Genomic DNA, 288358 nt, shown 5'->3' with positions numbered 1-288358 from the left:
TGAAAGCAGCGTCGGCAGAAGACATGCAAGAAGATTGGTGATGACTCCACAAGCTGTCTCGAGACCTTCCTCTCGAACAAGACCAGAAGCAATGCGGAGTTGAGCGCCGGGCCACCATGAGCTTTAGGGACCACTCCCTCAAAGCCTTTGGATTCATGGCCCAGCATTGGGAGTATGACTTCGGGTCATGGTCGCGCTCCAAACACCATAAACATACCTGGTGCGGATCTGTCACTGACATCATGCGGTGACAGGCCTTGCATGGTTTGAACTTGGTCTTCGGGAACATCCTCAACACACCAAAAGTCACTAAAAAAAAACACAATAAAAGTGTCAAAATTGGTCAAAAAACGACCAGGGTAGCATATGGCGCAGAATGAAAAGAACTGACGTTACTGCACCAAGGCGGCGCCTATGTACGACCCAGACGTCATCACGGCGACCATGATGCCAATGATGAACGTGGAGTTGACCGATGCCATCTGACGGCGTGCAAGGGTACTGCTCGAAGAAAAGTCTCCGGACCTAGTCTGATGCCTGGGGGAAAATTATAAGGTAAGGAATCTGCAACTAGAAGTCTGTATCAGATGAACGCAGTAACAAGCATTTGCAATGCAATAGGTTTCACATTTTCTTGAGGTAGAGTTGTAAGCATTGTAAATTTATAACTGGACTTTTCTTGCCACATAAATTGGCCAACCCTGCCTCATAATTGTGTCTTTTCCTGCATATAATTCCAGTTGCCCAGCATTTAAATAAAGCACTTCCATTTACGCTCTTCTTCATAGAATTATCACATAACCCTTTATCGGAAATAAACTTTAGGCATTAGAGTGTAATGCTCAAAATACCATAACAAATATATCATTTAGGATGGATTAGAGGGCAAAAGGAAAGAAGGGGGTCAGGAGTAAAGATGGAGAGGACAAGTGGCATAGTAACGGTGTCATTGGCCCTGGAGTAAGAAAGCAAAATGGTTGACTGGAATTTCAGTAGAAAAATACAGCAGTAATTCGAGTTGAGTAAGGTCTGTAGGTCTCTGGGCCCAGGTGCCCTTGCACCTGTTGTTCCATTGATAACTAGGCCTCAGGAGAGAAAGCAGATGGGGCAGAAAAAGTGAAGCGAAAGGAACACAACAGACAAAGGAAGAAATAGAAGGGGTTGCAAAGAATTAAGAGAAAGAAAGAACACGAAAATAAAAACACAACTAAGAAGCAATAGAGCAAACGTGTGATACAAAAGCAAAAAGGGAAGGAAGCTAGCAAACAAAAGATAAAGAGGAATAAATAATGGAAGAATTGTGGATAGAAAAAGAAAAATGAACATTAGAGAAAAAAGAGAGATGGTGAGAGAAATAAGCAGTGAAAGAACCAGGGCATGTATGTACGGACACATTTCCCACAGGATGGGAAAACCACTGACTCTTACGGTCCTGATAAGTAACTTGTGGCTTCCGCATACAGACAGGAAAAAGAGGGATTTATAGTCAAATGTGAGTTGAGAGATATAACAAAAACACGAGAGAAAGGAAGGAAGAAAGATCTAAAAAAAAAAAAGTGAAAGGATGTGTACTGAGTCAAAGGAAAGATCAAATAAAAAAAAGACAAAGAAGGAATGAAGGGAAGAGCACAAAATAGTGAAAGAATGAACGCCTGATAAAGAAAAATAGAAACGAAACAATGAAAGAAATAACCATGTTTTAGCAAGTTTGAAAGAGGAGGTAGCAAGAGGAAGAGGAAAATAAAAAAAGGGAGAGGAGTAGAAATAAACAGTTGAAAGAAAGAGCAAAACTGTTAATGTGTGGATTTTAAGAGCTGGAAAGAGAAAAGTTGGGGAGAAAGAAAACATTGAGAGTTAACAGAGAAAAGGAAAGAACTGAGTGAGATAGGTGAGACAGACCCTCCCAATAAAGCTGGCAGCTAAGAATAGATTTAATTGGCTACCCCACGTCCTCAAACAGAAGTCGGAGTGTGGAACAGCAGGTGCCACTGCAGAATAGCAGGAGATGCATTAGCAGAGTTGTATGTGAAGCCCAATACAGCAATATTGTGGCACTGCATATCAGGACTGGGAGTATAGACAGAGCTGTGTCCTGGCCCAGTGCTGGAATTACAAAAAGGCAGGGGTTCAGGAATGAGAAATGGAGCGCCGTGTAATTCCTGGTATTGGAATAACGGGATGCTGCAGGTTAGGGTTGAGGTGCACTAATAGTTATATGTGGGCTTCAGTAACTGGCACACAAGGACAGAAGTGAGGTATGTTAATGGAGCTGTGTGTGGAACCTAGTATTGGTGTGTCAGTGTTGCTGAGTGTTAGCCTGGAGGTGCCCTGGTGAAGCTGCGAGTGGGGCCCAGCATGGGAGTGGCATTACCTCTGAACCACAGAAGTGAGGAGTCCTGAAGGGCATGTGTGCGAGTCTTACTACTGAGAAGAAATGTGCACTGAATGTTAGAATTAATGGATTCTGGTGGAGCTGAGGTTGCTCCCATCAACAGTGGCGTTGGATGTTAGACTAGAGGTGCATTGGCTGAGCTGTGTTTTGCTCTTTTGGGTCCAGTACTGGCTTGGCAGTGGCACTGAATATTAGAATTGAGCTGCTGTAACGGAAATGTATGTGAGCAGGGTCGCAATGTAGGAAAGAAAGTGACCTTGTTGGGGTAGAACTGAGGTGCACTGATTGAGCTGTGCCCAAAGTTCCAGTACTGGAACAGAAGGGTGTACGGACTGTAAGAACTGATGTGCTCTGACAGACAGCATGTGTGGGGTTCTGGAACAGCTGAGGGCTTGGAGTGTGAACGGAGGTGCATTGATGGAGCTGTGAGTGGGATCCCAGTATGGAGCAGAAGTGGGCACTGTCCGCAAGGATTGTGGAGCCCTGGCAGAGCTGGGTGACTAGATTATAAGCAATTACAAGTGATCCTCTGCCCCTGCTCTCTGCACCGGGACCACAGGCAGGCACACTCAGTAAAGAAAATCCAAGCCAAGGAAGGGCAGGACCCAGGCAGCTGAGAGGGTGCAGAGAGCCTACAAAGACCAAATATGACGAAGATAACAGCCTGATTTATAGCCTTGTTTACTGCTAAGCTCAGAGCAAGAATGCTCAGCAAATGAAAATGGAAGCTTACCTGGTCACGAGTCCCATACAGTCCAGATAAACAGGACAAAGCGTAACTATACAGAAGTTGGACTCTGCTCCCACACAGAAGGAGGGACAAAGGGGCATGACTGACCACCAGCAAGCAAGGATTTTTAAATGACTCTGAAACTAACAAATTAAATAGTACTAGAGGTTGTACGTTTAAGCTCAACCTAAAAATGGGAGAAAGCACACAAACAATGGGAGAAAAGCAAAGAGAAATAAGTTAAAATGAGGAAAAAAGCACACAAAACGGAGAAAGCAGTGAAAATGAGGGAAAAGCAAAAGGAAGGCACACAAAATGGGGTAAAGCAAGGAGAGAGCAGTGAAAATGATGGAGAAGCAATAAGAAAGCAGTGTAAACAAGGTAAAGGAAGTAGAAGGCACACAAAACGATGGAAAAGTAAGGAGTAAACAGTAAAAATTAGAAAGTAGCGAAAATAAGGGAAAAAGCATGTAAAAGCAAGGAGAAGGCACACAAAAAAGGAAAAAAGCAAGGACAACAGTGAAAACGAGGGAAAAGCGAGGATAAAGTGAAATTGAGGGAAAAATAAGGAGAAAGCAGTGAAAACAAGGGAAAAGCAAGAAGAAGGCACACAAAACAGGGGCAAAAGCAGTAAAAACGGGGGAAAAGCAAGGAGAAGGCACACGACTTGGGAGAAAGTTGTGTAAATGAGGGAAAAGCAAGGAGAAAGCAGTGAAAACGAGGGAAAAGCAAAAAGAAGGCACACAAAACAGGGGCGAAAGCAGTAAAAACGGGGGAAAAAGCAAGAAGGCACACAACTTGGGAGAAAGCTGTGTAAATGAGGGAAAAGCAAGGAGAAAGCAGTGAAAACAATGGAAACGTGTACAGAAAACAGTGAAAATGAGGCAAAAGCAACGGAAAAGCAAGAAGAAAGCAGTGAAAATGAAAATGCAAGAAGAATAAAAAACACAAAGGCACAAAAATGGGGAAGAAAGCGGTGAAAATGAGGGAAAAGCAAGATGAAAGGAGTGAAAACTAGGTGAAAGCAAAGAGATGGCAGACAAAACTGGGGGAAAGCAGTGAAAGAGGAAGGAGGGAAAAGCAAGGTGAAGGCACACAAAATGGGGACAAAGGAAGGAGAAAGCAGTGAAAACAAGGAAAAAGCAAGAAGGCACACAAAACGGGGGCAAAAGCAGTGAAAACTAAGGAAAAGCAAGGAGAAAGCAGTGAATATGAGGAAAAAGAAGTCACACAAAACGAGGGGAAAAAGCAAGGAGAAAATAAGGAAAATTGAGAAAAAGCTGTGAAAACAAGGGGAAAACTAGCAGAAAGCACTGAAAACAAGCGAAAAGTAAGGAGAAGGCACATAAAACCGGGGAAAAACAAAGAGAAAATAGTGAAAATGAGGGAAATCAGCAAGCCACATAAATGGGGGAAAAGTTAAGGAGAAAGGATTAAAAATGATGGAAATGCACAAAAAATGAGGGGGGGCAAGGAGAAAAGGGTGAATATAAAGGAAAAGAAAGGAGAAAGCAGTGAAAATGAGAGAATAGCAGGAAGGCACATGAAAGGAGAAAAAGTTGAGGACAAAGCAGTGGAAACAAGGTAAGTGGAAGAGGGGCACACAAAAAAATTAGCAGAAAGGCAAGAAGAAAGTAGTGAAAACTAGGGTAAAGCAAGAAGGCACACAAGGAGAGAAAAGCAAGGAGAAGGCACACAATACAAGGGGAAAATCAAGGACAAAGCAGTGAAAATGAAGGAAAAGCAAGGAGAAGGCAGTGAAAATTAGAGAAAACCAATGACACAGCAGTGAGTATGAGTAAGAAAACTAAGTAAAAGCAAGAAGAAGGCACACAAACGGGGAAAAAAAGCAAGGAGAAAGCAGTGAAAATGAGGAAAAAGGAAGGAGAAAGCAGTTAAAATGCGGGAAAAGCAAAGTGAAGGCACCCAAAAAAGGGAAAAAGCTAGCAGAAAGCACGGAAAATGAGGGAAAAGCAAAGAGAAGGCACAAAACAGGGAATAAGCAAGGAGAAAACAGTGGAAATTACGGAAAAGCCAGGAGAAAGCAGTGAAAATGAGGGAAAAGCAAGAAAGCACACACACAGTGAAAAGGTTAAGGAGAAAGCAGTGAAAACAAGGGAAATGCACGCAAAAAATGGGAGGAAGCAAGGAGAAAGATGTGCAAACGAGGGAAAAGCAAAGAGAAGGCATACAAATAACAGAGGAAAAAAGCAAGGAGAAAGCACACAAAAACAGGGAAGAAAAGAGGAGCTGGAGCGATGTAGCAGCATGGGAAGACCTGGGCTTGGGACCTTCAACCATGAGATATGATGTGACCTGCCTATAGAGGTAAAGGTACTGAGCAAAAGACAACAATAAGGCCCGTATTTATACTCCGTTTGCGCCGAATTAGCGTCGTTTTTTTCGACGCAAATTCGGCGCAAAACTAACGCCAACTAACGCCATATTTATACTATGGCGTTAGAGGCGTATAGCGCCAAAGTTCCCGGAATGTGCGTCATTTTTTAGCGTGAACCCCTTCCTTGCGTTAATGATATGCAAGGGAGGCGTTCCCGTCTAAAAAATGACTCCCAGGCCTTTACGTGGTATTTATACTCCCGGGCAAAAGAGACGCCCGGGAGTGGGCGTGGCTAAAAACGGCGCATTTGCGCCGCTTTTTAACGCCTGGGTCAGGCATGGCGTTAAGGGACAAGTGGGCTCAAAATGAGCCCAGAGTGCCCTCCCCTGCCCCCAGGGACCCCCCCTGCCACCCTTGCCCACCCCAGGAGGACACCCAAGGCTGGAGGGACCCACCCCAGGGACATTCAGGTAAGTTCAGGTAAGTATTTTTTTTTTTTTTTAATAATTTTTTTTGGCATAGGGGGGCCTGATTTGTGCCCCCCTACATGCCACTATGCCCAATGACCATGCCCAGGGGACAGAAGTCCCCTGGGCATGGCCATTGGGCAAGGGGGCATGACTCCTATCTTTACAATGATAGGAGTCATGTTGATGGGGGATGGGCGTCGAAAATAAATGGCGCAAGTCGGGTTACGATGATTTTTTCGACGTAACCTGACTTGCCCCATTTTAAGACGCCCATGCGCCATTTTCCCCCTACGCCGGCGCTGCCTGGTGTACGTGGTTTTTCTCGCGCACACCAGGCAGCGCCGGTCTGCTTGCGCCGGCTAACGCCATTCAATAAATACGGCGCCCGCATGGCGCTTCAGAATGGCGTTAGCCGGCGCAAAACTTTTTGACGCTAAACTGCGTTAGCGCAGTTTAGCGTCAAAAAGTATAAATATGGGCCTAAATGCAGTGCAAGGTTGTCACACCCCTGGTACTAAGCAGGAAACAGGAACTTCTGTTATCCAACTCTGAGACATTTGCTCTCTTTGTACCGAGATTCAACATATCTCTGTTAACACTTATATTTTTTTCATTTGTTCATTAAATTTTACTCTTTTTCTACTTCATTTTAAGATTTTTATGGTTTTGCATTTCCACTTTATTACGGTTATTGTACTTGATAAAATACTTTACACATTTTCACTAGCAATCTGCCTGCTCTGTGCTTTAGCCACGAGGTGGTTGAGCTCAGATTTATTTAGTAACTTTAATGGTGCACTCTGACATTGATTGTGATCATTACTTGATGTGGGCACTTACCCCTATCAACTAATACTCCAATCTCTTAGAAACAGGAAATCTGGATACGTCATTTAAAGATCTCTCAACGTTTTCACAAAAATAAAACAGTAATAAGGATCGAAGGGGAATAGAAAAAACAAATCACAAGTGAAAAATAATTAAGGAAAGTGGTTCAGTGAATACAAAAAAAAAAAACACAAAAAAAGAGGGGCTGGTCACAAAAGAAAAAAATTGAATACCCTAGGGCGAATGGTGTATTTGTTGCATGTGTTGGCTGCAGATACACATGCGATGCACACTCCAGCCATCTAGTGTTGGGCCCGGATTCTGCAACTTGTTTTTTTCCTCAAGAAAGTCTTTTATGGTCGATGCTGTGCACTGTATCTCCTCAAGGCACTGCGCATGTTCAACGGTTCCTTTGTTAGATTATTTGATTCTGCCACCGGGCTCGGGTGGACTGCACTGGAGCTCTGGAGTTTGAACACCAATACAGCCTATGGATGACTGACGGATCCAGCAGATTGAAGATCGACAGCTGAGAATAACACATGGGTCCTGTAAATGGTAGAACTGTATACATTTAGAGTGAAAGCAATCTACTTCCACACTGCTGCCTTCCACACCCTTCGAGAAGTTTTGTCCCTGGCTAATGGAGGCTAAAAAAGACAGCTTATATTGGAGGTACCCATCAGTGCTAGTGAAATCTGCATATTCAGACATCAATTAAGTCTGTACCTGTGTCTGTTGCCGGAGCACAAGCAGCAGGACTGAGCTGCATGCAACCTATTTAAAAACAAGATGACGCTGAGAAACAGACTAGTTTGAAGACTAGCCTATAAAATGGAGATGACTAAGGAGGCCGAGTTCTCCCAAAAAGAAGAGCACAGCAAGGCCAAAATGGATACTGAGGTAATGGGCAGAAAGGGACATGCTGTCCCCAGCCCGCACTACGTTGCCTCTGATGGATCTAGCAAAGGGGAAGAATCCGACGTGCAGGTCGAAGCTATCAGGCACCAGACTCCGGAACCAGGGTTGGGTCCTAGGATGAACACCACTCCATGGGCCATGAGTACCACTGACCAACCCCATGCCAAAAAGATTACACATAAACCTCCCCCTCCATGCTAAGGTGTGCCACAACCCTCAAGCTCTGGCTGACACCGGGAGCATGCCATGGACCGTAGACAGCAAGAGCATACACACTGCAGGGAAGAAAGTGGCCACAGGACATCCCAATCACTGCAGGATAGCAAAATCTGTGGGTCTCCTATCACTGTATAATGGAGCAACATGGGATGAGCTGGAGGAACTATTACAACATCTCCCAGACCAATGTAAAAAGAGGAGAAGAGCTGGTTGCAGAAGAGAGACAAATTTCAAATACAACAATTAGGTGTGCACTGCATATCAAAGACAGCTGCAAGAGGCATCAGTTCTTCAACAATGTTACATCTCCATGCATGTCTTTGGATAGCTGAATTTAAGACAGAAGTTCAGCAACATATTTTGAATGTTCTTTTTGATGGCGAACATCTCTTTGGTCCAGAGGTTGACACACAACTCAAAAAGATCAAAAAGGACCCAGAGCTCACTAAATTGATGTGTGCCTTACAGACAAGCACTCCACAACATCAGCTCTTCTGGCGGTACCAAGTCAGAGGAGTCTCAAAGAGTAAAACACAGGAGACCCCAAATTACCAACAGCAGCAACAACACCACCACCAGCAAGCTGGCTGTGGATATTACAAAACTGGTTTTAGGCCCAGAGGTAAAGGTAGAGGAACACCCACAAAGGGAGCCTCTGCCTCAAAACAGTGACTTGCCAACCCCCTTCCCCCCCAATCACACATCACCTGTCGGGGGAAGGTTACAACAGTTTCATCAGCTGTGGCCACAAATCACATCCGACCAATGGGTGTTAGACATTGTAAAACAGGGATATTGTCTTGAACTCAATACACAACCACCAAATATTCCACCAAAGAAACACCTTCAATCCTCATCCACATCTGCTGAAGGAAGAGGTAAAATCCCTATTACATAAAGTGGCCATAGAACCTGTCCCATTCAAACATCAAGGAAAAAGAGTATCCTCCCTGTACTTCTCAATACCAAAAAAGGATGGAACATTGCGCCCCATACTGGACTTATGCCCACTCAATTATTACATCCTATCAGAACACTTCCACATGGTGACACTGCAGGAAAGAGACTTCATAACAGCACTAGATCTAAAGTATGCATACTTTCATATTCAATCCATCCAGTGCATCGCCAGTACCTATCGTTTGTGGTAAGTGAATGGTAGTACTTTGAATTGATAATGGTCTCCAGTGTGACCACAGCCCCACAAGTGTTTCCCAAATGCTTCGCTGTAGTAGCTGCAAGTCTACAAAGGAAAAGCATACATCTTCCCCTATCTGGACGATTGGATGACCAGCAAACAAAAATGTCACAAAACACTATCAACCGGCTACACAAATTGAGACTTACAATAAATGCAACCAAGTCCCATCTACAACCACTCCAGATACAGCCTTACCTTAGAGCCGTACTCAGTTTGATCACAGTAAAAGCTTATCCCAATCCACAGAGAGTCCTCAATCTCTGGAACCAACTGGCTCTTTTTCAGCCACACTGTCACCTAACAGTCAAAATCATGGTGCATCTCCTAGAGATGATGGCCTCCTACATAGCAGTAGTACCACATGCAAAACTACAACCAAGACCCCTACAAGGGTGCTTAGCATCACAATGGTCACAAGTGGGAGGCAACATGGAGGATCTAGTGTTGGTTTAACCCCAGGTCTATCAGGCACTACAGTGGCGGAACACACAAAACACACAGAAGGGAACAGACTTCAAAGACCCACTCCTGCAGGTGACAATCTCAACAGGTGCATCACTCATGTGTGTGGGTGCTCACATGAAGGACATCAGAGTACAAGGTCACTGGTTTGCAAAATACCAGACATTTCATATCAATGAGCTGGAACTAATAGCCATGCAATTAGCTCTCAAAGCATTCCCAGGGGTGTGGAATTTAATAAAATATCTACTTGTCCATGGGACAAGTCACCTCCTAAATCTACTTGTCTTGTAAAAAAAAATGACTTGTCCCTTTGGTGCCATATAATGGGGTGAACAATTATAGGAGCAATCTCATTATATAAGAGCTCTGATAATAGCCTCTCTGATTCTGCCATGGCTAATACTATAGTAGGGCTTGAATAGTAGCAATTCCAAGCCCTACTATAGCAATTTCCTCATTCTGCAACCGTTCCACAGATCTACATGCTGGATGAAGCAGTAAGCAATAGTTCCAGGTCTGGAATGCCTTTGAGTCTATGCAACCATATACAAACTGCATGATTCAAGGATTTTCACCAGCTCTTCTCTAACCTTTTCCCATACTGAGAAAGGTTGGAAATTTACTCCCGACAAGGGCAGAAGTAGAAGTTCTGCCAGGGTTGGGAAAAAAGTGGTTGGAGGGAAAGTGAACTTTAAACACTCAATAGTTTTTCACATGAGGAAATCTACACCTGAAAATTGCTCATGCTAAAATACAGTTCACAAATATTTTCTAGGAGTATGAGTTCCTGGTCTACTTCTGTAAATTCTTGTGAATTCATGTAAGCCACTATTGCAAAAACAAACTATGGGTGCACTGTGTAACTTTCTTTAAGAATTGGGCTCCCAATTAGGTCTGGCATTTACCAAGACATTTTGTTTTTATAAAAATTCTATTTCTCCCTCTGTTCATTTATTGTCTGGCTTTACTAAGAGTGACAACACTCTTCTCTTCCACAAGGAGCCTATTGGCACACAAAGTAGTTGTGTTCAGTGCCAGGAATCACTGTGTGCAATTTGTGCTTTTTAGACCCAAAAAACATTGTTTTGCTTTTTGCCAATGTTTGTTACAAAGTTGAGGGCCTGGCAGCTCTCATAACAATAAAGTGTCACAATAGCCATGTCAAAACAAGACACGCATTGACAAAACCAAAAGACTGACAACCAATGTCTGATCAGTTGGATTTGCCAGTGCTTTTTAACTTTCATGTTTCCCATAATCTTGTTGAAAAGGGTTACACTGATTTTCCATTATGAATATTTTTTGGAAATACTAGCATGCATCAACACATTTTACTAAATGCTGCTTCAGAGAAATAGTACCCAGCATTTCACAGTAATTTAGCAAAACCTTTTTTCCTACTTGTATTTTTTTCTGAACGTTTTATTTTGAAAGCAAAGAATCACTCTTGCTTACAAACTTCTGAAAGCATCTGCATCTTAGGAGAGAGCATTCTGGGAGCATTATCTGTAGCCTCCTATACTTTTCAAACTTGTGTACACGTTTTTTTTTTTTACTGGAACTACTGTCAGTAGTGCAGTGTGACCTTACAACGTTGTTTTAAGTACTCACCCCAAAAATAAAGGATTTGCATTAATGAACCATAAATACAAGTTCGAACAACATTAGCATATGGACACAAATATTTCCTCAACTGCAGACAGTTCCCTTGCCTGTAAACTGGCAGCCAAAGGGGTTGTGCTGCAGGGGGTTGGGCCTACTTGTCAGAAGGAAATATGAAAACTTGTTCTTGACCCCAAACAATATGTCCTGGGTGTCGGGCTATAGGAATACCACATCCCTGAACTCCTACCCAAAAAACGGGGCACAATGTCCTTCTACACATGGACAATATGAATGTAATGTACTACATTCAGAAACAAGGAGGTGCACATTCATTAGAGCTATCGCACCTAGCATAAAGCATACAGAAATGGGCCATCAAACACAACATCCACCTCCTGGGGTAGACAACTCCCTAGCAGACCTACTGAGCAGGATGCAACAACAAGTCCATGGGTGAGAAATTCACACTCAACTCCTACAAACATACTTCCAACGGTGGGGGAAAATGCAAAATGGCAACACTACATATCCAGGCACCACACCCACAATCCAAGGGAAATGCACTATGGATGAACTGGTCAAGGATATTTGCGTACACTTTTTCACCTCTCACTCATTCTTTATGTGGTCAGGAAACTCAGACAGACTTCAGTAATGACGATACTCATAGCTCCAACATGTGCTAGAGAGAGTTCCAACACATTTGTGTACAATGGTTGACTTGCCCATCAGAAGAAACTTCCCAATATTCTTAATCTACTGACAGTGGGGGCAGAGTCAGGCACCTAAATATAGGACAACTGAATCTTACAATCTGGCTCCTGAGGTCTTAGAATTTGGGTACCTGCAATCACCTTAGGAATGTGTGGACATTCTGAAAGAAGCCAGAAGACCAACCACAAGGGCATGTTATGCAACAAAATGGAAGGGAAGAGTTATGTGCACTACTGCCCTGCAAACAACATAAACCCTTCCTCGCCATCTGAACAGCAACTAGTATGTTACTTGTGTTAAATCTTCAAAAAGCACATTTGGCATACACATCTATAAGAATGCACTTAGCTGCAATTGCTGCATACCTACAAATCAGGAAACTTTCATCTCTTTTTCTTATACCTGTCATTAAAGCAACCACAGAGGAACTTATAAGAGTCATTCCATTGTGTACACCTTCTTCATCAGCATGGAACTTAAATATTGTGTTAACACTGTTAATGTCCACACCATTTGAACCAATGCGTAAATGCCAAATACAATTTCTAACATGGAAAGTCACATTCTTTTCTGCTATTATATCACTAAGAAAAGTCAGCAAAATACATGCACTCACAACCCCAAAGTTTCTGCCAAAAGATACATCACCTTTCCATTTAAATCAGACATTAGACTTAACAGTCTTCTTTCCTAATCCAAAAATAGTTGCTGAACGGGCATTAAATACACTGGATGTCAATGTCCCCATATGTACTATGTGGAAAGGACAAACACTATCTGTAGCTTTTTCAAACCCAAAGAAAGGGAATCCCATCTCAAAAGCAGTAATTGCTAGGTGGATAGTAAAATGTATACAAATTTATTACATTAAAGCAAAAGGAACATTATCAATCACGCCAAGAGCTCATTCAGCAATAAAGAAAGCAGCATCAATAGCCTTCTTAGGAAATATCCTGCTAAGAGACATTAGCAAAGCGGCAACATGTACAAACCCACACACTTTTACAAAACACCACTGTGGGGATGTACAAGCCATACAACAAGCACTAGTGGGACACAGTTTTGCACGCATTATTTCAGGCAAATGCATGATCTGATGCCTAACCCACAGCAAGAGGAGTACTGCTTTACAGTCAATGCATAGCATGTGTGTCTGCAAACCAACACATGCTACAAATGAATTATTTTACTTACCCTGTAAGCATCTATTCATGGTGTGTAGTGCTGCAGATTCAAATGCAGCCTCCCGCATCCCCAGCAGGTATTAGATGGTGACACATACATAATACATTTCAGCATGTTCAACAGCAAACGCTAAGCAGACTAAATCCTCACTTTCTGTATGACAGGAAAAAAAAATATGATCTAACAAAGGAACCACTGAACATGTGCAATGCCTCGAGGAGATACACATGACGCTAACCATGAAAATAATTCCTAGAGAACAAAAACAAGTTGCTGAGTCTGGGCCCAGCGCTAGATGGCAGGGATGTGCATAGCATGTGAATCTGCAGCACTACACACTCTGAATAGTTGTTTACAGGGTGAGTAACATACCCCTTCCCCCATAATAAAAAAGAGGGAATTTATAAAGACAAAAGTAATCCACTTCTTTTGTATCCATCAGAGAGGCACCTTCAGTATCCAAGGAGATGTCTCAAGACAGCAAATGGAAAGGCCACAATCGCTTCCTGGTCTCCTCTTTCTCTTTGGGGGAAAAAAATGAGAAAATGCTCCAATTCTTTCATTACAACTCTTCCTCCAATGCCTACACGTTTTTTTGGATTGGATGCAGACCACATGCAGTGAGCAACTTTTTTCAGTCTTACCCTCTTGTAAGTGGGGCTATTTATTGTTTGATGGGTAGCCCGCTTACTCTTTTGGGATGGTGAAGGTCATAAACTCTGCCACCCTGTCAGATAGGTCTGCCATATTTAGATATATCAGCCTGCCTGGTGGAGATGTATGTTCCTTCAGGGGAGTAGCCACTATGGATTATGTGCATAACACACAATCTGCCATTGAGCGTGGCACTTTTCGAAAGTCCGGCAGTGGCTTTCAGGAAAGTGACATTTTCACCAGAGACTGGAGAATGATTTGACTAGTTGGGATTTGTGGATTGTTATAATTTGTTTTGTAAATAAATCTGTGGTAGTTAGTTGTTGGACTAAAGTGCTATTGGGTGCCTTACCTGCTAGTTAATTCCATATTTTTGACTCTATTGGTTTGTTTTAGTTGTGTATTAATAATGTCTGTTGTCAAGTACGTCTTGATAGATTTGCTATTACTCAAGAGACCTCACCCCCTGAACTGCAAGTATAGAATACACAGTATCACTCCTATTGGTTGGAGAACTTGCATAGGTCTGGTAGGGTATCTTTGTGTCCCTGCATCATTCAGTCTTTAGGTAATGTCTACATAATGGTACCAAGGCAATCCAGGGGGTGTCAATTTCATGATCTCCAAAAGAGGACTTACAGTTGTTGTCTGTATTTGATCGCTCATAGAAAGGACACTTTTTTCTGATGCAGTGTTCTAGAAGAGTGCCACGTAACTTGTTGACCCCTGGGGATCTGTGACACCTACTCAAGTGGGTCTATAACTGCTTAGAAAATTAAATAATATCAACAGGGTAATAAGGAGTACATAAATAAAGAAGTAATACTCAAAAATAAAAAATGTTCTATAAATGTGAAAGAATATTTCCAATTGGGGCATAAAAAAGTAAAATTGATTTTGGGGAGCAGTCAAACAGAATGTAGTATGTACGACGGATGGCCTCAATTGAATTCAGACGAGCTCCAACATTTACATTAAAAGTACAAATTTTATATTTGTTTGTGAATTAAATAAAATATTTCATAATTTGTGTATTTGTTTGATGAATGCTAGTTTCCATGTTTTTCTGTGTTGTTTTGTAGTTCAAATCATCAAAATTGCTTAGGTAAGGGCCCTCAGATTCCAGTAATGATTAGTGAGCGGTACATAGAAGTTAACAGGTTAAGAACCACTATTCTAGAAAATGCGCGACAGCTCTGGGGTGTGGGGTTTGCTACATCCACACAACCTGATCTCTGAAAAGGATAATGGTAAGCGGTAATGCTCTGATTACTTGCCAATAATCTTAGTTACAAAAACTCCTAACGCTTCTGATGATAGTTCTATATTTCCTCCCTAAGTTGCACCATGCTTCAAGGCGTTTGTTGCTTCTTGGATATTACACGTAGGATTTTTAAATGAAGCCTAAACTATTAACATCCTTCTAGCACGGGGGAAGGATGACATTTTTTTCTTCAATTTCAAGGGCTAATGTGGTAGACGGTTTCCTGGATATTCCTAATCCTTATAATGTAAGAATTCCACAAAAAGAACTTCTGGATTCAAGATTGCTGGTGATGTAGGATTTTGTAATAAGAATGTGGATATGCTGGAATCCTGATTACCAATATTGCGATAGGTTTGACAACCAAACCAGCAGTGCTAAATTTGTAATATATACATACATATGTATATATATGTTCGATGGAATGTATAGCTGCAAATACACATGCTTTGCATAAGTCCGCCATCTAGTGTTGGGCTCGGAGTGTTACAAGTTGTTTTTCTTCTAAGAAGATTTTCGAATCACAAGATTGAGTGACTCCTCCTCTTGGTGATAGTGCACATGGGCATTGAGTCCTTTGTTAGACTGTTTTCTTTCCACCGCCGGTTTCGGATGCATTTCCTCTCGCTCCAGTAGATCTCGGTCCGATACTATCTGAACTTCTCTCCTTTTCTATAAACGTCGGTATAGTTCCCGATCGGGTTTTCCAATCTTACATTTGATCCGATTGTAATTGTCGGGTTGATAGTGGCAAAAAGAGATAATTCTAATGCTTCTAATGCTCTATTTTGTGGTAGTGTGGTCGAGCAGTAGGCTTATCAGAGGGTAGTGTTAAGCATTTGTTGTACAAACACAGGCAATAAATGAGGAACACACACTCAAAGACTTACTCCAGGCCAATAGGTTTTTATATAGAAAAATATATTTTCTTAGTTTATTTTAAGAACCACAGGTTCAAGCTTTACAAGTAATACTTCAAATGAAAGGTATTTCACTCAGGTATTCTAGGAACTTTGAATAATCACAATAGCATGTACAGTTTTGACAATAATGGCAATAGGCTATTTTAAAAGTGGACACAGTGCAAAAATCAACAGTTCCTGGGGGAGGTAAGTATTAAGTTCACAGGTAAGTAAAACACTTACAGGGTTCAAAGTTGGGTCCAAAGTAGCCCACTGTTGGGGGTTCAAGGCAACCCCAAAGTTACCACACCAGCAGCTCAGGGCCGGTCCGGTGCAGAGGTCAAAGTGGTGCCCAAAACACATAGGCTTCAATGGAAACAGGGGTGCCCCAGTTCCAGTCTGCCAGCAGATAAATACCTGCGTCCTCGGAGGGCAGACCAGGGGGGTTTTGTAGGGCACGGGGGGACACAAGCAGGCACAGAAAGTACACCCTCAGCGGCACAGGGGCAGCCGGCTGCAGAGTGTAAACAGGCGTCAGGTTTCAGATAGGAATCAATGGGGAGACCCGGGGGTCTCTTCAATGATGCAGGCAGGCACAGGGGGGCTCCTCAGGGTAGCCATCACCTGGGCTAGGCAGAGGGTCACCTGGGGGTCACTCCTGCACTGGAGTTCGGTTCCTTCAGGTCCTGGGGGCTGCGGGTGCAGTGCTGGTTCCAGGTATCGGGTTCCTTGTTAGAGGCAGTTGCGGTCAGGGGGAGCCTCTGGATTTCCTCAGCAGGCGTCGCTGTGGGGGCTCAGGGGGGTCAACTCTGGCTACTCACGGGCTCGCAGTTGCCGGGGAGTCCTCCCTGTAGTGTTAGTTTTCCGCAGGTCGAGCCAGGGCGTCGGTGCAGAGTGGAAAGTCTCACGCTTGTGGCAGGAAACGTGTGGTCTTTAAAGTTGCTTCTTTGTAGCAGAAAGTTGCAGTTTCTTGAACAGGGCCACTGTTCTCGGGAGCTTCTTGGTCCTTTAGATGCAGGGCAGTCCTCTGAGGCTTCAGAGGTCGCTGGTCCCTGTTGGATGCGTCACTGTTGCAGTTTTCGAAGTAGGGAGACGGGCTGGTGGGGCTCGGGCCAAATCAGTTGTCGTCTCCGTCTTCACTGCAGGGCTTCAGGTCAGCAGTCCTTCTTCTTTAGGTTGCAGGAATCTATCTTCCTCGGTTCTGGGAGCCCCTAAATACTGAATTTAGGGGTGTGTTTAGGTCTGGGAAAGCAGTAGCCAATGGCTACTGTCCTTGAGGGTGGCTACACCCTATTTGTGCCTCCTCCCTGTGGGGTGGGGGGCACATCACTAATCCTATTGGGGGAATCCTCCTTCTACAAGATGGAGGATTTCTAAAAGTAAGAGTCACCTCAGCTCAGGACACCTTAGGGGCTGTCCTAACTGGGGGGGGGGGGTGACTCCTCCTTGTTTTCCTCATTATCTCCTCCAGCCTTGCCGCCAAAAGTGGGGGCAGTGGCCGGAGGGGCGGGCATCTCCACTAGCTTGGATGCCCTGTGGCGCTGTAACAACGGGGGTGAGCCTTTGAGGCTCACCGCCAGGTGTTCCAGTTCCTGCAGGGGGAGGTGAGAAGCACCTCCACCCAGTACAGGCTTTGTTCCTGGCCACAGAGTGACAAAGGCACTCTCCCCATGTGGCCAGCAACATGTCTGGTGTGTGGCAGGCTGGCAAAAACTAGTCAGCCCACACTGGAAGTCGGGTATGTTTTCAGGGGGAATATCTAAGATTCCCTCTGGGTGTATTTTACAATAAAGTGCACACTGGCATTAGTGTGCATTTATTATGCTGAGAAGTTTGATACCAAACTTCCCAGTTTTCAGTGTAGCCATTATGGTGCTGTGGAGTTTGTGTTTGACAGACTCCCAGACCATATACTCTTATGGCTACCCTGCACTTACAATGTCTAAGGTTTTGCTTAGACACTATAGGGGCATAGTGCTCATGCACATATGCCCTCACCTGTGGTATAGTGCACCCTGCCTTAGGGCTGTAAGGCCTGCTAGAGGGGTGACTTACCTATGCCACAGGCAGTGTGAGGTTGGCATGGCACTCTGAGAGGAGTGCCATGTCGACTTAGTCATTTTCTCCCCACCAGCACACAAAAGCTGGCAAGAAGTGTGTATGTGCTGAGTGAGGGGTCCGTAGGGTGGCATAAGACATACTACAGCCCTTAGAGACCTTCCCTGGCATCAGGGCCCTTGGTACCAGGGGTACCAGTTACAAGGGACTTACCTGAGTGCCAGGGTTGTGCCAATTGTGGAGACAAAGGTACAGTTTAGGGAAAGAACACTGGTGCTGGGGCCTGGTTAGCAGGGTCCCAGCACACTTTCAAATCATAACTTAGCATCAGCAAAGGCAAAAAGTCAGGGGGTAACCATGCCCAGGAGGCATTTCCTTACACTTACCTCTAAGGGGAACCCTTGGACTCTGTGCACACTATTTCTTCGTTTGAAATAGTATATACAGAGCCAACTTCCTACATTGGTGGATCAGCGGTAGGGTACAAGACTTTGCATTTGCTGAACTACTCAGCCAATACCTGATCACACGACTAAATTCCAAAAATTGTCATTAGAAACTGATTTTTGAAATTTGAGCTATTTTCTAAATTTTTAAAAGTCCTCTTAGGGCCTTGTGTTAGTCCCTGTTAGCATTTCATTTATAGTTTAAAAGTTTGTAAACGTTTGGATTAAGTTCTAGAGATAGTTTTAGATTCTTAAACAGTATCCCAACTTTTAGAGAAATAATGTCTAATACAGAAGAGATGGTGGTGGAGCTCAACCTCACCCCTTACCTGCATATCAGGATGTCAGAGTTAAGGACTCTCTGTAAAATTAAAAATGTACAAACTGGATCACACCCTACCAAAGTACAGCTCCAGGAGCTTATGGCAGAGTTTGCTAGAGACAACCCCTCTGAAGACAACCTTACAGAGGAGGAAACTAGTGACAAGGAGGATAATTTCCCCCCTCCTGTCTTAGTTAGGGAGACCAGGGTTTCTCAAACCCTGACTCCACAAGTGATAGTCAGAGATGCTGCTTCTCCCACAGGGGAGTCCAGCAGCTCTGGAAGCATTGAGGGCAGCCTCAATGAAGATGACCTCCTGCTAGCCAGGATGGCCAAAAGATTGGCTTTGGAGAAACAGCTCCTAGCCATAGAAAGGTAAAGACAAGAGATGGGCTTAGCTCCCATCAATGGTGGCAGCAACTTAAATAAGGTCAGAGAAACTACTGACATGCTAAAAATCCCCAAAGGGATTGTAACAAAATATGAAGATGGTGATGATATCACCAAGTGGTTCACAGCTTTTGAGAGGGCTTGTGCAACCAGAAAAGTAAACAAATCTCACTGGGGTGCTCTCCTTTGGGAAATGTTCACTGGAAAGTGTAGGGATAGACTCCTCACACTCTCTGGAAAAGATGCAGAATCCTATGACCTCATGAAGGCTACCCTGATTGAGGGCTTTGGATTTTCAAGTGAGGAGTACAGGATTAGGTTCAGGGGGGCTCAAAAATCCTCGAGCCAGACCTGGGTTGATTTTGTTGACTTCTCAGTCAAAACACTGGATGGTTGGATTACTGGCAGTGGTGTAAATGATTATGAAGGGCTGTATAATTTGTTTATGAAGGAACACCTTTTAAGTAATTGTTCAAATGATAAACTGCATCAGCATCTGGTAGACCTAGGTCCAATTTCTCCCCAAGAATTGGGAAAGAAGGCAGACCATTGGGTCAAGACTAGGGTGACCAAGACTTCCACAGGGGGTGACCAAAAGAAAGGGGTCACAAAGACTCCCCAGGGGAAGAGTGTTGAGACATCCAAGGGAAAAAGTAAAGAGTCTTCTACAGGGCCCCAAAAACCTGCTCAGGAGGGAGGGTTTAAAGCCTCTTCACAATCCTCATTTGGGTACAAGGGTAAAAACTTTGATCCCAAAAAGGCCTGGTGTTGTAGCTGTCATCAGCAGGGACACCAAACTGGAGACAAGGCCTGTCCCAAGAAAGGTTCCACTTCTACTACTACTCCAGTTAGCGCTGGAATAGCCGGTCTCCAGATGGGATCAACAGTGTGCCCAGAGTAAATCCGGGTTCACACTGAAGCTACATTAGTCTCTGATGGTGGGGAGGACCTAGCCACACTAGCTGCTTGGCCTCCTAACACGAAACAATACAGGCAGCAGCTCTTTATTAATGGGACTAGTGTAGAAGCCCTGAGGGATACAGGTGCCAGTGTCACAATGGTGACAGACAAACTGGTTTGCCCAGGACAATACCTGACTGGACAAACCTATCCAGTCACCAACGCTGACAATCAGACTAAAGTACATCCCATGGCTATGGTAACTTTAGAATGGGGGTGGGGTCACTGGCCTGAAACAGGTAGTAGTCTCTTCTGCTATACCAGTCGAATGTCTGCTTGGAAATGATCTGGAGTCCTCAGCATGGGCTGAGGTAGAACTCAAAACCTATGCAGCCATGCTGGGTATCCCTGAACTGGTGTGTGTCAAGACAAGGGCACAGTGCAAGGCTCAGGGTGAAAAAGAGGTGTTGGAGTCTGGAATAATGGCCTAACCCTCCAAGAGAAAAGGAAAGAAGACTGGGAAATCAGCTTCAGCACAGACAAAGAAAAAGAACCTCTCTTCTCAGGAAGAAGTTCTATACCCTGAGGGAACTGAGCCTATAGAGTTGGAACCTTATCAGGTTGAGCTCTTGGGCCCAGGGGGACCCACTAGGGAACAGCTGTGCAAGGGGCAAGAAACATGTCCCTCTCTTGAAGGACTTAGGCAGCAAGCTGCTGAGGAAACAAAAGGAAATGTCAGTGGAACCCACAGGGTCTATTGGGAAGATGGACTCCTTTACACTGAGGCAAGAGATCCAAGACCTGGTGCCACTAGGAGACTGGTAGTACCTCAGGAGTTTAGGGAGTTCATTCTGACCTTAGCCCATGACATTCCACTTGCTGGGCTTTCGGGACAAACCAAGACTTGGGAGAGGTTAGTCAACCATTTCTATTGGCCCAAAATGCCCCAGAAAGTAAAGGAGTTTTGTGCCTCCTGTGCCACCTGTCAAGCCAGTGGTAAGACAGGTGGCCACCCAAAGGCCCCCCCTCATTCCACTTCCAGTGGTGGGGGTCCCCTTTAAAAGAGTGGGAGTGGATATAGTGGGTCCACTTGAACCTCCCACAGCCTCAGGGAATCAGTATATCTTAGTAGTAGTGGATCATGCTACTAGGTACCCTGAAGCGATTCCCCTTAGGTCCACTACTGCCCCTGCAGTAGCCAAAGCACTCATTGGTATCTTTACCAGAGTGGGATTTCCTAAGGAGGTGGTTTCTGACAGAGGTACCAACTTCATGTCAGCTTACCTGAAACATATGTGGAATGAGTGTGGGGTGACTTACAAATTCACCACACCATACCATCCACAAACCAATGGTCTTGTAGAAAGATTCAACAAGACATTGAAGGGCATGATCATGGGGCTCCCTGAAAAGCTCAAAAGGAGATGGGATGTCCTCTTGCCATGTCTGCTTTTCGTCTACAGAGAGGTGCCTCAGAAGGGAGTAGGGTTTCCCCCCTTTGAACTTCTGTTTGCCATCCTGTTAGGGGACCACTAGCTCTTGTGAAAGAAGGCTGGGAGAGACCTCTTCATGAACCTAAGCAAGATATAGTGGACTATGTACTAGGCCTACGTTCCAGGATGGCAGAGTACATGGAAAAGGCAAGCAAAAACCTTGAGGCCAGCCAAGAGCTCCGGAAGATGTGGTATGACGAAAAAGCTGCTATGGTTGAATTTCAGCCAGGGCAGAAAGTCTGGGTTCTGGAGCCTGTGGCCCCCAGGGCACTTCAGGACAGATGGAGTGGCCCTTACCCAGTACTAGAGAGGAAGAGTGAGGTCACCTACCTGGTGGACCTAGGCACTAACAGGACCCCCAAGAGGGTGATCCATATTAATCGCCTAAAACTCTTCCATAACAGGGCAGATGTGAACCTGTTGATGGTTACAGATGAGGACCAGGAAGCAGAGTGAACCTCTCCCTGATCTCCTCTCCACTGACCCTAAAGATGGCTCAGTAGATGGAGTGATCTATTCAGACACCCTCTCTGGCCAACAGCAAGCTGACTGCAGGCAAGTCCTCCAGCAGTTTGCTGAGCTCTATTCCCTAACCCCTGGTCAGACACACCTGTGTACCCATGATGTGGACACAGGGGGATAGCATGCCTGTCAAAAACTAACTTTTTAGACAGTCTGACCAAGTTAAGGAAAGCATCAAGGTGGAAGTCCACAAGATGCTGGAATTGGGAGTGATTGAGCACTCTGACAGCCCCTGGGCTAGCCCAGTGGTCTTAGTCCCCACACCTCACACAAACGATGGCAAGAGAGAGATGAGGTTCTGTGTGGACTACAGAGGGCTTAATTATGTCACCAAGACAGATGCCAATCCCATTCCAAGAGCAGATGAATTAATAGACAAATTGGGTGCTGACAAATACTTAAGTACCTTTGACTTGACAGCAGGGTACTGGCAAATAAGAATGGCACCAGGAGCAAAAGACAAAACAGCATTCTCTACAACTGATGGGCACTATCAGTTTACTGTGATGCCCTTTGGCTTAAAGAATGCCCCTGCCACCTTCCAAAGGTTGGTGAATCAAGTCCTTGCTGGCTTGGAGTCCTTTAGTGCAGCTTATCTTGATGATATTGCTGTCTTTAGCTCCAGCTGGCAGGTTCACCTGGTCCACCTGAAGAAGGTTTTGGGATGCCTTTGCTGTGGTCTTGTCCCTGAAGAAGTTGAGACCATACTTCTTTGGTACTCACTTTGTAGTTCAGACTGACCACAGACCTCTTAGATGGCTCCTGCAGATGAAAGGAGAAAACCCTAAACTGTTGAGGTGGTCCATGTCCCTACAGGGAATGGACTTTATAATGGACCACAGACCTGGGACTGCCCATGCCAATGCAGATGGCCTTTCCAGGTTCTTCCACTTAGAAAATGAAGACTCTCTTGGGAAAGGTTAGTCTCATCCTCTTTCATTTGGGGGAAGGTGGGGTTGTGTAAGGAAATGCCTCCTTGGCATGGTTACCCCCTGACTTTTTGCCTTTGCTGATGCTAAGTTATGATTTGAAAGTGTGCTGAGACCCTGCTAACCAGGCCCCAGCACAAGTGTTCTTTCCCTAAACTGTACTTTTGTCTCCACAATTGCACAACCCTGGCACTCAGGTAAGTCCCTTGTTACTGGTACCCCTGGTACCAAGGGCCCTGATGCCAGCGAAGGTCTCTAATGGCTGCATTATGTCTTATGCCACCCTGGGGACTCCTCACTCAGCACATGCACACTGCTTCACAGCTTGTGTGTGCTGGTGGGGAGAAAATAACTAAGTCGACATGGCGCTCCCCTCAGAGTGCTATGCCAATCTCACACTGCCTGTGGTATAGGTAAGTCACCCCTCTAGAAGGCCTTACAGCCCTAAGGCAGGGTGCACTATACCACCGGTTAGGGCATAGGTGCATGAGCACTATGCCCCTACAGTGTCTAAGCAAAACCTTAGACATTGTAAGTGCAGGGTAGCCATAAGAGTATATGGTCTGGGAGTCTGTCAAACACGAACTCCACAGCACCATAATGGCTACACTGAAAACTGGGAAGTTTGGTATAAAACTTCTCAGCACAATAAATGCACACTGATGCCAGTGTACAATGTATTTTAAAATACACCCAGAGGGCATCTTAGAGATGCCCCCTGAAAACATACCCGACTTCCAGTGTGGGCTGACTAGTTTTTGCCAGCCTGCCACACACCAGACATGTTGCTGGCCACATGGGGAGAGTGCCTTTGTCACTCTGTGGCCAGGAACAAAGCCTGTACTGGGTGGAGGTGCTTCTCACCTCCCCCTGCAGGAACTGTAACACCTGGCGGTGAGCCTCAAAGGCTCACCCTTTTTGTTACAGCGCCCCAGGGCATCCCAGCTAGTGGAGATGCCCGCCCCTCTGGCCACTGCCCCCACTTTTGGCGGCAAGGCTGGAGGAGCTAATGAGAAAAACAAGGAGGAGTCACCCCCCAGTCAGGACAGCCCCTAAGGTGTCCTGAGCTGAGGTGACTTCTACTTTTAGAAATCCTCCATCTTGTGGATGGAGGAGTACCCCAATAGGATTAGGGATGTCCCCCCCCTCCCCACAGGGAGGAGGCACAAAGAGGGTGTAGCCACCCTCAAGAACAGTAGCCATTGGCTACTGCCCTCCCAGACCTAAACACCCCCCTAAATTCAGTATTTAGGGCCCCCCAGAACCTAGGAAACTAGATTCCTGCAACCTTAACAAGAAGAAGGACTGCTGACCTGAAGCCCTGCAGTGAAGACGGAGACAACAACTGCTTTGGCCCCAGCCCTACCGGCCTGTCTCCCAACTTCAAAGAAAACTGCAACAGCGACGCATCCAACAGGGACCAGCGACCTCTGAAGCCTCAGAGGACTGCCCTGCAACCAAGGACCAAGAACTCCTGTGAACTGCGGCCCTGTTCAACAATCTGCAACTTTCTTGCAACAAAAGAAACAACTCTAAGGACTTCACGTTTCCCGCCAGAAGCGTGAGACTTTCCACTCTGCACCCGACGCCCCCGGCTCGACCTGCGGAAAACCAACTCTACAGGAAGGACTCCCCGGCGACTGCGAGCCCGTGAGTAGCCAGAGACGACCCCCCTGACCCTCCACAGCGACGCCTGCAGAGGAAATCCAGAGGCTCCCCCTGACCGCAACTGCCTGTAACAAGGGACCTGACGCCTTCGAACCAACACTGCACCCGCAGCCCCCAGGACCTGAAGGAACCGAACTCCAGTGCAGGAGCGACCCCCAGGCGACCCTCTGCCTAACCCAGGTGGTGGCTACTCCGAGGAGCCCCCCCCTGTGCGTGCCTGCATAGTTGAAGAGACCCCCAGTTCTCCCCATTGCTTTCAATACAAAACCCGACACCTGTTTGCACTCTGCACTCGGCCGCCCCTGTGCCGCTGAGGGTGTACTTTCTGTGCCTGCTTGTGTCCCTTCCGGTGCCCTACAAAACCCCCCTGGTCTGCCCCCCGAGGACGCAGGTACTTACCTGCTGGCAGACTGGAACCGGGGCACCCCTGTTCTCCATTGAAGCCTATGTGTTTTGGGCACCTCTTTGACCTCGGCACCTGAGCGGCCCTGAGCTGCTGGTGTGGTAACTTTGGGGTTGCCTTGAACCCTCAACGGTGGGCTACTTTGGACCCAACTTTGAACCCTGTAAGTGTTTTACTTACCTGTGAACTTAACATTTACTTACCTCCCCCAGGAACTGTTGATTTTTGCACTGTCCACTTTTAAAATAGCTTATTGCCATTTTTGTCAAAACTGTACATGTTATTGTGATTATTCAACGTTCCTAGAATACCTGAGTGAAATACCTTTCATTTGAAGTATTACTTGTAAATCTTGAACCTGTGGTTCTTAAAATAAACTAAGAAAATATATTTTTCTATATAAAAACCTATTGGCCTGGAGTAATTCTTTGAGTGTGTGTTCCTCATTTATTGCCTGTGTATGTATAACAAATGCTTAACACTACCCTCTGATAAGCCTACTGTTCGACCACACTACCACAAAAAAGAGCATTAGAATTATCTACTTTTGCCACTATATTACCTCTAAGGGGAACCCTTGGACTCTGTGCACACTATTTCTTAGTTTGAAATAGTATATACAGAGCCAACTTCCTACAGGATGCTACTCCTCCAGACAAGGAAAGTTGTAAATGTGACACAGCCGGAAAAAGAGGAGCAACTCAAGCTGCTAACTGTTGAAGGATTGGAAATTCTCAAGCACTTTTGGCAAGATACGATAGAGCTCATTGGGACAAAATGGAAGATTTATTACAGTGCCTTCCACCAGAACACCAGAAAATAGCACAACAGATAGTAGCGGAAGGGTAAGCCATTTCCAATGATCAAATCAGATCTGCTATAGATGCAGCAGATACAGCAGCAAGGGGTATCAACACTAGTGTCATCATTAGAAGACATGCATGGTTAAGGACTTCAGGGTTTAAGCCAGAAATACAACACGCAGTGTTGAATATGCCCTTTGATAAGCAGCACCTATTTGGGCTAGAGGTTGATATCACAATAGAAAAGCTGAAAAAAGACTGTGATACAGCTAAAGCTATGGGTACCCTTTACACTACACCTACTTGGGGAACTTTTTGCAAGCTGCAGTTTAGCGGTGGTTTCAAACCATCAACCTCAGAGCCATCCACATCCCAACACAAACAAGGGCCACATTTTTACAACAGAGGCTCTTACAGATGAAATAATTGTAGAGGGAAAGGTAAATCAACAGCCCCAGGAGGTTCTTCCACCTCAACCCAACAGTGACTTTTTACAGATCCCCACACAGCATATATCTCCTGTGGGAGGAAGGCTGGAAAATGTTTACCCACAATGGTACAACATTACAACAGATCAATGGGTTCTATCAATTATCCGACATGATTATTGCCTAGAACTTATCTCTACTCCACCACACATCCCCCCTCGCTTGCACAAACTTACTCTGGAACACCTCAATTTATTAAAACAGGAGGTACAATCACTACTACTCAAAAGGTGCCATAGAGATTGCACCTATATCCCAACAAGGGTCGGGAGTGTATTCACTATACTTCCTCATACCAAAGAAAGATGGTACTCTCAGACCAATCTTAGATCTCAGACCCCTCAATCAGTACATTCAATCAGAACACTTTCACAGGGTCACTCTACAGGACATCATTCCCCTGATACAGAAACAAGATTACATGATAGCATTGGATCTAAAAGATGCTTATTTCCACATTCCCATACATCCAGCACATTGGAAATGTCTAAGATTTATTATAGCAGGGAAGCACTACCAATTCAAAGTACTACCCTTTGGAGTAAAAACAGCACCAAGGGTATTCACCAAATGTCTGGCAGTGGTTGCAGCATTCCTCAGAAGACAACACATACATTTCTTTCCATATCTGGACGACTGGCTCGTAAAAGCGAGTACAATACAAACCTGTCAACAACATACACAGTATACAGTGGACACCCTACACAATCTAGGGTTCACAATCAAGTACCAAAAATCTCACCTGCAGCCAGCCCAAATACAACCGTATCTAGAAGCAATTCTGAACACTCAATCAGCATTTGCATACCCAAACCCAGTGAGAATTCAAGCTTTTCACAATCTCATATCTCAACTGCAATACAACCACACTTACACAGTGAAGTAGATCATGAAACTATTGGGAATGATAGCATCATGCATAGCAATAGTACCCAATACACGCCTACACAAGACCACTACAGAGGTGTCTTTCGCAACAATGGTCTCAAGCACAGGGTCACATTCAGGATCGAGGGCCAGATGTAGGAAGAGAGCAATTTGCGACTTGCAAATTGCGAGTCCCTGCGACTCGCAATTTGCAAGTCGCAAATTGCTATGCAGTACGGTGTCTCAGACACCGTCTGCAACTCGCAATGGGGTCGCAATGACCCACCTCATGAATATTCATGAGGTGGGTCGCAAATTGCGGCCCCATTGCGAGTATAGGCACTCGCTAACATGGAGGCCTGCTGACGTCAGCAGGCCTCCATGTTAGCGACCTGCCTTTTCAATAAAGCTTTTTTTTTTTTTTTTTTAATGTAGCCCGTTTTCCCTAAGGGAAAACGAGCTGCATTTCAAAAAAATCCGAAACCTTTTGTTTCGGTTTTTTCAGGGCAGGGAGTGGTCCCTTGGACCACTCCCTGCCCTGAAAAAATATTTTGGGGTCCAGTCTCAAACTGGAAGGGGTCCCATGGGGACCCCTTCCAATTTGCGAGTGGGTTACCATCCACTTGAAGTGGATGGTAACTGTGACTCCATTTGCGACCGCGTACGCGGTCGCAAATGGAGTTGCATACCACTGCGACTCGCAAATAGGAAGGGAACACCCCTTCCTATTTGCGATTCGTTAATGCATTTTGCGAGTCGGTAACGACTCGCAAAATGCATTTCTGCATAGGAAACACGCATTTGCGAGTCGCAAACGGCAGATTTTGCCGTTTGCAACTCGCAAAGTGTTTCCTACATCTGGCCCCTAGTGTTGTTGGACCGCCAAACTTATCACTCTCTACAATAGTGGAGTCACACCAACTTATTAAAAGGGCAGCCCTTTCAGGATCCTGTGCCACAGACCATAATCAGAACAGATGCATCAATGATAGGCTGGGGAGCCCATCCTAACAGCCTCACCATACAAGGGAAATGGGACTCAATTCAACAAACTTATCACATAATCCATTTGGTATTACTAGCAGTATTCTTAGCGTTCAAAGCTTTTCAAACACAAATCACATACAAGATATTGTTAATAAGGACAGACAACATGAGCACAATGCATTATCTGCAATAACGTGAAAAAGAGGGGGCAGGGATGACACACTCATCTCAATTGTACCTTTTAGCACAGAAAATTTGGAAATTGGCAATTCACAATCATATTCACCTACTAGCAGAGTATATTCCAGGGATACACAATCAACTAGCAGACCTCTTAAGCAGGATGCAGCAACAAGTACACGAGTGGGAGATTCACCCACAAGTGATTCAACAATACTTCCAAATGTGGGGAACCCCAGACATAGACCACTTTGCCACAAGTGAAAACGCTAAATGCCCAAACTTCGCATACAGGTACTCACACCCTCAATCCAAGGGCAATGCTCTATGGATCAATTGGTCAGGGATATTTGCTTACGCTTTTCCACCTCTCCCACTAATTCAATTTCTGGTCAACAAGATCCGTCACACCTCCCTCACTATCATACTCATAGCTCCCACGTGGGCACGTCAACACTGGTACACAACACTGCTGGATCTGTCTGTAGTACCACATCAGAAACTACCAAACAGACCAGACATATTTACCCAGAACAAAGGTCAAATCAGGCACCCCAATTCCCGTATTCTCAACCCGGCAATTTGGCTCCTGAGGTCATAGAATTTAGCTATTTACAGCTTTCATCTGAATGTATGGATATTCTAAAAGAAGCAACCTACAACTAGACAGTGTTATACAGCTAAATGGAAACGTTTTGTATATTATTGTCAGCCCAAAAACATTAACCCACTTAAAGCATCGGGACAGGATATTGTCTTATTCGCTTCATTTACAAAAAGCAAATCTTGCATATTCTTCTATTGGAATCCATTTAACAGCAATAGCTGCTTACCTCTAAAACAGACAGCATACTTCTCTCTTTAGGATTCCTGTTTTAAAAGCTTTTATGGAAGGCCTTAAAAGAATCATTCCACCTAGAGCTCCACCAGCTCCTGCCTGGAATCTTAACATCATGCTCACAAGACTTGTGGGTCCACCATTTGAACCCATGTATTATTGCCCTCTTCAGTTTTGTATCATGGAAGGTTGCTTTCTCAGTAGCAATCACTTCTTTACGAAGATTTAGTGAAATTCAAGCATTCATTTTAGAAGAACCTTTCTTTCAAATTCACAAAAATAAAATAGTCCTTAGGACAAACCCAAAATTCTTACCAAAAGTATTTTCTCCATTTCATATAAATCAATCAGTGGAATTGCCAATCTTCTTCCCACAGCCAGATTCAGTTGCTGAAAGAGCTTTTCATACCCTTGATGTTAAAAGAGCTGTTGCGTATTATATAGATAGAACAAACATTTTCAGAAAGTCGAAACAACTCTTTGAGGCTTTTCAACAACCCCACAAAGTCAATCCTATTTCAAAACAAGGATTAGCTAGATGGATAGTATAGTGTATTCAAACTTGCTATCTTAAAGCTAAGAGACAGTCACTCTTAACTCCTAAAGCACATTCCACTAGAAAGAAAGGAGCTTCAATGGCATTTTTAGGAAATATACCAATGGCAAATATATGTAAAGCAGCCACATTGTCTACACCACACACATTTACGAAACACTATTGTGTGGATGTGTTATCTCGCCAGCAAGCAAATTGTTGGACAATCAGTGCTTAAAACACTATTTCAAACTACTCCAACTCCTACAGCTACAGCCTAGCCACCATTTATTTTGGGAGGGGACTGCTTTACAATCTATGCAAAGCATGCGTATCTGCAGCTACACATGCCATTGAATGGAAAATGTTACTTAACCAGTAGATATCTGTTCGTGGCGTGTAGTGCTGCAGATTCACATGCGCCCTCCCTACTTCCTAGAAGCCTGTGGGAGTTGTAGTACTTTATTTGTAAATATGTATATACACTGCAATGACATCTTCTCTTTTCACTATATATATATATATATATATATATATGGAAATTGGCACTTACCCAGTGTACATCTGTTCGTGGCATGTTCCGCTGCAGATTCACATGCTGTGCATATACTTCTGCCATCTAGTGTTGGCCTCGGAGTGTTACAAATTGTTTTTCTTCACAGAAGTGTTTTCGAGTCACGGGATCCAGTGACTCCTCCTCTTCGGCTCCATTACGCATGGGCATCGACTCCATGTTAGATTGTTTTCCCGCAGAGGGTAAGGTAGGAGTGATAGAGTATAAAGAAAAGAGAAGTCCATGCTAATGGAATGTTTAATATATATATATCTAGATATGTACAAATGTTGTTAACTTAAACGACTACAGGCTGCCGGGGAGGTGGGAGGGTGCATGTGAATCTGCAGCAGAACATGCCACAAACAGATGTACACTGGGTAAGAGACATTTTCCATTTGATGGCATGTGTAGCTGCAGATACACATGCTGTGCATAGACTACAAAGCAGTTAGAACATTATTTCAAACAACTTCAACTCCTACAGGCTGAGTACAGCTTGACCTACTGTGGCTTGCTGTGTTGCTAAAACATCCACACAATAGTATTTAGTAAATGTATGTGGTGTTGACCAAGTAGCTGCTTTACATATTTCAGCCATTGGTATGTTTCCTAAAAAAAGCCATTGTAGCACCTTTCTTTCTTTCTTTCTTTCTTATCTAATGTATGTAGAGCTCTTTCTACCACAGAATCTGGCCGAGGCAAGAAAACTGGCAGTTCCACTGTTTGATTGATATGAAAAGGTGATACTACTTTTGGAAGAAATTTGGGGTTAGTTTGTAGTACGACTTTATGTTTGTGTACTTGTATGAACGGTTCTTCAATAGTGAAAGCTTGAATTTCACTGACTCTTCGCAATGATGTAATTGCGACTAGGAAGGCAACTTTCCATGTTAAGAACTGCATTTGACATGAGTGCATAGGTTCAAATGGTGGGCCCATAAGTCGCGTAAGCACTAGGTTTAAATTCCAGGAAGGAGCTAGAGGTGTCCTAGGTGAAATGATGACTCTCCCACTCCTGTGTGTTGATGATTTCTGCTGAGAACATCTGCTAGTTGGTTGTGTACCCCTGGAATGTATTGTGCTACCAAGTGAATTTGGTTGTGTATTGTCCATTTCCAATTTTTTTTGAGCTAGGAGGGAGAGTTGGGACAAATGTGTTCCTCCTTGCATGTTTAGGTAATACATAGTGGTCATGGTGTTGACCAAGTAGCTGCTTTACATATTTCAGCCATTGGTATGTTTCCTAAAAAGCCATTGTAGCACCTTTCATTCTTGTGGAATGTGCTTTAGGAGTAACTAAAAGTTGTCTTTTGGCTTTAACGTAGCATGTTTGGATGCATCTTACTAACCATATTGCTAATCCTTGTTTTGAAATGGGGTTACCAGTATGAGGTTTTTGAAAGGCTACAAACAGCTGTTTAGTTTTTCTGAATGGTTTTGTTCTATCTATATAGTACATTAGTGCTCTTTTAATATCTAATGTATGTAGAGCTCTTTCTGCCACAGAATCTGGCTGTGGGAAGAAGACTGGCTGTTCCACTGTTTGATTGATATGAAAAGGTGACACTACTTTTGGAAGAAATTTGGGGTTAGTTCGTAGTACGACTATGTTTGTGTACTTTTATGAACGGTTCTTCAATAGTGAAAGCTTGAATTCCACAGACTCTTCGCAGTGATGTAATTGCGACTAGGAAGGCAACTTTCCATGTTAAGAACTGCATTTGACATGAGTGCATAGGTTCAAATGGTGGACCCATAAGTCGCGTAAGCACTATGTTTAAATTCAAAGAAGGAGCTGGAGGTATCCTAGGTGGAATGATGCGCTTTAAGCCTTCCGTGAAGGCTTTAATAACAGGGATTCTAAATAAAGAGCTGTGCTGTACATTTTGCAAATATGCTGAAATTGCAGTAAGGTGTATTTTTATGGAAGAGAATGCAAAATTAGATTTTTGCAAATTAAGTAAATAGCATACAATATCTTGTATTGATGCTGTAAGAGGGGCAATCTGTTTAGATTGACAATAATATACAAATCTTTTCCATTTGTTTGCATAGCACTGTCTAGTAGTGGTTTTTCTTGCTTGTTTAATCACTTCCATACATTCAGTTAGTAGTTGTAGATACCCAAATTCTATGACCTCAGGACCCAAATCGCTAGATTGAGTGTGTTGGGATTTGGGTGTCTCATCTGTCTTTTTTTTTGTGTCAACAGGTCTGGTCTGTTTGGGAGTTTGGAGTATGGTACTACTGATAGGTCCAATAATGTTGTGTACCACGGTTGACGGGCCCACGTTGGCGCTATGAGTATCATATTGAGTGTGTTTTGATGCAATTTGTTAACTACAAATGGAATGAGTGGGAGGGGGGGAAAGCATAAGCAAATATCCCTGACCAATTGATCCATAGAGCATTGCCCTTGGATAGGGGATGTGGGTGTCTGTATGCGAAGTTCTGGCATTTTGCGTTTTCGCTTGTGGAGAACAGATTTATGTTTGGTGTTCCCCACTGTTGAAATTATTTTTGAAGTACTTGAGGGTGAATCTCCCACTCGTGTGTTTGGTGATGATTTCTGCTGAGAGCTAGTTGGTTGTCTATCCCTGGAATGTATTGTGCTACCATGTGAATTTGGTTGTGGTTTGCCCATTTCCAATTTTTTGAGCTAGGAGGGAGAGTTGAGACAAATGTGTCCCTCCTTGCTTGTTTAGGTAATACATGGTGGTCATGTTGTCTGTTTTGATTAGGATATTCTTTTGAGTGAGAAGAGGCTGAAAAGCTTTGAGTGCTAGGGAGACAGCTAACAACTCTAAGTGATTTATGTGTAGCTGTTTGCGTTGGGTATCCCATTGTCCTTGGATGTTGTGATTGTTGGGGAGAGCTCCCCCACCAATCATTGATGCATCTGTTGTAATTATGGTCTGAGGCACAGGGTCTTGAAAAGGCCATCCCTTGTTTAGATTTGTGGAATTCCACCACTGAAGGGACATGTATGTTTGGCGGTCTATCAACGCTAGATCTTGAAGTTGACTGTGTGCCTGTGACCACTGTTGTGCAAGGCATTGTTGTAAGGGCCGCATGTTTAGTTTTGCATGTGAAACGATTGCAATACATGATGCCATCATCCCTAATATTTTCATGACAAATCTGACAGTGTACTGTTGACCTGTATGTATCTGTGCGATTATATTTTAGAATGCTTGTATCCTTTGTGTATTTGGACTTGCTTGAGCTTTTTGAGTATTTAGTATTGCACCTAAATACTGTTGTATTTGCGCAGGTTGCAGTTGCGACTTTTGGTAATTTATTGAGAACCCTAACGTGTGCAGGGTTTGTATTACGTAATGCGCATGGTTTTGACATTGTGAACTGTTTGATTTTATCAGCCAATCATCAAGATATGGAAAGACATGTATATGTTGTCTTCTTAGAAAGGATGCGACTACTGCTAGGCACTTTGCGAATACTCTTGGAGCTGTTGTTATTCCGAAGGGTAACACTTTGAACTGATAGTGCTTTCCTTGATAACAAACCTGAGATATTTTCTGTGCGCCGGATGGATAGGTATATGAAAATACACATCCTTGAGGTCTAATGTTGCCATGAAATCGTGTTTTTGAAGTAGTGGAATAACATCCTGGAGAGTTACCATGTGAAAGTGTTCTGACAGGATGTAAAGGTTGAGGATCCTGAGATCCAATATTGGTCTTGGGGTGCCATCCTTTTTGGGAATTAGGAAGTATAGTGAGTAAACTCCAGTCCCTACTTGATTTTGTGGCACTGGTTCTATTGCTTGTTTGAGTAATAGAGATCTGACTTCTTCCTGTAACAGACTGATGTGTTCTGTGGATAATTTGTGTGGTTTTGGTGGAATGATTGGGGGAGTTTGTATAAATTCTAGGCAATAGCCATTGCGGATAATTGATAGTACCCAATTGTCTGTGGTAATGTTTTGTCAATTGGTGTGGAACTTTTGTAGTCTTCCTCCCTGAGGGGAGGTATGGAGTGGAAGGGAATAAAACAAGTCACTGTTTAGTGTGTTGTGAGGTTTGTTTAGCTGTTTGATATTTACCTCTACTTCTGGGATACTGTCCTCTATATGTGCTCTTAAAACCACCTTGTTGGTATTAAGGTTGGTAGGCTGGTTTTGCCTGCGATGTGGATGCCTCTGCCGGTTGAACCCTAAATCCCCCTCTAAACTGAGGTTTCCGAAAGGATCCCCTATATTATGTGGAGTATAATGCAGCCATAGCTTTTGCGGTGTCTGAATCCTTACGCAATTTTTCAATTGCAGTGTCCACTTCTGGGCCGAAACGTTGTTTTTTGTTGAACAGCATATTAAACACCGCTTGTTGGATTTCGGGTTTGAAACCCGAGGACCTGAGCCATGCATGCCTCCTTATTGTTATCGCAGTGTTGACAGTCCTGGCAGCTGTGTCTGCTGCGTCTAGGGCTGACCGAATCTGATTATTGGTGATGGCTTGCCCTTCCTCCACTATTTGCTGTGCCCTTTTTTGATGTTCCTTGGGGAGATGCTGAATTATATCTTGCATCTCATCCCAGTGGGCCCTGTCGTATCTAGCCAACAATGCCTGTGAGTTGGCGGTTCTCCATTGGTTGGCTGCCTGGGATGCAACTCTCTTCCGTGCAGCATCAAATTTCCTACTCTCTTTGTCTGGTTGGGGGTGCATCACCTGATGACTGAGAGTTTGCCCTCTTTCTGGCAGCGCTTACCACTACTGAGTCTGGAGGGAGTTGCTGAGTTATATAGGCAGGATCAGAGGGAGGTGGCTTGTATTTTTTTTCTATCCTGGGAGTTATTATCCTTGCTTTGACTGGCTCGTAAATATTTGATCAGCATGTTTTAGAATGCCGGGGAGCGACTGGTATGTTGAATGTGTGGAGGAGAGTGTATTAAACAAAAAGTCATCCTCCAACGGTTCAGTGTGCATGGTGACACTATGGTATGCTGCAGCCCTAGCTAAAACTTGATTGTACCCTGTACTATCCTCACGTGGTGAAGGCTTAGAGGGATAGAAGTCTGGGTCGTTGTCGGGAATGGGATCTGGATCATAAAGATCCCATGAGTCTACATTGTCTTGTTGCGAGTTAAATTAATGTGATGGTGATTGCATTGGTATAGGACTGGTAGTAGGAGAGATATGCAGGTGTGGAGAGTGAGGAGGAGAATGAGGAGGTGGTGGTCTCTCCTTTGGCTTTGGCACTTTAGCTGAAGGCTGTGTAGTGTCAAATTCCTCCGGAAAGGCTAATTTCCTCTTAGGTTTTAGAGGAGGAGCTGTTAAGATTCTGCTAGTTTCTTTGTGGATATGAATCCTGGCTTGCCTTTCGTCCATTACTTCCAGTATTGGCTGTACTTGGGAGTCCTCCTCAGAAGTCTTATGGCTTTCTTTGAGTGTTTTAGAAAGGCTATGCTCCTCGGTGTAACCTGCTCTTTTCGCCTCCGAAGCTGGCTTTTTCGGTATCGAAAAATATGGTGTTGTGGATGGTCTTGGCTCTGAAAGGGATTTCCGAAATTTCGACTCCGAGGAGCGGTGCTTGCTCGAGTCGGAGCCTTTCGTCAACTCCGATGGTTTCGGAGGAGTGGCCTTTTTCGGTGCCGAACTGGCGGTTTGGTCACCAGGTGTCTTCTTTCGGGTTGAGCCATGGCCTTCCAGCAGTGGGGTCCCCAAGGCCTTATATTTCGGTCTTTGAGATGGTACAGGGGCAGGCGTACTCACGTGTTGTCCTGCCATGACCGGTCTGTCTTCCTCGGATTCCTGGTCGGAGTCGGATCCTCGAACGGAAACTGCTGTCTACATGATCTCTTCCTCTTCGACGTCGAGATGTTCAGAGCTTTTTGACGCCATCTCGAGCCTTCATGCTCTTCTGTCCCAAAGTGTCTTTTTTGATCGGAAGGATCGGCAGGCCTCGCAATTTTCTTCCCGATGATTTGGGGAAAGGCAAAGATTACAGAGGAGGAGTTGGTCTGTATAAGGGAATTTGGCATGGCACAGAGGAAAGAATCTGAATGGAGTCCGATCCATGAAGCTTCAACGCGGTCGGCCTGACCAGGCCTGAGTTGGGCGCGCGCGCAGCGAAGGGCGAGTAGAGATGTCTCTTCCGACGGTACCGAAGTGTTGATAGAAGATTTAACCTGATCGATACAATACCGACGAAAAATGAAGCGTTTTCAAAGTTTTCCGAATCAAACTATCGGAGCGAAAGGAAACACGTCCGAACCCGAAGGAGGAAAGAAAACAATCTAGCATGAAGTCGATGCCCATGTGCCATGGAGCCAAAGAAGAGGAGTCACTTGATCCTGTGACTCGAAAACACTTCTTCGAAGAAAAACAACTTGTATCACTCCGAGCCCAACACTAGATGGCAGAAGTATATGCACAGCATGTGTATCTGCAGCTACACATGCCATCGAATATATATATATATATATATATATATGGAAAATGTCACTTACCCAGTGTACATCTGTTCATGTGGCATGTTACGCTGCAGATTCACATGCTGTGCATTATCCTGCCATCTAGTGTTGGGCTCGGAGTGTTACAAGTTGTTTTTCTTCGAAGAAGTGTTTGAGTCATGGGATCGAGTGACTCCTCCTCTTCGGTTCCATTGCGCATGGGCATCGACTCCATTGTTAGATTGTTTTCCCGCAGAGGGTAAATGTAGGGAAATGGCTCCCTGTTGCATTTACCCCCCACTTTTTGCCCGATACTGATGCTGACTTGACTGAGAAGTGTGCTGAGACCCTGCTAACCAGGCCCCAGCACCAGTGTTCTTTCACCTAAAATGTACCATTGTTTCCACAATTGGCACACCCCACACACAGATAAGTCCCTTGCTTGCTTAATAACTTCCATACATTCTGATGGGAGTTGTAAATATCCAAACTCTATGACCTAAGGAGCCAAAGTGCTAGATTGAGTGTGTTGGGATTTGGATGCCTGATTTGACCTCTGTTTTGTGTCAACAGATCTGGTCTGGTTGGGAGTTTGGAGTGTGGTACTACTGACAGGTCTAATAATGTGTACCACGGTTGACGTGCCCATGTTGGTGCTATGAGTATCATGTTGAGTGAAGTTTGACGCAACTTGTTGACTAGAAACGGAAGGAGTGGGAGGGGGGGGAAAAGCATATGCAAATATCCCTGACCAATTGATCCATAGAGCATTGCCCTTGGATGGGGGATGTCGGTGTCTGGATTCAAAGTTTTGGCATTTTGTGTTTTTGCTTGTTGCGAACAGGTCTATGTTTGGTGTTCCACAACTTTTGAAAGTATTTTTGAAGTACTTGAGGATGAATCTCCCATTCGTGAGTTTGTTGGTGATTTCTGCTGAGGATATCTGCCAATTGATTGTCTATCCCTGGAACGTATTGTGCTAATAGATAAATTTGGTTGTGGATTGCCCATTTCCACATTTTCTGGGCTAGAAGGGAGAGTTGGGATGAATGTGTCCCTCCCTGTTTGTTGAGATAATACATGGTTGTCATGTTGTCTGTTTTGATAAGAACATTCTTCTGTGTGAGAAGAGGTTGAAAAGCTTTGAGTGCTAGAAAAACAGCTAATAACTCCAAGTGGTTTATGTGTAGCTGTTTCACATCCCATTGCCCTTGAATGTTGTGATTGTTTAGGTGAGCTCCCCAACCAATCATTGATGCATCTGTTGTGACTATGGTCTGAGGCACAGGGTCTTGAAATGGTCGCCCTTTTTTTAGATTTGTGGAATTCCACCACTGAAGAGACATGTACGTTTGGTGGTCTATCAACACTAGATTTTGAAGTTGACCGTGTACAGGGGCAGACGTACTCACATGTTGTCCTGCGGTGACCGGTCTGTCTTCTTCTGATTACTGTTTGGACTCGGAATCTCAAACCAAGACTGCGGTTTGCATCAGTTCTTCTTCCTCTACGTCAAGATGTTCGCCGCTTCTCAACGCCATTTCGAGTCTTCGTGCCCTCCTGTCTCGAAGAGTCTTTTTCGATCAAAAGGATCGACGCGCCTAAAAGTTTTCTTCCCAATGATCTGGGAAAAGGCTTCAAACCAGATGCTTATCTGTGTACGGGTACTTCGCGTGGCACCAAGGACAGAATCGGAATGGAGTCCGATCCATGAGGCTTCCACGTGTTCGGCCCAAATAGGCCAGAGTTTGGCGCGCGAACAAAGTCATTTTCCTGACGGTACTGCTGTGTCGATGGAAGGATATTAACCTGATCGATACAATACCGACGAAAAGAGAGTGTTACAGAGTTTCCCGAATTGAAATCTCAGAGCGAGAGGAAACACGTCCGAACCAGACGGCAGAAAGAAAACATTGTAAAAACTGAGTCGATGCCCATGCGCAATGGAACCGAAGAGGAGAAGTCAATCAATCCCGTTACTCGAAAACACTTCTTCGAAGAAAAACAACTTGTAACACTCTGAGCCCAACACTAGATGGCAGGATAATGCACAGCATGTGTATCTGCAGATACACATGCCATCAAACATATGGAAAATGTCACTTGCTCAGTGTACATCTGTTCGTGGCATGAGATGCTGCAGATTCACATGCTTTGCACATCCCGCCATCTAGTGTTGGGCTCGGAGTGTTACAAGTTGTTTTTCTTCGAAGAAGTCTTTTCGAGTCACGAGATCGAGGGACTCCTCCCCTTTCGGCTCCATTGCGCATGGGCGTCGACTCCATCTTAGATTGTTTTCCCCGCAGAGGGTGAGGTAGGAGTTGTGTATATAGTAATAGTGCCCATGCAATGGAGTAAATATGTATGTACATAATGTGGTTTAAAGCAATATATTTACAAATTTACAAATGTTCGATCAACTTAAAACGGCTACAAGCTCCTGGGGAGGCGGGCGGGCGCATGTGAATCTGCAGCGTCTCATGCCACGAACAGATGTACACTGGGTGAGTGACATTTTCCGTTCAATGGCATGTGTAGCTGCAGATACACATGCTTTGCATAGACTAGTAAGCAGTTATCTCCCCAAAAGCGGTGGCTCAGCCTGTAGGAGTTGAAGTTGTTTGAAATAAAGTTTGTAGTACTGCTTGTCCTACTGTGGCTTGTTGTGTTGTTAACACATCCACGCAGTAATGCTTAGTAAACGTATGAGGCGTAGACCATGTGGCTGCCTTACATATTTCAGTCATTGGAATGTTTCCTAGAAAGGCCATGGTAGCAACTTTCTTTCTAGTTGAGTGTGCCTTTGGTGTTATAGGCAGTTCTCTTTTTGCTTTGAGATAACAGGTTTGAATGCATTTAACTATCCATCTGGCATTGCCTTGTTTGGATATTGGATTCCCTGTATGAGGTTTTTGGAAAGCAATGAACAGTTGTTTTGTTTTTCGAATTTGTTTTGTTCTGTCAATGTAGTACATTAATGCTCTTTTGATGTCTAATGTATGTAGTGCTCTTTCAGCTACAGAATCTGGTTCTGGAAAGAACACTGGTAGTTCTACTGTTTGATTTAAGTGGAACGTGATATGACTTTTGGTAAGAACTTAGGCCCATATTTATACTTTTTGGCGCACAACTGCGCCAACGCAGTTGTGCGTCAAAAAATTTAACGCCGGCTAACGCCATTCCAAAGCGCCATGCGGGCGCCTTATTTATGGAATGACGTTAGCCGGCGGAGCTGCCTGGTGTGCGTAAAAAAATTTTACTTACACCAGGCAGCGCCGGCGTAGGGGAAAATGGGGCTTGGGCGTCAAAAAATGGGGCAAGTCAGGCTGAGGCAAAATTTTCGCCTCAACCCGATTAGCGCCATTTTTTTTTTTACTCCCAACCCCCATTGAAATGACTCCTGTCTTAGCAAAGACAGGAGTCATGCCCCCTTGCCCAATGGCCATGCCCAGGGGACTTATGTCCCCTGGGCATGGTCATTGGGCATAGTGGCATGTAGGGGGGCACAAATCAGGCCCCCCCTATGCCACCCAAAAAAAAAAAAAAATACTTACCTGAACTTACCTTAAGTTCCCTGGGATGGGTCCCTCCATCCTTGGGCGTCCTCCTGGGGTGGGCAAGGGTGGCAGGGGGTGTCCCTGGGGGCATGGGAGGGCACCTCTGGGCTCCTTCCGAGCCCACAGGTCCCTTAACTCCTGCCCTGACCAGGCGTTAAAAAATGATGCAAAAGCGGCTGGACGTCATTTTTTTTGACCCGCCCACTCCCGGGCGTCATTTTTGCCCGGGAGTGTAAATACGGCGCACATGCCTCGGAGTCATTTTTTAGAATGGAACGCCTACCTTGCATATCATTAACGCAAGGAAGGTGTCCACGCTAAAAAATGACGCAAACTCCAAGATCTTTGGCGCTAGACGGGTCGAACGCCAAAGTATAAATATGGAGTTAGTTTTGCGTCGGATTTGCGTAAAAAAAAACGACGCAAATCCGGCGCAAACAGAGTATAAATATGCCCCTTAGGATTTGTTTGTAAAACTACTTTATGCTTGTGTATCTGAATAAAAGGTTCTTGGATGGTAAATGCTTGTATTTCACTTACTCTTCTTAGAGATGTGATGGCAATTAGAAATGCTACTTTCCATGTTAAATATTGTATCTCACATGAGTGCCTGGGTTCAAACGGTGGACCCATGAGCCGTGTTAAGACAATGTTGAGGTTCCACGAAGGAACTGGTGGTGTTCTTGGTGGGATAATTCTTTTAAGGCCCTCCATAAAAGCCTTTATGACTGGGATCCTAAATAGTGAAGTTGAGTGCGTAATTTGCAGATAAGCTGAAAGTGCGGTGAGATGTATTTTAATGGATGAAAAAGCTAGCTTTGATTTTTGTAAGTGCAATAGGTAGCTGACGATGTCTTTAGCAGATGCGTGTAAGGGTTGAATTTGTTTATTATGGCAGTAATAAACAAATCTTTTCCACTTATTTGCATAGCAATGTCTTGTGGTTGGTTTTCTAGCTTGTTTTATGACCTCCATACATTCCTGTGTAAGGTCTAGATGTCCGAATTCTAAGACTTCAGGAGCCAAATTGCTAGATTCAGCGATGCTGGATTTGGGTGTCTGATCTGTTGTTTGTGTTGAGTTAACAGATCTGGTCTGTTTGGTAGTTTGACATGAGGCACTACTGAGAGGTCTAGTAGTGTTGTGTACCAAGGTTGTCTTGCCCAAGTTGGTGCTATTAGTATGAGTTTGAGTTTGTTTTGACTCAATTTGTTTACTAGATACGGAAGGAGTGGGAGAGGGGGAAAAGCGTATGCAAATATCTGACCAACTCATCCATAACGCATTTCCATGAGACTGATCCTGTGGGTACCTGGATGCAAAGTTTTGGCATTTTGCGTTTTCTTTTGTTGCAAATAGGTCTATTTGTGGTGTTCCCCATCTTTGGAAGTAAGTGTTTAGTATTTGGGGTTGAATCTCCCATTCGTGGATCTGTTGGTGATCCCGAGAGAGATTGTCTGCTAGCTGGTTCTGAATACCTGGAATGAACTGTGCTATTAGGCGAATGTGGTTGTGAATCGCCCAATGCCATATTTTCTGTGCCAGGAGACACAACTGTGTTGAGTGTGTTCCTCCCTGTTTGTTCAGATAATACATTGTTGTCATGTTGTCTGTTTTGACAAGAATGTGTTTGTGGATTATTATAGGTTGAAATGCTTTCAGCGCTAGAAATACTGCCAGTAGTTCTAAGTGATTTATGTGAAACTGTCTCTGTTGAGTGTCCCATTGTCCCTGGATGCTGTGTTGGTTGAGGTGTGCTCCCCACCCTATCATGGAGGCATCCGTTGTTATTACGTATTGAGGCACTGGGTCTTGAAAAGGCCGCCCTTTGTTTAAATTTATAGTATTCCACCATTGAAGCGAGGTGTATGTTTGGCAGTCTATCAACACTAGATCTTGAAGTTGACCCTGTGCCTGTGACCATTGTGATGCTAGGCACTGCTGTAAGGGCTGCATGTGCAATCTTGCGTTTGGGACAATGGCTATGCATGAGGACATCATGCCTAGTAGTTTCATCACTATCTTGACTTGTATCTTTTGTTTTGGGTGCATGGCCTGTATTACATTGTGAAATGCCTGTACCCTTTTTGGACTTGGAGTGGCAATCCCTTTTGTTGTGTTGATTGTCGCTCCTAAGTATTGTTGTATTTGACACGGCTGAAGGTGTGACTTGTTGTAGTTGAGTGAGAAACCTAGTTTGTGAAGGGTTTCTATTACGTACTTTGTGTGTTGTGAGCACCGTTCCTGCGTGTTGGTTTTTATTAACCAATCGTCTAGGTACGGGAACACATGTATTTGCTGTCTTCTGATATGAGCAGCCACTACTGCCAAGCATTTTGTAAAAACTCTTGGCGCAGTTGTTATCCCGAATGGCAACACTTTGAATTGGTAATGAACCCCTTGGAATACAAACCTTAAGTACTTTCTGTGTGAATGATGTATCGGTATATGGAAGTACGCATCCTTTAGGTCTAGTGTTGTCATGTAGTCTTGTTATTTGTGCAATGGGATTACGTCCTGCAGTGTCACCATGTGAAAGTGATCTGATTTGATGTAGATATTTAATGTTCTGAGATCTAATATAGGTCTTAGAGTTTTGTCTTTTTTGGGTATGAGAAAGTACAGTGAGTAAACTCCTCTTCCTTTCTGATGCATTGGTACTAACTCTATTGCATCTTTTTGCAACAACGCTTGGACCTCCAGTTGTAGAAGATCCATGTGTTGTTTTGACATGTTGTGTGTTTTCGGGGGGACATTTGGAGGGAATTCTAGAAATTCTATGCAATAACCATGCTGGATAATAGCTAGTACCCACGTGTCTGTTGTTATTTCTTCCCAGTTTTTTTTAGAACTTGGTTAGTCCCCCCCCCCCCCCACACTGGTGTTATGTGTTGGGGATATGTGACATCGAAGTCACTGTTTATTTTGTGGAGTTTTGGGACTTTGGAACTTCCCTCTACTCTTTGGGAACTGTCCCTCTCTATATTGTCCCCGAAAACTTCCCCACTGGTATTGGCTCTGATAAGTGGGCCTGGTTTGTGAGGTTGTGGGTTCTGTGCTTTGTCCTCGAAACCCCCCTCGAAACAGTGATTTCCAAAATGTGCCTCTGCTTTGTGGGGAGTAGAGTGCGCCCATGGCTTTGGCCGTATCCGTGTCCTTTTTAAGTTTTTCGATAGCAGTGTCCACCTCCGGCCCAAACAACTGCTGTCCGTTAAATGGCATATTCAGCACGGCTTGTTGTATTTCCGGCTTGAATCCAGATGTACGCAGCCATGCATGTCTCCGTATTGTTACTGCTGTATTTACAGTCCTAGCAGCTGTGTCTGCTGCATCCATTGCTGACCGTATCTGATTGTTCGAGATACTCTTTTGTTCCTCCACCACTTGTTGTGCTCTCTTTTGGAACTCTTTGGGCAAATGTTTTATAAAATGTTGCATTTCGTCCCAATGAGCCCTATCATATCTTGCCAACAGGGCCTGTGAGTTGGCAATGCGCCACTGGTTGGCTGCTTGTGCCGCCACTCTTTTCCCCGCTGCGTCGAACTTACGACTCTCCTTGTCTGGAGGTGGTGCATCTCCTGAGGTGTGTGAGTTCGCCCTCTTGCGCGCTGCCCCTACCACAACTGAGTCTGGTGTTAACTGTTGTGTGATGTACACAGGGTCTGTTGGTGGCGGTTTATATTTTTTCTCCACCCTTGGAGTAATAGCCCATCCTTTGACAGGCTCCTCAAACACTTGTTTGGAGTGTTTTAGCATTCCAGGTAGCATGGGTAGGCTCTGGTACTGGCTATGTGTGGACGAGAGTGTGTTAAATAGAAAGTCGTCTTCAATTGGCTCTGCATGCAGGCTGACATTATGAAACGCCGCTGCTCTTGACACCACCTGTGTGTAGGCGGTACTGTCCTCAGGTGGTGACGGTCTAGCTGGATAACAGTAGGGACTGTTATCTGACACTGGCGCATCATAAAGATCCCACGCGTCTGGATCATCCTGACTCATCCCTGTATGAGTTGGGGACTGCATCATTGGTGGAGTGGCTACCGGTGATGTTTGTGGAGAGCGTTGTGGAGATGGTGGCGGGGTTACTTGTCTTGCCACCTTTGCCTTTGGCTGCTTGTCTTTGTCTTGGAAGGCAAGTTTCTGTTTCATTCGTATCGGAGGGAGGGTACTGATCTTCCCTGTCTCCTTTTGAATGTGGAGCCTTCTTTGGGTGTAATCTGGATCCACTGTCTCTAGCTCCTGTCCAAATCTATGTGTTTGCATTTGTGAGGACAGGCCTTGTTCCTCTGTGTAGGAACTTGTTTTCGGTTCCGAGGCCGGATGTTTCGGTACCGAAACTTTTTCCGTCGCTTTTTTCGGTTCCGACGACACTTTTTTGCTCTTCGGCGTAGTGATCTCTCGGTGCCGACTTGTTTCGGTGCCGCTCTCTCGGTGCCGAGATTGCTCTGACCCGGTGTCTTGGGGTCGAGTCTGCTCTGTGCCGGTATCTCGACCGGAGTCGGATGACTTCGACACATGCATGCCCTTTTTCGGTGCCGATGCTCGGTCACCTATTTTTCGGGTTAAGCCATGGCCTGCCGGCGGTGGCGTCCCCTGGGCTTTAGTGGTCTTTGCATGAGTTTTGTGTATTGACGTCTTACTCATGGTTTTCGGCGTCTGTTCAGGATCGACCTCTTCCGAGTCCGAATCCTCGATTGAGAAGGTCTCCTCATCTTCCTCCATGCGTTTTTGTCCTGTTGGCACCGACGCCATCTGTAGTCTTCTTGCTCTTCGGTCCCTTAAGGTCTTCCCGGACCGAAACGCTCGACAGGCCTCACAGGTATCCTCCTTGTGTTCTGGAGACAAACACAAATTACAGACCAGATGCTGATCTGTATAAGGATACTTGTTGTGACATTCGGGGCAGAAGCGGAATGGGGTCCGTTCCATTAGCCTTGAAGACGCACGTGGTCGGGCCGACCAGGCCCCGCCGGGGGATCGAAAAACCCCGAAGGGCCGCCGGAGCTCTTCAAAATTCGGTGTCGATCTGTTGTAACTAACCCGATACCGAACGCAAACAATACCGTCTAATTTTCCGAGATTTTCACTAACTTTCCGAACCGAAACGCGGAGCGAAAAGGAACACGTCCAAACCCGATGGCGGAAAGAAAACAATCTAAGATGGAGTCGACGCCCATGCGTAATGGAGCCGAAAGGGGAGGAGTCCCTCAATCTCGTGACTCGAAAAGACTTCTTCGAAGAAAAACAACTTGTAACAATCCGAGCCCAACACTAAATGGCGGGATGTGCAAAGCATGTGTATCTGCAGCTACACATGCCATCGAACATATATATATATATATATATATATATGTGTGTGTGTGTGTGTGTACATATACATTTCTACACTCTTGATCTAACAAAGGACTTAATGCCCATGCGCACTATCACCGAGAGGAAGAGTCACTCGATCTCGTGCCATGCCCTCGTTTGAAAGGCCACTACAGGCTGCATCATCCATTGCCTCTGTCAGCGCTGCAAATGACAGTACCAACACAACTATTAACTATCACTCTCCTAAAAGTGTGACAATTCACTTTCAATATACATGGAAAATGACTAATACCTGATGCCCAAGTTATTCTTATCGCTTTTGGTGGTGTTTTAATCATTTTAATGCGTACTGAATTATTAAACAACTGTGGTTGTCCTCATCACAAAATTAGACACAGCGCAACCAAGTGGCAGGCTCTCATTAGTTCCAGTGTTGACGCCGAGCCCAAGAAACCACTAGCTGAAATTAAGCACTACCAGTCAGACATTATCACATAAGGGCATTCCACTCTCATTGTTGATAATGTATGATCGGTAAGAGTAAACTTTTTTTCCATTTCTCTGGATAGCCCCTTTAAAAAAGGGGCATTTTGGAATACTAGCTGATGGTAATGTGAGATTAGGTAAATAAAATGAAACCTCAAATGAAGGGACAGTGAAATGCTATTTGCTGGTGATGCAAGATTATGTAAGGACACCTGGATTTGTGCTCACATGATGTCCCTTTATTTCACCAAACAGTGCCCAGGCTCATCTCGTCCAAAACTTACAAACATGCTTTACCTGTCTCTAAGAAGTAGGTTTAGAAAATGAAAGCAAATACCCACAATAGACTGTGCTTTTTTTTTTAATGTCAGTTATAATAAAATATTTTTACAGAGACCAAAAAAGTCAAAATAGTGCAAAACATCTCAACATCATGCATCCATGTTCAGTTTCATTACTTTTTTTCATTTTCACTTTTCACTACTTACACGGGAAAAACTGGGTGCCTGTTAGTGTGCTCTATTGAGGAGTCATTTTTGATCACATGCCAAACAAAAGTTCTTCTGAATGGAACTGTGGAAGGAAAAAAGGGGGACATAGATTTGAGATGGGGAGGGTTGGGAGGAGTCCTATTGTTAAGGAATTATGCTTTTGCTGTGGCCAACCAATGTAAACTCATTGTGATTAGCAAAGGATGGAACGTGGATAAGAGGACAGCCATCTTCAAGAGTACCACAGGTCTTCCAAATAGCAGATGACAGCAGAAAGAAATGATGTTCAGAGTTTGTGTATAAAAAGCTTTGGTCCCACAGAGAAGGTTGATGTATTCCACAGAAAGGGAATGCGCAAACTCAGCAGAAGTAGGTAAGCAGCGCCTTTTCCCCCCTTTGCTCTGTGGTAAGGCTGTGCTTTGAGAAGAGAGCGCAAGAGAATTTCTTTCATTTGGGAATCAAGTTATGACAGGGGTAGAGGTGGGGTGTAGCCCTTTTTAGTTGCTTAGGGATGGGTTTCGGATTACCACAAAAGGTTCCCTGTTAAGGAAAGAGAAGCATTCTTTGACATTCACAGCATTCAAGCCACGGTTGACGACGGGGTACCACAAGCTCACCTATGTACAGTTGAGAAGGGGCTGAGATGGAGAGGGGGATGTGGACAAAGAAATGGTTCAAATAAAAGGGAAGTTGTTTAGAGGCTTAACCCACAGCAATTTGGGAAGTGCTTTAGGAAATCATCTTACATATAAAACACAGACATATAAAATACTGCACTGTAACAGGGGGACGGTCCATCTGCCAAAATGTCGCAATATGCGGCTGCAAATATATAAACAAACCTCTGCCCGAGAGGGTGATGGAGATGTGTTGTAGGATGTTAAGAATTGTGGCAAACAGATTTTGGAAATGCCTCCTAAAAGCAGCAGAAGGGTCTCTACAAATTAGTACATATATAAAGGAAGTGGTTTGCCAAAGCAGTGCAGGATGATGTTTGTATCATCAAAAGAATAGCCTTGAACTCCACCACTGGATGTGATATGGCCTTGCCCAAAGACGAAAGAGTGCTTGGGCAATGCAGATGGCCATGAGATGCCCACAGACCAGAAAATCACCAATATTGGGGGATTGGGAGTCGCAAGTCCCACTGTGTGGGAACAGTGTGGTGCACCTGTGAACACTGCTAAAAGGATTTTCAAACAAAACACTTTGGTAGGTGGTGTCCATACTCACTCATCAGGGAGTAGCCTCCAGTCCTCAAACACTGTGCCATGGGAAGAGGCCACCAACCAAGGTAGGAAGAACCTGTAAGCACTGCATCAAAATACAGCTACTGGCATACCCTTCTGAATAAAATGCCCTTTGAGTCTGCACAGTAGTCATGATTTTTAGCAGGCTAATTCCCATGAAGTTTGTGACTCTAGCCCAGTGTCCTGGCAGCTATCATGAGTATCTATACAAGAGAATGACTCTCTCTGGCAGACACGGATACTGGAATTCAACAACTGCAGCCTGTTTAGTTAAGAAATAAAAGCTAATAAGGACTAAAGCAAGGGAAGAGACTAGAAGTTAATGCAAAATATAATACAAACAGATATGCTAAGCTTCAAGTGTGGCAGGTACATCACATGAAGACTAAAGATTGTCTTCACAGTGTCTATGTTCATGTCTTGAGTATATCTGTGGGCAGTGAATGTCTTTAGTTGGTGTCTTTCCAAGTGACAATTTGTTTCAGTTACCAATGCTTCTGGAGTGCTATGCCTCCGATGGCCTTACTGGGGAGAACTGCATGAGGTTGTATTATTCCACAGCTGAAAGCTATGTTTCCTCTTGAATCACTGATGTTGAGAAACAGTTTCAGCCTCATTAGAGTGTTGAGGGAGGGCCACTTGAAGGTGGATTCTAGGCAAGTCTCATGGCAAAATGACTCATTGAGTGATGGGTCAGGGCAGAGGCATTAAAAGGGTAGATACTGGCAAAATTCAAGGTAAAGGCTGAAAGAAGGTCTTCTCCAAGGGCCGAGCATCATGGCAGATGGATTTACTTTCCTATTAAGTTTCTGTAAGGTGAAGTGGTATGGTAGGTGGGAAGATGGGACAGAAACTACCTGTGTAACCGATGCTTCTGGGGCATGCACACGCTTATCAGGGCTTCTGTGAAACCTTCATGGGTTATAAGAACACAGCATCTATAAACATTATATACATGTTGTTATGTACACCACATACGTACACACACGTGCAGAACATATCTGGGAGATGGAGGGTTGCTTTTAGTAACACAGTAACATTTCTTGGTGGTGATAACTGCCGGCCAACCATAGAGCAGATCTCCAGTTCTGTCATCATGCTACTGCCCAGTGGCTGCAGGACTCTTACACAGATGCTCAACTTTTGTAACAAAAATAGGATCTATAAATTCATGATAAAGTACAAAATAATGGTCTGGCTTAATGTCTACAATGCCTTTTATGGTACATATTCCTTAGGGCGTGGTTAAAGATCTTTTGTTGGGTCATTTCTAGATGTGCTTACCCTGCTGGGTTTGCATCAAGGCTTCAAGCAATAGAAACAAAGGAACACTGCAACCTTGGGGACGAGGGGAGGAAATAGGGGCAAGTCATGCAGACTTAATTCCAAATACCTACAGTTGAAACATCGAGAGTAGCAAGATAAACACCCTCACCCAATAATGGTTCCATTTGACTTGGGTGCTACTGGTGGGGTTCACGTTTGACCACAGGTGTGCCAACCACAAGCCAGTGTGGAGTAGGACAAGGAGGACTGCAAATGTTCTGATCATACTCTGAGACATCTGCACTTGTCAAGGCGTGCGGTGATTACAGTACAAATGCACAGCTGGATTCTGGCTCACCGATTTCCTGGCCATGGGATGCGACTTTAGGGAGGAGATGAGAGGACTATAAAGGAGAACTGCAATTGGTCAGAAGCAAATGTAGACCATTGTTGAAGAGTAAATGTTATAATTTTCCATTCAGTGTCCCCTGTAGGTAACAACTTTTGAAGTAGTGTAAGTCCTTTGAAAGGTTTCCAAAGAGCGAGGCTTTATGTTTTGATGGATGAGCAAAGATTAAAAGAATTGCTGGTCTGCTAAGAATTAAAGGATTGAGCGGTACGGTTTAATTCTTCTCGCTAATTTTATAGGTCTTGCTACGCCGACCTTAGTCTTGTATCCTGGAGGGCGATCAGAGAGGGCATTTGCATTGCAGTGTTTTCTAAATTACTCCAGTAGACTTCTTCCTTTTGTAGTCAGTGAAGTCACAGCATTTACTGGCTTCCTAAATTCTCAAGTCAGAAGGTTTAACAACACATCAGAGGAACGGTGGAGAGCAAACAAATCTTTGGGAAAAAGAAGGAATATAACAGCAGAGGAGAGATCGTGGACGAACATTATGATTTAGCCTGTCCACTTGTAGCAGCTATCAGTTTATTATTCCATTTGGAGAACACTGGGGTCATCTATAGGCCTCAAAGAGCAGGGACATGAGACTGTGTGTGGTTCCTGGGCTGAAAGGCTTTTCCTCGTTCTTTTCGGCTCTTGTTCATTTCCGAGGTATCTTTCGTGGATAGTGACTCAACACCTGGCTCTGACCAGAGACCCGATCGTCTAGAGGCATTGATAGAGCAGGTTTACCTTTAGCTTCCTTGAACTCTTGCAAGCCCGGGGAGCTGCTGGGGAGCAGGAGACAGTTGCAGGAGATTAAAGGGGTTTATGGCACACCTGTACTTGGCTTGTGTTGTTTCTGTTGTTAATCATGGCAGACTTGCGTATAGCAAAATGTGCCAAGATTACTTTTATCATCAGGTAACGAGGATATCCGTTTAAAAGAAATTCAGCGGCTCTGGCCATCAGAGGTTTAATCTGTCCACCACTATAAAGCCAGCTCTTCCGGATGGGTTGGCCTTCATTATACTGTGGCCAGTCTGCATCTTTGTAAGAGCCACAACATTCAGGCTGCCATAATACTTGTGCTAAATCAATCATCACTACTCAAATACAAATAATTTTCACAATCGGCTATCACTTTGCTAAGATCTGCGAGCCTGCAGAAATAATGTATTAGAATGTCCGGTCTGAGAAGGTTTGCGATGCTGGAGGCATCAGAAAGATTTCTTCCATGGGAAGACAATAAATACCTTTCCCGGGGAGGTAACATTTATTTGTCGACTAGTGTTTTTATTTTATTTTTAGTAAGAATCGGTTGTAGGAGTAACCTGTGGTGCTGGGGCTAAGCTCTACCAGCATATGTACTGCCAGAGTAATGTTGGAAGCGGCCACTGAGCTTGCCTCAAAGATTTAGCATAGCCTTCTCATGACAATTCTACAGTCGAGTTGGTGGCTTTTACTTTGCTTATGTCGCTCTGTTTAGATCAGGGGTCTTCAAACTGGGGGGCGGGCCCCCCTAGGGAGGCTCACGTGATCCCAGGGGGGCGCCAGGCTCTGGCCAAAAGAAGCTATACACAGATAACAGTGCTTTGTTTGAAGCAGACACATGTTCTTGCATTGTTAAAAAGGTAACAGTACTTAACTGCAGTGTTTAAATACGTCTAGACATATTTAAACATTGCCATCTTTATAAACTATTTGTGAAAACTTCTGAGGGGGGGCCCAATGATTTTTATTTTTCAACTGAGGGGGCGCAGCATTAAAAGGTTTGAAGACCACTGGTTTAGATAATCTGTGTTCATTTGCGTCAGTAATGTGGTAACAAATGCAGTCTCAGTCCAGTTACTTGGTCATATAAGTTAGTTCCAAAATGTGAACTAGAATCCCACATAGATCAACTCTCTACAGTCCAAAGGTGGTGCATTAATATTTTTCTCTTTGTGGCCATATTGCTTACTAGATTTTTTTAAAAATGTTCCACACTCTGAGATGCCTATTTTGAAAAAAGTGTTAAGCCTCCTGACCCAAGGACTTATTTAAGTGGCGGTTCAACCATTGGTACCACCAAGACAGATTGCCTTTTCCTACTTTTGTTGCCTCTTATCTGGGCATCGAGCTAAGGAAACAATACTGATGGAGACTCAAAACAAAGGGCCAGATGTATCAAAGGGTTTTACCCATTCTGTGTCAATGTGAAAATGCTTTGGTACATATGGCCCTAAATCTTTGCCAGATGTCTGTCTGCCTGCTAGTGAGGCAACCATGGCTGCTACCCATGAACTCAAACTCTTTGGATGGAATCCCATGCCTGAAGGGAAGGTATTTGTTCCTTCAAATGATACTTAAGACATGGCTAAGACCCAAACTGTAATATCCGGAGAACAAAGTACAACAGTAATTTATTACAGGAAATCCCAGAACTAGAGACTTAGTGCCCTGTTGTAAGGTGAAGTCTTAACTAGATTGTACAGTTGGGGAGCTGCATCTCTGGTCCATGGTGCACACAAGTCGTGCAGACTACTTCATGGCATCCTTTGTGCCTGCAGCTCAGGAGTAAGTCAGACACCCATGGGGTGCATGAATGTTACTGAACTGACTAACCTATTTAGACCGAGAGTGAGTCTCCAGTATCGGTTCCTTCCAACTTAAAATGCAGTCAACCAAGCATGCTATCTTCCCCAGAAACCCAAACACCCTCTGGCTTGGGAAATGCAGACTGTGTTGCTAATCTTGGGCTGCTTCCTTGCAATCTGGTGATGGAACTCTATTAGAGACATACTTCCGTTCTTTGCAGGTTGCTTGTTTGATCACACCACAGTGCAGCACTTGTGCAACCATTTTGAACTTTGTGGCCACTGGCACAGCATGCAGGCTTTTTGTGTTGCCTCCAGGTCAACGCCTTGACAAACGGTATTGTTTGAACCAGAGAACGTATTGGTCCTGGGTTTGCAAAGTGATTGCGAATCCCCTATCATCACCGCGCGATCCTCCACCTTTCTGCCTTCTTGAAACGGGGCCATTTGAGGACGTTTTTCCCACGGATTATTGCCGTAATCATGTCTGTGGCTGATCGAGGTACGCACATTGTAGAAAGCTATGATCACACTCAACTGGGGCGTGACCAGGAAGGGTAGGACAATGTGGTATGTAAATGGAGGAGCGGTGCTCTGTTTTAACTGCCTTCCTCGGCTGAGCGTGTATCTGACTTGAGCTTCACGAACTCCTTGGCCACGTCGTCGTTGTTGCGCTGGGAGAGGATGCGCAGGATGGTGAGCCCGGTCTCATCCATGTGGATCCGCCGGCCCAATGGGAGCCAGCAGGCGCAGCTGCCCCTCTGCATAATGTCTCGCATCTGCATGACGGCAATGCCCACAGTCCGGTCCTCCCTCGCGAAGCAGTAGTCCTTCACGCAGATCTGGAGCTCGTAGCACTCTGGGCCCGTCTCGCTGCTGAGGGTGCTGTGGAGAGGAAAAAGGAAATGACCTTAATCTTGCGAATGTGGGAGTCACATCCCACTCTGAGTAAAGGGCAGGGTAACACTTCATCCCTCATAGATCCTCTTTTGTCACCCTCAAGTGACGTGTGCAGAACTATCACTTTACAAGACCAAATAACCATTCTTTAGGTACTCAGTAGAGAAAACCACCCTGCACAGACTGTAGCCACACTATCCACCCCTATCAGGCATCCACAACCTCAGCAGTGGATCCCAACCTATACTGTTTTAATAGAAGATGGAAAATGACCTCGATTAATTTAAAGGGATGCTCAGGCTGCCTGACACGAATTTAACAATAAGAAACCACTGAACATACATGGATAACTTTGTTCCACCTTCCCATCTTAGTTGTCCTATTTCTGGTGAGTTTGGGAGGCCACTAATCAAGAGACGTGTACCAAACCTCCAGGAGGTTGAAGGAAGATGGGGAATGCCTTCATGGATTCCCCTGCAACTAATTCAGAAGGAAGCACCAACCTAAACTCCTTTTGAAGAGGCTACTTGCTAGCAACAGTAATAAGTAGTTGTTAAGGTTCCTCCTATTAAAAGTCAATAGTGCCCTGTAACTTGGACGCTCTTCACTCACCCTTGAGTATCCAGATTAATTGGGACTCAACACAAGATCCAGTTGGTGATTTCCTATTTAAGCTCCGATTACAAACGTTCCTATTTGGGGTTTGTGTATGTCCCCCCTTCTTCTTGGTGGGCTGTCCCTGGACCCAGAACTGTAGATCTGTTTCTAACGACGGCTTCGGAAGTGTCCCTGGTGTTCAACTACCACAGCCTGTCACTGATGCATTATCACGCATTGAATGGACCTGCCCATGACGTTGCAACACGGCCCCAAACCATCTATTTCTTCAGATCCTCTTTACTTGTGAAGATTATAGACTTGCAACTACCGCCTTTCTTCTGCCTGTTTTTGTTCACTGAACTCAAGTTCTCTGTTCTATTCCTTTGTAACTTATAACTCGGCACCGCATCCATACTTATTGTGTAGGTACAAATTGTGTTATGCTGTAACTGACTCAATCTTCACGCAGCTGCTGTGAGCTAGGCCTTTACTGCTCATTCAGGTTAACCCAGAGACTCAGGGTGGCTTTGAGGATCAAGGTTTCTGTTTCTGAAAACGTGCCCAAAATCCTTACCAGGGAGGAACCTGAGCAGCCTTGAAAGGTGGTCTTTTCAACCTCAGGACATGGGAAACGCCTGGAAAAATGCCACATGACTTTCAGACATGGTGTTCTCATTATGTTTACATTCAAGTAGCACAGGGCTCTTACAAAGAATGGAGCCGGTGCCGGTCCTCCTCACAACAGATGCTGTGTGGATCGCATCAGCCAGGAACACCCTAGTGATTGGCACTCGGAATAAATTTAACTATGCTCTTCAGAGCCCCCCCGCTCTTGCGACAATGGTCTATGCCTCAATTTAAAAACACTGTTGACTGTCGGAGAGCGTAACAGCAGCACAACAATGCAATGGAGGTGGCCAGAGCAGATGTGGCATGTGACTAACTAGTTCCTGACCTCCAACTCACAACTGGTTCAACCAACATTTTCTCCCTCTGCCTCAGCACTTATTCTCCCACTCCACTCCCCTTAAATCCCAGGACTAAACTGTGCATCCCTAAAACAGCTGGTCAGATTCCTAATCCAAAACTCCCAGCATCTACTGATGACACACTCAATCATTAGACAAATGCCCCCTACAATCCATTCCATTTCTGACCCACTGAAACCACTCTCCTGGCTGCCAGTTTTATTTGCCTCCTACAGCATCCTTCCTCTCAGACCCCGCACACCTGTCTACAATGCCTGTGGCAAACAAGTAACATTTTTATCTGCTGGTTGTTACTTCATCAGCTGCTGCTTTTTTGCACTTACCTATCAGTCATGTGGATAAGTTTTAACTTCAGTGATAATCCAACACAACAGTAACATTAGTTTCGTTGTATTAAGGAATTTGGCTTTAAAGAACAGAAAACTAAGATGCCATTAATATTACGGAGCCAAACACTTGTATGGGTTTCGGTTGGTTACACTTTGACTGGTCAATGGCTGCCAAATAAAACATTTAAGCAGGTGTGTCACTCACAACTGGAAGTTCTCATTGTATTTGGGAGCCCAGCTGTTGTTCTTGGATTTTGTGGCATATTTCCTTTTCTTGTCACTGAGATGGGGGCCAATCATGTTGACTTCAATGAAAGGACGGAAGATCCCAGATGTTTGCCATTTCAGGTCATTGGCAGCAACCACTAGAAAACAACAGAGTAAGGATTAGAACTGCTTGGGGCTACAAGTAATTAGTGAGGTCATAAGAAATGCACTGTGGGATGTTACAGTTATGTAGATCACTACCAGTGGCAAATTCCTGAGGTTTTAAAATTTCATAATGTAATTATAACATCCCTTCAACTAAATTTATGTTAAAGAAACTTTCCAGCTGTCAATAGCAATTTTGAAAAACTGCTGATCTTAGTAGAGGACCAAATATTTTTTTTTAAGAACATATTATCAGTGACTCTGGTGTTTTTATCATACACCTGAACATCTACAAAGTATTTTCAATCAACCTGGATGCCCAACCCCGAGGATTGTTTGCTAAATAAACCCCTCAATGATTCGTAGCTTCACTGCTGGTTCGAACAGTGAGTGGAGGGATTCTACTAGCCGCTGGGCTGACAAGATGTGTGTTTTATTGAGAAGACTGAAGAATAAACAGTTTGTAGCGTTAACAACCTACTGTGTTCATGTCTAATGGATATAATATTGTTGTGATGATAAAACACCACAACGGACATTGGGGAATATAATACTATTTGTAAACAACAATGGTCAATTTGGACTGAATTACACTTTGGAGTGTGTCGCCTTTGTGTATAAGTGATTGGAACATACCTGTGCCCCCACAGGACACAGGCTTTGACCAAGTCAAGAGATCACCGAGCACAGGACATGCCTTGGCCCATCACTCACAACCCCATCAACAAGCGCTACGCGGGCACTCATTAAGGGTGGTCCAGTGAACTGTGATGCTCCTGTTGCAGTACATGTCACAATTAGGAGTTTGGCAGAAAACCCCGCAGTCTCACTTTTTTTTAATCAGATACATTTTGGTAGGTCAAGCACCTTGAAATTTATTGGGTAAAAAATGCTGGATAATAATCAGGAATGCAGATTTCGGTCCGTTAACACTGAAAATCGATATGTTATCCACCATTTTCAGGGTCAAACTCCTAACTGGATTTATTTATCGGCTCTAAAAAAAATTCCAACTATCAGAGTCGGATTTTTGGGGATCTGATTAATATCAGCCCAAAACCCAGGCGATTCATAATGAGATCCTCGGTATATTCAAGAGCTCGTGTCACAGGCACTGCCTTTCAGCTGCACCCTCCCTATTACCTTGAACCAGGAGTCTTTTGGGAACATCCTTCGGCTATGCCTAGTTGAATTTGGTGGCGGAGTGTTGCTCTAAACCTCACCCAAAACCCTGCTCAAGTGTCCCCAGAAACATATGAAAGTGGCTTTAGGCCACAAGCATCAAGCCTGGGCTTGCGGTAAGGCTTTAGGAGAGACCTCTGCACAGAGCCTTGAAAGAATATGTTGAAAGGTGCAATAATTTATGGCTTCGGTGACTTCAGCAACGATGTAAATGGGGATGTGACATGAAATGTCATCAGTTGTAAGATCACTTGTGATATCAGAGTAGAATCAAAAGAAAGACCGTTTCCCTGCTGCTTATTAGCAATGCTAAACTGAAGGCTCAGTTTCCACTGCTGGATTTTTCTTCAAAGGATGACACAGGCATGTGCTCAGCTTTTCTTATGTTCCCATATGGAGGCCAAGCACTTCATGAAAAAGTGTCTAAAGTGTATGCTTCAGACCATCCAAGCACTTCATGAAAACAAAGTGTCTGCTGCAGACCATCCAAGCACTTCATGAAAACAAAGTGTCCGCTGCACACCATCCAAGCACTTCATGAAAACAAAGTGTCTGCTGCAGACCATCCAAGCACTTCATGAAAACAAAGTGTCTACCCAGGCTGTCCATGTACTTCATGAAAACAAAGTGTCTGCTGCAGACCATCCAAGCACTTCATGAAAACAAAGTGTCTGCTGCACACCATCCAAGCACTTCATCAAAACAAAGTGAAAATCTGCAGACCATCCAAGCGCTTCATGAAATCAAAGTGTCTGCCCAGAATATCCAAGCACTAAATGAAATCAAAATGTCTGCTGCAGACCGTCCAAGCACTTCGTGAAAACAAAGTGTCTGCCCAGACTATCCAAGCACTTCATGAAATCAAAATGTTTGTTTTCATGAAGTGCTTGGACGGTCTGCAGCAGACATTTTGATTTCATGAAGTGCTTGGATAGTCTGGGCAGACACTTTGTTTTCATGAAGTGCTTGGATGGTCTGCAGCAAAGTGTCTGCTGCAGACCATCCAAACACTTCATGACAACAAAGTATTTGCCCAGACCATCCAAGCACTTCATGAAAACAAAGTGTCTGCTCAGACCATCCAAGCACTCCATGAAAACAAAGTGTCTGCTGCAGACCATTCTTGTCCAGTCGAGCCTGGGACCGTGTTGTCAGATTTCCTTATCTAGCTCTATGCAAGTGAGAGCGGAAAAGGAGTCGATAACTCAGCAGACATCTATCCTGCATCACACTGATCTGCTTGCATGGAATAATTGTTGAAGAGCTGGTTCTGCTTATCAAATATTTAATGTCACAGAAAGAACCAATATGATGAAGGCCAAGACATCCAGAGGCTAATGGGCTCCTGGTGATATAGGGAGCAAATGACATAGCCATTTTCAGTAATCTAGACAATATTTTTCGCGGTCAATGGGCAAGGCCATGAAGTGGCAATGTTTTAAGCTCCTGGTCCTAAAGAAGTCACCAAGGCTGATGGGGTACAAACCGGTTTGTTCCTTAGCTCTTGAGAAAGGCAGGGAAGCTGACAAGCAGTGTGTGCGGTGGGCACGCCCTGGCCCCTGGGTAACAATGGGGAGCTGAAAAGGGCTTCGTGGGGCTTGCAAATGAGTTTGTTCACTAGACTTTGCACCAGGCTAGAAAGCATCTAATAAGCCGCCCCCCCCCCCGGTTAGGGCATGGCTGAGGAAGTTCCCTGATCGATAAAGGAGCAGAAGGGGGGAACTTCTCAAGGACCTTTTCAGTTTTGTCCAAACAAAAGACTATTGTTTGTACAATTTGCCAATCAATCTCTAGACTTGTGACTAACGTTGTTTGTTCATCCTAAGTTAATAGCGCCGAGGAAAATTCAAGTTAATTTTGTGAGTTTCGTTTACGGGTTAGTGCCTATTGCTCATAAGAACTTATGAGACATTTTAATGCTTGGACTGAAGTATTTGGGAGGATAGTTCTGGCCCAGATGTAAATTTGTGTTTAGAAGGGTCTCGTTACCTACCTTTCACACTGACTTTGTGTTCTCCTGTCCCTGGGTGTGTGAACAGTTCCACGTGAATTGATACTTCCCCAACAGGGTCATCCACACCGGATCCTGCTTGGCAAAAGAAAGAAAATTGTAAAAAGCAATCACAGTCCACCTGGTAGGTTAAAATCCTTGGAATAACTGGCATGGTCAGGTCATGAATATCTTGACCCCCTGGCACAGCTGGACACCAACAGGTCCAGTGGGTCAACAAACCCTTTATAAGACACATGAGTCACCAACAGACCAGTAACACTAGACCATTTGTCGATCAATGTGGCTGGTGCCTTACTGATGCCACCGGCTACTAGAAATGTCATAGCATACTTTTAATCCCTCAAAATAGCTTTCTGTCATAGTCTGGGTTGGTAAATCACATGACCTGAGCTTGCCTCTCAAACCCTTCCTGGTGGTGCGCTGATGTTCAATATGCTGAGGGGAGAACAAGAGATTATCATTTGCAATATGTCTTCCTTGCATTCGGGCTTCCCCGGGACAGCATGCAATAAAGTCACTGTCAATGCTTCGGTGCATATCTGCAATGTTTCAAACAATCCATGAACATCAGAGAAAATGAGAACAAAACGTGAAAACCTTTTCTTGCCCCAAACCTCTTGAGATCTTTGAATTAGTCAACTTCAGGACTATGGATCGAAGGTGAAATAAATGCTCCGGAAGCGCCTGCCAATCTGGAGAAACCATGTTTTTAGCCACTGAGATACTGGCTGTGACTTCAATCAAATTATTGCCAAATGCTTTTTGATATGCCTGTAACTACTAAAGAGTCCCGTTTTTTCCATGGTACACTTAAAAATAGAGAGGTGAGTACCTTGCGATCCATAGTCTTGTTTGGGCCTGCTACCTCACTGTGTGCGGAGTGAGATGCTGACTTTTGATTTGAACTCTTGGGTGAATCACATGCTTTTTCGCCTTCCCATCCCGCCCCAGGTACAATCCAAATGAAAACAAATGCTCTGCGCAGGCATTAAAACTGGAAATGGAAGAGAAAATGCTATCTCTGAATGCAGTGGGCGCTGCCAAGGCAGGGGCAGCGACTGAGACCCTCTCCGACCTTCCAATCTGAGGAGTTGATTCAGTTTGCTAAGAGCGGAAGGCGTTGGGAAGTGGAAAGAACCACTGTGAGATTTGGGAGGGGTGATGGCATGCTTCTGAGAGTTTCAGTTGACAGAATAAATATGAAATAAATAATGCTGTATACAAAGAATGAAGAACTTCATAGCATAGCCTGGTGTCTTTTTTCTTGGATTTAAATGACCTCACTATCTCCGTATGATCCATATTTTGTAAGCCAAAGTCTCAACAATTAAAACACTCTGACCCGCCCCTTAGGACTTCTTAGGCATCTCCTAATATGCTCCATCTTGCAGATAGATCTCATTCCCATGCCTAATTTCATGCTCGCCTGACAGGACCACATGAGTTGCTGTTCCTCTATCTATCTCCTTTGCATCCTCAACTAAACGCCCCTCCTGAAAACAATCCCTCCACAGATCTCTCTGACTCGATGATGATGGCACTACTCGGCTTGAGTGTTGCAGCACATAAAAAATCCAAATTTTATGTCCATGGGCAAACCATGTTAATCCCTGAGTTATCAATGTTTTAGCTGTGTTTCTGGCTGCATACATTATCGGATCTTAAATATTCCCCTTAAAAGTACAAGATTGTAGTCCATGCCTAACTGTTCGATTGAGATACCTTGGTTTTCCAATGGCTGCCAGTTAACTTTTGCTATTAAAAGGATGAATTCTCATACTGAAGGCTACAATTTATGCAATGCACTGGATTTTATTTCCTCTGGCACATTCAAGAGTTATCTTTGACCTTGAACGCCTAGGGTTGTAGCTCATTTGTTGTCTACCTAGAAATTCCCAACTTTTTGCTATCTTTGTACCGGTTTCCTCTTAGCAAACTGAATCAATCCCCAGTGAATCTCTCCTAGGGGAGTGGGGAAGGCTGACCTCAGAGCCATGACCTGAAGAAACAACCAGATTGAAAACATTGCTATACAACTCACTGACTAAATCCTTCTGGCTAAGAGTAACCCAGGGAAAGATGTTTACGTGCGGGTGGGGACTCATTTTCATCTTAAGGCACAAACCCAAGAACCAGGGTCATGGTTGCTCACTGGTTTTAGTGAGCTCCTCCAGCCCTCACCTGAGGCACTGCGGGTGATGCTGCAGTATACAGTCCATCCCAGAATGACATCTCTGCAGATGGGCAAGTCAGGCTTCTTTGCTTGCTGTGAAGTGGAGCTTGTATTTTGCTACAAAGGCAGGCCCTGAAATCATGCTTTCAAGTTCAACAGAAAATACCCGTGCTTCCCAGCTCAGGTCTCTTTCACAACCCCCACACTCCATACTTTCTGCCTATCTCTACTTCATGTCTCCACCATCCTGCACCAGAGTTTGGCTGACTGATTCTCTTCACGCTTCCCCCTCTCATCTATGGGCCCTCAAAGAGGAGGTTTGATGTCCCCCGACTCTGCTCCCCGTATCCGCTCACACACTTGTCCATGCATTCTCTCTCATCACAGCCGCTCTTTTGTACCCTTTCTAGACTTCCTCCTGTCTTTGTGGTATTCACTACACTCCTTTTCTGTCTTCCTGCTGCTCCTCTCTCTGTTACCTCTCAGCTTCCTCTTACCTCGTGCTAGTGTTGTTCTTTCCCAATACTTTCACCAATAGATTATCCAACCCTGGCCATTCTGCTTCCACCACACTTTGCTCTTTTTTCTTTCCTACCTCAGTCACGTCGCATAGATTTGCCTTGACACTGCCAAGCAACAATTTCTCCTTTATTCCAGTTTCCTTTCCTAAGCTTTGCTCTTCTTTCAATAACACTCTCTCTTCCTTCATTTACACATCTCTTCTTTATCCGTCTCAGGAGTTGTTTTCAATCTGGGTGTTTCTTTTGGTGTGCTCCCCAAAATCCCCATGTCAAGGCCTCGGAAATGGTTTCATTACAGGCGCATCAGCAGTGCAAGGGGGGGGACTTGTCATTTTATGTGCGTTCGACGTACCCTTTTCAGGATATATTTCTTCACTAAGGGTAAACCTAACACCCTTTCCACCATGGACTACAAAAGATAAGAAGGAGACAGACAGAGGGGGAAGGGCGATGCAGGGAGAACACAAAATCAAAGGTTTTATAACAAGGACAGTCCACATCAGGTTCTGCTGAAGGAGTTGAAAGAAAAGTTAGAAAGACAAATACTTCCATATGCAAGAGTGCACACGTCTATACACAAAAAAACACACAAAGACACACACAGACAGACGTGTGCCTACTAGAGGCCAGTTCTAAGCGAAGTTGTTAGAAATTTCTGATTATTCCAGCTGCATACTGGAGGTTACTTCTAATGCCACTGATATATCGTAGACGTCACATTATGCCTAGTCATTTATGTTTCTATTTACCGTAAACCAGTCACATTTACTAGGTTGATCTGGACTAGAGGACTGGTAAGACAAACAAATCATTCAAAAACCATTATCTCACTCCAACATTAATCAAGTCACTATCTCATAACAGGACAAACCGGAAATCACAAAGAAGTAGTTGCTTTTAGAAGTAACATAATTAGGAACCCAATGATCTGTGCAGCACTGCATAGCTATATTTCTAATTCTAAATGTGGCATAATACTGACCCCTCCTCATAACATTGACATTTATCAGATAATTGCTATTGATGTGTAATGAACATGCAGCTGTGTTCAAATTGAAATGGAATCAGGGGCCAGATGTATCAAAGGGTTTTACCCATTCTGTGTCTATGGGAAAATGTGTTCATACATATGGCCCCTGGTGACCATTTCATCCGCTTCGAATCTCAGTGACCCCTGTAACCTCAGATGGCCACTGTTGTACTCTCTGTTTTGTACACTGTAGACAAGGTATATATAGACCGACGGGGGATGATCAAGACCTTGGTCAACTTACTTGGTTTGTGTCAAAAACAAATGTGAGACTAAGGATTAACAATTCGGCCGGAATGAGCCTTTGTAAGTGTTTATCAGTGTGAAAAAGTTAGGTTTTATCAATGACATACTGCAGAAATAATTCCATGCATAACTTCGGTGCACTGTCTTTGAGAATGTGTAAATGAATTATGCACAAAGTACTACAGATCATGCAGATTTCTGCTTGAATGCACCAAGCAACAGCCCAGTCGAGTCCCAAGTCTTCAGCAATGTCATGGAGCCTCCCTAAAGCCCTAGACAACTTGCTGTGCTGGATCAAACGGAGAGGGCAGGAATGAGACATATTTACAGAGAAATGGCGCATTCATGCTCTCTCACTGCGCTAGAACCATATGTGCTGCCTAGCGCCAATGCAAACACCCTTGCCTAGTGGCACACAGGTGCCTGCATTGTAGGCAGGACTGTTTTTGTGCAGCGCACAAAACAATCCTTAGAGGCGTTTAACTCTTGCTTAGTGTGTGGCAAGATGCAGTCCACTTGGAAAGAGGAAAGAAGGAAGAAAAAGCAAGATATTTCTCCTCATTGCGCCTCTGTCGGTAAGGCATACAACTCTGATGCATTCTCAGGTTTACGTTTCGTGATAAAGTCTGGGAATGCGTTAAAATACAAGGATCGATGCATGAGAACACTCACTCTCCACACATTTAATACCTTCCCGGGGCACAGTAACGCAAGGCAGCGACTTGTGCTGCCCTGCGTTACTCCAGATTTACTATACCACGTAGGGCCACACAATTTGGCCTTGCATGGCTTAGTAAATCTGACTTAAGGACGGTGTTGCCGTTCCGTCTCGCTGTGTGATGTAAGGGCAACGCAATCCTTTGATAAAACTGGCCCCAGAAAATCTGCTGTCTCTTGATCCTGATGGTTTCTGTCAGATGTTTTGAGCATGACCTATACAGAAGCCAATTTTCAGACTGAAATCTCTTCTGTGTAGAGGATTTGACATTGTTTGGTGTCAACTATTATCCCCTCTGACTAATGCCAATGACACTTATATCAATGTATTATCCCTTAGTTTCCTCTTCTAGATTCATGTATGCGGGAAGTGACAAGGTGGCTTCATTCCAATGTGGCACAGGGTCTCCTGCATTGAACTATCCTTAAACAAAGCAGAGCATTATGGTGTTGCAACCTTATTTAATTTCAACTAAACTTGCTGGAAGGGAGCCACAGAGTACAATGGCTTGAAGGTTGAAAGCCCGGTGGAAGTAATGTGGCAACCCTGTGATTTTGGGACACCAATCATACTATGTATTCTCCACTCAAGAGAAATGTGTTGGTTTGAACTCTTATGTGGTGGTTAATGGCCATGGTTGTGTCTGTCTATAGTCCCAGTTACGTGGCAGGTTGAGGCTGGTGGATTGCTTGAGCTACAGCTAGACAGAATGTGGCAGTCATGATTTGTCTTTTTGAGCCTCACACAGGGTAGAACGCTCTTATCTCAATGCAACTCAATTCTGGTGGTGCATTATAAGTCATGGGCGCACTTGATGCAACACAATCAACCTTGTCACAGACCACTGGTTTATACTGAGACCAGACAGGCTTGTTGAAGCTCACCTCTGTCAGGGCCAGTAGGCACCATGCTAGCCATAAGGATCACAGATGTCTCCACACACTCCAGGACATATTCCAATCTCTATTTAGCACCACAGACACAGTACGCAGAATGCATGTAGTGCTAACATGCAATATGCGGTTATTCCCCTGCGCGTACCACATGCATCACGCAATCAGAGAACTGGAAGATAATCCTGCATCTCGATGACCTAGGAAAGAGCTGTTCATGTACAATGTGTTTGAAATTTCCAGGTCAAATATTGCCTACTACAAATATTGGAAGAGCAGTTCCCATGCTTGAGGCTGTGTTGGATTGATCAGTTTCATGCTGGAAGAAGCAATGCCTATGCGATGGTCAGAAGTATCTGCCAGCACTGGACTGGAAGGAGCATTTCCCTTGCCAAAGGTAGCCAGGTATTTCAAGAGGACTGTGTTTTGTGAGCAGATGAGGCTATTAGAATCAAAATGGATCTAACTCTTTGGAATATTTACAGAGAATCCAATATACAGTGCAATCAGGACTGGAATTAATTCTAAACAAGCATTGCTGCTGCAGTTATCGAGGAAAACGTCTTACCCTGAGAAGACTGTGTCTGGACAAATGTTTTAATGAGCGTGTCTGTTGCTTGAGTGTACAATGACAAAGCATAGCGCAAAGACTGCAAGTCAGGACTTTTCTCCAGGAATGTCTTCTTCAGACCAACTCCTCCTGCATGGAAGTATTGCTGGAGAAGGAAGTAAGGCAATAATTAGATGGAAGCAAGAAGTTATACAAGCTTGGAGCAATCAGGCATATGGCAATTTGGCACTACGGAAGACCAGGGGAGGGCAACCAGGTAAAAAGGTGAAGAAAATCTAGGGTCTTTGAGGACAGTGACTGGATTTTGCAAATTACCCAATTCCTATGGAAAGGAAGAATTGTGGATTGAGAAATAAATGGGATGGGATAGGATGCATAAGCATCAGAATTGCAAGTAAAGCCTAGAAACAAATTCAGTGTAGAATGCTTTGGTTTCTATGGGATTCATGCAACATATGTGATCTGGAGCTCCGGGTGTATCGCTGGTTGAACTTATAGCTTCTGGTCCTCGAGGTTATACTGGGAAACCAGGTGTTAACTAGATGTCAGGGTTCAAGTCACAGAAACCTAGGGTGATGTCTGTGTGTTGTATTGTATCTGAAATTAGGGGTAGGTGGTTGACTGGGAGTTGGAATAATGCACATGGACAAGAAACTCTTAAATTACCTTTATTGTGTCCAAGGCCAGCTCCACCACTGCACACTGCTTCGGCGTCAGGCTCTTCGCCTCCTCCCGTACCATGTGATCCTAAAACACCATATTTAGTTTTTTGATTGTTTGGGTAATCAAGATGGAGATCCCGCAGAAGGGAACATAGCCTACGTTAAAGTCTGGTCATGAAAACTACACATCTTCGCACTAAACAAGTACATGTCTTCTCATTTATGGTAACTGCATACACGGTTTCTCTCTGCTTCATGGTCAGTCCCACAGCAGAGCAGATTTACTCACCTATCTAAGGATAATTTTGGAAATGAACAACAGAGATCCGAGACAAAAACAAAAATCATTGTTAACCTTTAACACCTGTTGCAGATCTCACTCTGACCAGAGAACCTATAGTCCCTGGATTTGGCAAGTCAGCATACCTCGGTAATCAACTATTTTGGAGTAGTGGAATATACATATAGCAATACATGTGGACTTTGTAGGAAAGTACCCTCTTTTAGGCATGGTTACCCCCACTTTTTGCCTGATGTCAGTAGGTTTTGACGGTGTTCACTGGGATCCTGCTAACCAGGACCTCAGTGACTGTGCTCTCTCCCTCTAAATGTGGTTGCTTGGACTTCACACACACCACATTTGGCATACTGGTGCCCTCATATAAGTCCCTAGTATATGTTACTACGGGACCCAGGGCACTTGGGCACCAGGGGTTCCCCAGGGGCTGCAGCATGTATTATGACACCCATGGGAGCCCATGTAAAATGTGTCTGCAGGCCTGTTGTTGCAGCCTGCATGAAAGGGTGCATGCATCCTTTCACTTCAGGTCACTGTAAGTCACCCCTATGGTGGGCCCTCCTAGCCCAGAGGAGAGGGTGCAGGTACCTGTGTGTGAGGGCACCCCTGCATGAGCAGAGGTGTCCCTACAACCTCATACCCCAATACTGTTGACATGCACACTAGGGGCTCCTTAGAGGACCCCGAGCATTGCTCCTACCAGCTTTCTGGGGTTTTCCAGGCAGCCCATGCTGCTGCCATCCCTCAGACGGGTTGTTGCCCTCCTGCTGCTTGACTAGCTCATGTAGAGAAGAGGAAGGCATAACAAATGATTTCCTATAGGGCGGGAGAGGGGGGTAACACCCTCTCCCTTGGAAATAGGTGTTTCATGGCTTGGGAGGGGTAGCCTCCCCATGCCACTGGTATAATTTGAAGGGCACCTTTGGTGCCCTTCTTGCACAAACCAGTCTGCACCAGTCCAGGGACCTCCAGTTCCTTCTCTGGCGTGAAACTGGACACTGGAAAGGGGAGTAACCACTCCCCTGTCCATCAGTGCCCAGAGCTCCTCCAGGTGGCCACTTGATTCTGCCATCTTGAATCCAAGTTGGGAAGAGGCCTCTGGAAGCATCTGAGTGGCCAGGTCGGGCAGGTGATGTCACAGCCCCCTCCTGACAGGTGGTCACCTTGCTAGATGACTGTAAGGAAAATGCCTCCTTGGCATGGTTACCCCCTAACTTTTTGCCTTGGCTGATGCTAAGTTATGATTTGAAAGTGTTCTGGGACCCCGCTAACTAAGCCCCAGCACCAGTGTTTGCCTCCACAATTGGCACAACCCTGGCACTCGGGTAAGTCCTTTGTAACTGGTACCCCTGGTACCAAGGGCCCTGATCCCAGGGAAGGTCTCTAAGGGCTGCATCATGTCTTATGCCACCCTGGGGACCCCTCACTCAGCACATGCACACTGCCTCACAGCTTGTGTGTGCTGGTGGGGAGAAAAAGACTAAGTCAACATGGCACTCCACTCAGAGTGCCAAGCCAACCTCACACTGCCTGTGGCACAGGTAAGTCACCCCTCTAGCAGGCCTTACAGCCCTAAGGCAGTGTGCACTATACCGCAGGTGAGGGCATATGTGCATGAGCACTATGCCCCTACAGTGTCTAAGCAAAACCTTAGACATTGTAAGTGCAGAGTAACCATAAGAGTATATGGTCTGGGAGTTTGTCAAACACGAACTCCACCATTCCATAATGGCTACACGGAAAACTGGGAAGTTTAGTATCAAACTTCTCAGCACAATAAATGCACACTGATGCCAGTGTGCAATTTATTGTAACATACACTCAGAGGGCATCTTAGAGATGCCCCCTGAATACCTACCCGACTTCTAGTGTAGGCTGACCAGTTTCTGCCAGCCTGCCACACACCAGATATGTTGCTGGCCACATGGGGAGAGTTCCTTTGTCACTCTGTGGCCAGGAACAAAGCCTGTACTGGGTGGAGGTGCTTCTTACCTCCCCCTGCAGGAACTGTAACACATGGTGGTGAGCCTCAAAGGTTCACCCCTTTTGTTACAGCGCCCCAGGGCATCCCAGCTAGTGGAGATGCCCGCCCCTCCGGCCACTGCCCCCACTTCTGGCGGAAAGGCTGGAGGAGATAATGAGAAAAACAAGGAGGAGTCACCCACCAGTCAGGACAGCCCCTAAGGTGTCCTGAGCTGAGGTGACCCATGCCTTGAGAAATCCTCCATCTTGAGTTTGGAGGAGTCCCCCAATAGGATTAGGGATGTGCCCCCCTCCCCACAGGGAAGAGGTACAAAGAGGGTGTAGCCACCCTCAAGGACAGTAGCCATTGGCTACTGCCCTCCCAGATCTAAACTCCCCTAAATTCAGTATTTAGGGGCTTCCCAGATCCCCGGAAATCAGATTCCTGCAACCTGAAGAAAGAAGAAGGACTGCTGACCTACACACCTGCAGAGAAGGAGGAAGACGACAACTGCTTTGGCCCCAGCCCTACCGGCCTGTCTCCAACTTCGAAAACCTGCTCCAGCGACTCATCCGACAGGGACGAGCGACCTCTGAAGCCTCAGAGGACTGCCCTGGACTACAGGACCAAGAAACTCCTGTGAACAGCAGCCCTGTTCAAAACCAGCTACTTCTTTGCAACAAAGAAGCAACTTCCAAAGACATCACGTTTCCCGCCGGAGGTGTGAGACTCTACACTCTGCACCCGATGCCCCCAGCTCGGCCTGCAGAAAACCAACACCTCAGGGAGGACTCCCCGGCAACTGCGAGCCCGTGAGTAACCAGAGACGACCCCACAGTGATGCCTGCAGAGAGATTCCAGAGGCTCCCCCTAACCGCGACTGCCTGTAACAAGGGACCCGACGCCTGGAACCAACTCTGCACCCGCAGCCCCCAGGACCTGAAGGAACCGAACTTTGACGCAGGAGTGACCCCAGGCGACCCTCTGCCTTGCCCAGGTGGTGGTTGTCCCAAGAAGAACCCCCCCCCTGTGCCTCCCTGCACCGCTAGAGTGACCCCCGGGTCCCTCCATTCAAACCTATAGAAAACCCGACACCTGCTTTGCACACTGCACCCGGCCTCCCCTGTGCCGCTGGGGGTGTGTTCTGTGTGCCTAATTGTGTCCCCCCCAGTGCTCTACAAAACCCTCCTAGTCTGCCCCCCGAGGACGCAGGTACTTACCTGCTGGCAGACTGGAACCGGAGCATCCCTGTTCTCCATAGGCGCCTATATGTTTTGGGCACCTCTTTGACCTCTGCACCTGACCGGCCCTGAGCTGCTAGTGTGGTAACTTTGGGGTTGCCTTGAACCCCCAACAGTGGGCTGCCTATGCCCCAGGACTAAGACTTGTAAGTGTTTTACTTACCTCCTAATCTAGCCTTTACTTACCTCCCCCAGGAACTGTTGATTTTTGCACTGTGTCCACTTTGAAAATAGCTTATTGCCATTTTTACAAAGACTGTACATTATATTGTTTTCATTCAAAGTTTCTAAAGTATCTAAGTGAAGTACCTTACATTTAAAGGGTTTGATGTAAATCTTGAACCTGTGGTCCTTAAAATATACTAAGAAAATATATTTTTCAATATAAAAATCTATTGGCCTGGAGTAAGTCTTTGAGTGTGTGTTCCTCATTTATTGCCTGTGTGTGTACAACAAATGCTTAACACTACCCTCTGATAAGCCTACTGCTCGACCACACTACCACAAAATAGAGCATTAGAATTATCTAATTTTGCCACTATCTTACCTCTAAGGGGAACCCTTGGACTCTGTGCACACCATTTCTTACTTTGAAATAGTATATACAGAGACAGCTTCCTACAATGACCAATCCCCCGTCCATGGCTATTTAGGGTCTCCTTCTTGGGTGGGTCCTCAGATTTGACATGCAAGTTTCCAGAAGGACTCCTCTACTTCATTTACTTCATCTTCTGGCCACTGGAACTGCAACTGGACCCTTCAGGAACCGACAATCTGCATCCACATCAACAACTTTGCTTGCAACATTGTTCCACGGCTCCTTCCAGCAACTGCAACATTTCCCCAGCTGTGCATCCTCTGAGGGCGACAAGTCTTCAGTGTGCATGAGAAGAAAGAAGGAATCTCCTTTGGAGTGAAGGAGTCCGCAGGCACCAACTGCAACGACGAACGGCTGCGTATATCTCCTCTCTTCCAGAGCTGCATGGATCCTGTATCACAGGTGGTGGTCTGGAGTGGTCCTCTCTACCAGCTGTCCAACTTTGGAGATGGTAAGCTCTTGCCTTTCCACGCAGGACAGTACCCCTATGCATTTTGTCTTTTGCAGCTACCAAGGCTTGTTGGGATCTCATCCAAGGGATCTTCAGGCTCTGTGTCGCCCCAGCCCCCAGCAATCTTCCCAGCGATGCTCAGCCCTCTGCGTGCTTCTTCAGCGATGTGGGATTCCTTTCTAGGTGTGCTTCGTGGGTCTCACCGCGATTCCTGTGTTCACTATCTGTGGGGGCTGCCTCTTCTTCCTGTGACTCTCCTCACTACTGATGGTCACCCGGGACTCCCCTCCATGGGTTGGGTTCCCCTGAACCTTGCTGGTCCCTGGCAGCTCTGCATTTCTTCTTACACGTCATTTGCCTTTGCCAAGGCTTGTTGATGTGTTTTTCAAACCACTGACCGATTGCAATCCTTCTTAAGGCATGGGACATCGACTGCATCACTCCAGGAACTCTTCAGCTGCTCTAGTGCTGCACTGCTGACTGTCTAAGTCCACCATCGACCTGGTCCTGTATCCACATCCACGACAGGACACTCCAACATAAACTGGACTTGGTCCACTTCCTTTACAGGTCTTCCTCTTCCAGGATCTACCTTTGGTTTCTTGCGGTCTAACCTGGGTCTTGCAATATCCTTTTCTGAGGTCCTTGTGGTGGGTTTGGGGAGAGCCAGTTACTTACCTCTCTTCTCCTGGTCACTTGGGGGCACTCTGGTACTTACCTTGTGGGTTGCCTAGTTCATCCAGTTCCTCTTTACTGATTCCACTTCCTTGGGTGGCGGCCCGACTTTCGCATTCCACTTACTTAGTATATGGTTTGGTCCCCCCTAGGCCTTCAGCATTGTCTATTGTTTTCACTGTTTTCTATTGCCCTTTAATGTTAATTCCTGACTTCTAATGTACATATAACAGTGTGTTTACTGACCTCCAGTTGGAGTATTGCCTATATAGTATTTTGGTATTTGTGTTACCATAATAAAGTATCTATTTTTGTAACACTGTGTGGTCCTTTCATGTGAGTAAGTGCTGTGTGACTGTAGTGGTATTGCATAAGCTTTGCATGTCTCCTAAATAAGTCTTAGCTGATCATCCACAGCTATCTATAGAGAGCCCTAGCTTCCTAGACACTGCCTACACCTCACTAATAGGGGATACCTGGACCTGGTATAAGGTGATAACACCATACATGCTCACCACACACCAGGCCAGCTTCCTACAGACTTGCTATCTGCAATTTTACAACATATTAACATATCGATGCAAAGCAGTTCAATCCGACCAAGACTCAGCTGCTCCTATTCTCATCTTAGTAGTAGTGATGTTAGCAATAGAACTTCAAAGGTGCTTCTGTGATCTAAATTCTCTGTAGCTTAGAAGAGTTTCTTCCAACTTGGTGATATCATCGCTGAAAACATCTATCTACATTAGTGAGGTCCATGTAAATTACCTTTCCCTACCCACCTTCTGTGAACCCTGGGATCTGCACGTTCACACCCCTGGCGAATGTACAAGAATTCAGCATTCTGCTCGATTACTGAGGTTTCCAAAGTGGGCTGACCACTTAAATTCGCCATGAACCAAAAACTCTTTTTACTGCCCTGGAGATGACCATGAACGTCAAAAACATAATTACTAGGAAAGTTTTATACAGTGAACCAGATCTCAAAAATAATACTTGGAGCTCCCTTCTCTGCTCCGGACACCATGTACAACAGAATGTGCTCACTCAATGGAGCATCAACGCCTCAGCCCAGTATTTAGGAGATACCGTGAATTTTCAACCACTGTTCCCAAGACTCCTTCTACCTTTGCAGGACAACTCACTCTCAAAAACAAACTCCGAAATGTTTCCAATTGTTCTTTTGCTTGCTGGGAACTACTGCACTATAATCAGGGAATTCCTCATCTCAATATACACACTAAACTCGCTAACCTTCACAGAAAAGTAAAGCCTGTACTCTCTTTTATGGTAAATGTAATAGTTACATTCACTAAACCGAGCAATTGGAAATTCATAGAAACCCCTGGTGAACTATTTAAAAGCCCAGGAGAATCAACATAAAAACCCATATTAAACCCTAAAAAGGCCAACTTTTTCTGGTGGAAAAAACCCTTCTCCTTGCATTCCAAGGGCTTTGAATTGCATCATTCAGCCTTTCAGTTAAATGGTGCTGGAATTTTAAGTTACCAAAAATGTTCATTTATAGAAGCCAAAAGTCAAAGACATCTACAGGTAGCACAGAATTTACTTAGAGTCTCCAGATTTGGAACTTAGAATTATTTTTAATTGTCAGCTTTGTCTCCCGTTAATTTCTCCTTCAACGCCCCCCTCAAAAAGACACATCACAAGTATTGCACCTGGCTCATCATCTCACTATTTATTTCCATATTTACTTTCATGGAAGTAATTAACTTTCAGCACGTCGGCAAGAAAAGTATTTAGACTCTCAAAAAAGAGAAACGATTGGCCAAACTTTAGATGGGAATTTTATGCATTTTGCTTTAAAAAAAAAAAAAAAAGACACCCGAAGCTCTTCTGTCGCTCTCTTACCTTAAGCTTGGAAAGCTGTCCCAGTTCCTTGGCTGCGTTGAATATCAGCTGTGTGCCCTGTGGTGCAGAAAAGGAAAACACAAAAGATACACACATCCTTTAGTAGAAGCGACCATTCTTGTGCCCCTTTGACCACTCATCGTCCAGTCTCTGTATGGCTGTTACATGTTCACAGCTATCACAAGTGGGATGGAAGTTCAGACAATCTCCTAATATTTATTTGAGGGCTCATTACTTTGAAAGTTAGAACTGGGCCCTAGAGATTTAAATTTTGAGATGTATGTGCTAGTTCAAATATTTCTCTGTATATGGTGAAAGATGAAGCACTCCCTGCAAGTTGGCTTTAACGTTGACTCTTAGAGTTTAGGGGGGTTATTTAGAGTGTGGCAGCCAGGGATCCCATCACAACCGTGGTGCATGTCCAACCTGCCATACTATAGACACCTCTGAGTATAATGCACTAGAAGCATGGAGGACGGGACGTCCGACAAGTTTGTGATGGAACACCCCATCAAAATAATGTCTAAAATCTTACCCCGGATACAGACAGGTGTGTAGGAAGCGTTCAATGGAAGTTCTTCCCCCTTTAGAGTCCTTTGTTCTTCAATCAGAAATGTGACCACTAAGTTCTTAAGAGTTTTAGTAGTTCCTAGCTGCACTTTGATATGCCGGGAACTCTGAGTTGCAGAGTCCATTCTTGCAATGAACATTTCAGTAGTTTCTTGATTTACTCTTACTATGCAAGCATCCTATGGAGGGTTTCATCACATATTCAGTCCTGGAAGTGGAATACATTAGCATAAGCCCAGGTATGTGTAAAGGAAAATCTTGCTTAATTACTTAATACTGGTCAATCCTTGTGTGACTGATCATCCAAACTAGCTCCCAATAATTTCTGAAAGTTGCCACGCTGTAAGAAGCAACCACTGTGAACATCAGGAGAATCTAAAGGACTGATGGGATAAGAGGCTGCCACCATTTGAATTTCACTCGAAGTGAGGTTACCGGTATTTGAATGCCACAGGAAGTAATGTTACCATCACTTGAATGTAATATGGATTGGATCTGCCACTCAAATCGTTGGGAGAAGGCGGTGGGATTGACAAAACGGAATATACAATAATTTAGGTTGCCACCAACAGATTGCCACAGTAAGTATGGTTACCAAAACATAGAAGTGACAAGAAGTGGAGACACCACCTCACACAAATGACAGACTGAGGTTGTCATCACTTGGATGAGACAGGTGTGATTTCCATTACTTAAAAGTAGTGGGAAGTGAATTTGCCATCACTTACATATGATATGAAGCGAGATTGACAACACTCTACTATGAAAAGGATTGAGGTGCAAACCCTTCGGTGTAACAGAATGTAAAGTTACCAACACATACAAATTACAGTAAATGAAGTGGCCTAACCTAGCTAGCGCAAAATTCGAGGTTGCTATCATTTGGGTAGGACAAGAAGTGAAGTTGTGGCCGTTTTCAAGAGAAGGAACAGAAAGACTAAGCATTGACTCCGCTTGGTGTCGCTGGAAGTGAAGCTGCCATTGTATGAGGAAGGTAACAAGAACGGAAGCTTCCGCTTCGTTGGGAATGACAAAGTGGTTACTCACACACACTGAATGTAATAAAGAGGGGTGTTACATCTAGCCACTGCATGAAGTGATGCTGGACACCGTGGTCAGCTTTGGAACAGTCCTGGTGGGAAGTGATACTGCTAACAATTTGAAATTGTGAAAAGAATCATGCTTATTTGGGTGTCACAATAACTATCAATCATCTTGATTACAAACTGCATGTTTACTTACCTTCTTTAAGTTATGGTGAAAGGGCAAACAGAAGGTAAGTGTATCCCTTTCAATATTAAAATTTGCTTATTTTACTTTACACACACACACACACACACACCCACTCATGAATCGGTTGCTAAATTGCTTAAGGTTGCACAGCCACCTTTGTTATTGCTAAACATGCTGCACAAGACCAAGCCACTCCCCATAGCAAAAACAGTACTGTCGACAAAGCAACGTACAGCCACAGGGAGATTAAAATTGGATAAGAACAACAAGAGCATGAGAGAAGAGAGCCATAGTGGCAATAAACACAGGGTGGGTTAGAAAGCGGTCATGTTACAAATCACACAAAAGTGACAAAGCGTTCTGATGGAGACCTTCACACGGTTCTCAGCCCCAAGGGTATCCAACTTTCGAGTTCCAAGGCTCAAAACCAGCTCACAAAAACTGTAATCAGAGTGAGGGAACTAAATCAAGATTGCCTCCTGAGATTTAGGGTTCCCCAATGTAAATCACAAATTTGGCTACCCTTAGAGTGGCAGGCAATAATTCTTCACTGCCCAATCACCAGAAGAGAAACTGGCACAAGTCGAGAAATGTGAAATGATGCACTGTTAAGTCAAGAGAAATCATGAGTGACACGACCACCCAGAGTTGTATCTGAAGTACTAACATAATGAGTACTAATACAGAGACTTTCCTGCATCTGCAAAGTCGTTTCTAAAATTAGATAAGTCACTCCATCTACTCAATGGCTACAGTTACCAGGCATGTGGTGGATAGGCTGTGTGTGCAATTGTTTAATTTGTTTCTCTGTCAACCGCGGAGAATGCATCCTTTTTTACTAATGTTCCCTATATGCACGTCAATGTATTAAAAAAATTGCTTTAGAGAATGTGTCACTTCACACAGAAGAGATGTTTAGTGGACAGAAGGAAAATACACCGAGGCCTCAGTTGTTAAAAAAGCAACTCTTCATCTATTTTATTAATGCTTTTAGTCTGGTATATAGTTAGGCAGTAAAATTTATAGGCAAGCCAAAAACTTTAAAAGGCTATCAGGGCTAGGAGGAGAATCAGTCACAGGTAAGCCCAGCTTGGCAAGGGACTTACTGTGCCATAACCCTCAGAGCAGAAGCAGTCTCATGCTGATGGTACCAGAGGGATTTGGGTTCAAAGGCCTCTACAGAGGACTCTCAATATTTTGCAACGGCGTTAAGCCCCAGACATACCTCAAGATGTCTGTTGACACCTTCAGTGGCTGTCTTTATCCTAATGTCTCCTCAGATCCAAGAAATAGGAGGATTCGGGATAACTAAAACGTCTACCTTCCTTATTCATACTTATTTCGGCCACGGATTCTATGTGGTCTATTGTTCTTTCATTGACACTGGAAAGTCCAAAAGTGCAATGTGTGTTCTGTTCAGCCTGTCGAACTCCACCTGCTGAATTCCTTCCAGTCTATACGGTTTATCATGCACAAATGGATCAAGGGTTCTCTGCTCAATGCCTTGAATCTACATGGGTACCATAGAAGCTCTAATGCCCCCAGCCTTCCATTTAGTTGCATGTCATTTTGGCCCAGGTAACATAACATATTAAGGTAAAGCAAAAAAATGTAGCAAATACATTTTTGTTAAGGGAAGAATGGGATGAAGAGGGATTTGTCCGCAACCTGGTGTGGGTTAAATTCCATAAGGTTTTCTACCATCAGCGTTTTTGCTCCAAATTTTGCTTCTTGCAGAAATCTACTCCTTTATTTCACAGTTGAGTGAAGCAACCTTAGTTGTTTGTTCTGTTCATATTCCAAAAACAGTTAAGTTTGCTCTATGTTTGGCTTAGTGCAAAACTGAACGCAATACTTAGGGTACTTTCTGAGAAATCAACTATCTAGTGTTGTGTTTAACTTTACAGCTATTTCTTGAGTGCTCAAAATCAATAATGTTAGGAAAAAGATGAACATACCGACTGGTGAAAGAATACCAGGCCCTTCATGTCCCAAACTGGTCATCAGCGCAGAGGAACGTCAGATAAGCATTAATCTGCACAGGGTGAGTGTAAGAAGTTTGCTCCATCCTTGTGATGGAACGTTCTGCCACCCTTGACCTTGCGAGATGGCCAAATATGCTGCTTGTGAATTCAATCTGTTGGCTTTGTTGACCACAATCACAGTTAGTAATCAGATACCTGTGTTTCATTTCTGTAGAACCTACCACAACACAGACTTCATGGGGTTCCTTAGCATGAAGGTTCTGCGCATGCAGGCAGGGACGCTGGGTAAGACACAGTGAGGAAAGACACAATTTGTTTTGAACAAAGACCAACAGACAGGATTAGCCACAGGTTAGTGGACGCCCCTCCAGAAAGCACAGGACGACGGTCACCAGACTGCAGAGAAAGCATACAGGTAAAGAACAGAAGCAGAGGCAGCCCCATAGGAGACAAAAACAAGAGCTACAAGAAAAAAAAAGGTGGGGTTCTTACATCCGCGTGGCAGGCGAGCTTCACCCTGCTCTGGAGAAAGAACACAGGTTTACAGTTTGGATAGTGTCGGAAGACCACAGAAAAGAAACCCTAAACTATCTTTGCTGCTCTAAATCATTTTCACCTTCCATACCCTGCCCCTCCATACCCTTTCCTGTACCCCTTTCCCTTTCACCCTGACCTTTCAATGAGAGCCTCAACCCACTCACCTTCCCCCATCCCATGCGATGCTATAATTGATTTATACATTGTTCTCTACTAAAGGAGAAAGTGAAGATTGTACCCAGCATCCAATGGAAATATGTTACATCTACCTGAAGTAGAAACACTCCGATGCCTTTAGTAGCTTAAAATGTATTTTTCTCTTAATTTATTAAAAACTGAGGTTGCTACCTCAGCTTGAATGAAGCAATTTCAAAACGTCTAAAAAACGGAAATATCTGCTATCTCCATCTGTCTACTAGGTATTAGGTTTGTGGTGAAAATGTGCTGCAAGTGTGAACAAACTCTGAAGCAGGGTGTATAGTCCTTTCTGAACCTACAAATCATGCAACTATAGAGTATTTGGTCGAGTTGAGAACAAAGATACTCCATATATGGGAGAGAAACAAGACAAGTGTTGTAGTTTGAGGGTAGGCTCTAGAAGTGCGTGTGAAAACCACGCGCTTCAGCTACAATAAGTACCCTTGCAGGTATACTAGCATGTTACTAAGGAAAGTCAGTAATTCTTGACAAACTGCTGTTTTGAGCACACACTGTGGTATGAGCCGCACCACCCCTGAAAACCCCACGATGTACTATACGGACCTCCACAGGATACAAACAGAGTGGAAAACACGCATATGTATATATATTTAATGACAAAAGAACGAGGCCCATGGAGGGGGGAGGGAAAAATTCCTAGAGTCAAGACAGAGCACTTATGGTTTCCAAAGGGGGTTATTTTAAACTCTGAACAAGTATAGGCCTAGTAACCACAGAAACAGACAAGTTTCAGGATGGACCGTGTGAAGTGTGTGTCCTCCTGTAAAGATCTGGGAATGATTGGAAGAGACATTGGTGCACTTCCACCTCCAGGTCATTTATCTCATCACTGGATCACAGTGAAATAGATGAAGTGTAATACTGTCCCATACATGATAATGTTATTACCCTATATTATAGTGATTCTTTTCCGGAGAAGTGAATGAGCGCTGATTTCTGCACACTCGTGCTAATCCTATTTTTTTGTAAACTTTGTACTGAAGAATCCCGCCACATTTTAATTTGAATTAGACTCGATTCCCAAGGGGCGGGGTTGAGCTGTTTGGGGTGGAATGTGCGTTACCAAATTGTTTGCAGTGTTTAGAGACACCTAGCTGTAACGATTTAAGATTCTGACTGGTACAAGATTTCAAGCAGGCACGAGATTCACGCTCTAGAGAGGGCGAGCTACTTGCTTACTGTAACTGTAAAGGATGTGCAGTTGAGAGATGGCACACCAACGCTCATTACTACTTCTAGGTAGGAGATAGGTAAATGATCATACACAAATACGGTACTTCCATCGTATTTCGTGTGGCCCGAAGATGAGTTTGAGGAGGTGAGGATGATAATATACCATCTGTCCCCACTTTGTCTTCAGCACCCCAGGAAGGCCCACCTACTACATAGTCTGTCCTATGAGGAGTTCTGTGGGGACCAGCCTCACACCAGCTCAGAGTCCAGGAAAAGTGATCTATTCTGACACGAGTATTCTTTCTGCTCCCCATGTGAACTTGTTTGTTATTCTGGCATAGCAGTCTCCTGTCTTTTAATAAACTACTAAGTGCCTTGACACTGGACTTATGTGTACAAATGTGCAGGGATACTTGGCAAGCAATAGTCCATGTATGGGGTATGTGGGACCCTCGCAGTAACACTGCAGATACTTTTAGGATTAGAGCTGCACCAATGGTAACAAGAGGAAGCAGACAAGGGACTTCGCACTCAACAGTCCTAAGTTGACAGCTGAGAGGATAAGTCAATTCATAAAACACCATACAAACTGCGAGTGATTACAAACTCTGTGTATCCAATATAGTTAGGGGCTGGATGGAAAACCAATCTATGTGACAAACTTTGAAGTTTCCATCTCGGGCACCTAGCAAATATGATCCAGGATAGAAGCTACGGGGCAGGTAACATAGGCTCTCTTCTCAAGAGACCATGAACGAAATGTGGAGGCCTACGACAGCAGAGATCCTAATTAAATCGAGGAAATGCAAAAAGTCAGACAGAACAGAGCTTCTGGCTAACAGAGGCTTGGTCAAATGGACAAAGACTGGGTAGTTGGGAAGGAAGCTCTTGGGGACTTGATGTTCTAGGAGATATTCCGCTGGTGCAGCTTTAAATGAGCTCACCCTTCTCATGTCATGGCTTGGATGAAGAAAGGCATGGTCTCTCCTCAAATGGTGATCTTCAATTAAAATCTTGTTTATGACTGATCAAACAGGATAATAGTTATTTGAATCGTATTTCTGTGCGAGTGTCACGTGAGCTATGGGATTGAGATAACTAGCCCACATCCTGAGCGTAGGGTTCATACTTGGTCTACCTTGTCTTAGTATAAGTGTTATAATGCATAACACAATGGGTCTTGTACTGGGACTAAGGACTACGAGCACTGCTTCAATGTTCTTCACAAGAGATTTGGAGTTAAGGAAGAAATCTGTCTTGTGTTAAGCAAAATTTTGATACTGATACAAAGGAATTTTCACCACAAATCAATGACTAGTGGATCACATAGTTTTAGTCAATAGACGTGCCCGCCCCCCGCCCCACCCCCCCCCATCACGGAGTTGCAAAAGTCTGTCTATTCGCTCATACATTTATCTGTATGCTGCTCTACTAACCAGTAGTTTTTTTTGTTTAAATAACAAATTAAAGTCCAAGCCTGCACGTTTGCATTTGTGCAATTTTGGCAGTGAGGCACAATGCTGTCCTGTAACACAACCAATTTAATTAAGGCGTGCAATCCTAACCTGCAGAAAACCCTGATATTACCATACCAGAAGCTCCCCTACCTGTGCTAATACCCCAGGTCTGACGTGCAGCCCCACTCCGCAACATTTACCATGCGTGGACACACACAACTCTGCCCTCATACAGCTCTGGCAAAGCCATTCACTTCTCACCTTAATGGCCTACTAGCAGCAATGTCTCCTTTTGCAGTACTGGGGTCACACTTTGCTCTGATAATATGCTAATCCTGACCTGCTGTGCTGTCTCTTACTGACTCTCATCACCAGCACCTTTCCTTGCTGCTGCAGAACCTAATCCTACAGATACAATGGTTTCCTACCCTGCTGCATCCTTTAATATTACAATATTGTCTTGCCCTCTTCTAAGTCGTGCCTGCAGCAACCCTTGCCATCATAACACTGTCCCCGAACAAGATCACCCGATGCACACTATTCCTGCACAGCAACGTCACTTGTCAGCACAATACTGTGAACGTCAGCAACTCTACTGTACTAAGCAATTCCTGTCCTGCAGCACCACTTTCTATTACACGACCCCTTTATTCCTTTCCTTCGGCACCCGTTACAATACTGTGCCTGCACAGTGCCGTAGACCAGGATATCGCTCCTGCCATGCAGCGCCAACTCTTAAAAATACTGTGAATATATGCGATTGTACGAGCACACCCCTTTCCAACCCTGAAGCACCTCTTGTATTACACTGCCATGGCTTCTCAGTCCCACTTCCTTCCTCCCCTTCAAAACTGCGGTTCTATTTCGGCCCCCGCAGCCGGTCTGCCAGGGCACCTGAATCCGGAATGCCCACGCAGTTTTCTAATCTGGGATGGCTCGAAAGGAAAGCGTCACGAACAAGCTGCTCCTCGTGCCAGTTTTGCCTGTTTGAATAGAGCTGCCAGCATGCCTGGGCGCCCTTCCACAGCCCCTCTTTCACAAGCGCCAGCTATTGCTATCTCCGCAGGCCTTCAGAGCAGGCCAGCGCTTTTTTGAATTCCTTATAAATTTCAAAATGAAAACCCGTTGCCCTGTACATTTTTAAACATAGAATCTACACATACAACACAACAGGAGGACAGTAAAATAGCGAGAAGGAGAGCACCGGGCTACATTGGGCTCAAAGTGTCGGTTATGATTTGCGCCCAAGAACCGTGGGGACGGCACCTCCAATGATAGAGAGGGGATTTCTACCGACCGCGGGTCCTCGGATGGCCTTACAAGCAGCCATCATTTTAGAACAAGAAAGTGTGTGAAATTTTGGGGAAAAGCCGAAAACAAAACCTCTGGGGAATATATATCCCCCACCGACTTCTGTTAAATCTGAGGCACTTCAGACGAGAGATACTTAAAATAAAGCCATTTAAAGGTCTGCAGACCTGACGACCATGACAACGAACCGGAAGCGGAAGGCCGCGGGTCACTCGCGCACTCTCGCGAGACTGGAGCTGCGTGTCTCCGTGGGTACCGGGAGAGCCGTCTGACTGCCTCCTCAGCAGCAAATACATGCGCGGTGCTGCAGGGAGCCTTCTGGGTAACGCTATTGACACTAAATTCACAGATTCAAGTCTTGTTGACCGAAAGACACGCGCCTTAAACGTCAACAGCTGCCGCAGGGCCGGCACCAGAGGGCAGACCCTCGGGCTGAAGTGAGCTTCGAGGCTGTGCCCTCTTGTCCAGGCCCAAGTGACGCCCACACACCCTACACCCGTCAGTTCCGCGTTAACTCCACTGCTCTTCAGTTATTGTCAGCGGAGCTGGCTCTAGGCCTCAGGGGATAGCCGGGGTGAAATGGGGGAACTCTAGCAAAGGACACACAGACCCGAAGGCTTCCTAGGCACTGGAGTGCGGCGTCGTCATCACACTGATGGTCTGGGACTCTGACCTCATGCTTCATGAGAAAGAGGCGCCGTACTGGCACCTGGGCACCACAATGTGCAGTTTTCTTCTAAAACCCAGCATCGTGTGGCCACTGGCAGGGTCCACCGCTCAAAATGAGGCGATCTAATGCAGATAACGGACAGGCGATAGAATTAGCGCAACGTCACCCACGATGTGTAATACCTAAGGATACTGAGTCAGTAAGATACAGTTAAAGGCACTGACATATAGCCTTTAGTCGTGCCATGGAACCAAAGTTAAGGAAAGTAACAAGGACTACAGCAGGTCACACCTTCTTGAACCACTCTGAAGCCAGGCCGGTGGCTGACTCCCCACGCCTCTCTTTTCCAACATTCCTCCAACACATAGTAGGTTGGACGTTGAATCAAAGTTGTTACGAACATCTAGACCTGTTCTTATGGGAGGCGGGTGCCAGCAACATTCTGTGGCCCCCAACTCCATAGATTGCATGGGCCTTGCCTAAGAATCTTGCACTTTTGATCACCCATCCAGCTAGCACTTGACTGCAGAATGCAAGCGTTGCAATTGTTGCACTGGACTTTCCTGTTCAATTTTCTATCTGGTGATCACCGGTGTGCTGGTGTCTCTTGTGAAGTCTTGCCTACCCTTTTCATCAGGATCCTGTTAACCAGCTATAGCTGCCAAAAGCCAGTAAATCTGAGTGTTTATCATTCATTTTTTCTAGATGATCTGATACAATAGTAAGCAAAGACAGAAGTAAGTTCAACTTCTGAGAGCACTGTGTGCTCTTCCTTGTAGAGCTTGCACTGAACTCAGTTTAATACCGTCTTGCAGCGTGCCTAGTGTTCATCTGCACTTTGATATATTTATCAGGCCGGCGGACAGAGATGCACACTGGGAAGGTTGGGCAGTTGTGAAGATACCTTTGTGACAGACTAGTTTATTTATTTGCAATGTGAGGCGGTCTTGTGACGGGAATACTTCTTCCTCACCCTCACGTCCTCCAGAAGTGATACGTACTTGCACACACATATCTTACAGTTGTCCCCACCACAATCATTATCAGAGTAAGGTCTCCCATAATAACCTCCCGTTCTTCCAAAGTACCTGTGCAATACTGTTCCCTCTCAGGCACCCAAAAGAGCTGCTCCCCCTTTACAGTCGTCCTGCAGGGCTGAATTTCATCCTCACCAAACAGCTTTATCTACCCGCAAATATGCCTCCAAGTTCTGATTTAACTTCTCACTTCTCTGTAACAGTGCTACTCCTCACATCACAGACCCCCTCCCAGTACTGCTTTCCTTATCAAACATCAGTCAAGATTATGGGTAACTGCATTGTCTCATCTACCTAGAGTAACAAGTTGTCATCCCCCTCCTCTCTGACAGTGGCACTGTCCTTATGGACTCCTCCCCTGGTGCTGCTTTTCGCTTCTAACCCCAGTACTGTTTCTGCCACAAAATACATCAAAATCCTGACATCTCCTTATTCTGCTTTTTAATAATGCTGATTTCTAGACATGCCCTATTTTAATAGTGCTGCTTTCTGTAGCTGCTCCGAGTTTGCCATATTGGAGTAGGGTGGCCCTATGTTACACAAAGCAAACATTTACCCTCATACTATTTTCTAACACATCTGCAATCCCTCACACTTCCATCCGATGTCACGGACTTCCCTAGGGCATGTATCCCTACATTGCTGCTCTTCCACAAACATTCCTCAGTTAAGGCTGGTCTCTTCCCACCATGATGACTGTGCTGTCTTCCCATCTCTTCCTCCCAGCCCAGCTCCACTCCTCCAGGAAGCATGAATATTTTGTTTTTAAAAAGGCACACATTCTCAGGAGACCAATTACCTTCTCTAATCCCTTGCCGTGCTTTCTCAGGAGCGTCCCCTGTAGAAACACAGCAAAGTTGATCAATGGTCCAAAACAGAGGCAGTACAGGATGTAGGCCCCACAGTGCACGCGAGCAGCATGAGGTGCACATGCAAGTGTGTTTTTACCCAACCCCAGGTGATGGTAACTCAACTTAGACGTTGCCGCAGGCACATAAGCTTTAGGTTTTGCACATACTTGAACGCATACGAGTACCTATGCCAGATTTTGCTTGAATGCTTGCAATAGCTGCAATTCTATAGGTGTGCAGAGAATCATGATAGGTGAGTGTTGTGTGTGTATGGCTGTGTGTATGCTCTATATGCACTGACAAAAACAACAGATGATGGACGGAATTCAGAACAAATCAAACATTCACCCCCAGTTACAGATCTGGGTTTAATTCATCATTTTTTTTGCTTGCCATGCCATTCCAGTTTGGACCCAGCCATATGCAAATCAGTCTTGACCCTCCTCCTCATAGGAACAGTCCAGCCCAAACTGCCAGGCCAGGTCCTCCCTGGACCAGAAACAAGCATCCATTATTTGTGTTTGTTTTCTATATGCACTGAGGGCATGCCATGATATAAAAGTGTAGGAGATAGTGGGGAAGACAAACCTCCCTTTCATGAACCTCAAAGTACATGGTATGGTCTTCACATAGACATGCCAGTCAGTGCCAGTGGCAAAATTCCTACGTCTCTGCCTTTTGCCACAAAACAAGACTGCTGACTCTAGTGTGTGTTGACAGAAATCGAGTCCATTGGTTTCATGGTTTCAGCCGAGGGCATTAATGGGCTTTAATGCACGAACAACATGTAGTGTACCCCATGAAACACAAGGATGGCGAGATCGAAGAGAAACCAAGCATTACAAACGAGGGGCAAATATCGCAACATAGAACAGTAACATGACTTGAACAAATTTGTAGTGGAGCCGAGGGACTTACGCTTGAAGTGGGAAGGAGGGAGAGTCAACTCCAGATAGCAGTGGTAGGATGGGGTGGGCCAAAGCAGGGGAGCAGGCGCTCAAGGTACTACAGTGCCATCCTTCCACTCACAGTACCCACAGTAAGTTGAAATCGTGCAAGGATTACTGAGAAAGGAACACAGTTGTAGGAAAGTATATTGAAAATAACAGGAGTAAACCAACATTTGAAATGTTGTACCAAGTACCTAAAAAACAGATCTGAGGATGGGGGGGCGGGGTGTATATTTTACAAAAAAAATTGTTAAGCTGGCACCAAGCTTCTCAGTTTTAGAGCAGGATAGAGCAAGGAGGGAGGTGGCGAGGAGGGAGCCAGAGGGGCAAAAGGGTTTGGAGAATAGCTACACAAAACACAGACCGGATGGTTGGAGTCAGGACATAGCAGACAGACAGACAGACAGGGAGCTGCCGTACTTACTATCATCTGCCGTTGAAGGAGAGCAGAACAATTGGAAAAAACAAGGGTCACGTGAGTGTCATTACTGCAGAGCATTAATGTATATCTCAGCATAAACCTATGTCACCAGAATCGTCAAAGCATGAGTATTAGTGCACTGCAGAGAATCAAAGAGTACCCCAAAACAGCACTTCCTACCATCCATATCCCCTATTCTATCCCAAGACTTTCATCTCCTCCATTCCATCCCAAGACGTTCATCTCCTCCATTCCATCCCAAGACTTTCATCTGCACCTACTTTCCCTCAATTTCCATGCTCGCTACTCTCCTTTACTTCTGCCTCTCCTTAGCATCACTCCCCTCCATTCTCCACTTCCTCTCTTGCCTTCACCTTACTCTATCCTCCCTCATCGCCTGTCTTTCCACCCTCCTCTACCTTGCATCTTCTTACTCTCTTACCTCCATTCTCCACATTTCTCTTCTATGTCAGACTTCCCATGCTTCTTTCAAACTGCCTGTAAGGCCCTTACCTTCTCTCCAATCACCAGGACCTCTCCAATCCATGTCCTGGCCCAAGGAGTTACCAACCTTTGAACAACTAACTGCTTCTCCATAAATCTCCCTACATCTCAGGGCTGCCATTCAGCCACTTTCTCGGTCTTCTCCAAAGCTCAGTTAAAATACTTACCTCCAGCCTCCGTGCCATCTCTTCTATTGCTGATGACCCAGTCCTCAACACAAAACGATTCGCCCACCTCCCTTTACACCTCATCTTCTCAGTCTACCTTTGAAACACATTTCCCCTCTTACCCTATTTTTCCTAACTCAATTTGAACTTTAGGTTTCACTTGCAACTTTTACAATCAGGTAGCTGTAATGCTGATTGTTCTTATGTGGATAAGACCTCTTCAACCTTTTATGTCTCCCTCACAAATTCTAATTGGTCAAAAGGAGGCATGGGATCAGAGGCTTGAAAAAACGCACATCAAATGATTTAGTTGAGGAACAGTGAGCTGAGGATTCCCAGGCTGACTGAATCTGTAATGAGTATCCCCCTCAGCCCTTGTAGTTTGTGTTGAAAACACAAGTGTAGGCTTGCATGTCAGCATGGTACGTGTGTATGTATGCCTGTGTATGTACATTTTTTCAGGAGCAATTTGGAATAAATGGATGTGAGTTAGTTGCTGTGTATCTGCACTGTTCCTTCTACATTTGAGAGACTGCGTTCGGACATAAATCCACGATAAGCGTGAGCCACACACAAGGAAACCTTAGTTGTTGAAGGCCTACATGCACCTTTTTGTCTCCACCAAGTTTTCCATTCCAAGCGATCTCATACATTTGACCTTGTTGACAACATCACCAGATTATGGTTACTGTGCTTATAGTATAACCCATTGCTTGCAACTGGATTCATGCATTGTAGTTGGATTACTCACCTTTTTGTCAGTGTGATAGTCAGAATTTTACATTTTGAACTGACCAGTGCTGTCAGTCTGTTTCTGTTTGGTAAGGGTAGTGGGATGCCTCTCACCAAAGGTCTGGGAACTTCAGCAGCCTACTTGAAAACTTTCAGTGGAATAGGGAAGGAGAGCTTGTACGTTGAATTCTCATTCCTTTCCAACAACACTTTCGCACAACCTTCACTATATCTCTTTTAGTTAGATTCATGATCCCTCTCTTTTATCAGCATCCACAAAAGCACCATCCTGAATCTTCTTCCGCCATTATTTACAAGTTAAACGCAAGATTTCTCTACATCCTTTCCTTCAACCTCCATCTTTATATGCTACACTCAAAGCCACATCTCTAATTGCCTTACCTCTAAATCCATTCTCTATCATTCGCATTCACTCCTACTCTGGCCACCATTTTCTGCCTTCTTATCCCACATGTGCTCACATACACTTGTACTGTGTACCCATAATCTATTTAACCTCTACAAATCCTATCCCATCCTGTGTCCTGAAGACAATGTGCTCCGAACTTCAACAATCACCTAAAATCCCCATTTTTAGTTTTTACAACATCTACTTTCTCTTATTATACATACAATACCCATATCTCTTTGTAACCTCAGATGCCTGACTCCCAGGCCTTCAAATCCACTGCAACCATTCTCCCCTGCACTCTCATACAAAAGTTCTCCAAACTGTGCACATATTGCCCTTCAAAGTTCCTTCTACACTCAAAACCACATCCTACAGTTCTGACACAACCTTATATTGGTTCACGTACCCAAGTGCTCTAGCTTAATATGATTTAATCTGGTCCTATAGTATATAATGTAAATTTTAGTACAGTCTAGTTCTATCTCTCATCTATGTGTACTGAATACCCTATGTCTTGTCTATATGGGTCGTATAATATATGATGTCAATTTTAGTAAGTCTAATTCTATATTTGCTCTTTGTCAATGCACCTTAAAATGGTCTTACTGCATCTCAATATAACTTCATTCGTGCTAGTGCAGAGCATTAGCTCCCTCTCACCATCACCAAAATTCACCACCCTTTGTTCAACTCTCACCCTGCTTGTAATCTATCTTTTCCATCAACATCTTGCAGACCTATACTCCTTAGCACAAATGACTGTCGAAAATCATGTTTACCCATAAACTATTTCAATACTACACATCCATGTCAGAATACAGTTGGTCTTTAATGCAACCTAAAATTGACTTTCCTGCCATTCAGGTGCTGTGTCAAAATGCTGAATATTCTAAGCTTATAACAAAGCTTACTGTTTCAAACACTGATATAACCTTATGAAAAGCCATTTTTGTATATGTTAATCAGTCTGTACTAACTAAGCACAATGCACTAATTAACACGGATATAATCACTTGAATACTCGTGGTTGAAGCAGCAAACCACTGGTTTCACTGAGCATGAATCAGCCCTCAGACCAAACACAGTGATATGGCTCTCTTGTGCATATCTCTTCTCAGTTTATTTCATCCTTCTCGGCTCACGAACAAGGTTGTAGAAACCTGATCCATCTCTCTTGCGTCCCTCTCACTTTGGCTTCTTCTAGCGAATGTGTCTTTTTTTCTGAATGAGTATGTACAACCGTCTGACTTCCATCTCCATTGGTTATCAACTTCCGTCAGCAACTTTAGACTTCAGAATATCTTTTAACTGTTGCTAGACGGGAGTACACCTCTCCATCTTCATTCAGCTGAAAGGTCTCGCTGGACTTTCTGTCTCTCGCTAAGAAAACTACTGGATTGGTGCTGGTTGTCTGCAGCTATGGCCCACATGAGACCTTCTCGTGGTATACAGTAACCCAAGCATGGCCCTTCTGCAGTGAAATTAGAACTTTAGTGTGATGGGTAGACCTTGAGCTAATCAGCTATTTGTACAGTACCAAAGGTTTTCATGGAGAAACCCAGCAGAGAGTATGCAACATTTGCATTCAAAAGGAATTTGTCAGTTAAATGTTAAGTGCTGATATAGTATTATGTTACTTAATATTGATCCTAGAGTGTCTGATGCCCTTGGACCTCAGTGTAATTAAATACAATTAGATGCCAAGTAGTATACCTGCATGGCACAGAAAACAACCTTCAGTAAAATTCACGTGTGTCACAAGTCCAGCTGAGAATCGTGGGTTCTTAAGGATGAAATCCAGCCAAGGTCTTATCTTGTTTATTTCTACCAACATTGCAATCTGTTTGCAACAGAGGGTTACGGGGCAGTTGTGGTCGTAGTGCAAACTACGGACTTTGTAGAGATATAGGCAGGTAAAGTATGCCAGAAATCGCAGGCTGCTACTGGTTTCAACAGTGGGTCAGTGGTCAGACTCAGGATTTGCACAAACATCAGAGTGTGCACTTGGTAGCAGTCTCTCACAATTATTGTGCTTCTGAGCAGTCCAGCAGTGTTCCTGGGACTATGACATTGCACAGTGGAGCAGAGGGGGAGACAGGTTGACTATCTTGATTTATGTACAAGCCAGTTGGAATAGGATATTACTGCGGGGCAGAATGTAGGCCACAGTTCAGAGTGAATAAGGTTTTGGTGGGCACAGTTCCTACTATGCCCTCCTTGCAGATCAATGTAGTGTAGTTACTCCGAAGAGCAGAACGGATGCCGACTTGTCTCCCCCATTCATCATGAAGAATGTACCTTCACTACATCTACCTGAGGCAGCAGGTCTTGCAAATATATACACTGACATGGCCAAACCTAAGTGTGTACGTATATGTGAGCAATGACACAATACCGTTCTTGTGAAGAGCCGCAAAGCAGTTTATGACCTACCTATTTTTGTTTAGCCCTGGGGCACACTCCTCTGCTATTATCAGATGTTAAACTATTTTGGAAGCTAAATTCCCCTTTCTGACCTATATTGATATCAACACACATTTAAGAGTAACCACTCTGTAACTGCCTGCTACTAGAAAAACATTTATACCCAACAACAGTGGATTTGATAGATCTTTTTTTCTATATCATTTACCCATGAATTCCTCAATATTAAATATTTTATCCAGGAAAAAAATTGAGATAGCACGAGCACCAGATTTCTTGTGATTATATATAGTCCCGTAACATGATAATGTGGTGCATGGAGGACAAGAACTTGTATGACTACACTACAGATATACACATTACTAACTTGTGGAGGGCAGTAGGCAATGTTGGCATTTTCCAAACTCTACAACATACATGTTGCAGTCAGCATGGGGGATAGAACGTCTGCATCTCATCAATGCCATCCTCCTTACACCGAATTGTTACTTTTGACTATTCCTCCAATGAAGAAAATACAAGCTGCCTCTCTAGCAGTGATTTCCAGGGGTCAGTGTACCACAGTGTACTGAGAGAAACAAAAAAATCACCCTCGGCATAAGAAACACAAATCTACAACAGAAAGCCCATGCAGGACCCAGAATCATTGTGGGGGCTGGGCTTGGGGCCAAAAACAACACACTGCTTTATCAAAACATATCCATTATTTTACAGCACAGAGCAGCTGGCGATAAAAACCAAGCAGCAATCAGACCATTTGCTATAAGATGCAGATTTGCGAAATGTATCCTAACAGCGGAACTTTCAAATCTCTGTAAGGCCTTATTAAAGCTACCCATGTTACGACAATTGCAGGGTAATGACTGCGCAGGGCACAACGTTACCCGAATTTAAAATGCAGATCTTCTAATTTGGTTTCTAACACACTAGTCGCCAGTGAACTAGACTCTCTCTGAAGGTTTAGTTTCCACTGTAGCAAGGACGCCAAGGCACTGGTTATAACTGACAAAAACACTTGTTTAGGCTAAGAAAGTACGTTGGTGGTCTTTAACCGGAGTTTGGTTTTCTCCAGAGGTTGGGTATACCTTTATGTCGCTTTTGTTTGGGGTTGAAAAATACACCATGAGGCGTGGATTCCATTGCAGGTGGAGTGATGTGGAACTGGATATTTTTATGGGCAGTACACATGTTTTCCCCTTAAAGACACTTTGTGCAGAGCATTCTGCAAGGAAACACAATTTTGGAGGCAGACCTGGCTTCCCTGGTTGTCAATGTTTTTTATTCGAATTCCCTCTCAGACCGCAAAGATTCCCTAATCTACCTCAACTGTGTTCATGGGGAAAGATGTTTGGGTGTTTTGGTGTTAGGAACAAGTGAGGCACATTACAGGCTCGCATGCCCAAGGCGTCTCCCGTGTTACACTCACCGTTTGGTCAGTGAGGGGAGGAAGGACTATGGTCTTCTCCATCGTGTTCATCACTAGCTTCCACAGCTCCTTCAGCACCCGCTTCAAAACCGTCTTCTCACAGATCTTGGCAAAGAGTGTTAGGCTGAGCAGAAACGGGAAATAGAGATATAGGTTCAGACTACCGCTTGGCTTCTCCAGGCAACATGCTAAACTCTTCTAGTTATTCCATTGAAACATCACAGAAGGAAGATGGTACTGAGGACGCAGTCTGAGGATAGCACGCCGAGTTTGGTTTTAAAACTGTTTTATAGGCCATTCTAGAGCTCTTCCCACTTACTTGCTGTCCAGGAGATCCATAATGGGCTGAAGCACGTTGTCCGCGTCTTGGGCCACGCTACTGCAGGTGCTGGCCGGGACGTTGCCCGTTCCCTTCACTTGGCTCAGAATGTCCCCCATCTGCTTCACACACTCCTCAATATGAGGCTGAAAACTAATATCGTGTACGGGGCAGTGTTAGAAAAAAATTGTATGCAGTATCTGGGCATTGCTAAGCCCTAAAATGTTTGGCATTCCATGTCTCTCCATCGCATCACTCCTCACCTCCCGCATTCTCCCACTTACATCCAAACTTGTTGACGGATGCCTAAAGCCTTCTTCCAGGCTAAAATCTGCCAAGCAGCAGGCTAGACGTTGCAGCAGCACTTTCTCAATGCCATACGACCATTTAGCATACTATACATATAAAATGGGCTACACTCTGATATATAGTATTATTTAACATTTTAATTAAATAGGAAAAAACGTGTGTGCAAAGACCCCCAAACCCACACACATCATTCAAAAGCCAGTGCAAACGAGGACATAGTTTTCTTTGTTGTACTGGTTAAACAGGCACACACCCTCAATATAGGTGAAAGTATAACTCTATATATTCAAAAACACAGTAGATTTCATTTTAATACCACATCCTCTAAGTCCAGTGTAGATCTATGTTTGTTTAATTAGCCTCGTCTTATGCTTACACCCAAAATGCTACCAAGTCACCTAGTGCATGGACCATAATATGAGACAACCACTAGCTACACTTCAATAGCTCGGACACAGACACGAATGTCTTCCTAGGCTCCTGATGGGAGTAGCACCCCTGATTTCTTGACCTTAGAAGTCAGTGCTCAAACCCCTCAGAAGTTCACTGTGCCCAGGGCGGGCCTCTCCCTGTACTGGTCTACGGGCCTTGCCTCCACATTCACAGGCCACGTCTGGAGTCCTTGAGTCTTACCTTGTGGCAAAGACTCTGCTGAGCTCATCCAGCACGTTGTTGAGCTTCACCTGCAGTTCCTTTAGGATGTCACTGGCTTCAGAATCCAGCTGAGGAGAAAGAGAGGCATGTTGGTGCTGTAATCAATGACCTCTTCACATCATAAGGTCTAGTGTAGGTCACAATTCCCATCCAGTCCATGGGGCTTCAAATATATTAGGATTCAGAAGATCTATTATGAGCAGTTGCGATTTGCTTTAAATCCACAAACATTATATGTGTATATAAATGAATCTCCTGAATATTTATTCTGAATGTTGAGACCTCACCACTTCACAGAGTTCACTTGGTACACCGAGCACATTGCTTCTGAGTTGTAGCAAGTACAAGTGAACCGTGTGTGATCACGAACTGTGAGAAACCTTTGCCTGAGGAACAAACCGTGCTTAGACCCATACGTGACGCAAGCTTAAGGTCATGTAATCGGAGGTGCAACAGACTCAAATAAAGGAGGGACGCTGAGCCACGGCAGCCACAGTTTGAAAAGTGAGTGCCTTCTTTTGAACAGTTGTGTGATTCAGTGAATGGAAACTGGACGCTACAGCTGCGTGTTGAGCTTAAGAGATGTGTTTGCACGCGCCTCATGGAGCTATATGTGGTCAGACTGTGAGCACAGTGTCACTCTTGTGTTATGGTACCGGTTTCAGTGCAGGGCGGGATTATGTCCCTTTAGTAGTTTGGCAGTGGTGAATTAGTTCATTGAGTATTACTTGTTGTAAGAGTGGAGAGCTGGCGTATTTTGGGATGCGACTTGTGTGATTGAACAGTGCCCGAAGTGTGACTCTTCGGGTCATTCTAAAGCAGCCACCTCATTTGCCGAGTAAGAGCAGTCATGTGATTGCAGACCACTTGCCTCACTGCTTTGGAATGCATTGGCTACTTCTACAAGTGAATGAACCATACCCAGTAGGTCTTCTGAGGCTTGGTGTATTGGTGATATATTGACCTCTGATGTAACTACACAGCGCCCGCACTGGAGTTAAGACATGGAGGGGTCAAAGTTATTTTCAGTGCTCATTGTGGCTGCATGTGCCCTACTTTGGGGCATACAGGGTGAGGGGGCCCTCTCATGACTAGATTATGAAGCTGTGGCTGTTCACTGCCAGGGCCTCACTAGATGGTATCTAACCTTCCTTGTAGTGTAGATGTCTGGTCTGCACTGCAGCAAGGTGTGAGAACTCTTCTAAAAACATGCCTAGCCCATGTTCCCCTCGCAATACGAAATCTTTCACAGTCCAGTTTGCTGGGTACACAAACACCCATGGCTTCTAGATCTACAGTGGGGTTGATGGAGTGGTGGGGAGGTTTTGTGCGTGATCTATAAAAGTAAGAAGTAATAGTTTGGGACCCACGTCCTTTCCGCCCATGGCTTCGAACATCTTCTCCAGCTGGACCCGCAGCTGCTGAATGTTGTTCATCAGGATACAGGGCTGTGGAAGGACAGAATAGAGGGTTAATTACCTGCTACTATTAGTACGTAAGTCTGCAAATATTTGGAAAACGTTTTACCCCATCAGTAATGAGACGGAGCATAAAAAATAAGTTTGCCAAACATTTTTCCACTCAACCTTTGTAAACATTGTCAGAAATCTTTAAAAGGGGTGAAGTTAATTCTGTAAATTATTTCTGTGCACATTTCTTTAACTTCCAGAATGTTTCCTGCTGGTCATTCCCCAATATCCCAGCCATGCTCTTAATAACGTGAAAATGGCAGCCATTCATTTTGATACTAACAAAGCCTTTTCCACGTATTTAAAACAAATCTTGAATGGAGACCAGGGTATCAATACTGATGGATTCCCAGGGTATCAATACTGATGGCTTCACAGACTAGAAGATGCATCTTATTAGGATGTCTTACTCAGAGCCTTTATTAATGTTCTTCCAGTCCCCGCTTCCTTCCTCTCGTCTTGAGGCGCGGCCACATAAACTAGCAACCTTGCAACTAACTCTATCACTATTTTGAAGTGTTCATAATTTTGATTTATTTTGCCTGGTAACACATTCAATGACTTGTGAATTAGTACTAATGTAATTTTAAAATGATAAATAATTGTTGTGCTGCCTGTGTAAAAAACACACGGGCCCCAGTTTGAAAAGACATCCTATTGTCAGGCAACCTCTAAATTTGATTGATAGCTCATCTAATTTAGCTGCAGGACAGAAAAAACTACAGCATTTAAAAGACAGTGGTCCTGTTTATGAGTTGGAAGGTGCTATGGTAACGGCAAAATTGCATGCAAATTTCCCCTTACCTTGCATTAAATCCACCCCAGTACCATCTCATTACAAGTTAAATACCTTGGTATGTATAATGACTATGATGACCAATGTTTGAGTCGGAAAACCACCTGGAATTCCTTGTTCCGTGGGGTGTTACACATATTAACATCCTAGTCGGAGCAGGTAGTTACTGTATGTTTGGACCGCTGGGGGTGGTAAGGTTGAAGGAGGGAGTAGGGGTAGTCTGGGATGGATGGGGAAAGTCATTTCTGGAAATACTGTGTAGAGAAAAAAACATAATGATGCAGCCAGTTCTCATGCGATTTTTCCAGCCAAATCTACAAGCCAGGAAAATCAGGTATGGATTCCCCCACCCGGAATGACTTAGGGCCTGATTCTAACTTTGGAGGACGGTGTTAAACCGTCCCAAAAGTGGCGGATATACCACCTACCGTATTACGAGTCCATTATATCCTATGGAACTCGTAATACGGTAGGTGGTATATCCGCCACTTTTGGAACGGTTTAACACCGTCCTCCAAAGTTAGAATCAGGCCCTAAGTGTACAAAAACCTACCAACTAATAATCAGGTGTAGCAGCATTATATGCTTTAATTCCACCCTGCTTGTCTTGTAATCAGCGTGAGTGCCTAAATGCAATTTTTTTGCCACGTGGATAACTGAGTAATTGTATATCTGATGATGGGCCTGTTTGGTGCTTATTCCTTGAGGTTAATGCAGATTCGGAATTAATATGGCCATGTATTAATAAGGGTGCCTTAAATCTAAATATTATATCAGTTAATGAGAAGATGAAATACTGTACTTGTAAGCCAAGGAGCATTCTCTTAGCAAACCAGTGACCGACTGCTTCTTGCATTGTTCATGTAAATACTAGATTCAGGAAGGTACTTGTGACTATCCTTTTTCTCTCGTCCACCACTCCACACTCTAAAAGAATACATGGAGTTGTTGCCAAAAACCAACAGTTGCTCATTTTGCCTTTGGTGGGTCATCTAGACTTCAAGGTCAGCAAAGGCTTTCACCTTGCCTTGCTATTATTTAAATGTAAGAAGTCACATTTGGTGATAGTTCTGTTTACTCTGACAAAGACGCTCTTGACATTTGCATCTGTATTCAGACCAATACTTGCAGTTTTTTTGTTAGCAATCTATTCTTTCTGACAATAAAGGAGTGGTGGCAGATAATTAGTTAAAACAGAAACTGTATGCATAGGTGTCATCAACCTGGCTAGAAAGAATCAATTTAGGATACTAGTGCATAAAAATAACTTAGAATTATTATTCCTATTAAGTAAATGTTTCAATATGAGAAGTGATTGTGAATGGGTTAAAAGTAATTGTAAAATACTCGTATATTTGGAATCGCAGCGTCTGCACTGTATGTTATTAAAAATATGCCTTTGCAATAATTAAGTGACAACACTGTATACTTTGCCGTTCAAAGTAACTATATCAGAGTGAATTTTCATTTTGTAAATGACAGGCAAAGGAAAGACTGTTTTACCGTAGAGAATTAGGGTACATATGATAGCCATTTACTATTCAAAACTTTTAAACTTTTTCAGCAATTTAATACAGTAGAATAATATATGTATTTTTGTTGACTGATTCCTGTTTTTTAATGCAACATTCAAATATTTAAATGTTACTTCTTTAAAATGCTATTGTCTCAACAGAGAATTAGTTCAAATGCAGATGGCACATTTACATTTAAGGACATTTAAAATGACAATGTTTGCATAGTGTACCTAAATAGCAAGCCGTGTCACGGTCCAGGGTTCAAGGAAAAATGCCACAGTGGATGGTCTTTGAACAGAGATTTGCTTCTAGGAATTGCTTTGGAAGATTACAGTCTGTTAAAAAGGTTAATCCACAGACTGCAAATGCCAGCAACCCCCAAGGCACAATTTGAAGAAAAAGTTGTGAGCCCAAATATTCTGGACAGAATCCTAAGGGTTTTGGGTATGATGTTAGGTTTAATGAAAGTTAGTGACTGGGGATCTTGTTTTTTTTTCTAAAGTTTTACAAATTATGATTCGTTATTGTTGTTAATCACTGATATTGTCCTCTGGTATTTGTGTAATGATAATCTAAGTTCAATCATCGAGTCTCTGAAGCCGAATGCTGCTACCTATATTTGGACATTTCCAAAACTAAGGACAAAAAACTCAAACTGGAAGCATCCTTCTTGTGATACAGAAAACGTTAAACCAATGACAGTTCTTCCTTGCGAAATTTGACATTTGAATTGCTTCACTGATTTTTTTATTGGAACATGCTAAGCTACAGGGTTTTATTTCCAGACAAGTAATTTGAAGTCTGCTCGGCTTTCAAACTACTCTGTGATCCATGCACATCACAAAATTGAAAGCCTATAACTGGTAAATGAACCTCTCAGTGTAATTTAGTTTCTTTGCGTATATTGGATACAGTAACCTAACCCATATAAAATAATGTTACTAGGAGACATAGAGTATAAAAATGCACGTGAATCAATGTAAAACCATGTATGATAAAGGAGCTTGTGAATGTGAACTCAAAGGTTTAACTATAGATGCAAGGTCTGATCTTAATCCTCTCTACCCCAAACATATATGGTTAGCCTAATGAGATGAAGTTAGGGCTTTGAAAAAATCTGTTCTTCCTGTAGAAGGACGTGGGAATCTACACGGAACTTGCACAATAATACGTTAAGGATTGGTTGGAAGGTACTAGATGAATAGCTCTACTACACAGGTATTCCAGACCCATCGAAGGGAATGTTTCATCACTCTACAACCCCTGCTGTAATACCATTTGATGTACTCCACACTGGGACAGGCGGCCCATAATGTTACACCCACTTATGCATTTACACATCCTATGAAAAGGTACCCACTTCCCATTCAACAGGGTCCGAGGATCACATGAATTGCCATTCACTTGTCAGGAGGAGGTAAAAGCACTGGGTAAACAGAAAAGTTGGTTTATCTGGTGATTGCTGTGCTTGGCAGTGTAAAAGCAACCACACTGCACCCAAATACTGCCACAAAACACCTCTTATTCAACACCCACCAGGAAGCTACATTACACTACTGCCTGGTGGCCATTTTCAAATGTGTGTGAGAGACCACAGCCAGTTAAAAGCAGCCCATCCAGCAAACAAGCTTAAGTTCTACCCAGAAAATGTATTCGTCCCTTCTTTCAGCCTCCAATCAGCATCCTCAGAAACCTGCGCAGCTCCCGTAACTCTTTGTCTTATCACTGGTTTCCGCGATTCAACATAGTTTTGTACGTGGTTTGGGGTTTTGTCGCAGTGCAGGTTTAAGACCCCTGCACCAGGATTTAAAATGTAATTTACTGGGTTATGAAAAACATGTTCCATCTTTTGCTGTTCCCATTTTCATCCTAGTGCACCCCTTCCATAGGGCAGCAGGCTATTCCTACTTCTGTCAGGTGGTACAGCCTTGCTGCCTAGCCACATTGTAGGAGACCTAGGTATGTGCCACCCGGCAGCATGCCGGTGGAGAAATCACAGACAAGGTAGAATCAAGTAGACTGGAAAGAATGACGGAAAGTGAAACAGAAAGGGTACTTCACCAGTTTCTCCTTGGAACAATACGAGGCAAAACATCTGGAGATGATTTCTGCGTACTGCAACAGTATGGTGCTTATAGTCTAAAGGCAGAAGGAAGGGGATATGGAATAAAGGGAAGGAAGAAAAAAGAAGTTGTGAAGGAAGTAGTAAGACATGTAGAAAGAGTGGATGATGATGATGGAAGGAATACAGGATGTAATGCAGGAAAGAATGTAGGGGGTTGAGAAGGAATGTAGGAATTACAGTGAGAAGAAAGGGGGGACGCAATAGAAGGATAAAAAGTTGGGTGAGAAAGCAATAAAGAAGAATGTCGGAAGGAATGGACAATGAAGACAATAGGAATGTAAGAATAAAGCAAAATAAGAAAATGCATTAGGAAGTAAGGGTGGCATGAGAGAGAAGAAAAAGGAAAAAAACACAAGCTTAAAGTATTGTTCAAAGATACATAGTCATTGAAAGAAAACAGATTTACTATATGGTATGCAACAATGGCAAATATATTGGGACAAGGAAAGAGAAACATTTCAAAATAGAAAATGTACAAAAAGAAAAGCATACAATTGAAAAACATCCGCCACGTTACTAAAGTACGCGAGCAATCTTGATATATGGAAAGGATGAGTAGGACAATGCTACCTCCACCCACTCTTGGATGTTGGAAGATAAATCAATAACTTACACCTTGAGATCAGTGATGGAGGGAGTTTGAGTTATACAGGGAGTGCAGAATTATTAGGCAAGTTGTATTTTTGAGGATTAATTTTATTATTGAACAACACCCATGTTCTCAATGAACCCAAAAAACTCATTAATATCAAAGCTGAATATTTTTGGAAGTAGTTTTTAGTTTGTTTTTAGTTTTAGCTATGTTAGGGGGATATCTGTGTGTGCAGGTGACTATTACTGTGCATAATTATTAGGCAACTTAACAAAAAATAAATAAATACCCATTTCAATTATTTATTATTACCAGTGAAACCAATATAACATCTCAACATTCACAAATATACATTTCTGACATTCAAAAACAAAACAAAAACAAATCAGTGACCAATATAGCCACCTTTCTTTGCAAGGACACTCAAAAGCCTGCCATCCATGGATTCTGTCAGTGTTTTGATCTGTTCACCATCAACATTGCGTGCAGCAGCAACCACAACCTCCCAGACACTGTTCAGAGAGGTGTACTGTTTTCCCTCCTTGTAAATCTCACATTTGATGATGGACCACAGGTTCTCAATGGGGTTCAGATCAGGTGAACAAGGAGGCCATGTCATTAGATTTCCTTCTTTTATACCCTTTCTTGCCAGCCACGCTGTGGAGTACTTGGACGCGTGTGATGGAGCATTGTCCTGCATGAAAATCATGGTTTTCTTGAAGGATGCAGACTTCTTACTGTACCACTGCTTGAAGAAGGTGTCTTCCAGGAACTGGCAGTAGGACTGGGAGTTGAGCTTGACTCCATCCTCAACCCGAAAAGGCCCCACAAGCTCATCTTTGATGATACCAGCCCAAACCAGTACTCCACCTCCACCTTGCTGGCGTCTGAGTCAGACTGGAGCTCTCTGCCCTTTACCAATCCAGCCACGGGCCCATCCATCTGGCCCATCAAGACTCACTCTCATTTCATCAGTCCATAAAACCTTAGAAAAATCAGTCTTGAGATATTTATTAACCCAGTCTTGACGTTTCAGCTTGTGTGTCTTGTTCAGTGGTGGTCGTCTTTCAGCCTTTCTTACCTTGGCCATGTCTCTGAGTATTGCACACCTTGTGCTTTTGGGCACTCCAGTGATGTTGCAGCTCTGAAATATGGCCAAACTGGTGGCAAGTGGCATCGTGGCAGCTGCACGCTTGACTTTTCTCAGTTCATGGGCAGTTATTTTGCGCCTTGGTTTTTCCACACGCTTCTTGCGACCCTGTTGACTATTTTGAATGAAACGCTTGATTGTTCGATGATCACGCTTCGGAAGCTTTGCAATTTTAAGAGTGCTGCATCCCTCTGCAAGATATCTCACTATTTTTGACTTTTCGGAGCCTGTCAAGTCCTTCTTTTGACCCATTTTGCCAAAGGAAAGGAAGTTGCCTAATAATTATGCACACCTGATATAGGGTGTTGATGTCATTAGACCACACCCCTTCTCATTACAGAGATGCACATCACCTAATATGCTTAATTGGTAGTAGGCTTTCGAGCCTATACAGCTTGGAGTAAGACAACATGCATAAAGAGGATGATGTGGTCAAAATACTCATTTGCCTAATAATTCTGCACTCCCTGTATTGTAATAGCACCAGAAATCCAAGCTGTAATTTTCAAGTGATTTCATGATATTAACTGTAATTTGTGATGACAGACGTTTTAGTTACATCACAATGACACCTGAAATCCAAGACATTTCAAGTGATATTATGAAATTGCTTGAAATCAGAGATGGAAGAATATTGAATTATATCACAATAACACGTGAAATACAAGACAGTGGAATTTCAAGTGATATTATAATATCTAAAATCAGTGAAGAGACTAGTTTGAATTTTAGTGAAAGAATATGTGAACTAGAGATGATGGAATTTCAAAAGACATAATAATAACTCAAATCAGAGATTAAGAGAAGTTTGAATTATCAAAATAATTCATAAATCTCAAATGGTGGAATTTCAAGTTTTGTTATTTTTACCCCACTTGTTAGTGCACACTTTTGATGTCTACAGGCTGGGTACGCCATCTGGCACTGTGCCTACTGAACTACTTAAGAAGTTTTTTTTTTTACAAGCATTGCTCTACTTGCAGTGGCACTGTGGATTGTAGGTGATCCTAGAATTGCTGAACCCAGTGGTAGGTCAATTACCAAGCGACATTGTGAAACAAATCAAGCTGGCATGCAATCTTTCTGGAAGCATTGGTAATTCAGACATATTAATAGCTTCTCGCATTTCTGGTGGATTTTAAGCGGCTCCATTGTCCAACACCTAACACTGATAACACTTCTTTGCTTCACCACCCTTTAGTTGTCTACCTTTTCCAGTGTCTTCTTACTCCATTATCTTACATCTCACCATTATATCCCAACACATAAATTGTATCCCTCCTCGTTGCCTCTCTATCAGCTCCAAGGCTTCAACACCTTTCTGTTGTCTCAAACTTAGTCCACTCGCCTCCTCCATTACCTCCCTGCTCCATTGCCACTCCACCTGCCTGATCGTCTCGCCATGCCACATTTGTGTTGTTTCTCTCCAGTATTAACTAAGAATCTAACTCTGTTGGCTCTAGTCCTCCTCAATGGTCTTCAAAACCTCAATGGTTTCCACTTCCGTCCACAGTTTCCCCCTCCATCAGCCTGGGGTACCCCTCCATTGTCTTCCCTCCATTAAACTGTCTTTTCACTCACATTATAATTCCCATCTCTTTACTTGTCCATTTAATATTTCCATTGCCTATGCACCTTTGTTCTTGACTTTCTATTCCTTTCATTTTCTCTTCAGTGCTTTTGCTGTCTTGACCATTACCCATGTATTTTCTCCATTGTCTTCTCACCGGCTTCACTATCCATAACCATTAATGGCATCCTGTTCCCTTCTTTATCTTCTCATCCTGTCTCAAAATTTGCCCTTTTACTTGTAACCAAGCCTCTCCTCTGTGTCGAATCAACTAATGGATCAGCCTATACCGTTCCCTAGTGACATTAGGAAAGCTACATACAGTCTTGGCTTAAAATGTTTGATGTCCTTGAGGTAGGATCTGTCATGTTCCTGGGCTTGATTGCTGACTGACCTGTTCCCCAGCCCTGACTTTTCCGAATTCCCTGTACACCACGCCAATTCTGGACTCAAGGACACAAATCAGTGAGGTATGGGGTGCACAATTAGCAGAACCCAAATTAATGATCCACTAACCTTGGCAAATCTTCGCATGTAATGGCCAACAATTTGGGGGTCAGGACATTCCAGCTTCTTCACAATCTCAAAACTCTGGTTAAGTTGCGAGAAGACATCAACCACGGAACAGGAGAACAAAGCATGCTCAGATGTTTGCTGGAACTGAAGCCGGGAAAGAAAATGGTGATCACTAGGTGGAAGTTCATGGTGGATAGACACATTCAACACTCCTTACAAAGAGCTTGTGTGATGTTGGGACTGTTTGTGGGGATTTCTTACCTTTGTGGGATGGAAAGTTGCCATGTTAAAGTCAAGAGAAATTACATATATGGAGATACAGGGGGTCATTACGAGTCTGGAGGTCACTTGACCGCCAGACTCTCGGTAGCAATCGGACTGCCGCCGATGTGGTGGTCCAAGCGCCACATTATGACCACAGCGGTCGTGCTGCGGTCAGACCACCAGCACTGCAAGGATCAGAGATCCTGGCGGTCTGGCAGTTGCGGCTGTCCTTATACCCCAGGGCAGCGCTGCCCTGGGGATTACGACCTCGTTCTCTGCCAGCGATTTCATGGCAGTAAAACTGCCATGAAAAGGCTGGCAGAGAATGGGTGCACTTGGCATAGGCAGTGCAGGGGTCCTCTTGGCCAGCACCATCACAATGTTCACTGTCTTCTGGGCAGACAGTGAACTTTGCGAGGGTGCTGGTGCACCCTGCATTCTACAGCATTGCTGTCAGCTCGATTACGTGCCGGAGACAATGCTGTAGGGTGTTTCCCGCTAGGCCAAGGGGCGGAAACTCAGGTTTCCGCGTGCTGAGCTAGCAGGAAACTCAATGTGCCCGGCGGGGTGGTAGCCACAATGGCAGCAACCTCCCCTTCGGAAGTTCGGCAGACGGCCCACAGTGTTCGGAATAGATGTCTAAAGGTGATACAATGTAAGGGAAAGGAGATCATACCTTTGGGATATGGAATTTAATGGAAGGAGTTCATGTCCAAAGGAGAATTGATGTGAGAAGGCAAGGCCATGCTTAACGGAAAGGGAATCTAGGGGATGAGGTTATGCTTCAGGTCAATGGAGATTGACTGGAGAGATGAGCATGCCTTAAGATGGGATGTAAGACGACACCATCATGTCTACAGGAGTGGAATGTATGGAGAGGAAGTCATGTCTAAGGAGATGAAGTGCACTGAGAGAAGATCATGTCTAATGGAAATGGAATTTAAGGTGAGCAGCTCATTCTTAAGAAAGGTGCAGATAGAAGAACATGCCGAAGTGCGATGAAATAACAAGAATGGAAGCCATGCTTAAAGGTGATGAAAGGTACGGAGTGAAGGTCATGCCTCGAAAGACAGAATATCCAGAAAGATGTCATGTCTATAGAGTGAGGTAGGGTACAGGCAAAATGGCATGACTACGGGAGATGGAATATAAGGAGCGGTCCATGTTTTAGGTATATATGACCCCTGACCTGTTTTAAAGGTCAGGGGTTGCTACACACACCGCGCAGCTCCATTAGACTGTGCCCGTGCCCTCTACCCCGCCCTCGCTGCAAGTTCAAGGCCCTCCACCACCCGCAGGCACCCGCCTGCGCCTCATCCCTGGTGTCTAGTGATTTGCGTAAGTATTGTGTGTTGTCTAAGTATCTGTCTTTCTTTTTTGCCTTTTCTGTGCTCTTTTCTTCGTTTTAGCCTCTTGGTAGCCTTTTTTTCCTTGCGCTCGCTTTCCGCCTGTTTTTTGGCTCTTCTAAGCCGTTCCCTTCCCGCTGCTGCATCCCTGCTGCCCCGCCCCCCAAGCACCCCCATTCGCCCACCGCTCCTGCCTCCCAGCTGCTCCTCCCTCCCACCTCCCCTTCTTAATGGCAGCCGCTGCGCTGTGCACAGAGTGACCCCTGACCTGTTTTTAAGGTCAGAGCTCGTTCCACACTCTGCGCAGCTCCACCAGACTGTGCCCGTGCCCTCTACCCCGCCCTCGCTGCTGCTGCGAGTTTGAGGCCCTCCACCACCCGCAGGCACCCGCCTGCGCCTCATCCCCGGTGTCTAGTGGTTTGCGTAAGTATTGTGTGTTGTCTAAGTATCTGTCTTTCTTTTGTGCCTTTTCTGTGCTTTTTTTCTTCGTTTTTAGCCTCTTGGTAGCCTTTTTTCCTTGCGCTCGCTCTCTGTCCGTTTTTCGGCTCTTCTAAGCCGTTCCCTTCCCGCCCCTCTCGCACCCCCATTCGCCCACCGCTCCCGCCTCCCAGCTGCTCCTCCCTCCCACCTCCCCTTCTTAATGGTGGCTGCTGGAGGCAAGCCCGTCTGCGCCTGTCCGTGGCTGGACCCCGCCCAGCACCAGACCCCCTGGCCCACGCGTGCCTCACGCCACCCAACGCTACTACAGTGCCAACGAACTCCACGCCCTCAATCAACACAGGCCGCTCCACCGCCTGCTTCCAAGCCACCCCGAAGCTCACCCACGGACCCTTCTCCTGTCAGAGCTGCAGCTTCTCCTGCCCCCAAACCACCAAACATCACGCCAGAACCACACGCAACCACCTCAGCTGCATCCTCCTCAACACCCGCTCCATCCACAAGCACGCCATAGTCCACAAGAACTCTGTCAGAATCTCGACCAACACAGATGACGCCTTTGATGCCGCCGAACACTTACATTTCCAGATTCACGTCAACGCCAACACCAACACCACCCTCAGAGGAACCCTCGTCTACAGGCCCCCGCCACAGTTCAGTGACTCCATAATCAGCACATAGGCCCTCGCCTCGACAGACTATATCCTCCTTGGCGACCTGAATTTCCACCTTGAGAACACCAATGACAGCAACTCCACTACCCTGATCAACAACCTTGTTCTCAAACAACTTGTCATGACGCCCACCCACTCCCCGGGCCAAACGCTCGACCCCGTCTTCTCTGCCAGCAGCCACGTCACCTTCAGCCATACCACCGAACTCCACTGGACCACCTCTGCGTTCAATTCACCTTTCAGAAACCCGCCACTCACCACCACCCACAACAGATCCCCCGCCGCAGCTGGAATAAGATCACTAAAGACCAGCTGATCTCCACCCTCGCCCGGGCCCCGTCACCCAGCACCACCGACCCCAACACAGCCGCCCTCAACCTCAGACAATGGATAGACGATGGCGCCAACACCCTCGCTCTGCTCAGGAAACCCTCCAACAATCACACCAGCCCTAAGGCCATCTGGTTCACCACTGACCTTCAGGCCTTCAAGCGGGACTGCCAAAAAATCGAGAAGAAGTGGCACCATGAACAAACAGAGAGCAACCACGCCGCCCTCAAGACAGCCATCCGCAAGCACCAGCTGCTCATCCGGACCACCAAGAGATCCTTCCACAAGGATCGCATCGACAACAATGCGCACAACAGCAAAGAGCTCTTCAGCATCGTCAAGGAACTCGCCAACCCCAGGTCCTGCTCCATTGCCCCACCTCCCTCGCAAGACCTCTGCGATTCCCTCACCACCTTTTTCCACTGCAAGATCACGGACATCCACCACAGCTTCAACTCCTCGACCCCCACGACCACCGAAGCCACCACTAACACCGACGCACCCAGCCACACCAACCTCTTGCTCTCCTGGACCCACATGAACGACGAGGACACCATCAAAACCATGGGCACCACCCATTTCGGATCACCTTCCGACCCCTGCCCCACCATGTCTTCAACAAAGCAAGCCCCATCATCGTCCCCCAACTCCGTATGATCAACAACAGTTCCTTCGAGACCGCCACCTTCCCGGAGAGTTGGAAGCATGCCGAAGTTAACGCCCTGCTAAAGAAACCCAAAGCAGACCCCAGAGATCTCAAGAACTACCGGCCCATCTCCCTCCTTCCTTTCCCGGCGAAGGTCATCGAGAAGATCGTCAACGACCAACTGACCCGCTTCCTGGAGGACAACAACGCGCTGGACACCTCCCAATCCTGATTCCGTAGGAACCACAGCACCGAGCCCACCCTCATTGCCGCAACTGACATCAGGACCATGCTCGACAAAGGCGAAACCGCTACCCTCATCCCCCTGGACCTCTCGGCTGCCTTTGACACCGTCTGTCACCACACCCTCCGCACCCGCCTCCACAACGCAGGGATCTGCCACAAGGCCCTGGACTGGATCACATCCTTCCTCTCCGGCAGAACCCAGAGAGTCCACCTCCCTCCCTTCCTTTCTGAAGCAACCAAGACCATCTGTGGCATTCCCTAAGGATCCTCTCTCAGCCTAACCCTTTTTAACATCTACATGGCACCGCTCGCTAATATCGTCCGATCCCACAGCCTCAACATCATCTCCTACGCCGACAACACCCAGCTGATCCTTTCACTCACCAAGGACCTCGCCACCGCCAAAACCAACCTCCACGACGGACTACATGCCATTGACAACTGGATGGAGAGGAGCCGCCTTAAACTGAACTCAGATCAGACAGAGATTCTCATCATTGGCTCCAACCGCTGTGCATGGAACGACTCCTGATGGCCGGCCACCCTAGAAACCGCACCAACACCCACCAACCATGCACGCAACCTTGGTTTAATCCTAGACTCATCGCTCACCACGTCCCAGAAAGTCAACGCCGTCTCATCTTCCTGCTTCAACACCCTCCGCATGCTCTGCAAGATCTTCAGATGGATCCCCACCGAAACCAGAATGACGGTCACCCACGCCCTTGTCAGCAGCAGACTGGACTACGGCAACGCTCTCTATGCTAGAACCACGGCCAAGCTCCAGAAAAGACTGCAACATATACAGAACGCCTCCGTACGCCTCATCCTCAACATCCCACGCCGCAACCACATCTCAGCCCACCTCAGAGACCTGCACTGGCTCCTGGTCAACAAGAGGATCACCTTCAAACTCCTCATCCACGCCCACAAAGCTCTCCACAATGCTGGCCCGGCCTACCTCAACGAGCGACTCACCTTCCACACTTTCAACCGCCAACTCTGCTCCGCCATCCTCGCCACTGTCCCTCACATCCACTGAACTACAGCCGGCAGCAGATCCTTCTCTCACCTCGCCACCAAGACCTAGAACTCCCTCCCCGTCCACCTACGTCAGACCCAGGACCTCCTGACCTTCAGGAAGCACCTCAAAACCTGGCTATTCAAGCAGTAGCAAATCCTCTCCCCCCCCCACACCCCATCAGCGCCTTGAGACCCTAACGGGTGAGTAGCGCGCTTTACAAATGTCTGATTGATTGATTGATATAATATAATGAGACAAGAGAATATCAAAGTGAGATGGAATAAAAAGAGAGAAGGTCACGTCTAAAGCAGATTGAATATAAGGAGTGGAGGTCATGTCTTAGGAAGATTAAAGATAAGGCAAGGTGATCATGTTTCAGGGAGATGGAATATATGCTAGGGTATAAGATCCGAGGGTGATGGAATATACAGAGCAGAAGTATATATAGCTAGAATTTAAGGACATTTGTACAAACCGGTATATTCCCAATGTGAAGTGAGGACAAAATACACAGAGATTACAGCCAGGAGTCTATGACTCTATGGCCCTCATTATGAACCCGGCGGTAACAACCGCCGTGTTCATGCTGGTGGTCAAAACACTGACCGCCAGTGTCCCCGGATCCCCGCCGGCCAAATAATGAACCTTCCTGTGGGCAGAAACATTGTTTCCGCCCGCCGGCCCACAGGAATGCCTGGCCGGGACATTGAAGGCGGCTCCACATGGAGCCGCCGCCAATGCCTCTGTGCGACGGGGCACTGCACCGGGTGCCCCTGCACTGCCCATGCAAAATGCATGGGCAGTGCAGGGGCACCCCCTCCGCCAGCCTTTCCATGGCGGGGAAACCCGCCAGGGAAAGGCTCGAGGATTCGGAAACATTATCCTAGGGGTAGCAGCGCTGCCCTGTCGGATGATGTTTCCACCCGCCGCCAGGCTGCCTGACGGAGGAAACCTGGCGGTGAGTCGGCAGCCCTCACCGTGTTCATTATGTGGCGGGTTGGCCCGCCATGCTGGCTGGCGGTTTCACCCGCCAACGCCGGCATGGCGGGCCAACCCGCCATGTTAATAATGACCGCCTAAATGTCACTCCAAAAATTCAGTATGGAGGGAACATCATAGGGAGACTATGATTAAAGTTACTTCTTCATCTATGTGTGAGCCATATACAATTAAGAGTCATGAAGCTATGAAAACACTGTTTTCAAAACAGCTGAAATAGGTAGTGAGGCAGCCATAAGACCTCCCTGAGCCTATAAGTGAACATGTGCAAAGTCCTACCCCATCTTTTTTGTCCCGTTCCAGCGCTCCATGTAGAAAGTCTCTAGAGACCTCCTCATTTTCGTCCAGCCACTGGATGACAAAAGGCTCGAACCACCTGGTGGAAAAGATGAAAGAAAGACTGTAAATAAATGAACTGGAGGGTGGAGACAGATTGCACACTGTGAGACGAAGTCTGAGAGTCACCATAGACTAGGCTGTCTGGTCATTCAAGACATTGGTAGGTTTTTCAACAAGTTGGTGCCTCTCAAAGGCTGGTAGTGTTGTAACTGTCAACCAACATGTCAGGCTCACCTAACATGTGACTGATTTTCCAAGCCTATTGGTCTCTAGAGGCCATCTTATCACTTACCAAAACACCATGGGAGGGTCAGGCTGTACTTTACTCTAAAATTTAGGTAAAAGGGATTTTTTGTCCTCACACAAAACATTATAAAATATTTATCACGCACAGCAAATTTTAAAGTGACAGTATGATTAGCATTTTATTGATCATAAAACTATTATTGATGTTCTGTTTCATAGAGTTTTTATAGAATATTCTCAGGCGATATGACAACAATTTCCACAATTACTTTACTTGTTTGCATTCCTTCACTGATCCTTCAGGATCAAATAAATTATACAGACTGCTTTTTTTTGCAGCCCTGGTAATGAAAAAACATACAGTACCATTCGGTCCATTCAGATTTCTTACCAGTCAGTGAAAGGTATACTTCACTCAAGGTGCCCCTCAAAGTTGTTTTTGAAATGTGGTAATTTATGATACAATAAGGTATCTCAAGCTATTCCACACAGGCACCATCGTTTATAGAAACACTTGGCCGCAAGAAAAAGACAACACACCAGAAAAACAGCCATTTTGAGCCATCTCTGTCATGAATATTACTACCATGATGCAACTTCATGGAGCACTTCATATTTGACTTTCTCTCCCTTCCTAGTCATAGAAGGGGATCTATTGTGGTGAAACCCTTTTCTCTACACTTCCCTCTATGTCTGAGTGAATCTGATAAAGTCTGGTTCTAACTATATGTCCTGTCATCGCCCCAGAAGAAACCTCCGCCACCATGTCCATCCACTCAGGGGACCCATTGTACCCAATCCCCCACCATGCCTACTCCAGAGGACTAAAACACATCAGCGCTGTGCTCACACCCATTCTGAATGCCACCACTTCCGCAGCCTTCCCAGATGCTTTGAAACGCCAAACGGTCCATCCGTTGTGGAACAATTACTCTGCCCCTTCAATGCTTGCCAACTACAGAAGGATCTCACTGCAACAATTCCCAGCCAAAGTCTTAGAGAAAATTATCAACAAACACTTTACCGAATACCTCAACGACCACCAACTCCTCGACACCAGTTACCCTGGTTTCAGACCAAACCACAGCATGGAAACTACCCTAATCACTGCCACCAATGACATCCACGTGACTTTAGACAGAGGAGAGATGGTGGCCCCCATCCTCCTAGACCTCCCGACAGCATCTGACAGTCTCCCGCCACATCCTCATCCAACATCTACAGGACATCGGAATCCAAGGATATGCACTCCGATGGATCTGCTCCTGGATCTGCTCCTTCCTGACTAAAAGGACCCAGTAAGTCAGCCTGGCAGTGTACACCTCAGATGCTTGCAACCTCATCTGTGGTGTTCCGCAAGCATCTTCCCTAAGCCTGACCCTCTTTAACACACACATGCCAGAATCATCCATTCTCATGACATCAACATTCTCCCCTAGGCCAACGAAACACAACTCATTCTCTCCCTCACGGACAAGATGCTCAGTATCCGGATCAAGTTCAGTGCCTGCATGACTAAATCGCCCACTGGATGAAGACCAACTGTCTAAAGATGAACACCAACAATACCAAAATTGTGATATTTGGGAAGAGCACATCACCCTGGGACTCAACCTAGTGGCCAACAGTGCTAGGACCGTCACCCATCACCCATGCAAAGAGCCTCAGGATCATCATCGACAGCAAACCCGACATGAATGCCCAAGACAATGCTGTCCCCCCCTCATGCTTCCATACCCTGAAGATGTCGAGGAAGATTTTCAAATGGCTCCAAATCAGCACCTGGAAAACCGTCACGCACGCCTCGGTCAGAAGCAAACTGGACTATGGGAACACCTTCTATGCTGGGATTAACGAGAATCTCACCAGAAGGCTGCAGACCATTCAGAACTCGTCACCCTGAGTCACTCTCAGCCTCCCATGGCACACCCTCATCATACCTGAAGGAGCTCCACTCGCTTACCATTCACAAACAAGCACAATTCAAGTTCCACACCCACACTTTCAAGGTACTACATAACCCTTGCCTCTGCTTTGGCAAACTTTCCAACCACCTCCGCTCGTCCAGACTCCTACTTGCACAAATCCCACACATACAGAAAACCAGATACAGTAGTCAAGCCTTCTCCTACATCGTTCCTAAAGCGTGGAACAGCCTGCTGCTACGCAAGAGCCTCCTCCTCCCTTCTTGGATTCCACAAGCAGCTAAAGACCTGGCTTTTCGAGTACTCCCACTAGGTCCTAGGTGTGCCTATACTCACACATGCCCAGTGCCAGGATACCCTCCCAGGTGATAGAGTGCTCTACAAGACAAGATAAGATAATACAAGACAACATTGGTTTGAGCTTCAGAAACGCTGCAGTAATGCAACAGTGTGAGCACAAATGCCACACAGCTTGGCCTAGTGAAAGGCAGCACTCCCGGCCAAAGCTCTGGAACCCCTTTACCCAAATTCAATTTGTAAAGGAATACGTGCATGGGACTAAACTTATTCCTTAGAGGCCGCCACTATCACTGCCAAATGCTGGGGTTGCTAAATGACCAGACTGCCTAACCATTTTGATTCCATCTTATGCCTGTCTCTCTCACCACCTTTTTCATTCCTGCTTTCTTCGACACTATTTTTCTATATTCCTCTCCCTCTTTATCTATTTTCTGCATTTCTCAATCTTGTCCTGAATCAAAGTCGGATGACGAAAAATAGGTTCTAGTTCCTAAAAATAGTGCACTTAGTGCCCACCTGCATTGTCAGCTATAACAGGGCTGAATTCTAAGGACTTATTTTCTCTGTAGGGTACTATATAGGTATTCCTAGTCTTGTACAAACCATTAAGTCAGATTTGTCCAATTGAAATGAGTGAAAACTACAACACAATAGATTGTGAAATGAGAGCGCCCTTGGCTGGTAGATGGTGTCTCTAGGAAATATTTGATAATACAGGCGCTCCCTGCTTTCACCAAACAGCTCTCAAGCACCCATGTAAACTTATGATGTAGTTATGTATCCTAAGTATTCGACTCAGACCAAATTGCCTTTTCTGGGAGGCAGTGTTTATAGTTTTCAAATAGGCCCATGTCATGAAGGTGGTATTGGGACATAAATAAACCCAAAGAAGCCTTTTAGCTAACGTGCTGTCGTCTACAAAGCCACCACATGCTGAAAGTGAACACATGACATGGGGCCATTTGGCAATTATGAATAGTAGAGTTGCACAATGCAAAGTGATGTGATCTAAAATAGCATGGATTGGCTGAACATCAATCACCAGCCATGGGACCACCTGACCTCTGGTTCCTTTCATATTATACCTTTTATCTAATACTGACCTTTCCTGGAAACGTTCCACAATTTGCCCAGTTCCATAATTAAGATTTTGCCCAATGCTAGCATTATTGGTCTGGTATGCATGACTTCGAAACATGCTTCATAATTAGAAAAGTAAGACTACAGCTCCCACAGTGCAGCCTGTTGCAATCTAGAGCAGCAGAAGACTGCAGTCTCACAATTATGTGATTGTATCCAGCAGAGTGCTAAGCTGGGCTGTAATTCAGGCAGGTTTCCAGATAGGAATCACTTGTGGCTTTAGGAATCAATGTGCCTGCAGCATCCAGCCTTTTAATTAACAATAAATAACTATTGATCCTCTCCCGCTCAGTGTCAGACCATGACCGAACATGGCTGCAGTGGGCTCAGAGCTTTACAGGGGCATTCCTTATAAGAGCCTGCCAGAGAAATGCAGCAAAAATTGTAAAATGGTGAAATCAGCAAGACTAAAAGTAAGTACGGAAGCTCAACTGACATTATTTTTTACTGCAGTGCTGTGTTATAGACTTGGGAAACAGATAGATATCTAAGGAAGCAGCATAGTGAGTTGAACAACTAAAGATTAAGTGTGAAAATCGAATGATATTGGCAGCAAAAAATTACGAATTGCTGGGCTTCCAGTTTGGAGCCCCAAGATGTCCTTATCTTCTGGCCTCGTACTCCATTGCCTACTGACTTTAGTCTCCCAGGTCACCTAATCCACTGCTCATGCATATCTCATGGCATCCCCAGGCCCAGAATAATCTGTTCCCCAAACTCGGGTCCTAAGACACCAGAGATGGGCTTTCAGGCAGACGTGCAAGAGCTGGACAAAGCTGCTGCTCCTGGCCCCCTATCTGCCCGCATACTGCAGCATGGGGGGGGGTGTGAAATAGGTCGCTGAAGTAAATCTTGCAAGTCTGTGCTTTTGCCCCTGATAGGCGTTTGCGTCTCACTGGTCTTCTGGTGTGCCTAGATGTTCTAAAGTACTCTCCAAGGTATCTCATGTACCTAATAGATCTCTTAATCTGTACCTCAAAGCCTGCACTTGATTGTGACAAGTGATTTTATACTCGTGTGCTCCTAAGCTAACTGTGATGATGATGTTTTTTGTACTGTAGTTTCTAGGTCTCCTAGGGATGATGATGAAGAAGTGTTTCTACTCTGATTTCTTCAAGTGTTCTAGTGATGAAGGTTCACCTACTGTGGTGGTTCTGGGTTTCCTAATGATGATGAATGATCGTCTACTCTGGTGGTTCTGGGTAGGCTGCGGAGAATGACCAAGGAGCTTCTACTCTGGCACTTCTAAGTGTTCTACTCATTTATGATCTCCTGTTGTGGTGGTTCAAAGTGCTCTAGTGATGATTATGAAGAGTCATTACGCTGGCACCCTGAGATCTCCAAGTGATGAAGAGTTCCTACTCTGATGTTCCTAAATCTCTATCTGCAGTGGTGAAGGACACACTTACGCTGGGTACTCGGGAACACGACTCTTGAAAGATGGCAGCTCCTTCACGTACTCATTGTATAACCACTTCACCTTGAAGTGCAGGTTCATGTAATCAGCACTCTTGCACAAACGGTGCTTGTCATGCTCTGGAAAGAAAGGCAAAGATCTAGTAAGATAATAGAAACCAAAGACGTACTTCCTGGAGCCATGCCCCAAAGAGAGACTCGTGCAGACTTCTCTGTAATTAAGAAAAACATATTTGCATCCCTCTACCTTTGAGAAAATATGTACCCCAAATCATAGGACTCCATCTCCATCCCTAGTCTTTTATAAGAACCCGCGACCCACTCACACCTTTGTTTAGAGAGAAACCTAGACTCTCATTGATTGGGGAAAAGCAAGAGTGTTCACAGCAAGTATAAGCCATGATGACGTCCCCTCTATCAATCCTTCAACTGCTTGCACTTCCATTCTCAGTTGAAGAAGCAGACGTCCTTAACTAAACCAGCCCGTGTGATCACTAGCCCCCGTTCCATTCCACAGAGAAACGTCAGGTCATCGATGAATGTGCACCTGGAATGCAAGATTCCATATAGTCTGAGAGGCCCCAGTTTTCAAATGGGGTCTTTCCCCTAGACATTAGAAATAGCAAAGAGGCTAAGAGAGCAAGTGGGGGGAATATGGTGGTGTGGATAAGAGAGGGAATGGAGAGGGGCCTCCATTTTCTCTGCCATGTGTTTTTATTTGCATGAGAAATCTTCATCAACCTAGTTTGAATTACCAGTCTTGGTCAAATGGAGAGTATACTTTGTAGTCTCATTTCTTTTGAGTGTTGAAAAATGAGGAATTTTTACTCATAATTCTTGTAGTTCAAGCCAAAATGCCATTGGTTCAGAATGTGTGTGAATGTGTGTTTGGAAGTTGGGTAATGTGTCAAAAACAGGCACTAATGTGAATTGTTTGCTACCAAGATATTACAGATCTCTGTGAAGAGTTGGATGCCAGCATAGAGTTCACTACTAAGGCAAGGACCATCTTGGGTGCAGGACAACTAACCCTGTCTTCGTAGAAGTGAGTAGGAAATCATTCCTCTCAGGCCAGCACAATTGGAATTCTGACTATTGTTTGTTGGTCAATTTGGTAGCCACTGAAAAATTCATAATCTCAATATAACATCTGATATGCATTCATGCTGCACACCTATTCAGCAGGTCATAGAGTTGAAGTCTTAGAGCTGTGCAATGCATAGTGCCTTGGGGTATAAGAAAGCACTATCCAGCTGAGACGTTTACGTTATATTTCTTCAAGGATGCTGAGATCTGATTATCTGGAATTATAACAAAAAAATCCAAAACATCTGTATAGGAAAGGAATCCGAAAGTAATGGAAAGGGGCCATGTAGGGACTGATTTCCCGCATGACCTTATTTCTCTCTCTCTACCCGTTGTAGTGGAAGCGCTTTGGAATATTTCACACTCAGTGATGTGGTCAGGATGGAAGCAGAATTTCTCCAGCATTTTTCCTCCAACCACAGTGCTCAAATGTCTTAATTAAATATCTATTTTTCTTTGGATCAAGACTGTAATTTTGTGCTGTGCTACTGGATCAATTGGTAGTTGAAGAAGGGTATACATTGAGTCAACTCATAGCATATCCACGATAAGTGCATTTTCAGGTCTGCTTTTTGCTACGTTTATGGTTATGATCAAATATAGGTTAGACTTGGCCCCCCCTTCAAATAAGGTGTTACAAGAGTGGAATGTTGTGAGGTGCTACTGGTTTTACCGGGTACCTGAATAAGGGTATATATTGAACACCTGTGATGGGAGATGAGAGGGTTGAGCACACACCTTCCATTGCATATTTCATGTCCTGAGCAAAGAGGCTCCACATGACCTCAGCACTGATTTTCCCCACGTTCAACTCCTGAGGAAACCTAGGAGGGAGACGAGAACATAGATTTGTATGAAGGATAATCATTTTGCATTTTAATGGTGTTTTTGGAAACTCATGTTCAACCCACAACTGATTCTCAGGCCTCCTGTTGCAGAAGACACACATTGTAGGCATTACAATACAGGCATGGAATAATGCATAAGGTTGGCACCTCCTGATGGCAGACGCAACTATAACCTCTACTAGTTGCCAGCGAGGCCTTTTATTTTCCTTGTTGGTATTTACACCCTTCTGTAAACTAGTGTTCTCACCTTGCTTGATGTCTCCACAAGGACTAAGCAAAGCAGAACAGGGGAGTTTAGGAAACAAGGAGAATATTATTAAGAAAAAGAACCTGAGCTGAAAAATGGGCAGATATAAATGATTTAATATGTAAGAGTAATTGAAGTGGATCTTAAGCATGAGGAGTATTTGCCTACATGGCTACAAAACAACACTGTGCAATAAATTTCAAATAACACAACAAGAACTTGGGCCTTTTTCATGGGGCACGTGACTTCCTCCATAAAAGCCAATCTAGCCTATTCGATTGCCTATGATACTAATAACATTTCCTGCTAAAAATGCCATGCAAAACCAGGGAACATCAAGGAGACCATCCTTGAAATTTCCTTGCAAGCTGGCAATAAAATGGCAATTTACATTTTGCGATAGATTGGTTCACCATAACACAGTCCATTGAATTTCCTCATTACAGTCCAGAGATGTATTACAACATAAGCCATGGAATGTCCGGTACAGAGGCCATGTGGTTTCCGTAATGTGAGCCACGGAATTCCTACGAGAGACCACATTAAACCACAGATTTCTCAATATTTGCAAGTCATGAAACTGCTCAACCAGGACTCAGTTCTACTAAAAATATAGGGATTTGCCCCAGCACAAGGCTCTTGGTGTTTCTTCCTTGTGTAGGGGGCAAGGGATGGAGTCCTGGCTGCCTACATGCTCTCGGTCGGGTTGGTGTTTGAAGGAAGGCTAAGGAGAACAAGAGTTCATCATGGTTATTCAGCCACACTGCTAAAGTCTATGTACTCCATGGGCCCCAATTATTGGTTAGGCGGAATTCCAAGGTTCTGGAATTACTGGCTTGTATTTTCAAATGGAATTCTGTCAATTACATTCTGGAACACCTGAAATGCAGAACAACTGTGTGGATATGGAATTATTAAGTATTATTCTGCACAGTAGTTTATTCAGAGGGGTTTAACTGTACCTTCACTGCTTGCAGGGGGAAGACAGAGGGGGGCTTGTTGGAGGGGCAGAGGGAAGAATAGTTTTTACAGAGGGAGCTCTCGAAGAAGGAGCTTGGTGGGGTCAGGGAATAAGGCTCCCCAGCTGTTGCAACCAAAGCCTCGCACAATTTTACTGTCTGGAAATTTAAGAAGGTAAAATCAGGTGTGGTGTTCCTGCACCTGGGAAAATTAGTGCACCCGGCCATTTGTATACAGACAGAGTGTTATCCAACCTAGGGATACCGCTCCATAGAACTGGTTATCTAGTCCACAGAGTGCACTTCACAGTATCCAGAAATATGAGGCACAACTTTCATTCATGAACACTACATTTAAAACATGCCAGCATAAATGCCATCTGTGGGTGTAAACCACATAAGAATACAAACTGAAGATATTTATGTCCACAGGTGGAATGGCTGTATAACAAGCTGCCAGTGCAGAAGCTTTACTAGCAATGCGATAAGGGATGAGAACCTCTGGTACCGGAGAGAGGGCTGTGAACTACAGGGTTGTAACTTTGTGCTACTTCACTTACCTTCCCAATGATATTTCACACCTAGTGTGCAAACCTATTGCCAGCTATCAAAACAATGCCACACAAGTATGCATCTTAGGAAGGAATACTATGGGAAGAGATTTCACAACCAGGAAAAATTATTTACTAGTAGATTAAATAGGAAATAAAAAGTGTATTGTACAAATGCAGATTTCCACAACACTTAATTCTACAGTACTGTGGATGGAGAATTGCAAAAATATTTGCAATTCGATCATAAATTCGAAAACTACGTAACCCTTTCCAAGTTTTCCACCTTTGCATTAAATCTAAGCAATTCCGCTTTGTAGTAACGTTCTCTCTCCCTTTTGCCTTCGCTTAGTGTGTTGTAATCCCCATGAGTAAGGGAACTGGGAAAAGTAAGAGGTCAAAGTCTCTAGGAAAAGACTTGTAGGTTCCAAAATGATGCATGGTCATTAATCAACATGTGCTTCAAACCCAAGCTCTCCAACAGAGCTTTAGTCTGAGATGCTAATCTGCCATCTCACAACCCCCCCTGATAAAGGTCAGCAGTTTTCAGAACTCAGTTATAACTCTGTTATTTATGCCAGAAAATACTATGCCCTGCATAAAAAGCTACAACACATACCAGCGCTATTGCATTTGGGCAGGGCTGGACTGAGGCAAGCGCATAAAGGTTATTTAATTTGCACTGTACCCTATATTAATACACAGCCATACAATTAAGAAGGTATCCTATTAGTCGTGCACTTCCTACTTACTGGTTCAGGCAGGGGGTGTATGAATTCTTGTCTTCTTCTATGATGGACACAATGAGCGTGATGAGTTTCGACCAGAAATCCAGGTTTTTGATACTGGGCCCTTGCTCTTCGGGCGGTACTTCACCTTTCTTTGCCTGTGACAAGGGGATGTAAAGGCAGACTCACAATAGGTACTTATCCACGAGCCACCCATCTCCATCTATTTACTCATTTACCAGATGCAGTATGCGTTACTCCATCCCCCGAATCGTTGAAAGAGTAAGTTTGTGATCCTGTATTGGAAGTCAGTGGAATTTCATGCTTTAACATAAGATCTCAGGCCGGGCCTTCGAAGGCACTCACCAAACCCTACTGGTGCACTGAGAGCAAGTACTCACAGACAGTGGGTGAGTGTAAAGACATACTATTAATACTACAGTCTGCCAGATTCTCACTGAGGGATTGCCACTATTGAGTATAGTGTAGGCCTTTCAAGGTAATGGCAAGGCGCTCCTACTCACGGGGTCAGTTTGGTACTCCCGGCTGTACAGCTCATGGCAGTTGTTGAAGATGTACTCATACGTAGAGTTGAGGCAGGCTTTCACGCAGTCCTTCACCACTTGGCTGGCACGGGGTGGGCTCTGCAGCTCTTGGACCTGTGTGTGGGAATGGGCGAGAGGGGAGCACATGAAAATATTGACATATTAAGGATAGTCTTGAATGCCACTTTCGTTAGACCAAAACAAGCCCCTTCAAATGCCAGGCGGAGAACTCCCAATTATACGACAAGCAGAGTGCATGGGAAAGAGAGGCAGTGGAAAGAGAGACAAATGCAGATTGGTAGGGGCACTAAGAGAGGGAAAACACAATATTTTGTAAAATTACCAATGTTTTTGACGGCTAAAAACTGAGAGGGAGATAGTGTGTGTGCGTTTTTGTCTGAATTAATGTAAAAGTTCCTGGTAAAATCCGGAAGACATCTCACAATACCCGACTGAAAGCATCTGTGTCCAACTTTTTATCAGAAAATTCATTTATCAGGTGGTGTACCACCCCGCACATGTCCCAGAAGCAACGCCCCTGCTAAGCTGGTGATTAACTCACACCCCCGTCCTCTCTTGCCTCCGGTGCCAGTGGCTCATAGTACCTTCATCCTGAAGAAAGTGATGCTTGTAAGCAGGTCCACCGTCGACTTGAGATCCTGGAGCCTTTCTGGGCTGCTGGCAGGGAAGTTATTCTGGAGAAGAGAAAATTAATATTGAAATAGTGTACCTATTCATATGTGTAGGTATGATTTACTCATCATGAGTTCCTGATTTCTGGGAGAAAGGCACGCCTACTCTTGTGCCTCTAGTAAGATTTTCTCCATCCACTGGTAATATATGGAGATTTCACAGGATGGTGAACTGTCCCAATGGTTATGGTGACCTTTCCCCATGGAAAGAGAGAAAGAAACCTTTCTGCTTGATAAAATCAGCTCCCAGAAAAGAGTGCAATGTTTTAACCTGGTAAGATCGTGAACTCTCCCGGTAGTAAGGCTGTATACATTGTCCAACCTATTAAAATTACAGTAACCTGGTGAAGGTTATGATTCTGAAAAGGAGTAGACATATATATTGCTTGTATGGTTAAAATGCCATTTCTTTTCCTGTTGACAGATATTCTCCACTCTATAATGAGATCAGTGGGCCTTGACGTGTGTTCGCAAGTTGTACTCTTTCTTACCCGGTACATGGACAAGTCGATGCGGAGAGAGTTGTGCAGTTGGTCCAAGAGCTTCACAAATCTCTCTTTCTGTGGGATACAAGGAGAAATGCATGATCAGTCCATGAGTGATGCACACAATGAGATACCTTACCCGTTTGATCTTAACCTGGCGTAGATGTGCTCATAACCACCCTGCCTCATGATTTTCGAGTCAATGCCTCCGTTCAGCATGTGAGAATCTTATCCATACTTAAAGGACATCATACAATAGTACTGTTACATTGCTAAAATCCTATTTTTGTGGATACACTTTCTCATACACTTTTGAACTAGGCCAGCCACTGCATGATTTGGGTAGTGTAAGCATGACTTCTGCCAATCCAGCTGCTTCACCAAATTTAAAGCCTGTGGGGCAAGAGATTTCCCCCAGAGTGTTTCCTATGTCCACTGTGAGGACTGCCTCTGCCGGTGAGGGAGAGGATGTTGGAGGGGAAGATGACTGCAGGTCTAACATGCCATTGTGAAGGCAGCAAGTCAGACCTGCCAGCGTTCAAGTTTTTCACTATAGCTGTTGGACCTGGCCCTTTTTCAGGTCATCCCCAAACTTTTTGCCTCCTTCCTCCTACTTTTTCTGACCTCTTGCTGTTGGCTCTAGGACTCTGAGCACTGTATCACTGCTGATCAGTGCTAACGTGCAGGTGCTTTCCCTACTAAAGTTGGTATGATTGGCTTACACCTAATTGGCACATTTACTTTACCTGTAAGTCCCTTGTACAGTTGGTGGAGGCTGGCCTGGTGTGTGGTCGGTACCTATGGTACTTACACCGTATACCAGGTCCAGGTATCCCTTATTAGTGTAGTGTAGTAAGTGTCTAGAAGCCAGGCTCTCTAGAGGTAGCGGTGGATGAGCAGCCAAGGCTTATCTAGGAGACATGCAAAGCTCATGCAATACCACTGCAGTCACACAGTACTTACACACATGAAAGAAAACACTCAGTGTTACAAAAATAAAGGTACTTTATCTTGGTGACACAAATACCAAAAATACCATAGAGGCCATACTCCTTTAGGAGGTAAGTAATACACAAATTATATACACAAGAATGCAGTAATAGGCACAGCATAAAAACTGTTAGAAAACAGTGCAATTAGTGAAAATCACAAAAGAGAGAAATAGCCCTAGGGGGAGCACAAACCATATACAAAAAAAATGGAATGCAAAAGTTGGTCCTCCACCTAGGTAAGTGTAGTGTATAGAGGGGAGCTGTGAGTACTAGGAAAGCCCAAAGGTAAGTACCATAACCCAACCCAGAGACCAGGAAAGCAGGAGTAAGTCACAGTAAGTTTCCCAGAACACACACAGAGAGGTGAAGAAGAAGAATGCAAAACCCAGAAGAGACTGCAAAACACCAACAGTAGATTCCTGGACAAGAAGACCTGTGGAAAAAGGGGACCAAGTCCAAGAAGCACAGAAGAGAGGACAGTCAAGAACACTTCAGCCCAAAACCCGTGATACAGGATCTACGCAGCTCAGCAGTAGAGGGGATCCACGCAGCCGGTCGTTATTGCAGTTGGTGCCTGCAAAAGCAGGGGAGTGACTCCTTCACCCCAGGGGAGATTCCTTCTTCCTTCTGATGCAGGCTGAAGACGGGCTGTCCTCAGAGAATGCGCGACCCGGGGAACTGTTGCAGTTGCTGGAAGGAGCCGGAGATACAATGTTGCAGGAGGCATCTTGCTTCTTTGTTGCAGCTTGTAGGGTCCTGTATAGTCCAGATGCAGTTTCTTCGGTCAGAAGTCGAAGTGGAGTGTGCAGTTTGATTCCTGCTGGAGACTTGCAATCCGAATCTGAGGAACAACCCAAAGGAGAGACCCTAAATAGCCCTGAAAGGGGGATTGGTCACCTAGCCGAGTGACCACCTATCAGGAGGTGACTCTGACATCACCTGCTGGCACTAGCCACTCAGATATTCCCAGAGTTCCCTGCCAACCTTGAATCCAAGGTGGCAAAACCCAGGGAGCCTCTGAGCACCACCCCTGGGGTGGTGATGGACAGGGAAGTGGTCATTCCCCTTTCCTTTGTCCAGTTTCGTGCCAGAGCAGGGACTGGAGGTCCCTGAACCGGTGTAGACTGCTTTATACAAGGAGGGCACCAAATGTGCCCTTCAAAGCATTGCCAGTGGGTTGGGGAGGCTTCCCCTCCCAAGCCTGTAACACCTATTTCCAAAGGGAGAGGGTGTAACATCCCTCTCCCAAAGGAAATCCTTTGTTCTGCCTTCCTGGGCTCGAGCTTCTCAAGCAACAGGAGGGCAGAAACCTGTCTGGGAGGTAGCAGCAGCTTGGGCTGCCTGGAAACCCTCAGAAGGCTGTAATGGCAATACTGGGGGCCCTCTAAGGAGGATACAACCAATGCTTGCAAAAGCTTTGGGGTATGATTCCAACATGTTTGATAACAAAAATGCCTATGTTTGGAGTTACCATTACGTAGCTGGACATAGGTAGTGACCCATGTCCAGTAGACGCGTAAACTGGCGTCCCTGCACTCACTAAGTCCGGGAAAATGGGCCTGAGTTCTTGGGGGCACCTCTGCTAGTGCAGGGGTGCCCTCACACACAGGTACTTGGCACCCTGCCCTCTGGGCTAGAAGGCCTGACATATGGGTGACTTATAAGTGACCTGGTGTAGTGACAAGTGGCAGTGAAAGGATGCTTGCACCTTTTCATGCAGGCTTTAATGGCAGTCCTGCAGAACCCTTTGCTTGGTCTCCCTATGGGTGGCAAATTATATGCTGCAGCCCATAGGGATCCCTTGGAAACCCTATGCCCTGGGTACCTAGGTACCCTATACTAGGGACTTATAATAGGGCACCAGTGTGCCAATTGTGGGTGAAATACAGAGTTTTGGGAGAAAGAGGATAATCACCGGGGTCCTGGTTAGCAGAATCCCAGTGAACACAGTCAAACACACGGACATCAGGCAGAAAAAGGGGGTAAACATGCCAAGAAAGAGGGTACTTCCTACAAAAGTGGTATCCCTATACTCAGGGCCTGTAAATTAAATGCTACTAGTGGGCCTGCAGCGCTGCTTGTGCCACCACAGAAGTAGCCTTTCAAACCCGTCTCAGGCCTGCTAGCGCAGGGCCTGCGTGTGCAGTTTACTGCCACAGGGACCTGGCATCTTAATTTACTTGCCAGGCCCAGAACTCCCCTTTTACTATATGTAAGTCACCTCTAAGGTAGGCCCTAGCTAGCACTATGGGTAGGGTGCTATGTATGTATAAGGCAGGGCATGTGCCTGGTTGTGGGGCCTGTCCTGACAAACAGCCTATTTGGTTTCTCACTGCTCTGAGTGCTGCCCTGCTCAGAGGATTTCATTGGAAATGCCCTGCCTTATGTCTAGGGGGTACTGTCTGATTTATGAAGGGTAGCGTGGTTGTAATGGTAGTGAGAAATGCTGCTTACTGGTGTAGGGGAATATTTTATCACCATTATAGAATGCCACTTCTAGAAAGTGAGAATTGAATTTCTCTGTGCTTATGACTGGTGTTTTCCAGCTTGACTCCAATCCATGTCTGGGGCAGGGTGACAGCTGGGCTTTGTGCATACTTCTCAGGCAGCCTGTACACAGGGAGGGTGGTGGTGTTACCGAGGTGCATTTGCATATTGGATTCCTTCCTGGTCTGAGAGAAGGGGAGGCGGGGCACACCTGCATTTAAAAAGGCTGTGCTCTGGCCTCACATAAAGGGCTCGTTTACCCCCAACTGATGTCCAGAGCCCGTTGCTGGAGGATAGAGGGGACACTCCTACAACCAGTTGCAAATGGTTGGAACCTCCTCTCCCAGTCTTTGAATTTACTTTGCAAAACTGAGTATAAGTGCAGGGGATTTTCCCCATGTAAACTACACAAGAAATATCTTGAAGAAATGGGCACAGAATACTGCTGGAGGGATTCACCAGGAACCGCCTTGGACTGCTGCTGCTGTGCTGATCTGTGACCTGCTGGGTCACTAGGAGGAACTGCCACTGACTGCATCCCCCTTGTGCTTCACCTGTTTTTGGGCCCTGCTGACCTCTGCTCCCCTTGTGTCCCCAGGGGCTGGGTGCTGTGGCCTGTGTCCCCTGCATCTGCTTGATTCCTAGAGCAAAGACACCGCTATATTTAGAAGCCCCTGTGTTGGAGCTAAGCACCTGGTGAGAGCTTTTATTTTATTTACCTAGCACCTTGAGAACGCCTTTTTTGTATTCACTAGAGCACCTGGAGAGCTCTTCCTTTTATTCCTGCTGCCGAAGAAAATCCCCACTGCGTCCTGAGCAGGCTGTACCCCCGGGACACAGTCAAGTAAGGACAGGAGTAAATGCGCTCCTTTCGGTGCCCCCGGGGCGATGAGCATTGAGCCCAGTGCCCCCAGGACACTAGCAGGCACCAACTCTGACCAAGATCACCGCTGCAGCCCGAGGATTGCTGTGGACTCTCGCGCACCAGATTGGGTGCGGGCAAGTGTAGAAGAGCAGCCCCAGGAGGGAGGGAGACCTCATCGGTTGTCCCTCCTGCTCCCAGGGCCCACAACGTCGTTGGAGTGCTCTCGGGGGAGACGTGTGTTCCCCCAAGGTGCAAGAGGCAGCCGGAGCCTCTCTCCTATCGAGCGGCAGGATAACCTCATCAGAGGTTCTGCCCAGTAGGGAGGTTGTGCACGGTGCCCTCAGACTAGGAGGGGGCACCTGAGAAGCAGGACGCATGGGAGGCCAGGGCGAGTCCCTCTCCCCCAGTCGCTGCGGTAGGAGCGTGAACCTTCCAGTGTTACTTTGGGCCATTGGGCTATCCGGCCCGCGCAAGGGTCGGACAAGGCCCCAGTTATTTGGGAAGAGGGGAGAGAACTCCCCTGAGGATTGGAGGGGGTGCGTGTCGCCCCCCTCCATCGCACCAGTGGGGTCACCCGTTCCCCCACATCACCGCCTTTCTGGGATTGCCCTCCATCGAAGCATGAGAGCTCCTGCGTAGGGGTTACCGCCCCAGGTAGAGTATAGGTGAAGGTGCATTCATGCCAAGGTCTGGACATTTTGGTAATGCGTGTTTTACCATGATATGTAAATGTGTATGTTTCATCTTATGTGCAATCATGATATTTTGGCAGTGATGAGCGTGTGTTTCTAAGTATTCGTAATGATGTCTGGGCATTTATATTGATCTGCCCTCCTAACATGCCATGTATTTTCTGATGTTCCTATTATGGGCATTTATGGTATGTTTACTAGGGCAAGTGCATTTTGAGTAACTTGTTTACGGTCACCTTATGCCTTCTGGTAATACGTACTTTACCCTGATATGTGCATTTTGGGAATGTTTACTGGACTACAGCTTATGTTGCAGGATAACCAGTAACCTATATGTTCTATGCAACTACTGCTGGCTTTCGCAGAGTAATAGTACTGTGTAATGTTCTGACATCTGCTTGGGTAGCAGGGTATTACTGACATGTTGTGTTTGGTCTAATGCTGTTGTGTACAAAACAGTTTATTTTTATATAACTTGGTGTTGTGTTTCCTTTGTGGTGGGGATAGTGCGTCACATGTGTTGTGAGTGTTGTGCAAATGCTTTACACATTGCCTCTGGGATAGGCCTGACTGCTCGTGCCAAGCTACCAAGTGGGTGAGCAAGGGTTATCGTGGGTGTGTCTGGCTTAGGTGCATACCCTAGCCAACCAGAAACCCCATTTCTAACAATGGCATATACAAAAGCGAAGGTACTTCATTGGAAATTGAATAAATGTCTCCCCCATGTGCTTGGAGTGTTTATCCAGTAAGGTAACAGGTCTATGTATAAAACACAGAGGCTCAGATCTCAAGAGGCCTGTAAATTGCATGATCTAACAAACAAAAATTGCACAACTGGTAAATGGTAATTTTATAGGGTAAGAGAACTATTCGGTGCACAATTCATTCCCAATATCTCTTTGCACACTTCTTATTGGGAAATATTGCACTAGTAGCATGTGCAATCCAGCTTTTCAAGGTGCCCAAATAGCACATGCCTGCTACATGCCAAGCACTTTGCACCAGGTTTGCGCTGGTGAACCCCTGTGCATATGCATTTTTTCACACAATGTTGAAATATCGACTCATGGGCAAATGGGAATGTATGCCGGACTCTCAGAATTTGCACACCACTGGGTATAGGGGACCAAAGTTTCTAAATGCAGGAAGATGCGTGGGTGCACATCACACCACCCAAGTGACTCCTGAGAGGTGGCCTACAGGATCAGAGGTGAAGAGTGGACTTTTTAATAAATCGCCTTTATGGGATATAACTGCTGCTCTACTTCTTCAATTGTAAAGTTCATGTGTATGTGTCTGTCCTGGCTTTTCCCTTCACTCACCTCATGACAGATTTTTAAAATGACGGGGAGGCATCTCGGAGCTACTATGTATGCTCTTGATATAAAAAAGGTTTCTTTCTCAAAATTCTGGATGAGTGAACTAGACATTACCCTAACTCAAGGCCCACTTGGTCTAGCAGGAAATGGGAGGTGTGTGTTAACACATGTACAACAGGGTTCATGACTTCTGCCAGATGCACGTGCTGCAATAAGCCTGGTTTGTACCTAAGGGCCGCGCCAAGCCTTATAGGCTTCATTATAACTGCTTCTCCTGTGTGTTCCTCTTCTCTCTCACAAATGTAGTAACTGTATAGTGTTGTGTCATTCTGGGATGGAGTCTAGGCAAACAATTGCATTAGAAAAGTGGGTATGATTAGGGAAGAGGCAGTCACAGGCCAGTCTTAACACACTCTCCTGCTTTTCAGAGGCAGTGGTTTATCTGCAATTCTCCCAATTCCCATATATGTCAGATCACATTTATTGTTAGTACTACAAAAACTTACCCCGAAATTGGAAGCCGCAAATCGGTCCGAGGCAGACACGTTGGTGGAGGCAGTTGTGTGGGCATAGTAGGCATTGATGTTGGCAAGTAGGGTGCTCATCACGGCTGGCACCCCAGGGCACATGTACTTAGAGGAAAGGCAGGCAAAGTGGCTAAAGAAAAAGAGATTAGGAAAAATGCTGATGTATAAAAATGGTTCTGCAGTTCTTAAATCTTCCACACACTGATGTAGTTGGTTTAACAACCCTTTTGTATCCGTAAGTAACTGCCACTAGAGATCTAAACATGTCTTTGGAAAATCATGTCGTACAAAAGATGGTATGGGTCATTTAGAGTTTGGAGTGAGGGGAGAACTGCAGTAAATCAATGGTCCATGCACCCACGTCAACCTCTGAGCTCACACAGTCCATATATAGTTGAGGAAACCCCCTTACTGACTGCTGGTGGAGCCACTGCTGTGAATTCTGCTCCAAATGATCACAGGCAGATAAGGGTCTACTGAACTGAAAGGTCTCAGTCTATCATGAAGTTGATGTTTGCCACTTTTTAGGCCAGGACTGTGAGGCATGGCGAAAGTGTGGCTGGAAATATAATTATAGGGTCAGTGCTCAGGGTGAAAAATCCCTGTCAGAGACACTGCCTTTTTCCTTCTCATAAGTAAACCCTTGATTTCAGGGATTGTTTCTGAAAAGCAAAAGTGAATGCCATCTGCACTCATCAATATGGTGGCCTGGTTGGCATTCCGTAGGCCAAAAAGTATCCACCGGTGGGGCAGACTCACTGTTGCCATAGAGACCTCCACAGAGCAGCCATGAATCTTTAGATAGGGCTGGGGGTTATCCACAAGCATGTGAGAACACAGGCCCCTGCTGAGCCAGCTGCTGGCGGGCCGCCCACCAAACAAATGACCCCAAAAGTGACTAATCCATAACAATGGTTCTCACCTATTGATAGGTTCTTTGATTCACATTTGCTTCACCAGCTGCTGTTGGTGAGGAAAGGATGTTCAACCAAGAACACGAGTCCATGGAGATGCCAGCACTGGAAAAGTTGGCACTGCCAGCATTGGTGAGTACATCATAGAGCTGTCTGTAGACCAATGTATGGAGTCTATAGCCTATGTCCCGATTACAGGTCTTAGATCTAGAAACAGGATGACTCGAAGTTCTTGGACTACTCTTCATGAGAAATAGTTGAAAACATCTTTCTAATGAAATTAAGACTCAGATCTTCATTTCGGTTATGGGTCTTCAAGGCGACAAATAGCTGTCCTGATTTACACTCTTCCATGCCCCAAAAATTTCAGTGTCAAGAGACCCAACCCCTTCACCTACTGCCAAAGCTCCTCAAATTTGAAATCAACGTTATGGGTTCCTTACGTCATTGCTTGATAGATGGACTCCACGCCATATCTCATTGCAAACTCATCCACAATCTCCTGGGCAGTCTCATCGAAGTACACTTTCCAGGCATCATCACCTTTGGCATCTGGGATCTTCACTACGCCGTTGTTCTGCACATCTGTTAGGAAGTGGAACAAGTTCTGAAATAGATTGAAAACAGACATACAATGTCAAGATTTACTTTGTTTCCATTACTTATTTGATATCATCAGCAATGCATCATGGAATTATGGAAAGTTACCTACTTTTTCCCAGCTCTACTGACTTTTAAGAGTCAGAAGTCTTTTGGACAATCTCCTAATTTTACTCTAGCTATTCCAGTTCTCAGAGGAGGCCCAAGGAATAACCTCACTTGCAATGGGAAAAGAAAAGTAGAGTAAACTGTTTAGCGTCGTTCACCACACAATCGTCAGATGCTTTGTCAAGCACCAATAACATATTAGTGGTGATATACAGCACTATGCAGGACCTCAAATCAATTAGTGGAATCCAACACTTTTTCATAGTTAATTGAGAAAGAGCACCAGGGTTGTTCTCCTGGAAGCAGGGCTCTGGATTGGCAAGAATGAGAGAGTTCAGACCTGGCATATCCAGGGGATCGGGCCTTTCGTTATTACCCTGTAAAATATATTTTACGGCAACATTATTCTAGGTGGCCTCTCTTGCACAGGCCAACAGAACTATAACTTGTGTTTCAAGTACACAGTTTTCAAACCTCACCTCCATCTAAACTCTAGGTCTGTCATCTCCGTCCCTCAATAACCCGCCATGCCTTCTCTTTCTCCACAGATCTCCTCTTACACTTCCCCTTGATGTCCTCCCATGTCCCCAATCTTCTTCCTCTACACTCACCAGCACACTTGCTGAGCTCCCTCAACTGAGAAAAAAGGAAACCCCATTTCCTGCTCCCTCCTTCCATGGCCATGACAAGTATTTTGCAGGGGTTAAGGATGTGATAGGACACCACCATCTCCTGCATGTGGTATGTGCTACATCTGTGCACACTTCTAAGGCAGACGTACAGTATGCAATTTGCATTAATTTTCGGCACACTCACCTCAAGTAGGCAGGTGTACTGGATATGGGTCTACCCTTCTGACTCCTTTAATGCAGACAGATGTACAGGATGTGGAGAGGTGTCATCTGACTGCACATGCGCCTCCTCCAGGCACGTGTACTGACAATGGCGTGGCACCACCATACTGTCTTTGCCTGATATGGACAAGTGTACTGTATGTGTTTAAGGTGCCATCTTTGCCACACTCATGTAATGGAGACAGGTGCACTGATCACGGGAAGGTTCTAACCTTTCTGCACACTTACATTGATGTGACAGGTGTATAGGACACGGTATGTTGCCACCTTTCTATGCACTCACTTCATGGAGTGCACTTGGTATAGAAAGGAGCAACTATTTGATGCACTCACCTCATGGAGACAGGTGTACAGAGTATATTAAGGTTCTACCTTACTCTGTGCTTACCTCATGGAGATAGGCATCTTGGACATAAGGTGCCATCTTCTCATGCACACACATCATGGAAACAGGCATATGGGACGCGATATTGTTCTACCTTTGCATGCACTCACCTCATGGAGACAGATGGATTGAGTATTTTAAGGTTTCACCTTACCCTGCGCTTACCTCATGGAGACAGGTGTCCTGGACTTAATAAGGTGCCCACGTTCCATACACTCACCTCGTGGAGATAGAAGGGTACCACTTCCAGTACACCTATGTACTCATCTTGTGGAGACAGGTGTACTGGACGTGGGAAGGTGACACAGTTTCATGCACTCACCTCATGGATACAGGTGTACTGGACGTGGTAAGATGACACCGTTCCATGCACTCACCTCATGGATACAGGTGTACTGGACGTGGTAAGATGACACCGTTCCATGCACTCACCTCGTGGAGGCAGGTGTACTGGACGTGGTAAGATGACACCGTTCCATGCACTCACCTCGTGGAGGCAGGTGTACTCACCTCGTGGAGACAGGTGAACTGGACTTGGTAAGGCGCCACTGTTCCACGCATTTACCTCGTAGAGACAGGTGTACTCACCTCACGGAGACAGGTGTACTCACCTCACGGAGACAGGTGTACTCACCTCACGGAGACAGGTGTACTGGACGTGGGAAGGTGACACAGTTTCATGCACTCACCTCATGGATACAGGTGTACTGGACGTGGTAAGATGACACCGTTCCATGCCCTCACCTCATGGATACAGGTGTACTGGACGTGGTAAGATGACACCGTTCCATGCCCTCACCTCATGGATACAGGTGTACTGGACGTGGTAAGATGACACCGTTCCATGCACTCACCTCGTGGAGACAGGTGTACTCACCTCGTGGAGACAGGTGAACTGGACTTGGTAAGGCGCCACTGTTCCACGCACTTACCTCGTTGAGACAGGTGTACTCACCTCGTGGAGACAGGTGAACTGGACTTGGTAAGGCGCCACTGTTCCACGCACTTACCTCGTAGAGACAGGTGTACTCACCTCACGGAGACAGGTGTACTCACCTCACGGAGACAGGTGTACTCACCTCATGGAGACAGGTGTACTCACCTCACGGAGACAGGTGTACTCACCTCATGGATACAGGTGTACTGGACGTGGTAAGATGACACCGTTCCATGCACTCTGCTCGTGGAGACAGGTGTACTCACCTCGTGGAGACAGGTGAACTGGACTTGGTAAGGCGCCACTGTTCCACGCACTTACCTCTTAGAGACAGGTGTACTCACCTCACGGAGACAGGTGTACTCACGTCACGGAGACAGGTGTACTCACGTCACGGAGACAGGTGTACTCACCTCACGGAGACAGGTGTACTCACCTCACGGAGACAGGTGTACTCACCTCACGGAGACAGGTGTACTCACCTCATGGAGACAGGTGTACTGGACGTGGTAAGGCGCCACTTTCTCCTCTCCCTTTATCTCAACACTGATATGCAGTCTAATGGCCCCGGACACCGCTGATTTATCTGTCCGTTTATCTGATGAGATGAAGAGTGTGTTCGAGAATTAGAAAAAGTAGATGAAACGATATATTTGAGTACAACATTTCATTTTATTTTTTATTGCAAACAACAATAAAGTCCAGCATTTAACTGAAAACATTTTCCTGTTTGAAAACAACATCTCTTTAATGCAAATCTCCAGGGATGTCAAAGGGCATGTGATTTTATTCCCGTTACTAATGATATTGACTACATTATGACACCGAATATCGCTTAATATGAAGAAATGAAGGCAGAGCATTCCAAAGACGTGGGACTAACACGGACCTTTTACGTACAACTCAAACCTAGCCTTTATGGTTCGACTGGTCATCAATTTGTACAACTATGTTCAATTTGGCTTCAAATACTTAGATCTCCTGCACTGGAAAGTCTCACAAATTGAGTAAAATATTTTGAGAGGATGCCTGCTTATTGAGAACAATCTGCACCCTGCGAGGATGGCCGTGTTGCAGCAATGACATTCCTAGGTCAATCCAATTTCTATTTTCATCATAGCATGGCCGGGGTTTTGATTCACTATCTCGACTTTACACAAACACGGCAGGAAACGTATAATGTGGCTGTGTGCCAAGAGGTGTAAAAGCTAACTGCTGGTCAATTTTCATGACTTATGGGACCACTGAAAGATTGATGTCCAGAAGAGAAACTGAATTTCTTAATCTTGCTCTAAATTCGTGATCTAAATCAAACCCAATCACAGTGGTTATAACGGGGATTGGGATAAGGCAATTTACCATATTTCACCTGCATGATGTCAAGTTGGCCACTATTGATGACATCTTTAGGATTATCTGTAAAACCTTTTCTCATAGAATGATGGGGCCAAAGACAGCTTTTTTTACCCTTCAACACAGCATACCTACCAGGAAGCAACACTTTCTCCCAGAACCACCACAGAACTGAAATACTGAAATAGGATGAGCGTTGAAAATAACAATAGTAATGCTATGTCAAATACCCGTCTAAAATCCTTACAGGTGCAGGCATAGAAGAAGCCCTGAAGCAAAGGGTTATAGAGATCTGAGCTTATGACTGGCAAAAAAAACTGTAAACTTTAATTTACCAAATACACAATACATGTAATTAATGTCAGGCATTCTGGATAATTGTAGTGGAGGAGAACAAAAGGCAATGATTATTTACATTAAACAGATGTAAGGTTTTCTGAAAAGCAGCGCATTGGCGGGAACAACCGCTGGTATGATATCATCCCAGAATAACCGAACTGCAGAGCTCGCTGGAAGGCAGGGCAGGCTGGGTGTGCGAGGGATTCAAGGACATGAGCGTTGGTGCTTGTAAAGGGGGGTGGAATGCAGAAAGGATTCAAACAGCTCTGTGAGTTTGATGACAATACTCTTTTAGCAGGATTTGCAATGCACTGTCTACACTTCATCAGTTCTATCAAGGGACCGGTAGTTATTCGTCAGCCTCCCCAGAGACCTGAAGCCTTAATTTCCTGACAGCTAGTGCCCTTTTATCAGGTCAGCCAGAGCACAGGTAGTGTCTTTACATCATCTCATCCATGGGATTGGTATTATCCTTTCATCACCTCTCGAAGTGGAGTGGAAGTAATCTTCCACGAGTTCGCTCAAGGGACTGGTAGTGTTTTTACATAATGGCTCTCAGTGGATGGTAGCATCATTGGCTTTTCCTGAGGGATGTATGCATCATTTAAACATTGTCATCCATGGGACTGCAGCATCATTTCATCATCTCTCAACAGCACTGATGGCATTCTTTCATGAGTTCACTTTTGGCTGTTGTAGTGCCTTTATATCAGCTCTACATGGCTACAGGGGAGACTTGTAGCATTCTTTCATGTATGTGGACTTTCTGAAGTGCAAATCTATCTTAAAGGCAGAGGAATGCTGTAGAAGGGCAAAGATATGCCTAAAGTCAACGAGTGATAGAAGAGGTTGCTGGGTTGTGGACATTTAATGCATTGTGATGTAGTGTTCCTAAAGAAGCGAGTCCTCAACTGTTCACAAATTGGAGCAGCGTGGGGGTACTCCTGATGAAACTCCGATGTTGCTCCAGATCCTGGGTGCATAGATGGAAAAGGCATGGGGTCTTGTTTTTTCATTTTTACACTTTTTAGTTTGAGTTTGATGGTGTCCGGGCACAAGTGTGCCAAGAACCACCAGAGATGGTGAATTTGTCAGCAAGATCAGCACGGATGCCGGTAGTGATGGCTTTGTAAATTATGCATCTGATTTTGAAGATGGCGCGGCCCGGAAAGGGGAGCTAATGAATTTCCATCAGGATGGAGGTGATGTGATTGTACTTCTTCGAGCACTGAATAAAATATGCTGCAGTGTGTAGGATGCCCTTTACTGGTGCTAGTGTTGAGTCTAGGAGGCCAGAGAGTAGCACATTAATATCATCCAGATGCAAGAATATGAGTGCTACATGGGCTTAAACAGCAGCTCTGAAGTCTCATTCTGGTAGAATCAGTTTCACTTTCTTTAGAAGAAAGAACAGTCACCAGGTAGTTTTTTTTTTTGTTTTGGCAAAATGTTCCTTGAGTGAGAGGTTGGTTTCCAGGGTCAATCCAAGTAACTGCTATTTGGTGAAAGTTGGAGTTTAAAGCCATGAAGGTTTGTTTCATTGATCCAGGCTTATATTTTTTCTTGTTTGTTATTCTCCGCAAACAACAGTAATTCTGTCTTGGTTGGGTTGAGCTTCAGATGGGAGCTGGACATCTAGGTCTGGATGATGTGCAGGCAGTGGTTGAGGCATTGGATGTCTGGTGCAGAGGAGACATTCAAGTCGAGTTGTGTCTCATTGGCATATTCATGAATATTGATGCTTCATGCAGAGGCTGAAGATGACGGGAGACAGTAGGGAACTCTCACCAATAGGCATCTTTGGGGACCTGGAGGTACCCTATGAACAAACTGGTGTCGGTTGAAAAGGTAGGGCTTTTTTCAGTGAGGTGGCTGTATCATTTATTCATCTCTTCCGTGGGACTGGTAGTATTTTGTCAGAAGATCATCTTTGTTGGGTCTGGTAGTATCCTTTTAATCAGCCTTCTCAGGGAGTTGTTTCATCGGCTTACTCACAGGACTTATTCTATCCATCCATTATTTATCCCAGGGGACTAACAGTACAATTTAATTGTTTTGTCCTGTGAGATAATTCTGTCATTATCTCTGCCAAGAGACTGGTGGTTTCCTTCAATAAGCTCGTCCGGGGACCTGGAAGTATCATTTTGATAAGCCTTCCCAGGTATTGTTTTATAATCTGTCAGATCTGCAGGAGGACTGGTTGTGTGCTTTCATCATTTATTCCAGGGGATTAAAAATATTTATTTTTGAGCTGCTCCTGGAGCCCCGTTGTATCATTCTGTTCCTGGGGAGCTCTCACTGAAGACTGGTAGTATCCTTTCAGCAGCTCTTCCAGTGACTGGTACTCTTCCAGAGGTTGTCACAAGGGAAGGCATAGTGTTTTTCTCAGCTTTCCTCAGGGCTAGTTCTTTTCCAGCTAGTTCTTTTCCACCTGCATCTCTCCAGTGACTGATAATATGTCAAATTACCTATTATGGAGAACTGGGATTATAGTACAAGGAATTCTGCCAGCGAAATTGTAATATCAAGCCTTACACTCTTCAGTGGACTTGTAGTAACACTCAGGCTGTTCTTCTGTGATGGAAATATTGCTCAGTGAACTCTCTAAGGGAACAGTAAACTTATTATGTGACCGATTCGGAGCAATTTTCAGTATCCTTCTACCCTTCCTGTAGCTCTTCCATTCACTGTCTATATACTTCCATCAGATTTGCTTCAGACATGTAATATATACACACCACAGTTCTCAGAGGGGACTGTCGATATCCTTCCAGCAGATCATCTGTTGACTGGTACCATCCTTGCTTCCATCAGCTTCACTTGGGACTTGTAGTACTTTTCCTACAGCTCTACCATGAAACAGGCATCGTGCCATAAACTCTCCTACAGGTTTGGCTAGATCATTTCATAAGCTTGCGTGGAGCACCTGCAATTTCATGCATACAGCTGTCTCTAGGGGCAAGTAGGGTGTGCTGCCACCTCTGCTGAGGGAATAGAAGTATCCTTTCATCTTCTGTCCTGGCATGCAGTTGCATCCTTCAAGCAGCTGCTACACACAAGTAAAGTTAACTTCCACCACCTCAATGTGAGATTTGGAAGTATTTCTCCTGGAGTTCTTATTGTACCTTCTAAGGAGTCCCGGAGAGAGAAATGTATGACCCTTGCAGCAGAGATTTGTTTTCATCACTCTTGCAGCACAGATTTCCATGGAGTTGTAAACACTCTTGCTACTGATACTTTTCTATTGGTTCACTATGGGTATTTTAATATTCTTGACAAACTCAAGCTGTTTTTGTGAATTCTATGCTGGATGTTCTCCCCTGTGCCATTACTCACATTTCATCAACAATCTTTGGAACTGTAAGTACAATACTACTTCACCAGTTCTGGCGTAGTGCTCCATCTTTGCTCAAGGGACCTGTGAATACTATTAAAGTACTGCGGGCTCATAGCGGGACTAAATTGACATTACCATGTCAGGACAGCTCATGGATATTATTACCAGCACAATGTGGCTTTGGGTACAATAGCACTATTTAAGGTGTGACTCTGGGGAGATGATACTATGCGACTACCGTTTTGGCAATACTTCTGATGTATGAGTATGGGGAGGCTTTGAGGACCAATTGACCCATGCTACTGAGAGGGAGTTTTTTAGTCAGTCACTGCAGGTAAGAAGATAATCCTTTTTGAAGAGATGTTGCTGTATGGGGAAGAACTCTATTATGTTGTAGGACTTGGAGTATTATTACAGACATCACTTATGAAGTTGGCAGACAGCAGTTAGTGCTAGCTGAAGGTTTACCTTGGTGTACAAAATATTACCACTTGGGGTGTTTTTATATTTAGAAATCCACGTGGACTGTTTTATGCTTTGCTCTGGCTAGAGGGATGAATAATATTTGCAATGTACATGATATTCTGATAGTTACCCAAATTGTACCAGACATCCATCTCTCCGCTCAGTGTTCGAACCTCAATGATGGTTTGGCCTAAGAAGTCATCGGATTCGCGCTTGAACCTCTGCTTGACGCGGGACTTGATGTCATCGTCTTCATCCCACACTCGAACCTTGATCCGATCGGAGGAGTTATGGCACTCACTGAGAAAATAAAAAAGGGTATTTGTTACTAACAGTTCAGTCCTATTTCTGATCTTTTACCTTCCAGTCATTTAAGCACAAATGCAAGAAGTCATCCATCTGGCTGTGCGCCGCCAGTGACCATCTTAAGATTTCACTGTTATTATATAGTTGGGATCATCTTAGACTGGCCATATTCTAAGCAGCGACTGCATTCGGCTTACTGTGCAATCTATTTATGATCTCATTTGGGAGTTTTGTACTGCTAACCACTGCACAGTGCCCTGAGCGCATTTTGGTGGGGGAAGGAGATGGCCATCTTGGACAGCCTATGGTATTGGCATCCACCATCTAAAGTTTATTGCATGTAGTGGTGACCATAGTGTGTTCAGTGCCCACTGTAATAACTCTGGATTTATTAAACCATGACTTTCTTTATGTTGGCCTCATTGTGTACCAAGTTGCATCAATATTGGTTTTGGCATGTTCTGGCAGATGGCCATCTGAGGCTTATCACACCCTGGAATTGACCACACTACTTTAGACTTACCAGGCCTTGAGGAGACCACCTTAGGATAACTATGCATTGATAATGAACCTATTAGCTCACTGTGCGTTAAGGGGTGACCTCCTTAGGCTTGCCATAGGAATAAACACTGTATGTTACACATGTACTGAGAATGAACAATGTAGGCTTACGTCTTGAGAATCACCATCTTTCACTAATTGTGCATTATGTGATAACTATCCTAGTCACACTGTGCCTTGAGCAGTGGCCATCTGAAGACATCATCTTCAGTATCTTCAGGCGAAGCTATAATTGGGCTCACTCCATCTGAAGCAATGGTTACCAAAACCCACTGAGCCTAGAACAGTAGCAATGTTGAAGTTAGACGAAAGTGACCATTTTATCAAAGATTTATGGAAGGATGGAGTCTGAACAGGCGAACGCTGTCACTGAAGAGTTTTACTGCTAGACAGCTACAAGGCGTGTGGGTCTGAGGCAACAATTCTGCTGGCTGGGTTGTAGCTGGCCATCCGTGTCAGCTGTTCTTTTTCCCTAAAAGTGGTTCTCAACTCAATTGCTTGGTGCTGCCCTAGCCTAAACAATTCCAGCAGTTTCAGGTCTGCCATGCCTTGGCGACATGGTGGATCAATTGGCACTATGTGAGTATGCCTTTGGAAAATAAAAAATAAATGTTCTTGGCTGCCAGGAGTTTTTTCTTATCACATGTTGGATATTTGGAATTTTTTTTCTTGTTTGAGAAAACTAGGTGGACAATGGCGCCTGTGCCCAAAATAGAGCTGCCCAACTTATTTTATGTACTCTTGAGGGTGAAACACCATCTCTGACCTATGGATTAGCAGGGACAGTGACCCGTGCATGGTAAACAGATCCTCCAATTTTGGCAGCAGTCCTATTACTACCCACCTTTATTTAACTGTAAGATACAAGGACTGTAGTAATGGCTTGTACTATGAAGTTCAGAGCCATAGGCGGACTGTCGTATTTGTTATATGGCCAAATACATGAACTCTACCTGACCATAGCTATTATGGGTTCCTCGTTCAGCCAATTCTTTAGCCAATCAATGATCACTATCAGTAATGTGACTCAAGCCATGAGGTAGGATAAGAACCTTAATGTACATTAAAATCAACTGGAAAAAACCCCCAGTCTGTTTTTGGAAGTGTATTTTTCATAAGCTCAGTGATTAAAGGCCTTTTTAAGTTAATCTGGTCTCAGTTACATTATAATGTGCAGAGACACCCAGTTGTTGTCTAGAAACTATGGTAGGAGCAAACTCGCCAACTCTTTAGGCTCACAGTATCTTTAAGATGAATGTCATAGGCACAGCACCAGGGGCGCAGCTTGGTCAGTAAGATTGGGGGGTGTGAGCTTCAGATTTCCAACAATCGCGCTGGGACATCATGTAAAAATACACTATACGACAAGCAGGGTGCACGAGAAGGGCTAAAGGGCAGTGGAAAGGGAGATGAATGCAAATTGGTAGGAGTATTAAATGAGGGAAAACAGTATTTTGTAAACTTAATAAAATCTTTGAAGACTTTAAAAACAGAGATAAGTAGAGAGTATGTGTGAGTTTTTGTCTGTTTTGGGGGGTGAAATCCGGCAAACACCTCACCATATCCGACTGAAAACACCTGTACCCAACTATTCACCACAAAATAAATTTATTGGGGGGCGTAACACCTCAAACACCCCCCACCCCACAAAGCTATGGCCCTGCCCCGCGTGTCTTTCATCTTATAGTCACTTCAAGGAGAAAGTTCTGTTCATCGTAGGTTCTACTGACAGCAGGAAGAGTGCCCTTTCCTTCGTGAAGGTGTCTTTACATGTACAGAAGGGTGAGCTTTGTGGAAGAAAAAAACATAGAATTCTGACATGACACTTACAAATGGAAGTTCTCCTCCCACACCGGATTCAGGTTTCCGTAGATGGTTTTCGTCCTTTTTTTCGTCTTCCCCACCTGAACAGTAACATAGGGATCGCTGGAGCCAGTTTTATCCTTGGCTTGGAGGCCCTGGGCACATACAACTGTAATATACATACAACACAAACCGCTTTACACTGATGTAGACATATTAAAATGCACAGTGGCAAAAACATGCACAAAGATGCAGTTAGCCCAGAGTGGGCACCCGCAACCCAGGAAGGACCTTACACTCTATGGTGACCCTTCTACTGCTGAAATTACATCCTAAAACATCATGGTGCAAGATGGCTTCTGCTTGGCATTAACAACCTATGAATTTGACTATTTCCAGTCTCTCGTCTCCAACTTTCAGTTTGTCAAGAGATTTAGTTTGCAGTAGTCACTGGCTGGGTTCCAAGATGTATACACCTTTCACTTGCTTACATACATTCACATGTTCACATCAACGGAAGTTATTCATGTTCAAATGCCTACCAAAGCTAAAAATCTGCTTACATATATGTAAATAAACCAATCTATTTATATACAAAGGTAGCCAAAATGGGAAGGATCCATTCCGGGATTTCCCGCAATAGGAAAGGTGTAGATTTCTAGGTAGGCAATGGACGCTGAATATGCAGTAGGCATAGCCTAGTGAATCAACCTCATGACACCTCTGCCTGAAACACTGTGCTTGAAGCTTCACATGGGCCTGAGATCAAGAGCATGCATGGTAAGGGACTGCGCCGCATCTACTTTTGATGAAGAGCCCGTCAATGCCTACCAGTTATACTGATCTTGGCAGACCATTTTGAGGTGCCATCGAGGACACTCTGCTTCACAGCCTTGATCTGCTGAGCGTGGGTGGCTTTTAAGACTCCGAACACCTCTTGGATCAGCTCGAAGATCTCTGGCTTGTTGCGTTCTCGGATCTTCATGCGGTCCTTCAGCACCATAATGATGTTCTGGGTCCGATCTTCTGCCCCATGCTTGGAGCTCTTCTCTGCCGCTCCTTCACAGAGGAGGAAATTAATAGGAGACAAGCATTAGCGGGATCAGGAGTAGAATGGAGGAAAGTAAGTAAGAAAAATATCTCAAAGCAATAAAGTATCCCAGCCCAGGAGAATGCCCTATGTGCAGAATGTGAAAATGTTTCTGCCACTCGTGTCCTTCCAAGGACTCTGTACCAGGCTAGCGGTCCACTAACATCTGGAAATGTACATCTCCCTTAACGTACCTTACATTTCAATGGCCTTACTACTGCAACAATGCCTAAATACCTCTCACGAAAGATTTCTAGGAAAAAAACTCCTTTCTTCATTACTATGTCTTAGTAAGAGCAGATACTTATCGTGGCTCTTCTTGTGCCAGGTAGAGCATTTAGGTCTGTGGTGTAAAGTTGTTTTTGAACATTCTCAATTTTTAGTCAAACAGTGATCCCCCCCCCAAGCCCTGGACGATGGAGCAATTTCCCCTAGACCATAAAATTGATCAAATTAGATAGGAGGAGCTAGAACTCGTGTCTTGAATCCACAGAAAAGAATTAGTCTTTACAGTGTATGCAAATATATCTGCATGATACTTCCTGGAACTTGGTCTAATTTCTAAGCATTCTTTGTGCCTTGATATCACAAAGATGTTCTTAACTTTACATTTCTTTCTACCTGCAGTTGTAACCTTAGAAAATAAGCCAAGAGTTCAACATTAAGGAAATGTGTACAGTATCGGAGTGCCACGGATTACGAGTAAGGTTGCAGGCCAATAATTCAATGGGTGGAGGGGGGAAAAGAAACTAAGAAATGCACAACAGGAAAGGAAAGAAATCACAAATGAGAGACAAAGAGACAAAAATTAACAGAAACAAGAAAGAAAGAATGAATGGAAACGAAAGAGTAAACAGTGAGACATGGAATGAAATAAAAAGTGAAGGAACAAAAATGGGAGTGAGAAAGAAAGAAATCGATTTAGAGAGGGAAAGAAAGCCAGAAAGAAAGAAATACAGCTACAAAAAGAAAAATGAAAGAGAAAGAAAAAGAATAAGAATAAAAGAAAACATTAAAGCAACTATAAGGAAAACCAAATGAAAGCTATAAAGAAAGAATGCCAGGTATTCTGAACATCTGCCCAGTAGAGAGGGGCTGACACAGCCCGAGCTACTCACTCTGTAGGCAGTCGGCATTAAGGAGATCCTGGCACTTTTCGTGGCACTTCACCCCACACTCTGTGCAACGCATACCCTGCCGGGCGATCCCCCAGAGCAGCCCTTCACACTCGTAGCAATACGTGGGCGTGGTGGCTGTCCACACCTCAAAGTTGTGCGGGGTTGTGCAGGAAATTGGGTATATTAAGGCTTGAAGGGTCTTCTTGTAAACATGGTTTTTCTAAAGAACATAAAATGTGCATTAGAGAGAGGCAGAAAGGTCATTAGCAATTGCATTGTACATTTATCCAAACTCTCCCCTAAAATGACCACCTCCTACAAGTACACATTCCCCCGTCATAAAATTGCTGCTGGTAGAGCAGGGGCACAGGAGGAAAGTTTAAAATGAAGAAAATGTAGGCGCATATTGCTGTAGAGTGGAATTTAGGGAGGTGCGTGCCCATCATCTTGCACGCTGAAGATCAGGTGGACAAAGAATCAATTCTGGTCCCGTGCAAGGAGGTGCCAAGCAGTGAGCATGAAGAACAAGCCAACCATGCCTCGGTGGATTCTCCCTGGCCTGCCCCATGCTTACTCCATGCTGCCGGCTGCAGGTATAATGGGGTCTAGAGTGGTGGCTCACTAGATGGTACTCCGGGACCAGCCTCTTACTCTTCCAACTGCCAGCGGTAGGCATGATGGAGCCCTTGAGGTTCACCCAGGCTCTGCCTCATGCCATGCGCCTGCCCACTATCTGTGGCATGATCGTGAATGGAGCAGTGGAATACTAAAGGGTCTCACTGACCATGCCCCTTCCTTTCTTGCTCCTAGCTGCTGGTTACGGGTATGATGGTGATTGGGGAGGTGGTGCCCTCAAGCGTCTCCCCGGCCCTGCCTGCTACTGTCGTCCTCTCCGCCACTGGCTTTAGGCGTGATGCTGGCTGGAGTGGGAAACTGCTAAGGGGAAGGCGGCGTGACTTACCAGCTCTTCGTTGTTTAAGGTACTGGATGCTAGTGCTGAGGTGATCCCAGCTTTCCTGGACTGGACCAGTGACTGCAATAAACAATTACATTTTTACACAGTGTTAGTGGTTTCAGGATGGGCTAACCGAAAGATAAGTGGGTCAAAATGAATTGGTAAAAAAGAGCTGCCAGTAAAGATAAGAACAGCATCCTCATCATTTCAAAACATCTTTTTGATAGACCTTAAAGGAGTTTGGGTGGGGGGGGAATCAACAGTTTGACAACTGAGCATATTGGGTACTATAAATGTTATCTCAATAAATACAAAATATTAAAATTAACAGCAATCATTTTAAATACACAGTAGGTTAAGGTAGAAAAACAGGCCATACTGAACAAAAAAGGCAAACCCAAATTCATCAATATAACCACAATAAGTGGTCAGTACTGAATAGTAAATCAATTTCTAGGCTATGAAATCTCTCCTGTATCCTAGGGATCAGGGTGAACATTAAAATATGCATGATATGCATGTTCCAAAAAGCTAACTTCAAGTTAATGAAATCCAGAAATTATTTTTTCACCAGTAAGTTTATATAAGCAAAAGATTCTTTACTTTGAATCACAATTCCTAGTAAGTTGATACCACCTGATGGATACACAAATGTGAAATACTAATCCCTAATTCCATAATCTAACATTCCTTTTATCCCTAAGAAGCACCACTTTTGTTGGAAAATCTGTGCTCTTCAGCCTCTGAATACCAAGGTCTATCAGTCTTCAACTATGGCAAGAAAGTGAACAGTATTTGCAGCGTACCCAAAGCATAGCTAACATTGATTTTTGACATTTTGGGGGCCCTATTGGCTTTGTAGGTCACCTTGTGCATATCAATTATGCTGAGTATTTGGACCTTCAGTGGACTGAACCTGGTCTCTGGTTACAAGTTAAACCACAGCAAAAATACATTGAAGTTTTCAACTTAATTTTAAAGTAATGTACCTTCTTAAATTAAATCTCTCATGGGATGAAGCTTTCTGTTTGAGTCTCTGAAATACTGGGTTTTTATGTCAGGCTCCTGATAGAAACCTGTGACTGGTAGATTAATTTTATTAACAAGAAGACTTTCCATTTCCCTGCTCCTGAGACCCAATGAGGCACTCACTTTTACGATCCATATTAAGGGTCTGTGGTCACTCCATAATGCCCCATTTTGTAAAACATAAAAGAAATGCTTTCGCAACAACAGTACCTCAAAGAGCAATTTTCTCCAGCTAAGGTTCAAAACACTTTTATAATGTTCTGCCTTCTTGAAGCAAATCCCACCCCCTGTAACATTTATATAAGCCAATCAGGGCCTGGCGTTTTGCTGCAGCCAAGGCCACTAAACTCTTTATTGAGTTTGGTTTGATGGTAATTCACTTATACAGAATATTCATGGCACACTACGCTTACTTAATCGTAGGTCTTGCAGTGCCAATGTGGAAAAAAGGCAACCCATGCAGTGGGACGCTTTGTGGATCCTATGTCTAGGTGACTTACTGAGACTGCTTCCGTACACTGACCAAGAGGACCAGCCATGGACGGAGTGGTGAGAAAACTGTTCATTCATGTGTCCACCTTTCTCTTGATGAGAGGACTGATGTGCATGTGTCAGTAACTAATTGTTTAGACCAAAGTATCTGATGTTGCTTCCGTGCCAAATTTCCAGGAGAAGCACATAAGATATAATTACAAACAATGAATCTATATTGAGATCATTCACATACCCAGAATCTAGTCTGTAAATCTGGCTCCACCAACAGTTCCGGAGACCCATAGTATGGAATACTCCAAAAATTCTAGAATCTCACTCCAAAAATGTCTAAAAGGCTCTATGTTCTGCTAGCTACACTTTGTGTACACAAGAAAGTCCCGGGGCTGAAGCCTTTGCTGCCTGTGCTCTTTTTGTCATAAGAGTTGCACCTAAACTCTGGTAAAATCCATTCCCCTATTGCAAGTTTCTCTCTTCAACGGCAAATTTCTGTTATACAAATGTCTTGAATGGTACTGAAGTCTGCTGTATCATGCTAAATATATATTGTGCTGCTTGCCAAAGAATTCTCCACTGGTACTGGTGCCTGCAGGAACATGCAACAGTGGCCTTGATGCCTACGGGTGAAGCATACAGTGGTGTGGCCTCCTGCTGCAGCAAGCTATAGTTGCATCAGTGGCGGCAGGAGAATGCTCTAGTGGTACTGCTGAAGGCCACATCATGCTCTACTGGGATCAGCTACTGCTGGAGCACGTCTACTGCAATGAGTAACTTTTGTGGCATGTTCCAGTCGTATTAGTGCCTGTTGGAGTATTCCTTATTGGTGCCTGTGGCCTGCCCGACAGAACAGGGCTGTCTGCGAAGAGTGTGGAATCCCTCCATACTAGGAAATGGCAGCTTCAGCGGCCAGTAAATGTTATGTCTTGAGGGCCAGCCTGCCAATTTCTTTGTAGATTTTTGACCACACAACTCTTGTAGATATCCAGATCCACCCCAGTGATCCTGGCATGATTAGTCTTGTGTGCCTACCCAGGGCCCTCTTAAAATAATTTTCTTTTTACTCGCATGGCTCATCTGATCTTCTCTGGTTTGTACTTCTCTTTAAAAAACCTTAAATTAAATGTTGGTTCAGTTCTTTTCCTGGGATACCCACGGCCCAACACAGTTGATGCAATATGCACCTTCTTGTTAACTTGTTTCCCCAGGAGTGCCTCGTACTTTTGCATACACACCTTCATGCCTCAAATGAAAATTCTAAATAACACTATGAAGAGATGAAAACTTACCATGGCCTTTTTTTAACGGAATGCAGGGAATAATAGAGAACATTATTAAAATCTGAGCAGCATTCGTTAAAATATTAAAATCACCAGTAGCAAATACACAATATAGTATATTAAACTATTTAGAGAAGCACAAAACTAAGACCCATGATGCTTTTATCTTTTAAGACACCATCACCCTTTGAAGGACCCCACTTGAAGCCCAGCAAAGTAGGACCTAGTATAGGTCAATGTTTGTATCCTAAGAACAGGTTATTACAAATCCGACAGGTGAAATGCTATGATTAAAATCTAAAGATAGGGGGTCTTAATTAGTCTTGGGTAAATGGAGGAAGCTCACCAAAAAGTAGTAGGTGTTCCATCTGCCCTACCAAGAGTGCATTGATGCTAGTAGCGCTCTGGATATGATCGGAACATCCACAGATTTTTGGTAAATATTCTGACCAGCCAAATTCTATAGGAGATCAGAATTTTTTTTTTTTATTGAATATCTATGATGGGGAAGGTAGCAATGAAGGGCTGAAAATATCCACTGCAAGGAAACCCTCTTACTCCCCCCTTCTAGATTTCTTTTTAAGTTCCTTCACAATCAAATCCATGGGGCAGAAAGTAGAACAGAATGTTGCATCCGCATCTGCATATTTCTAAGCGCCTGTGGGAAATCTAGCAGATTTCAAATACGCTGATCTGTTGGAGAGAATGTGCAGAAGGAACAAAAATGTGTGCCACGCTTGGGAGAACTGCCACGTCGATGCTGCAGTTCTACATAATGTTTCTTTTATTAGGTAAAGCAGCTGCTCGGTGCATGAGTCCTCCCACACTACATGCGCACATATGAAACCAAAGATGACCTTCTGATGACATGTGTGATGGCGCTTTTCCTTTGTAGGGCTGCTAGGTAAACCATGGCAGACCCAGACAGGAAATTCTACAGTTTCTCGCAGAAAAGTGCCCTCAAATGATGGACATTAGTTCTACCATTTCTGAAGAAAGACCCCTTCTTTGGAGGTGTGTCAGCAGAAATGTTGATACTTTTCCCCTGCTGCCACCGAAATGGGAGCTGCTGGGTCTCAAACCTGTGGCCCGCTGGTTTGGATGCAACCGAGGTGGTGGCGGTGATCTCTAAGGCACACCAATCCCTTTGACAGGCACCTTTTGAATGCTTATTGAACTTTATGTTCAAAGCTCTAATCATCTGAGGATTTCGGTCTTCCCACAGACTGCTTTCATTACTTAGCGCCCCCTTTCTGCCCATACGTTTGTTGCACCTTCAGAAAGACAAATAGATAATCCACATAGGGACCCCCCCCCCCTTTAACATCTGAACCAAGGAGGAGGTTAAAGGCAAGCAAGGGCACAACTGTGTGAAAGGGTCCTCACCAGGTCGCTCACAAGCGGGATTGGCTTTCTCTTCCGGATGTCAGGCATACTGTCAATGATGATGAGCCCACCGGCAGTCCTGGAAGGGGTGTGTGGAGGGAACCATCCACCAGTGAAAGAGGGAGGAAGCAAGAGAGAGAGAAAGAGAAAACACAGATGTTACTGTCAAAGTAGAGAGAATGTTACTGAGAGACAAATTAGTTCCTCCACCCTAGAGGGATCATTTAGGGGTTGGGGGAAAAAAGAGGTCCCACACCATTTAGCGGTGGTGGACTCACCAGGTCTTGGATGATGGAGTCTCACCTGCTGCACCTTTAGAAACCTTTCACCCAGCAATCTATTTGACACAGTGCAGCGGGTCATAGTGGCGAGTGCCCTGCCCTAATTAGAGTGGGTCATCCGTCACTGATGTTTCCTCACCATCACTACCATGCAAGGCATGGCAGATCCCTGAAGAACTACAGTAAAAGCAAAGTATCAACATATTGAAAGCAAATGATATTGGACTTCACTGGACAGTAGTGTTTCTTCAAGTTAGGACTGCCACACACTTAATGTAACAGTATTCTTATTTCTCTATTGGACTGCACTGCATTCAATTCAGCAATTGTGCATCTTCTAAGAAGGGTTACAGTACATTGAATATGGCAGCACAGTGGGCTAGAATTTATTTAATGGAACAGTACCCTCATTTTCCCAAACTATCATCATATATGCAGTGCGACTGGACTGGTTCTTCTCTATAGGGTTCCTACACAACATTTCCAATTATTCTGGATATTCCTAGAAGGTGCAATGCAGTTAATGCAGTGTTACCCTGTATTTCAAGCTCGAGCATAGTACATCCAGTGAGACATTGTTTTCACATCTATGCAAAGTCACAGTGAATTTAATGAAACAGCTCCCTCCCTTTTAAACAGGACCACAGAACATTTAAGCCACTTGAAAGCTGCTTGTATACGTGCTGCAAGCCTTGCAGTTGGATAAAACACTGTTCACCTAGCCTCACATTCCCCTTTGCAATATTCAGACTTAACTCATAGATCTGAAAATACCAAATTGTCACAACACAATGGTGGAGAGGCAAAAGAAGCTCAGAGTGACGTTTGCCTTCTTGGGACAGTTGTTCGGAGACATGCACCAAGTATCTGTTCCGCAAACCTGTCGATCATCTCAGACCATCTTAGCGATCCACAACATTCATGCACTTACCCGCCTTTAAACCACATGGATTTGGACTCGCCTTCTCCACGAGCCTGGAAGAAGAGAGAGTGTAAAGTTAACTTATGTCGATGGGTCCACTGTCCCCCAACCTGCATTGCAGTCTGGCACTTTCAGGCACTGGTACATAATTAAAGCTCTCCCTCCATCCCTCCTCAAACAATATGTTGTTGTAACAACTTATATTAGAACTTCTGAAGCACTTTGTCATAAGTGTGGGCAAATTCACTGTGAACCTCAGATACCAGACTCTAGTGTAGAGAACTGGTATCCCCAGAAAGATAGGTGATTAAGTAAGGCCTGAGCAACAGGAAGATGAAACAGAGCTACAGTTCATGGAAGCTGAGAGGAGAAAAGAAATATAAGACTAACTAGTCTATAAGTGTCCTTCCAATGTTACCATACAGACTATCCTTGGATTTGGGTTTTACCCTCATCTTCGCCCCAGCTATTGCTTCACACTGCATATCTCACCCGGGTACTGAGTGCCTCATGTTGATAATATTATGGTGGGGTGGGGGGCTGAAACGTCATGTGTGCTGATTTGGTTAACTTAACCTATTTGAAGCATGTTGCAGTTTTTACTATTACTACCGTGCATTACCATTATTTGACCCCCCCCTTTAGCCTTTATTAACATTATTGTTACATTAACCTGATCATTACCAAAGGTGACCAATAATTCAACATAGCCTCTGTGCTCAAACTGACTAGGCCTTGAATTGGAGTAGGCAGGCTATATAGTGGAAGCAATGATGAGTCAAGTAAGAGTGAGGTACACTTGACCATCACTTCGAAGGACGTTGAATATGTAGACCCAGGACTACCATGGCTGCCTGGCCTTGGTTCCATCTCATGCCTCTTTCTTCCATTGTTACACACATCCTGTCTTTCTCATGAATGCCAAGGCTGCTCAGTCCTAAATCCACCTGATGTCTCTTTCTTCCAACACTTTACACCTACATCTGTATTACGCCCTAGCGGTTCATTTTCTTCCCTGCTTTCTCTTTTTGTTACTATTTTCGGTCTTTCTCTTCCTCCCTCTTTCTCTCTTTTCTGTCTTTCTCCCTTTTTCTGTAACTCAAAATCAGACGGTAGTGTTGATCCCCAACAAATTGAACACTGGTACCCATTCCAGGTACCACTGACACGAACTACATATGATAATACTGTTATTAACATGACTAAAAGAGCTCCTATACCCTTGTGCAGAGGCTTTGCGTTCCTTCAAAAGTTGCAGAAAGCCCACCAGAATATCCGCTAAGATATCTGTGAAGGTCCTGTCCTTTGAGATTTAATGTTTAGTGTGCCCTGGCAAGATGGGGGTGAGATTGTACTACTCTAAGCGTGTGAGTGTGACATCTGTATCGTTGGGACACTTGAGCACTGTAATGTTCTACAAGGTCATGCATTGAAGGAGAGATTCATCGTTGTGGTAAATGTTGTTCAAAAGATGTGAACGTTTCAGGTGGCAATATATTTTAGTCAATCACCAACATGGATACAGACATGGAATAAAACCCAAAAGTCTCTTCCTCAGGTGCAACAGTTTCTATTTGACATTCTCAGTTTCAGTAAAGGTTATTTTCTTCAAAAATGTGTAAGGCACACAGATGCTTCCAGTCCAGATTTCATATGTAGAAAATGATTTATAATGCACAGTTGATAGCTATGTGTAGTGGATATTAGGAAAACTGTGCAAAGTGCTGCAACAAATCAGTAATTCCAAGCAGATGGAAGTTTCATTGATTACAGTAAAAATACCCAATTTAAACTACTAATCTGCATCGCTATATCATCCATTTTCCTTCGGCTTAAACATCTTTTAGTACTGAAATTTTAGCACCCCTATAGATGTATTTGCACCAGATTACATTGCTGTAGAGTACACATGAGCCATAATTCACCTCCATTGTTTTAATGTAGTAATTTCAAACCTCTGGGAACTGAACTGGCCGATGCCATCATGGCATAGTTATTTAGAATGTAGTTTCCCATGGCAGGCCATAAACCCTATCCCACAATCTAACTCCAATGTTTTTTTTGTTGTTTTTTTTTAAGTTCAGTCATTTCAAATATCTAAACTCCCAAAACAGCTGTGGCTCTTTAAATTTGAATCCCAGATTTAGAATAGGAAATCTTGTAGGTAACACCAAGAGGAACACATTTTAATGGTCCTGTCCCACCATGTGTACATGCTGGGGTCTAAATGGTAAGTGCAGATTGTTGTGCAATTCCGGGTTGGTCTCTCTCTCGTCGATTGTCCCTTGGAAACAGCTTGCATTGTATGAGGTTAGCAATGTTGACTGACTGGCACTGATATGATTCCTGTAAATTTATACATTGATTGATTGGTGTGCAGTATGCCAATCATGTGCATAGGTTTGTGGGTATTGTAAATGTTCCCTTCACAGGGTGTCTCCAGAAGAAGCAGGTTTATGCCCAAGACCCCAATGGTCAGAAGACAGATGTCTGCATGACTGAGTACGTAGATGGTCCTGGGAAAGTGATGCCAAGATGGCCGATATTAGGTGCTAGATACAACCATACAATTACTTTGTGTGCCTACAGGGGGACAGGAGTCTCTAAGATTGTTTTGAAGCTTTGCTTTGTTCTTAACGTATTCACCCTACTTCTTAATCTTGATGGGCGCCTCAGGGCCTTTAGCGAGAAAAACCTATGAAACCTATAAAATACCATACACAGGGACTAGGAAAAGTACAAACACTCCCTGGCTGTTCTGGGGCCCCCTAATTTGATTCCATTTGACTGCCATGGTAAACGTAGCATCATTTAGCATGGATCCTGCTACTAGGCTTGCTTTTGTGGGATGAGTAGTTGAACTCGAGACCATCAACCTTGCTTACTAGAGTCCATTGAAAAGGATGTGGTTTGTAGTTGTATAACTAGGATTTTGACAGAGCAAGTCGAAGGATCTCATACAGGTGCTTTACTTGATAGACTTAAATCTACATCTCGTTGATTGGCTACAGATTATGAGTGACTAGAATGGATTGTAAGAAGCACATGTTATATACAAATTTCGAATTGTTTGACTGTTTTCAAATAAATGTCCACACAACAGCTATTTTGCAACAGGGCTACGCATAAGAAAGGTATAAGTATCATGAAATTACTATGATGTCTGACTTCTCTAGTATATCCAAATAGTTTTATCAATTACCTACTTTCAAATAAATAAATGTAATGGGTTTACCAGGAAGTCTGACTGCTCTAGTTATTGTGTAAATCCAAGTACTTTCATCAATTACATACTTTTAAATGAATACAATAAGTAAATGAACTACGTTTACAGGGATGCCTGGAAACCCCAGTTTTTGCATATTTGTAACCACTTTCATCAATTATATCAGTTTATAGGATCTGCCAAAAAGTTATACGAAGTGTGAGACAGGATTATTTTAAAACCCTATTAGCTAAAGATAGCACAGTGGCCATGCTTTAATGCTGTGTCTGACAGTTAAGTTAAGGGAGATCTTAAGAATTTTGGGGGCTTGATCAAACAATTTGGCACCCCTTGCTCACAGCAATTCTGAACTTATTATACATTTTCAGCTAAATCATGGCCTCTGCAAATATGGTGGATTAAGGATGTTGCAAAGTCCTCCTTTTCCCCTGTTCACCCCCATTTGTGTTGTTGTTGTTGACTGGTACTGATGGTAACTGACTGACTGTTCCATGGGCTCTGCTAGCCAGACCCCAACCAGTACTATGTTGAAATACACACATGTAGTAGAGTACACTATGTATAAGATTACCCTTACATTTACATGACAACCCTTATAAGTACCTAGTAGATAATGGGGCACGGAAGTTAGAGGCCCAGAAGATTTGCTGCCCTTTGCATGTGGGCACTGCTGGAGCTTTTCTGTCATTTTTAAATGCAGCCTGACTGGCAGACTGCATTTAAATGGAAATGGTGTCCCAATTCGACTTTGGTGCTATGGGTACTTTAAAAGTGATAATCTATATTATTTTTACATATTAGGTACCCCCAGAATTTCTCCTAGGTGTCCCAAGGGGGAGGTGAGGGGGCATTAACTATAAGCAGGGTCCTTATAAAAGAGGTTTTTATAAACCAGGGTGAGGGAAAACTGCTAATTTCATTTTCCCCCATTGTATAGACTGGGCTCCACAGGCTAACATTGCAACATTGTACTTGATAGTAAATATTGTTAGGAAAGGCATAGCAATGTCATGCCGAGACTTACAATGTTTGTTTTGATAATTCCAGCAATTTGCCATTGGTGAATTTATCATAACATATACAGAAAATAAGTTACAAGACTTTTCTGTCTGTAAGCCAAAATCCAGCCTTCTGGAGGTCCTCACTGATGGGTCAGTGCTAACAAGATGATAAGTGGCTGTCCAGGGGACAGACTATCTGCTGAAGGGAGCTCTGCAGCTGCACTGGCATGCCCGGGCAGGGGTGGGAGGGGTGGAGGTGGGGAGGGCGTAATACAGCATCCAGCCTCAAAGAAGAGCAGGACAGGCAGAGAATGCCAGGCCACCTACCCTCACATCCTGTACCCCTCAGACTGGTAGCAAGCTTAAGGAAGGAATTTGCAGACGTTAGGAGGAGGAGTGCCATGGGAATGAGCCACGCTGGGAGTTGGTTTAGTTCGTTCTGACTGCTCTGCTGAAAGTTCGGCCATCATGGATTTTGAAAGAATGGGGCTTTCTGGGACAGGAATATGCCAGAGATTGGAGGAAGTGGTCATGCATCTGGGTGTCACCCTGCATTCTATTGCTCAGGGGTGTCCCCTTTCTGATGCCCAGGAGCTGTGAATAAATATGTGAGAGGTAAATAGCCTCTCAGTTCTGCTACCTGAAACTACAAGAGAAAGAAGGACCGTCCTGCTCGAATCTGGATCTGCACGCTTGGCCTGCACTTTGGAGTAAGCTGCGCCTGCTGCACAATCTGGTACTACAGCCCTGGGGACTGTGTCTGGCTCCAAGAAGGACTAAGGAGTGGACTCCTTGCAGCTACAAGTTAACAGAGCTTCACCTGCATCATCTCTAGCAAGAGTCCCCAGCCTGAAGTGCATCCAGTAGACTTTTAAGGATATGGCCAGGTGCATTGTGGGTATTTTGGTTCCAACCTTCCAAGGACCATCCAGGAGATTTCCAGACACTTGGATTTGTGTTTTGGGCCCTTGAAACCTGCAAGAAGGACTTCAGGAAACATCACCTGGAGTTTGGAGAAGTTTGGAGAATTTTGGAAAAAAAAAGCTCCATGAGGTGACCAACTCGACCTGGGGAGTCAAGCTGGCGAACACTCACTGCAACCCGGCCTCGGAAGAAAAAGGTCCAGAAAAGTTTCTAAGTGTGAAGATAAAATTTTGACAGAGACCTCTCGCTTAGTGTATTCGACTAGGGCTCCATCGCGGTCGGCCTCAAACTTTGACATTGGCCTAGTCTACCGCAACCAGATGTCCTGATTTGATGCTTTGCGTTACTAAGCACTAGAAACTGTTTATTCTTTTAAAATTCATATCTCCAGTTCCCTACATTGGATTTTTGTTGTTTTGGTGTCCATTTACTCGTACAAATATAACTTATTTTTATAAATTGATGTGGTGTTTTTATTATGTGTTGTGTCTTACTTATTTACTGTATTGGTGTTTTTGAATACTTTACACTCGTCTCCTAAATTAGACCTGCCTGCTCGGTTACAGTTACCAAGGGTTGATCAAGGGGCTAATTTACTGAGGCCTTTACTGACCCTGTACTGTGTTAGTGGCCTTCTTGCCAATGGTAGGTGCAGACTTACCATTCCCAATAACCCACTTTTCAACAACAGAAAACTCTCTTCCTTGGCCAGCCTACCTCTCTCTGGGCACAATCCTGCAACAAACAGTTTCTTTCTGGCTGACCTGCACCATTAAAGCAAAATTATTTTGTTTACTGCACTGCCTCTGTTGCCTGGTACTGGTATTCAGATTCCGGTGGGATTAGGCTGTGATTGCACCTGTCTGGCAGTAGCTCCAAAAACACGATGCATTAAGAGAGGGAGCACACAATGCCAATCTCTACTGCACTGTACACATGAAACATACTTCATAAAGGCAAAGGCTGGTGTGATTGGGCTGGACCCATACATATTAAGATGTTAAACAATTGCTGTGTCTAACCAGTATTTTTGCTTAACCCGCACTGTCTCTCAGGTAGGGGCCGGAATGGGTGGGCAGCCTACACTGGTTAGAAAAAAATAACTAAACAAACTGGTTATTATAAACCTTAGTACAGCCTAAGAAGGTTAAAAAAGGATAACGAAGAGGGCCGTTAGAAGGTGGGGGGCCTGGGGCGAGAGTCCCCTTGGCCCATCCCTTAAAATGTCTCTGCTTGTGTTTCAACTTCTGTTTAGGCATCAATCCTTGTCCCACGGAAGCATGGTGGCAATTTCAGGATTCTTTTTTGAGAGTAGTTTTCCTTTTTCCATAAACTAGCCTATTAAAGAATGGTGTGGGCATGGAGACCATCTGGGAATTTTATGAGTGACTGTCTTATTTATTTTTCTATAACTGAGTCCATCTGGGTACTAAGGCATTCTTGGAATTGTATCATTCACAAAATGGTTTCTTTCTCTATAAGTGAACACCTCTCAACAACAAAGGTGTAATGGCAGGCTTCCAATTCTATAATTGGCAGGACTGTTTATATATCTATAACTGAACCCATCTCAGTAATAAGTAAGCATGGTGGCATTTTTGAAATTCTATCAGTGACAGTCTTCTTTTTCTACAGGCATATGTCTGCCTTGTGTTACACTTTGCCAGATCCATTTATGTTCAGTACGTTTAGGAACGTATTCATTTGCTTAACATTTAACACAAAAAATGTTTGATATGAATATTCGTATGTTAGAAAGATCTTTAAGCTTTTATCACGTGTCTATTTTACACCTGGATAGACATTGTTGATTGTGCATCTTCGTTAAATAGCAACCTATGGAGTTTCCATGTAAGGTTTCATTCTTTTGTTTGTGGCAAGGGATCCTGTTGAGGAAAATTGAAGTGAACACAGTCTTTGCAATGAGGAAGGTTGCAGGGCTGGTGACATCAATGCAATCAAAGAGGATCAATTGGCTTTTCAAGAGGGTGATTTCAAGGCAGGTGAGTCTCTCCATGTATGGCTGAATTTAGATGTATGCATCTTCAGACTAGTTTAACAACTCAATATGCATGTCAGGCAGATATCTGGTAGTGATCCTTTTTTGGGGGGGACGTTTATCAGACATATTTTAATCAGAGTTTATAACATTAACACTTTTTATCCTGATAAAAATATAATTTATCAATTCAAGCAGTGGGAAAGAAAGGGATCTCTCCATGATGCTTTTCATAAATCTCCTGCTCATAGAGATCTCAGATTTTGCCAATCAGATAGGAAACTACTTTACAATTTAATGATCTGCATGCATGGTAATCTTAATTGGATGACCTGAATTTTGATCGACGTGTAAAATAGAATGTTACCTGAATTTTGTTCCAGTGAAATGACTGATTTGTGGTTTAGCTTATATGACAGAAATGTAAACAGAATCTATTCCAAGGTGGCAGCAAGGTTGATGAGGAGTTTGAAATAATCTCAGTCCAGGAGATGCTTTTGTTGCCAAATTCCAGCATTCTTTTTTGAGGGACAATCCCAAACTGTGGTCAATATGAAACGCAGAGAATCTCCTGACTTTCAAATTATTAGCTTGCCAAATGCATTTAAATGGAGTTTGGAATTTGTGCTGCAACATCTACGTTTGTTATGTAATGGATCTGGCAAACTTTCTTTACTTGGAGGGAGCACGACTGCCTCTCAGTCTGATCTGTATTCCTACATCTCCTAAGTGCTGATCCGCTCTTATTCCTCCCACCCCCTGGTAATGTTTCTCTGCACACTCACATACCTGGCCACAGTGTTGCCACCCGTCGCAGGCAGGAAAAGGTGTTCACGGAAATGCAAAACGAGAACTGTGAGCAACTGAAAAGAAAAGCCATTGGGTGACAAATTAAAGCGATGGGAGCAAACCATAATGCAGCCAAATGATAAGCAGGAGGAAATAAAACTCAACAGCATGAATGATGGAAGCAAAAAATGGATGAAATAATAAAAAAAACATTATGGTGTTTTGCGAGCAGGGACCTGTGCTAAGTGCTAAAGAGAGCTCTTCACATCCTTGCACCTACTTTTGTAGATTCTGTGCAGATATGGACCTGCAGAGTACTGGTAGAATGCACTGAATGAAAAGCATTCCATATTTTAACAATGCACAGTACTTTTAGGAAATGATGAGAGCAAATGCCATTCTCTGATTCTATTGTTTTCGGCAGTGGTGCATAGGTCCAAACATATCCTGGTTTCCTGGGAAGCATGAAGAGGGGGCTAAGCAGGTAAGCAAGGGAAAATCAGGCATCATATGAAGGGAAATCAGGCATTATATGCAAGACTTCATTGCTGATACTACCTGGTGCCCACTCAAGATCCTTCAGCACCAGAACCAACTACTGCAAAGGTTACAGCTGGTGGCACTTCTATCTGTAGTATCTCAGATGTTTCCTGCCTGGAAAATACAACAATCTGTCCAATTATCATGGGGACCACAATAATTACCTTCTTCTAGTTCTGAACCCTTTATTCTTTGCAGTACATTTTACAGTTTGCACCCCTTTAAACACAGTATCACCACCACAGACTTAACAGTGTGTCTGCATTTCATTGCATCACTACACCTCCAAAAAACAAAACATTATGTATTCTCCACCAACGTATTTACTTGCCTCCACCTCCACCCAAAATCGTAGTGTGGAGTACCCTGGGCTAATGGCATGCCTGCTCCATTGAGAAGTACTAATCACTCCTATAGGCACCTTCAGCGCTGTGAAGCCGGTGCCTGGTTAAATGTGGCTCTCAGTCTTAGATTCATGGAAAAAGAGAGCATCATACCTTCCAACTATTCTTCTTTTTAACAAAGATCATCCTTTGTTTTGGAAAGAACGTGATGTGCATACTGACTGTGCTGCTGCATTCACAAAGTAGTTTGTAGCTGATGAGTTCCAATGGGATACTGGCTCATCCAACGTTTGGACCCGACACACTGGTTTACCCAATACACCGACATCTGATGCACCTCATTGCATTCAGTGACTTATAGGTGCTTGAATTGTCCTGGGCCAGGAGGATACACAGAGCAGCACTTACCTCTTGAAGTTGCATTCGGACCTTGTTGAACGCCCGCAGCCAGTTGGCCTTAGCTCGCGACATACCATCTTCTTCCTCCCTGTAGCTGAGCACATAAACAGGTAAATTAGCCTACCTTTAGTAAAACTAGAATACATGTACCTGCATACATGTTGTAGACAACAGTCAACCAGAACAGTTTGATACATCGACATCCTATGAACACTTGCACATGCCATCATTGTGACTGGTTAGATCAACTGAGGTGCACCACATGCAGGATTAAAGAGCTACTATACAATTCTTTTTCGCTCTTAATGGAACTTCCCACTGCGATCCCAGCACAGATTCGCAGGCATCATCTTCTAACCTGGAATACAAAGTATTGTGGGGTTTACTCCTTGGACATAGGTAGGTACAACATCATTTCTACAATGCTTAGGCAATCCTGCTCAACACAAGTAACTAAATGCAGTTTCTTATGTTGCCCGCCTGAGGTTTGTCACCATTTGTACACTAGGACAAATGCTTAGTGCTCAGCCACAGGCTCAGTTTCAAACTGTTTTTAATTGCAATATCTATAAGTTGCAAAGTGTCACTATAATGTAAGTTATCTTCTGACAAAAGCAGTTGGTATGATCATTGACAAACTATTGGTGGCAATTGCACAGATGTTAGGTTTTAATGCACTGCCCGCATTTGAAATGTTCTTTAGGCTACAGATTTTGGCAAGCAGAGCTTATCCTAGGGTGTCATCCTACTACTCATGTAAGCTGGTACTCATCAGCTGTACCATCCAGCAGAAACACTACCTTCTATTTCTACTGTAGACTGAGTGATCTTCAGCTACTCTGTTTTCTACTGGAGAGAGAAACCATTGGCTGCTTGAACCAAAAACTCTTTGGAAATAGGCGCATCAAAATTGAGCACTTTCAACAAGAACCTTTTCTAATGAGCTCGGGGTCCACGGGAGTCTGCAGTACTAGCTTTTGGTATCATGTCTATTGGACTGAGACATGTTTTTTTTCCTATTAGGAATTAAAACAAATTTTGCTTCCCTGATAGAGTATGTATATTTCAATACCCATGGCTGAAAGAAGCCCAGATTTGTGGCCAATACACTCTCTGAAAAATACCATAGTTGTTGGGACCATGTTAACAAAACCTCTTCTGTTGTCAATCTCTAGAGACAGTGGTCAGGAGGACATTCTCATGTTTCGAGAGTTTATACAGACTCCGGTCATGCATAGTTAATTGGAGCCACCTTCTAGAAGTCTTGTCGGGGCATTAACCCACCCAGCGACACCGCCCGCTTTCCTTCCCACCTTCCCTGTGTCCGAGGCCGCCGGAAGGGAAACACTGCGAGTAAAGCGTGGCACTCGTCAATAATTCAGAGGCTCGAGCTGGTGAATTATTAAAGGTTCCCAGCGCTGGAGACTCAGGGTGCACAGGACTTGTTCCTGTAGCACTAACTGCGTTAAAATGCAGAGAGAGGGCAGGGATGTGGAAGACTGCATAATGAGATTTCCAAGTCTTTTCATGGTGGCTAATACACTATACATTTGCTTATGTTTAGTGTTGACAGATCTGAAACAATGGTGAAATCTCATTCTAGTTTGTCTGAATTATTGCTTTTCTTCATACATTCTACATCAGTCATCAGCCTGAACAATCATTTGAATCCATGTCAGTTGCTAACTCTGGATTCTCTTTGTTTCGAAAATCCAGAGTTCAATTTCGCCTTCTGTCAGCCTTTCTCCGATGATATCCTCATTTAAAATATAGTTAAACTCCTTTGTAAGAAATATAATTTTGCTAGCTGGTTGTGAGTATCTTCTTTAGTAGTCATATATTTTATATCTGTAAACATAAGGCATGACCCACGATCTGGATAAAAGTGGTATAGAAGGGCTGTATAAATGAACTCAATAACCGAAAACTTATTTAAAAACACACATTCAGATCACAGTTGGTTCCAAAATTCTCAAAAACGAAAGAGACTGCACTTGTAAGGAGGATAAAATGAGATTTAATGAAACATGCAGTTAAAATTCCCTCTGTCTTCATATGTTATGACCAACAGTGTTGAAATACATTGGGACCAAGGAGAATGTAATTGTGTGTTTCATTAAATCTCATTAATATGTGCGTTAAGAGTGTGGTCATTTCCTTGTTGAGGATTTTGGAAATTAACTACCCAGAGTTTTCTGCTTCTTTTTTGCATAATTTATGCGGCACTCTAAGCCTGAAAGGGAACTGGTTTGACTTATACTGTGTGTTCCCTTGTGTAAGACAAAGCTACACCTCTCTGAAGAACTATAATGATAGCAAAACACATGCCAGGAGTTGCTTTTATTCATTCCAGGTTGGCCTCGATTTGTATTTTAACAATCCAAAGCCAAAATACTGTGCCTGCAGTGGTAAATGGCTTTTGACATTTTACAGCTCAGCGTAGATGGCACTGTGCTAATCCTATGCTTAAAGAGATTTCAGTAGAAATGGCAAAAGACCTTGGGCCAGATGTATGAAAAATGTTACCAGTTGCAAATGGCCCATTGGGACGTTTGCGACTGTTAAAATGCATTTACCCATGTACAAAAGGCACAATGTAACTCGGTTACTTGTTACGAAATTGCATTTTGCTTTTGTGATTCAATATTACAAAGGGGCATGTTTAGCGCATCCCTTCCTAATACCGCATAGCACTGGCATGTTTGAAAGTTTTGCGTTTGAATGCGGTCGCAAAACATTCATATTTTACCAACTCTGTAGAGCATACAGTAGCTCATTCGCAAACAGGAAGGCGTGCCTAGGGGACCCTTTGTGAATGTGAGTGAAAACATTTTTTAAGCGCAGGCAGTGGTCCCACGGACCACTGCCTATTCGTAAAAAAGTTTTAGCTTTCTTTTTGTAATACATCCTGTTTTCCTTTAAGGAAAACAGGCTGCATTACAAAAAACAACTGCTTTATTTAAAAAGCAGACACAGACATGGTGGCCTGTTGACCCCAGCAGGCCACCATCCCAGTGAGTGCTGGCCATTCCCAATGGGTTGCAAATGGCGACCCGCCTCATGAATATTGATGAAACAGATCCCTTGCGACCCATTTGGGCATCCCAAGCAGTATTAAAACAGACTGTAGTATATATCGCAGTTTGCGATTTCCTACTTTGGAATCACAAAGCTTCTCAAATAGGTATTGCAAACCGGATTTTCCACACATCTGGCCCCTTGTCCCGTCTAGACTGGTGTGGATGCCACTGTGCTAATCCTATGCTTAAAAACTTTGCTACAAAAACAGGCGTTTGAGGTGAGCAGATTCAGAGTGTTGCCGGTGTTGCAGGGTTCTCAATAAAGGAGCTGCGCCCCACCTAAACCTGGGAAGTACTAAGAGCTCTCTGCTTCTTCTTTTGCATATATATGTTTGAATACACAAAGATGTGCCAAAGGTCACTCGAGGATGCATTGTTGGATTTATTAAAACATCCCCTGGATTGCTGCTCATTTGTTTGTACTTCAAACTCATCTTTATAATGCTCAAAGAGCAGGGAGTGTCTATTTTCTGTAATGTCAGACATAATCCCTGCACATCTGTCCATCCCAAGTCAGCCCTCTGAGCTATTGTTAAACTTACCTCTTATCCTTGTTACCCACTCTCAAAACCCTGACACACTTCTTGAACTTTGCCACAGGATCCCCAATTTCTACTCCTGCTTCCACCCTCACGCAACTCCATGCCACGTACCCTGATGCTTCACGCCTGATTCAATATTCCCTTAACCCCTTAATGAATTAGCCCATCCCACTACCCTCATTACCCTCATCCCCAACCACTCTCACATTAGCACAATCACACAACTCCGGATCACTGATCCCACCGATCTGTAACCCCAGACTTCCTATCCCCTAAATCATTAACTCTTAAGTACTGTTTGAGAACCCCTGCCTACTGCAACAGAACTTTCTCAACAATTGATTCTTATTGGCAGAAACAATGAAGTCTTTCAACCAACAAACCAAGACATAGATTAGTGATTGCAAATGGTGGAACAATCCATTCCAGAATTCAATGGACAAAACACTTCCTTAGTGCACTGAGAATTCAGTGAGATGGAGCTATTCCTCAGTTCAGATACAACACCATGTTGTGGAGGCCATCTAACCCCTTACTCCTTATGTATCCACATATGTCCCAAATTTCACCTAACAACAAACCCAAGTATTGTTCATACATCTGTAATAAATTCTGTCCGGCTGCAGCGGACTGATGACATTGCAACATTCCACTTTATTGGCACTGTACTCGCTTAAGATTAATCACGAGTAAATGTACCAGATTTAATAGATTTTTCAAAATGAATTACAGTAGTTTGGCCAAAACTGCACTCATATCTTTAAGAACTCTTGGACAGTTTCCATCTGGCTCCAGGGCCTTATATACATTAATTACCTTAAGCCGTTTCCTTACTTTTTCCTCGTGAAGGAAATCTCATTTACAGTGACTTTCAAACTAACCTTTGCTAATCTTCTCTGGGATATTGTTGAATGCAAAATAGCTTGACTGTCATATTTCCCTGGAAACATTACCTATGTGGGGTTTTCATGGGCTATTCATGCCTATTTTGAAGCATTTTCTCCTTATGCATTTTTTTACAATGTTGTATCTTTTTAAGTGGTATTTATATTATATTAGCATTTACCTGGATAAAAACTATTTTACTCTGGGATTCTGTGGACTTAAAGTCAACATGGCCTGGCCAGCACCATCGCAATGTTTACTGTCTGCTTTGCTGTCTGCAGACAGTGAACATTGCGATGGGTGCTGGTGCACCCTACACACTACAGCATTGCCCCTGACTCGGTTACAAGCCAGAGACAATGCTGTTGGCCGTTTCCCCCTGGGCCAGCGGGCAGAAACTGAGTTTTTGCCCACTGACCCAGCGGTCAGTGATGGGCCAGGCAGGGAGGCTGCCACATTGGCGGCAACCTCCCCGTCAGAGGGGCTTTTCCGTCCTCCGAAGTCTTAATGAGGCCCATAGTTTTTAAAGGATTTTGCTGTTTCATGTTCAACCTTTTTCAACAAAAGTACCCTTTCACTAAAGAGCTTATTGATCTTATAGGAAATAGCTACTGCAAGTGTACAAAATTACATTTTTAAATCTATGTATGTCATATTTCCAATCACAATAGCCTTCTTGACTCTTAAAGTCCTCTGGTTAGTATTATGTGCATTGACAACTTATATTTAATAAAAATAAAAATAAAACAACAAAAAAAAAAACTCACCACTCCTCCGATCTCTTAGCAGGAACAGGTTCCCAGCCTGCCCAGCGGCCAATCCTGACGCTGCTCAGAGCAGCATCAGGATTGGCTGGGAGCACCCAGCTAGGGTGCTTCCAAGCAGACTAGAGACTAAGAACCTGTGCCTTTTCTCTCCACAGTGCCAGGCTGGAGAGTGCACAGTGCGCACGTGTGTTTAGCTGGCCCAAGACGGCCAGCCAAACACACATGTGCACGGAGGTGCGTGCAGCACAGTGCACTCCCCTCGTCCCCATCATCCCCCATGACCCCGCCCCTTTAACATGAAATAAACAGTTTATTATCCTTTCCTTGTTAAAGGTTTGCAGGGGCTGCTGCTGGAGGGGAGGGGGGGCGATGCTCCTCTGCCATAGAGGAGGAGCCACCGCCGACTACTTACTTTCTTTTCAACAAGATTTCAGAGAACCGGAAAACGAAGTTAAACAGTAACACTTTAGCCCTAATTACAAGTGGGACTTATCGGATACAATAATTATCACACAAGATAAAATCTGAAATCGAAGGGTTTGTAATTTATTGGGCGTAGTAATTATCACCTATCCAAAAAACTGGGCCATAATATGCAGACTTTGATGCTTATTGCCCCAGAACCCACATGCCCTAGTATTTAGTAGGCCTTTTCCTCTGGTTATTTTTGGCAGGTTAGATTTGCTGCTATTTACCTTGGAAAATTACGAGCTGGCAGGATTTGCCTCAAAACTTGTAATTACAGGAGCTGCTGTCCATTGCGGAATTTAAAAGACCACTTGTAGTTATGGCCTAAATTCCAATGTTAGCCATGCAGTGGCAGTCAATCCCATCGCTTACAGACAGGTGGGTTACATACGGCTAAATACTTCCCAGCCTTCCACGTGCCTCCTCTGGTTTACTTCCTGCAACACTTACCGTCACAGTGGCCGAAACACGTGCCTCCTCTAGTTTACTTCCTGCAACACTTACCGTCACAGTGGCCGAAACACGTGCCTCCTCTAGTTTACTTCCTGCAACACTTACCGTCACAGTGGCCGAAACGTAATTGTGTTTTCGAAATATTGTTCACAAGTTGGGGAGTTTATTAGTTCTTCTAGTACATAGTGGCCTTGATGCATTTATTTTATTGCTTAATAATTTTGTATTGTTACATCACATTTTAGACTAAAATGTGATTGTGAACCTAGTTGTAAAGAGATTTCACATGTTTTAACAGGTATAGTCTGGAAAGGTCGCTGTTCCTAATTATCCTCAGGATTTATAATTAAATCTGTGAAAAGTGTCTTTTTATGCAACTTGTCTTTTACAATTGTAATGGGGCGTTTAAGTAATCATTATTTACTTTGAAGCTGTTCGACAGATTGCTATTTTTTTCAAAATTCAATCAATTGACAGTCACTTCCTGCACTTTACCGGGCAGCTCAAATCAGACCTCCGTTGTACATAATTAACACTCAAGATTGCTAAATTTTATGATGGGCAATTCAGAAGCATTACTGCTTTTAGAAATGGCTACATTTGTGTCGCTATCAGTGGCGGCCGCCGCACATGTCAAGGAGGGGGTTGCGGGGGGACGACAAATGACAAGGGATTTTTTTTTTTTTAAAAAGGAAACCACTTACCTTAAGCCACCCGTCTCCCCTCGCCTCCTCCTGCTGTCTCACTCCTCTTGTGGGACACCAGCACAGGCTCCCTAGCAATTCTGGCACTGTTTACATGCTACATAGCATGTAAGCAGCGTCAGGATTGGTCTGAGCGGCAGTGACTGCCATTCAGACAAAAGCATGGGGTCCGTGCTGTTTCTCCAGCCCAGCTGTGTATACAGCCAGGTTGGAGAAACCTAAGTGCGCATGTGTGTTTGGCTGACCAGAAACGACCGGACAAACACACATGCACACTCTCCCATCTCCCACCTCCCTGTGGCCCAGCCCCACTCCTCCCTGCACCTGCTGGCTGAGCCAGCAGATGAAAAGTGAAAAATAAAATGACAGGAAGCTATCGTTTTATTTTTCATCTGCTGGCTCATCCTGGGGCGTAACGTCCCTCCGCCACTGCGGAAGAGCTGCCCCTGGTTGCTATTGTCCAGCCAAAAACATTGCTTTGCAACAGCTGCAGTTTAACCTATCTAACTACAGTGACAAACAAGGGCTGCCTTTTCCCACGCCAGTAGCTGGTTGCTTCGGCTATAACTAATCACTGTCTATTGACTTTCTGCAGTTTTGAACTGTCAAAGATTGTTAACAAAACATAGAATAGCCTATGACTGTGGTAAAAGCCTTGTGATGCCACTTCCTTATAGGACATCAAGGTGTTCTAAGGAGACTGGAGGTCACTTGCACAGGTCTACTTTGCATTGGCACTCTGAGTAACAAATGCGTAGATGTTACCTACAGAAAACTTGAACCATTCATGAGACGGTTGAGGTCTTTGAGCAACTTTCAGACCTGAATGGCTGAATTCCTATTGCTGGACTCGGCCCTTTCATGGTGAATAAAATAAGAATCCACCAGTTTTACGTCAATTACCACTAGAGGTTAAGTGACAATTCCATATGTGGTGTGACCTACACTACTTGATGCGCTGATTGCTTCATATATATATATATATCTCCTACAGGCAGTCTCCCCTGTTGGTAGTCATAGTTAGGACCATGTTTCCATAGAAAAATAATTTTTGACCTGCCTATATCTTTGGCGTTGTTTGACGAATCTTCTTGTCATTTTCTTTAAAAAAAAAAAAAAAAAAGTGTGCCAGTGATTCTTCTTGCGCACTGAAAGTTTCAGGGTGATCGGTCAAGCGGAGGTCGAAAAAAAGGGGGGGGGGGGGGTCAAAAAACATGTGTTTCCCATGTTAGTTCCCATAGGAGTTTTGAACATGTCTACAGCCCGAACCGCTGGACGGAATTACACTAAATTCAGAAGAAAGGTAGTTTTCGGTACGCAGATTACACTTTCTATTATTTGGTGTAAGTCCATTCAGTAGGTATTGAGAAATTTGCACAAAACGATAGAAATTCAGCAGTTATAGTTAGAGTTATTTCAAGTAAGTATAATTTGCAGCCTACACTGCTAATTACCCCAGATACTACAGCACTCATGACAACTTTTATAATGTCAATACAATGATCAATGAAACATTAGAAGACAAATTATTGAAGAAAAAACTGTGCATGGCGGGGGCGTGAGTTATAGTTACTTGAAATAACTAACTGCTGAATTTCTATGGTTTTAACTATAATGTCCCTGTAACCTTTGGTTTTGTTAAATGAATGTATATATTATATATAAATTGTTTTGATGACGAATGTGTTACTCTTCAGTGTATTGATTTGCAGTTTTGTTGGAGAATGCACTAGATGTCACACGTTTAAGCTGCTCACATTACAACCAATCAAATGGAGAAATTTTTTTAAATAAAAAGAAAATTATGGAACTGCAAGAGAGGCAGGTAGTCTGCCGGGGAAGCTCTTAGCATTGAGGTCAATTCGACACTTAGCAGGCTTCTTGATTTCTTCTACACCAGGTCACCCTGAAAGTGGAAAGCATGCCTAGTATTTGCAAATGGATATGAATTTCGCAGATTAACACATAAACCACTTTTCATTTAATTCAGTTGTCACCACAAATGAACTCAAATTTTGATTGTTAATCCATGGATTTCTTTTCTATACCGGTCATGAAGAAGAGCACATAGACTTCTAAAATGTATACCCCCAGGCAGAGCTTAATTTGTAAAAGAATACGTTCCAGGGCCGAGTGTTTGCTCAGAAGCCCAGGCCTGCGCTATCGAAGGTCGGGGTGCTGAATACCGAGGCTGTGTAGTCCAGGTTTCATTCATGCCTCTTTACTTCACCACTAGATAGGGTCCCTGCTGCTTTATCTCACACTTGCAAATTCCTTCTCACCGCCGCTTTCTCCCTTTGTCAATTTTTTCTGTATTTCTCTTCTTCCTTCTTTCCTCCCTTTTGTGCTTTCCTCGCCATCTCGTTCTAGGTCAAAGTCTGATGAGGGAAAATAAGTGCTAGCCTCCAACAATGAGTGCCTGTGCCCCCCCCCCTACAATTACAGGATCGAATTAGGCACTGTGAAGAGCTGCTAAAAGGACATGGAATGGGGTAGCACACGCATGTGCCGTGTCCTTGGGGCTGAAATGGAGTTAGAACCATGTGTGCTGGATTACCTGTATAGAACAGATGTACGCACGTAAGCTGTCTATTATTCAGAAATGCAGCTAAAAGCTGGACAGATATTTACTTACTTGAAACTCTAGAACAAATGTGTGAAGGAGCACTTGGTCGACTGTGTTGAAATGCGGCTCCAAGCTCAAGAAGCTATCTGTGCCATCCAGGGTAGAGGAAAAACACAGTGCTCTTCACCCAGTCCTGCATCTCCAGCAATCACCCCGGTCAACATTCTAGAATGTTTGTTTCTTTGATGAGGTCAGCTGGGGTTCTGAGACCTAGTGTGACATCACTCACCCAGTGGCCCCTTTAAATCTTACTCGCAGCAAACCTACCTGCTGAGATCTCCATAATGGATGGACACTGCTGTGTGCTGGAAAGCAGGTCTAATCTATGTATCTCCTTAGAGCTCTAGGATAGACATAGGGTGAGCTCACTAAGAGGGAAACTGAGCTAGACAGATATGTCCCTCTTTAGATAATGACAATGGAGGTGCCTATGCACATTACTCATTCTGGGGAGATTGTGTTCCGGTTCAGGGAGGATCTGACCTGCCAGTTCGGGCTGGACTGTTCCCATTGGAGCTGGGTCAAGACTGCTTTACATATGAATGGGTCCAAACCGACGGGGCATGGTAAGCAAAATAACAATGGACTGGGCCCCGAGTATTTACCAGTGGCTGAGATTAATTCAAACAGTCCATCCATCACTTTTTGTTATACTTTAGCGTGTCACCCTATGTGAGACAGGTATGCCCAGACGTGAGTCCTGTGATTACTTTGTCATTGGAACAAAGCTATATCTGGCTGATAAGCGCTAACTAGGGCAAAACTGGTCCTTGACATAGTGTGTTCCGGTTCTGGCAGGACCTCGTCAGCCAGTTCAGGCTGGCCTGTTCCCATGAGTAGCAGGGTCAAGATTGATTTGGCTGAGGCCACACGGAGGAGGCATGTTGTGCAAAATAGCAATATATTGGGGTGTGACCCGAGTAATTGCCAATGGCTGAGATTAAGGCAAGCATCCCATTCATCACTTTTTTGTATATTTCACTCCACCTGCAACCACTAGCTCAAATTAAGCACTGCCCTGGGATTAGCACTGGGTTGTACTGACCGGAACAAACTACACACTTGCAGTAGTGAACATCACATAAAAGTAAATTGTGCTCACACAGGAAAGAGACTTCAGACAGACACCGATGACGCAATCTGGAATGACTTCTTGGACTCGCTCGAGGATATCGCAGACCATATTCAACCACAATAGGTAAGTTACTTGTATAATAACATGACTAAGCACTAGCAGCATGAGGCTCGAACTAAGGGCCAGATGTAGCAAAGGTTTTTACCCATTATGTGTCTATGGGAAAAAGTGTTCGTACATATGGCCCTAAAAGCCTTGTGTGGCCACCCTTTTCCCGTTCACTTCACGCAAAATATCACTTTTGTTACTTCTTGCATGTGTTTACTGGCAGTTTACTTGTTTTAATCTTCACTTTAATCGCTTGTTTTTGCCGTTTGCTTCTTTTATTTTATATTCCTTGCTAATTTGTCAAAATAAATGAATAAGAAAAATCTTTCATCACTGCAGAAACACCCAACTACACCCCATCCTTTTTCAACTTCCTGGCTATTCATGCAACACTTTTCTCTGATGTTTGATGAAACAGGAAGACATTGTAGTTTCCAAAACATCAACACAATAATAATAATAATAATAACAAACATGGTATTCCTTCTTACCCCTGAGGCTTTCATGAAGGTTAGAATTTTATTTGAATTCATAGCTCAGCAGAAAGTGTAAGTCACTGCCCGCTCTCATATCTCCTCCGGCAGTCATAATGTCCGTCAACCCATTCCCACCTTGTTGCATCAGCAACTCAAGTAAATATACTTAGACTGGACAGGGTTGTACACTGTTACTCCTTGAGCGCCAGAGCCATACCATAATTTCAGGATAACCGGTGACATTGCTAATGCTATATATAAGCCCACTGTAGGTGACAGCCTTATGCCACCTCCAAGGGAGACTCAGGTGGGCCCCAAGTTGCAACAAATGGACAGAGAAGTTGCCTTTCTGACAGGAGTCTGGGAAGGACTTAAATAGCAAACTGACATTTTCCCTAAAACCCTTCCATCGGTGCTGACCCATTCCCATTTCGACTCACTTTATGCAAACTGATCTCAGTTGGATAACCTGAAAATCTGCAGGCCCTGGACTAACAATGAACAGCTCCGACATATGATGTAACACAACTTACCTTTCAATGGGTTTCTGTGTCTGTACAGCTGGTTGGGTCTGGATTTGAGGTTGGGTTGGTATCACAGGCTGGGTTGTTATGAGAGGCTGGGGATGGACTTGCGGCTGGGTTTGAACAAGGGGTTGAGTGGGGATTAGTGGCTGGAGTGGGATCAGGGATTCTGGAGTCTTTTCCTTAGCTTGGAATTCCTCGGTCACTTGCTGCTCCGTGCTTTCAGTCGGGAGGTATCCTAGGTCTTCTGGCACGTAGACTTTGTCCTGCTCCACTTGCTCCGGCTCGTAGGTCTGGTCTACCTGCAGGTCGGCCTCATCCTTGGGGTAGTCCTCATCATATTCCTCACTGTAAGCATCGTCATCTGGGTCCCATTCTGGGGAGTCCTTCCGATAACTGACCGAACTGTGGCAGGAATGATAAGAGTCCCGATCGCGCTCATCAAAATCAGAACCCTGCAGGCTTTCTCCATCCGGGTCAAACTCGTCACTGAGCTGGGAACTGCCTTGACTCAGTTCAGCTGATGAGGCGTAGTGGCTGCTTCCCGTTGGGCTTCAGCGGGTCAGGTTGGATTGAACAATGAAACAAAAATAAAACAGCGCATTAAAGCAAGCCTTAGAGTCGAGGAGTGACCCTGCAGTTTGGGGATTTGAAGTGTATACTTAGCAAGGGTAATGCCACATTGCATCACATCATTTCACAACAAAACACAACAACATTGTAAAACACATAGCAGGAAAAGAGGGTGCTTGTTTCCTAATGACTTATCACCTTCAGTGCATACTCTTGGGAATACATGGACAGGATGTCACAAGAACCCATAAGAACGAAGCTTTCTAGAAGTTGACTTTTCAGAATGTGAAGGTATTACTGCACCCATCTAAGGTTCCCTGTCAACCCATCTGACCTCTCTTCACCGATGTACAGTCAGGGAATTTAGCAGGTACTTCCATTGCTGTTCAGGACTGAGAAAGCAGGTATAACCCCCGCAGGAAAACCCCAAATGCAACCACTTAACTTGTCAGCACAAGGAAGCAACTACATTTAATGGATTGCTCCTTTGAAGTTTCCCTCCACCTCAGCTTCAGCAACCTGCTGGTCCTACAAATCAACCACCATGACAACAGTCTTCTCTAAACCACAAGCCACCAATTGGCCACCCCATTTACAATACTTTAGACCCCTAGTTTTCTAGTATCTCTTTATCTCTAACCAAGTGTTTCGGAGTCTCTAAGCCCATGTATTGTCCTTTTTCAGCTCACTTATACTCTGGACATCATCCTCTTATGAAAACATGTCTTATTTCTTACACCTGCAAATCATCATTCTATCTGTCGCAGACCACCAGTTTTGAATGAAATGCTTTCAGAAACAGTATCATCCACGTTAACACTTTTGCAAGTATCCATCATGTTCTTTTGCGCTGTAGTTTCACTTGCCACCTTTCGTCCTACTTGCCATCACTCATCATCCTATATGCAGCGCTACCTGTCATCGGTCTCCAACCTCTGCCACATCATTTCTCAGCTCATCTCCTGGGTTCCAATCTAAACAATTACGCTTTCCTAATTCCCCCTCAATCCTGCCCAGCATCTTTCCTCAACCCACGTCCAGCCCTCCCTGCACTTTCTTCTTGACATAGGCACGGTCGTCATGCCCCACAACTTTTCCAAACTTTCAAGTACTGCCAAAATCACCTCTTCACAACTGCACATCAGTTCTCAAGTTCAGCAACTGATGGCATCATATCAAAACCTGCACATAATTCCTGCAAAGCCACATCATTTATCAGACTCTTGAGACCCTTAATGGCATTGCCCCATCTCCAATCATCCGTGTTTTCTTTTATTAATTCCGGTTTACACTCTCAGCTAAGTTGCATCTAATTCTGCCCACTCTTCTCAGCGCATTTGAAAAAACTCTGAAAAACCTTCCTTCAAATCTGACTGCATTGTCCACATGATTTACTTCAACCCCTAATCAGCTCTCCTTATCCCTCTGCCACCTCATGCACTGTCTCAAACCACTCAACATTACGCTGCACAGCTGAAAGCGAACAGCTTTATCTCACTCTAGCAAGCTTCCAGACATCCAGCTGATTTTCATGCATCCGTCTCAGAACCCTGTCAGCTATAAGGTTGCACTCATGAACTTCCAAGGCAGGTAAGTATGCAACTTTATCTCTTCTTGGGTGTGGGCTAACAGTGGTGATGGAAAGGAGAAGTATAGTCAGAGGAGGAAGGTCCCAATCTACTTGATGGCTGATCTGGAAGAGAAAACTAGACCCATTACGAATGTGGGGCTTCTTGCATGTGCCTTACTTAACACAAGAATGGTAGGTGTAATCATACATTAGGCTGGAGCAAAGTAAAGGTGCAATACAGGGAAGGATGGGTGTAAAGTACAAGAGCAAATAGCTAAAGTAGAAATTGGGAAGGTTAAAAGATAGATATCAGAAGGATTAAGACAAAATCTGAGCCAAGCAAGCTAGAAAGTTTCAGAGAGGGTGATTTTTAGGGCATTGTATCAGGAAATGAGGAAAGCTGGGTGTTGTGAATGTCAGATGGAGAAATGCCAGAGTCCTGCGGAACGGGAGAATAACTGAATAGAAGAACTGAGATACAAGCTAAGACAAGAGAGAGTCTGAGGAGAAGACAGGAGAAATGGGGGAGAACGTAGACTATGGTGTAGAATGTAATAGAGGGTGGTATCCAGTAACTATTAGCTTGCACAATGAGTGAAGGTTTGACCCATTGGAAAGGGCAGTCTCGCATGACCCCAGAATTTAAAGAAGTTCTTAACAGATACTTCACAATATTTCGTTCAGATATTATTTTTCAACCCCAAACTTTCAAAATTACATTTTTTCTGTTAGTGCTCAGACCATCATATAGTTATGAAAATTTAGAAGAGCAGATAGAACCAATGACTTGCTGAAATCTAAGCCACTAGACAAAAACACTTGAGAGGCAATAACTTGCACCATAGGAGTGAGTAAATGAGTTTAAAAATTATACTAAAGTAGACATTGAGAAGGGCACTATATAGCAGTAATGCAGGGAATAAAGGTGAAAGAAGGACTGATAGGACTGAATATTGAAGGAAATGAACTTCAGGGCAGCACAGAACTTCATAGAGACTTCTGACTTTCTCAATTCTTTTGTAGTTTTTTCTTTGCAGGAAGTTTGGTGGAAGCTCATAACGATGTCTGTCACTTGAATGTCTCTTAGACATTTAGCCATCATTTCCTTTGCCAGATTGTCCACCCTTCTCTAATCTCCCCAAGACAGTGCTGGTTCCACCTCCTGCACTAATGGTCAGTGATAGCCCCATACCCCACCTTCCCTTTTGGGGGTACCCTCTCCCATCCTCTGCTTTTTCTGACATTAAGGAACTGCATCAAATAGACACAGTGGCTATTTATGCTTCACCTGTAATTCAAGTGGTTGCAACACACTGTCATCACTCTGTAGCTCATTGGGCCATTTCCTAAGGGTACAGCAGCATGCGGGATTCACCCAAAGAATCCTTACTGACAAGTTCTCACACCCCCTTGGACTGTCAGTTAAAAGGGGATAAGACTGCTTTAGACACGGAGGGCCTAATTTACAGTTTGGCGGAGGGTGTTGCTCTGTCACAAACATGACTGATATCTAATCCGCCATATTACAATACCATTATAGCTTTTGGAACTGGAAATACAGCGGATGGGCTATCCGTCACATTTGACAAGGAGTAACCCTCTGCCAAACTCAAAATCAGGCCCTGAATATATGTAACTTCTCTGCAGATTGCTTGAACTGATCTCCAACTTACATGGCATAAATTATTGGGCATGGCAACCATTTGGCCTATGACTAAAAAGATTGGCTCTGATCAACAATTTGAAGAACTACAAAGGCGCTTACATTGAACCAGCCGATCCTGCTGATTCCCTGTGGCCAAGGCTGTTAAGATGCCCATACCTGAAATGACTTAACATCAACTGCAACACTAACAAACACCTTCACCCGAATACTTTAAACACCAAAGCCCACATTGATAGAGCATTGCCACGCAGCCAAGAGAGATGAAGGATCCACAGTGAGTTCTCTCTTTGCTGGTAGTCATGCCCAAACGGCCCCACCACACAAGGGCACCAGGCACAAGGTTCTGGTCTGGGGACACAAACATTTATGTGTCTCCCCAGGAGACACAGATGCAGGGACACATGCATGCAAACAAGAACAGCATTCAGCTCTGGGAAAGACCGATACCATACCCCGAATCCCACTCATCAAACCACCAGAACCCACTGTCTGATGCGGAACAGAATGTCTCTCTGTGGTAACCAGCGTGTACCTTTTGATTTGACATGCCTATGCTTTGATGATCTACACCATAAAAACTAGATGACTTATGTGGGAGGTAAGTAAATGTGAAAAAGCTTTCCACACTCACAGGCAGTGTGTGCCTGTCGGTGTGTGAGACAGAGAGACCTTTGTTTGCATGTCAGTGTTTTTATCCGAATGAGGGGAGCTGGAGTGAAATGTGAATGTCTGCTGATGCCACTTTTTGTGTTTGAGAATAAGTGGGTGTGCAAGACAGCATGTGTATGTCCATGTGTGTCAGTGTCGGAGTGTCACTGTGGGTGTGAATTCGAGTGTGCTTGTGTTTGGATCTGTGTGTATGTCTGCAAGTATGTGCAAATGTGTATATGTTTTTATGCATGCCCGTGTGCGTTCTGTGTGTGCATCTGTGTATGTTTGCCAATTATTGTAGCAGAATCTGTCTAGGTTAAAACCTAAGTCGTGAGAACACAGGTGTTCAGACCAGTGCCAGCACCACAATGCAAAGTTTGAAGACATTCCTGGCACCCCTAAATAACTACTAGCAGATCTACTTAATGAGAGACATTGAATGGGTTTTCTCTCAAACAGTCAAATGCAATAACTAAATGAGCTATGTGGCAAATCAGCATTTGCAGATCTCTGCACTGGATTAAACAATGGGGTGACCACAGATCAGTGGGGTAGGACTGCTTTTGGTATTTGGTGGTAGGTGAAGTTACCAGTGTCTGATTACTTGCACCTGCTGACCTCTATTGCCACCTTCCCTTGTCTCCCATCTCTTACCTTTTCTTATTTTTGGTTTATTTAGGTGTTTTGGCTTTGGATGCACATTCTATTGGCAAGCAGACTGACAGGATGTGAGTCTGATAGGAAGACTTCAGGTAAGATGGGAAACCCTCATGTGAGTTGGAGTACTAACAGGATATACATGGGGAGGTTCCTGCTAGTAGGTGTTCATCCAGGTAAGGAGAGTGGGGATCCTCTAGGAATCATCCAAGAAAGAAAATGGATACTTCGAAACAGAGAGGTGTCTCCACATAATATGTGGGTAAGTGATGCTTACCCCCGAAACCAAGGTATGATGTCTATCATATTGGTCAAAGGTTTACACAGACAATCTGAGTCTTTCTTTTGTCAAGCTTGCTTTAGTGGGTTAAGGTCTTAATCCTGCTTCAGTCGGATGCTCCCAAGGACGTGGAGAGTGGAAAATTGAAGATCAAAAAAAAAAAGGAAATGGTCAACATGGCAGCACAGGGTTAGGACAATAGCCCATTCCCCTTGGTCACTCTCACTTCTTGCAGAAAGTGGTGAAGGGGTATCAGCAGATACTGTACGATTGAAGATTGTGCCAAGAGCTAGAGAAGTTTGCCAGGAGACACAGGGGTCTCCAAAGAGCAGCTGGCCAATTGAGGAAAGGCCATAAAGCAACAGTAAATGCTGTCAAAACATCTTGCAAGGGGTCATCAGCCACTGGTCTCAAAAACAAGAAGCAACAAGAAAAGGTTCTACTTTCCTGTCTCTACCGTGTCTAAAAGGCCGGTTACTATTTAAATGACTGCATGGGATATCTTTCAGTAGTCCTCTTAAGATCCCACTTGTTTGTGTTCTCAGCTTTGAGAATCATTGTGTTGATTCAAATAAAATAGATTTACTTTAACTACGATCTGTGTTCTTTATGTAGTCTGCCAAGAAGCCTCCAGATACACCCTCTTAGTTTATGTCTTCTAACAACTGTAAGCTACTTAGCATCATGTGAGGAATCAGGTGTGCGCACAGATGACCACTCTAGGACTTACCAGAGTGTTGTGTGTACAAAGAGAATGTGCTCTCTGGCATCATCACCTTGTAAAATTTAGGATAAAGTTATAATCTAATGGAATTAGATCACTTCAATCTGGAGGTTTGAGATTGAACGAAAACAGACTATATCAAAGGCAGCTACCTGCAAGGTTTCACTCCTCAAGATTGCAAGCAGTTGTTTTCCTTGAGGCCTATTCTGAACATGTCAGGAGAGTAATCCATCAGCCTTGGGGGAAAGGAGAAATACTTGTCATCAGGGAGGTATAAAGGAGTGACTTCCGCAGGTAGGCTCTGAAGCTCTCCTTTGGCAGATAGTGCAATATTATCAAGTAATGAAGTTGGGTAGAATGTGAGGGTGTCCCTTGGCTAGTTCACAGATGAAACATCTAATATGCTGAGTGGGCTAGAAGAAGTTTGAGATGCCAAGAAAGTCCCAATATACTGGATACAGAGCTTGGAATCCAGAAGCGAACACTGAGAAATTGACTCTTTAGTATGTCTCGAAGAAAAGCTAAATTCACGCTATGATTACATAAAGAACTGAACATGCATAACTGCACAGTTTGAAGACTATACCATTTCATAAACTGAGAAGGAAATAGAACATTGTAAATATTGGGAACTAATCACTGTTCATTAAGTTAACAAATCACCGAAGATCCTAATGGCATTGTAAAATTATTGCACACCTAAGTACACCAGTGGTAGGAATATCTCTGCTTACAAAAATATTGTTATGGTGGAGAAAAACAATTAAGGTACATTTGCACCTTAATTCCCACAAAAATTTGCCCTATTTTCTAATGGAAAAAAACCACCAGGTTAAGTTTAGATATATTATGACAGGTCATATGAAGATACATTTTCTTTCGGAAATCGTAAAACGTTCAACCATCAGTTTTCTTCATTTTTTTTCTTCATACGTGATTAAAGATTTGAAAGTAAGTTTTGGGTTACTCAAAATACAACCCATCTACTTTACCACTACTCCCCTTTTGTTCACTCAGTCTTCCCACTGGCTGACCCCTTTTCCAACAGCAGGCGGGAACCAGGTTAGACCCGTTTAAAACCAGAAGGATAGGAAAGAATTGGGACAAAGGCACTGAGACAGATGTAGGGTGCTGAAAGTGATCGTGGGTGGTCTTCCGGGGTAACTGGAGGATCTCCACTGAAGAATGGCTTGGCAGTGTCAGCATCAACAGATTATAGTGACCACTCTCTCAATGAGGCCTAGTAAAATGATGGCTGCTTTCCCTGCTACTGGGTTGGGCTGGTTACCACCCCCCCACCCCCCTGAGCCCCTCGGTATCGGTCTAACCCGGGCTGTTAGGGCAACCACAGCACTGGGCGTCACTCACAATGTCTAACCACAAGGTAGAGACCCACCTATCAGATAGGTCTAGAGATTGTCTGCTCTCGAGCGAATGCTGGCGACTTGTCAGCCTGCTCGACCCAGAGGCGGACTCCAGATCACTGCGGCCATGCGTGGTAGAGTCTACGCTATTGATGCGTCTGCCAGAGGCAGATTGGGGTGGGGCACCAGCAGGAGAAGACGTGCAGTGGAAATAAAAAAACAGTGTCCATGTAAGCAAAGACCATTGAAATGAACATATTAAGCATCAATCGATTTAAAATTCCAGTGTCACAAGGAGTTTTGCTGGTATAGATGGGTCCTTCTCCCATCCACACTATCACCTCTCAACATTCACCTACAAACTGATTGCTTAGAAGTACTCACACACAGCTCACCTCTCTAAACACAATACTACTCAATATGCACTGGCAAACAGGTAACATAACACAAATGCTAGTTCACCTTTCCACACTACCAAACTACCCAGCCTCCGTGTTTCCAAGGCACCACATTATTTTTTTTCTGCACTGCCTTCTGTCTCTAAGATTGCACATCAAATGTCTGCCTTTGAGGTTGTGTGCTCATCTACAGAAATATTTAAGACAGTTTGTCTACAGCCTGCTTAAACACAGAATGTTCATCTACTTGCCACCTCTGAAAGACAGCCTCCCACGCAGGCTGATCCTCTACTCAGTGCCTCAGAGGAGGCACCTATTTACTGCAGGCTTCTGAGGCACTGCTCATCCTCTACTTTACTCTGCTCGCCTCTGATGGAGAAACTTCTCGTTTGCCGTTTACATCCCAGAGAGTGCTGATCGACAGTGTGCCTCTCAAGTCCCTATCCTAGGATGGCCAGGTCTCATCTCCCAGGAGTAGAGCTCTCCCTCCCCCATCCTGAGAGGCAGCTTCCACCCTCCTAATTCCTTCCCTACTTTTCAAAGAGTCCAGGTCTTCATCTTTCCTCATCTGAAGCCCAGATCACCTTCCTCTATCTGCAGGAGAAAGGGTCTCCCTTCTCTGTCCTAGTATATCTGAGCATCCTTGCTTCCATAAAGGAAGCCTGTCTCTTTCCTAGGATATCTGAGCATCCTTGCTTCCATAAAGGAAGCCCGTCTCTCTGTCCTAGGATATCTGAGCATCCTTGCTTCCATAAAGGAAGCCCGTCTCTGTCCTAGGATATCTGAGCATCCTTGCTTCCATAAAGGAAGCCCGTCTCTCTGTCCTAGGATATCTGAGCATCCTTGCTTCCATAAAGGAAGCCCGTCTCTCTGTCCTAGTATATCTGAGCATCCTTGCTTCCATAAAGGAAGCCCGTCTCTCTGTCCTAGTATATCTGAGCATCCTTGCTTCCATAAAGGAAGCCCGTCTCTGTCCTAGTATATCTGAGCATCCTTGCTTCCATAAAGGAAGCCCGTCTCTCTGTCCTAGGATATCTGAGCATCCTTGCTTCCATAAAGGAAGCCCGTCTCTCTGTCCTAGGATATCTGAGCATCCTTGCTTCCATAAAGGAAGCCCGTCTCTGTCCTACGATATCTGAGCATCCTTGCTTCCATAAAGGAAGCCCGTCTCTCTGTCCTGGTATATCTGAGCATCCTTGCTTCCATAAAGGAAGCCCGTCTCTGTCCTAGGATATCTGAGCATCCTTGCTTCCATAAAGGAAGCCCGTCTCTGTCCTAGGATATCTGAGCATCCTTGCTTCCATAAAGGAAGCCCGTCTCTGTCCTAGGATATCTGAGCATCCTTGCTTCCATAAAGGAAGCCCGTCTCTGTCCTGGGATATCTGAGCATCCTTGCTTCCATAAAGGAAGCCCGTCTCTGTCCTGGGATATCTGAGCATCCTTGCTTCCATAAAGGAAGCCCGTCTCTGTCCTAGGATATCTGAGCATCCTTGCTTCCATAAAGGAAGCCCGTCTCTGTCCTAGTATATCTGAGCATCCTTGCTTCCATAAAGGAAGCCCGTCTCTGTCCTAGTATATCTGAGCATCCTTGCTTCCATAAAGGAAGCCCGTCTCTCTTTCCTAGGATATCTGAGCATCCTTGCTTCCATAAAGGAAGCCCGTCTCTGTCCTAGGATATCTGAGCATCCTTGCTTCCATAAAGGAAGCCCGTCTCTTTCCTAGGATATCTGAGCATCCTTGCTTCCATAAAGGAAGCCCGTCTCTATCCTGGGATATCTGAGCATCCTTGCTTCCATAAAGGAAGCCCGTCTCTGTCCTAGGATATCTGTGTCTGCCAGCTCCCGCCCAAAGAATCCTATCGCGTACTTCAGATTGTATCATGACACACATCATTGCCCTCAATCCTAGTTGCCCATCTGTCACTTGAGATTCATCCAGTCTGTGCCGGTTTCCACAGTTTCACATATTCTCTTTTTAAACGGCAATGTTTGCAATTTTTCATGCTAAATAGACTTGACACAACAGAGCAGCTGTACACTCTAGACTGCTGAGCAAATGTGTCTCAAATCATCTTTTGAAATGCTGCCTTTAGAGGCAGAAGGAAGCCTTCCATCTTTGAAATATCTATTCATGCCGGAGCCAATGCCCAGGTCGGCAACATTTGCGTCAAATACCTCAAGTCTTATCGTGTTGGTTGTGTTGTGTCTAACCGTCTTGATCAAGCTCATTAGAACTGTGAAAGTGCAGAGGGCAGTCATTTGTATCTAGCAGTTTATCTACTGAGCACAATGCATTATACCCAACAGTATGTATGCACAGAACTTCCAAGTGTGGATAGCAGTATCACTGCTGACACAATCAATAGTGGACAACAATGTGTGTGCGGAGTACAACCGTGCGTGGCCAAGTCTTTGTACTCAACCCAATCACTTGTGGTCACGGACAGGTGTGGTGAGCAGAACCAGGACAGGCTCGGATCCACTATAGAATGTGCAAAGCACACATACCAACAATATGTCTGCTGAGCACAATCATTTATATGAGCTGTGTGTCAATGTACACCTACTGAATAGGATCCATTGTGGTGGGGTGAATACGCACTGAGGCTGATTTTCTTAGAACAATCTACTGATGTCTGGATGGTGAGTAACCGGCCTTTTCATGGAAAGGCTCAAGCCACTTTGTTTAGCAAAACCAGGATTTCTTTGTATTTACCCTCCCAAAAACCATGTTGTCAATTGACTCTTGCCCCTTAAGATTGAGATTATAATGCACTCCTGTTTTTTTGACTCTCGCTCAATCGCATTCTGGTTATAGGGGACCCATTTGTGTCAATAGTCGGCACACAAGTGAATCAAGTATTCCACTGCTTGGGGCCAGAAGGTCACACTAGGCCTAGGACACTTGAGAGCTTTGAGAGTGCAGCTCTATAGAGCGCTGAAGTTGTGTGTTCACCCACTCCCGTGAGGCTTCTGTACCTGATGGGCCGCTGGTCGGAGTAGTCCATGTCGTAGCTCTGCATGGAGTCCGTATAGGAGTCACGGGAGCTCGCCTGTTGGCTCCTCATGGGATACTGGTGGACAGAGGCATTGGGCTGGGAGGTAGAGATGAATGGCCGTGGGTTACTGTTACTGTTCTCGCTGCGGTAGTCGCTGTCCCTGTCATCCACTGCACTGTCGGGATCATCGTTATCTGCTCCAAGAGTGGGAGACAAGAACTTGAGTTAGGATCTCACTCATGAAAGAGTTATAAAAGAAAATAAAAAGTGCCAAGATAGTGCAGACAGAAAAACCATGGAATGCAGGTGCTAGGGATATTTTTGTAGATTTACAGCTTTACCATCAATCTCAAGAGAAACAGGAGACATTACTTAAATGAAACAATGCTCCGCCCTATGGTAGCTGCAGGTGGGGTCGAATCAGCCCTCCTTCAGTCAAATAATGAGCTTGTTTTCTGCAAGTATCCTCACCTCTAGCAGAATTCCTACAACGCCTCCTAAAATCTAGAAGTAAAGTGCCCCCTGCTGGCCATCTCTATCTCTCAATGAAGCCCACAAAGTCCACAGATTCAAGAATAAGCTTGTCCTCTGCTGACCTTGAGGTCTGTGGCGAGGTGCAATAACCACTTCTTACTGGGATCTGTGTGCGCTCTTCTACCCTTTGGGATAAACCTAGGTTCACCCTATGCACTTCATTACCTATATGTCCATCTGTCTGTCTGTCTGTCTGTCTGTCTGTCTGTCTGTCTAGCACTGGAATGTAGTTGCTTCCTTGAACAATTTGGCCACTCTGAATGCCTCTGTCCCACCTCTGGAGTGAAGAAGAGGAGTGTCCCTCAGCCAGATTGAGCACCATAAATCACCACCCACATTCCGCTAAGAATAGACTGCCCGCAGTAGAAAAAGGATCAGCTTTAGGTACTTACTTTGTTGGTCTCCCCAGCCAAAAGTATTCCAATTACCTACAAAGAAAAGGGTCAGAGACATTAAATGGTGACAGGCACCAGGGATCAGGAAGCAAGCTTAGGGATCGTACTCCTGCCGGACAGGTCTTTATAAACAGCCTGGGTCTTCACTTGGTCCATGAAGGCGAGACTCATGACAGGTTACACTTTTGACCGTGTAATGCCCTCTGATGCTTTTTGGATGGGTTTGGGCTATATGAAGAGTCCATACAAACTTTAAGGTTTTCAGGATATCCACAAAAGATACATTTACATACAAAGGTCCTCATTCACTAAAAGTTGGAAATCAGCACTTGCAGATATCTAACATTACAGGGGGGAGATTTTTGGAATAAGCCAAGTTTTCCAAGTTACGCATGAAAACTGCAAAAGTTGCGAATTTCCATGTGTACTCCTGGGCAACTTTTGAGATTCCATTTGCTCATGCAGATATATATCCATGTGGTTACTCATGCAAATGCACTTCATAACTTTTTTTTTTTTTTACTCCATATGGAAACTGCCCCCCCCCCCCCACACACAATTTCCCTCCCTTCACTCCGATCACTTTTTTGTTTTTTTTGCATCTCATTGTCACCCAGGAAAAGGATAGAATCCATAACGATTTGCATAGAGGGGGTGGCGGGGAAGTTTGTGGGTGTCCACAGACTCATGGGTCATTCTTTTTGTTCAAGACCCCCTTCCTCATCCCTGTTCATAGATCTAGCATTGAATTTTTGCTTCTGTAAATGAATGTACACGTGCAAAATTAATTTATAAGTGAAAAATGATTATTCTGAACTCGAGGCACGGTTTTAGACTCATTAATGAGGTGAGTCGCTTGTGTAGGTTTAACTTATATGCATAAATAGCTTCTAGCATGGCGCCAAATTAATCTGAATTGAACACATTTATATACTGGTTATCCTGAAAATCTGGCATGGATCTGGCCTTTCAGTGCCTACACTGGACTTCTAGCCATGTGTGTCCTCCGGTTCTCTCCCTGGAGCAATGTGATTGGAGGAAGGCAGTGTGTCTGTGGTCTTATCCTTGCTGACCCTCAAGTTTATTTGCCCACGAATGTGTCCCTAGCACAGGTTTAGAAAGAAAATGAAAATCAGATGCCATTTCAATGGGCTACATGCACCCACTGTCAAAGAGGAGCAACTATGCTGCCAAAAAACAAAACATCAAACCTGACACCTTCAGCCGGTCCTTCAGTCAACATTTTGCATCGATGCGCTGTTAGGATTAGGATTTGCCAATTTACAGTCTCCAGATTTGGGACACTTTCAGCCAATTTTGGCTTTTTATGCATTAGCAAGTGGTATAGTGGGACGCGGAGACCATAAACATACTAGCAAATAGGGCGTGTCTTTTCCCCACCAGTGGAGGATCAGCAACCCAGTTCCCTCAGGAACAGTCCTCTGCTTCATCTTTGACATGGGACCTGCGACTCTAAACTAGCAGGATTAGAAAGCGGACTCATGTTTGTTGTCTTGACGACAGTTCGTATGTGTGTGAAGGTGACAAGGTGTGGTACTTACAACACTGGGAGCCGGGTACACTTAATGGTTTATCCTGTTCTTCCTGGTATGAGAACTGTGGAGAGGGAGCAGGGGAAGACGATTAGGACATTGATACAGAGGTATCCTTTCCAAAACGGAAGTGGTGGCGCATTGGCCGCAGATCGTAAACATTGTACAGCACATTCACAAACTTGCCACGCGTGTCTTTAAAAATAAGTCATTGATCAGTAACACAAGTTCTACAGTTTCAAAGATTTACGTGCTTTAAATATCCTTTGCTAACAAGATCTTTGTATCATGTTGCGTAATATTCAAAGAACGTGAATCTACGAAATACTATAAGCTGGACAAGGATTGGTTGATTAGTTCTTAAGAGTTGATAACTTTCCAAAATGTAAATGACTTACAACACCACCTAGATCCCGGGGGCTGTTCAAACTATGTCAATGTGTGAAGCAAACAATAAGAAAAAAGTTATTAACCAGTTACACGAGATCTCTGCACTGCAGCTCTTGTAAACATTCAAGGGCTGGGAATATCCCTTGATGTGAACTCAAGCACCTTACTTAGATTGTAGGGCCCTTGCTGTGACACCGGGAGATATGCAGGCATGTTACGCTTCTACCAACATGTATGAAACCTTGTGTTACAGGTGAATGACTGCTTCACTGTGAGGATAGCCACATGACACCCACACAAAACCCAAGGGGTGCGACTCTGGGCCGGATGTAGGTACAAAGCAAATTGCAACTCGCAATTTGCTATGCAGAACAGTGTCTCAGACACCGTCTGCGAGTCGCTATGGGGTCGCAAAGACCCACCTCATTAATATTAATGAGGTGGGTCGCAAATTGCAGCCCCATAGCGACTATGGGCACTCACTAACATGGAGGCCTGCTGGAGACAGCAGACCTCCATGTCCGTGACTGCTTTTAAATAAAGCAGTTTTTTTTTTTTCAAGTGTAGCCCGTTTTCCTTAAAGGAAAACGAGCTGCACTTAAAAAAAAAATCCGAAACCTTTTGGACCACTACCTGCCCTGAAAAAATATTTTTGGGTCCATTCACAAAGGGGAAGGGGTCCCATGGGGACCCCTTCCAATTTGCGAGTGGGTTACCATCCACTTCAAGTGGATGGTAACTGCAACTCCATTTGCGACCGCATACGCGGTCACAAATGGAATTGCATCCCACTGCGACTAGCAAATAGGAAGGGAACACCCCTTCCTATTTGCGACTCTGAAATGCATTTTGCGAGTCGGTTCCGACTCGCAAAATGCATTTCTGCATAGGAAACTCCGGTTTGCGAGTCGCAAACGGCAATTTTTGCCGTTTGCGAGTCTCAAACAGTTTCCTACATCTGGCCTTTAGTAACTACACTTTCTTCCAGTATAGCCCCCAAGCCGCTATGCTTTCAGTCTGTTTCCGATATAAAGGTTTGACAAATACAGAGACCCTAAAAGAAGCACATCTTATGATTAGATTGAGGTAAACTGTGAAATCTATTGGCAAGAGGGTGTAGGTGTTAGCAAGAATTTATCTTGGCCTTTCTTACCCAGATGTTCTCATTTGAATTCACACACAGCCCAAAAGACAGTCTTGGTGATGACAATGTTAAAATTGGACATTCGATACAAGTTATTTGACTCTTCGGCACTATGCGTAACAGGAGTGTAGGGATGCAAACTTGGAAGCGTTGAAGATCTGTCCTATGTGCAGCAAGGGTCTCACAAATATCAGCGACAGTCTGTGCATGCGATCTAAGGTTCCTTCCACACTCATTTTAGTTTAGAAAGGGAAGATGCTGACCTTAGGGATTTGGTCAGGAAGGGTGATGTAAACCCCTCTGTGCTTGGCATAAGTAACACACAGAACTAGTGCCCGTTTATGCGTGACTGCTGGTTACTAGCTTTGCAGTAGGATTGGTTGACATCTGCTGGACCAGGGCAGATTTTCAATCACAAGCCAGACACAACTTCCAGAAAGAGTTTAGACTCCATCTCGGGCACTAGACCTTCTTTAGAACATATGTTTCAGACCCCCGAGTATACATGTCAGAGGCAACAAGTCCTCATCTCAAACATGCGGGCCAGATTCTGAAAAGATTCACAGTAAGCAGATGAGATTACAACCAGGTCAGGATTCTGATTACTCAAATAGCCATAAGTCTGGGCCAAGGCAAAGAGAGGTGGTATATGCTGATATCTGGCAGCGTATGTATGTCTGATAGGAACATGTCATGTAACCCTTCCAATCCAAACTGAGCAAGTGAAAGGGTCACTCAAAGCATTTCTATGGACAACAGATTGCCCTTGCTCCACTCCAGGCTGGTAGAGCTTCTATGGACTGCAGGGGAACCTCTGGAGTGTACTTTGCAGAGTTGAGGGTTCATAGTCTGAAACGAACTCTGGGAAACCTCCCTCTGAACATGTGGGATAGTGCGTCTACAGAAAGGGAACTATATCAGGATTTGGGATTGAGTTGGACAGTGCGAATCGGAAAGATGAGGGGCGTATTGAATCCTTATCAGCAAACACAGTCGTCATTGCAAACGAGTATTCAAAGCAAGTAATTTATGAGGGGTAGACACAGAAACTTTGCAAGGAATAGGCAGTTCCTCTACTTACGTCATCCTGGTCTCTCATGGCATTCAACTGTTCCAGTTTCTTGGCCCAATACCGTGCTTCCTCCTCAGGAATATCTGCAACAAACAGTGTTCAACATTTACTGTTCCGCCTCAGGAAGTTCCCTACTCTTATCCCTCCTTCGTGATTGTCATCGAGGTCAGGTTCCAACATCCTTAACCAGAAATACTTGTGTTGACATCCGTAGTGTCCTTCGACTACGTCTACTTGTGACACCAGAACTGCTCTTGTATACAACCGGACCCTCTTAGACAGAAGAAATACATGGCTGGAACTTACCAGAGGTCTCTGTGGCATGTTAGAAGTGATGAGCACTCTCTTTACTCTTGTACTTGGATGGAAGCTCTACGCATAACAGCGAAAACAACAGAATCCACCAGCTGTAGCTCATGATCCTCATGCAACCAAGAGATGACAAAGTTCCGCTCGCCAACTACAATTACCCAACTCAACCGACCACAGCAGATGTTCCAACACACCTTCCTCGTGCAACCAGTTCAGTGCCAAAGGCCTTATGGATGGCAACTTGCCAGGGCAACTGTCACTCAAACAGCAAACATCTAACTCACCTGAACAAACTTGATACACCAGCACTGTCTCATGCAAACAGAAAGACACACGGCCACAGGCATGTCTACATTACACCATGCCACTCAGTTCGATGTCTAACTCAACCAAACAGGCTAGATGCAGCAAAAGCACATTTTTCAAGTAAACAAGACAGCATCAAGGATCAAGGATCATATGGGTGGCAACATGTTACTTTCCTCTATCACCAAGCACAGTCAGGGGACTAACCAAGCTATGTAACAATGTGAGAGAGGTTTGCAATCCCCACAAAGATGTGGCAAAGTAGAGAGAGTTTGAGCATGTGTGGTTATCCACTCTCCAGAAGCTGATCAGAGGAGCAACCATGCTCGTCCAGGTAGCCCACAAGCCCAACTGGAATCACCAGAAGCATAAATGCTTTCGATCAGAAAATATCTCCTGTGATTGTTCACCGATGGATGCCAGGCCTGTTGCTGGGTACGATACTCCTTTGACTTGCAAAGTTTAAGTACAAGTAAGCGTTGATGAAGAATTGTGCATCTTACTAGACCACCTTACTAACTACAGAGCAGACTGACAGTCTTCCTATGTGGTTTTGTCTAGAAATTATCCCTACTCTGTACCTCATAGAACTCTCTTTCCAACAAACTATTTGGAATGATGAATCACCAAACTGGCACCGGCAGTGGAAGGGACCTCACACATCCTGTGACCCAAAATGCAAAGGTTTGACCTTTCTTCTCCCCAACAGCCCATCAGCAGCCTCCCACTTGCCGGTGAATGTCTAATGAAATGAGAGGCGGCACATAGAACCCTCTTCGCGTTCTGGTTGTGCTGCAGCCTTCTTGAGACCGCAGACGAGGGATGGCAAAGGCCTAGACGACCACACCAAGAGTAACACCCGCCACACCTGCCACACCTAAATGACATTAGCTATTTACTCCTTACTCAAAATAGCTTCTCAAAGGACCTTAACCTTCTTTTTGCCTGCGCACCTGCGTCTCCCAGGATCCTCCCACTAGTGTACAGCCAGCGGGCCATAGCGGTACCTGCCTGTTAAAGCTAACCTGTGACCAGAGGCTCTCTGCGTCCTGGGAAAAATGGTGTCAACAGGCCGCTCCTACTAGAGGACTAGTACAGCTTCCGCACTGGGCAGCTCATGTCAGTCAACGTCCATGGGTTTCCACTGGTCTTCAGCCTCGACCATGAACTCAGAGAAAGCTGGGTTTAGCAACCTCTGATTTCTGCATCAGTTCGAGTTGGCTCTGTCTACAGAACTCAAACGTTTCCTAGGTCAGCCCATGAGCAGCTCATTGGGTGTTGGTGTTGTGATTTGCATTCTGGGACTAGAAGTCTGGATTTTACAACTAGATAAACGGGACTGCAAGTCCCAGGATGCAGTGCAAATGCTTGACCTTGACGAGTCACTCTTGCATAGGCCAGGGGAACCTGTGCGCTCTGTTTCTAGAGTGAGGGCGTACTCCATCACTTTGTGAGAATCTATCCCACGTACCCAGTGATTCTCAAAGACCTATATCAGATGTGGCCGATTCAGGTCGGGCAGTACCTGAGCCATTCAGTATTTTAAGAGTAGCGCTATGTAAAGGAGTTCCATTTAGATTAATTGCATGTACATTTATCTTATGTTGATATACCGAAAATCTGGCATGGAGCAGGCCCTGTTCAACCCACGCTGGACAGCTCGAATTATTCCCAGGTGCAAGGGCGCTGAACTCTCACACAAGCACTGTGCCTGCTTGGGTGGGACTTCCTGTGATCTTTGTTTTGACATCAGTCGTTAGCTGCTGATCAGTGGCGTAGCAAAGAGCCCCCCCCCCCCCCCCCCCCCCACGGTGTGTGTGGGGGGGGCTGGGGGGACGAGCTCCAGGGGGGGGCCCTCAGCACAGTACCTTGGCCTGAGAGCTCCGGAGTGAGTCCGGAGAGGGGCCCCTTTATGTAGTTTGCAGGGGAGCTCTCTCAAGTTTCGTTACGTCAGTGCCCCCGATAACTCCCAGGCAGCACAACACACACACACACACACACACACAGTGTACTCATGCAGCCGAAGACAGAAAGTCTCTCCATGTTAGGTGCAGACGGGAACATGGAGCAGATGGAGGGCAGCGCTAATACTGAGGGGGGAGCAGGCAGGGGGGAGAGACGAAGACAGGAAGAACTGCACGCCACATGCTTTCATTCCCAGCGACTGGCGGTGACAGGCACAGTAATTAATCGTTAGGCCACTGTGGTGGTGCAATTTCATTAATTATTGGCATTAATTAGACAACTGAACAGAATTAAGGCTCATTAGTGAAAGAAGAAGAGCCGAGCGTCGGTTGTCAGGTGCCCGGGCCTGAGAGAAAAGACCGCACTGACAGGTGCCGGCTCAGAGCCCGCTCATCCCCAGGGGTCCTGGGAGAGGCGGGAGTCCACGGGCCTCTGCGGTGCATGAGTGACCGAGGTGGGAGTCCATGGGCCTCTGCAGCTCCTGCGGTACATGAGTGGCCGAGGTGGGAGTCCATGGGCCTCTGCAGCCCCTGTGATGAATGAGTGGTCACGGGACTCTGCAGCCCCTGCGGTGCATGAGTGGCCGTGGTGGGAGTCCATGGGCCTCTGCAGCCCCTACGGTACATGAGTGGCTGAGGTTGGAGTCCACGGGCCTCTGCAGCCCCTGCGGTGCATGAGTGTCCCCGGGTCTCTGTAGTACATGAGTGGCCGAGGTGGGAGTCCATGGGCCTATGCAGCCCCTGCGGTGCATGAGTGGCCACGGGCCTCTGCAACCCCTGTAGTGCATGAGTGGCCACGGGCCTCTGCAGCCCCTGTGGTGCATGAGTGGCCACGAGCCTCTGCATCCCCTGTGGTGCATGAGTGGCCACGGGCCTCTGCAGCCCCTGCAGTGCATGAGTGGCCACGGGCCTCTGAAGCCCCTGCGGTGCATGAGTGGCCGTGGTGGGAGTCCATGGGCCTCTGCAGCCTCTGTGGTGCATGAGTGGCCACAGGACTATGCAGCCCCTGCGGTGCATGAGGGGCTGTGGTGGGAGTCCATGGGCCTTTGCAGCCCATGCGGTGCATGAGTGTCCACGGGCCTCTGCAGCCCCTGCGGTGCATGAGTGTCCACAGGCCTCTGTAGTGCATGAGTGGCCGAGGTGGGAGTCCATGGGCCTATGCAGACCCTGCGGTGCATGAGTGGCCGAGGTTGGAGTACACGGGCCTCTGCAGCCCCTGTGGTGCATGAGTGGCCACGGACCTCTGCAACCCATGTAGTGCATGAGTGGCCATGGGCCTCTGCAGCCCCTGTGGTGCATGAGTGGCCACGAGCCTCTGCAGCCCCTGTGGTGCATGAGTGGCTGTGGCGGGAGTCCATGGGCCTTTGCAGCCCCTGCAGTGCATGAGTGGCCGAGGTGGGAGTCCATGGGCCTCTGCAGCCCCTGCAGTGCATGAGTGTCCACGGGCCTCTGCAGTGCATGAGTGGCCGTGGTAGGAGTCCATGGGCCTCTGCAGCCCCTGTGGTACATGAGTGGCCGAGGTTGGAGTCCACGGGCCTCTGCAGCCCCTGCGGTGCATGAGTGTCCCCGGGTCTCTGTAGTACATGAGTGGCCGAGGTGGGAGTCCATGGGCCTATGCAGCCATTGCGGTGCATGAGTGGCCGAGGTTGGAGTCCACGGGCCTCTGCAGCCCCTGTGGTGCATGAGTGGCCACGGGCCTCTGCAACCCCTGTAGTGCATGAGTGGCCACGGGCCTCTGCAACCCCTGTAGTGCATGAGTGGCCACGGGCCTCTGCATCCCCTGTGGTGCATGAGTGGCCACGGGCCTCTGCATCCCCTGTGGTGCATGAGTGGCCACGGCCCTCTGCAGCCCCTGCGGTGCATGAGTGGCCGTGGTGGGAGTCCATGGGCCTCTGCGGTGCATGAGTGGCCACGGGACTCTGCAGCCCCTGCGGTGCATGAGTGGCCGTGGTGGGAGTCCATGGGCCTTTGCAGCCCATGCGGTGCATGAGTGTCCACGGGCCTCTGCAGCCCCTGCGGTGCATGAGTGTCCACGGGCCTCTGTAGTGCATGAGTGGCCGAGGTGGGAGTCCATGGGCGTATGCAGGCCCTGCGGTGCATAAGTGGCCGAGGTTGGAGTCCACGGGCCTCTGCAGCCCCTGTGGTGCATGAGTGGCCACGGGCCTCTGCAACCCATGTAGTGCATGAGTGGCCACGGGCCTCTGCAACCCATGTAGTGCATGAGTGGCCACGAGCCTCTGCAGCCCCTGTGGTGCATGAGTGGCCGTGGTGGGAGTCCATGGGCCTTTGCAGCCCCTGCAGTGCATGAGTGGCCGAGGTGGGAGTCCATGGGCCTCTGCAGCGCCTGCGGTGCATGAGTGTCCACGGGCCTCTGCAGTGCACGAGTGGCCGTGGTAGGAGTCCATGGGCCTCTGCAGCCCCTGTGGTACATGAGTGGCCGAGGTGGGAGTCCACAGGCCCCTGCAGCCCCTGTGCTGCATGAGTGTCCACTGGCCTCTGCAGCCCCTGCGGTGCATGAGTGTCCGAGGTGGGAGTCCAAGGGCCTCTGCAGTCCCTGCAGTGCATGAGCCACTGAGGTGGGAGTCTGCAGTGCATGTGTGTCCACGGGCCTCTGCAGCCCCTGCAGTGCATGAGTGGCCAAGGTGGGAGTCCACGGGCCTCTGCAACCCCTGCAGTGCATGAGGGTCAGAGGTTGGAGTCAGTGGGCCTCTGATGTCCCTGCAGTGCATGAGCGGCCAAGGTGGGAGTCCAGGGGGGGCTGCAGACCCTGCGGTGCATGAATGGCTGAGGTGGGAGTCCACGGGCCTCTGCAGCCCCTGCGGTGCACGAGTGTCCACGGTCCTCTGCAGCCCCTGCAGTGCATGAGTGGCCGAGGTGGGAGTCCGCGGTGCAGGAGTGTCCACGGGCCTCGGCGGTGCATGAGTCTCCATGGGCCTCTGCAGCCCCTGCAGTACATGAGTGGCCGAGGTGAGAGTCCACAGGCCTCTGCAGCCCCTGCGGTGCATGAGTGTCCACGGGCCTCTCCAGCCCCTGCAGTGCATAAGAGTCCACGGGCCTCTGCAGCCCCTGCAGTGCATGAGCGGCCAAGGTGGGGGTCCAGGGGCCTCTGCAGCCCCTGCGGTGCATGAGTTTCCATGGGCCTCTGCAGCCCCTGCAGTGCATGAGTGTCCGAGGTGGGAGTCTAGGGGCCTCTGCAGCCCCTGCGGTGCATGGGTCTCCATGGGCCTCTGAAGCCCCTACAGTGCATGAGTCTCCACGGGCCTCTGCAGCCCCTGCGGTGCATGAGTCTCCACGGGCCTCTGCAGCCCCTGTGGTGCATGAGTGGCCGAGGTGGGAGTCCATGGGCCTCTGCAGCCCCTGCGGTGCATGAATGTCCACGGGCCTCTCCAGCCCCTGCGGTGCATAAGTGTCCACGGGCCTCTGCAGCCCCTGCAGTGCATGAGTGTCCGAGGTGGGAGTCCATTGGCCTCTGCAGCCCCTGCGGTGTATGAGTGTCCGAGGTGGGAGTCCACGGGCCTCTGCAGCCCCTGCGGTGCATGAGTGTCTGAGGTGGTAGTCCACGGGCCTCTGCAGCCCCTGCGGTGCATGAGTGTCCACGGGTCTATCCAGCCTCTGCGGTGCATAAGTGTCCACGGGCCTCTGCAGCCCCTGCAGTGCATGAGTGTCTGAGGTGGTAGTCCACGGGCCTCTGCAGCCCCTGCGGTGCATGAGTGGCCGAGGTGGGAGTCCACGGGCCTCTGCAGCCCCTGCGGTGCATGAGTCTCCACGGGCCTCTGCAGCCCCTGCGGTGCATGAGTGGCCGAGGTGGGAGTCCACGGGCCTCTGCAGCCCCTGCGGTGCATGAGTCTCCACGGGCCTCTGCAGCCCCTGCGGTGCATGAGTGGCCGAGGTGGGAGTCCACGGGCCTCTCCAGCCCCTGCGGTGCATAAGTGTCCACGGGCCTCTGCAGTCCCTGCAGTGCATGAGTGTCCGGGGTGGGAGTCCACGGGCCTCTGCAGCCCCTGCGGTGCATGAGTGGCCGAGGTGGGAGTCCACGGGCCTCTGCAGCCCCTGCGATGCATGAGTGGCCGAGGTGGGAGTCCACGGGCCTCTGCAGCCCCTGCGATGCAGGAGTCTCCACGGGCCTCTGCAGCCCCTGAGGTGCATGAGTGGCCGAGGTGGGAGTCCACGGGCCTCTGCAGCCCCTGCGGTGCATGAGTGGCCGAGGTGGGAGTCCACGGGCCTCTGCAGCCCCTGCGGTGCATGAGTCTCCACGGGCCTCTGCAGCCCCTGCGGTGCATGAGTCTCCATGGGCCTCTGCAGCCCCTGCGGTGCATGAGTGTCCACGGGTCTATCCAGCCTCTGCGGTGCATAAGTGTCCACGGGCCTCTGCAGCCCCTGCAGTGCATGAGTGTCTGAGGTGGTAGTCCACGGGCCTCTGCAGCCCCTGCGGTGCATGAGTGGCCGAGGTGGGAGTCCACGGGCCTCTGCAGCCCCTGCGGTGCATGAGTCTCCACGGGCCTCTGCAGCCCCTGCGGTGCATGAGTGGCTGAGGTGGGAGTCCACGGGCCTCTGCAGCCCCTGCGGTGCATGAGTCTCCACGGGCCTCTGCAGCCCCTGCGGTGCATGAGTGGCCGAGGTGGGAGTCCACGGGCCTCTGCAGCCCCTGCGGTGCATGAGTGGCCGAGGTGGGAGTCCACGGGCCTCTGCGGTGCAGGAGTCTCCACGGGCCTCTGCAGCCCCTGCGGTGCATGAGTGGCCGAGGTGGGAGTCCACGGGCCTCTGCAGCCCCTGCAGTGCATGAGTGGCCACGGGCCTTCCAGCCTCTGCGGTGCATGAGTGTCCACGGGCCTCTGCAGCCCCTGCAGTGCATGAGTGTCCGAGGTGGGAGTCCACGGGCCTCTGAAGCCCCTGCGGTGCATGAGCGGCCAAGGTGGGGGTCCAGGGGCCTCTGCAGCCCCTGCGGTGCATGAGTCTCCATGGGCCTCTGCAGCCCCTGCATTGCATGAGTGTCCGAGGTGGGAGTCCAGGGGCCTCTGCAGCCCCTGCGGTGCATGAGTCTCCACGGGCCTCTGCAGCCCCTGCGGTGCATGATTGGCCGAGGTGGGAGTCCACGGGCCTCTGCAGCACCTGCAGTGCATGAGTGGCCGAGGTGGGAATCCACGGGCCTCTGCAGTTCCTGCTGTGGATGAGTAGCCCACCCTTCATTCAACCCAAGGCCTATAAATATCTGTCAGCTATGGGGGGGGAGCATCAGGGGCCCCGCACCACATTCTGGAGGGGAGATCATTCATTTTGCTTTAGCCCACCGGGTGCAGGGCCACACAAAGAGGTCTGCAGAACAAACTTAAATAGAGCATTCTTCACAAAATGACACAATTCATAATCACACAGACATCACACACACAACTACAAACCCACATTCCCACATTCTCACACTCACACATATGGTCTCACACACATTTTATACCTACTTTCCATTACACACACACAGATTACACACACATAATTTAAACACACTTCACATAAAATTGTGAAACGTATGCACACATTTTATACTTACACCCCAAAAATATTGTATACTCACTTGCACACGCAGTTCATATGTACCCCAGCACACACACGTTATATGCATACATGCGAGTTTAGGATCATGGTCGCTAGATCGAGAAGTTGGGAAGACAACAGAACCTAAAGTATGGGAGAGGGTGATTGCTGCAGCGGTTAGGATGGATGTGAAGATCCAACTCTTGGAGGGACACCCGGTGGGAACAGTATACAGAATTACAGGTGGGAGCAGTGAAATACGAGGATGTTTTTCACCACGGGGTTCTAAGTGACATCAAATAGACAGTGAGAGCGAAGCTCGAGTTGGCTATGATGTGACTCGGATCTCAGAGGTGAAAATCCTCCCCATAATTCACTTTTTACCCATTTATAATTTTATATCATGTATGTCCCCCAAAATCATCTGCCCCTGCTTTCAACTGCTGCGCAGGACCAAATGTGTAACGGGGAGCAATACATTACGTGGCCTCTCTAACCTGACTCAAACGTGAAAAATAAATACCTTACCTGCCCCAAACACCTTCACTACCTTCCTTCCCACTTCTGCAGCTCTGCTTCCTGTTTTCAGTCAAAGCAGGCAGCGTGGACAGGCTCCCAGAGAGCCCGCTGAACCTGGTCTGGAAGGCCTTCATGACGTCACAACAGTGGGTTATCAGTTTTGTTATCAACTGTTGCTATGTCATAGCAGTGGCTAAAGAGATTTGGAAACGGATGTAAACAACAGAAGCATCCTATGGAAGCCAAGCATAACAAGGTAAGCATGACATGGTTGTAGAGGGTGGACCTGACATCTGGCCTGGAAAGGTGTGAGTGGATGGAGTCCTGCATTGCGGGAAGTGGACATAGAGATAGAAAATGGGTGGCAGGAAAGTGCTGAGTTTCAAAGCTGATTTGGGTGGACATTACAATCTGGAAAAGGCAAAAAGCAATGCATGTGTGAAAGGACAAAGGAGGGGTTTGCAGATAAAGAGCTGGAAAGGGAGGTCCTGATGGCAAAATGTTAGAATTACCACCAGGCCACTTCCTATGAAATGCTGATAGGGCTGAAGAAAAAGTCAAATACCAGGCTCTCAGTGACATATGACTAAATGCCCCTCATCCGTACTGGGCCTTGACAATGCTTTGTGGTGAATTCAGTGCTTCCCAAGTTAAGGGTCATTGAGTAGTGGATCATGAATAAATTAACTGGGAGAAGAAGCTGAAAGGGATTCTAAGGCTGAGTTCGTGAGTGGATGGCCCCAGTGAGGGGCTGGAATGCATAGAGGTGACGCACTTACCAAGAGGAAGCTCGAAGCGGGTGTCCAGCAAAATGCAGTGCAAGGTGGGATCCTTTGTGCCACAGATCTCAGTGTCTGTCATGATCACTTCGGAGTCCAGAGTCAGCCATTCTCCTGGACCCTCCTGACAGTGTTCAAGGGAGTGGAAGTGTCAGAGGAAGAAAGGAGGGGTGGGGAGAGGAAGAGAGAATAAATAAAGATCAATTGGAAGCCAGTGTGATAAAAGTTAATAAACAGCAGTAGAGGAAAAGGTGGAAGGATGAAATACTAGAGAAGGAGTGAACTGGAAAGCCTATAGCATCATGATGTACTGAGGGAAATGAAATAACAGAACAATGCAAGGGACAGTGAGAGACAGAAACAGAAGAATAACATAAAAGGCAGGGCAATCACTAACAGATACAATGCAAGAACACCAGTGACATAGGAAAACGAGAATCGCCAATAGACCCAATAAGAGAACACAAAAGTGAGAGAGAAAGACAGTGAGAGCGATATAGAGCGATAGAGGAGAATAAATGACAGGTGAGAAGGGGAGAGGACTAGATTGATGTTTACCAACAGATCAAACAGAAAAACTCGACGAGAGAGAGTGATACAGAGAGAGGGAAAGAGACAGATGGAGAGCATGAGCTACAAAGATAAGAGATATGTGAAAGAGAGAACAAAAGAAAGAAAGAGAAAAAGATAGGCAGAAGACGCGGAGTGAGAAAGAGAAGGAGATGAAGAGGGAGACAAGAGGAAACCATCAACAAACCAAACTGAAGAACACGCGGGCTGAGAGTAAAACTACTCATGCTTCATCAGAGGATACCTCATCCTTACCTCGTTGGACTGCCTGATGGTCCGCAGCGGGATCCACACCGTGCCCACCATGGTGTCCCAAATCAGCCCTTTATTCCACACTTCCACGGTCAACCCCAGGTCCAGGCGATTAATTTCACTGAAATAGAAGTGATATACAAATACTCTTACCAATGCCACCACTGACTTAAGTCACCCATCCTGGCACCGTAAGGGAACTCCACCCCTCAAACAACAGCGCCTTCTTTGAGAGCCCAGAGACACCAAAGAAAAAGTGTTGGAGGAGAGAAGTAGGAGTAAAGGAGATGAAGAAGTGTGGGAAGGAGAAGAAATGTGGGTAGTGGAGAAAATGAAGTGTGAAGTGGAAGAACTGGAGATGAGGAGAACTGCTACCCTACGGAAGGCATAAGAGAAACATGAGGAAGTAATGCAAAGAGGAACAAGTGAGACCACAAGGGCGGTGGGAGTTGAGGCTCATGGCCAAGAAGCAGGGCTGAAGAATGAGAATGGACATCAAGGCGGAGATGCAGGGGTGAAGGGAAGCGGTACAGGCGGTGCTGAGATACCAGGCTGGGAGGAGAGAACTTGGGTAACTTCTGAGACTGGTGGGAGTGAAGAAGTGAATATGCTTATGAAGAGAAGAGAATATGAGAGTAAGAATTCAGCGTGGCTGGAAGAGGTCATAGGGTGAGATTTAAGGGGGGAAATGAAGTGGAGTCCGAAGAAGTGAGGCGAAAGGGAAGATTTGGAGGGAAGTTGAGGATGAGGGATAAGTGAAGGGAAACAAATGAGAGTAAAAGATTGATGGGGAAGAGGTGACTGGTTGGAGTCTGAGAAGTGAGGGGAAACGTTTGCTTAGGTGTGACGCTTACATGTGAGGAAGAGGACAGTATGGGAATGAGCGAGAGTGTAAAAAATTTGGTTGGAGAAGTTAGAGTCAGCCTAACACAAGATGAGGGAAGGTTGATATAAAGACGAGTTAGGAAAGTGAAAGCAAGAGAACAGAGCGAGGGAACACAAAAAACCAACATCTTAATGCCCCACAGCTACTGTCTGCAGGAGGCGGTCGATATATACTCACAACATGAAATCCTGCTCCCAACATGGGAGGTTGCCCCGCACCGTGACTGTTGTGCTTTTGACATTCTGAACCTTCAAGGTCACGTAGGCGTTAAACTTTTCTGAAAAATAAAGACAAATATTCAGGGCATTTCGGCATCATCTCAAAGTCTCACTCTGCAGGTGAGTGTGAGGGACCCCCTTCAAGCCCCTCCCCATCCCAAAATATGGTATATCCACAAAACCTGCACCTGGTATCAGGAGCCAGAAAAAGGTGCTAAAGGTGCTAAATGAGCTAATAAACATCATAGGCGTTGGCTTTGATTTTTGTGGGTGCGACGGTTCGTAGAAATATTGAAGCAACAGAGGGAAGACAGAATATTGCGGGGGCGGTCACCCTACTCGAGTATTCCTGGCAACTGAGGTTAGTGGGTTGTCCTGGAGCTTTGAAAACCTGGTGGCACCTTCGCCATGTCTTTTGTCAGCTTTGGAATGCACCACACCTGGCTGAGGTGACCCCTGACCTGTTACTTTTGACCATTTACTGCTGAACATGAACCTTCTAGGTCTTGCCAGGAGCCCTGACATGCTGGTTCTGTTGATACAAACTAGATGACATCGGCACCTGCCCTGGTTCCGAAACCCGCACTTCTGACCAGCTTAAAGTTTGTGAGGAATGCACAGGCTGCACTAGAACACCACCAGTATAATCAATCAATGCTTGTAAAGCGCAACTACTCACCTGCTAGGGTCTCAAGGCGCTGGGGCGGGGGGGGGGGAGGGAAGTGTAGCATTCATCAGTGGTTCTTAAAAAAGCCATGTCTTCAGTTCCTTCGTGAAGCTGAGGAGGGAGGTGGTTTGTCTGATGTGGAGAGGAAGGGCGTATAAGAGAGGGTGTTGCAGCATGGTGCATATCCTTCAAGGCACAGGACACCAATACTGGCTCCTGCGATCACACCACCTGCCCAGTCACTTCTCCCTGGCAATGATATTGCACCCAGCGGGTAATACCTCCTCCACCACCCAAGGTACCAGTTAGTGGCCTACAGCCATACAGGCTGCAGGTGTGTCTTTGCGATATAGTCCTCTACTTGCACCAATGACCTTACAAATGTGTGTCAGTGACCTTTGTCTGCAGCCGTCCCTGCAGGAATGTATTATGTATGTGATACCTGTATAGTACGATCCTAGCAAGAAATCTGCAGAGTGCTGCACATGTCAAAGACAAAGGTACAGTCAGCAACTGGTTGGAGGGGTAGCTGGGGTGTGAGAGTGAAAGTGGACTTAGCTTGTCACGATGGTGCATTCTTTAAAGAGGTGTGTTTTCAGCTCTTTCCTAAGACAGAGCAAGAATGGGGTGGACTTGATAGAGGGATGTTAATAAAGATCACAGGAGCACAGCTGGAGAAGGCCTGTTGCCTGGTTACTGCTTTTGTGCACTTTTGTCTCCAGTCTGATGTTGCTCAAGCTGCTGTCATGCTGAGAGCTACAGGAGGCAGTAAGACTGTGTGCCATATAGGTAAGATGTTGGTGGTGTAGCCTTTGTTGGTGATGCAGATGGTTTTAAGGAAGGTGTGAGCCAGTAAGGGGAGCCAGTGGAGATCCATCAGGGTGCGGGTACAGGCACGTTTCAGTTAAACCAGCTTAAGCCCACTCTGCTGGTGTGCACGAGTGATGACCGCCTTCACATATTGCTTGAACAATCTGATGGACCGATTCATGTCTTATTGAGTCCAAGTCAACGCAAAGCACTTCCACTCTTGGTCTCCAGTTGTTTTGTTCCAAGTATAAAGCGTGCCTAGTGGTGTTTGACAAATTCTACAATTGGTGCAGGGAAACAGTAGCCTGAACTCCAGTCACAATAATATGGTGTTTGTGGTGGTGGTTTTCAACTCGCTGTCAACATGATGACATAAGGCAAGGATGGTGTACCTGCAAATATAAAAAAACAGCCTTCTATTTAGATGCTTTTCGATTGTTGTTGGATATTAGGCCAGCCACATGTGTTACCTAGCCATCACCTTTGGAGCAAGTTCCAGCTGGACAGTCAAGTAATGTCACAACCAGGAGCACAAGAGGCAGATGGAGAGAAATTCCAATGCGCCAACAGATTTCCGTAGACAGGAGGACCTTGTATGACCATGAAGGTTATAGTTCAGAGGTTAAGTGTCACAGATGAGGGTGGTGAAGGGCCACCACGGCTAGCAGGGGCCTGACAGTGCACAAGGGGTTCAGAAGCCACGCCCAATTTGCCAACCCATCGACCCTGGCGATTGGATACACAGGTACACGGTTATAGGAGACTTCCCCCAAGCTGGCCCAGCCCACTAGTGTTAGGGTAATCTCAAGGACTAGTTTTGGACCACTAAACCCAAACCAAAGGAGGCTAGTGTGTCATGGACATTGCAGTGATCTAGGTCTCCGTGCTGGATGTGTGTGAATTAATGGAAAACTAAAACTGAGAAACCAAATTGGAGGAAACCAAATCATGGAAAACCAATTTTAAGGAATTAAACTTGGGTGGAGTTTAGACCTACTATGAGGTTTTTGGGTTCAGGGATGGGTAATGCTTAGGGGGATAAAGGGCCCTTAGGGGTCAAGCATAATTGTGGTTAAGGCATAGAAAGGGTTTTTTAGGGTTCAGAGATGGGTACAGTGTAGGGATGGTGAGGGGATATTAGGGTTCACTGATGAGTTGTGTTTTGGTGTGCATGTTGTTTTTGGGTTTCAGTGATGGGTGGAGTGTAGGGATGTTGAGGGGTTTCATGGATGGTGGAGTTTGGGGATGGTGAGGGTTTTAATGGTACAAGTATAGGTAGTGTGACAGGGTGGTGAAGAGTTTTTAGTGAGGGGTTTTAAGGATTCAGGGATGTGTGGAGTTTAGATGTAGAAAGTGGTTTTAGGGTTCTGGGATGAGTAGTTCAGGGTGATTAGGAGTTTGTATAGGTTATGGATGGATGGTGTTTAAGGGCGGTGAGGGTTTCTTAGGGTTTTGGAATGTGTGGAGGGTGGGTATACTGAGGTGTTTTAAATTTATGGGATGGGTGGGGTTAAGGTGTAGAAAGGGGTTTTGGGGGTTCAGCAATGGGTGGAGGTAGGGGTAGTGCGTAATTTTATCTTTCAAGGATGGTGGAATGTTGGTGTAGAAAGGGCTTTTGGGCTTCAGGGATAAGTGTAGCTTAAGTGTGGTGAGGGATTTTAGGGGGCAGGGATTGATGGCGTTTAGGGTTTGTCAGCGAAGGATGGTGTTTATGGGTGGTGATGTGTCAGTGAATTAAAAGCATCCAAAGTAATTTTTGGATGATGTAAAAGATATAAGTATAAAATATTATCCCCTGAATTAAAGCACTGAAATAAATATCTCATAGAAAACTGTTTCTGAATGTGTGCCCTGCAACTATTGCATTCACACTTGAGAAAAAAAAAAAAAAAAAAAAAAAAAAAGCCAATTTCGACCAAAAAGACTTTGTAATAATTGGTTTCTACGAAAAGATAAATCCTGTTCATTCTGAAAATTTCCATTACACAGTTTAGATGAAATGGTTTCTCAGTAAAATTTTCTACGATGTTGATTCTATGAAGTCTCATACAACCCTCCGCACTAATGCATGTGGGTGGGGGCACAAGGAGGGTAGTCCCTCGCACCCACAACAGATCTTTGAAGAGAGGCCTTCGAATGGGGGCATCATTGGTGCTAGCTACTGCTGTGTTACGACTCTACCTTCTCCCGCCATGTGAGTCTGGTGCATTTATCCCATCCCCGCTGTAGTCAGTCTAACCTCAGTGAGCTTTCATCAGCCGGCGGTGGTGACCTCTCCCCAGCGGGAGCATGAATCAGCTCTCAGCTTCCGGCTGTCCCTTTCATTACTCTTCTCAGACCGGTCCCCACCAGCTGAGCAGGACGCAGTCAGATGGGGGCGGGTGGTGGCCGGGGGCGGGGAAGTGATGAACACCACGAGCAGGCCACGAACATTGCTATGGCTTAGGGGTGCTCCGGCCTGCAGCTTCAATTCTGCTCCGTCAGGGCGCGCTGGTTTTTAAAATTCCACCCGAATCCCTCTTGTTTCCTGCGTGTGGTACTCCCATCACCTAACGCCAATATACTGACTGGGACCAAGGGTACAGGTTCTTATGTTTGGTCCGCTGGACCGGAAGTCCTCCCCCCCGCAATACTAATCCTTAGGCTGCCAGTGTACAGTAGCACAGTGTGGGGGAATCCCTCCCTCTAAAGCTAGAAGGACCAACCCGCCACCCCGCCCTCAGCACCATCACCCTAGCACCCTCCCCCCACTTTCTTTCTCCACCCTCCTCTCTCTCCGTTCCCCTTTCCTGGGGAGGACCACAGCGGCGCTCCCGTGGGTAGCCAGAAGCACGGGGCACCATGTGCCAGGACTGGCCATCTTGTGAGCAAGTGGGCAGGGCTGGTGTAGCTTTGCTTGGGGCGGAGTCTGCTGTACTCAGGCAACTTTGTTTCCCCAAAGTGACCCCAAGATTCCCGAATAAGCCCAGGTAGCTAAACACTCTCTTCAAGAAAGGATGTGATCAAAACACATTTGCATACGTGTGGTCTCTGTCTACCTACTGATGGAATGACACGTTGCACAGACTGATTATCAGTGGTTTAGACGCATCCAGACATATCGTTCCACCACTTTTTTGCTGTTCACATTACAAGACCATACACGTGTGCGATGTCGGCAAATCCTATGGACATCACACTTTGTTTAGAAGAGAACAGACGAAGATCATATATTTTACAAAGAGTTGCACTAAACAGGGTGGAGACCAGGGGAAGTGATGGCTTTCCATTCGGTGCACACATTTGGGGTTACCAGGTCAGCCCATGTCAGAAGGAAACGAAGACAGCCTTCTCGTGACTGGTGGGCAACGACAGTGCAATGCTGCGTGGACGCCATTTTGAACTTCTAGTCCATGGTGTCGGTCCATGTGTTGGTCCATGGTGTCATGGCAGCTCAGAGACCTGGTTGCAGTCAGACTCCTCATAGCAAGGAGATGAGGCGGGAGCCAGTCTTCCCATTGTTGACACCCATGTACACATAAGCAAAAAGGCACGGGCATGCACACAGGTTAGAGGCGCGCGCGCACACACGAGACATAACAAAGAGCACCTTACCTTGAGGCCCGTCAAACTTTGCTTTCTTGACTGGAAAGAGAGAAACAGAAAGAACTGATATCAAACATAGGCTCTGGGACAAATCTTTTGAAATATGCAGCGTCATCATAAGTTCATGCAGTGACATCAGAAGTTCTGTTCTGGCCTATGCGATGAGTCATGTGGTTCTAGTTCTGACTGGGGTTTGGCAAGTGGGGGCTCAGATCTGGAATTTTGCAAGGATCACAGTGGCACGCGAGATGTTTCCAGAAGGCTCACAAGGTGTATCGATCCCGTGGAGTCCAAGCAGCGCATTTGTACTGAATAACAAAAAGTGCACATGGGCTTCAGTAAACCTGTGTCCCCAGAGTTTAAAAAGTGACACTCGAAAGGGTCTGTGTGTCTGTCTGACCTGCCTGCATTGTATACTGGGCTCCGTGGCAAGTGGTGCTCTAGAAAACACCACTAAAAATACAAGCGTTGAATAGTCTCTATGTCTGGCTTTGGACTAATGCAGACAGCTCTTTTGGAAATTCTGAAGACTGCCCGAGACAGCCAGTACAGCTGGGGCAGAGTCAGTTACCTGCCAGGCCTTCCTGGCTGGTGGGCGACTCACTTTCTAGTCATACTGGCCTTCCAGGGGCAACAGTGTAGGCAGTGAGCCATGGCCCCTAGTGAATGGGAAACAAATGTGACCCTGGCTTCTGTCTGAATTATAAAGTACAGCAATAATCAGGGTCTACTGGGCTCCTCGGGTCTCTGGGCCCTGGTGCCACTGTACCTGCTGCACCAGTGGAAGTTAAGCCCCTGTTCGGAGGGACTGACCTCTCAGGGGATCCCTCCACTTCCCTAGAGAGGGGACCTCCTCTTCCATGTGGTATCAGACTTTCTTGCTGCAGAAGGAGGACGTGTATAGTTCCACTCCTGGCGTTCTATCGTTTTCCTGATTTGTGTATCTATTTCAGAATATTAAAAGCTCTGTGCCAAAGGGAAATACTCTACAAATATCTAACACATTATAAAAGTAAGAACAAAGTACAATTGAAACCGGGCATATACATCAGGAGTGTGCTGCAGTACATATTTCCTGAAATCTCATGGATTACTTTACAAACGTCACGATTCGTGAAAAGTTTTATTTATTTTTGTAATTGTGGGAAAAGACGTCTGCGAAAGTTTATGCAGAAAAAAAAACACGAGCAAATTTACTTTTTCAAGATTTTCCCAGCAAAATATTTTGCTGAAAAAGCCTCGGAAATTCTGCTCTTGCTAGAGAAATTTCGAATTTTCCCGCTAAAACGGGGGACTTCACTTCAGGTGTTATTTAATTTTTTTTTAAACGCTATAATGCAGGCAAAGGTATCATTTTGTGCACACATAATGACAGCAGAATAGTAGCATTTGGCACTAACATTATGCAAGATCCAGAGAAAGCGTTATTTAGGACTGTTCTGAAAATCGAAAGATGGTTAGTTTTATGCAAATTTTATTGACATGAAAGGCCAGATGTATCAAACCGTTTAGCCCATTTTGTGTTTATGGGAAAATGTGTTCGTACATATGGCCCAAAGTCGCTGTTCTTTTCAAGACAATGAAACTTGCTCTGAGATTATAACTTTACGAGGAGATCATTTGAAGCTATAAAAACAGATGACCAGCGAGTGGGGTGAAGCTTTGGTAGATCTCATTTCTAGGAATTTCTCTTGCAGTTTTTGCCGCTTCCTGTTCCTGTTACACCCAGCACCAATAACACCCCCTAAAGGCTTGCTTTAAGATGTATTGAAGGAGGTCAAGTCTTGCCTGCCCCCATTCTACATGGCCTCTGTGTTTCATCGACAAAAAAAGAGCAGATAAAAGAAATCAATTCTTTATCGAACACCAGGCGGTCAGGACTCCAGGGATCCTAGGACTTCAAAACACTGTTGGAAACAAACCTCCATCGTCATAGGCATCGGTGGTTGTCATGTTTGAGTCAGAATCTGTCAATCAGCCTCTGGCTTACATGGTCAATTCTCCTGCTTCCATTGCAGGTCTAAATTCTAACTTTAATAGCGTTGTACTATCTTATCAATATACACATTTATGGGAAAGTGATTGTTTATTGGATGTAAATATGGTAATATGCTTCGGCTGGGGGTGTCCAACCTTACTCTCCGTGAATCACAAGAATTTCAACTTTTCAGGATATCCACATGTAATAAATGTACGTAGGTTGGAGATACATCAGAATATTAGAAAAATTCAGTTGGGGCTGTCATGACAATGCATCATGGGCCTTACCATTGTTGACGAAGTTAATACATGCGGGCTCTTTGCGTACCCATCTACCCAAACTCACATACACCTCCTCCCATAAACCATGTACTTTACAACAGAGCACACAGGAAGACTCTCACACATGGCCAACCAAGAGAAGCATTCTAAAACATGGCGGCAACAGGTGAAATCTTTACTTCCCTCTTCATTGGTAAGTAATTGTGCTCCCTAAAGAAGTTCCATCGAGTCTACCTTGGGCAACCTCCATCATGGACTCATGATGTTTCGACTGGGAAGTCCAGGATATGCAGTTCAATATGTAAATCTTTCCACCGTTTTTCCTCTCCTTGAAAACCAATAACTCCCAACTCCTCAACACACTGCACATGGAGGGTTAGCAACTCAAAAATCCTGAGAGAGCCATGCTCAACATCACCGCCATCTTGATTCCCTGATGAGTGTGGCTTATAGAGACTAGCTCACTCGGAGATACAGAACTCTCCAAACGTAAAAGAGAACTTCATCATCTGATTCTACAAGTTTAGGGAACTTAAGGGCTAAATACAACCATCCCAAGAGTTGTCTGATGATCTGCATTTTGATTCCTGGTAAAAACATTGGAAAAAGCCTGCTGCAGTAATAACACCACAAAATATGATTGCTTCCTTATACAATGCTTGTATTAAACAATGTAACGTGTAATTGTTGGTTATATGTTGGAACCATGCATTCCGTTGCAACACACGTCGTTACCACAAGTGCGTTACAACGAGAATGCCATTACCAAGCATGTTCATTACCACACATGCCTTTGCAGTGAATTATGTTGTAAAAGCACGTGTTTTAAAGACATATGTGTGGTAAAGGTCCTAGTGCGACTCCAACACCCCCCCAACAGTCATTCTAAAAAAATGCACCTTTCTCATCCTGAACCCTTAATTTGTCCAACCCTATTTCCTGCTCTGAGCCCTAAAATCGTCATTCCACCCTAATCCCGAAAACTGACCCACCCACCCTAAAAACCTAACCCCCCTACTGCCTCCCCAAAACAGTACCCACACCCAAAAGCCCAATCCCCCCCTTGTCCTAAGCCCCAAAAAACGTCTTCCCTGCTCTAAATCCTAACCCTGCCGTAAAACAGTACTGCCAAGGCCCAATACCCCTCCAGCCTGAAATCTACCCCTGCCCTAAAACTTAACTCCCCACCCCTGCCCCTCCATAAAACAGTACCCCCTACCCCAACCCCCCACCCTAATCCTGAAAACCGCCCCCAACCCTAAAACCTAACCCCACCTCCTCCCTAAAACAGTACCCCCAGGCCCAATACCCCTCCCAGGACCTAAAGCCACCCACCCTAAAAACTACCCCCCCTCCCTTGCCCCTCTCTAAAACAGTACCCCCCACTCCCAGACCCAATCCCCGCCCTAGTCCTGAAAAACAACCCCCAGGCCTACAACCTAATCCCCCCCACTCCCTCCCAAAAACAGTCCCCGCACGCCCAACCCTCCTTCGCACTTAACCTGTAAATCGCCTCCACCCTAAAATATAACCCCCACCCCTTCCTCAAAACAGTACCCCCTCTGGCACAGTACCCCCCCCAGCCAGAAAACCACCCACTGCCCTAAAACCTAACCCCAACCCTGCCTAAAACAGCCCTCCCAAGCCCACCCTCTCTCTGCACTTAACCTGAATACCGCAACCTGCCCTAAAACATAACCCCTGCCGCTTCCTTAAAACAGTAGCTCCCACTCCCAGCCCGAATCCCCCTTACCTTACTCCTAAGGCACGTCGCAGCTCGTTCTGAGGCAATGGAATGATATTTCCGTTTCCTCTTACGTGGCCGATAGCCTTCACCATCATTGCCACACAAAGCCCTTACCATGCATACAATCGTTGTAATGGTATGCGTGGTAAAGGCTATTCGTTGTAATGATTCATGTGTTGTGACGCATGCGTGGTAAAGGCTAGTCGGGGAAACAGCCGCTTAGGAATGGCTGTTTCCCATGTCCAGGGCACTTTTAGATGTAAGATAGTCACTCATTCTTTGCAATGCAAGCACTCTGTAGGAGGTGGAATGATACACGAAATGGCCAATAGCATGACGTGAGAGGGGAATTCACTGCTGGGTGAGCCAAATACCACTCTGTGAATGTGTTATAGAAGTAGTAACAACTGGTCAGTCTTCAAGCCAAACCGAAAAAAATACAGAATGATGCAACGTGTTGACATTCACCGAGCAATGCTTGTACTCAATCATCTACAGCCCACCGAGCAAGCAAACGAAACCTCCGCCATTATGAGAGGGAGAGACAACTTTGACACAGCATAAGGATATCTTGTCCTTGAATGACTCTGTGACAAACTCCTTACAGTGTTGGCACTGAGGGCCCCCTTTGCAAGCTGTGCTAGCCTTGCACTGTGTCGCTCATCAACTCCGGCTCACCGACGCCATTCCCCAAAATGAATGAACCAACTGATGCTTCAGCAGAGCAAGAGAGAGGCCTGAACAATTAAAGTGTGTGGTCACTGTACATCTTTTACGAAGCCCTCCTTTGTGTAAGCTTTTCGTGCAGAGGCGATGTAAGCCTCATAATACAGGACTCCGCAACTAATTACCATTTTGTGCAATTGGTCGGGGGCGTTCGAAGAAATCGCAATCAATCGCACTGTCCACAGGGCCCAACCTCATCCAGACGGTCCGTATTTGTAATGATAATCTGACACCACTGGTGACCCTCATTACATCTCATGGATTATCCTTTGTGAACCTTGCTGGGGGCACAGAAGTCCTTTTGGAAGCGGTTCCTGGAGTGAGTACCACTCCCTCCAACAGAATCAGACTCTGTCCTGCTCAAGCACAGTGCAAATGATGCTATAATTCCACAGGGGTCAACTCTTCCACCTTCCTCTACCCTCTCCAAGAAGGATGACCTCACTTATTTCCTGTAGCTTGAGTGATGAGGATCAACAGTGGTAAAGGGCCACATTCCGAGTAATTCCATCAGATGTTCTACTCCCAACATTGCACTAAGTGTGCTATTGTTAGTCTTTCTGTACATTTTGGACATTAAGCAAGTTATCTGAAGTCTTACGTATTCGATGCCTGATTCTTCAGAGTAGAACTTGATTCAAGTCCATCTTCGCAGCACATTTTGATTCTCTGTGGTCATGAAGACCCAAAAGTGGTCTAAAAGCATTCCAGACATATAGGTTACAGAATTTGTATAGACCTTTAACTATTAGACCGTGAATTGCAAATTTCTATGACACAGACGCAAATACTGAACTTGTCACAGTAAGAGAACTATTGTAGAGCATCATCCAAGATTAACTACCGAGGGACCTGTTCAGTGATTGAGTCGAGAACTTGTTCATTTATTTCTGCAAACTCTTGGAGGCTGAGATGGGGTCCTCTCAGGTGGATCTAGAGTGTGCCTCATGTGGACTCAGTAGATGTATCTTTTTTTAGAGTATGGTGATATAAAGAATGGGTTTGGTACAATGGAAAATCAAAGTGCCAAAGTTCAACACCACAACAAGTATTGTAATCTAGTATTATTGCAAAAGTGGACCTAGTGATCAGTGTATTATAAGTGCCAGGCCAATGAGGCATTCCTCTTGAGGCACATTCGCTGTACTGATATTTTTTTTTAATCTGGGGAGATTTAACTAAAACATTCAGAGGAAATTTCCAAAGCGACAGCACAGCTACCTTTTTTGTTATACATGGTAACGTAAAGTTTGTAGAAACATCCATCTTTTAGTGAAGACTTTGATTAATATGCAGGTGTCACGAGAACAGAGCCGTTCATAAAACAATGTCAACCTGGTGTGTTGCACAATGATCCTTTAAAGGCAAATTGACAACTAAACATCCTTGTTCAAGATTTCTAACGAAAATGTTCGAGTAGGCCCAGGGGATGTGACTGTGTAGGGCCAGTGCATGTTACTAACAGTGTCGGTGATTATTAGACCTGCCAGATTTGTATCAGAAGATCAGTCACTGCACAACGATCTGCACTGATGGGGACACTTAGCTCGAATATCCCTACAATGGGACAACACCCTTAAATCTTACCAAGACTCTGGAGCAGAAGGCGTGTTTACAAATAAGTTGATTAACATATAATTTACCTCCCCAATCAGTGTACATAAGAACGGTTAGTGGGAGCCCAGCGGGGTACTTCTGTGGGGCCAACACTGAAGAATGTATGCAACAGCCTGGCAAATTAAAACCAGAACTGGAAACCTGGGCTGTTTAAAGAGACCTTCCCAGCCCTGCAGGAAACCTCCGGGATGACCCCCTGCAAGCAGGGACAGGGACCGAATCCGAGACTTCTGCAAGAACTGGCCCCACGCAGCTGGGGTGCTGCCTCGAGTAAAGGTAACAGGTAAGGAGGCTTCAGGAACCGCTGACTTCTCAAGGTCAGCGCCACTAATCACAAAATAAACGAGGACACGCAGAATAGCGAGAAATAATTACATTTTCAGTACTTTTGCGTAACTCGAGTAGTTTTAACCGCACAAGGCCTGCTATGAAAAGCAAAATATAGATTTAAAGCACAGAGCCTGCTTTCAGAAAATAAAGATCTCAGCACTCGATTTCGTCACAGAGGCACATCTCCCGCCGAATTCACCGCGCAGTGGAGCCCTGGCCACATGTGAACTGCTAAAAATACTATTTAAAAAAAATCTGATCCATATAACGTACTTGCTGCAATTTCTAAATCCTGGATGTTTCTAGACACAAAAGTCAGAAAGAGTAAAAAGAAAGTGTTTGTTAAGATTATTGTGGCTGGAATGTGTAAACCCTGCAGGTTCGGAGGCCTGAAGGCTCCAAGTCTAAAAGCTCCTAATTGAACAGCCATACAATCTAACAGTGGTACATTTTAATGTAATGCCATCCGTCTAATGCATTTAAACCACTGTTTGCTTATGTGCTGCGAATGAGTGCGCCATTGAAGGCTGGCGTGGAAAACCTTTTAAAATTGTTTGCACGATCAATAATGTTCCTTACAGTTATCATTGTTAAATTCAAAATTCGCAATACACCCGTGGACAAAGTTTGTTCTAACAATTTTCACTTCAGTTGTTCGAGTACAGCTGAGAACCAGTTTTTTTTAGCCACTGAAAGCAACGGTCAGGGTCTGATTTTCAAAATCAGTAGATTATTTTGATTTCTGGACAACAGAATCAAGATTTACAGAACTTTACGACCACAGGCTTCACTTATTGCTGCAGAAAGTGTCACTCATGGGGGATTCTCCATAGTTGCGAGTTAAGGATTGGGGAATGGAGCATGGATGTTTCTATGGAGTAGGCAGTGCTAGGGAATATGATAAGCACCTCAAAAAGTGGATAATTGTGCCCCAAACCCAATCATCTCAGGGAGCAGAGGGGAAAGCCTGTCCCCACTAACACTCACAATGCAGACGGCCGGGCAGAAGTTACAATGTGTGGGTTTGTCCATTTCCATACGTGCAACTCAAACACAACAGCCCCAACTAACAAGCTAGCAGAGATTTCGAAAGAGCCAACATCTTACACCCTTGGGCCGAACGAAAGGGTATTCAATCCATTTTCCATGACTTGGGTTTTGGGCGGTATATGGGTGGGGGTGCTGGTCTAATGGAACCAGCGGTTGGAAAGAGGCAAGGGCCTGCAGCAGCCATTGGTTGAGCGCAATGTAGAAGAAGAAGAATGATTGGTGGTCTGACCATCGCTGGAACTTGCCCTGATGATAACTTTTCACTGCCCGGCGCCACAACATGGTGATGCCCCCCAACTCCACTCCTCCAACAAAAGCAGCCTATCCCGCAAAGCAAGTCTAGCAGAAGCCCCATCAGACACCACACGGTACTCATGGGAGCGGACTGGGAGGAAACATAGATGACGTTTTTAGGTCTGGTGATAGCCAAGAGTTGTTGATTTTACCAAGTTATAAGTATAATACACTATAAGGGCTTCCAGACAGCGCTCTTCGTCGATTGGTCCGTCATCGTGTCATTTTCAGTTTTGTTCCGCCCACTACAGCATTTAGTATGGGCAATGGGTCAGCCCCCTTCAGCCACTGGATTACTTCACTGCATTCTGCTCTTTCACAAGGAGCACTTCCACACACAAAGTAGTTCCCTTAAGTACCTGGGACTACTATGGCAGTATGTATTACTTTAAACAAAAATATATGTTTGTTTTCGTTTTTTTTTTTTTCAGATTGGAAAAAGGTTTGTAAAAACTTGCCAAACCAAACAAGCACTGAGAAAGCAAAAACACTGACACCCAATGTCAGACCGAGTGTCTTTACAAATGTTTAACACATTCGCTTCGTGCTAGGTTGTTTATAAGCAAATAAATACAATGCACATTTAGAAAGCACAATAAAACAAATTCACAATTTTTCTATCGATTTGTTGTTATTTGGTACGACCTGTTCTTTACACTAAAAAGTCCTCAATCTTGTGAATTCGGTATCTACTTCCGTCCTGTGCCATGTGGCATCTGGAGGGGCCCAAGAGTTGCTGCATTTAAACATCGCTTCACACCTGTGGGCGTTTCTAATGAGTTCATGGGGGGGGGGGGGGGGGGGGGCGCACAGCCAGGATGATTTGTAGACTTGGCGTATTTTGCTAACCACGTGACACAGAACGGCCCGTGACATCACGAAGGTCACCGGACATGCCACGTTCCACTATTTTTGCACATTTTACAGCGCCTAAAGATCCAGTTTCACGCACACACAGGGGCCGGCACACCAGCCTGGCTCGTGGACCAGTTGGTGTGTACATCGCACCGTGCTTTTGTGTCTCACACATAGAGAAAAAACATAACAACCTGGATCGAAGATGTTTAAGCTTCCTTGTGGGGTAGTTTATGAATTTGTTATCTGTTGACGTATTTATACTTTTAATTTTAACTTTATTCAAGTGTTTAAGCAGATATTACGCCAGACTTTTTTTTTAAATAGCACTTGACGCCTTTTACTCCGCCTGTTGGCACTCGTGCATCTGCATTAACTATGTGTATTACACAACGGTTTCTAGGCCTCACAAAAATAAACATTAACCTCTAAAGGCAGACATGGTTATGTTACCGCCGTTTACTGGCGCTTGGAAACACCTGGATACAGATGGGCACAGAAGCGCTTTTCAACGCATGGGCCCAGAACGAGGCTGACATGAAAAATGTGCATTGGACTTACAGCAAAGCTAGAGGGAACGCACGCACTGCTGCCTGCAGGGCGGCTCATTATCCCAGCACTGGAGGCCCAATCCCATCACCAACCAGAGGCAAAACCCCTCGGAGCTTGCAGACGCTAAGCCAAAGAGGCAGGCATGGCTGGGACGGACAGAACCGCGCATGCGCGCTGCCCACCGAGCTGCAGCGCGGTTACACGGGATGTGTCAGGTTCAATAGTTTGTGTGCTCCAAATATAGGGCTGAGAACCAGCCAGGCACATATATAAGAGCTCGCATGGGGGGGAAAGGTGTGCGTCTGGTCCTTGGTGCTGAGGGGCGGCTAAAAAGATATGTTCATGATTATAATCTGGCTGCATTTGCCACATAACCCATCACTGCTACATAATCGGCTGATTTCTTTTAAATTGTTTCTAGATCAAGAGTTACTGAAAACGACGCCTGGCGTCTTTCCGCGCAGTGGAAGACCAATTGTAAAGGTTGGCTGTTCATCTTTCGGTTGCTTATTGATATAATTGGGTGCAAACTGGTACCAGTGAGGTGCTACCGATGTACAGATAGTGTTACCAAGAATAAAAATGGCAAAAAAATATATACTATCATAATATCTGCTGCATTAAGCCACACAATTTGCATTTTCTTGCCGCATAATTTACTCAACCTGCAGCACAATTTGACCCTCACCTGCCACCTAATTCCAGTGGCCCAGTTTAAGAGATCACCTGGACGGATGTGGGCATTCGCCATGTTCTCGGTGCAGAAAAACAGCTAGAAACATAGGTTCCTTATGAAATGACATAGGACAAATGTATACGAGCTATGAACATGACATAATATAACGTGTATTTGTAAAGCACGCTTTCACCCAGTAGTGTGTCCTGGCACTGAATAAGAGATATTTATTTTTGCCAGCTCATTGGCAGTGGCACTAAGATATGTGCCTTCTGCAATAGCTACAACAGATGTACACACGAGACATGTCCAGAACAGCTGGAGAGATATGTGCCTTATCACATGAGCTTGGAAAGATGTACACAGGAGCTATGTCTCTGGGGTTAACGAGCACCTAAAAAATACAAGAAATGCGCTAGGACAGATTTACGCCTGCGTCGTGTCCTTCGAGGGGAGGAAGAGCTGGAGAGATGTGCTTTATCATATGAGCTAGGAAAGATGTACACAGGCGCTATGTCTCTGATGTTGAAGAATAGGTGAAAAGAAAACAAATGAGCTAGGACAGGTTTACGCCTGTGCCGTGTCCTTCGAGGGGAAGAACAGCTGGTGCTTTATCATATGAGCTAGGAAAGATGTGCACAGGCGCTATGTCTCTGGAGCTGAAGAGCGGCCAGAAAGACATGAAATGGGGTAGCAGTACGCATGCGCCGGGTCCTTAGAGCTAAAATGGAGTTAGACACGTATGTGCGTGATTGCCTGGGTAGAGCATGTGCACGCGTGTGAACTGTCGAGCATCCAGGTAAAGCGGCTTAAAGCCGCAGCATGGACGTGCGCTGTCTGTGGTGCTGAAATGCAGCTAGGCCGCTTCAGAGCCCTCCCGTAGCTCTGCTGGGTCTCTGGCTTCCGGTAAGGCACACTTATCTGCTGAGAGGTCTAGGACAGATGTGCTCTTGTGCGCGGATATTATCCTGACATTTAGTTAGTCAGATGTTGGAAGGTTGGAGCTGATAAACAGAATGCAGGCCTGCATGAACTGCATATATCAGAGAGGTAACTTACCTGGAGCTTTAGAATAAATGCGCGGATGAAATCTATAGTCAACTGTGTTGAAATGCGACATCAAGCTCTAGAAGAGATGTGTGCCATCCAGGGTAGAGTTAAAACACAGCCCTCCTCACCCAGTCCTGCATCTCCAGCAACCACCTCAGTCAACATTATGTTTGTTTCTTTGATGACTTCAGCTGGGGTTCTGAGACCTACTGTGACATCACTCATCAGATGTGCCATCTAAATCTTACTAGCAGCAAACCTGCCTGCTCAGGTCTCCATTATAGAGGGACACTGCTGTGTGCTGGAAAGTAGGCCAAACACATCCATCTTCATGGTCTCTAGAACAGATCTACCGGGAGGTCACTGTTCACTGTGGGGACATGGACTAGACAGATTTGTCCCTATTTAGATACTGAGAATAGATTTGCCTATGCACATTAGCCAATATGAGGACGTTTAGCTGTACAGATATGCATTCGCTTGGTCGTGTAGGATAGGTGTACTAGGTGCTTAAATTGTAGATACAAAGTGCTGGTGCCCAAAGCCCTCCTCTTAAACATGCGGCTGCTGCAATTAAATGTGTGAGCACAGAATACTGAGGCAGCGTAATCCTGAAGCCATCTCCGGCCTCTTGTATCCATTTACAGCCACTCCATGCCTCTTCAGCTCACTCCTGCAGCTTTCTGCGTTCTCCCTTTGCGGCGTTTTTTTTTCTCCATTTTTCTTTTTCTCCGTCTTTCCCATATGTGTCTTTTGCTTGCAGAAAGGCAGAAAAATAGGTGCCGGTTCTCAAAAATAAGTGCCGGTGCCCCGCACCGGAAACCACCGGCTCAAATTAAGCACCGGGTGAGTTGTACTCATGCACTGTAGCTTGATTAGAACTTTCAGTTATGTGCCTGCTTAGAGCTCTAAAAATGATGTGCCTGCTTGAGTGCGCATGCTTGTAGACAGACAGGTAAGTACCTCCTGGAGCTCTAGGACAGACCTGTGCGTCAGTTTAACTTTCATGCACCCGCTTAGGTGTCTAGGACATGTGCAAGCATGCACAGTTGCTAGTGTTAGCCACATGTCTGCAGGCAGGCAGGCGTTTATCTGCTTGGAGCTCTACAACAGATTGCTCTTGAGCGTTAAATCCACATAGCAACCAGCTATGGAGCATTAGAAATCAGCCCCTGGAACATTTTTACTGCCCCACCCCCCGCTGTCATCTACCTTTGTTCTACCCAGCTAATAGTTCCATTGTGCAGGATATTGTGAATTACACATCTGTTATTGTATCAGATCCATTTACTCAGTGTAAATTACTCAACATGCCAGTGGATTACATTAGTGCATCAGAAAAAAACGAAATAAATAAAATAAAATAAAAAAACACAGTGAGGGCCTTCGCTTGGGGAAACTGCTACTGCTGACAGCCCTAGAACGGAGAGCTGTCCCATGCTGACGCGAGGCCCGTCTGGTAAATACACAGATCACAGTATGTCATTTCACGGATACTGGAATGGAGCAACATACATGCATCGCAGGCGTGCTATACATCCGCCGGGGACACGTGTAGCTCCTCTGATCTCAACATACGTGCAATAACAATGCACATGGTCCAACAACGAACATGCCTTTGTATCCAATGGGCGCGAGAATGTCCCCATCCGTGCTCAGAAATGCGGTCATTCTGTGGGGGTGCACAGAACTCCAGAGCACACCTGCGCTGCATCGACTCCCCACACACGGAATATTTACAGGAGGTCTTAGGGGTTCGAACCCAACTGTCACATTTGGAAACGTTTTTTCTATACATGTATATATTTCTATAGCGCAAACCCATCTAAAGGGACCCAGCTCATTATACAGGGTCAAAGGTCACGGTGCAATGGCATAATGTCTGAAGCGGAACCGGTTCTGAGAGCGGAAGTGACTGTTACTGCATTGTAATGTAGTGTTGTTGAAAGAGGTCCATTGTCCACTGTAAATTAGAGCGCAGCTGGGACGGTCCCGAGGGATGTTTTTCCAACTTCCGGTAGCAGAGATCAAGGCGTATTGCCTTCATTTTTATCATAATTCGGGTACCTGAGTATGTACAACTAACTGAAATGGAAATAATTTTCCGAGTTAGGATCCATGGGTAACTCCATGAATTTGCTTATATAGTTCTGATGGACGGGCAAACACAGACATCCTTCCCAACAGATGTAGAACTGCTCAGGCACTTTTGGTGATGATGCCACGGGTCACGGACAGAACTGAGGACACAAATAACACGTGGAAGGAATATCATGTCACAAATATCGAGGATCACAATAAGAGAGTAGGTGCAAATAGGTAACTACAGATTTACTGTTCTTCACTCCACATCTACATACCTTGAAGATACATATATTGTCAAAGTACATATATGTGGCCTTAAGTGTGGTAAAACTATCCATACCCATAGAAACTGACCTTCACAATATTCTTAGCCTTGATATTCCTGGCTCAATATTTTGGACTCGATATTTTGTCCAAACGCCTGGCATGCACCTGCCCAGATGTGTGGCCGCCAATGGGCCTACAATTACACCGTGAGGAATACGACATTAGTGGGTGCCGGATTTCAGATGGAGAACCCATTACTAGGAACAATCTGTTAAGATACAGAGCTGCATACGTGAGCCCTGTCCATGGTGCTGAAACGCAGGAACTTGTAGATGGTTGGTTGGCTAGATGTGGGCAAGCGCCTAGTTCACGTTGTCATTTACCTGCAGACTTGGGTAGAAAGGTGTGAATATACCAAGATTCCAGGGCAGAAGTGTGAATGCACTCTGCCCATTAAACTGATCAATGTTCTGAAGTGCATCTTGATAGCATCTGTTAGTGATGGAGAAACGTATATAACAATATAGTGGTCCAAGGACCACCAGACTCTTAATGAGGGCCTGAGTGTCCAAGTGTCAGGCGAGTGACCCATGTGTGTGTTGGATCATTGACCCTTCTTAGTGTTGGAATGCTAGCAGCTGTGAGTATTTCCATTCTTACCCCAGGAGTGCTGCAACAGTGGCCCATGTGTATGTCGTGACGGCACTTGCCACGGTCTTTGGAATATCACCCCGGGGAAGCTCTGTCGAGCTGCTGCTGAACTGTTGGTGAAGCAACACCTGTGAATGTCGGTATCTCAAGTACCACAAACATCATCAGAGTGAAAGTGAGAACACCACCCCCCGCATGCACAAACATTGATGCAGGGATCCTGAATGTAAACACACCAACCACCACATGCATTGATACAGTGATAATTGTAAGCACTGGTGCAGGGATTACAGGAAAAATCAACCACACACTCTGATCAAGTAACCATTGGTTCGTGAACAGAAAAAAACACCATAATAATTGATAGAGTCACATCGCGCATCAGTATGCAAGACACCCCACAACGATGCAAGGGCAGTGAACACTGGAAACCAACACATCAGCATGGATACAATGAGTCAGCAAGACAACCACCGAAACACTGATTGCGACTAGTTTAAGCATTTAAAAAAAAACAAAAAAAAACACTATGCACACTAATGGAGTGACACAGAGTGCAAGCACATAAACCACCACAAACACTTATCAAGTGCTCTCTGTGATTGTTGGCATAACACCCACCACATACATTGATACAGTGACAATGTAGCATTGGAATATACTCCATTACAAACACCTCTGCAATAAGACATTGAGCGTTAAAACACTATTGATGCAGTGACACCCTGAGTGTTGGCACACCAACCACCACAATCTGCAATATAGTGACACTGGGTGACTGCACACCAACCACCTCAAGCATGGATACAGTGATGCTGAGTGCCGGCACACCAACCACTGAGTGCCAGCACACCAACCACCTCAAGCATGGATACAGTGATGCTGAGTGCCAGCACACCAACCACCTCAAGCATGGATACAGTGACGCGGAGTGCCAGCACACCAACCACCTCAAGCATGGATACAGTGACGCCGAGTGCCAGCACACCAACCACTGAGTGCCAGCACACCAACCACCTCAAGCATGGATACAGTGATGCTGAGTGCCAGCACACCAACCACCTCAAGCATGGATACAGTGACACTGAGTGCCGGCACACCAACCACCTCAAGCATGGATACAGTGATGCTGAGTGCCAGCACACCAACCACTGAGTGCCAGCACACCAACCACCTCAAGCATGGATACAGTGATCCCGAGTGTAGGCATTAACCATCACAGACATAAGTACAGTGACAATGTGCGTGTTGGCACACCGGCCACCACAAACATCGACCGGTGACATCACGAGTTGAAACACCAACCAAGCAACCAACACAATACATTGTTCATGGCGAGCTCTGGTGCAGTGACCAGGAAGAAGATGCCACAAACACCACAAGTGGTCAGAAGAACCAGAAGCAGCAATAGACTGATCCTGAGTGTCACACACTGACATCTAGAAATACAAACTGAGCAATGAGTGTAGAACTCTATACAAATACCACACAAATAATGACAATAACAGTGTAAGCATTGTTAAGCTAATCATCTCAAGCCACAATACTCTTCCACTGTGGGTGTTGGTGCACCAACCAACATACATCAGGATGCAGTGATAATGATAGGATTAGCACACCAATCACTGCAAACATCAATTCAGTGACGCAGTAAGAGCTGCAACACCAAAAAACACAAACTTCAGAACAATGCTCAAGGACAGCTTTGTTACAGTCATAGTGGGAGTCCGCAAAGCAAACAAGCAACACAAACTCTGCAAGAATGAGCAGACTGATGAGTGCACGCACACTGGCGTCCAAAAATGTAGATACAACTACCGCAAATATTGACAGGACAAGACTGTGAGCGCTGGTACACGAGCCAGGATGAACACTGATACTTTGACACTTGATGCTGTGACTGATGGCAGACTAACTACAGCAAACATTGACACATTGTTGAGTAAAAGCACTGCTACAACACAAACACCAACTGAGCGATCTGCCACAGATATTGGTACAAACTTTGAAACAGTTGCACCGTGAGCGCGAGAATACACTCAACCACAAACTTCGATACAGAGGTCCACCGGCTATCACAAACATCAATGCAGTGACAATGTGATCATTGTAACACCAGCTACAATACATATCGATACAGCGACACTGAGTCATGGCATACTAACTACCACAGACATCGATAAACTACCACACACATCAATGCAGCAACACGGTGACTGTCAGCACACCAACCACCACAAACATTCACACCTTGTTCAGGGCAAGCATTGAGACAGTGACCAGGATGAAAGTCAGCAAAGCAAAACAACTACTACAAACACTGATAACGAAATCACTGTGTTAAAACATCAACCTCTACAAACATTCACATCTTGTTCAGGGCAAGCACTGATACAGTGACTAGGATGAGTTAACACACCACCAACACAAACACTGATAAAGCGATCACTGTGTTAAAACATCAACCACTACAAACATTCACATCTTGGTCAGGGCAAGCATTGATGCAGTCACTAGGATGAGTCAACACACCAACAACACAAACACTGATAACGACATTACTGTGTTAAAACATCAACGACCACAAACATTCACATCTTGGTCAGAGGCAAGCATTGATGCAGTGACTATGATGAGTCAACACACCAACCAACACAAACACTGATGACTGTGTTAAAACATCAACCACCACAAGCACTGACACCGTGAGCATCGGTCGGCTAGTACCACGTGCATTGGTACTGTGACAATTCCAGCCTGGGCACAGCAGCCATCACGGACATCAGTAAAGTGACACCGTGAGCGCTGAACACCAACCACCACAAACTTTGAGGAAGCGAGTGAGCGATGCAAATGATGACACACAAACCACCACAAATAGCGACTTCTGTGGGTGTTATCAGAGCATCCCCACAAGCACTGACAGTGACACAGTGGACATCGGCATACCATCACAGACCTCAGTGGATCACCACGCTGTGACTCAGTCATATCCATTCCAGTTTTAAATATTGCCAGGTAGCTCCAGTGCGAACGTCATCAGTGCGCGCCTCTGGCTTCCCTCAAGCACAGGTGCACTACAGTGAGTGCAGGGCCCTCTGGGTAATCAATACACAGGGTACCTACATTTATCGCTTTTGTGTATTCCAAAAGAACCGTCCTCTCCCCCTACCCCGCAGCCCACCCTCTCACACATCTCGCCGCTTCTGCACAATTTAAATCAGGAACGGTCAGAGGAGTAGAGTGATGGTCAAGGAGAAAGCGAAGAATTGGTTGCACCCGGCGGGAGAATCCCACGAGAAGGAGGCGACCCAGTGACTGACCAATGAGAGGCGGCGTCCCTGGGGCTGGTTAGCGAGGACGCCGCCTACCTGGAGCACAGCCAATGAGGGGTCAGCCTGGCTAAAGTGCAACTGGTTCAGTGACGTGGCTGGCTGGGCGCACGAGAACGAGCCTCAATGAATGGGGGTGGTCAGTGGCAGCCTGGTGGGACCGGTCTGTGAGGTATAAAACCCGACTAGGGCTGGTCTGTGAGGGAGGAAGACCAGGAGTGATGCAGTCAGCGTGGGTCTGGTCTGTGAATAAGAAGTAAGGCAGAGACTGGTCTGTGAGGGGTCAGCCTGGTGGGACCGGTCTGTGAGGTATAAAACCCGACTAGGGCTGGTCTGTGAGGGAGGAAGACCAGGAGTGATGCAGTCAGCGTGGGGCTGGTCTGTGGATAAAAGTCTGACAGAGACTGGTCTGTGAGGGGTCAGCCTCGTGGGACCGGTCTGTGAGGTATAAAACCCGACTAGTGCTGGTCTGTGAGGAACACACACCAGCAGTGATGCAGTCAGCGTGGGGATGGTCTCTGAATAAGAAGTCTGACAGACTGGTCTGTGAGGGGTCAGCCTGGTGGGACCGGTCTGTGAGATATAAAACCCGACTAGTGCTGGTCTGTGAGGAACACACACCAGGAGTGATGCAGTCAGCGTGGGGCTGGTCTGTGGATAAAAGTCTGACAGACTGGTCTGTGAGGGGTCAGCCTCGTGGGACCGGTGTGTGAGGTATAAAACCCGACTAGTGCTGGTCTGTGAGGAACGCACACCAGCAGTGATGCAGTCAGCGTGGGGATGGTCTCTGAATAAGAAGTCTGACAGACTGGTCTGTGAGGGGTCACCCTGGTGGGACCGGTCTGTGAGGTATAAAACCTAACTAGGGCTGGTCTGTGAGGAACACACACCAGGAGTGATGCAGTCCGCGTGAGGCTGATCTGTGGATAAGAAGTCTGGCAGAGACTGGTCTGTGAGGGGTCAGCCTGGTGAGACCGGTCTGTGAGGTATAACACCTGACTAGGGCTGGTCTGTGAGGAACACACACCAGGAGTGATGCAGTCCGCGTGAGGCTGGTCTGTGGATAAGAAGTCTGGCAGAGACTGGTCTGTGAGGGGTCAGCCTGGTGAGACCGGTCTGTGAGGTATAACACCTGACTAGGGCTGGTCTGTGAGGAACACACACCAAGAGTGATGCAGTCCGCGTGAGGCTGGTCTGTGGATAAGAAGTCTGGGAGAGACTGGTCTGTGAGGGGTCAGCCTGGTGAGACCGGTCTGTGAGGTATAACACCTGACTAGGGCTGGTCTGTGAGGAACACACACCAGGAGTGATGCAGTCCGCGTGAGGCTGGTCTGTGAATAAGAAGTCTGGCAGAGACTGGTCTGTGAGGGGTCAGCCTGGTGGGACCGGTCTGTGAGGTATAACACCTGACTAGGGCTGGTCTGTGAGGAACACACACCAGGAGTGATGCAGTCCGCGTGAGGCTGGTCTGTGGATAAGAAGTCTGGCAGAGACTGGTCTGTGAGGGGTCAGCCTGGTGAGACCGGTCTGTGAGGTATAACACCTGATTAGGGCTGGTCTGGGAGGAACACACACCAGGAGTGATGCAGTCCGCGTGAGGCTGGTCTGTGAATAAGAAGTCTGGCAGAGACTGGTCTGTGAGGGGTCAGCCTGGTAAGACCGGTCTGTGAGGTATAACACCTGACTAGGGCTGGTCTGTGAGGAACACACACCAAGAGTGATGCAGTCCGCGTGAGGCTGGTCTGTGGATAAGAAGTCTGGCAGAGACTGGTCTGTGAGGGGTCAGCCTGGTGAGACCGGTCTGTGAGGTATAACACCTGACTAGGGCTGGTCTGTGAGGAACACACACCAGGAGTGATGCAGTCCGCGTGAGGCTGGTCTGTGGATAAGAAGTCTGTCAGAGACTGGTCTTTGAGGGGTCAGCCTGGTGGGACCGGTCTGTGAGGTATAAAACCCGACTAGGGCTGGTCTGTGAGGGAGGAAGACCAGGAGTGATGCAGTCAGCGTGGGGCTGGTCTGTGAATAAGAAGTCTGACAGACTGGTCTGTGAGAGAGGCAGCATGGCTGTGGCTGGGCAGAGGAAGGCAGCCTTGCCTTCATAGGCAGTGGAAGTAGGGGTGCAGTGGGTGCTGCAGCACCCCCAAATAAGCATGCTGGAGTGCAGAAGTTAAATGAGCAATAATGAGGCCTTTAAGTTTTGTTTTAATCATGTTACATGTGCTGTGTGTTCACAGACATGCGTCGTATGGCAGGCTATGTCTTCGGTCAGGTGTCTGCTTTTTCGTTCAGCGGAGACGGGTGTTTTATTGTCCTTCTCTGACTGCAAAGTGAGAGGGATTTTGTAAAGCAAGGTATATGACATTCTTGTTTGGGTACAGGGAATATGACAGCAAGTACTGTAGAGTGTCAATTTTACCTTAAAACAACATTTAAATACCTGTGAATAAACTGTACACACATTAAAAAATATATCAGCCATAAGGAAAGTACAAAAGGCACTTTTTTGTAATCCTGAGTTCTGATGGAAAGAACGCTTTTGATAGGATCGAGGCACTTTTCATTGGTAATGCGCAAATAGGAAATATTTGCTAAAACCAATATCCACACATTATCCTTTGTGGTTTGTGTGGCGCTTAGATGTTCACAGCCCCTGTGGCTTCAGGACAGTAACAGCGATGGTGTGTCCCCCCCCCCCCCCCCCGTTCTAAAAATTGTTCCAGCACCACTGTCTGGCTGGAGCTGGTCTGAGAGAGATGTAGCAGGAATGTGGCTGGTCTGAGAAAGAGAGATGACGAGGGAAAGATGGGGGAAGGGAGAGGGGGGGGGGGGGAGCGGGAGAGAGAGGGGGGGAGCGGGAGAGAGAGGGGGGGAGCGGGAGAGAGAGGGGGGAGGGAGACAGACTGGCTAGAGCTGGTCTGTGAGGGGTAAAATCTGACTGGGGCTGGTCTGTGAGGGCGGCAGACCTGGAGTGATGCAGTCTGTGTGTGGCTAGTTTGCAAGGAAGGTAGTCTGATCGCAGCTGGCTTGTGGGGGAAGGATCATGGCTGTGGCTGGTCTGTAGGGGATGAAACTTGACTGGGGCTGATCTGTGAGGGTGGCAGAGCTGGAGTGATGCAGACTGTGTAGAGTTGGTCTGTAAAGAAGGCAGTCTGATCGCAGCTGGTCTGTGAGGGAAGCAGCATGGCTGTGTGGCTCGTCTGTGAGAGAGAGACCTTGGCTGTGACTTCCCTGGAGGGAGGAACCCTAGACAGGGCTGGTCTGTGTGATAAAACCTGACTGGGGCTGGTCTGTGAGAGAGAGACTGGATGTGACTGGCCTGGAGGGAGGCAGCCTAGACAGGGCTGGTCTGTGAGATAAAACTTGACTGGGGCTGATCTGTGAGGGTGGCATAGCTGGAGTGATGCAGACTGTGTGGAGATGGTCTGTAAAGAAGGCAGTCTGATCGCTGCTGGTCTGTGAGGGAAGCAGCATGGCTGTGTGGCTGGTCTGTGAGAGAGACTCTGGCTGTGACTGGCCTGGAGGGACGCAGCCTAGAAAGGGCTGGTCTGTGAGAGACTGGCTGTGACACTGGCCTGGTGGGAGGCACCCTAGACACGGCTGGTCTGTGTGAGATGAAACCTGACTGGGGCTGGTCTGTGAGGGTGGCAGAGCTGGAGTGATGCAGTCTGTGTGGAGATGGACTGTAAAGAAGGCAGTCTGATCGCAGCTGGTCTGTGAGGGAAGTAGCATGACTTTGAGGCTGGTCTGTGAGAGAGAGAATGGATTTGACTGGCCTGGAGGGAGGCACCCTAGACAGGGCTGGTCTGTGAGAAGAAACCTGACTGGGGTGGTCTGTGAGGGTGGCGCAGCTGGCGTGATGCAGACTGTGTAGAGCTGGCAGCTTTGAGCTCATCACTCCTAACACTTCCCATCGGTGCTCTCAGCACAGGAATGAAGGGGCCTCACCCCTGGGCGAGGAGCAGTGCATGCTGGGTAAAGGCCTCCTTTCAGACGCTGAATAGCGCCAGTTATCTGGAGCTCACAGCACGGCTCGGAAGACACCGGCGCTCCTGCTCCCTCAGTCAGCGGTTGGATCGACGCCTGGCAGTCTCACACAATGCGCCGGCCTCCTTCCCGCCCCCTCAGGACCCGAGCGGGGGCCGGAGACCCCCGGAGGCTAAGCCCTCATCTGCCTTTCAGTACATTGTTTGGTGTGACGCCCTTTCCAAATCTGGCACCAGTGCTCCAGTCTGTTTTATTTTAACACAATGCCCCTGTACTGCTGGTGGTCTTGAGGTTATTGCTGTAGAGGGGGAGGACTGATAGGCAGTGCTTAATTTGTGCTTGTTGTTTCCGGTGCTGAGCACCGGCGCTTATTTTTGCGGGCCGGGTTTTATTCTTCTGCCTCAAGCATTTGCTGCGAGCAAGAGACACATTTGGGAAAGACGGAGGAAGAGAAAAACGAAAAAGCGCCACATAGGGAGAAAGTAGAAAGCTGTACGAGTGAGCTGAAGGGACAGGCAGTGGCTTTAAATGGATTAAAGAGGCCCGAGATGGCTTTAAGATTCCGCCGCCTCAGTATTCCGGGTTCGCACATTTAATTGCAGCAGCCGCGTTTTTAAGAGGAGGGCTTTGGGCACCGGCACGTTTTTATTCACAAATTAAGCACTGCTGACAGGAGGGCTTTGGGCACCGGCACGTTTTTATTTACAAATTAAGCACTGCTGATAGGAATGTACAGTAGAGGTAAACAAAGGGTTTGGTGGAGTCCTTCTCGCTAAGGATATCTCTCTGGTGGTCACCAGAAGGCAGCCCTCTACGGAAATAAGAACAATAACCACCAGGCCACTGCCTCTGAAAAAAACACTTGGAGGTGGGCATCCTATGCCTGGCTCTGTTGATGGGGCTCACTCTCTCTACCGTCTTCTAGGAGACTCACGCCTTATGCAGTCTCACCTCGCGGTCGTAACCCCCATTCGGTCTGTGTGCGAAAGAATGAAAGTGAGTGAGTGAGTGAGAGGGAGTGAGTGAGTTACAATGAGTGAGTGGGTGAGACAGAGGAAGTGTGAAAGAGTGGGAGTGCATCTGTGTTTGAGTGGCTTTGTGATCGTGCGTGAGTGAGGATGAGTGAGAGCAACAGAGAGTGAGAACGGCAGTGTGTGTTTGAAAGAGGAGTGAGAATCAAAGAGAATGACTGCATGAGAGCGAGCGTGTTAGAGTGAGCCTGTGTATTTCGGAGTGTGATTGTGCACAAATGAGAGTGAGTGAGAATCAGTAAGTGAATAAGAATCTGTGAGAAAGAGTGAGTATGTGCGTTTGTTTTCATGAGTGTTTGTGGATGAGTGTCAGCGTGTTAGAGCGTGCAACAACCTAAGAGACAGTGAGTGAATCAGAATGAGTAAATGAGGGGCGTGGGGCAAGTGAGACTGAGGTTGTGTGAACGAGTATGAGTGAGTTGACATGAGTGAGGGGAAGTGAGAGAAAGGAGTGTGAAAGTGAGTGTCCTTCCAAGTGTGAGTGAGAGACTGAGAATCAATGATGAAAACGTGAGCCTGAAACATAGCAAGGGTGAGTGTAAGTGTCCGCATATTTCTATAAGAGTGACTGAGTATGAGTTAGAATAAGACAATAATGGAGAGAGAATGTGAATATGAGTGAGTTACATGAGCAAGTGAGGGGTAGTGAGTGAGTAACCAAAAGCATGTGTGAGAGAGAGAGTGAGAGACTGTGTGCATCGTGCTGGCCTTTTAGGGGTATTTGTTAATAAAGGAGAGCACCCGTGGCAAAATGCAGGCCCTGTCATACCGGGGTCTCCCCTCAAAATAGACAAACAAAAAAAGTTCTTAAAAAAAGGCCTCTGTCAAATGAGATTCAGCATGTAAGGGGAGATGAGCAACATTTTTTTTTTTTTTTTAATCAGTCAATGTTTCATCAGTCACAGGCTTCACTGCGACAGTTTCATGGTCTATGATTCACATCGGGCAGTGTTTGTCAAACGTCAGCCAGAGAGTTCTGTTCAGTTTCATTGTCTGTAAACGTATCCCATCCGTATGGATATCCTGAGAAATTGACCCAGGCCCTGTCTTCTAGACCAGCGATCAAGACCTCTGCTATTGGACTCCACAGACCATTATTAATATATTAAGCCGGTATCAGACATGGAAGCTGATATTAACTGCGTGAAAAGTTGGTATCTAATTGTATCATTGCCTTTTCTTTCCGACATTATTAATAACATGTAATAAGAAAATGGCATCACTGCTCAAAAAATATAACTGATTACAATTGATTTGGGATTCCACAGTTGCCTGTTTCCAAATAAAGGAGGCTGTGCCAGAAAGCAGCTAAATAGGCAGATATAGAAAAACGTTTTTAATAGATTTTCTTATCCTTTAACATATAATTTCTATTCTCCTAATTCATATCTAATTGGAGGTATTGAAGATTACAATACCATTATAATTAATTTATTGCAGAAGTTCAATGCAGGACAGCAAGAATCTGTCTGAGTGGTATTGCATATTTTCAACCACAAACCCAGCTCTGGCCGTCAGTCTTTTATGTGCTTAAAATCGGTCCTTGAAACAAATGACATATTTTATACTTATATGTTTATGTTCCTAGCATAGCTCCCAGATTATCAAGTCTGTATAAAACAGGAATACTACTTGCACCAAAACGCAAGGATTTGAAATGGAACTGCTGAAAAAGGGCGGGGTTGTGATATTGTACCATAAGGAATAGAATACTCCGTACTGTATATACGAAGGATATTTGCAAGTTGCCTCAAAGAACCTGGTCCTTATGGGAGAACTCTATCTTTTGTTCGATTCCTCTGTTTAGGGGCAGAACTATGTGGCGACTTGTAATTCCCATATATTATATGACAGGTGATACCTTATCAATGATATGATCACATGGACAGTGGAACATTAGAGGCAACAATTCATTACATCAATGCTATCGATTTTCAATTATTGTCTATCTATTCACCAATGCAAAATTCATCCCAACTCAGAGTCCTAATATGGATACGCAGAAGCCCCCAATTTCTGTATGCGTGTAATACAATTCACAATATTGTAAAGGAATGTTGCCTCCATTGACTAGGTTTGAGTCTGGAAAGTAAAACCGGCTAATACAAAAGAATCCTCATATATTTCCCCAGTGTTGTAATTTCTCCAGCTGGATTTCCTTTGCAATACAAACCGACCCACAATGGACTCCTGCGAATGATTACCATCTTATGTTGTTTGAAAATTGACTTTTCCGAAGGGAGATCAGATGAAACCAGGCTTTCTGGTGGTATCTGAACTGAGTTTGATTATGAAGAACTACGGAAACACAACTTGATAAAAGCATACTTCAGATTCTCTATTAATCAGTAAATATAGTGAGAACATTCATAGATTATTTCTGTATTTACCAGTTTTGTGTAGCACTTCTTCACCGCGAAACACAGACGCACTTTACAGAAAACATGAACATACAATGCACAAATGGTAACAAAATAATAGAAAATAGAAAACCATACTAAACATGTAGGTACTTCTGGGATAACGTCATGTTAGAGCTTAATGGTCAGATTTAGAGTATGGAGGATGGGGGTTACTCTATCACAAACGTAACGGATGTCCCGTCCACCATGTTACGATACCATTATATCCTATGGGAATCCAAATACAGTGGATGGGATATCCGCCATGTTTGTGAGAGTAATCCGTCCGCCAAACTCTAAATCAGGCCCTTAGTGTCCACTAAGGAAAAATAAATCAGTGGGCATCTGGAGGGTGTTGGGTTTATTCCTTTATATCGTCCAAGGTGATTGTGACAAAAACAGGAATATGGAGATTGAAAAACTGAATTTACATAAATGCATTGGCGTCACATTATTCACCAACACCTTAAAGTTCAAGGGCTGGCATGAGAGAGTGCAATAAACCACTTTTCAAAGAATCGAAAATCCGTCTTCCTTCATCGAACATCCTGTAGGGTACTAGTCAGGATAAAGTACCACAAATAAGAAATGTTGGTTTATAAATCACTCAAGAATCTACTGTACACCAACGAATTGTAAGAGCAGAAAAGGAATAGGCGGCCTTGGAAAGATCTCACCTCCTAGGAAATAAAACGGTGAGTGCGGAAGGGAGCAGAGATGCAAAGCAGATGGAAATTTGTTGTGAAATTCAAGTAGTAAGAGATCATGTGGCAGCTGCGGTGATGAATCTGATCAAACGAAGACATCATCGTTGGTGGTTAATGACGAGTAAAGGAATAGGCTTGGAAAAGTGCTCGTTAAAAAGGGAGACAGCGGCAGTCTAAGAGGGGAGGGTTTGCGAAATCTACTTAAATGAACAGAGATGATTCCTTGAGGACCCCAGGCATACAATCATCTATTTGCCATGTTTAGCTGTGCCCTGCCAGAATATAAAGCAAAATATGGTTGAACTCTGGATAGAATGCAGGTCAAACACTTGGACTTAGATTAGAAATGTCTGGAACAGGAGATTACTCCTTAAAGCAAAAATGCACCTTAAAGGATTTCAGAGCAGGGATATCGCTAAATCTAAAAGGTTAATCCTAAAATGACTAAAGGCCGAATTTGATTCATAATTTAAGGTAAGATTCTAATACCTTTTAGGAAAAGGAAAGGATTTCTAAAGACGTTTTGAAAGGAAAAATATTTCAAGACATTACACAGGCCTTTCCAAAAAGGCTCTGCCAAATTGTCAAAGGATGTTTATAGTTGTGAAAAAGTTCACAACTCTTTGTGAAGTAATTTTCAAAATTCTGCAAGGTTTGGAAACTATTGCAAAATAGGTTGCAGACATTTTATTTATTAAAAATTTCCTCAAAAAAGATTTTGCAGAAGAAACTCATTGCGAAAATCCACTATTAGTGTACGAAGTCTATGTGAAAAAACATTTGTGTGTGTGAATTCCTCTGCAAGATCTTGTTTGAAGGTTTTTTTTAGCCCACAGATTTGTGACATTAACAAACGTTGCAGTTTTCAAAAAGTGAGAAGCTTGTCAAGATATTTGCAAATAAAATGTACATTTCGCACCTCACTATGCTCCACCCAAATGAGGATAATGTGGTGGCAAACATGTTTATTCAAGCTCACGCTCTTTTGCTCCATCTTTCTTATATGTGGAGGCGACAGTCTCTCATCTCCTTAATCAAGACTTTGAAGGTCTCCCATTCCCAATGTTTTTGCCTTTTCCCTTTCTGCAGCTGCAGAATAAGCTACACCAGGAATCAATTCAGTTGCATTACGGACAGTAATGGAAGCCACATTTAGGTAATTTTGTAAAACAAGCACAAAGATGACTTCAGTATAATTTTAACCATTTAAACTCCTATCTGAACTCTGCTAGTTAGATATGTACAATCAGTTTTCTGGGCCAATACTCATTAGCATGCGGGTGCTGCCCGCTTTCTAATAGGCTGAGTAGGTTGGCCTGAAATTTGAGCTCAATGGCAAATCTTAGGAAGTATGAATTCTTAGGGCACAGGAATCCAGGTATACCCCTTTAACCTACCCACGAGGATAAAGTAACAATAGTGTGAAGTGATATGATACATGTTCAGATTATATGTTCTCCTCTGGATCCTCAATACTTTAGCTTTGCAGACATAGAAAGACAACTCCACAAACTAGTAATTAGACTAACAGCCATACCGAGTGTAGTAGACAACTTACTTCACCACACGTGTTGGAGTGACCTATATGCCAAACTCATGGCCTGCCTGTTCTACCTAGAGTCAGGCGAATCATCATGTTTCTGGCAGCAGAGCCCCCTCTGGTTCTGCCAATGGAAACCTTTGCCAGGTGGCCCCGTAGATAGGGGGACATCGGCTTAAGTACCTCAGATCATCCTCCCTATTTGGGGTGTTTTGTGTTTTGGGGTGGACGTTCTGACATCATTTTATCCTTTTGGAACCACCATGGAAAGCCTGGGGGGGTCCTATCAGGAAAAGGAATCATAAATATTACCCCTACACACTGGGAAAAAAATCCCAGTGTGTCATGATCATTGCTTTTTATTTTTCCAAAACTAACTCCCAATTTGAGAGTTTATTTAAAAAAAAAAGAAAGAACTTTGCTGAGCGGCTCCATTAAACATGGAAGCCACTCTGCAGGGGTAAAGCTCTTCAGAGTAGCTGCTGTGGGACCGCCTCCTCTGAAGGCATGGGACATGGAGGTCTTTGCCAGGCAGGTGGAGATCTCTAAATAAGGCTGGATTTGATCAGCTAGGGTGGCAAAGGTCTTGACCTCCTTCACCCTTTAGGGATACTGTGGGCAGCCCACCAATGCTAAATAAGGCCGTCAATTGAAATTATCCTTCAAACTTGAGAATGAATTGACAATATTTGAAAGGTTTACAAATCTCTCTCCATCTCATGCTTTTTAAGATGTAAGATCTGCACACGGTTAGTTATTGGCGGTTGCCTTTCTGTTTCAGAAATCTTCTCTTGAATACTCACACCTTTTATCAATTTATTGAAGCAAATGTTTTTCTGTGTCCCACAGCTGCTGGTGTGACCCGATCATCGCTGATAGCAGTAATCCTGCCATAACTCTAGCACGCCGCAACCTAACAGGATTATTGTCTGCTATTCTTTTAGAAATTAATGTAATTAAATAAGGGTAGTTAAAAGGGATGAATGTATTCATTTATATTTGAGGCTCCCAGCGGATACATAGATATTATCAATAGACTCTAATGGAAAGCATTTGCATATTTACATCCTTTGGTTGTGCGTTGCTGTGATTCATGTTTCTCCAATTTCCTTGCAATTTAGGAAATTGCTTCGTTTTTTTAAATCTCAGGTTAAAAAACAATGGGGTAGAATGTATTATCTGCTGGCTTGGTTTTTAATTGACCTATGGGGTCGTGTTGATTGATTCAATTTATCGTCCATTCAAATGTCTGGTGTTTGGTATATCTCTCTAAAAGCAAGGTGGAGGAGGGGCTGTAGGGAATGGGGTGGTCTGTAATGAAACAGAATAAATCTCCCCCACCCCGCCCCACCCCCTGTAAGAGTCCTATAAACAGTAGACTTTTCCCTGCACTCTAACCTTTCTTTAACGTTTTTAGGTATGGTTGCATGACTACTATCTTGGTGTATACACGCCAAGAGGGCCAATGTCGTGTATGACACCTTCACCCATCCTGGCTCTCAGCCAACACTAGTCCATACTGGGCTTTATCAGCCAACACCTAAAATGGAAAGTCAAACTACAAGGTCCAGCATGCAAAGCACGGTGGGTCAAAAAGACATGACTTGTTGGGGGGTACCTCTACTCTCAGCTTGGCATGTGCAAGTGGCAGTCCAACTGGGACATTTATTTGGTTCCTAAAGTACAGTTTTACAATAATATTTCATGGTGCGATCTGGTTAAAAAAAAGTGAATTTACATTCAAGTAATAACTTGCCTTTAGAAAAGCCATGTCGGCAGCTGACTTTGGAACCAGAGGTGGTTGCCTTGGTGGCGCAAGTCATCAGATACTGAGGGATGGAGCTTAGCTGCTGAAAAACTCAAAGGTGATTCAACTGTATTGACGAGACCGATCATCATCAGCTTCATGTTTTAAGATGGAAGATCTTCAAGGGAGCCTTGCACTGAAACATCACTTAGCATTACGCATCGTCACCTGCAGGAGACGTGTATACTATGCAGGTTTTAAAGTTAATCTGTTGACAGATGTAAAGCCCATACAGGTGAGACAGCACCCGGGTAAAGGACTGATGCTTCAGCTGGCAGAAACTGGCACCATGTTCGATGCTTAACTAATGGGACATGGTGTTGGGGAGCGGAAATGGTCAAAAAAGCAAAATGTAAGTGAAAAATTTAGTGTCCCACTTCACTGGTGATAACTCCTGATTACAGAGAGACACGGGGGAGAATGAGAAAATGCAAAACGTGATCACGTGGGAGAAACCCCTCAAAAGCATCTACAACCAACGCCCGTTGATACAACATGGTGCAGAAGCCGAGGTGTGGTGGGGATGGATGAGGCCATCAGGAGGATGGGGCGACGGAATAAAGCAGCATGTGACGGCAGATACAATATACTGGACATGTTGTGGAGGGAGGGGAAGGGATAGTCCATACGGAGGGGGTGGGCTGGAATAAGGCGGATGAAGTTAAGTAGGGGAACAGGGTACATAGAAGAACATAGGCCTGCAAAGCCTAACACGAAGGTGGAGGTCATGGGGACCAAAGAGGAAATGCAGGGAAGAGGAAGACACACAAAAGACAACCAATGCCCATTGTCTCAGCATGGCTTCCTGTGTAGAAGTGAAGGGTGCAGATGATTAGAGACGGGCAGAAGGAGAGTGTTAAAAAGACTATAAACCATGATCCCCAACACAAGATGACATCTACAGCAAAAACTAGAAAATAAAGGATGTAATACAGATCATGACAGAAGAAAGGGGGGCAGCCACGATGCTGTGACAGAGGACAGTGGCTGGATTGGCTCCAGTACCCTGTTGAGTACATGAAAGGTCCCCTTTAAACCAGCAGAAATGGGGTACGTTCGTGGTCACTGAAGCGAGCACCAATTTACGCTATGCAAGAGAAGCGGTGCTGGGCTTTTAGGCTGCGTTTGACCTCGTGCAATGTAGGTCTTGGCTCAGAAAGTGAGAACTAGTTTAGAATCATTGAAATATATTAACTGTGCAATTTCTGATTTACGGATATTTCTGCGCACACAACAATTGTTATCGCACAAGGGGAACTTTCCACCTAGGTGCTTGGAGTTGCAGTGCACTCTTCTCTGTGATGCAATGCACCATTGCTAAGATATCTAGTAGCTGGGACAAAGAATCAACAACATCCCTTGGAAGCCCATTCAGGAATCTGATATGTAGCCTAAATTGTTTTTGCCAGCTGTCAATGGATATAAATCAGATGTCGCTATTCTGACACCCCTAAGTCATGCCTACATAGGGAGGTTTTTGGATGTGATCCCTCTCAAGTACCCAGAAGCTCATTTTGGCATAGCACAAAGTTATAGACATCATCAGGGACTTCTTTCACATCAAACTCTTACAAGTTCCTTCTGGAGTAGAAGTCTGTTTTGCAGTTGGGTTTTTAGTAAACTTCAAGCAAGGAGGCCCCTTCCTGCAAACGTTTTATAAATTACTAAATTTGCAAGAATTAAGGGGTTAAGAACTTTATTTGAAGATAAAAAAATAGGTATCATCACCGTGAATATTTACTTTTCCATCATAATCCTCTTCGAAAATTACAAAGTCCTTTTAAGGGTCGAGTGCGCAAGTGCTCTGGCCTATTGTAATTTCTCTGTGGGCTTTTAACCACACTCACTACTGCTATTCATTCTTTCTTGTGCTTGTCTTAAATGCTTTATTTTTATTGGTGGATTTTGTGAAATGTCCCTCCTTTGTGTGCTGACTGCCCTCCCTGGCGATTTCACTAAGAGAACATTTTTGTTGTCCATCACACTACGTCACGCTTCCTCCTGTTACAGCGTCTGATGGCCCCTCCTACGGTTTCGGTTTGGCTTTCATCCCAGCCGCGATCCTTTCTAGACATTCACGTAGGGAGCCAATAACTCTCGCGCTCAAGCTCATGGTGGCCGTGTCGCTTTGAATTTACCTCCTTATGTCAACAGTTTTACTTTTCATTTTCAATTTATGTGGCAAGAAAAGTGTAATTAGGAATTTACAACGCTAATAGCTCTAACTCGAGCAAAAGCGAGATCCATTGCAGTGCAAATGCTTGTTATTTTTGTAGCGGCCATACTAATGGTAGAGTGTATGCTATACCATATGTCTAAAATAACAAAGTACCCTCATCCTACGACTTGACTGGGGGAATTTTCTTGTTTTATTTTCAAGCCGAGAGGCTTAAAATGCTCTGAAAGGGAACTGGTCCTGGAACATGTCCAAAACCCTTGGATCACAGAAACACAAAGTTCGTGCCAGAACAAATGCCTTGCCAAGATGTACAGAAGTGCCACGAAGGCTGAAATTATTTAATAGGCGCCAGCAGGAACAGTTAGGGGTTGAAAGCTGGGGAATGTGTTGGGAACGGGCATGGGGAGAAACGGTCCCTCCCCATCAACAGCACAATCAAAAGAAAAAAAGCAAAAGAAATATAAATAAAATCTGGAAAAAAACAGACTTACTGGATGTAAAAGGAACCTAATGAAAGTAAATGAATCTGATATTCAAGCACCAAAAAGAGCAAAGAAGTCAACAGGCTTGAAGGTTTGTCTAAGGACTCCGCGGTGCTCAGGAATCACTAGGATGCAAGAGTCTTTGAACAACACATCCCAAGTAGAGGCTTTTGCTCTTTGAAAACAATAAACACATGAAGCCCCCTTTATACACTGGTGTGCGCTGTGTGACCAATGCCAAGGCAGCTACCATCAAGCCCTGCATTCAGCGACACTACCCAACACGATTCTTCGATCAGTGTGGCCAAGGATGATCAGACAAGAGAAAGTCAAAGGCTGACCAACAATATCATGGACTTATCTCCAACTCCGACGTCTCCACATCGATGAAGAAACAGCTGTCAAACTGGAAAGTATCGTTTCAGTGAACACTACAGCAGTGGATACAATTTCAAAATATTATCCCACAAAATGTTAGTTTCTTGCCTGTGGCTAACACACTATGACGGCCATTTGCATTACTCACAGCCTAGAGGTTTAGATGCTTTCACACTGAGATTGCCAAGCGGCGTATCAGTGTAACATCTGGTTGTTTCCATTCCCATCCGGAGTAAATAACATGATCCTGTGAACAGCTGCCTGTAAAGCAGACACATACACCATCTTAACTCAGTCTACGAGCAGTTCTCCCTCCACAAGGGAGTAAACACATTTGGCATCTTTGAAGGTACCAGATATTTACTAGATCAAAAGTCCTTGTTCAGGGTATTTTTTCTACCCAGGAAATACCCTCAATTAAGGTTTTTTTTTTTTTTTCCCCAAAAGAAAAAATTACCATATATTTGATAAAAGTCTGGAAGTTACCCAAAGGCGACTACACACAAAAACAATTTTTGTAGTAGGATTAAGATTGACACACACTAACAATAACGCCTGTTAATGTTCTTCAAGTGGACTTCGGTAAGATTCATTGGAAGCCTTGTCTGCATCCTCCAGTCAGCGCTGAATAAAGATCCGTATTCAGAGTTCTCTTTAGAAAGCTGGTTGACTGCCAGCATCTCCACTCCGACAACATTGATCTGTACCAATTCTCTTTTTGCAAAGTGGTATAATCTCATTATCAAAATTTCCTCTAGTGTCTAGCGGTATTAAAGACAAGGGGGTGGGTGGCCATCACTATATCACTTGCGATAGTGTACACCACAATAACATACACTACATGGACTTAACACAACATTGTAAGTTAAATGTATAATTATGTTCTTTATTCCATTCACACTTACCTCCGCAGTGAAGTATGTGTGGAGTTAAGATTAATAATATATACCTGCCGGACAATGGAGCTGTAGGTGGATCTAATGAATGCAATAATATTGTAGGCCTCTATTAACGACATAGATGTAGTGTTACACATCCATTAAAGAATAAGCTCTTACTCCACTTTTGTGTTGAGGAAAGCCCTTAAATTTGGCTTTCCAACCCTTAAACTGGATTTTTTAGAATGCTTGGTCTGTGTAAAGTGAATTATTCTCTGTTTAGTACGATGGAACTTTGTTGGACGAGCAATTTATGAATGACTATAACATGACTTATAACAAAGACATACATGAGCAAAGGGCTGGAATGACGGTCAGTGGTCAGTGTTATTGCACGCATCATCCCATCACATTTTGTGTGTTTCATAACACATGAAGCAGCACTTTGCAGTGGGCATTTCATTTTAATAATTTCACTTTGGAAATTTCCCATTGATCCGGACCTCCGTCAGACTACAATGAAGGCTTCTTCCATGATGCCCCCTGTGAGCATGTACTTGAGGTATTTACAAAAGAGGTCACTTGTTCGTAGACACCATTTACTCCCCAGTCTCACAAATATTCAACACGTTTGGAGGGCAAGATTCCTAAATTCTGTTTGCTGTCAGAAATTAGATTTTTCCTGTCTTCTTCAGTTTGGACATCCTCCAAGACCTTTGAACCCTTAAAGCTGTGGTTGTTAGTATTTGAAGATTGCTGGGTGTTTCGTTTGTATGCGACGAGCTGTCGGAAACACATGCAACTACTTTCACATCATGTACAGCGCTGAATATTTGGAGCAAAGCATTGTGGGGGTTTGATATGTGCGGCCTTTCGTTAGATAGCAAAACTCTGTTTTACTCTGTCATCCAGTTAAATCAAAGTCTTTGTTCTTTGAAGTCCTACGCTGGTTTAGAAGAGAACTTGCGGACCCCCTCCGAATTCTTGTCCCGCTGTTGCTTTGTCCGGCTCCCTGCTAATGATTCTGAACATTTTGCTTCTCTCTCCCCCTCAGTCAAGTTCCCTTCCTAGTATCCGGCTCTTTGAAGACTGGGACTCAGATGTGGTCTTGGAAGCTGCCATCTACGCTTGGTGCTGTGGTGCTCCATTGTCAAGCTTTGTCTCCATAGCCTTGGACATTCTACTCTTGAGAAAGGCAGCCTCAAACCACTCTGCAACAATGTTATCACACAATTCAAATCACAGTCTAGCAAAGTGGAAAACACTCATGAGAAAAGCATGAAAATTGAATTAGGAAATTATTTTGAGCAGGGTAGGAGCGCAGGCCCTGTCCACATTCTTTGACGTTATCCCACCCAACTGAGGCAAGGAGAAGAGAATCTTCCAGATGACAGTGTCTCCACCCGATCGGTTTTCATGAATGTCAAAGGCGCAGTGTATATACAGCCGGAAAACGTTCTGGACTGGCCGCTCAATTTTGGCAATGCCTGTTCTGGGAAAGCCCAACATGTACGCCAATGGGATCTTTCATGGAATGCCAAGCAACCATCTCTGGAGGGTTCGGCGAAAATTTGCAGTTTGTCAGGAGCACGTGTAATGTGTTTTTTGTCAAAGTAACCCTCCCTTTGTTAGGACATTTCCTACACACACAATTTGGTAGTGGGCATGGTGGGATAACCGTTACAATGTTTTTCTGCTCTAAGCCATCTTGGCAGGCAGACGTGTGGGGTTTGTGGGTAAAAGGAAGATTTCATTCTGAATAATGGAAGACCTTACTTGGTTAGTGTAGCAACAGTGGTACATCTGTTCTGCCTCTCAATCCCATGTCTAACCATAAAAAGCTTAACCAACTCTGTGGTATCGTTGATGAAGTTGGAGTTTACTGCTGGAATGTTCACCCTTCACTGTGGTGGATCTAGACACCTGAGCCACAACACAGTTGTATTCTAAGTTTATCATCACATTAGCAGAGTTTTCTTTCTCAAAGTGTTGGGTTCCTCTACTGAGGCACCACTTTTGTGTGGGAAGGCACTGAACTGTGGTAGAACTTCTGTGAGTAACCTGTGGTGGAGTTTCTGCAACCCGATGTGGACACTTACGATGTGCCCAAAATTTAGGAACACTGTCCATGCCCACGTGTTGTGTTTCTCTAACATATAATAGTGTTTAATCATTAGGGGCACAATACTCCTATTTTTGTAAAATTCCACCAACCTTTTCTTGGAGGTTTAACAGTTCTATATTCACCATGCTCCAGGAAATGAGTTTGGAGCAAATATGCGTGGAGATTCCAAGTGGCCAAACTGTGCACATATTTTCTCCTGTTAAGAGTTAAACCTCGTTGACTGGCTAATAATTAGGAGGATAAGGATTAACCAGACAGGGATCCACATGCAATTACTAATTACATAGGGTTTAACACACATTCACAACCTGCTCTGAGCATGTGATAAATGTGTGCGGCGGCTCCTGTGGGTGGCCGTGTGGAGTGGTGGGGTGCAAAAGGGGGTGGTTGGTGAAGGGAGATGTTTCCTGCCAGGGAACAGTATTACGTGCTCCCCACATGCCATCGCTGATGGCCTGGCCGGGCAATAGGTCTGGACTGCAATGCAACTATGTCTTAAAGCAATTTTTACTGGTCAATTTTCCCAGCCACTAAAATTTAGTCCAGCATTCCACTGCCTGCCAAATATGGTGGGAAAACACTGGCAGTCGCGTACGTTTGGTGACGGAATTCCACAACTCCTAAGCAGGTCCTGTATATGGTGGTGGATGGGAGGTGCTAGCTAGATGGCTGAACCGCCACCATCTTTTGCAGAGTTTGCGCTACACCATAGCAGATCGGATATCGGAGGAGGGGTCTTCGTGGTAGGAAGTGCTCCATGATAGAGTTAATCCGCCCTTTTCTCTGCTACCGCCGTCTTCTCCTCCAATACTGTGTGCTCGTAACTACTAGGATGATTTTACATGAAAGTTTGCCAGGGGATAAACTGGAAAAGCACAGGTTTTATGCAAATTTAGATTACTGCAAGACAATAAGTGAAACAAGCAGATCTTCCTGCTTAGCAATCTTTTGCTACGTTTGTGGGCAGCTAAAAAACAGAAACAGATGGGCCACGTGGAGTCTGGAGTTTTCATTTGTTGCTTACGTAATGAGGAACAAAACAACATAGATTGTATTTAAAAATTACTCTTCTCATTCACGTTTTAAAACTATATATATATTTGTTTTATTACGGATGTGTAAAAAGTATCGAAAAACATGTTTTGGGTCACTTTATTTTTGCTTCTATCACAAAATGTACGGCATTATGTTATGCAAACAGAAAGAGAGTGTTAAGTGTTTTTGCTCTAGAGTTTTCCTCAAAGCTAAATTTCAAGGGACAGGATCAGTCATTTGTTTCAAGTTTCCCAGGGTACAAGTCCTAAAAAAAGAAGTGGGAGGACTAACCAAGTTAGGCAGTATGCAAGTGACATCACGGCACATGACATCACAGCACATGACGTCACAGTTTGTGACGTCCCACCTGGCATCACAAGAAGGGACATCAAATATTAAGACCACACACATATTTAGGAGGACTATCAAGAGTACACTTAAGTGCATTACAATATTTAACAAATTATATTTTGCACTGGGGTTGTGCCAAACAAGTGGTGCAAACCTGATGCAAAATCTGGACTTTAACTAATACATTTCTTTTTAAACTCTGTCACAAAGAAATTGCTGAGGGAGAAAGTGTCAGTGGATCTGCTCTGCTTTGCCTAATGGGTTGCAAAGTCTTCCTTTTAAAATATCGTATGGGTTTAAGGTTCCTGTTGCACAGATCTTTGGTCACCAAATCTCAGGGAATGATAATAATGGTAAAATAACTCTGGAGGTTAATGCTTTTCCCAGAGAGATATGCGTTTTGTCTAGTCCCAGATTTGAATGCAAATACCGACTTGCAAACACAGCCAACATTCTTACAGTGCTTGCATATCTCTTTTATGCAGGGATTGTGCAAAGCCAGAAGCATGCTGCTCTTCAGTACCTGTCAAGTGGTAACAAGCTGTGTTCCCTTGCTTCTCCTCCGTTGCATTTGCATCTACCTGTGAGGCTCGAGACTACCACCCAGCCCGCATCATATTGGAACAAAAGGAGGCCTGATGGTCCCTTAGCATTGGCCTTTTATGTCTGGCCCAACTGGAGGTGGAAATAAAAAAGCTTGTGGGAATGTAAAATAGACATTTTGCGGGCACTGCTGAACATGTCCCGGTGTCTGAAAATTACACTGGGACAAGTTCAGCATACTTCTGTGGGGCCCAACTTCTTGGCAGGGTAGACAGTGTCTACCCTGTGAAAAATAGTGGGTGGATGCCCTCTGCCCATGTTTAGTACCCTTGGCTTGTGCCCTGAAACTTCTGCAGGAAGAGAATTTTAAATCATCGGTGTACTGATCCGAACAGGGAACCAACACCAGCCCTAGAGAAAAAATTCAAATTAGCTCTGCGTTGCACCGTGCGTTTGCACGTAGAAAGCGAGCCTGACCCTCTCCATGAGAGAAAACGCTAGAAAAAAAAACGTCCGGATGGTGCAACTTACAGCACAATTTTTCAAGCATTTTGGCGAAATGCTTTCAGAACTGATCATGTGAGCTTACTCATCCTAAAAGCCCTGAGACTTCAGGCCTCTGAGAAATGATCCTACCGGTCATGTCCAATGGAATGATTCCCAAAAAGAGCCAAGCCCCCAAAGGTTGCACGGGGAATGCTCACCTGTACAGAGTGCGCCAAGACGACAGACTGTAAGGCAGGTCTTCCCATTTAAAACAACAAACTTTCACAACATACCTATCTTTAATGGACGTAATGCAGGTGATTTTTTAATGTAACTAAAGGATTGTGTGGCTATCATTTACACACATCAATTTTCAATTAAAATTGCCACTAAATTTGCACAGACATACAATTTTAGTAATACAATTAAATTGCACACAAAAAATAATGTGTGAAAATCAGGTTTCAGTAAATAGTTATCATTTGTGCATCACCAAGTCAAGTATCTTAATTTGTTTTGATCCTATTAAAAATGTTTGCTTCTATCACACTTCAGAATTACAAACAAGTACTCAATTTTTGCTTTCCTAACTGCTGAATGTTTACATTTCATTTACAAGTGTTAACATCTTCTTGTGTGTTCAACTAACATCTTACAACCTTTCCTTTCACACTCCCTGCACCCAACATGACTTTTACATCATTCACTTTACTTTTCTTTCTCCGACTACAAAGTGAGAGGGGTTTGTAAACACCTGCCCCTATGTTAAAAAGATAACCACCAGAGACATAGCCTGACATTTGACCTCTGTCTTTCAAGCCTAGAAAATACAGAATTTGAAGGCATCTTTATTTATTGCTTTGACTTTCACAACCCACAAAAAATTGGATTGTGACTCACAGTTTGAGAAACATTGCTTTAGAGGATACAACCAGACAAGAGAAGACAGCTTTTCTTGTTAAAGGCAGATAACATACTATGACGAGGTAGTGCTGGACAACGTAACAGTTGGTTGATATTATCGACCTCGAAATTGTGTCGTAGACCTGGAGGCTTGCGTGAAATGAGATGCACAGTTGGCCAATTTCTATGGAATCTCCTTATCATTCTGCACAGGTGAGAAACGTCAGTCCGCATCATCTTTGTAGTTTTAACCCACTTACCAAGGCCCCACAGTAGCAGCTGAAGCGGAAACGTGGCCGATATTCCTAGAAAGCAGAGCCGTGCAGTGATGAACCTTCTGCCGAGCATGCAGTTTAATGCTTGATTGCCCTCTGAGACAGACTCTTTCAAACACTCACATGCACATCCTATTAGGAGGAGGTCAAAGGAAGGACGCTCTGCGGATTGTAGCTCCCGGGGGAACGCAGTGTAGCAAATGCCGGCTGGGCAAAGAGTTGCAAAGCAGCTCTGGCAGCTATTGCAAGCAATGTTGTTGAATGCCTGAAAGAACAAGGACCATGCCAACTATCTTCAAGGGGTTTGTTGATGTTGAGGCCTTTATGGCAAACGATTTGGCGGAGGATGACATGGTCACATCAGCTAGAAAGACTTGCCTAAGGGAATCAGTACACCCTCATCGAACTGCTGAATATAGAATTTTGAGAGCTGTACCAAGCGGTAAGCGAAAGACAGAACAACCAAGTGTGTCGTTTTCTATAGACTGGTGATGAGTGTCTCCAGGAGGCAGGATGCAAAGATGGGGTTCTAGAGCAGGAGGGTGAGCAGAATCTGGATACATTCAAGGGGTTCTTTGAGGATGTGAGGTCCATGGTAGAACTTACCCCACTTCTAGATAGTACAGAGCTGATGTGCCTAGAAGCAGACTGGCGTGCTCTGTGGCTCCACCTGAAATATCACACTATATAAGCGAAAGGCTGACGACATCAGCATCCCTTTGTTAAAGGTAACTCCTTTAATTCTGAAGCCAACCAGAACGATAGCCACTTGACTTTAGTGCAGTCTCAGCACACCACAAACTGTTTACCAACATTTACACAAAACAACTAGACCACAAAAAATCACAATTTTAGACAGCACGACCCGATTGCATGGATGTGCACGTCAAGTGCAATTTAGGACTGACATTTGTGTAGCACGTCAGTGCACAAGTGTCCTGCCATTAAGCATATTTAGGAACTCCAGGAAACATAATCGCCTGAGTAAGATGTTGACGAGAACAAATTCATTTTGATGTAACTATATGTAGAAACTGTGGGGCACGTTTAGTGAAGATTTTGCGTGGTCACTTGTGGGGCACAATCCAGTGCAAAACGATAAATTTAACAAGTCTGCGTCCGCAGTGCAAAACTGCACTGTGCAATGTACTAGTCCATATGTGTGTTATAGTTAGCACAGTAAACAAGAAATGGTGAATTTCAGTTGTTTTTGGTTTTAAAATGTTATTTTTTGTTATAATAACATCTAACCCTAATGCCTTAACATTTTTTTACATAAACTATATATATATATATATATATATATATATATATATATGACACACACACTTTTTTTTTTTTCCCAGACAACCCGTTTTACTTTCTTTTTTTTTTTTTAATTGAGTCTGATAAGTCAATTGCTCTCAGTGCTCCTGGGGGCGGGAGGAAGGAGTAGAGGGCGGGAGCCAGCCAATGTTCTCAGATAACAAAGATCTGAACATCTTTCAGTATTTAAGAGGGTGCCAGGAAACGAAGATGGCTTACATGTGTCACCAAAACGGCATTGCGCATCTTTGATGACAGACAGTCCTTAAAAGTGGGAGGACAGACATATACAAGGCAGGGACGTGCACTGGTGATATGGAGGGGAGACACATACATAGCCTGGACCTAGACCTGTTCTGAGTTTGAGGAATGCTCAACGTGTGGTCGATGAGTTTTCAAGCTCCTTTCAAACGGTCAAATGTCAGAATATCTTTAGCAAAAATGCCTTCTGGCTGAAATATTGTGTCCTAAATATGTTTTACAAAATCATTGCTCCAAAGGCTGGGGATTTTCTAATGACTCCGACGGGTCGATATATTTGTAAATAAAGTTTAGGGCACAAACTTCTGACTAAACTATATTTTGATTATTATTTTCTGGTACTATACTCTTCAGAACCTTAGGGATCGTTAGACCAGTCTTAAGAAAATCTGTCCTTCAGATCCCAAAGTAAAGCGCCATGAAATTCTCTCTCTTTGGGTCGGAGTACAGCATAGCATAAGTTGACATCTCTTTTCATTTTCTTTTCATAACGCGTCACTTTTAGGTGAGATTTTTGGAGAAGCGAATCTCCATGATTCGTTTAGTTCCATAAATGTGCAATGTGTGCATCCCGTTGCTCACTCGCTATCAAACCAGGGTTCGCTAATGGCGGATCGACCTCCAACCTTCTACTGGGGATCGCCATGCCTGCCATGCCTTGGCGACTTCTCCTCTCTACCTGCTTAGGTCATGCCTTCTTTCTCTTCTGCAATCTGTGGCATCTAATAATGGAACCTGTGACCCCGAGACACATTGATGGTGCTTGAAATTAAGATTAGAATTCATGAGGCCCTTTCAAGAGCCTTACTTTTGTTGATGTTGACATCTGTTGCTCCACAAGGCATCTTCTCGCCTCTGCTCACCCGGCCTCTTGCGATGATGCCGGGACCCTCCCACAATGAATCCGCTGCCGTCACCACCATTATGAAGACACCAGAGACTTGGCGCGGAGCGGATCTATCAATTTACTGATAGCTGACAGCGTAGGCCCGCGCTGCGGTTTCTAAGAAATCATTAATGATGCATCATCTCGATTGAAGTTTGTACCAGGACTGACTTCCTGTTATTCCTAGTTACAGTCTACGAGGGAGGCCCGTGAAAGCTTTGGCGCAAGAAGTCCATTCACATCTTGGCGGATGCTTGGAGGGGTGAGGTGTAGCTCTGGTACGTGCTATCAGGCGCCTTTTAGGCTCAGAGCACTTTCAGTAATGTAAGGCCTACTCCCATGGGTATATGTAGATTTTTTTTATTTGCAGGTTTTTTTCCCTTGCTGAAAGCATCTCCACAGCATGCTTCCAGTTCTCTCATCCATGTCTCAATGTCTTGTGACTGCAATTTCCTGATATGATACATGTTTAATAGAAGTGGGCAAGACAGAAGAATTAGAGTGAGTTCAGCCTGAGCACAGCAAGAGATTTGCCTTAGCCCTAAAGCCCAAACCAGGATCCGAGCAACACGAGGATGAGGCTAGTGAATCATGCAACAAAAGTCATTTAATATATGGTTAAAAAAAAAACTCTTTCAAGTTCAAAAAGGTAGATTTGTGATTCGATTTATTACATCAGATTACACCAGCTGACTCAGCAACCTTTATTGAAGTTAATTGTTCCTAAGATATTCAAGAGCAACTCTCTAGTCTGAAGAAGTTGCCATGAGTCAGCCTAGAAATCACTATACCATGTGCATTGCACACACGGCCAATGTTGCATGTGAAGCAACATTATTGTCTGTTAAACTCTACAAGAGGGATGTTTACAGGGCGCAGATCCCGCCCTGTACAACTAGAGGTCCTCTGGGTGGGAGTGATGGCGACCACTCTAGGTGAGAGATGCACGTTGAATGCAGATGGCTCTTAAAATACATTTAGTTACATGCTCCACATTTAGGTTAAGCCGAAAAGCAGATTTTGCATATCTGCTTAGCTGTCCTGCATTTAACAGTTAAAATGTTTGAAAAACTGCCAGACACCGAAAAGGGCGTTTCTCAAGTGTTTTGGGGAAAAGAGCCGAGCCAGACCCTTGGCTCGAGCCCGCCGGGCCCGCCTGCACTAATGCTTGTTGGTGTTAAATTAACCAAGACAACGTTGCTCAAGCCTGGCCTGGTGCCCCTTGAGCTGTGGACTGGTTGCCTGTAACCTCTGACCAACTTAGTGATGTGGGAAATGGACGTAATGGAGCCATGGCCATAATGTCCCAATGGACAGCTGGGTGGTAAGAAGAATCCATTGGCTCACAGACAGTGATATAATGCACAAACAGGCATGTGGGCTGGTTGCATACACACTGCAGCGATCTCCGCTGTAGGTGACCAAGAACTGACCTAGGGGAAGGCGCGGTCAGGCACATTACTGCTGCTCCTGTGCGCGTCTATGGTAGGTACTGAGGTCCCCACATGAACACCGCGAGGCCTCAGCTGAACCGCGAGGTGCCAGCACTGTAGGTACCACTATTTTACAAAAAGGTGCTGAGTCAGAGCTCGCCAGTATTGGTCTAGGAGGATCATATCCATTTAAAGTTTTTAGGTGTCCCACAAACATGCAAGCAGACAGCCTTGTCTCATGCCAAGAGGGGTGGCGAACCAGAGAGAACCTTGGGGTGTATGTTTGGGCGTCAGCGTGGCTGAAGAAGGTTTCCAATTGGCCAAGCGCATGGATTCAGTGCTTAAAGATCTGCTTAACTAGGTAAGAGAATCATTTATGGACTGGAGTGCTTGAGTCATAACCCAGAGAGTGCTGCTCTAGAGTGCCTAGGCTTTTCTGGGGTATTTAACTTCTGATACGGGAAGCACCTGACAGCCTCCCACCATCAACACTGAGTCATTTGAGATAGCACAGCCCCCACCATAGCCCAGGATGAATGGTGTATTGCATCCTTGGTAGGCTGTGTGGAGCTGGAAGAGCCCAGATCAGAGATAGTAAACAGTGCTGCTTAATTTAAGTGAAGGGAACCAAACATTTTCTTAGGAACCTGCCTCATGCATGGTCAAATACCGTGGTACCTAGTTTTGATTCCACCTCATGCTTCTTTCTTCCATGACCCTTCACTTCATGTCTCTTTAGCTCATGAATACCAAAGCTGCCTGGTCTTGATTCCTCCTCATACCTCTTCCTTCCAACACCCCACACTTTCTGCCTCTTTATCTTATGAATGCCAAGGCAGTCTAGTCTTGATTCCGCCTAATGCTTCTTTCTTCAACCTCCTTAGACTTCCTGTCTCCTTAGTCCATGAATACCAAGGCTTCCTCGCCTGGATTCCACCTCATGCCTCTTTCTTCCACCACCCTACACTTCCTGTCTCTTTATCTCATGAATGGCAAGGCTGCCTGGTCTCACTTCTACGTCATGCCTCTTTCTTCCTCCACCCTACACCTCCTGTCTCTTTATCTCATGATTACTGAGGCTGCCTAATCTTTATTCCACTTGGTGCCTCTTTCTTCCATCCCCCCCACACCTCTTGTCTCTTTATCTCATATACAACAAGGCTGCCTAGTTTTCATTCAGCCTCTTTCCTCTGTCACCCTGCACTTCAGTCTCTTTATATCACCACTTTGTGTTCTTAACTTTTTCACCTCAGATTTCTTCCTTAGACACAGCTTTCCTGTGTTTCTTTCCTGCTTTTTCCATTTTCTGCCTTTCCCTTTCTTACTCCGTAGCAAAGTCTGAGAGTGAAAAATAAGTCCAAGGACCCACATGAAACGTGCCGGTGCCCACCACCTGCACAAATAAAGCCCTGTTGCCAGTGTCTAATGTACTGGGACCAACACAGTGAATAAACATGGGGGTGGGCAGGTCTATGAGCTCTTTAGTGGGGCTGTAGGTAGGATCTGGAAGTAAAAAGCATTGTCTTCACACTGCTTTGTGCTAAGATAAAGGCAGCGGAACCCAATTCCCCCTAGCCAGGAGTGGGAGAGGCAGCTTCTGGGTGTACATTCTATGTCAAATCCAATAGGGTGATTTTTCAGTAAATTATATTTAGGACACAAAACTTCTGTCACACAATACTTTGGCTAATGTTCGGTACCATGCCTCTCTTCGCATTGTCTCTGGTGACTGTACTTGTCGGTTTAGGATTTGCACTGTTTAGTTGTGAAGGTTGTGTGATGTGCTGATCTACTAGGTCGCTGTAAGTAGTGGTATGCACTCATTCTACAATCCAAACCCTTTTTAGAAAATTCATTCCTTTTTCATGTTTAAGAAACCGGATGCTCAGTGTTCTCACTTCATAAAGATTTGAGCTATCTCCAAGTGCCATCTTTCAGTTTTGCTCACAAGACTCTTGTGGTCTCTCCGACACTTATATTCCTTCCACAAGTCAAGTATTGTGCATAAACAGAGCACCGGCCACAAAAAGTTATCACTTGCAGAGGGATGTAAGACACCTACATAACCAACACATGGACTTGAGGCATAAGTTCTCTTCTGATGACCAGGAGGGCCAGTCTGAACTGCAGTAAGGCGATCAGATGTCACACACTGCTCCTAAAAGTATGATGGGATGGGGAGAGTAAGTCAAATGCCATGCAACGCCTCTGGCTATTCCAGAATGCCAGCAACGGGTAAGGGAATATATGCAGTCCAGGAACAGAGATTGGGTTAATGCTAGGAGTTCCAGGGTACCATCCAGTACCTGGTGGACATAAACAGTAGTCTTCAGAGAGGCAGAGAAATTGGCGAATGCAAGTTCCCTAGGAAGACCACCTTACTCCATGTCATTTAGAGCACGGTTTCTCCTGGTCTTTTTTTACCTACAAATAATTGTTAACTGGCCTATTGGTCTAACTAGGTCAATATGCGCAAACCAAGACTCAGACTAGATACTGTAATGATAGCAGTAGGTGCAAGTGGGTCGCACATCTATATCTAGAGAAATGGAGTCAACTTGATTGTTAGAATAGTGTGCATGGATGATCAGAAACAATTCACCTTACTCCCAGAGTAGGCAACAAAAACAACTACAGCAAGGGATATTTCCTACTGATATAAACCTATATTAGTGACACATCAATGATTGGTCTTGTGTAACTGACTAGTATACAAAATAGTGAATCTGAAGACCCATCTAGCATGAGGGCCAACTTCCGCTTCTGCTTGATCAGTGTTGCCGACTGGATGCAAAACTACTGCCTCAAACTCAACACAAGCAAGTCAGAGGTACTGATTTTCGGGAGCAACACCTCCCCCTGGAACAACTCCTTGTGACCTGTTTAACTAGGACCACCGCCACTCCCAAAGAGCATGCCTAGAACCTTAGCATCATCCTGGACAGCAATCTCACCATGAAAAAAAGATAAATGCAGTTTCCTCTGCCTGCCTTCTCACTCTTCACATACTCTGAAAGATCTTCAAATTGCTCCCAGTCAGCACAAGACCTCAAGTCACTCAAGCCCTCATCCCCAGATTCTTGGATTACAGTACCATACTCTATGTGGGAATCACCATACACCTCCTGAACAGACTAAAGACCATATAGAACTCAATGGCCAGGCTCATGCTCGACCTCCCCAAGCTAACCCACATCACTACACACCTCAAGAAACTCCACTGGCTCCCTGTTCACAAGAGATGTCAATTCAGGATGCTGACCCACACCTACAAAGCCCTGCACAGTCAATGGCCAGCGTACATCAACCACTGCCTGAGATTCCACGAACTGACCAGGCACCTGTGCTACACCTCCCTCTCTCTTGCACCCCCCCCAACATCCACCGAAGCAACAGTGGAGGACGCTTCTTCTCTCACCTTGCAGTGAAGTCCTGGAATAGCCTCCACCTCCGGACCTCACCTTCTCTTCAGGAAGGGTCTCAAGACCTGACTCTTCAAGTGATTTCACTGGAGCAGCTGGACTCTCAGCGCCTAGATACTCTTGTGGATGAATAATGGCGCTATATAAATCCTGCTTGATTGGCATAGATTAAAAGAGTCAAAGTAGTTGAGGATTGCAGTTCAATTTGTTCTTCTTTGAGACGGATGAACAATGTTTCTTTGGTTAAAGAAAGGTACATTTCAAAAACCATCAAAGGAACAGCAGTCACAGCCAACACATGGTTCGTCCATTAAATAGGACTTTTTCAAGGCTGTAAAGAGTTGAAAAAATGATCCACAAGTATAATAAAATATATATATGTTCACAATTTTTACATACCTCTATTGATAGATACAGACCATAAGCTAAACGTGTCCTCAGCTATCATTCCATCTGTACCATATTCAACTGAACAAATCACAGCTACACAGCTAGAATTATACCAAAATGTATTATTAAAGGTAAAAGGATGAACTGTGTGTAGCTGTGAAGAAACCACAAGAGCACCGTTGGTTGTATCAAGGTCCGTCCTGTCTGGGTGGCTATCTAAAAGCGTAGAACAAGGCTCATACTATGCTTTTAAATAATCGCTCAGCGAGGTCCCCTCTGAACAATTCTTACAACTGAGCCCCAGATCCATTGACATGACCCATCAGTCATCAATATCCTTATCGGACTGTGAGTGGAAATGGACTCCATTGTTATAGAAGACCTAGGTGGATCGTATCACAATGCAGATTGTTTTTTAACCGCAAATTCTCCACTTTTATGTTCACCTGTTGACTCCAAAATACAATTGTTTTTGCCTACACACAGATAAAATACAAGGCCTGACACACCTTAATCTTAGCTCTCTTACAGCACTAAGGTTTTTGTCACTGAGTGCAATGCTTGCTACGACCACTGGTGCTTTTCTAGGTTCTCCACTAACACACGATGTGTTGAGCTGTGCATCTTGTTTGGTGGGCGGTATTGAATCAAAAATGACCGGAGGAACCGCACACCAGCTTTCAGTCTATATTGAAAATAAGCCAACTATTTCACAGTGCCTCTCGGATTTAAAAGGATTTTGCTAAGAATATGGAGATTGCATTTACTAAAGGGCTTGATAAGGCTCTACGTTGTGCCTAAACATTGACTGGTGCTTACAAGGTGATGAAGTGTGGTGCCAGAATCTGTAGGTACAAGGGCAATGGCATTACTTATAGTTTTCTCCGTCCTATTTCAAAATGTTTGTTTCCATCCAAGATCACGACTGTAGGGTAGGCGCTCTGGAGAATGGGAGGATTCAGGCGTGCAGCAGAGCTTCAGTGCTTTCAGGCAAGCCACTTTGGGGGTGGCTTTGCTGAAGGCACGGAGATCTCCTTGTGCCTGGCGGAGATCTCCAAATATGGCAATGTGTACTCCACCATCTGTGATCTCAATATTTCACCACTGACCATACAGCTACATCATTGACTAGAGATGCGTGGGTCCTAGGAACAAGGGGGCTTAAAGCCCTATCCATTCTGGGTCTATAGGAAAATGCAATAGTACATCTTGGCCTCCGTCCTGTTTAGTGCTACGTGCAACCTCGCAGAGTCATACAGAAATCAGTAGCAGATGTCTGTCAGAGATAGATAGATGTGTGTGTTGATATATAGATCTTCATCCATGACTACAGGTAACACCTGATAGCAGAGCTAGTCCTCAGGCTACAAAGCTCTTAGTGTCCCATTTCTGTTGATACAACAGAGCTATCACCAGGTTAGTACAGCTATTAATGTTTCTGTGCCGTTCCAGGGGTCACATCCCCAGACAGCCAGCTTTCCCCCAGGCTACTCACATATTTGGTTTGTCTCTGACAGAAGAGGTGCCCATCAATCTGTTCAGGTTTTCGTGTCGCTCCCCAGACACCAAAGCTACACTTTGGGGTGCACCGCTCGCCCACGCTCATACCTCAGGCACGAATGATATCTTGCTGGTCTTTTCAGGGCACATTTGTATTAATTCTATAGCAAGGATTTGTAAGCTTGGGGGATGTAAGGACCGGTTCTTACTGAGAGGATGCTGCAGTAATGTCCTCTGTTGCTAAGCAACGCCAACACTGTGACCACTAAAAGGGCTAGAGAAATTCTTTTCAGATACTCTTGTGGTGTGACGTAAATATCCTTGCAAAAGGACGCACCTGGCACCCGAGGAGAGGAATGGGCATAGGCATTGTGGCACTGTTCACTCCTTCATCACTGGGTGTAATGCAAACTTCATAGGAATGTAAAGAACCAGGCAGGGTGCGCCACACGACCAATCACCCTCCAGGCAGTGAAGCTGAGGCGAACACGAGTATGTAAAATACACCTTTCATGTACCAGATATACACATGTGTGACATGTCATGTTGATACCCTAAACCTTCCCAACCCAGTCCATTATGCAGTACTCATTTGCACCCTTTCTCTAATTCGCACATCCGCTCTAGCTTGGACTCCAAAGCACCAGTCCTGTCTTGCACTTATCTTCGGATGTACCTATCTGCTTTGCACCCTTCCTCCATGGAATCGTTCCTCCTCTGTACCATTCTTCCGTTGTACCCTTCATCCATAGCATCCTTCCTCCTTTGCATCCTTTGCACCCTTCCTCCTTTGTACCTTCCTCCACAGCATCCTTTGCACCCTTCCTCCATAGCATCCTTCCTCCTTTGTACCCTTCCTCCATGGCACCCTTCCTCCGTTGCACCCTTCCTCGTTTGCACCCTTCCTCGTTTGCACCCTTCTTCCATGGCATCCGTCCTCCTTTGTACCCTTCCTCCATGGCATCCTTCCTCCTTTGTAACCTTCCTCCATGGCATTCTTCCTCCTCTGTGCCCTTCCTCCTTTGCATCCTACCTCAGGTAGACTCTGGCTCCATGTCATCCTTCTTCTGCTTCACTCTACTGTTCCTCTAGGTCATCCTTCCTCCTTTGTACCCTTCCTCCATGGCATCCGTCCTCCTCTGTACCCTTCCTCCATGGCATCCGTCCTCCTCTGTACCCTTCCTCCATGGCAACCTTCCTCCTTTGTACCCTTCCTCCATGGCATTCATCCTCCTCTGTACTCTTCCTCCTTTGCATCCTACCTCAGGTAGACTCGGTCTCCATGTCATCCTTATTCTGCTTCACTTTTTCTCCACTCTACTGTTCCTCTAGGTCATCCTTCCTCCTTTGTACCCTGTCTCCAAGGCATCCTTCCTCCTTTGCATCTTTCGTACATGACATCCTTCCTCCTTCGCATCCTGCCTCCTCAGATAGACCAAACGTTTCTATGCAACACTTTCTCCCAAAGAAATCTGCAGTCTTGGAATTTGGGACTGAAGAGAGAGACTAGACTGGATTGCTGCGGGGACTGGACTATTGCACCATTACCTGATGAAGAAACTAGCCTGCTCTGGACTACTGATCAATGGACTGAAGTGGACAGGCCCACATCAAAATCGAATAATTCCCTAGAGATGGGCGCATGTCCAACACCAGACATTTTTGGATAGCAGACAAGTCTCTCGAAGCACTTACATGCTTCAACACAAATAATATTGTGGATTGTGGTGTGGACGACTATTTTTTTACGAGACCAGTTAAAATCTTTATATAGGACAACTAGAATATTTTATGTAGGCCAATGCAACATTTATAGAATGATGCTTAGTGGCTATATTTAGAATACTGAAATGCAAGCTTCATTGAATATTGAAATGTGAGCTTCATAGTGTGGCAGAGAGTGAATAATGGCTGATTGTGCCTGTTCACAGGCATTCCTACGTTTCCCTTTCTGTGCCATTGATTAATTTAGGACAGTCTGCTCTCACTGTGTACATTGTCTAATAGCTTTGTAGCTCATGATATACAAACATAAAATGCACTTGGACAGGGAAAAAAAAAACTGGCTTAGAGAACAGTAACGAGAGAGGAAGAGGAGGTAATTGCCCACACCCCGGAAGTGACGTGGTTCTAGCACAATGTTGTTTCACGGAGAGTCCCGTGGCTGCTGCAGCAAAATTCATTCTGTGATCCCTCAATATGACTCCTTCCTTACAGAAGGGCTGCTAATTGACTACGCATGGACCACTTTGGAGCCTCTGGGTGCTGAGGGGCTCATGGTGGCCTTGAAGTGGATTCTGGGTGAAGGTGATAAGGAGGGGTTTAAGGGATGGCTGGGAGTCAAATTCCACAAGGAAATGACGTCCCCTCTTATCTCAAACACTTTTTGACGATTTCTACTGCAGTACTGTCCTCTGAAAACCTGCCTCTGTCCAAAGTGGTCTGTCATCACAGTCTAGCCCAAGCCCGGTACAGACCCACGTAGAGCTTACTGTACAGACCTCCTTTATTGCAGAGATGTGCATGGAGATCATGGCGAAAGCAATACCCAATAGATTGGTAACTGTAGTTCGTAGACTGGCGTCCTGCGACGTTGCGATGAGCAACCATGAGGCTGTGATGAGTGACCAGGAGGTTGCGATGAGCCACCAGGGGCTCGGCTGAGCCATCAGGAGGTTGCGATGAGCCACCAGGGGGCTGCGATGAGCCACCAGGGGGCTGCGATGAGCCACCAGGGGGCTGCGATGAGCCACCAGGGGGCTGCGATGAGCCACCAGGGGGCTGCGATGAGCCACCAGGGGGCTGCGATGAGCCACCAGGGGGCTGCAACTCTCTCCATGGAGGAGGAGAAACCTTGGACTCTCTGCGCGGGGAGTGGTTATGCAAGGTACTTCAGGTACACGGGCTAAAGGACCCTGTGTGCATTCCTTAGTAGCTACCCTGTATGTGCTACTGCTGGTTATATGTCAGAATATTATGTCTTAAATATAATGTTACCAAAATCTAGACTCCAGAATGTAGACTTTCACAGTAACAACTATCATAGAGGTATGTGTATATAGTTAAGTACTGATTTACTACTCATAACTGCACGAGTACCTTAAAAAAAAATATATATATATATATACATACATACATACATACATACACACACACACACACATATATATAAATAAATAAAAGGTACAGATATGTGTGGAGTTAAGAATAGCACAGATGTTCTTCTCCATACATAGCTATCATCCCAATATTGTGATAGTAGATATTCTGGCTACAAATGTTTATTGGGTGATATTCAAACCATGACAGTCAGGTAGAATGTCCCTGTTGCTACTGGGCCCACCAACAGCTATGTGTCTCCTCCCTTCCGGCTACACCGAGAGATGTGTCAGAAGTGCTCCTTCTCAACACCATTAGCTGTGGGACGGAGTCCCTGCCGGTCATGTGTTGCTTGAGAGGTGACCATAAGGCATGATGAGGAGCGCTATTTAACGTCAGAGACTACTGGCCACACTTTTCCGAACAATTTTACATCGGCTTGAATAGCCCCTGCCAAACATGAGCTTTCAGGTGAATTATACCATGTCAGAAATAGTTTTCGAGTCGTCTGCTAGTTTGCGGAGGTGGCAGGGACGTGCCAGTTTCGATGGACCCTGACAGTACTTCCCTATCTACATATGAGAACTGAATATACAGACGGGGAGTATAACCTTTACAATCTGCGTGCTGTTATGCTAGATGTTTCCAATATATTGGACAGGTGGACAAACCCCCATAGGCAGTTATGAGAAGGATTGATGTCTTGAAGATGCTGGAACTGCCCAGGCGGTGATATATATTCATATTCCAAAGAGTATGTATAAAAAACTGGATGTCATATTGAGAAACTATTTTGGCCGCTAAAACACCAGTGATGAAATGAGTAACACAGTTGGCAGTGCTCATTATGTTGCACTATTACTGGGCTTCTTGATTACAACATATATGACAGGATCTTCAAGCCACATTACTCTCCACATTAGGGTCACCAGGCCCTGAAATGCGCACTATCCCCACCGGACTAGGAATGCCATAAAGTGATGGCTAACCTGGGCATAAGTAGAGCTCAATGTTTTGGAAGATGTTATGACGAACATGGCATGCAACTCAAGCCAAGGAGATCACCCCCCCAGAAACATGAGGTTTGGGATTCTTTGGTGCTTCATGGATTAGGTCCTTGATAAGGGGCCTTTGCGATAAAACAAAACAAAAACAAAACTTGATACTCCATTTGCCATGTATAGGAAACCCACTTATGTGTATGTTGATCTGAAACATGTCTTGCAGAAAGTTTGTGTTGGGGTCCCTGGCCAACCCCCGATTGTCCCTCGTTAGAGAGCCAGGCCTCTACTGCTGAATGCAAAGGAAAAGTCAAGGCCTTATGGGGCTAAACAAGGGATGCTGCTCTTGTACCAGATTCTCTGTATTGTGCCAAATGGCATCCAGGTTTAAGACTTGTACTGAAGGATGATCAGTGGGTTAAAATAATACTGTTAGATTAAAAAAGCATTTGTATAAAGCCCAACACAAGTTCATAGAGTTTGAAATCCTGCAATAAGGTACAATTTACATCAGCACGGTTATGCATATTTGACACGACCCTACACAAAGATAGACCCAGATGGCCAGTCTCCGTATGTTTGTTTGACAGCTTGGTTTAGGGATGCCCTTGATACAAGAATTTTAAGAGAGTGTGTAGAAAGAATACTGCTGCAACTATCAAATGTTTTAATTCATTACAGTACCTGAGCTGGTCCTTAAGGTCAGTAGAATGGGCCTAGTATGGACGTTTCTGGATAGCTTCAGTGTTAGCTAGGCATAGTATTATACTTTTGTGGGTGTGCTCAAAATCCACACTTGCCCCTTTATTTGGTAGTGACGCGATCACCAATGGTTGTTGATGGGCATCGAGAGGTTGTCAATGTGTGGAATACATGTCATCTGCCCACACTGCATGCAAGATTCAACTGGTGGAAGCTGCTCTGGTCATGCCTCATGTCCAGTGCATTGGGGTAGTTAGGCAAATTACCATATAGTTGTAAATTTGAATGATATCTTGCTACTCTGACTCCTTAAAATTGTTAATTTTTGTCTATAGGAATGTTTAATAAATAGCATTATAGCCTTTTTGCCAAGGAGTATAACAGATGTCAAATGCTCTCTAGATATCCAAGTCTCTACATGTTGCTGTGGTCTTTAACAGGATGAGAAGACAATTAACAACATGCATTGCCTTTTACACTATAAGATGTTAATAGTAATTGCAATAATTACGTTAGACTAATTAGAATATTTATGAAAGACTAGTTCAAATTTTGATATATAATCAGTTTAAATATTAATAAAGGACTACTACAAATTTGCTTATGAGGCACTTTAGAGAATACTAGACAAGTCAGTTCAAACCGGTAAGTGACCCCAGTTCACAGATTTAGATAAGAATAGTTCAAACCTTCACAAAAAATACATTACAGAGATTAGTTCAAAAGTTTATAGGAAGCCATTTCACAGAATTATAAAACTGTTTACTTTGTATAGTGGTCTACACTGAGAAATTCATTCTCTCTCTCGCTGACTTATTAAAACCATTATACGAGGACAGTTGAAATCCTTATCCAAATTAGGTGAAACAGATGACTAACACTGATTCAAATTCTATTTATTTTGCTAATATGAGGCCATGAGAAATCTCTAAAAAAAAATACAGTTAAGAAACGTGTTTAACATCGGTTACATCCTAATTTTATCTTAAACCAACATACATCTTTATACTAATTTTTTTTATACACATTTGAAATTTTTGGTCAGGGTCAATACAGGCCTCTTAGGATCAGTTCAAATCCTTTTATGAGGCTCATTTTAAACCATAAATGTATTTGATATAAAATCTCATAACATATAAAAAGCCCACTGTAAGAAGGAAAACATTTGCAGTGCATCAAATTCCTATCAGTTCACAAAACAATAGGATCCCAAAGTTAACTCTCAATACTAAACTTTTTAATCCTTGTGAGAAACAGACTAACTTCATATGTGCAAACATGCATTGCCACAAAAGTTCATAACTATAGTTTTGATTCATTGCAGATATTACAATCACAGGAGACCAAATATATTTACCGATTGCAACATATTCAGAAGGATATCAACATAAAAATATCATTCTGACCAGCCTACACCGGGAGTTAACCAACAGATTCTAAAATACCCCCAAAAAAAAACTTTTCCTGCATCTTTGAAATAGACACATAAAAAACAAGATGCTAGGTTTTTTTGAGGAGGAAGTGTCACAAAGTCTTGGAGTACTGGCATTCCGATGTGCTTCTCCAAGAAAAGGTAATATATCAATAACCTTATTCTGAATCTGATCAAGATTTTCCTGTAATAATAATTTTAAACCAAGATGAAGACCATTTGTATTCCAATTAAGTTTTGTACACAAAGACCAGAAGGATCTGAGGAAACAATTGTTTCATTAGTCTTAAATTGCACATCCCTAAGGTCTAGGAAAGTATCTCCTTCTTAAGCGTGACTCTGTGAGCAACTGGGACTGGGTTTTCCAAACAATTTGTCTAACCCAAGAATACAAGCAGATACTCTATATATGTCTTATTAGGTTAATTCTCTAAAGCTTGCTGGTAAGCACATCTCTCTAACAATGGGAAACTTTTTCTACTATAAATAAATCTGTAAAATTAAGGGTGGAATTATAATCTGGTCTTCAACATGGGATCAGGCTGGTATCCTTTTGCAATGTGAAAAATCAGCTTGATTGTGGGCGACCTGACAGTATTCGGGGGAAACAATTTACAGTAACCTAAAGTGGGGATGGACTGGAATAACTTCATATTCCCTGCATCACGTAGATGGCTGTTGATATACTTCTGTTTGTATAAATAGTATGCACTGGTCCAATGGCTCTCGGTGACAAAATTAAATAGTGCACCATTAACCTGACTAGCTTCATCTGTTTATAGAATACTGAGAATTTCTAATTCAGATGAATATCATATTCCTGTCCTACAAGCTCAAATCTTGCTATACAATCAGTTCAAACCTTCATATTAAACCACTGCAAAACTTTGTACGATGACGCTTGGAATGTTTATATGGTAATAGGTCAATGCTTCATTAACCAATGGTTTAAAAGTTCATGTTAATCACTTCAATCCTTCATATTAAACCACTTTAATATGACACTAGGTCAAACCTTAATATGATATTAGATCAAACTTTCGTCTTACACCAGTTCAAGGATCAATTTTAAACCAGTTCAATATTTTATATCAAGCCACTTCAAAGCTTAATATGACACCAGATCAAACCCTTCCAAGGCACTCGGTCAAAGATTCTTCTAACACCGGTCAAGGTCCCTATTAAAGAGGGTCGAGTTAGCTATAAAGAGAAGTTGAGACTTTATGCAAGGCTTGGCACCAATGGCAGAGAGGAGAAACACGGCTGGGCCCTCCTGGGGGCTGCTTTGCTACTCAGCAGTTCTGAATTCCAGGGGCAGAGATGGGTTCTATTTTTACACCAAGCTGCTGACGCCTCTGGGAATAAACAGTGGAAGAACGGGACAGAGATAAATGATCCAGGGGGCAGGAAATCAGAACAAGGTGTGGTGGGTGCGCAGGGGGCTGCAGGGAAGGGAGCGGGGGAGGGGGGGGAGAAGTGGAGAGGGAGGCAGGGGTAGGGGGGCATGGGAGAGGGGTAATGGGGAATGATAGAGCGTTTATAAGTGGGGGTCTGTGAATGGAGGGGTGAGTGATGAGCTGCCAGCATCCTTTGAGGGAGGGACAGTTGTGGGGAGTGAGAGGTGAGTTCTAAGTATACGTGGAGCTTGGAGGGGGTAGCAAGCCGTGAGGTGAGGCAGTAGAGGGGTAGGAGGCGAGTTGAGAATATACATGGAGGTTGGGCAGGAGAGAATGGGAAGCTGTGGGATGAGGCAGGAGAAGGGTGAGATTGGCGAGTTATAAGTACACACGTAGGTTGGGCACGAGATGGGTGAGAGTGGCAAGCCGAGAGCAAACCCAACCCTCCTTAGAAGAGTTCCTTTCACTCTCTTCCCATCCATCTATACATCCATCTTCAGTCTATTCATCCATCCATCCGTCAATTCCTTCACCGACTCATTGCTGCTTCCAGTCATACATTTTTTCATCCTTTCAAATATATATCCATCCTTTCAGCCACTGACCTACCAGTGCATTCAGGTCTCCACCCTTTCACCCTCCCATCCAGCCCCTCTTCTCCATACGTCCATTCTTCTGGACTTCCACCCATTCTTCTGTCTAACCTTTTACTTTTACACGTAGCTGTCCTTACACCCTACAACTCATCCATTTACTTTTTTCCTTGTTTCCCTTCACATTTCCTTTAAATTACCCTTCCCCTCTCTTCCTGTTCTTTTTTCACATTTCCCCATTTTCTATATTTCTCATCTTTTTTCTCTCATCCCTATGTTTTCTTCCTTTCCCCTCTATCCTGCCTATTGCTTTTTCTATTTTTTCCTCACTCTGTTTTCGTTTTTTTGCAGATTTTTTCTCTTTGTCCGTTTCCTACACTGTGCATTCCATCCCACAACAACCCCTTTTCCTGTTATTTCTGAGAATTTTGTCGGCAGAGCTGCAGACAGAAAAGGCATATAAACCAGTATTTACTGTTTACGTGGGACCCAGTTCACCAGCCAATGGGATCAAAAGAAAACCCTACTTAAGCTGCTAGATTGTTGGGTGGGGAGGTGATCTCCTACCCACTGAGCGTGGAACTGAGAGATGTGAAAGCTCTGCTTGAAGCTTCTCCAGTCTTCCAGGCGCTAAGTAACAAACATGGCAACTCTTAGACAATCTGACAGGAACCAAGGTTCTCCTGGCCTACTTTTGTGCGGCTGTTCCAAGGCAACCGGTGCCCCTGAAAAGCATGGCCGCACTTCCGCTCCAGCAAGGAAACCTTGGTGCCTGAAAGCTGCCTCAAACCGGGTACGTTTCAATGACACAGAAGGACCGGCAAGCTGCGTCGACCGAGGGACACCGAGTGACCTAACAGAGAGGTCAACGACACAAAAACCAGCCAGTGGGGCTCTAAGGGGAGTAAAATGCAGTTTGTACACATCATTGCTAAGGTTGCCTCCTCCCGCTGTCCTCAGCCGACCTGCTCTGAACGGGGAGGCGCACTAACCTTATTGAAATATGTCCTCTATCACATCATAGTTTTCAGGTGTATTAGTCCATTTAATGCAGTCGATGCAAACCAGGACTACAGCTCCCAAAATGCAATTGGTACTTGCTAGAAAGCCAGGGGCAAGTAAAGTGTGTTCCTAGTGACGTGGGGCCGCCTGTTTACCTCTTTCCGTGGCCGCATTGACGTTTCTGGGATGTGCAAGTAGCTCATTAGCATAATTTGCCATTTGAGCGGTTTCGCGTCGCCTGTTCCGGTGACGCTCAGGCGCAGCACGTCTTCTCTCCAGGGCTGCCTGCTGTCTTGATTTCCCAGGCACTGATTTCGTCGCCTTGAGAATTCCTGCGTTTAATCATATAATTAGGGCCACCTGTAGCCCGCCCAGAAGCCCCTCCCCTCGTCTTTGGGCTCTGAGGGCTACAGCTCTGGCCAGGAAAGGGGAGCACGACCCTGTGCGCGTGCACGTGAGCCAGCGCTTTGAGGCCGATTCCCCAGAGTGCTGCACAATCATTCATTCATAACAGGTTCCATTTATAGTCACTGTACAAACGGACTGGATTTAGAGGCCTCGGAACATTTCATGACATCCCCAACGACTCAGGGCCCCTCTCCTGGACTTTCCCTTTCCAAACAATTGTTTTCAATGTTTCATGGGGAGCGACACAGGACTACCACACCCAACATGCTTTAGGGTGGAAAAAGAAAACTCTGGACTGGCTCATCACATCGTTGGCGACATGGCGTGATATGGTAATCGCCCATTAAGGGTGGAAGATGTGCACCGACTGACCACTTCTTCAGGCTCCAGGGTCAGAAGCAAAGCTGTCACGAGGTCGCTTTCAGTAGGTTCCCGTTTTTTAGCTACCAACAGCAAGTATTCTGTGACTTGCATGCCCATTTTGAAAGAAAAAGTGAAACTATACGTCCTGGCAAGCTGCATGCTGTTTGCAAAAAAAAAAAAAAAGGTGTGCTCCCTCCACCCTCCTCTCCCTTTCTGTCTCTTTTTAATTGCTCAGTCTTCATCCCTGTGTTGTTACTTGCCTCCTCCCACCCTACCGTCCCATCTATAATGTTGCCTGCCCCATCCTTTCTGTGTTGTTGTTTGCCTCCTCCCACCCTACCTATATCGTTGCTTTCCCCCTCCACCCTCTCCCTGTTGTTGTTTGCCTCCTACCACCCACCCATCCCGCTTGCTCCCCACCCTCCCCGTGTTGTTGTTCGTTCCCTCCTCACCCTTCTCTGTGTTGTTGCTTGCCCCCCTACCCACCCTTCTGTGTTGTGGCTTGCCCCCCTACCCAGCCTTCTCTGTGTTGTTGCTTGCTCCCTCCCCACCCTTCTGTGTTGTTGCTTGTCCCCCTTCTCACCCTTCTCTGTGTTGTTGCTTGCCCCCCTACCCACCCTTCTCTGTGTTGTTGCTTGCCCCCCTACCCACCCTTCTCTGTGTTGTTGCTTGCCCCCTACCCACCCTTCTCTGTGTTGTTGCTTGCCCCCCTACCCACCCTTCTCTGTGTTGTTGCTTGCCCCCCTACCCACCCTTCTCTGTGTTGTTGCTTGCCCCCTACCCACCCTTCTCTGTGTTGTTGCTTGCTCCCTCCCCACCCTTCTGTGTTGTTGCTTGTCCCCCTCCTCACCCTTCTCTGTGTTGTTGCTTGCCCCCCACCCACCCTTCTCTGTGCTGTTGCTTGCCCCCCTACCCACCCTTCTCTGTGCTGTTGCTTGCCCCCTCCCCACCCTTCTCTGTGTTGTTGCTTGCCCCCTACCCACCCTTCTCTGTGTTGTTGCTTGCCCCCCTACCCACCCTTCTGTGTTGTTGCTTGCCCCCCTACCCACCCTTCTCTGTGTTGTTGCTTGCCCCCCTACCCACCCTTCTCTGTGCTGTTGCTTGCCCCCCTACCCACCCTTCTCTGTGCTGTTGCTTGCCCCCCTCTCCGTGTTGATGCTTGTCCTCTCCCTACCCTTCTGTGTTGTTGATTGCCCCCTCCCCACCCTTCTCTGTGTTGTTGCTTGTTACCTCCTCACCCTTCTCTGCGTTGTTGCTTGTTACCTCCTCACCCTTCTCTGCGTTGTTGCTTGCCCCCTCCCACTGTTCTCTGTGTTGTTGCTTGCCCCCTCCCTACCCTCTCCATGTTGTTGCTTGCCCCCACCCAAATCCTCTCTTGTTGCTTGCCCTCTCCCGTTCTTGGCAGTGTTGCTGCATGTCTCCTTCCAACCCTTTCCATGTTGTTGTTGTTGTGCCCCGTCCCTTCCTTCTGCCCCTCTCTGTTCTGCCGCTTGCTCCCTCCACCCCTGCTCCACCTATTGCTTGCCCCCTCATGTTACACTTCCTCCAGTTGCTTGTCCCCTGCGCTGCTGTGCAACATAGCTAAAAACATTGACATATCCAATAGCTTGCATAGATGAGTTGTTGCTTTTGCCAATTCTTGTTTTTTATTGGTTACTATACTACGTTTCATAACTAGCTAAACAAGACTACAAGTCCTAGAATGCAATTGGCAGGAGTAGCTCATTACACAAGGACCCGGGGAACTTAGCTGACGTTATGTTGAAGGAAAAGGTCTGGAGCGTGGCGCTGTGTAACATTAATTGGCTCAACAGAGGTACAGGCCCCTCATAAAGGGGTGTGAGGGTTCTCGGGAATTTCAATTATGCATATCTTTTACTAACTATCCAGAGGCAGGAGCCTGTTTTCCATGATTCATTAACGGCCATGGCACACTTGTTATGCCACTGAATGTGTCTGTTAAATGCTGGGCCCAGATTATGAACAGTGCCTCAGCACTGCTCCCAAAGTAGATCTTCACCCCATTTTAAATGGCACACAACAGGTAACCGTGTGTAATAAATGGGATTCTGCAAACCCTGTATAAAAACCTCTGTAATTTCTTTATAATAGAAGATTTGTGATGTATCCAGTTGTCTAGTATAAAGAAATGACATAGCCACTCAACTGTAATACCTTATTACAGTCGAGTTCTGACATAACAATGCCTGCTACTACAGCCAGCAGCCAAAGGGAAGGGCAAGTCAGGTCACGGGGCCTAATTAAAGCAGCTGTTTAATGAAGGAAAACCAAACATGACTTTTCTTTCTTTCCCTCTCTTCTCCTAGCTGCACAGTGACCAGCAGAAAGGAGATGTTTATGGAGACATGTTTATTTGTTTTAACTCCTTGGGTAATTATAGAAAATTTTAAATCGTTCAGCATGGTTGCACACATTCTGAGCCATAGCTCAGTTAAAAAAAAAACAACAAAAAAAAACTGACTTGTATTAAACTGATTCTAGTATATTTTTGCAACAAATATCTAACCTTGCACTGGAGAATCTATTAATATTTGTAATGTCTGCAAACATCTCACTTTCCTATGAGAGTGCTATGTACCAAGAAGTGAAGTGGTTTGTAAGAAAGGCAATACTGTGACTGTGTGTTATGAGGGAAAAGCGCTCGCTGCCATACATGATAAGGATTGTGCAAGTCATTTTGCAATTTCAGACCCTTAAATAAGAACTCTGCTTTCTGCCTCCTTCCCTTACATGGTCATGGAATGCCTAGGTGACTTAAAATATCCTTACTGTATGGCAGGGGGTATTGTATCCCATGAATTACAGGCCTGATGCATGAAAGGAGTCTGGCAACATGATGAAATAACAAAGGTTTAAAGGCCAGCTCGTCTCCAAACATCAACAGAGCCGGATTCTGAAGCACTGGTCTGAAGATTGTTCACAAGACACAAACTTTGCAGCTGCTAGTCTCATGACCTTGTGTTCAGAAACATCAGTGCAGAGGCACTGCAATTTATCACTGTCTGTTCACTGGTAGCCCCCCCCCCCCTTCCCCAGTGATCTCTGATATACAGCCCACAGCTTTATCAAACCCCTGCTCCTGCTGAAACTCATTTCCAACCTCTCTCGTGACAGCACTTTCCCTACCAAATATGCCACACAGCAGAGCACAGCCTATTATTTTATCACTAAATACTGTATAACATGTGAGACAGGGCACATACAACCAAGGAAGTGTAAATGTATTGTTATAGAGCAGCGGTTCCCAACAGTTTGACTTCTGTGGACCCCCACTTTATTGTTACTGGAACCCGGGGACCCCCACTGAATCATTATTGGAATCTGGGGACCCCATCAAGCCACTACTGAAAGCTGGGTACCTAATCGGTTAATATTATTTAATGTTCTAAGCAGTCGCGCCCCCCCCCCCCCCCCCCCCCCCCCCCCAGGAGGCTTTGCGGACCCACAGGGGTCCCCGGACCACAGGTTGGGAACCTGTGGACGTGCAAGGAGCTATTTACTTCACTATCCTCTAGTAAATGCAAAAAATCCCGTAGACTAAGCATTTCAACCATAATTCTACTCCAAATCACAGATTCCGTTGTGTTTGTTAAGGCTTGGTCAAAGGGTAACAAAATCTTATAGGTAGAAATTTTCCAAAAGTTCACTGATCCAGTTAAATTAACAAAGTTAGCTTTTCTCCTTGGATAGTACAAAACCGCTGAAGTTCACTAAATCCTGAATATGTTGAGTGAGAAAAGAGGAAAGCAAACATTAACAGATTTCTTTTTTATATAGCACTAACTTGGCAAAAGGGCACCGGCGCACTTTATATGAATACCAGATTACATTGCTCAAGGTCCCATTCATTGTTTTTGTTTTGTTTTTGTTTTTTAAGCACGGGTAGATTAAGTGATTTGCTCAGAATCACAAGATGTCGAGTCAGCGCCGGGAATCGAACCTGGTTCCAAAGTGGCAGGAGCAACCCCTCCTAGCCCATCCACTAAACTGGTAATCATTGGGTTCTCTGAATACCTTTATGAAGTTGGGGGGTACGTTGAGCTGTGAATATCTTTATGAAGTTGGGGAGTGGGGGTGTCATGTTTTGTTGCTTTTTGGTTGTGGTTGTTTTAGTCGAATTTTGTCTAGAATGTATGTGATAATTGAACAGCATCATTCTTCATTGGCTCAACTGGATATAGTTGAGCCAATGAACAATGACGCTGCTATGTATAAACACGTATGTTCTCGAGATTGTTGAAATGACATCAAGGCCATGAAATGAGAAACTCATGAATTACTAAAAACGATAGTACGTTTGTAAACTTCGCTGTGGTTGCTCTATTGCTGAATGGCCAGGGAAGAGTCGTGGTGGTTGCAGAGTTTTGTGGCGGGCACTCTTGGGCCCTTAAAGTCCCACACCCGGTCTGATGTGTTAAGCTAAGCCCTGACCACTATGGTCCTGCACGCGTGTGCGCTGTCTCCCCTCTCCTCTCTGCTATGGCTCAAGCTGGACTCCCGCAGATTCCTGAGCCTACTCGGGTCCCATCACGTGATGTCATCAGTGAGGCCGGAAGTGATGTCATCAATGTTATGTTCAATAGGTTTGGATGACCGTTACAGTTGCCTAACTACCTCAGCTGTTGAATTTCACTCAAGCCTGACGTTCTGTGTTGTGGACCTTAACATCACTGCAACTACAGTTTTACCTGGAACGATATCATTATACTATTGATAATTAAATAGCGTCCGACAAAAATCAAAAGCGGCTTACTGGTCACGCCGTTGAGAGTGCAGTTAATTTCACGCCCGCAATTAAGATCCTGAGTGCACCTCAAGTGTGAATAATGAAGGGAAGGGCTATTAACAGCTGTTAATGCCCAGCAGCATATTGGCAATAAAGCTGTCAGTCCTCGCTCCTTTTTCTCCCCGAAGTCAGAACACCCCCGCTGTCCCATCAGGCTCTGTGCCCCTGATCTCACCGATCCTTAAATGTGTTCCAAACAGGATGACATGTATGACTCCTCTCAGCAGGCAGTGATCATATTATTGCCCTCAGAAAGATGTCTGCTTCACCCATCTGGATTTTACACCTGTGACTTTTAGAGTACTCAGTAATCTCTGCTGCACGTGCTCAGCCCGCCGAGCATACTCCTGGAAGCACCTATCCGTACCTTGCAGGCCACGTGATGGCTCCAAGCCGCCTCATCTGTACTTGAAGTCGAGTGATTGACACCGTAACCGCGCAGGCTTCCAGGAGTCTAAGGGCCTACCCTGCAGACACACTGCTGCATGACACGAGTATGGAATAGGATGTCACAAGCATTTTTATTTTGCTGAAGCAAACAAAATAAAAACCTGGAGGACTTCCTTTGCAAAGATTTGAGTGGCGCAGAAACGCATGATGGATGTTCTCAGTTCCTCCCCACCCCCAACACATAAGTTCATACATAGGGAAGTCTCCCTTGTGATAACAGAACACGTTTTTAGCAATTCAGATAGTTTGGCGGGTTGCGTACCTGTTGTAAAGATGTATGAGTAAAGTGCTAGCCATAATTGCAAGGCTGATACAATTTGCTCAACATTTCATCTAAGGTGATGACATGTGGACAGTTGTGTAGGGTTATTCTTACATATGCTAGATACTTTCAGAGTTTGCAGCAGGGGTCCAAGAGGGTTAGATGCATACACCATTTTCAGGATAACATCTGACTGAGTAAATGAGTCCTACGTAAAGTCACTATGAAAACATTGATCTTAGCTGGATATCCTAATAACCTGGAAAAGATCCAGCCTTTCTGAACCTATATAGAATCCGCCCAGGGCAAAGAGTACATTCCGCTTATGAAAACAGATTGCCACGTAATCCCTCTAGGAAGGTTTTATGAAGAGAAAGTCTAAATGCATTTGGAAATACATATGTATATCTGTGCATGGATCCACCAGTATGATTGGCGTCATCCATTTGTTATGGTGGTTAATATGTATAGAGCTTTACACCCCCCACTTATGTTGCCTCAAAGCGGTAAAGGGATGGGACAGGAGCGATGGAATACAGAGACAAGGCAGGGACAATGTAGCAGGAATGGGTCTGGGGGGTGGAAATGAATCAATCATAGCAATTGTAAAACACAGCACTATCACCCCTAAGGGTATCTGGGCATGTCTTTGTCGAAAATCCACGTCTTGAGTCTCCTTCTGAAGTCTGCCAGGGAGGGAGCTGCTCAGAGGTGAAGGGAAAGGCTTTTTTAGGACTTAGCTGCTGTGTAGGAGAAGGAGCGGCCTCCGCTGCGGCCGCAATGGATGCGGGATGTGTGTGCAAAGTTTAGCGAGGCAGAGTGTAGCTGTTTTGCTTGGATGTAGAAGGTTAGTATATGGTTGATGTAGGACGGCCCTAGGTTGTGGACAGCCTTATATGTGAGTGTGAGGATTCTGAATTGGCATGTCTTCTGGACGGGGAGCCAGTGGAGTGGAGGTTGAGGATGAGTCTGGCTGTGGTGTTCTGTAGAGTCTGGAGTCTTTAGTAGCTGGGAGGACACTCCAGCATAGAGAGCATTGCCATGGTGAACAGGACAGGCAGGACTGTGTTTCTGGTGTCGGCAGGGATCCATTTGAAGATTTGGCAGAGGATGTAGAAGCAGGAGGAGGTGACCGAGTTTACTAGTCGATTAATGTATAGTTGGCAGTTGAGGATGAAGGTGAGGTTTTGTGCATGGTCTGATGGAGAGGACGCTGGTCCGAGTTCTGCTAGCCACCAGCTGTGGTCCCATATGGAGATGTTCTTCCCGAAGATCAGGACTTCCATTTTGTCAATGTTTAGTTTGTGGCAGTTGTTTTTCATCTATGTTGCTCCGTTGGTCATGGCATTGTGGTAGTTGGCTTTGGCGTCTTCGGTGAGTGAGGGGATTAGTTGAGTGTCGTCGGTGTAGGAGACTATATTGAGTCCGTGGGTTCTGACAATGTCTGCTAGGGGAGTCGTGTAGATGTTGAACAGGGTTGGGCTGAGGGAGGATCCTTGGGGTACGACGCAGGTGATGCTCTTGAATGTAGAAGTGAAGGGAGGAAGGCAGGTGCTCTGTGTGCAGCCTGATAGGAAAGAGACAACCCACTTAAGGGTGTTTTGTTGAATGCCTAATTTGTGGAGTCTGTTGAGGACAGTGTGATGGGAGACTGTATTGAATGCTGTGGAGAGGTCCAGAAGGATCAGAGCTGATGACCTTCCTTTGTCGAGGAGGGTCCTGATGTCATCTGTGGCAGCAATCAGTGCAGTCTCCGTGCTGTGGTTGGCTGGAATCTTGATTTTGAGGTGTTGAGAAAGTGGTTTTGTTTGAGGTAGTCGGTGAAATGTTGGTTGATGGCTTCGCAAGCACTTCAGCTGAGAAGAGGAGCAGGGAGATTGGTCTTTAGTTTTTGAGGTTGCTGAGGTCGGCAGAGGGTTTCTTAAGGAAGGGTCAGACCTCTGCGTGCTTCCATTTGTCCAGGAATGTTGCCATGGAGATGGAGGTGTTGAGGATGCAGGTTAGTTCTGTGCTAATAGTGTTGTCTCTGAGGTTGAAAAGATGGTGGGGGCAGAGGTTGGTGTGTGCCCCAGAGTGGATGGATGAGATGATGGCTGCGGTGGTCTGTGTGGTAATCAGGGTTCAGGAGGTTATCGTGTGGCTGGTGTTCGCTGCTTTAGGGATGTTGTCTAGGCTGGAGGTACAGGGTTGGGAGTCGAAATTGTTGTATATGGTGGTGATCTTCCTATGGAAGTAGTCTGAGAGGGCGTTGCAGAGTTCCCGGGATGGGTGGATGGTGGTCTCTGTGGCTATCAGGTTAGAGAATTCCTTGATAATTCTGAAGAGTTGTTTTGTGTGGTTGGCTGTGGTGTCGATGCGGGCAGTGATTGCTGCTCTTTTTGCTGCCTAGTTGTGGTGGTAGTAGTTGTTGAGTGTTCCCTTGTAGGTGGCTCTGTCAGAGGGGTCCCTGGTCACATGCCATTGTTTCTCGAGTTGGTGACAGTCGCATTTGGAGTTTCTAAGCTCCGGAGTGTACTATCTCTCTGGCTTGGAGGTGTTGTTGGATTTAGCTGGTTTCAGCAGGGCGACACTGTCGACGGATTTGGTGATCCAGATGGTAAAGTTTTGGACACCCTGGTTGAGGTCGAGGTCTGTTGTGGGCTCGGGTTGTGCGGTGCCTATGGCCTGTGCTCATAGGGTCTCGGTTACCTTGCCTCGGTGCTGAGGTGCTTGGAAGTGGTCTGCTTTGAAATGAAGATGGTAAAGCGAATGAGGATGTGGTCTGTCCAGGTGAGTTCAGTCACGTCGATGAAATTGATTGTTTTGCTAGAGGGTGAAGATGGCATCCAGTTTGTCAGGCTTTGTGTCTGGGTTTGGTGACCATTCAGGTGAGGCCGATGTTGCCGAGGGTCTTTATGAGGGAAGTGGAGTTGGTGTTGTTGGGGTCGTTAAGGTGGAAATTGAGATCGCCGAGTAGGACATAGTGGAGGGCGAGTAGGGTGTTGAGTTTGGCAATGCAGAAGGCTGGGCATGGTCCCGGTGGTCTATATTCAAGGATGCCTCACATCGTGGTGTTGGCATTGGTCTGCAGTTGGAAGCTGAAGTGCTCCACGAGGGGCGTTGGGTCGTCGGCGTGATGGTGTACTGGATGGTTTCCTTAAAGATGATGGGGATGCCCCTGCCATGTTTGTTGGTGTAGTCTCGTTGTATCATCTTGTAGTCGTCAGGGGTGGCCGTGTCGATGTCAAGGTTTGAGGAGAGTGTTAGCCATGTTTCTGTGATGATGGTGAAGTCTGGGTAATGTTTGGTGGTTGTGTCCCAGATTTCCGTAGCTTGTTTGCATAAAAAGCAGGCTTTAAGCAGGATGCACTGGAGTGGAGCTTGGTTGTTCGTAGTCTCTGTGTGGGTACAGTGCGGGTATTAGTGAACCTAATGAAAGACGAGGTGGATGCAAATGAAGGACTCTATTGTTGGTAATTTTAAACATTTGGGAACTTAGTGACCAAAAGACTTTGCCTTCAGAAGTCAAGTGCAACAAATGTTCTACATTGACATGGCCAGATTGGGTCAGTGCTTGTCTGGGGATGTGGGTTTGTCCACCTGGGAGAAGTCTCCATGGGGGATGTCCATGAAGGCCATGGTCCAATGAGTAAGAGTGCTGTGAAATAGAAGGGTATTCTTGTGGAAGGGATCTGTAAGAGGGTGAGCCTTGAGGCCTGCATGGAGGTGGTGAATACGAGGTGCATCCCAGCATGGAGGCAGGTCTTCGACCAACACCTGTGACCCTGTTCCACTACGGCTTGTTGAGTGGGTGCTCACTGATGCCCATGATGTAAGGGCACGTTTCTGCCATTTTGTGGGTGATCGTTGTGCTGGAGGGGCAGTATAGGCTGATACTTGCCCTTCAGTATTTGTTTTTCAGCTGAGCCTTGAACTTGCATTTCATTAGAGTACCCTAATATGGAGTCAGCTGGATTGAGGTGCTGGCATCTTTCCTACGGTACTGAAAGTATTGTAGCTTGCACTGTCGCCAGCAGCAGAGGAGCAAAGCTTCTCTCAAAACGCAATTCACGAGCAGCCACAATTCAGGAGTTAATACACATGGAAAATCCTTTTTGACTTTATGTTGCATATTACTTCTTGTGACATGTAAATATATTGCATTTGGTTGCCTCACTACCCGGGAAGTGTGGGTTCCTAATGCCCACATCTGTAAACCTGGACCCTGGTGAACCTCTGTCATGCCAAGGTAGACTGCTGATACAAAATTGTGTGATTCTGGGAAAATCACATGATGTCCCTGCACACCAACTTGGAAACATATAAGTACATTTACACAAAAACAGAGAAACACTGAAATGTCCTAGTAATATGTTCTATCTTCGCTCCAATCACAATGTGCTTTCTGTAATGTGGCCTCAACCAGACTCCATGTACCTCACTCAGGGGCGTAGGTTGGCCAGAAGGATTGGGGGGGGGGGGGAGCTGAGCTTTAGATTTCCAACAATCAGGCTGGCATATAATGTTAAAATACATTATAGGACTTGCAGGGTGCATGACAGAGGCCTAAGGAGAAGTGGAAAGGGGATAAATGGCATTGGTGGTAGTATTAGGACAAAAAAAACACAATATTTAGTAAATTTACATTTTTAAGGGGTTTCAAAACAGATGGAGAGAGTGCGTATGCATTCTTGTCTGTGTTTATATAAAACTTCCTGGTGAAATCCAACAGACATCTCACCATACCCGACTGAAAGCACTCATACCCAACATTTTAGCAGAAATACATTTATTGTGGGGTGTAACACTCGAAACACCCCTCGTGAATCTATGCACCTGACCTCATTACTTTATTTACAGCACACCAGTTATTAGACATTCCAGGCGAATTAAAATGTGTTCGGTAAAGCCAACTGCTGCTCCTTGACCAAAGGTTTGAGCTGCAGCAACTGCATGAAAAAAATTCTAATATTTATTTTTTCAGGCCGCATTATCAATAATGAATGGTACTGTTCAAACTGTTACAGTTTATCTAAAAATAAAACACTAAAAAAAAAACACCCACAACCCAGCCTGACTTAATAATATGTGCATGGTCCATATAATAATTTTGTCTCAATCTCATAATAAAAGTGGGACCTTGTATGTCAAAACACGTGCGGGCTGCTATGACTGGATCAATCTCAAGCACTCTCAATAAATTGGTTTCTCCGAGTGTCAGCAGGAAAGCCTGACCATCTCCAATGATGGATGATTATTAGGCAGGACTTAAGGTGAGATGGGCGAGGGGGGCTTCGCAGGTGAAGGCGTATTCGACACATTAGGATGGCAATATATTGACAACAGCCCTTATTCCCTTCTTGATTAAAATTCCACTCCGGGTTTCTGTAACAGTTCCGGTGACTTTTCTCCTACTTTAGTCTTCTTGAAGAGAGTCCAGTTTTTGGATGCCTACTGGTGGTGGATACCCCCCCAAGGATGGTAAAGAGTTCTGTGCAAGCTCTCTGGTCAATAATCAAAGCCCATTAGGAGATCGGGCAGTGGGCATTCCTTGTGACCTTCGTGGCGGAGGCGAGTCCCAGCACACCTCACGTCTGGAACCAAACACAAACTGTGTCTGTTAAGAAAGAAGTCCACACATTAGACGAAAATGCTCTAAAGAACGAAGGGCTGCTCTGGTAATCTCATGAAAGCTGCGTTTAGGTTCCAGTATCTCTACAAATGTGAGAACTCTCACAGTCCTTCTATCAAAGTCTACAGAAGGGATACATATGACCTGACAAACATCTGCCGCCCTTGCTAGGCAAATAAGTGCTTTGTAGAGTAGCGGTGTGAATTATTGTACAAAGCAGCAGAGAAAGCGTCTCCTTCAACTCAGAATATAGGAAAGGCCTGATCGACTGGTTCGTTTATTGGAGACCCCCTCTGATTGAAACCGGTTGTAGCCTTGGAGGGCTCCGCACCACTGGTAATTCTGGGGCTGTCCAGTGTGCTGAAAGTGTTTTTCACATAGGAGTCTGCAGAGGTGGTCCAAGGATCTAGTGATTCAAAGTCACAGGTTTGGCAGAGTCTGATAGCACAATCAGTGTTTTGACTTTGGCACAATTTTATACCTCTTCTTGGCTATTTTGAGAAGGTAACTCACTAATGTGGAATACAACTCAATTTTTCCAAGTTAATACTGTCGCGCCGCGCGGTGCGGCGCGAGCCGAGAGCTCGACTTCTGCCGGGCGTTCGGCTCGGGCCGCGCACCGCGTTATTAAGACGCGGCGCGCCCCCAGCCTCTCCTGCGCGTTTCGAGGCCCCAGATTTGCTTGGGGCCTCGTTCTTCCTTCTGCCTTTCACTGTCCCAGGGGTCTCTGAACCCTCTTACCTGTTTTTCTTCGTTTCTTTGTCCTTCTTCTTTTTTGCAGTCTGTTGTGTGCCTTTCTTTATGTTTTTTCCTCCTTCCCAGATTCCTGTGCTTTCCCAGCATTCCTTGTTCCCTATTCTCTATGGTTCCTCTACTATTCTGTTCTATGCATTGTTTCCCTATCTAAGATGGTGTCCTTTTACTTCCTGTGGGTCACTTCCTGTTTTTTGGTATATAAGGGCTGTGTTTTTCCTCTTTCTTTGCGCTGCAACACTTTCTGCTCAGTTAGTGTCTTCGCTCCTGATTTCCTTGCCTTTTGGTTTTGGATTCAGCATTCTGTGTTTTCTGATTTTTGCTCCTTTTGGATTCCTGTTTGTTTGTTCTTGTTTTTCTCCAGGAGTCTTCCTGTTTGGAGGTTTTTTCCCCTTTTTAAGGGTTTTTTTCCCTCTGGCGCTACTTTCTGAAGGGCACGGTCTGTTCTTGGTGTCTCCATTGCCTACAGCACCGTGGCTACCAGAAAGAGTCGCCCCTTTTTGGGCCAAAGCCGAACATTGAAGATTCACGCCACCAGATCTGCAAATTCCAGGCGCAAGCAGCACGTGAGTCGTGACAGATTGCAGCGCCAAACCATTCCGACGTCCTCAAACACCATGGATAATACAGTGGCGGCTGCTGCAGATCCGGAGCAATCTCTGTTGACCACGATTCAGCAACAAGCCCAGGAATTGCAACAACTACGTAATGAAAATGCTGCGTTACGACAGACTTTGGCCCTCCGCACCAGTGATGTTCCGACAATCTCCGCTTCTACCCCTTGTTTCTCTGGTGAACCAACCAAGCTTCGCGAGTTCTTGGATGCTTTAACGGTGTATTTCGCCTTCCGACCTACTCAATTCTCCCACGACAGGACCAAGGTGGGTTATCTTATCAGTGCCTTATCCGGTCCAGCCTTGGCCTGGGCAACCCCGATGGTGTCCTCCAACGACCCTGTATTGTCAGACTATTCCGCCTTTGTGAGTCGCTTCAAACAGATGTTTAGTCGTCCTGGATTGGAAGCCTCCGCTGAAGAAGCCTTGTGCGACATCCAACAAGGCTCCCAAGACGTCCTGCAATATATAACCCGTTTTCGTCAGCTGGCGGCAGAGACCACTTGGGTGGAACGTACTCTGGTAACATTATTTCGTAGAGGACTCAAAGAAGAAATAAAGGATGAACTAGTGCATTCTACCAGAGCGGAAGATCTTCGTGGCCTGATGGATCAAGCACTGTCCATCGAATATCGTCTTCAGGAACGGAGATCGGAGAAGAAAAGGAGTAGAGGGTTTGCCCAGCCAAGTAGCTCACGTGCATACCTGCAGCGTTCCGAGGAACCTCGCACTCCTGCTAGAGACATCGAAGGGGAACCCATGCAGGTGGATACTACCCGAGGTCCGCTCTCTGCTAGTGAACGAGAAGACAGACGCAAGAGAGGGTTGTGCCTGTATTGTGGTTCTGCTGGTCACATGCTCCGTACCTGTCCAGTACGTCCGTCCAGGCCTTCGGGAAACGCCACCTCCCGTCCTCTGTAAGAAGGGAGGGGACGGGATCTACAGCTATACCTTCCATCAGCTCCTTTAATGACAATACAACTGCCTTGTTCATCTTTCCGGTCCTGTTACAACTTCCTGACGGTCGTCAAGAAAAGACTATGGCATTACTAGATTGTGGTGCTAGTGGTATATACATGGACAAGACGTGGGCTGCTGCTAACCTAGTCCCTACTCAAGCAAAAGAAGTACCCGAACAGGTACACACTGTGGATGGATCTTTGATATCCTCTGGTCCTGTAGACACCACTACCCTGATGTTAAGTCTACAGGTGGGAAACCATCAAGAACACATCTCCTTCGATCTTATTACGTCCCCTAACCATACCATCATTCTTGGAATTCCGTGGCTCATCAGACATAACCCATATATAAATTGGGTTACCCGGACAGTCTCTTTGTCTTCGCAATTTTGTCATGAGAACTGTTTTACTTCCGACAAGTATTGGTCTCCGAAAAGATCCTTAGCTACTGAAGGTGCCACTGGTATGTCCATTAATACGGTCCAAGGGATCCCAGACCACTATTTGGAGTTTCAGGATGTTTTCCAAAAACCGTCAAAACCTGTGCTACCTCCACATCGAGAATATGATTGTGCAATTCCATTGGAACCCGGCACAATTGTTCCTTTTGGGAGGATGTACTCCCTCACGGAACCCGAAAAGGAAGTTCTAAAGGAGTATCTGGACGAAAATATACAGAGTGGTCTTATTGTTCCATCGTCGTCTCCGGCTGGGGCCCCTCTCTTTTTTGTGCCCAAGAAGACTAAGGATCTTCGTCCGTGCCTGGATTTTCGAGGTCTGAATAAAATTACCATTAAAGATCGTTATCCTTTGCCTCTCATCAGGGACATACTGGAAGCAATCAGAGGGGCCCAACGTTTTACTAAATTGGATTTACGAGGAGCCTACCACCTTTTACGCATAAGAGAAGGCGACGAATGGAAGACAGCATTCAGGACCCCATTTGGCCATTTTGAATATAGGGTTATGCCGTTTGGTCTTACTAACGCCCCCGCAATCTTCCAGAGATTTATGGACTCAGTGTTTTCAGACCTACTGAATCAGACAGTCGTGATCTACCTAGACGACATTCTTATTTATTCTAGAAATCCTGAACTCCATACTTCCCATGTTAAACAAGTTCTTCAAAGACTTCGTGATCATCAACTATTTTGCAAACCAGAGAAATGTGAGTTCGACATGACGGAAGTCAAATATCTGGGCTATCATTTAAGTCCCACCGGCATAGCTATGGATCAAGAAAAGGTACAAGCTATCCTAGAGTGGCCTTCCCCTTCTACCATAAAAGAAACACAATGTTTCCTAGGTTTAGCAAACTTCTATCGACAATTCATTCTAGACTTTGCCAGTCAGACTAGCCACATAACTCACACCTTAAAGAAGGACAATTTAAAGAAGGGGTTTGTCTGGACTGAGGCTGCTGAAGCAGCCTTTCAAAGCTTAAAGAGAGCCTTCACCCAAGCCCCCATCTTAAGACATCCAGATACCACCAAGCAATTTATAGTAGTAACTGATGCTTCTGAGAGAGCCATCGGAGCTGTCTTACTCCAACGACAAGAGGATGATGGCCTTGAACATCCTGTTTTCTATTTGTCTCATATCCTTTCCACAGCTGAACAACATTATTCCGTACTTGAAAGGCAATTATTGGCTCTGAAAACAGCCTGCCTTGAGTGGAGACAGTTTCTGATGGGTTCCAAGGAACCATTTGAGGTGAGGACAGACCACCGTAATTTACAATGTTTAAGAAATTTTGTATGCCAGAATAGTCGTCAGGCCCGCTGGGCCTTTTTCTTCAGTCAGTACGATTTTTATATTACATATATTCCAGGATCTCAAAACATTCTGGCTGATGCTCTGTCTCGCCGATATCCAGAGTGTTCTCCTTCCTCATCCCAGTATCTTCTAGAACCCAGTAAGATCATTGGAGTGGCTCAGTCTTTCCTGGAAGAAGTACAACAAGAATACGCCAACCTATCGGACCATGACATAGAAGAACTAAGACCATTATTGTACAAGAAACAAGGATATTTTTATTACCAAGACCTGATATTCCTCCCTACAAACAAGGTGCAAAAGAAAGCATTACAAATGTGCCATGATTCCCCTGTAGCTGGTCACAGAGGCATCAAAGCCACACAAGAACTACTTTCACGATTTTTCTGGTGGCCTACCTGGAAACTGGATGTGGAAAAATACGTTCAGGCCTGTCCCATATGTGCCCAAGTCAAAATACCTCACACCAGACCGGCAGGATTACTACAGCCTTTGCCTGTTCCATCGGCCCCATGGCATACTATCTCTACTGATTTTATGTGTTCGCTCCCACCATCAGCAGGAAACCGGGTTATCATGGTCACAGTGGATTCTTTCACAAAAATGGCTCATTTCACTGGCCTAAAAAAGCTGCCTACTTCTCAAGAACTAAGTCAAATATTCATAGATCATGTCTTCCGTCTCCATGGACTTCCACATACCATAATATCTGATAGAGGACCTCAGTACATCTCCCGATTTTGGAAGCATTTTTGTAAAACCCTGAATATAAATAGAGCCTTGTCTTCAGGGTTCCATCCTCAGACCAACGGACAGACTGAGCGTCTGAACCAAGGACTAGAGCAATATCTTCGATGCTTTTGCAATTCTACCCAAAGTAACTGGAGCACTTACCTCTCTTTAGCTGAGTTTTCCTACAATAACTCAGTCCATAGTGCCTCCAAGGTCACTCCCTTTTTCTGTTCCTATGGTTTTCATCCTACCTCTTTCCCTACTTCTCCACAATCCAACTCTCCTCTACCTGCTATTAACTATTTCTCCAAACGCCTTCTCCAACTCCATAAACTAATTCGATCTAATTTGTTACATACCAAGAGGTATATGAAGAAGGCTGCAGACAAGAGACGTACAACCAATCCAAATTATCATCTGCAAGATAAAGTCTGGCTCTCCTCCAAATTCTTGCCCTCACGTCTCTCTCAAAACAAGTTCACACCTCGTTACTATGGGCCTTTCCGTATTCTCCAGTTGGTCAATCCTGTCACTGTCCGTCTTCACTTACCCCATACATGGAAGATCCATCCGGTTTTTCATGTTTCTCAGCTTAAACCTTATGTGCCTGATCCTTACTCACGTCAGTTTCCTTGTCCACCTCCTGTCCTTGTGGATGATGCTCCTGAATATGAAGTGCAGGAAATTTGTGACTCTCGTCTTTTTCATAAACGACTTCAGTATCTGATTCATTGGAAGGGTTATCCTCTCAGTGAATGTTCATGGGAAGATGCCTCTTCCGTTCACGCTCCTCTCCTGATTCAACGCTTTCACCGTTTATTCCCTCTTAAACCTGGGCCTTCGGGAGGGGGACCTACTGTCGCGCCGCGCGGTGCGGCGCGAGCCGAGAGCTCGACTTCTGCCGGGCGTTCGGCTCGGGCCGCGCACCGCGTTATTAAGACGCGGCGCGCCCCCAGCCTCTCCTGCGCGTTTCGAGGCCCCAGATTTGCTTGGGGCCTCGTTCTTCCTTCTGCCTTTCACTGTCCCAGGGGTCTCTGAACCCTCTTACCTGTTTTTCTTCGTTTCTTTGTCCTTCTTCTTTTTTGCAGTCTGTTGTGTGCCTTTCTTTATGTTTTTTCCTCCTTCCCAGATTCCTGTGCTTTCCCAGCATTCCTTGTTCCCTATTCTCTATGGTTCCTCTACTATTCTGTTCTATGCATTGTTTCCCTATCTAAGATGGTGTCCTTTTACTTCCTGTGGGTCACTTCCTGTTTTTTGGTATATAAGGGCTGTGTTTTTCCTCTTTCTTTGCGCTGCAACACTTTCTGCTCAGTTAGTGTCTTCGCTCCTGATTTCCTTGCCTTTTGGTTTTGGATTCAGCATTCTGTGTTTTCTGATTTTTGCTCCTTTTGGATTCCTGTTTGTTTGTTCTTGTTTTTCTCCAGGAGTCTTCCTGTTTGGAGGTTTTTTCCCCTTTTTAAGGGGTTTTTTCCCTCTGGCACTACTTTCTGAAGGGCACGGTCTGTTCTTGGTGTCTCCATTGCCTACAGCACCGTGGCTACCAGAAAGAGTCGCCCCTTTTTGGGCCAAAGCCGAACATTGAAGATTCACGCCACCAGATCTGCAAATTCCAGGCGCAAGCAGCACGTGAGTCGTGACAAATACTGCTTGACATACAAATATTTTGGCTCCCCAGGGATGCTTAGATGCCCTGGCATCTTGAGTTGGAGACAGGGAGTCGCCACAGACTGCCGGGCTGGATGTCTTATATCTATAGAGCATAGTTGTAGAATCCCCATGGTCCACATTATTGTAGTAAAAGGAATAGATTTCCGTAAACGTTGGGGCCCCAAAATCTAATGATGGCTGAATCTTCTGACCTTGGTTGAAAAATTCTTCTGTTTTTGTTTTGCATCTGGCTGTCCCTCAGTTAGGGCCCAGCTTCCTCCTTAAACTTCTAGGTGGTTCCTGCCTGTCTCTCAATTATTGATAGGGTTCCCCCTTTAAACTTTTGTAAATGGGTGAGTTACACTTAGGCTGGCACACTGCAAAACGAAGGATATTGGGTGTGGTGGCTGAAGGGTTGTGCTCTCTGCGCCTTGGACTCAAGCTACACCTCGCTAATAAGGCCCATCAAGGCTGACACTGACTGCTTGTCTTCCAGTTCAGATGGAACCTGGCCTCGGTTTTTGACAAAGTGTACCTATTGGAACAAGACCAAGAGCCTGGTTTAGAACATGGCGGAGGGGAATACTCTGTCACAAAGGTGACGGTTATCCCATCCACCATTTTATAATCCCATTATATCCTATGGGGTTCGTAATATGGCAGACGGGAGTATTCCATCTGCCAAGTTCTAAATCAGGCCCCAAGTCTGGGTTCCAGAAGGCTGGTCCCTGCATGCAGTGTGCATATGCCAAATAGAAAATGATGGACTGGAAAGTGGCTAGGGGGAATTAGCAGTGGCTGAGATTTTTGCAAACATTCCACCCATCACCTCTGAGGTTTACTTACCCCACGCCCCAGCTCTCTCTTGCAGGGAAAGACAGGAAACCACACTCCGGTTAGACAAATAGGGGAGTTGCGGACGTACACACACAAAGGTGCGCACACACGAATTGTACGTACGTGCGTACACACACATGCAACTAAGATGTGTTGTGAGCGCATGTGTCTTGTATAAATCCGTGTGGTGTGTGAATATTGTCAGTGTTTGTGTACATGTATTGGCATATCCTTGTATGTCAGTGGTTCTTTAGGTGGTGCATCTGCATGTACACGTGTTGGTTCTTGCTGTGGCGGCCTTAGAAGGGTAGTGATCCAGTTTCTCTGTGTGTACATGTGGCTAGTGGGTGTTTATCTGTTTCTGGTGATACATGCGCGCGTGTGCGTGCTGGCGGAGCGTGTGGACGTGTGGACGCGTGCGCGGTACATATTGTACACCCCTCCCGGGAGCGCTTCATGCAGTGATGATACAAGGCACGTGGCTGGCATTCCTCCCCGGGTCAGGCAGTCTGAGGCAGGGGTGGTGGCAGGCCGCGGCTCCCTCCCAGCTTCAGACACATCCCTCAGGTTGAAGAATGAGAGAGCGCTGTACAAGTCTGCGCTCCGACTGGCTGAGGCGAGGCTCCGCCACTGTCGGCCTCATCGGAGCATCCCCTGCCTGAAGGGCGCGGAGCATCACCGGGGAACCAGCGCCAGCAGCCGGCTGTGTCTAGTGCAGCTCAGATTAGCGTGCAGAGATGTGAGAGGCTCCTCGACAGGCCGGCAGTGCAGGGGTTCTTGTGCATGCCGCGTACAGGAGTGTGCACGTACACAAGTCCTGGGTTTGTGGTTTTATTTGATCCTGCATGAGTCTATGAGTAGTTGCATGTGACAGGTGAATCTTTCATTGAGTTAGTGAATATGGGCGCGTGAGGTTTGTTTGTGCCCGAGGATGCATATAAATATGTTCAAGAGGGCGGGTGTTTGTGTTTCCTGAGGTTCCATGTGCATGATATTTTGTGTGCCTTTGTGAGGGCACATGAACATGGCCCCTATGCGCCTGCTCGTGCGGGTGCGCTTGTAGGCCACAATACTGTCTGCTTTGTTGCCCTTGTAGCTGTGTTCGTTTTTGTATTGGTGTATTTGCCAATAGATGTGAATAAATACGTTTTTTTCAGGAAGCGCCTGGTATGATGTATTTGATCGTGTATGAAAGGATGATGTCTTCATGTGTAAACAAATGTATAGTTGTATGTTGTGTAAGAGCATGTGTGATTATTTGATGCCCGCATGTATGCATGAGCGTACGTGTGTGTTTGGCATGATAAAATAATGTGTGAATGTCAGCCTTTAATGTCACAACACAAGTTATTGCACATGGAATGCCCCGGAGACTAATCAATGGCCACTCTTGAGCACAGCTCAGCTGAAAGCTTCAGTGCTCCATCACCGCATTTTATATATAATATATATAATAGGTTTTTTTGCAATTTTAGATCGTGCAAACTTGACGTGGGGTAATGGAGCGCTTTTCATGAGTGCCGGTCACATTAAACAAGTGCACATTCAATTTATGTCTTTTTTTTTTTTTTTTTAAGGCACGGAGAGATTAAGGGGGTCATTCTGACCCCGGCGGTCTTAGACCGCCGGGGCCAGGGTCGGCGGGAGCACAGCCGACAGGCCGGCGGTGCCCCGCAGGGCATTCCGACCGCGGCGGTAAAGCTGCGGTCGGACCGGCAACACTGGCGGTCTCCCGCCAGTGTACCGCCGCCCTCTTGAATCCTCCAAGGCGGCGCAGCTAGCTGCGCCGCCGAGGGGATTCCGACCCCCCCTACCGCCATCCAGTTCCCGGCGGTCCGCCCGCCGGGAACCGGATGGCGGTAGGGGGGGTTGCGGGGCCCCTGGGGGCATGGGCACTGCACATGGGCACTGCAGGGGCCCCCGTAAGAGGGCCCCTACAAGTATTTCACTGTCTGCTTGGCAGACAGTGAAATACGCGACGGGTGCAACAGCACCCGTCGCACCTTCCCACTCCGCCGGCTCGATTACGAGCCAGCATCCTCGTGGGAAGGGAGTTTTTCCCTGGGCTGGCGGGCGGTCTTTTGGCGACCGCCCGCCAGCCCAGGGAAAAACTTAGAATACCCTCCGCGGTCTTTCGACCGCGGAGCGGTATTTCGGAGGGGGGAACTCTGGCGGGCGGCCTCCGCCGCCCGTCAGGGTCAGAATGACCCCCTAAGTGACTGGCCAGAATCACAGGATGTTGAGCTGACGTCGAGACTCTAACCTAGTTCCCCTGTTCCAAAGTTGGCATCTCTGGCCGTTAGGCCACAGCCTCTCCCCGCTACTCGAAACCCCTCCAGCACGGACCCCTCTTCATCTCCTCCCTCTTCAGTGCAGAACTTAATGTACCACTCTCAGGAATCCTCCAAAGTTTCTTCCTATGCAAGTGCTCCAGTGTAGCCCCTTACCACCGTCCATCCAGCTATGGCTCAGACCTCCCCCGACCACCTACCCAGTACAGACCCCTCTTTGTCTCCACCCTCCATAGCAGTACTTAACTCACTCTCTTTCAGGAAACTCCAGACTTCCTGCTCGAGCAGCCCCTCCAGTGAAGGCTCTGCCCTCCTTTCTTACACATCGCCTTCCCCTGGTGCAGACCTCTCGCCAACAGTCATCTGGTGACGGTGCCCTTCTCTCCTTCCTTTGTGTCCCACCTTCTCGCCTTACCCCCAGTGCAGTTGTTCCCTATACTGCCACCAACCTACCCCCCGGCTTAATTTCCACCACTCTAACTCACTTCCCTCCTGCACGGCCCCACCCCAGTGCCACCATGCTGTAATCCGAAGTCTTTCTCAGTAGTACAGCTCTAGCATTCCTTCATCCCCAGCCCTCCAGTGGGGCCGGTCCCAACCATCCCTCCAGTGGGGCCTGTCCCCACCTTCCCTCTAGTGTAGCCTGTCCGCACCTTCCCTCCAGTGTGGCTGGCCCACATCTTTACTTCATTTGGCTTGCCCCAATCTTACTTCCAGTACGTGCTGCCCTATCTGCATTCCCACACAGCCCTTCCTCATCACCCCGCTAGTGAGGCCACCTCCAGCTCCCCTCCTGTGTGGCCTATCCCCATCTTCCCTCCAATACAGCCTCCCTAGCGGCACCCTAGTATAGCCCTTCCTACTCTTCCAACTAGTGGGGACACCTTCTCCTTTGCTCCATTGTGGCATGTCAGCATCTTTCCTCCAGAGTGACCTGCCCCCTTCTCTCCTCCACTAGTCAGGCCAAACTGCACTCCAATACAGCCCTACCCAATCTTCCCACTAGTGGGTCCACCCTTGACCTTTCCATCAGAATAGGCCCGTACCTTGCTTCTGAGCTCCCTCCCTATCCTGCACCCGTGAATCAGTACTCTCCCAACTCTTGTCTCCTTACCTCCAGCACAGCCCCACACACCTTCCCTCCATAATGCTCCATCCCTTTCTATTCTCCAGTGTGGCTGGTGCCTTGTGCTGGATGAAAAGGGTGATTGGTGCTCTAAAAGGCGTGTGGCCTCTGAATCATATCTATGAACCCTTCAACAGAGGATGGGAAAATGTAACAAAGGTCCTGCCTAACACCTGTGGCATAAAATGCTGCGCTTCACAAACTCATAAATGAAGATAATGGATAGAGGTTATCCAAAATCAACAGGAAGCAGTTTATTAGTTTAAAGGTTTGTATAGCGCCATTATCCTGGGCAATAAGCAAGAAAACACTTTGAGGTACATTTAAAAGGGAGCTGCACCTGCAGAACTTCCCACCACAGCCCTACAAAGAGGATAATATGGTTATTCAACTGGAACAAAATTAGGGTGACCACCTCCCTCCTGGTCACTATGGACACTGTTCTCAGGACTTTTGTGTAATAGCCTATTGCATTCTGGGTGGAGTAGTCTTGTTTTGATTAAACCAAAACACCTGGAATCAGTGATTTGAAGGCGAGAAGTTCAGGGTTGGAAACAATGCCTGTAATGACCTGGAGTGAGGTAGTCACGATAAATAAACTAGTATTTGGCACTAACATATACGAACAGTATTTACATGTACACTCAAGTGTCACAAATGGGACTTCTGGTGACGTTTGCAGCGTTGCAGCTTGAACCATATTTTTCTTTATTAAACCAGCAAAGGACAGACCTAGAGAGGCACCTAGGGCCTCGACTTAGTGTACATGATGTTTATTAGATGCCAATGACCTCCACGCCCTCAACACAGGCCTCTCTGACACCTGCTTCCGAGCCACCCTGAAGCTCACCGACGGACCCTTCTCATGCCAGAACTGCAGCTTCACCTACCCCCAAGCCACCAAACATCATGCCAGAACCAAACACATCCACCTCAGCTGCATCCTCCTCAACACCCGCTCCGTCCACCAGCATGCCGTCGAACTCTGGGACCTACTCACCTCATCTTCCCCAGATGTCGCCTTCCTCACCGAAACTTAGATTAACCCCTCCTCGGAACCTGACATTGCCATAGCCATCCCTGAAGGCTATAAGATCACCCGCAGAGACCGCACCAACAAATCGGGAGGAGGGATCGCCATAGTCCACAAGAACATCGTCAGAATCTCGAACAGCACGGATGACGCCCTTGACGCCGCCGAAGACTTACATTTCCAGATTCACATCAACGCCAACACCACCCTCAGAGGAACCCTCGTCTACAGGCCCCTCTGTCCCCCAGCCACAGCTCAGTGACACCATCGCCAACATAATCAGCACCCACTCCCTTGCCTCTTCGGTGACCTGAATTTTCACCTCGAACTTCAACGACAGCAACCTCACCGCCCTGATCGACAACCTCACCAACCTCGGTCTCAAACAACTTTTCACGACGCCCACCCACTCCGCCGGCCACACGCTCGACCCTGTCTTTTCCGCCAGCAGCCACGTCACCCTCAGCCATACCACCGAACTCCACTGGACTGACCACCGCTGCGTCCACTTCATCTTCCACAAACCTGCCACACACCACCACCCACGACAGATTCCCCGCCGCGGCTGGAACAAGATCACTGAAGATCAGCTGACTTTGCCTGTGCCCCGTCACCCATCACCACGACCCCAACACAGCCGCCCTCAACCTCAGACAATGGATAGACGACTGCGCCAACACCCTCGCCCCGATCAGGAAACCCTCCAACAACCGCACCAGCACTAAGGCCATCCAGTTCACCGCCGACCTTCAGGCCTCCAAGCGGGAGTGCCGAAAAATCAAGAAGAAGTGGTGCCACGAACAAACAGAGAGCAACCACCCCACCCTCAAGATAGCCATCCGCAAGCACCACCAGCTCATCCGGACCACCAAGAGATAATTCTACAAGGATCGCATCGACAACAACGCGCACAACAGCAAAGAGCTCTTCAACATCGTCAAGGAACTCGCTAACCCCAGGTCCTGCTCCATCGACCCCCCCCCCCCCTTCATAAGACCTCTGCGATCCCTCTCCACCTTCTTCCACCGCAAGATCACAGACATCCACGACGGCTTCAACACCTCGACCCCCACGACCACCGCAAACCTCAACACACCCAGCCACACCAACCTCCTGCTCTCCTGGATCCACATCAACGATGAGGACACCATCAAAACCACGAGCACCATCCACTCTGGATCACCCTCCGACCCCTGCCCCCACCATGTCTTCAACAAAGCAAGCCCCATCAACGCCCCCCAACCCCGTATGATCGTTAACAGTTTCTTCTCGAGACCGCCACCTTCCCAGAGAGTTGGAAGCACGCTGAAGTCAATGCCCGCTAAAGAAACCCAAAGCGGACCCCGGAGAATTCAAGAACTACCGGCCCATCTCCCTCCCTCCCCATCGAAGGTCATCGAGAAGATCGTCAATGGCCAAATGACCTGCTTCCTGGAAGACAACAACATGCTGGACACCTCTAAATCCAGATTCCGTAGGAACCACAGCACCGAGACCGCCCTCATCGCCGCAACCAACGGCATCAGGACCATGCTCAACAAAGGTGAAACTGTGGCCCTCATCCTCCTAGACCTCTTGGCTGCCTTTGACACAGTCTGTCACCACACCCTTCGCACACGCCTCCACGATGCAGGGATCTGCCACAAAGCCCTGGACTGGGTCACACCCTTCCTCTCCGGCAGAACCCAGAGAATCCGCCTTCCTTTCGGAAGCCATCAAGACCATCTGCGGCGTTCCCCAAGGATCCTCTCTCAGACCAACCCTTTTTAACATCTACATTGCACCGCTCGCCAACATCTTCCGATCCCACAACCACAACATCATCTCCTACGCCGACAACACCCAGCTGATCCTCTCACTCACCAAGGACCCCGCCACCACCAAAACCAACCTCCACGACGGAATAAAGGCCATCGCCAACTGGATGGAGAGGAGATGCCTAAAACTGAACTCAGACAAGACAGAGATCATCATCCTCCGCTCCAACCGCTCCGCATGGGACGACTCCTGGTGGCCGGCCACCCTAGGAACCGCACCAACGCCCACCAACCATGCAAGCAACTTAGGTTTCATCCTAGACTCAGCGCTCACCATGTCCCAGCAAGTCAACGCAGTCTCGTCTTCCTGCTTCAACACCCTCTGCATGCTCCGCAAGATCTTCAGATGGATCCCTACCGAAACCAGAAGGATGGTCACCCATGCCCTAATCAGCAGCAGACTGGACTACGGCAACGCTCTCTACGCAGGAACCACGGCCAAGCTCCAGAAAAAACTGCAGCATATACAGAACGCCTCTGCACGCCTCATCCTCGACATCCCACGCAGCAACCACATCTCAGCCCACCTAGGAGACCTACACTGGGTCCCCGTCAACAAGTAAACTGTAAAAAAAAAAAAAAAAAACTATAAACTTCGCACTTGTATAGCGCACTACTCACAAGAGGATCAGCTTTAAACTCCTCATCCACGCTCACAAAGCACTCCACAGCGCTGGCCCTACATACCTCAACGAGCGACTCACCTTCCACACTCCCAACCATCAACTCTGCTCCGCCAACCTCGCCACCGTCCTTCGCACCCACCAAACTACAGTCAGTCCCTCCCCGTCCACATACGACGGGACCCAGGACCTGCTGACCTTCAGGAAACACCTCAAGACCTGGCTGTTCGAGCAGTAGCAATTTCCGCCCCCCTCCCCATGAGCGCCTTGAGACCCTAGCGGGTGAATAGCGCGCTCTACAAATGTCTGATTGTTTGATTGATTGTTTGTATTTGCTTGGCCACCGCTTAGTCCTGCCAGACTCAGGCAGGGGACTGCCCTCCCCATCTTCTCACCAGGACAGCCTCGCTGTGCCTTCGCTCCCTGCTCTATCCTCTATTCAGTGCAATATTAACTTTAAATCCGGGACCACCATCTACCCCCATGCCACACTGTAGCCAATTCAGCCCCTCTTCTAGTGCAGCCCATTCCCAGCTTCTATCCAGCTCGACCCCTTTCCTAATGTTCTCCCCAGTGTGACCACTTCATCTCCCCTCCAGTGCCTCCCCCCCCAAAAAATTCCACATTTTCCTTGTGGGGACCCCCTCACATCCCCCCACCCACAAACACACTCCCCACCGCTCTTCCCACTCCTTCAGCCCCCTTCCCAGCTCGAGCCTCTCCCGGGTACATGGTATCTGAAAATGTGTGTAATGCGTGCACCCTCGAAGCCCCCCATCCCCCCGCCCCCCTTTAGATCCTAGAGGCGTCAGAGCCTAGGGGAGGGGACAACCAGAACAGTCTCCAGCAGGGCGGTGCCCTAGAAAGGCCAGAGTCAACTACACGGTGGATAAACATATTTCCGACCCCCGACGCATCCCGACGTTCCTTGACAACCCGGCGCCCTGTAGGGAGATATCAGGTTTCTGTAGCATCCCCGACCGCACCGGCCTTTCAGACGCGATCTTTGTCCCTCCAGGCCAGGCTCGTCCCCTGCACGTCCAGCCGAAGCCCTCTGTTTCCCTCAGCAACAGACATGTGACGTGACCTAGTCCCCCCCCCCCATCACCCACTATCTCCTGGCCAGCAGCGCAAACCCCTCCCCTAGCACCCGCTGTTGTGAATGAGAAGCCGAGCCCGCGAGGCATGGGTTTTGTGAATGGAGCGGAGTGTGTGTGCTTTCGGGGGTGGGTGTGGGGGTGTTGCACATCATTTCGGACCATTCTGCTAGCGCCGTGAAAGCTGGCAGCGGCCCAGGGTCCAAGAGAATGGCACGTAGGGAGTTATTGACAGGTGCATACATGTATCGGTGTAGTGCACTTTGAGCTGTGCGCGGAACCCCACAGGCTGAGGAATACGTGTAGAGGCCTGTGCGCTGTGCATGTAACTCATTGACAGGTGCATACATGTATCCGTGTGGCGCACTTTGAGCTGTGCACGGAATCCCACAGGCTGGTGAATACATGTGTACGTGTGGTGTCCTGTGAGCTGTGCATTGAAATCATTGACTGGTGCATACATACATGCTTGTGGTACCCTGTGAGCTGTGCACGGATCCACACTGGCTGGTATATACATGTGATGTCCTGTGAACTATGCATTGAACCCACTGAGTCGTGCATACATGTTTGCGCGTAGTGCCCTGTGAGCTGTATATAGAACCCGTTGACTGACGCATACATGTATGCGTGCGGTGCTCTGTGAGCTGAGCATGGAACCCATTGACTGGTGCATACGTGGAAGCGTGTGGAGTCTTGTAAGATGTGCATGGAACCCCACTGGGCGATGTGTTGATAATCTCAAGGACTGGAGCATGCATTTATGCGTGTGCTTTATATATGCACCGGTGCATGACTTCGGCTATGGAGTTTTACATAGCGCCACGTGTCGGAATTAGACAGTTTTGGGGCTCTGAGCCATAGACTAAAGTCCACCCAGTGTGCCCGTGCACCCTCGTCTCAGACCACCTGGGGTCTGATGGCTTGCTTCACCTACCATCCCTGGAGATCACGGGCAGGCGGGCCTTACACCTCCACACCCCGGCCCTCCCAGCCCAGCATGACCTCATCTGGGCCTATGCACGGGAGTCACTCCTCCCCACCCCCTCATCACCCCACCCCAGACAAGCTGTACACTGTTTTATGCCGTGTAGGCGGGGGGCGCAGGTGTTTAAATCACACTCGCTCACTCTGCGGGGAACAGCTGCGGCCTCTTTCACAAAATTCGCTTTCCTGGCTTTTTTGCCTTCAAATGAAGAGATTGAAATAAGCAGCGATTCATTCGCCGTTCTTGGGTGAGGTGCAAACAACGCGTGCTCCCAAAATAGACGTGGCATCGCGGGGCGACGCGCTCAAAATGCACAGCGCTTTAGCTGAGAAAAAAAAATGTATTCTCCAGGCAATCCTGAGAGCAACTCAGCAGACGGGGGGGGGGGGGGGGGGGTGGTACACACAGGCACACTCGAACCTTCCTTCACCCCAACACACACCCGCAAACCAACAAACCTCTTCTCAGCCCTCCACAGAAGCGTGCACACCCCCTCACCCTTCACTACTCGTGCAGAAAAACATATCACACGTCCCTCCACATATACTCTGTGCCACTCTCGCAGACATGGGCACACGCGTACATAAAAGCACACACACATCTTCCTTCATCCCACAAACACGCCCTCTTCTGCAACCCCCCTTTCTCGCAAACCCTGCAGAAACACGCACCACCGCCCCCACCCCGCGACTCACTTATATAAAAACACATAAATCACTCCTCTCCCTCCACATAATGTCTCTCTCACACCTGCACTCGGGGACACACATTCCACCCACCCCTCCACGAAAGAACACGCCCCACCTCTCCCCAGCGCGCACACGGGTATCCCTCGCTGCACCGAGAAACCCCGCACGCATGCACACCCCCACACGGGCCCGCACCACGCCACGCCCCTCTGTACACACGCACCCCACACGCTGAACACATGCTCGTGGCTCTCGGCTGCCTACTCGTGATCCATAGAAGCCACACCTCTCAGCACACGATATCACCCATTTATACATGATATTAATGTTATTTAAAAGCATCCGATGTGTGTAAGGTAATTTACCAGGCTGAAGTTGCTCAGCTGGTTGTGCGCCTGGGGGCCACAGGTTTCGAGCCCCGCCGGGGCGTACTCGGTCTTTTATTCTTATGCGCTTGATAAAATTGCCACCAGTGACATGCTCGATAGTAACATGCATACAGCGCCAAGAGACCATTCTCTCCCCGCTATATAAACCGCCACCAATATACAGGTGGTAATTTGTGGTTAGGAAAATGTTCAAAATATTGAGAAAATCAAAGAAGCAGCTCTTTCCGTTCACCATCCCAGAGGCCTGTGACGCCCCTTCCCCTCAGACAGCCTCCTTACAAGGCACACCTGCCGGATCACCACAGCAGCACCCCGGGGTGCAGGGTGGAAGCTCTCGCCCCCTCGCACGGTGCATCGCCATGTGCGATCGATACCGCATTAGCAGGGCCAGCTCTCCGGAAAATCTGTTTATTCCCAGTAGTAGGAGGCTAGGAGGGGGGGAATGGAAGGGACCCAGGGTGCACATGATGGGGGCGTGCGCCCGGGCTCGGTGCAGGGGAGCCGGGCCCCATGTCAGGGGCAGGGTGGGGACACCACTGTGATGTGTGTGTAGATTGCACCCACACAGGAGCACTGCACCCAGGGCACATCAAAAGGTGCATGCCTGCTGAGCGGGGGTGATGCACGGAAACCATCATTTGGGGGGACACAGTAGCGTGTGAGACATTTAGGGGCGTGGGGGGCTATAAAGGATGTATTCGAGTGGGGAGTGAATATGATACCTATAGGAGGGTGTGCGTTGGGGGGAGGAAGGCGTAGAATGGTCGAAACGAAAAGGTCGGCGATGGAAACCTATTTAACAGCCCCACACACATTCCTGCCCCGGATCTGGAATTAGTAAATACATTTGAAATGGCCCCAAGGCTGGGGTGGTTCCTCCTTACCTCCGACGCAGAGCAAGGACATGGTCCTGCCCCGGGCTGGGTCCTCACGACGCGGGGCCCTGCTGGGGGGCGCTTAGCTGGGAGCCTGCTGCTGCCTGTGCGCGGCTCTCAGTGGCATGCTGCTCTGCCCCCTGCTCAGCCCTGCTGCCGCCCGCCAGCCATTTTGTCTCAGCACTGAGGCCGGCGGACAGCTCCTGACGTCAGGCTGAGGAGATCCAGGCAGGGGGGCGGGGCCGGCGGAGGGGCGCGGATTGGCTCCCGCGGTCCAGGGGGCGGGCCTTCCGGGGGGACTTCATTGAAAACGTCTGGATGAATAATGCACGCGCCAGCCCCACCTCCTGCTGCCTGGGAGCGCTGTGAGCTCTCGCCGTGGCTCAAGTTCAGAAATCACGTCTCGGGCATTGAGGCAACGCAGCTCGCGAGCCGGTCAGTTAGTTTGCGTCAGGCGTCACCTGACGCACACGCACTTCGAAATACACTTATGCCTCAGTTAGATAATTTGTAAGGTTGACCACTTACACAGCGGAATCATAAACTGAACGGATTCGGCTGGCTGTAAAATAATAACTAATTCAGTTCATTAATGCTTCTTTTCTGACTTATTTTTCAAAATTATGTTTTTTGATTTGTAGATGGTAGGGAAAAAGTATGACCGTGATACATTTTACTATCAAGTACGTGGGAATGGTTATATCAGCAGTGCTCGCGAAATGCTGGCATTTCCGGTTAACTACAGTAGTAAAAAGTAACAGCAGGATGGGGGGAAGGGCCATTTTTTAAAACACATTTATTTTATTAGCATTTCAAAAAGTACAGTTAAGTCACATCTCATATTCTCCAACCATTGCATATACAGAGCAGTTACACAGGTATACATAGGCCAAGGGTTCAAGCGTAAGCATATGCGAGTGCTTATCCCATCAGGCACATGGGAAACGGCCACGGTTCGCGTACAATAACAATTTAGAAAGAAAAGCACGGTCTGATGACAATGCATGATGGATACTGTTCAAGGAAGTGTGAAAGGCATTAGTGAAATAACTTACACCTTTAGAAAGGTTTAACAGGGGTGGCGGTGGGGTAGAGGGAAAGCGCAAGAGCCTAGGTATATATTGTACATTTGTGGGGCGGCATTATCCTACATACCTCAACCGGTGTGTGTCCTTTCAGTTCAGGAGATTAGAAATCGTTACTGTGTGTGTGTGTGTGTTTGTAGCAAGAAAGCTCACTGGGACCTGAGAAGCCCCCATCTTTCCCCTCTTCCTATTGTCTGTTGGGCTGTCAGGCTTGTCTCAGCTAAGTGGTGTCCTGCTAGCTATTGCAGTTGTACCGTGTAAAAGTAGGCCCGACGGTCTGGTGCCCTTAGACCACTAAGGTCGGTAGGAAGGAAAAGTTTTGGCAAGGTAATGCTGCAATGGCCAGTATTCCAGATTATTTAGATTATTTTGAGCTTGTTCCAAATCAGCAGAGCAACGTTCGCAAAACCCCTTCAATGATGTGGTATAAGCGTAGTGTATTGAAGAAGTATTACGGTGGGGGACAGATCCATTTTGTTTGGGATGAATAAGTGATGTAAGATGGGAAGTAGGTGGTCTACCAGTATTTTACT

The 288358-nt window shown here is 45.6% G+C and overlaps 1 protein-coding gene across 7 annotated transcripts; it reads right to left on the bottom strand.

The window, feature by feature from the left end:
- Positions 1–46392: 46392 nt before the first annotated feature.
- On the bottom strand, positions 46393–286909 carry UNC13A (unc-13 homolog A). 7 transcript variants are annotated; one of them, XM_069216645.1, is made up of 42 exons: positions 286750–286909; positions 199577–199606; positions 194465–194564; positions 193405–193522; positions 192580–192703; positions 183183–183256; positions 180577–180631; positions 179012–179047; positions 178066–178282; positions 174722–174847; positions 167214–167756; positions 155506–155590; positions 146284–146327; positions 145072–145150; positions 140894–140965; positions 139933–140152; positions 138556–138783; positions 137752–137893; positions 135185–135354; positions 130043–130158; positions 127120–127283; positions 125742–125892; positions 118887–118955; positions 118309–118398; positions 117683–117817; positions 117183–117316; positions 114564–114649; positions 112733–112859; positions 107653–107749; positions 101407–101550; positions 97515–97592; positions 93042–93119; positions 91651–91739; positions 90709–90861; positions 90390–90513; positions 72311–72367; positions 65217–65297; positions 64548–64695; positions 61445–61501; positions 58378–58470; positions 55036–55195; positions 46393–52897 (listed from the first exon to the last, which is right to left on the bottom strand). In XM_069216645.1, the coding sequence occupies exons 1-42, from the start codon at positions 286769–286771 to the stop codon at positions 52612–52614; spliced, it is 5202 nt and encodes a 1733-aa protein (XP_069072746.1). In that variant the 5' UTR covers positions 286772–286909; the 3' UTR covers positions 46393–52611. The 7 variants fall into 7 exon arrangements, with proteins under 7 accessions (XP_069072746.1, XP_069072747.1, XP_069072751.1 ...); XM_069216646.1 differs by having other exon boundaries at positions 178066–178279; XM_069216650.1 differs by lacking the exons at positions 61445–61501; positions 174722–174847 and adding exons at positions 76591–76620; positions 83302–83340 and having other exon boundaries at positions 178066–178279.
- Between the last annotated feature and the right edge of the window lie 1449 nt (positions 286910–288358).

This window comes from Pleurodeles waltl, chromosome 12, assembly GCF_031143425.1.
Source record: "Pleurodeles waltl isolate 20211129_DDA chromosome 12, aPleWal1.hap1.20221129, whole genome shotgun sequence".
Lineage (NCBI taxonomy): Eukaryota > Metazoa > Chordata > Amphibia > Caudata > Salamandridae > Pleurodeles > Pleurodeles waltl.
The sequence above is the reverse complement of the archived record's forward strand: the minus strand, read 5'-3'. Positions and strand labels throughout refer to the sequence as shown.

Coding starts and splice junctions, on each gene's coding strand:
- UNC13A (XM_069216645.1), bottom strand. CDS start 286,771: ATGTCCTTGCTCTGCGTCGGAG. Junction 140,153..140,893: donor CCTTAAACAACGAAGAGCTG/GTAAGTCACGCC, acceptor TATGTTCTTTAG/AAAAACCATGTTTACAAGAA. Junction 118,399..118,886: donor TCGACTTGTCCATGTACCGG/GTAAGAAAGAGT, acceptor TCTCTTCTCCAG/AATAACTTCCCTGCCAGCAG.